This window comes from Cydia amplana, chromosome 9 (assembly GCF_948474715.1).
Source record: "Cydia amplana chromosome 9, ilCydAmpl1.1, whole genome shotgun sequence".
Classification (NCBI taxonomy): Eukaryota; Metazoa; Arthropoda; class Insecta; order Lepidoptera; family Tortricidae; genus Cydia; species Cydia amplana.
This window is the reverse complement of record NC_086077.1, coordinates 17,072,139-17,360,496: the sequence shown is the minus strand read 5'-3', so window position 1 is coordinate 17,360,496 and position 288,358 is coordinate 17,072,139. Positions and strand designations below refer to the sequence as shown.

General features: G+C 38.0%; 8 protein-coding genes across 9 annotated transcripts; 4 read left to right on the top strand and 4 right to left on the bottom strand.

The window, feature by feature from the left end:
* The first annotated feature begins 115,335 nt into the window (after window positions 1-115,335).
* On the top strand, window positions 115,336-125,667 carry LOC134650865 (cytochrome P450 9e2-like). Its single transcript, XM_063505800.1, has 8 exons — window positions 115,336-115,520; window positions 117,144-117,393; window positions 118,340-118,475; window positions 118,813-118,905; window positions 119,037-119,258; window positions 119,390-119,490; window positions 119,793-119,961; window positions 125,492-125,667. The coding sequence occupies exons 1-8, from the start codon at window positions 115,336-115,338 to the stop codon at window positions 125,656-125,658; spliced, it is 1,323 nt and encodes a 440-aa protein (XP_063361870.1). The 3' UTR covers window positions 125,659-125,667.
* Window positions 125,668-129,814: 4,147 nt separating this feature from the next.
* LOC134651248 (cytochrome P450 6B2-like) lies at window positions 129,815-132,411 on the bottom strand. Its single transcript, XM_063506317.1, has 2 exons — window positions 131,024-132,411; window positions 129,815-129,999 (listed from the first exon to the last, which is right to left on the bottom strand). Exons 1-2 carry the CDS (start codon window positions 132,363-132,365, stop codon window positions 129,836-129,838), a joined length of 1,506 nt encoding a protein of 501 aa, XP_063362387.1. The 5' UTR covers window positions 132,366-132,411; the 3' UTR covers window positions 129,815-129,835.
* Window positions 132,412-134,148: 1,737 nt separating this feature from the next.
* LOC134651247 (cytochrome P450 6B2-like) lies at window positions 134,149-277,881 on the bottom strand. 2 transcript variants are annotated; one of them, XM_063506316.1, is made up of 3 exons: window positions 277,870-277,881; window positions 134,734-136,104; window positions 134,149-134,331 (listed from the first exon to the last, which is right to left on the bottom strand). In XM_063506316.1, exons 2-3 carry the CDS (start codon window positions 136,073-136,075, stop codon window positions 134,168-134,170), a joined length of 1,506 nt encoding a protein of 501 aa, XP_063362386.1. In that variant the 5' UTR covers window positions 136,076-136,104; window positions 277,870-277,881; the 3' UTR covers window positions 134,149-134,167. The 2 variants fall into 2 exon arrangements, with proteins under 2 accessions (XP_063362386.1, XP_063362385.1); XM_063506315.1 differs by lacking the exon at window positions 277,870-277,881 and having other exon boundaries at window positions 134,734-136,127.
* On the top strand, window positions 177,391-178,897 carry LOC134651251 (uncharacterized). Its single transcript, XM_063506320.1, has one exon. It carries the CDS (start codon window positions 177,786-177,788, stop codon window positions 178,842-178,844), a length of 1,059 nt encoding a protein of 352 aa, XP_063362390.1. The 5' UTR covers window positions 177,391-177,785; the 3' UTR covers window positions 178,845-178,897.
* On the top strand, window positions 187,435-195,126 carry LOC134651267 (cytochrome P450 9e2-like). The gene is made up of 10 exons (XM_063506334.1): window positions 187,435-187,642; window positions 189,379-189,539; window positions 190,111-190,248; window positions 190,687-190,889; window positions 191,685-191,820; window positions 192,718-192,807; window positions 193,183-193,398; window positions 193,617-193,717; window positions 194,073-194,241; window positions 194,931-195,126. Exons 1-10 carry the CDS (start codon window positions 187,443-187,445, stop codon window positions 195,095-195,097), a joined length of 1,581 nt encoding a protein of 526 aa, XP_063362404.1. The 5' UTR covers window positions 187,435-187,442; the 3' UTR covers window positions 195,098-195,126.
* LOC134650864 (uncharacterized) lies at window positions 198,555-248,400 on the top strand. Its single transcript, XM_063505799.1, has 32 exons — window positions 198,555-198,763; window positions 199,198-199,361; window positions 199,706-199,819; window positions 215,899-216,057; window positions 217,117-217,794; window positions 220,431-220,633; window positions 221,054-221,189; window positions 221,679-221,774; window positions 222,074-222,289; window positions 222,943-223,043; window positions 223,125-223,293; window positions 224,030-224,193; window positions 232,313-232,512; window positions 233,230-233,393; window positions 233,990-234,127; window positions 234,724-234,923; window positions 235,638-235,773; window positions 236,215-236,310; window positions 236,940-237,161; window positions 237,494-237,594; window positions 237,963-238,131; window positions 238,862-239,025; window positions 240,415-240,617; window positions 242,883-243,046; window positions 243,457-243,594; window positions 243,878-244,080; window positions 244,470-244,605; window positions 244,889-244,981; window positions 245,143-245,364; window positions 245,701-245,801; window positions 247,591-247,759; window positions 248,234-248,400. The coding sequence occupies exons 1-32, from the start codon at window positions 198,564-198,566 to the stop codon at window positions 248,398-248,400; spliced, it is 5,586 nt and encodes a 1,861-aa protein (XP_063361869.1). The 5' UTR covers window positions 198,555-198,563.
* On the bottom strand, window positions 251,564-264,050 carry LOC134651246 (cytochrome P450 9e2-like). Its single transcript, XM_063506314.1, has 10 exons — window positions 263,851-264,050; window positions 256,428-256,591; window positions 255,103-255,240; window positions 254,816-255,018; window positions 254,389-254,524; window positions 253,791-253,886; window positions 253,358-253,579; window positions 252,652-252,752; window positions 252,234-252,402; window positions 251,564-251,800 (listed from the first exon to the last, which is right to left on the bottom strand). Exons 1-10 carry the CDS (start codon window positions 264,048-264,050, stop codon window positions 251,634-251,636), a joined length of 1,596 nt encoding a protein of 531 aa, XP_063362384.1. The 3' UTR covers window positions 251,564-251,633.
* On the bottom strand, window positions 277,026-287,389 carry LOC134651245 (cytochrome P450 9e2-like). The gene is made up of 11 exons (XM_063506312.1): window positions 287,296-287,389; window positions 284,111-284,313; window positions 281,874-282,037; window positions 281,549-281,686; window positions 280,326-280,528; window positions 279,649-279,784; window positions 279,288-279,383; window positions 278,499-278,720; window positions 278,185-278,285; window positions 277,636-277,804; window positions 277,026-277,214 (listed from the first exon to the last, which is right to left on the bottom strand). The coding sequence occupies exons 2-11, from the start codon at window positions 284,308-284,310 to the stop codon at window positions 277,048-277,050; spliced, it is 1,596 nt and encodes a 531-aa protein (XP_063362382.1). The 5' UTR covers window positions 284,311-284,313; window positions 287,296-287,389; the 3' UTR covers window positions 277,026-277,047.
* Window positions 287,390-288,358: the final 969 nt, after the last annotated feature.

Below are 288,358 nucleotides of genomic sequence, written 5' to 3'. Positions count from 1 at the left end.
AGACTGGACCAGCATTACTGTGGCAGTATTGCGGCACGACATTGCTTTTACTATATTTTGAAATTTGCGGTAGCAATACAGTCCGCAGCAACACTGTTGCAGTCATGCTGCCGACTTATTAACCTTAGGGTAACATTCCATTTCAGACCGCAGCTACACTACTGGTACTGAACGCGTCGCTGTTACTGTCAATTTCCATAGTAAAATGAACAGTAGTGCAGCTGCGGTTGGAAATGGACTGTCACCTTTGACCTGCGTATGCCTAATGGAACCACACACAAAAAAAAACACAGAAGTCAATGAATCATACATATCAATGAGTCATACAGTCATAACTGTATGACTCATTTTTAACTGTCCCTGCTTTTTAAAATTAGGTTATAAAACTAGTATACAGCTGTGTGTGAACGATCGAATTTCTAGCTTAGTTCCTCTAGTTTCTCTGGAAACCATACTTTTTCTTAGAGTTAGATTAAAAACTTCTCACTGCGCTGCAGTAAATGAACCGATACTCATAGAAATTAGATTAAATTCGAGTTCGCGTTTCAATTTCCTGTAAACCCTGGGGTAGTGATGTGGATGATTTTCGAATTTATTACAAGGAAAAGGTTTTCGTAGGAGTTACTAAGAATAACTTTTATCACAGCTCGAATAGGCTTTCTTTATTTAGGATGACTCACGTTAGACCGGGCCGACCGGGCCGTGTCCGGGCCGGAACTCACGTTTATTCAAAAACTTAAAAGAAATTTTTGTTGAATCAACAAGAATGACAAAGTAATGTGATACAAATTTTGAGTCCTCATGTTAGCTGGTAGATTTGATTTTTAAGTAATAATTTTAGTGCTAAATATTCATTTGGATTTGATTAAGCTCAGCGGCCGCAGCATGGTTTCATTTTTATCGCTCACTATGCTCGTCACTTTCGCACTTACGTGCTTGTTAGAACGTGACAGGCGATAAAAATGCGACCGTGCTACCGCCGCAGGAAGCCATAAATATCTCATCATCGGGAAGTACCAGTTTAGGTTATTTTCAAGAATATTCCCGCAGCACCTCACTAGACAGAAGCGAGTCTTAGGAGATTCAACTTCTTAAAGTCTGGAACTTTTACTAACATTTAGCGATACCTAAACAAATCCAAGAAAGTTAGTAGGTAGTCTAACTCGAAGTTTAGAAATCTCAATTTGATTTGATTTTGATTTGACATTACTACACCGCAAGCAATCAACAGATTTTCGACCAAGTTCTTTCCAGGTTATATCTCGTAATGGGAGATGTCTGATTATGTCTCGTGCACGTGAACTGCCGCTCCGTTGGTGGGTTCAGTAAAGGGGCCCACTGACAGTCTGTCAAACGATATCGGGCTGTCAGTTGTTCGGATCTGTCACCTTTTGTGATTAACTGACAGGCCGATATCGTCCGGCGGACTGGTAACCAGTGGGCCCCTTAACGGTAGCCATGTCAAATAAACTGGCATTAAGTGAAATTATAAATTAATTTCTGACTGCATTTCCGTGTGGCATTGCTGCCGGCTGTATTGCCGCTAGAACTGTAATATATTAACTTCCGTCCGGCTACAGAGTTCTGTGTTGTTAAAGATTCAGAAATATCGACCGTGCTGTAAGCTTGCTTACTTACGTAAGCACAAATAGCACAAGGTTCGAGTCTTGGAAGTGGTTAATGTATAACGATTATATGACACGAGCACACGAGCACTGCCATTTACTTACTAACTTTAGGTACCTAGTGTTCCTAAGGTTGTCACGCTCTTATAAGGTAAGAAGTGCCTACTTTAATTTGTAAACAAACATAGAAGAGAATTATTAAACAATTAAAGAAATGAGACAAACGCAGGAAATGACCTCATTTCAGCATGTAGCTGGCGTATTAAATATACTTATTAAAAAGATCATCATCGGGAGCTGCAGCCCGCTGTCTGCGCCGGTGCGCCATTGCGAGCTCCCGATGATGCTACGCGGTACGAAGTGAAATATATCGAGTGATTTTCAACTCCCTTTTCTTTTTCTCTTTTCTTTCTTTTTTTTTTCTTCAAGATCCTTCGTAAGATCCTGGGATCTATCAAGAGAGACAACGGCACCTGGAGGATAAGGAGGAATGCCGAAATCGAGGAGTTGGTGGCCGGACCCAATATCATCGGCGAAACGAAATCCCACAGACTTCGCTGGTTCGGGCACCTATTGAGAATGGGAGAGGACCGAGCTGCCAAGAGGGCGTACCTGGGAAGACCGACTGGTGGCCGCCCGGTAGGTCGGCCCAGATACCGCTGGGGAGACAGTGTGGAAGCGGATCTGCGTCAGCTTCAAGCCGATAATGGCAGGAAACGGCGCAGGATCGGGAAAAATGGTGTGCTCTCGTTTCGGAGGCCAAGATCCTCTTTGGGTCGCTGAGCCGTAATAGTTAGTTAGTTTTTCAACTTACAATACGTGAGTAACTCGTTTTTAATATTTTTAATAAGTACCTACATATATTTTTGTATCACGGAAGTGTTGTTTTATATGTTGCTGGCGACTTTCGGTGATGGTCCCATGAGTGAGACCGTCTGGTGGATAATTCCCATTTTAACAAGTTTACAAGAGTGACGCGTAACATTTTTTTTTTATTGAGAAACAAACAGTCTTATAATAAACATAAGAGCAACTTAGCTAATAGCTACAAATTGATTTATTAGACCTATAGTTCCCTAATCTACAAGTTGTATCGAGGTACAATTAAAAAAATTGTAAAAAAGTGTAACCTTATACATAACAAATGAGTGAACAAGAGAATATACTCAAAAAACCAGTGCCTACTATGCTTACAACGATTACACCCTTATTTTAATAGAGAATATACAGTCCTCTTAAAAAGATTTAATGAACTGCCAAACAATTCTGCGTCCATACATTTTTCATTGTACTGTTTACATGCGCGCCCAATATACGAATGCTGTGCGTGTTTCGTTCTGCTGTTAGGAATGCTAAATAATGCCTTACTGCGACAACTACGTTCGTTCTTACGGGGGACTCGGAAGCCAATTTTATGTAGTAAGTCAGGGGCATCTACAACATTATTAATAATCTTGAATAAAAATACTAAATATACTAAATCATCAAATAAAAAAAAAATCTACAAAACATGTTAAACTATAAAATTTTAACCATCATATTCATACTTATAGTTTAGGTTCAATGTCTCCCGTGGGAGCACTTAGGAAAGTAAAGGGTAGGATGAGTGTTTTAATGGTGTAGGTATAATATATTTTAGTCCAGTTTTCATAGTACCTACCATGACCGAAAATTTGAACATTATTCACCCTCAATAATTTAAGTACCTATGCATCGTTTAGCGACAAAAAATTCTGAAAAACCTTGCTAGCTGCAACTGAAGTAGTCTGCGTCGGTCAGCCAACAAGCTGCAGTGGAAGCTCCTCGTTATGGAGCGAAATATGTCAAGCAATTTCATACCTACTTCTGTGACCCCGAGTGATTTTCACTGGACCGTGCGTGAGTGGCCCTGGATGATTGTCACTGGTACAGTGCGTGAGTGACCCTGAGTAATATATTTTTAAATTAACGATATTCAATTATTTCCGTATTTAACATCAAAGGCTCCGCTTTACCGAAGTATTTTCCTTCTTGTTCCTTTCAGGTTTCTTTCAAATAAATATTAAAAGGCCTCACATATCGTATTTCCATACACGAGGCACACAAAGCTGGGGTACGGACCGTAACCTGGCAACACAGATCACGGACGTAATAGACGGGGCATGTACAGTCACCACACGGGATTGTTACGCCATTTAGGGTCCTAGCTAAATTAGTTGTTCCGTACTTAGGCTATGGAATGTCCAATTTAGCTATATCCCTGAATGGCGTAGCAATCACGGAGCGTGACTGTACCTCTATTGTGTTGCACGCAGCTATTGTTACATTTTGTACGCCTAACACACAATACTGTACTATATTCTGTTCCGCCATGCAGAAAGCTATCGAAACAGTATTTTATGCAATCGTGATATAATTATAGAGCTTATCAATCGAGTACCGTGGTTAGGCTACTCAGCAAGCTTCGTAAAATATCACTATACAGTACTTTTTCTACGAGTCACCATTATGACTTCTTAAAAATCATCAAGAGTTAAAACATTATCGGGTTAGGACAGAGGTTGAAAATTCGAGAGTAGTCCTGAATTTTGGTATGTACCTATATTATTTAGATAAATGAATTGGCTTTTAACCACATTTCTACAAATTCAGCTTTTGCAACGTAGTACATAATTCATATAGGATTTTGTATTTTACTCGCGTAAAAAAGCGCCCTTGAGCCTTTTTGAAAGCTTCATAATAAATATGGACTCTGTGAAGGTAAGTCTGTGCCTACGAATCAGTAAAAGGGTCCTAAGTAATTCATAATGCGAGCAAGAAACTGCCGGGCTGACCTTTTGACGGCCATTTTAATATTCAAGTGTTATGTGTGAAAAGTGAGGGTTTTACTGTATAGTGTAGGTTCACTATTACTTTTGAAGATAGGATGGTCATTAGGATGGTTGCGAACTTATTGTCATGCGTCAGACTAATATACTCGTTAGAATGTCTGCCACGATAACAGACGATGTAAGTGTAACCATCAGCGTCACCATCATTGTCATTATTGACCGGTCTGGACTCGTCTGGTCTCGTAAAAACTAGTGCCCGCTCTTGTTTGTACCCTTGTAAGCCTTGAAAATAGCCGTAACTACGATATGAAGATGATATCTACACACGTGTTTGGAAATAGCAGTAGATGAAAAACACACGTTTGGAGCTTCAAAAACAAATCAACTACACCACTATCCCGAATATCTCAAAATAGTTTTCCTATTTTAACTCCGCACCAGCGCTCCACGTTTTTCTTTTTAAAACAACAAACTTCAATGTTAGTTCAAAATCCGAAATTCGTAAACGCACAAAATATTTTGAAGCCCAAATTAAATACGGCCAAAAACAAAATGGCCTCACGCAACGTTTTATATAAACGTTTTATATAAGCGGCAATATAAACACCACAGCCAATTTTGTCGCAACTCATTGAGTCTTATCTGACCACAGACCTTTCACTATAAAACACAACTATTACAATATTTACGATATCAACCGCAATGCGCTCAATCCAATGCGTGCTTTAGATGAAAGCTGAATGCAAAGTTGATATAAGGCTAGCAATGTATGTGAAGATAATTGTAAAGATAATACTTATGTAGAATAAAAGGAAATGCCGAAAGGAAAAACCGTCCATAACCGGCAGAATCGGCGATATAGTTCTGAATCTCGTTTTATTTGTTAATAGGAAAAGAAAACAACTTTCGGACCGGGATTTGGTTAACAGTTGGCAGATTTGTGGCCAAGGGAATTAGTTGGGCCATAAAATACTTGGGGAGAGTTAGTGGGCAATTAGGAGAGGGGGAGGCGGTTTGGCTGAGCAATTGGGTTTGTGGTCAGGAGTCGGGAGCACAGCAAGCGAAATAGTGCTTGGATTAAAGTACCGATTGGTTTTTGGGTGCTTAAGTTTCGATCTAGAATATTTAGATTAATCTTACTTTGAAAATCTTAAGTGTAGAAATCGCTATTTAGAGAATGGCAAAAAATATGTCGTGTTTAGACATTAGTCAGTTTGTCATTTAAGAGTTCTTATATCCCTACTTTTTAAACCCGTATGTGTAATTTCGTCTAAACATATCTATAATTATTTGGCTTCAGTGCAAAAGTGATTTGCACGAAGTTTTCTACCCACTTTATGGTTTAAGAATTTATTTCTCCAAAAGAATATTACATTCACTTACATAGAGAAATACAAACAAACATTATATACATTATTTACAGAGTGCACGAATAGCATAAAATATATTCTAGGACTAAGCAAAGCAAATATTTTTTTATTAAGAATGTGGGTATTATAATTGTGAAGTATCAATCGGCATATCTTTAGAAGTCTTTTACCACTGTCAGCACTCGATAGTTCCTAACTTTGTCATGTACCCATTTGCGACATTGTCACCATGATCAAGTTATAAAAACGAACAGCGAACAAATTGCAACATAAAATTTTACACAACTATGACACTTCGTGCCAATTTCGGCCAAATATTTCCGTACAAATTTGGCGACGTGCACCAAACAGCCTGCCAAGCGGAACGTATCAAATTCAATTCCCTGATTTGCATTAATATGCATTTATAGTGCAAAGATGAGGTCGTTTTATGTAGACATACATATATAATAAAGGTACATACCTAATTACCTTTTTAGGGTTCCGTAGCCAAATGGCAAAAAACGGAACCCTTATAGATTCGTCATGTCTGTCTGTCCGTCTGTCTGTCCGTCTGTCTGTCCGTCCGTATGTCACAGCCACTTTTCTCCGAAACTATAAGAACTATACTGTTGAAACTTGGTAAGTAGATGTATTCTGTGAACCGCATTAAGATTTTCACACAAAAATAGAAAAAAAAACAATTAATTTTTGGGGTTCCCCATACTTCGAACTGAAACTTCGAACTTTTTTTTCATCAAACCCATACGTGTGGGGTATCTTATGGATAGGTCTTCAAAAATGATATTGAGGTTCCTAATATCATTTTTTTCTAAACTGAATAGTTTGCGCGAGAGACACTTCCAAAGTGGTAAAATGTGTGTCCCCCCCCCCCCCCCCCCTAACTTCTAAAATAAGAGAATGATAAAACTAAAAAAATATATGATTTACATTACCATGTAAACTTCCACCGAAAATTGGTTTGAACAAGATCTAGCAAGTAGTTTTTTTTTAATACGTCATAAATCGCCTAAATACGGAACCCTTCATGGGCGAGTCCGACTCGCACTTGGCCGCTTTTTTTTTTTCGAATAACTAATAACTTTTGAGTTGTTATGACTCAGAAATATTTATTAAAACAAAGAAAAAAGTGTCCCCGGGTTTTCATACAAATTTTGAGTGTCAGTTTTGTGACGGTCCATACAAAATGTATGTGAAAATGCGTCATAGAACTGACATTTTTTGGGACACTTTATTTTTAATCGACAGTCCTCGTAATTCTGAGTAGAAATAACCCAAAACTTGATAGTTTTTCGATTAAAAGTACCTAGATGTAGAATTTTCAGTGAATATGCTCTAATGTTTTTTTTATTCGATTGAAACTTGAAAGTTTTAATAATATTTTAGCTATTTCGTTATGAAGCAAGAGTTTAATTTACCTACGTGGATGAAAATTTTCCATGTTTAAATAACTACTAAACCTAAAAGATATAGCAATAGTCTGTCAATAAGTACTACTTGTGTTTTATAAATGGCTATTGGCAATAAAATCCCTCTAAAGCGGTCTGCAATATTGCCTGTAGATCCAAAACGTCGCATCTACATACAAATTAACAGTATCATACGCTTTTTGTATGTAAACAGACTGAGATCAGCACCAGTCGAACGTCTGAAAGCGCTATTCAGGTATTAAATCGGTTTTGGTTTTGATATTCAAGAAGAAAAATAAGGTTATTCGTAAAAAACACAATACAGAGTTACATTCGGCTTAGGTGCAGGGTACAGTCACGGAATTGAAAGGTTTGAACCTTAATGCCATTATAATAATTTATAGATAGAATCTAAAAAAGAAAAACAGTAGGTAATGCTTATTAGAAGAACCATACTCTTGGCTCATAGCAGAAGTGGAGCTGATGGTTAAAACTAGTTTTTCATGTGGAACAACATATTAAAAGATACAAGACAAGATATTGACATCAGGGCTATAACCGCGAAAATCGAATTTCGCAAATTGCGGGCACTTTTCTCTGTCACTCTAATTACGCCTGCATTGTAGTAAAGGAGAAAGATCCCCGCAATTTGCAAATTTCGGTTTTGGCGGTAGACCCTCTGTACTTATCTTAATAAGTACTATATTTTTATACCTAAAACTAAAAATTAGAAAAGTAACATAGGAGAAATAATATAGCGTGTACGTAAAAACTAGACAAGTCAAATCCTGAACATTAATTACACCCCAAGCAAACTGGAACTTTTGGTACTCATATAGATCTCAATTCTTTTTCCGGCGAAGTCAACAACTACGAATATTCTTAATATTGAACTTGGCTCTCAATTCACATTTATGTTTTTGATGGGATTTGTATAACAGCAACATCAAAACCATAACAGATTTAAAAATCAGAACACCTCTCTTGGTCGGGTAATATATCGCGGATAGTCGGTAAGCTTTACTACAATTGATAGGGTTCGTTGCGTGGTTTGGCTTGAATTATTCCTAATCGGTCCATTGAACTGATTTAACGTGTTACCCGTTCCAAGTACATTACGTGTTAAGGATGACTCACTTTAGACCGGCGACCGGGCCGCGTCCGGGCCGGAGCTTCCGGAGCTTCGTTTTCTATGGAAAACATCACGTGATCACCGGTCGTCTGTCATAGAAAAGTAAGCACCAGTATCTCCGGCCCGGACACGGCCTGGTCCAACGTGAGTCATCGTTTACTCCTACTTCCATACATAATCATCTACATCATCATCAATCTTCCTTGCCGTATCCGGCAATGGCGACTCCATCAACAATTATGAAATGCCCTTATATGGCTCGCTAAACCAAACTTTGTCTTGAAGATGCGGTCACAATATATAGCCTCTAATAGCCACCCAGCCTATTAAAAGGTCTCCCGTTGCACTGTAATTTGAATCTTTATTACACGACTGCCCAAACAAAAAGAGTGTATTGTTTTCAGCGTTCATGTTTTTTTGACAAATCAAAATTGCATTTGACTTGGCACTTTTTGACATCTGGCCGGCTATAGAGGGTAGGTATGAGTTTCATATTGATTGTCACTGTGACAAGGTACGAAATGGTACTGAAATTAAATTCTTTGTCTGTACAGACCTACCTACCTACAGGTACCTACCTACTTTAGTCGATTCAATTAGTTAAACTATTAGAAAAAGCGCTGGTGGTTTAGCGGTAAGAGCGTGCGACTTGCAATCCGGAGGACGGTCGCGGGTTCAAACCCAGGCTCGTACCAATGAGTTTTTCCGTATGTACGAAATAAATATCATTTGATATTTACCAGTCGCTTTTCGGTGAAGGAAAACATCGTGAGGAAACCGGACTAATCCCAATAAGGGCCTAGTTTACCCTCTGGGTTGGAAGGTTAGATGGCAGTCGCTTTCGTAAAAACTAGTGCCCACTGCCCACGCCAATTCCTGGGATTACTTAGTTACTAAGCGGACACCGGGCTCCCATGAGCCGTGGCAAAAATGCCGGGATAACGCGAGGAAGATGATGATGAATTAGTTAAACTATTATAACTTAGCCAAGACTGCTCAAGGTTAATACCCTCTTAAGTTAATTAAAAAGTTGGCACTATAAACAAACTAATTTGGCTAGGGCAGCGTTACATTAGAGCCGCCGTAAACTGAATGTAAGAGCCGTGCCGGGTAACGGCGAGTATTAAGAGATAACACGAGTTGCCATACACAACACCGGCTGCCATACAAATAATGTACTTGGTCAAGCAAATCTTGTCAGTACAACAAAGCCGGCATGAAAAATTGCGTGTCATTTATATCTTAACTGTGGAACTGTTTTGTTTACCTTTCATCGTTGTTCAATGTACTTCTCTAGATTTACATCATCCTTACGGACATAACTGTATTTTATTCGAATAAACTATTATAAATGTAACTAAATTAAGATATTAGAGAATTAGCCAAGGAAAAATTTTGCATTGCTATATTATAAATTAGTGATTAAGTAAATTGTAAGACAGCTACAATCATATTGTAACACCCTCACAGGGTAACATGTACACTTCCTAACATTAAGTACCTATAACATCATGTATTTCTGTGCATCAATCTACATGTATGCAATAAATGACAATAAACAATATATTGCTGCTTTCTGTCTGTCGGACCAATCCCCCCCCCCCCCATATTTCCGAAACAACCGGGTCAAGTTGTTTTTAATACACAAAACATACTAATTAATTTAATAGGATAACTACAAGCGGAATTCTATTTCTAGTAAAAGGGGTTAAAAGTTTACAAAATACATAATAAAATATGATTAAATTAATTAATTAAAGTTAATTACAAAAAACACACCTTAAAAAAATATTAATTCTACACTTAACCTAAAATACCCCCCCCCCTGCATCGTACCTGGCTCAAAGGTCCCCATAATGCCTGCAGCATTCCCCCGCTGAACTGCTATGGAGACCTGTTGGACCAAGTACGACCCAGAACGAGGATCACCACCCCTCTCCCGCCAAAATACACAAAACACACACACAATAGTATTTACCTATAGATGACAGAAAACCTATTAGAATTAGGAATCAAATATAGATTATCGGTACAAAACCAACTAGCGTGATAAATATTTAATTCAGTACATTTACTTTCATGCATATTTAAAACGATGTAATACAGTTTGTATAAGCCATCGGATTTCCAGCGAAATCGTAAAAGCTAGCAAAGTACGTTTTTGTGTAAGCTAAAACACTAAAATATACTTAGAATAATATTTCTCTTTGAAAATTTAAATAAATTATCTCGCTTTTGGCTTTTACATATATACATTTCAGCTCACCGTGCCGCAATATCATAGCTATTCCGACAAAATGTACTTAAGGTCAATGTGGCTAATTCGGTCATAGGGCCTATTCCGTCTACTAGCGTTTTTCTCGTATAACGAACAAAATTGATAATTTCATCGACAAAGCAGCGTTTGCTTTTGATTTCAGCAATCAAAAGCAGATGGTTTTTTTCCTACTATTGAAAATGTATTGCCGGCATTTAAGAAGGGAATACTCTCTTTTCTTAACAGAATGCTCCGCAATATAAGGTTCACAAAGAATCAGATCAAGATCTCAGGCAATTTAATCACGCCTCTTATGTAGAATTTTGGTATTTTTTTCAGGAGTGGACTTATTTAGGGTGAACTGATGATGATCATAAATAATAAATATTATGTGACAATTTTACAGACTACACATTAGTCTCACAGTAAGCTCAATTAGTCTTGTAATGTGGGTACTAGACGACGATATATAGATATACGTATGTAGATAAATGTAGTAGTAGCAGTTTGTAATAATTTATTTTAAGATTAGTTTTATTTATTTTTAGATTTCGTTTTTAAGTTTTGTAGGTTAGTTATTTAATCATGTTTTGTTTCTAGGTATGTATTGTATATTAAGTTTGTATGCACTAATAAATAATGTAGATAAATACGTAAATACATAGAAAATAAAATAAATGCCTTTACCAGGATTTAAATCCGGGATAACCTGCTTTGTAGGGAGGGTCACTTCCTACTAGGCTAACAAGTAACAAGCTAATAATATTCGTCTTTTTCATTTGACATTCAAATATGACCGCATCAGCAGCTTACGGTGCTCAGTAAAACGCGAAACTTGAATTTTATATGAGACCTTTGCACCACATCCGAACGCCGGCCTCACAACGCCTGGCAATTTTGTTGTTGACTGTAAGGTGCATGGGGATATTTTCGAATGCGGGGCCATTTTGAATATTTTAGTATCCAACAGAGTCATTACTTTAGAGTCTATGCGTAAAGAGAGTCATAGAATGTATTGGCTCCCTTATATTCGAAAACTCTTCTCTATCCTCACAGACTCTAGTACGAAGGATAATTTGAAATAGAGGCGGATTGTCAAAGTAAATTATGTAGCCACAGTAAATTTATTGCCATCTTTCGACAGCAGATTAGAACTGTTAGAACGCCATTTGACTTTCACCCTTATTCTTTCACTGATATGTTTTAATTTGTTAAATATTGAAATGAACTTCATCTACCCGAGAATAAACAGGCCAAAGGTATGGTGCAATCTTTTCGAGAGATGGCGTCAAAACCTTGACCTTGGCGTGTAAAATTGCGAGCAAACGCGAACGCACGTCACGCTATCGAATGAAATTTACACTCTGTGAACAAAAGCACAAGATACGAGTACCTAAATCACGTCATTTGAAGTTCGTAATACTTCTAGAAACCCGATTCGAGTGGGTTTCGTTTGTTAACATAACAAACAAGTAAGTACCTACAAAGGCTGTAACGGCGCGTAATTATTTCTCAAGATATCCAAACCCAGGCATCTGTTACACCGTCGTCGGGTCAACGCTAGGTTTTTACAAGTCTCTAAAATAGGTAAGGTTTGTTAGAGTAAGTACCTTAAATAGCGGAATAATTTTGAAAATGTCCAATATCTACTAAGGGATCCTGACCACATACCGAGGCAAGCCCTAGACTGGGATCCCCAAGGCACCGGTCTATTATTGCTTATTGCAGAGGCAAAGACTTGGAGCGTACTCGAGCAGGAAGCTCAAGACCATTCCATATGGCGGCGCACTGTGGACGCGCTGCCCCATCTAGGGGACATAGGACAATAAGTCTAGTAAGTCAATGATTTTTAGCTGTCACAAAGACGTATTGATGACAGGTAAATGGAATAATAATATCTTAATACTTGCACCATACCTATTTAGAAAATATAATATATATTAGTTTAGACATGGTTTAGACCAAAGTTTTAATTTCACGGAAAATTTACCACACCTATTAGGTAGCATTTATGATTTGAATGTAGGTACATGACTGATTTTCACGACTTTTTTTATGTGTGGTTGCCGCTTAATTTGCGCTTAAATACTTCGTCACACGCCTCATTTTTCAGATCGGCATTAACCGCTACTATTAATGTAGACTGCAAAATTACCAAGATATAATAATAAAAATAAAATAAACAAGATTTAACATTTGTAGTCGCTTCTAATCACCCGTGTGACAAGCGCCTTAGTTGTAGTAAACTTGATTACAATCAACTGGGTCTCATTCCGTTTACTCAGTGTTTCAGTTTGACAACGGGTTGTTTTGAAAGATTAAAGGATGACTCACGTTAGACCGGGCCGTGTCCGGGCCGGAGATTCCGGTTCTTACTTTTCTATGACAGATGATCACGTGGTGCTTTCCATAGAAAACAAAGCGCCAGAAGCTCCGGCCCGGACACGGCCCGGTCTAACGTGAGTCTTCTTTTACACAACTGAGTTTAAATCAACATCATCATTGGCTGGTGGCGGACGGACAGACGGACATGGCGATAAGGGTTTCTAGGTGACTACGAAACCCTAAAAAAAGCGCTTGTGTACGGAATTTCCCGCAGATGGATTTCACTGCATTGATCTATGTTACTTGAGTGCAATGATATATAACTCAAGATAAGTTATAGGCGTTCCAAAATTGAAGCGCTTACCTTGTGACAAACTGGACAAGTTGCCTTTAGACGCGGCTGGACAAGCGAGAAATGTGCACGTGCTAACGAGCTCCCGCACACCGAAAGAGAAAGAGACGTCCTTATGACAAAGAGCGACTGATGACTTTGTAACGAGTGTGACAAAGATGGATGGAATGAGAAAATTAACCAAAAATAACAGATTTCTTCGTAGGCACAGAAATAAATATGGAAGTATTTTTTGTGCTCCTCAAGTATGAGTATAACCTATCTATGGTTATATATTATCATTGCTTGCATTGCCAAGTTTCATGTCATGTCAGCAGTCAGCAAGTCGTTTTAACCTCTAGTCGCCCAGAGACCTATAAAAAGGTCTCCTGTTCCATTCTAATTTGAACTTTGTGTTGACAAGATAAAATTTCATTTTGTTTGGCAAGGTTTGACGTATGGGCGGGTAGAGGATACTGAGTGCGTAATTTGTATGGGAGCGTCTTTTCGGTGGCTGCCATTTTTTCGGCGGCGGGTCTGTCATTAGGGTTCCGTACCCAAAAGGTAAAAACGGGACCCTATTACTAAGACTCCGCTGTCCGTCCGTCCGTCTGTCACCAGGCTGTATCTCACGAACCGTGAATACCGTGATAGCTACACAGTTGAAATTTTCACAGATGATGTATTTCTGTTGCCTCTATAACAACAAATACTAAAAACAGAATAAAATAAAGATTTAAGTGGGGCTCCCATACAACAAACGTGATTTTTGACCGAAGTTAAGCAACGTCGGGCGGGGTCAGTACTTGGATGGGTGACCGTTTTTTTGCTTGTTTTGCTCTATTTTTTGTTGATAGTGCGGAACCCTCCGTGCGCGAGTGCGACTCGCACTTGGCCGGTTTTTAAACAGTCTTTTGGGTTTAACTGACTTTAACGTATAACGATATTGTAATGATTTCATCATTTTGATAACACTATATACCCATGACTACCATTATTAAATGAATTTTGGCTCAAATTATGTTTTAGCAAAATGTATCCAATTAATATCAGTAGATACCGCAGGGCACTGTACAAGCTATTTACTAGTTATACTCGAAACTCACTCACTGTTAATTAAAGTGAAGTGAGTTAAGGATTGACGGAATGATTGAGTTTGTCAGCTTTGTCTGTCCTTACTATTATGTATTGTCTGTGCTTACGAATAAATTCTATTCTATTCTATTCTATTCTTACAAAGACAGGATCACGCGTTCCAATCCCGGTAAGGCATTTTTTGTGTGTTTATCACAAATATTTGTTATATATATATATATATATATATATATATATATATATATATATATATATATGTTGTTTACCTCTGTCTTCATGTATTATTTGTGTTTCCATGTACATTTATTCTGAGGTTGTGCAATAAAGAGGATTTGTATTGTATTGTATTGTATATATTATTACATATAGACAGGTACCTTGTTGTCTAGTACTCACAATACAAGCCTTATTGAGCTTACTCAGACTCTAGGACCTAGAGTCTAAGACCTAGAGTCGACCTAGATCGACCTAGACTCTATGTCGATCTGTGTCAAAATTGTCCTCTTTCCCCGTGCCACCAACCATCCAAGATTATAGCTAAGGCAGTTTGAATAGGCTATATTATTATTTTCAATTGGAACGAATTTGATTTCTTCGAAAATTCTACGAGGCAAATAAAAAGCTACTTTGTTTTTAATAAAGAATCCATCGCCTACACTTTTAACTGCATGACAGTTCATAAACCGTATTACAAAGGCATAAGGTCCACCGATGGACAGTTAAGAGTGTTGCTGTTTGTACATCCTAATGTACATTGGGCGGCACGGAGTTTTTTTTTATCGAGTTACATTAGTACCGCGGTCGTCACTTATGCCGCCGGTAACCGGCCAACGCTTTTATCCTAACGACCAAGCTAAATGCGCCAGCTTTAGTGATGTACAAGCATATTCCATTAAGCCGATGGTCCCCGGTTCGAATCCCGGTAAGGGAATTTATTTGTGTGATGAACACGAATCATGAAAGAAATATATATCCGTGCTCATCACCCGAATAAATGCCTTCACCACGATTTGAACCCATGTACCTACGGGTGTGGTCTCATTCGATTGAGCGCGAAAAATTACACGGAAATGACACCTCACATGCCTAGTATGTGAAATGTGATTGTTTTTAAATGAACCCCCTTAACATACCGCCCGAAAAGGGGTTATGACGCCTAAATTTTGATAGGACTCGGCAGATCCTCATTTTGAGTGCCAAGATAAAGGTCATAAACAAAGTTTCATGGATGTACATATTTTGCCGCCAAAATATGCTACTCTTCCTGTACTATTTAAAAAGGAATAAATGAATGAATGAAAGTTCCAATAATAACATTAATAACGTGGTATTTGACTAGCTAATAGTGAACCGTGGGGAATATTGGCAATGTTAACAATAATTCCTCATTCCTCATAATCCCCAACGTTCCCAGGAACGTTCCGGAAACACTGGAATGTCCCATCACTAGGCAAGTGCCGCTGCAACGCTACGTACTTTAAATGTTTACGATAACCCTTTAGCGTTATGCCGCGGAGTGCCAATAAAAGCTTAATAATGCCGTGGAATGCTGTTAGATGCCCATTTTCAGCGTTTCATGGATAATGTTTTAGGAAATAGAATAACATTTATTTAATACAGCGAAACACCGACCCAATGTATTGTATTGTATTGTAAATATACGAAGCACTCGGTATATTTTTGACATCGACTGAAACATAATTATCATTGAAAATTAACGCTTATTGAAAATTAACCCTCCCTAAATATACCATACCATAGGTTTTGAGCATAACCCAATACCTACCTACACGATTTCCCGCTATTACACATAAACTGTAAATCATTTTTTTTTTTTTAATCTTTATTGAAGAGCTTTATCGCTTAGCGATTATGTCGCTCCATATAATCAACATACAATCACCCTCATTTACGATTACTAAGGCCTATATTGACTAGCTTGAAGAGTGCATGTTATGCATATTTCGGTGAGTTCTTTTCCTTGTCCCGGTGTTGAATCCATAGTAGGTATATTCCGTTTCTTAGATTTCTTAATAACTTCTTGCCATCGTTCATTTTGCTCTTCTTCTTCTTGTCTAGTCCTCTTACTTGTACATTCCTCCTGGTCCATGAAAGTATAAGAAACACTTTGCTTTGTTTGGTCATCTAAAGATAATTGCACCGCTAAATTGTTATCGCCATCGCCATCTGAATTTAACTCGCCTAACTCGGAAATATCATCGTTCAATTTTTCATTCTCCGCCATATGGTACAAGGCTCATTATCGCACACTTGAACCGATACACCGGCCCGCGCGAAGCCGGGCCGCCACAAGATAAGAACCGGTCAGTGATAAATAAGTAATAAGCACAGGTAAACTATTTGTTCTACACAATAGACGCGTCTTAACCGTACGATGTGCCCGGCAAAACTGAAACTGTAAATCATAAATCATTTCTTTTTCGTGATAAACTTAGTAGGTAGAGTAGGTAGGTACATACAAAAGTAACATTATAAGGTTTAAAACATACATAATTACTGTGATGGTTAATAATAGTTTTGATTGACTTAAATTAAATTATATATGTCAAATATCCTGCGTTAAATTACAATATTTGACGTTATCAACATAGTATAATTATGCACTCTTTGCTATTTATAAACTGAACGCAATACGAATATTGATTGGCGTTATCAACATGCGTAGTGCTTATATACCTATCACATTCAATGCCAGCGCGAGCTACGCTAGCTACAGGAAAAACCGTATGTAGCGAAAAGCGCCTACGAACAGTGAACTCCCCTAGCGAGTCGCTGACAGTTAATGTGCTTTACCTACCGTACAGTTGTCAACTTTTTGTCATTTTTATAACGAATACTGGTTTACGTGTTAGAACAAATTAAATTATTTTCAGAATACTGGTTTGTATGTTAATAAAAAGCTTGTAAAAAACGTGACAACTTACATAATAGTAAACCTTTCAGAAGATTGGGTCTGAATAGAGCCACGAGGGGCATCCCAGCTGAGCGATCACAGCTTATTACATTAAAAATGTACACTTTTCAATGTCGGCTCCTTGGAGCGGAGTGCTGCCACAGAACAGAATAGATAGTTCACTCGAGTTAAGTGATAAGTCACGTAAGTTACCAAGGTCATCGAAACTTCCATTTTTTTTGGCTAATGTTGCATTAGCCAAATTTTCATTTGGCCAAACGCCGTTTTTTTTTAATGCCAAGGTTTTTATAAAATAAACTCGTTTAATCCAATATGACAATTTGGCAAATGAAACATCGGACAAAATGATGGTTCAAAGTTGCAATAACCCTTACCAAAATTTATAGTAAGCTGGATAGAAGCAAGTAAACGTGGGTTCAAATCTCGTTTCTGCTGAATAGAGCAGAAAAATCTTTCTGAAATCCAAAAAAAAAATATTAAAAATTTGGTCAGAATCCTTATTATACACAGACAAAATATTACCGGGACCAATCTGAAAATCAGCGCGGACCCTCTGGCACTGCACATGCTGAGATTGAGACCCTTTGCCTCATCATAGATTTAAGTTATAATATTATGTTAAGTTTAGTTGATAAGTTTAAAGTTTATTATGTATTTCTAGTTTTTATCCATTTTTTTTTCATAAATTGTTGTTGTTGTGTTGTAAGGTGAGATTATTTTATTTATTTATTAATGCTGACTGTACATCTGTATCGCTCTAGTCTGTCCCGATGGCAATAACTCGAGAGGCAAAATGGAAGACACGGCCCTCGCCTTGCTTATTCATAAACGGGCCACGTGTTTATTCACACCCACTTCATTTATACAAGCTTTTATTTACCTTGCTGTATGTTCGGGTCAAATCTCGCAAGCTAAATTAGACTACTTACCCGATTCTAACTTTAAGATACTTACGTCAAATATTACGTCTATATACGATATGGATTCGATATGTCAATGTCAAAAGTGACGTATTTGTGTGGAGGAACGTCACTTTTGACACTGACATCTGATCCATATAGTATCTAGACGTAATATTTGACGTATCTTAAAGTTCGAATCGGGCCGTAACTTAGGTACTTAGCTACTTTTTTGATTGAGCTAAAACTTCACACAGCTAAGGTCAATGTGGCTAATTCCGTCATAGGGACTATTCCGTCCACGAGCGTATATTTCTTTGATTTACAATCGTAGGAAAAAAACCATCTGCTTTTGATTGCTGAAACTAAAAGCAATCGCTGCTTTGTCGATGAAATTATCAATTATGTTCGTTGTTCGAGAAAAACGCTATTAGACGGAATAGTCCCTATGACGGAATTAGCCATATAGACCTTACATAAATATGTAAATTGGGTGACAATGCAATAGGTACTATGGTACCATCGGGGCATAATAAGGTTCCTCATCTTGGCTGGTGAAATTGACTTTCATAGATAACAGAATATGATACGAAATATCATTTGATAATTATTTACCACTCGCTTTTCGGTGAAGGTAAACATCGTGAGGAAACCAGACTAATCACAATAAGGCCTAGTTTCCCCTCTGAGATGGAGGGTCAGATGGCAGTCTCTTTCGTAAAAACTAGTGCCTACGTCAATTCTTGGGATTAGTTGCCAAGCGGACCCCGCTGGCTCAATGCCGGTAAAATGCCGGGATAACGCGAGGAAGAAGAAGATAACATAAAATATCTTGAGAAATTTGCTTTTTCTTCGGTGGCATAAGATGCATGGCTCCGTCAAGTGCACCAATATGTTCCCGGTTTATCGCCGCCACGGAATTCCTGAAGTCCTAGTATGCTTGAAGCGTTGACACGATTTTTCAAGACGGTTTTGTGTAAGTTTTTACGATGTTTTGTGATCTTTCAGTTATCTAGAAAGAAATATTTTAGTCCAACTTTGTTCACATTCATTTTTATGTGATAGTCGGCAAACGAGCAGACGAGCCGCCTGATGGGAAGCGGTCATCGTCGGCCGTGGATATAAGCAACATCACAGGAGCTACTTAAGCGTTGCCAACCCTTGAGAACCCTGAATACCCGCTTCTTGAAGAATCCCATGACGTAGCGCAAAGGAAATACCTCAGGGGACAATTCATTCCACGTTCTGCACGTTAAAAAATTCGGTAAATTACAAATCAAATCTGTATAACGTATTCATAATTCAATTCAATTCAATTTAAATAATTTATTTCGAAATAATGTCCATAAAGCATAAGCAGGCAGAAGCTATTTCCGTAAGAATTCCGTGAGTCAAAAGCTGAAAATGGTGCACCAATGTGTTAATTTTATGTAGATATATGCTACATAAAATTATTATGTAATTAATAGGTACTCAATTTTACTAACTTACTTGAATACCTACTACTGTTAGTACTGTACCTAAACGTAAGACGCAACTGAAAATAGTTTCAGCACTTAAGTGGAGTCCAGACGAGACAATTTTTCGCCAATCTGATGAAATTGTCCGATCGAATCAGGCCGTGCGGCAAACGCCAATTTGATTCCCCGATCAAATCAGCAGGTGCGAACACAAAAATGCCAATTTTCGAAGTTAGTGTCTATGGAATGCAAATTGGTGATTAAATTGTTTACATGTGGACGCTAGATGAGATTGGCGCCAATTATTTTCCTGATCAAATCGGTCGATTTGCCCAGCTCGTCTGGATACGGCTTTATAAGTTAGTATGAAAGATGTATGTATGACTTGGAACTCCGGTACCTAGCCATTTAATAAGTGTAACGCTCTTACGGTAGATGTCGCTAGGGTTCCCTAGACCCATAATACGGTGGAAAGATTTGCTGGCTATGGATGGCAGAGCGCTGGAGTATCGATCCAGAGGCCGTGAGTTCAAGTCTCACCCAAGACAGTAATTTTTCCACTTTTAAATTTATTCTAAGCTTATTAGCATCGGTCGCAGACGTTTCTGCTCGTTAAAAATTAAATTAGGATGAAAGCTCCAAATGTTACCCTGGCCTGAATATGCTCCTTCTAGTAGATAAATCTGTGACATATATGCATCGAAGTCAACAAGATGCATTTTCATAAAGCATGCTTTCACGAACTTATCCTAGAACCTCGTAGGGAAATCTTGCGAAACAAAATTGACCTACTTACGAATATGTGGCTCTAGTGATGTGCCAACTACGTTTCCCGTTCCCGGTAATGCTCAATATTAGGTAAATACCCATTAAAGTTACATTTCAATTGCAACTGCAGCAGCACTGGTGTGGCAGCCGGGGATCGGAACCGGTTTTTTGTAAAAACTTCGAAATAACCATATTTTTCGAATTATTTTATACTCGAAATGTAGGACCGAGTTGCGATTTTAGGTAACGACTCGTATTATTAGATTGCCCAATTAGAAATGAAATAATTAGCAAAGGACGGAAAAATACCGTTTTCGTTCCCATACAAAAAATACCGGTATCCGATCCCTGGCTGGCAGCGTTTTAGCAGCAGGAAACGAGATATTCTCCTAAGGTCCTACTTATAGTATAAGTAGTAGTGTTTTTATTGTCACTATGCGTCGGCATCACATCAGAGGTGCTAATTTCACAGTAGGTATCGTTATTTTAAAGATAAGAAAAAATAACAATGCTTGCAGCTGCACCTTTGTAAATTATTACATTTACCACCGCAAGCTAATAATTTAAATAAAACAATATAATAAATATGTAACCACGTTTCATTTTTAACACCACACTAAGTATCAAAATAATATGAGTGCCGTATCGCTTCGGGGCGGTCTATCGTCCTACACTACCAAAACGTAATATCTAGAATATCAGTGACATTAAATTTGAACCTTAATACTATGACGATACCGGTTGTTTTTCAATATGAATGTTGTACTGGCACGTGCTAACGCTCGAGCTGGCGGGTTTGCGATAATAGAGACAATGGCCTTTGTTTGAAAGATTATGGTTCGAAGCGAAAAGTTCACCTCAGAAGAGCCATACTATACCTATTTAGTTCGATGTCATTTTTAAACCATGTTCAATTGGAACAGAGTCGCTTTTGCTTTATTTCGTTAAATTTTCAAACAACGCAAAATCAACTCTATTTCCTATAATTTAGGTTCAAATTTCAGTGGCAAATTTTGGAAGTTTCGTATGTATGACTGGGCCTTAGGAGAATATTACTGTCAGTTTCCCCGATGTACGGACTTACGGAGTTGCTGTCATCGCTGTAATGCTGGGGCGAATGAAACGTGCAATTCCGTCACTAATTTTTTGAGGAGATTGACAGTGAAATCACTGATTCGTACTTCTTTTATCACAAACTCGCCCATACAACAGAGCTCCATTTTGAGAGAATACGTATAGAGTTAGGCTAAGATAAGTCTGCAACGATTTAGATAGCACACGCAGTGCAAGTGTTACATTAAACATCAAACCTCCATGAAATTATGACGTATAAATAACTTGCTCTGCGTAGGTATGCTATCAAAATCGTTGCAGTTTTTTCTTGGTCTAAATCTAGTTTTATGATAGTACATACTTAGATACATAGACATCCATTACCAGGAACAATGATGTGATGTGATGAACACACAAATATATTCCCTGACCGGGATTCGAACCCAAGACCTCCTGCTCCGGGGAATTTTCGGGAATTTTCCCTATATTCAAGTGAGTACATCACTAAGCTCAACGAGAGTTTAACCAGGATGAATGCCACCGTGGAGGTTCCCCAGCGAGTCGTTCCGAGGTTATACGACATTACTATTCCCGCCACGTGTACCATATATTGTACGTCAGCACCGAAAGTTAGCAAATGTGGTGCTTCATGAGGTGGCAGTTAGCATCCATAATTGTGGGTAATGGTACCGTTCGAATTCAGACTGTGAGTATTGTGGCGCGACATTGCTGTCAACTAATTTACACTGCTGTAAATGCCACACTGTAATAGTGCTGCAGTGATCCTGCCAGCTGCATTGCTGCCGGAAACGTCAAAAAGAACATCAGCAGAGTAAATGTTACTTTACACTGATTTATCGATTTTTACAAATTATTAAATTGTACAACGGGACTTAGGGCCGGTTGCACCAAACCGTCTGTCACCGTTAAAGCGTTCGCTAAATTTTATTGCATGGAAAATTTCCTACTTTACTGTTGTTTGACGTTAATCGGTCTGTTAAATGGGGTTGGTGCAACTAGGTCTTAATCACGTATTTAAGTTTATAAGATTTGCCTCCGACGTTTCGAGGAAGGCGTTGTCACAACGTTGTGTGTTGTGGACAACGCCGTCCTCGAAACGTCGGAGGTAAATCTTAAATTAAATACGCGATTAAGTTCCGTTTTACCATTTAAGAAATCATTCTGGTAGCCTCTGATTGCCTTGTTGCCTTTAAAAGGCGTATTCTGGACCAGCTGAAGATTTGTACTCAGTCCCGCCTGAGTTGGTTACCTGGCTTAGCGACCTCAAAGCTATACTCTGATTGTCCTCCTTTATGCATGCCATACGATTAAATAATAATAATTTAAGAAATGTCACTTTGATACTAAATATACACTACATACACTTCATCCTGATATTACACCCGCTAATACATACTCTACGATATTTGTACAAATTCAACAACCCGGTAAAACAGTTGAAATGGTTTTCCAGTAACTGGGAAACCATTTGCCAGATCGTGAACAATAATTCACAATATTGTTATGGCGTCTAGTCATGTCACAGTAAATATGGAGTTAACAGTACCTAACCAAATGGTTGTAGATGGTTGGTTGTAGACACTAAAAAAAGTAGTCTAACTACTTAAAATATCTACAACCATTTAACTAGCTTATTAATACTAATAAGCTAGTTAGATAAATAGAGCTGTGGGGTTTTGTTATAAAGCTCGCCGTTTGTCTATTTGTTAGAGAACTGTATCTTATGAAATAAAAATTATCTTAGTTTTATTATTCATTATAACGGAATCACTTTTTTAAATTAAGAAACATTTTTCTACTCCAGCACTTAAATGTGTCAATTAAATGACTGACAGTGATATCTAAAGCAATGTCATTTGAATGCTTTGTCTATAGGCTCATAAGATGACTGCTAGCAGTCATCTTATGAGTATAATACAACTGCTTTATTTTTTTTAAAGATACAAGTTCCGATCATCTTGATTGAAAGAGGTATGTTTTCATTTACAATAATAACTCTTTTTTTTTTTAAATAATAACTCAATTTTTTTTAAATAATAACTCTTTTTTTTAATAATCTCTTTTTTTTAATAATAACTCTTTTTTTTTTTTTTTGCTGCAGCTGTCATAGAAAAAGTAATGTATGCAACAGCTCATAATTGGTTCTTAAAATTCTCGGGTCTTTTTTTACAAAACTCGACTACGTCTCGTTTTGTAACTTCGACCCTTGAATTTTAAGAACCCTTATTATATCACTGTTGCATAAACTACTATTAACATGCACCATTTAGGGATTTTGGAGTAACTTTATGCTAAAGTTGCTTTGCCCAATTCACAAAAAAATCTATTGTAAAGTATGGTCAGATTTGATTTTTTTGTCAGTTTCCTAAGAAAGATAGCTATACTTTGTGTGCTCTGTACACTTATAATATTAGCAGTGTGATCTGAATTGAATTGAGTTAGCAAGCACGATCATTGATCAAAAATGTTACCGAGAACAGAATGGTATAGCATTGTCATCTACAAGCTCTCTACAACACTAAATGTATTAGTGTAGGAATCAAAGCAAGATTTGAGGTTTATTTAAGGTTCTGACGGAAGATCAGCGCTGCGGTCTCCGCAGTATCTATACCGAGTCAACGCCTATTCGTTACCACAACACAATGACCCTCTACTTATGTAACATATGTCAAATATGTAAATTGCTATTACTGCTATTAGTGTCAAATTGTATGTTGCCTTTTTCTTTTTTGTCACTTGTCAACTTTCTTTTTGTCTCTTGTTATTATTTATTGTGTCACAAAGCATGTAAGTTGTGGTTGAATAAATATTTTATCTATCTATCTAACAACCTTTGAAATTTCCTTACTGTTTCGTAGACGTATACTGTGTCGCAAAGCGCTTGTTTTAGTGGTAGTAAAACAGAGCACTCTTCGCTAGTTTTATATCCGATCCGAGGAAATGAGACTTCGGACCATAGATGGTCTTAGGTGAGACGATATATATTTTATACCTGCTCGTCGACAAGTCATAAGTATTGGTTAAGGTTAGTTATTAATGGTCAATCTCAAAACGAGAGGTCAGCTACAAATTTTTAACCATACCTACACATTTACGTATTAAGGCGTTCGAAAAGTTGTCTCAAAAGTCACAAAAAATCTCGTATTGGTGCTATTTGTTACTCAATGTCAAAAATCTCAAAAAAAAGTTTTTTGTTTCTGTTTCTTCTGTTTTATAAAGAGATAAGGTAAAACCAAAGAGAAATAAGTAAGATTAGAGTGCTCACTCCATACATCAGTTTCCTTACTTATTGAATACCTAACAAATTCTTTGGGAAGTATGGCAAAACGTAGTATTAATAAGTTTTAAACTGGTCTAACGCGATATAATTTCATTGTTTTTACCTTTAATTCCGACGTTTCAGCTGAGTTGCACCAGCTGTGGTCACGGAAAGACTGACGTCTCAACAAATGTCAACGGAGATATTAATAAAACACCACTAAACTACCCGAAATTCGTTAATAAAAATGTTCGGGGTAGACAAAGAAATTGCAGCTATCCGTCAAAGCCCCCCCCCCCCCCCCCCTCCCCCTGTTTGTGTAATTAAATATGTGTACAAAACGCGAGAGTTTAAAGTGTTATAAGTTTTAAACTGACTTAAAACAACAACAATAATAACACCGCTCAATGAGTGCCTCTCGCCATCAAACGTGACAGTTTGGCGAGGATTTCTGTAAACTGTTTTATTATAAGTTGTATTTATGAATAATAAAAAAATACATAAGTATTATAAATGAAATATTGTCTATGTATGGAGTCTCACTAGGTACTTATTTCTCTATTGTAAAGCAACGTCGGGAACAAAACCCACAAAAAAACCGGCCAAGTGCGAGTCGGACTCGCGCACGGAGGGTTCCGCACCATCAACAAAAATAGAGCAAAAAAAGCAAAAAAATAAGCAAAAAAACGGTCACCCATCCAAGTACTGACCCCGCTGTACTGACTTCGGTCAAAAATCACGTTTGTTGTATGGGAGCCCCACTTAAATCTTTATTTTATTATGTTTTTAGTATTTGTTGTTATAGCGGCAACAGAAATACATCATCTGTGAAAATTTCAACTGTCTAGCTATCACGGTTCGTGAGATACAGCCCGGTGACAGACGGACGGACGGACGGACAGCGGAGCCTTAGTAATAGGGTCCTGTTTTTACCCTTTGGGTACGGAACCCTAAAAAAACGAAAACATAAGTGACAGCTTTTATTTTCTACAATTTCTACATATATGACCCATTTAAGAAAAGCAACAATTTCCGTCCACACCTAATTTATCCGCTTGCCGCTCTCGTCTCTTACGTCGTACGTCATAATCTTATGGCATCCATCATCTTTCCTCGCATTATGATGTTGTTCCGCTAACCTAGTAAAAGCATAGAGAAAAAAATACATAGATTGCTCACTCCATACATCAGTTTTGGTACCAAAAAGACTATTAATTTCAGTGTCTACATCTAGCATCGAGTAGCGGAACTATCAGTACTGCTACATCTATTGTCAAGTAGCAGTACCGCTACTGGATGCTAGATGTAGACACTGAAATTAATAGTCTTTTTGGTACCAAATTTGGTAGAGAAATATAGTAAGACGAGAGTGCTCACTCCATACATCAGTTTTGGTACCAAAAAGACTATTAATTTCAGTGTCTACATCTAGCATCGAGTAGCGGAACTATCAGTACTGCTACATCTATTGTCAAATAGCAGACTGATAGTTCCGCTACTCGATGCTAGATGTAGACACTGAAATTAATAGTCTTTTTGGTACCAAAACTGATGTAAGTATGGAGTGAGCACTCTTGTCTTACTATATTTCTCTATGGTAAAAGTGAGCAAAATTAAGTTCCGGTTACATCAGTTGTTATGAATTTTACTATTATAATTCAAATAGACAAAATACAGACACCGCATTAAGTAGGTATCAAAGAGAATAGATAGTATAGAGGGTTACTGTCATAATTAATTTTGTAGTCACAGTAAATTTACTGCCATCTATCGACACACTATTAAAACTAAAAATGAAAATGTATAAAAATATCAAAAAATGTATATATATGTAATTATGTATATACGGATAAATTTATTTATTTATTATTTTCATAATATTATTTTGTCCCATGTTCTTTCACTGATATGTGTTAAAATTGTTAAATATCAAACGGTGTTGTAAACGCCATCTAGCCGAGCATAGGCCAAAGGTGTGGCGACTGTGGCGCCATCTATCCGAGAATGACTTTTTCTTGATTTCCGAGGTACGTTACTTTATTCATCTTATACGGAATTACATATACCTACGTATGTAGCGTTTTCGAAGAGCGACCACAAACGACGCTTCGGGTCTTCTGTTGTAGTTACCTGTAGTACCCCTAGTGTAAAATTTCATTCGATAACGTGACGTCACATACGCGTTTGCATTAAGTGTCATTTTGTATGGCATTTTGAGTTTTCAAAACGTCCCGCTTGGCGGGCTGTTGAAAATCCCATAAAAAAAATAGACAACGCAAACGCGAACGCTATCGAATGAAAACACTGGTTATGTTATGTTACGTTTTCTTTGCCTCGCCTACTCAATTTGCGACTGTCCCAACGTTTGATTTTTACACCCTTTTTACTAGCCATTACCATAGAGAAAAAAGTACATAGATTGCTCACTCCATACATCAGTTTTAGTACCAAAAAGACTATTAGCATCTAGCATCGAGTAGCGGAACTATCAGTACTGCTACTTGACAATAGATGTAGCACCGACCGGAAAGTCTTATGCTGTTGAGATAAGACTTTCCGGTCGGTGCTACATCTATTGTCAAGTAGCAGTACTGATAGTTCCGCTACTCGATGCTAGATGTAGATACTGAAATTAATAGTCTAACTGATATATGGAGTGAGCACTCTTGTCTTACTATATTTCTCTATGCCATTACTACATTTATAGTATATTAATAGAAAACAAATGTATTCAGGTCAGCGGTCCCTAACGTTGGCCAATTACGGTTTACGATCTCTTTACACCCTCTTGTGCCCTCTACTATTCAAATAGTCTGTTGTTTAGTCGATATTAGATATATCGGAGCGGCTAAGGTGCTCAAAAATATCTGAACGCGCACTCTAAAGCCTTGAGAATAGAGGCACAGAATAAATAATAGTACTAGGTACAGAAGACTCACTCTCTAACAAAACGCGTCTGTTACGATCAGCACAGATATGGCCGCTAGGTGGCGACAGCGTCACGCGCGGCTTAGGTATGGCTAGCCACCAAAATTGGTGTGGAACGGATGTACTTTTAGCTACCTGCAAAGCGACGAAATCGCGGAGTGAGCCACGCCTGATAGAGGCCTGTTCTCATATTGTGAGCACTTTTGCCGCTCTGATATATCTGATGGCGATTGTATATATTGGATAATCGGGCAGTCATTACTATTAGACACGTATTTCCACTCTCGTTTTATCATTAGATTAAATCTATAGTACCCACAACTCACAACACAAGCCTTCCCTACCTTCAACCTACTATGTAATATATTCATCACAAATTCATGTGAATAAAAAATACACTACCTATTCAATTTAAATTAAAGTGAAATTCGTGTACGTAAGCCATGTGTGATGTTTCCAAGAATACATTAAATGTAAAAATCCTGCTAACATTTTTAAATAAGTACTATTCCTGAATGCAGCTGCAATTTTCTTTTTCCTGATTCATCCATACCACTTAATCAAGGCCCTTATTAATTTTCTCTACATCCAACATTTTCATTATTACCTACACAACCTCATAACTAGTCAACTATTCATTTAAGTTAGATTGAATTTATATACATATAAGGTTGAATTTAAAATAGCGGCTTAAATTAAATAGGAGTTTACGATAGCAATTCAAATTCACTGCCGAACCTCGACGCAGCGGTTTCTGTAATAAATGAACATGTGTAGGATCAAAATGATCAAAACACCTTTTTATTACAACACAATTTTAAATTTAACAGCCTTATTTTTAAGATATAAATTCGCTTGGCGCCTAGTGTATGTATCACGTTTTATATAGGTGGATTATAAATAATGCACGTGTTTAGTATAATAATATGTCAATATGACGGTACTGCACCGCGGTTGTGGTAAAGCCAGTACTGGCTCATTACGCGAAAAATTCGGAACAGCAATTTCAAAACACATTCAAATATTAACCGTATTCCTACGTATTAAAGTCTAAATTCAAACTGATTTTCTAACGGCTGTTATGACTGTTTGGACGGTGAAACGGAACACAACATTGCTTTGTCTGGTTTGGCTAAATATCGTGTTTTGACGAAACGTTTGTATTAAAGGCGTCCTGAAACCATTTGCCTATTTTGAATGCGGCAACCATTCTCTTTGGAAACCACAGATCTAGAATGACGCTTACGTTTAACTCGCTAGTGCATGTCAAATATTTATTTAAATTTGACTTTTAGATGTTAATAGAGTTCACTATTATAACTGCCATACTTCCATCCCATGGCTTCGTATGAACTAGAGATAATTACGAATAAAACGAATGAGTGGCTGAGACAGCAGAGCAAGGTCACGGATGTTGTAAAACGCGTAGCCAGTTTGAAGTGGGAATGGGCTGGTCATATGGCACGAAAGACCGACTCGTGGAGTAAAAGAATACTCGAGTGGCGACCATGGGGAGAAGAACGTCCTCCAAGTAGACCCAATATGCGTTGGGAAGACGACATCAAAAGGGCTGCGGGGATGAGATGGCTCCAGGTTGCACAGAACCGTGACGAATGGAGAAGAATGAAGGAGGCCTACACCCGAAGGGTAGAAAAAGGCTAAAGAGAGAGAGAGAGAGAGATAATTGAAGTATGGAAAAGGGAAGCCATCACGAATATGAACATTTCATACTCGTAAGTGCAAAAGACACACAGGCCAATTCAAACGTGCACCTGACATCTTGGAGGATACAACTAAACGGAGTAGCCATTAACAGGCTTTCCCCTCTGTCGAAAATAGGCGGCCAACGGTCATACACAATGTATGGACTGACGTTTATCTGACATGGCTATTTTTACGTTACGCATACATTTGACGTTCCCCTCCCCCGCAAAAATCGGCAGACTGTTTTGTACAGAAAATTACAGACATGGCGTCTCCGTTTGATTATATCCTCCAAGCCTGACATCAAACCAATAAATGAATGATATTGGAATCATATCCAAAAATAGGAGAAAAAGTGTCCAAAAAAGTGTCCGCGGGTAAATGCAGTAAATTAGACTATCTCGCCTACACACACAGCTCGCCCTTAGAGTTGGTCAAAGCCTAGCCTTTCAAAGATAGCATACACCAGAGAATTTGGGACGGGTACCACCGTGGCCGGGTGTTCTAGTGGCCAGAACGTTAGCCACGTAACTGAAGACGCGGGTTCGATTCCTGCCTCGGCCACTGGTGGACTTGGTCACTTTTTCTTTAGTGTATGATATCTATTTCAGTTTAAAACTTTTTTAATTTCACCCGGCCAAACAACAACTTATCAAGTACGACGTACCGTCATCTTTTGCGTACTTTAGGGGATCATTTTGCGGCTGTTTAAGTTTTGTTTGATCGTTACAAAGTGGTTGAGAGCACTTTATGAAAGCTTTTAGGGAAAGTTTGGTAAAACACCGGCTTGGTATTGACTTTTGGGTATAATTTTAGGGTTGTTTTGTCCGGCCTTGTTTTACACTCAACTGGGTATCCAGTAATTCGACGACCGACCGTGGACGACCAGTCTGGCCACTCTGGCCTAGTGGGTAGTGACCCTGCCTGTGAAGCCGATGGTCCTGGGTTCGAATCCTGGTAAGGGCATTTATTTGTATGCTGAATACAAATATTTGTTCCCGAGTCATGGGTGCTTTCTATGTATATAAGTATGTATTTATCTATGTATATAAGTATGTATATCGTCGCCTAGCAGCTATAGTCCAAGCTTTGCTTAGTTTGGGGCTAGGTTGATCCATGTAAGATGTCCCCTGATATTTATTTATTTATTTTTCTAACCGCCGACCGCCGGATAGGGGACCTAACGGGGCCCACAGATTACCAGTTCGCTGGACGATATCAGCCTGTCAGTTAAACATATAAAAGGTGCATGACAGCTCCGAACAACTGACAGGTTGATATCGTGCAGCGAACTGGTAATCTGTGGGCCCCTTTAGGCTGATCCAGAAAAGGCACTTATAGGTTTATTAAAGTTTCATGGTTTTCGAGATAAACGAACTCTTACAAAGAGAATTAAAATGTTGTGGAGGAATATTTAATTTTTTTTCTTAGCTCAAAAAAAAACATAATACCTACACTAATGGCTCTGTGAGCTGTAGACCTCGCGAGCATAGCTTATTGGGACCGTGCACGATGACAGCGCCACACAGCGGTTTGATCAATCGACAATACAAAGATTATAATTTATTTAAAAAAATACGAAGTTTAAGTGAAAAAAAAAATACAAAAAGTTATGTCTTACTGGGGATCGAACCCAGACTTTCTGTGTGCAAACAAAAAAGCGATTGTTTACAAAATGCGCCATGATAGTTCTTAGCTAAGCTGACGAAATTCGGCTACTCATTCTCGAGTACAAACTAAATATCTAAATACCGGCTAACCCAGCAAGACACTTTTTATTACACGACTGCCCAAACAAAAAGAGTGTATTGTTTTCAGCCAGCCTATTATGGATAGCTTTATCCATCTTTATCCACGTGATAAAATAACTGTCACTGTTTAAGTCAGTCTCGTCCCGACAGCGCTCGAGTGTGGTCATTGCGATAAATAGTCCGTGCGCGCAGTGCACTGAGCGGGGTCAATGACCCCTGCATACGTGAATAATGTCACCCAAAAAGACTGTTGTTAAATGTGTTAAATGTAATATTGTAATTAGTGAAGTGTTGTGTTTTGTTCAAAACAGATTGGAAATCATGAATGATGTAAACATCATTCAAATTTGTACCTCGGCGTTCTCGGTGAGGGAGCTGGAAAATGCGAAAAGTCTTCTTTTCCAAGCTGTACCAGAAAGCAAGAAGCAGACCGTGAGAAAAAATACGGGCAAAGAGATTAGAATTGTTGAAGATATTATCGAGTTGTTTAGAAATACAAACTCTCAGAGCTTGCCATTGTTTGTTGCTCGCGATTTAAAAAAGCTACCCCCGGTTAACTTTGACCATGTTGATGTTACGCAACTACTTAGGGATATAAACCAACTCAAGGCCGAAATTAAAACCGTTAAAGACAATTATGCGACTCAAACACAAGTGGAACAACTGAAAAACGACTTGGAGGTATTCAAAAATTGTACACAAGACAGTGAACGCAGTGAAAGCTGTAATGTAAACAGGCGGAGAGGAGCATACAGATTGCAAGACAGTTATAATTTTAGTACCTACAATCTAGACAGCGGACCGATGGGCCTACCGCACTTAACACCGCGTTTAAAAAGGTCAACGGTCGATATCTCTAACGGCAAGGACATGGATCAAGTTCAAGGTTCGCTCTCGCTTGCGCCTGGGGGTTCCAGTGATACGACTGTCGCACCTCAATCGCCGAGCAATACATTGGATGAGATCGGGCCGGAGCCAGAGCGCGTGGAGGCGCGCACCGCGGTTCCGAACGAGTCGAAACCGTCGCAGGCGCAGGTAATTGAGGCCCGCGTACACGTGACGGAGCAGACAAGCTGTGCGGCCGGTGGTGACGTAACGACTAGCGAGAAACCGGTAGCCGCCGTTGCGACTGTAAGTGACGCGCGTAATTGCAACTTAAATAAACAAAGCAATGAAGTTATGAATGTCGCTCAGAAAACAATGGCGGATATAGTACGTGAAGGTGGTACTTTTCATAATAAGAAAGACGAAGGCTGGATCGCAGTTCAGAGACATAGGTTGAGAAATCGCTTTATGGCAAATAAAGGAAAGGCTAATACGGAAACAAGTGGAACTTTCAAGGCCGCAGTGACTAAAATTCCATTCTACATCTATAACGTGGACAAGGATACATGTGTTACTGATATTGAGAGTTATGTATATAAAATGACATCTGTGAGGATTGTTCCCGAGAAAATTCAAATGAAACAACAGAAAGATTATGTTGCATATAAGTTTTATATACCTAACAATAAGCTTGCATTGTTTATGGATGAAAACCTTTGGCCTGACGGAATAGCGTTTAGGCAATTTGTGAATTTTAACAAGAGATTGGATTATTCGGTAAAAGTTTGAAGTTTTTAAATAAATAAATATATTAATTTAATTTATTAGTTAATTTAATAGTATGGCTCAAATTTCTAGGGCAAAATTTATTACTTTTAATTGCAAGAGTATTAAACGATCGTGGGATTGTGTTACATCGCTATGTAAACAAAGTGATATCGTGGCCCTGCAAGAGACATGGCTTATGCCGCACGACTTAGAAATTCTAGGAAATATTGATTCCGACTTTGGATTTACGGGGAAGTCAGCGGTTGACTCTGCGGCCGGCATTTTTCGAGGTAGGCCCTTCGGGGGAGTGGCCATATTGTGGCGTAAAAGTGTTTTTCGTCAAGTATCTGTGATAACTTGTAATAGTGAACGAATTACTGCTATAAAAGTAGTTGTGCATGATAGTCCTGTGTTGATATTTTGTGTTTATATGCCTACAGATTCTATAGACAATCGTTTAGAGTTTAGCGACTGTTTGAGCGAAATTGCGGCTATTGTTGAGCAGAGTGATGTGGGGCCAGTGTTTATTATGGGCGATCTAAACGCTCATCCTGGCGCGTTATTTGGTAACGATATGTTGAGCTTTTGTACTGATCAAAAGTGGTCGTGTATTGATATGCAGTTTTTCGGGGAAACCTCTGATACTTATACTTTTATAAGTGAGGCCCATGGTTGTAGTCGGTGGCTCGACCATTGCCTAGTTACTGAATCCGCTAGCAAGTTGGTAGAAAACGTAAAAATTCACCACGACATCTTTTGGTCAGATCATTTTCCAATGGAGCTACAATGTAACCTAGATATAATTAGACCTAGGAAATTAATGTCATATCTTGTACAAAACAATGTTATATGGGGAAATAGAAATTCTATTGAGATAGATAAATATATGGAATTATGTCAAAGCTCACTTAGACAAATAGATTTTCCTCAGGAGCTTAGTAGCTGTTGTGATAAAATGTGTCACAATCCTGACCATAGGCAAGTGATAGATTCTCTGTATACAAAAATAATTATGTCCCTGTCCGAGGCTGCTAGTGATGGCCGTGACGCTGTGAGACGTGTTCGTGGTAGGAATAAAGCTGGCTGGAGTGAACACATCAGGGGCGTGCACTCGGAGGCTCGTCGAAGCTTTCTCAATTGGGTAAGTTATGGTAGGCCAAGCTCTGGTCCGCTATACGACGAAATGGTTAGAACTAAGAAATGTTTTAAGAGTAAACTTAAGTTCCAACAGAATAACGAGGAACAAACAAGAATGGACAAACTCGTTAATTCTCATAAAGAAAAGAATTTCAAAACATTTTGGAAAGAAACGAACAAGTTGAAGCCTAAGGCGAGTCTCCCGGTGTGCGTGGGTGGCTGTGATAACCATAAAGACATAGCCAACATGTTTCAAAATCATTTTAGGATAAAGCCGAGACTGACCAGCGATGTGCAGGGTCTTGATGCTGCTGCCGACGTTGCGAGTCACCCTGTTCTTATTACAGCTAAGGATGTTGCCTCTGTAATTAATAAAATGACTCGGGGAAAATCTCCAGGGCACGACGGGTTAAGTATCGAGCACCTGCAACACGCTGGCCACCACATCCATCGGCTGTTGGCTATGCTTTTTACCCTTGGTTTGAGACACTCCTACTTGCCAGACGAGTTTTTGAAAACGGTTGTTGTACCGATAATAAAAAATAGAACCGGCGATGTGTCTGACATTAACAATTATAGGCCAATCTCTTTGGCCACAATTGCAGCGAAGGTTCTTGACGGTGTGCTTGAACGTCACCTCAGTAGACATGCAGTGTTAGATGATAGACAATTTGGTTTTCGTGCGGGTCTGTCTACTGAGAGTGCTATTTTGGTTCTGAAGCACACCGTCAGGTACTACACTGACAGGAAGACCCCCGTGTGCGCTGCTTTTCTCGATCTTTCGAAAGCATTCGACCTAGTGTCGTATGAAAAACTATGGGAGAAGTTGCAGAAGGCGGGTCTTCCTCAAGAACTGATAAGGCTGTTAAAATATTGGTACAACAATCAGTATAACTTTGTGAGGTGGGGGATGTCGGTCTCGGAAGGTTATAGAGCTCAATGCGGAGTCAGGCAAGGGGGACTTACATCTCCACTACTGTTCAACATTTATGTTAATCAGCTGATTGTCGAGCTCAGCAGCACTATGGTTGGCTGTTCGATCGGTGGCAAAATGATAAACAACATAAGTTACGCCGACGACATGGTGCTGTTGAGCCCGTCGATCAGTGCTATGAATAAATTGTTGAAGGTGTGTGACACGTATGCGGAGTCTCACGGGCTCATCTATAATATTAAAAAAAGCGAGATACTCATCTTTCGAGCTGGTAATAAGACCCTACCAATAGTTGAGCCGGTGACACTCGGCGGTGTTGCCTTGAACAGAGTGTCCAGTTTTAAATACCTGGGACATGTAATTACCGAGACTCTAAAGGACGATGCGGATATTGAAAGGGAACGCAGGGCACTGGCAGTAAGAGCTAATATGTTGATTCGCAGGTTTGCGCGTTGTACAGTGGAGGTCAAGAAAACATTGTTCATGTCGTATTGCCAATCATTCTACACGTGCAGCCTGTGGATCAATTATACGAAGCGCGCTTACAGTGCTCTGCGTGTCCAGTTCAATAACGGCTTCAGGATGCTGTTGGGGCTACCACGCTTTTGCAGTGCGTCAGGCATGTTTGCGCAAGCACGACTGGACGATTTTCATGCCATAATGAGGAAAAGAATCGCCTCTCAAATGTATCGCCTGCGGGGTAGCACCAACAGCTTGCTGGTAGATATAGCTGAGAGATGGGACTGTCCGTTTTATAGTCACTGGGCGTCTGCTCATCGTCCTGTGTACCAAGACCCCAAATGATGATTTTTTTTTTTTTTTTGAAACTGTGAGACCTAGGTTACGATCTACTAACACTAGTAATGTAAGTCTGTAAATATGTAACTAAAATCTATGGGCAAACTGGCCTGAAATAAAGAATTTTATTATTTATTATTATTTAACACCGTGGGAAAGAAAGTGACGGACACCGTTTTATCACGCTGTCACGTAGACAAGAACGACCATCATATCCGTACAGCGTTCATGTTTGTATATATTTAAGTATTTATGTGAGTTTCTTTATTCCACGATAACTTCAGAATGCCTTAACCGATTTAGATGTATGATATATCATTAGAATCCTTACGTCATCCCGGATGACATAGGCTATGTGACGTCATTACAAAATCAATATGGCGGACTTAATACGCCATATTACGCAACCTTAAGAAAAAAATATCTTGCAAACCTATCGATTAGGGTATCAAAATGTAGAGCTTTGAAAGACGAGTAATAATATATATGCAACATGTTGGTTTAAGTCTGATTTCGAGAAAGTAAGAACTTTCAAAATATGTTAAGAAAAACTAAAAAGCTAAAAATAAATTTAGTTATGTTAGTTACTCAACTTAATGAATGTAAATTAGAATATAAGTGTTCAGTCAAGGTCATAAACTGCAAATGCAAAAGTTTAGGCTCATTTAGGATCGTGACTGTACCTGTATATTTTATTTTGATTGCAGTCGGGGACCTTTGAAATGGGAAAATTTTAATACATCAAGGTCCCCGACTGCAATTGAAATAAAATATACAGGTACATTCACGATCCTAAATGAGCCTGAACTTTTGCATTTACTGTTTATGACCCTGACTGAACACTTATATTCTAATTTACATTCATTAAGTTGAGTAACTAACATAACTAAATTTATTTTTAGCTTTTCAGTTCACTTTTAAACTGCAGTCGTGTTTTTTAATTTTTAATTAATTATTTTTATTCTGAATTTTTTGCCATTTACTATGTAAATATGTCTCAAAAAGAAAATACTCTTATGATATCGATACGACTATTTGTTTAAGCGCGAGGTATCACAACCCCTCCATTTTTGAAAATTTCCAAAAACGGGATCGACAAAAAAAAAAAAATTTACTCATAGAATCTGGTCACAAAATTTCACAAGAATCGGTTGAGAATTGTGACCTGTAGAGGAGAACATCCGGACATACAAAAGCAAAATGCCCGAGTCAAAACGTAGACCTTCGCTACGCTCCGGTCAATAAATTCAGTTAGATGAACAGAACATAAATAATTGTGGTAAGAGGTCTTATTTTCAATTGTATGTATATCGTTACTCTGCATACAATACGAGTAGCAGTATAATTTTAGTGTAAAACAGCAAGTGATATAGTCGAAGGATTTGTCTAGCAAAGTTTAAATCAGAGGAGAATACTTTCAGAGTTATTAAGGTAAAACATTAAAAGCCATGCAATTGCCACAAGTTTCGCGCGGCGCGCCATATCTTTTGTAACCCTATCAATGCATGCAGACAGGACCGTTGTTAACTTAAACCATTCAAAATTGATTCCATCTTTTTCAACAGACATTGCAATATTTTCTATAGTTAACATTTGATCTTTCGTAATATTCCTTCCACTTGCAATAACAAACCGTTATTGAATCGTCTCAATTGTCTAAGAGCTAGCCACGAAAAAAGTATACTAATAAATAAAATAACTAATAGCAAAATCCTCTGTCTAAAAATATAAAATAGGTCATAATATAATCATAACCATACAATATATGATATAATATAGGACAATTACAATTATACATAGATTGACACTTACTGCCCGATTCGAACTTTAAGATACGTCAATTAATAAATAGATCTAGAAACGTTATGGATTAGATGTGTCAGTGTCAAAAGTGACGTTTTTGTTTGAAGAAACGTCACATTTGACATTGACACATCTAATCCATATCGTTTCTAGGTCTATTAATTGACGTATCTTAATGTTCGAATCGGGCTGCTAGGCCCACAGCAGTGTTGGCCGAAACTTTAATGCAATTGAAAATGTTGGCCATTTACCATTATAAATTGAACCTTAAACCGTAACGGACGATTACAGTTTACGGTTCAATTTATAATGGTTAATGGCCAACATTTTAAATTGCATTAACGTTTCGGCCAACACTGGCCCACAGTAAACTCAATAAGGCTTGTTTTGTGCGGAGACGGGGATGCGCAAGGTAAGTTACGTATGAAACATACCGCAACGTTTGATTTTACTCGCCATACATTTTCATACCCCGGCTTATATGATATATGAAAATCGATTCTTAGCGCCACTTGCCCATCCCACTAAACCGGGGTTAACCGGTTAAACCGTTAACCCAGTGTCAAATTGTATGTACTGGTAACCATGGTAACTCCAGGTTTAAACGGTTAACCCTGGGTTAGTGAATGGTGCAAGTGGCCCTTAAAGAGTATACTCCAAAAATAATGATGGGCCTTCTTTGGTGCATATACCTACAGTTTTCCGTCTTTCTCTCTCCGACTATTCTATTTCTGAAGAAAAAACTTATATTTTTAGCTACAATAGAATGAAAAAGCAAAAGAAAAGAATAGCGGTTGTCCGCCCTGGATAATTCTCCGGTTATATAAATATTTCGTTCTTAACTGTTCCCTATTGTGCCATATTTTATGATTTTTCTTCTTGAGCATAGATGACGTCCTAATAGACTGAGCATTGTATTGCGATTGTTGTTCTCTTTATAATAGATCTGACTGAAGCTAATTATGAATGACTTTCATTGCAATTACAACTAGACTTTTCACTACCAAATATGTCCGAAATTAATAATATTCATATTCATATTCCTTTATTCATAAAACTACAAACTTTAGAATTAATTAAAATAATAGGTAGGTATTCATCAATTGAAGTAAAATAAAACCATATAAAAATATTCAACACAATTCAAATATATAAAATAAATTATAAAATAAAATAATAAATTAATTACAATATGTACCTACATATCACTTTTAATACAGCGTGGAAATGCTGCCAGCATCCTCGGCACTATGCCATTGCCATTTAAGCTAAATCTGCAAAAAAGTACTTAGTCATTTGAAATGTAATCTAAATCCTTTCTGAATACGGAAAATTCATTCCATTCCGAACCGATCAGTTGAATCAGACTGCATCTTGCATACTAAGCAGGTCTAGAACAAAAGGTAGGTCTCATATCGAGGGCTCATCTGGTTCAATGTAATTTGAAATTGGAATAAATGAGAAAACTAACCGCCGCCGCTTGCGCCTTCGTCTGTTTAAAAGTATTTAAAATCTGAAGTTTTAACGAATTTTATAAAAAAAAATCTAAAGCCTTTCTTTCTTTGTGGAGCTCGTCTGACAGCATTAAGGCTGTGTTTCCACCAAAGATATATGCAACGATTAATGATTGCAACGAGCAATGTAGAATGTCACCTGCGTGAATTTCTGTCACTTAAGTAAATATGAAGTGATATGAATGCCGTAAAGTTGGGGTACTTTAGCCCTGAGCCCGTACCATGAGTCATTGACAGTGTCAAAACTGACATAAACGATTTCGAGAACGTAATTTACTTTCTGTGCATCTCGCTTGCACTAATATGCGAGTACGAGCGAGATGCATAGAAAGAAAATACGTTCTCGATGACGTTTATGTCAGTGCCAAGCTGGTGGTAGTAGTACTGGAGGGTAACTTTGGACATTGAAATTTACTCGGTCCAAGTTATATTATTGCACTATAATTATGGAAATATATATGCCATGCGGTTTTGACGTTTTAATGTTGTTTTTTATTAGACCCTTTTAAATGACGTTTTCACGTGGGTCAAAGTTAGCCTCCATTGAGGCAAAGTAACTCGACTCAAACCTGAGTTTACGGTGAATGTTTTACGGCAAGTTGTCATTGTCACGTGTTTATTTTATATAAGATAAACCTACGTCTTTATGCACCATTTCAAAGAAATTCCACACACAAATAACACGTGACATGGATATACGAGTACTTGAGCTTATGTTTTTCAGCCATCCTATATACGAGTAGTACAGTCGCCATCTGCTCCGATATATCGGAGCGGCCAAGGTGTTCACAATATCTGAACACGCACTCTAACGCCTTGACAATAGAGGCGTGTTCAGATATTTGTGAGCACCTTGGCCGCTCCGATATATCTGATGGCGACTGTACCATGCATTAACCTCCACACAATAGCCATGGAAACTTCCACCATTATCCTGCCGCCATAATGGCCGCAAGATAACGGATAATTAGCTGCGGCCACAGGGCTTTGATTTATTCACTTGTTTTCCACTATGTTAATGATATCTGTGGACATTGGGAACAGGATAATGTACAGTGCTTACAGGCATATGTTTTTTCTTCTTGTATGTTAGGGGAATATTTAGGTAAGTAAGGTAAACGTACTGGTGCTCGACGCGGTACCAGTAGGTACATGTCATCTTTGTCAATAGAGGTGACAGCAGGGTGTCATCTATTGGGCATTAGCATGTCCAGCACTATTACATACGTTTACCTTAGGTTTCTTATTTGAGTTATTTGGCTTAAACGGAATGATAAAAATGGTTCTATTGGTATGTAGCCTTCGAATATTTAGCCGAGGCCGGCAACAAGGAAAAAACCGGCCAAGTGCGAGTCGGACTCGCGCACGGAGGGTTCCGCACCATCAACAAAAAATAGAGCAAAACAAGCAAAAAAACGGTCACCCATCCAAGTATACTGACCCCGCCCGACGTTGCTTAACTTCGGTCAAAAATCACGTTTGTTGTATGGGAGCCCCACTTAAATCTTTATTTTATTCTGTTTTTAGTATTTGTTGTTATAGCGGCAACAGAAATACATCATCTGTGAAACTTTCAACTGTCTAGCTACCACGGTTCGTGAGATACAGCCTGGTGACAGACGGACGGACGGACGGACGGACGGACAGCGGAGTCTTAGTAATAGGGTCCCGTTTTTACCCTTTGGGTACGGAACCCTAAAAATGTATCTATCTCCTAAGGCTTCCAAAATGTATGCACATTTCCTGGGATGAAGCTAACTCGGATTACACGCTTTTAGGACCAAATGAAAGTATTAAAATGATTTCCAGCTTGCTGCGCTATTTTTGGATCTAGTCGCCATCAGGTATATCGGAGCGCTCAAGGTGGTCACAAATATCTGAACACGCCTTACACGCCTCTATTGTCAAGGCGTTAGAGTGCGAGTTCAGATATTGTGAACACCTTGGCCGCTCCGATATATCTGATGGCGAATGTACAATTCAAGAACTTGCCTTGAATGTGAGATTTGTATTTGCCCTTTTCTAAGTACCTATAATATAAAACTTACTCGTATTTTGACTTGCAAAAGAGTAACGAATTTGAATAATATTTCTTGTTTATTAAAACATAACTTCATAAACGAATGAAGTTGAATAATCACTAGTAATAAACAGTTAGTTGAAAACTAATAACAAACTCATTAATAACAAAAGTTTATTCATTAAAAACAAAAACTTCTCTTTGCTTTGTTTTCTTTACATTTCTAAGAAAAATAACTACTTAATAGCTTTGATATAATTATATTTTCGTTAGTATAGGTATAAGTATCTACTATTTCATGGTACAGTCAGCATCGATAGTAGGTAATAGATAAAGCAACACGCTAAACGTTTCTGCCGCCCTGGTATACATTTTCCAAATAGATAGAAATAAATCTCTACAGTTCGGATTCAAAAGTATTTGTAACAGCCTAATTGATCCACATAGAGAGTAATTACTTAGTACATTACGATACAAGTGCGAAAAGTAGGAAATTAGCAACAAATATTAAGCTGTCAGAGAGATAATAGTTATTTTCGATACAAGTGCGAAAAAGAGGAAATTCGAAACGAGTGGCGATAAATTAAAACACGACCGAAGGGAGTGTTTTAAATCGACACGAGTTGCGAATTACCTATTCGCACGTGTATCGAACAACGTTTTACAGTACATATGGCACTTTAAAGTTTCGACATACGCACGAAAAGTGCTATTTTACGCACTAGTGCGGAAAAGTAGCCCCATATGTACTGTAAATGCTTTTTAAGCGTAGTCTGATCTGTAAAAACAGATACCTAACTATTAAAAGAAACTAATGATTAATGGAACTAACTAACTAACCATAAAACGAATGGATTTAATTTGAGCCCACGCTAATTCCTGGTATTGGTTGCCAAGCGGACCCCAGGCTCCCATGAGCCGTGCCAAAATGCCGGAATGACGTGAGGAAGATCCCATTCCCTTCATAGCCGAAACTTCAATCACTCCCTCGTTATTGTCCATCACCATAAAATAAACTATAAAAATTACTCGAAGCTTTTAAACTCCCCTTAGACAGGCGTGGCTCACTCCGCGATTTCGTCGCTTTGCTACAGGTAGCTAAAAGTACATCCGTTCGGCCCCAATTTTGCGGAAAGCCATAAGCCGCGCGTGGCGCTGTCGCCACCTAGCGGCCATATCTGTGCTGATCGTAACAGACGCGTTTTGTTAGAGAGTGAGTCTTCTGTACTTAGTACAGTAGTGTTATTTATTCTGTGCCTTAGATACCAGTTATCTGCCTTCCTAGCCTACAAAATTGAGCCGACGCCAACCGATAAACGTCTGACAAGCATCAAAGTTAAGCCAATATTCTGGCGGTTAAAGGTTATGACACATTTACCCTGCCTCGCCGTGTTTTAATATAGATCGGGGCTATTCACACGTACAAAATTGTCTTTTGTCCCCAAAATTAAGTATTTTAACGACTGGTCTGGCTTAGTGGGTAGGGACCCTGCCTGTGAAGCCGAACTATTTTGTGTAACCATATTACTGCGAATAAACCATTTGTATTTGTAAATTTTTTACCGTGGTGTAGAATTTTTTTAACGGTTGGGCATTCTGATGACGATTACAACAGCGTTAGGTAATGAATGCTACAATATCCTCCTACAAACGAAACATCCAAAATTTGCCACTGAAATTTGAACCTAAATTGTAGGAAATAAATAGAGTTGATTTTGCGTTGTTTGAAAATTGAACGATACAAAGCAAAAGCGACTCTGTTCCAATTGAACATGGTTTATATTACATCGAACTGAATAGGTACTATAGGTAGGACCTTGGGCCTTAGGAGGTTATCAATGTTAACGATTTGATGCTTCAGGCGACTCGTCTGCTTGTTTTAGTACGTCCTTTATCATAAAAAAATGACTAGTGCAAAATGTCTGCAGCACATGTAGCCGAGGCGGGGCCCATAGGCAGTTGCCTACTCTGCCTTAGGGTTAATCCGGCCCTGCTCACGACTAGTGCAAAATGCACTACCTATGTATAATTGAGGTTAACACCATCTAGCGTTATTTCATCGCATTACTTGAAACCCCTAAGCACATCACTGTTAGTACTCGAGTTATATTAATATCAGTTAGAGGGAAACTCACTAGATGGCATTTAAATCAATAAAGAAAAACTCAATGACATTGTAACAGTTTTTCGTTCAGGTCACGTGTCCGTCTTACGGTCAGGTGACCTGTCGCGAGTTTCATTTTTTCCCCACCTCAAAAAGTGCACAGCGCCGCTAAAGAAGTTTTCACTTCAAAAAGTTTGAATGCGGCTTTGGGTGGACTTTGGCGACGACAACTGTTCTCGTCGTTGCAAAACAGCATCATAAGTCTCGTCTTACAGGTGACCCAAAAATAAGTTGACAAAGTTTCTAAAGTTGATCATTTCAGAAACCTTTGCATATAAAGGAAGTTTTTAAGATAATAATACCTATTTCGGTTATAGTTTAATGTTTGCAGTTTGAAGTTTTAACGACTTTTTTAAAAGTCGTGTACTTAAGTAAGAAACGATTCCTTAATTTTCTTTTAATCTTTGTCACTTTTACAAAATTATGTTATTAACACACAAAATTAAAAAAAAAAACAACATAATAAAACTTACTAAACCTACACTACACTACACTACACTAACATACTTATGCTCCAGGGGCCCATTTCTCGAACGGTATTAGTCTAATATTATTAGTGTGTTGTCGTGACAACTTATACGATTTGACAGTTCGTGGACTAATAATATTAGTCTAATACCGTTCGAGAAATGGGCCCCAGGTATTTTTTTTACATAATAGTCCCCAATTCAGCAATTCAGCATATGGCGTTGCAAGTTCTTTTTTATGTTTATCCAACATCCATTGCCTCGCAAATACGATCAAGTTAAACCTGACAGGCGTCACGTTAGAACTTGTCATGCGTTGTCACGCGTTGTCAGGCGTTGTCATGCGTTGTCAGAATTGTCAGCTGCCGCGGGGACGTGCGAATTGCTTTAACACAGTTGCAGTTTGTGAAAACGTCCGTGTATGATGTGTTTTATTTCGTATAGGGGTTTAGCCTTAACCCTTTTATAAGGCAGCCTGTGCCTAACAGTGAGACTAAGGTACCACAGGGTAACATCACTACATAGTATAAAACAAAGTCGCTTCCCGCTGTTTGTCTGTCCCTATGTATGCTTAGATCTTTAAAAACTACGCAACGGATTCAGGAGGAAGGAAGAGAGGAATTTGTTAACCCGTGCAAAACCGGGGCAGGTCGCTAATAATTGATAAATCAGTCAACCTAAATTACTGTAGGTACATGTTCTGATTTTAAAATTCTCAAACGAAAACTAACAATTAATACTTACCGACGGTTATTAACGTTAGAAAAGGCAACGAATTTTCAAAAAAGAAAACGTCATAATGTTACCATTTTTCCACTAAGATAAGCTTTTTACAATCACCCATGTGTAGTTATAAAGTACTTTAAGTTTTGCTTTTCTAGGGCCGTACGTCCTTTTAATTTCAACCTATATCCTTTTAGCTTAGTTAGTAAAGGTAAAGAAACGAGTAAATAATGTGGTTTGGCAGTGACCGACAGCGGCCAGCGGGCGCCAGAATCAACTTTATGTATTTTATAAAGTTAGTAAACACAAATGCCTTTTTGTGATCACACAACACACACATGTATGCCTACATCTTAGGTAGACAGGTATGTCTATCGTTTAATCAAAACTAGCAGCCATATTCGAACTTAAGTATAGTATATTTTATTTATCGTATGGCATATGTACATGTCACTGGATTACAAAGTCAAAGTTAAGGTTGTAAGAAAATCTTAGTTAGAATTTCGCCCTTCCCAGGTACGCGACTGCTTCATCTGACAGGGTCTTAAAATCGTCTACTTGGCCTGTGTATCTAGTAAGGGGGCATTCCAGAATGATGTGGTTGATGGTCTGATCTGGGTGCCCGCAGTTACAGGCAGGAGAGGAGCTCCAGCCCCATTTATACCAGTGGTGGCCGCAGTTGCCAACTCCTGTTCTTAGGCGGTTAAGAGCGGACCACACCCGCCGGGGTTCCTTGAGTATAGTATATGTCGAAACGATATGGATCAGATATGTCAGTGTCAAACAAGTGTCATACCAGGCGTTTTTGTTTGAAGAAACGTCACTTTTGACACTCTTGTTTGACACTGACATATCCGATCCATATCGTTTCGATTTCGAGTTTTGACGTATCTTAAGGTCGAATATGGCTGTAGTTTTTACCGAGGCACTCAGCGAAAACTAGTTTTGATTAAAAATCCCAGTCAAAACTAGTTTTCACCGAGGTTATACGGAAAACTAGTTTTAACTAGTAAAAACACCTATTAGTATTGACTAGGGAAAACGCCTATTCACTAAAAACGAGTTACAGTAAAATACTTACAAAGAAAACATCCATACAAAAATGAATGCCTTTACCGGGCTTTGAACCCGGGATCTATCTACTTCGTAGACAAGATCACTACCAAGCTAGGACGCAGTCACTTTAATATCAAGGAAATTTCTTGAGCCGCGACCATGACCAGTGAAACCTGTGTCGAAACGTCGGTAAATAAAGGTATGTGAATACATTTCGCGTTAGACCCGTCTATAAATGTGAGTTAATTTCTTGACCGTCTTTACTTTAACCTGTCCCTGTTACCGGTAGCTAGTAATTAAGTTGTTCGTACCCTGTTTCGCACTAATTAGCGCGGCGTCGATTGTCAAAGACCTAGATTCCGTTTTGTTTGCTTTGTGGTAACACCGGAGTACTGCAAGGGTTGCTTGTGGAACTAAAGTGTTTAGTTATTACAAGATTTTAGAGTTTGCTAAGGCCCAAGATACACTTGTAAGTTTTACTTACGTAAGTAGGGACACAGGTATACTACAGAATGAGAGATGAATATCGTTATCTCATTCTAACAAATAGCCTTGTCCCTACTTACGTAAGTAAAACTTACGAGTCTATCTCGGGCCTAACTCTGCACCGACAGACTGGCAAGCGACAGTGTGGAATTTAGGGCGTTTATTTGACGACCGGTCTGTCCTTTTCTAACAAAAGCTGTCAAAAAGGGACTTCCACTTGTATTACAAGTTACAAGCTTTTGATAAACAGGGCACTGGTCTAGTCGGTCGTACCTATGTTACATGTACAGGCACAGAATAAATAATAGTACTAAGTACAGAAGACTCACTCTCTAACAAAACGCGTCTGTTACGATCAGCACAGATATGGCCGCTAGGTGGCGACAGCGCCACGCGCGGTTTATGGCTTTCCCCAAAATTGGGGTCGGAACGGATGTACTTTTAGCTACCTGTAGCAAAGCGACGAAATCGCGGGGTGAGCCACGCCTGGTACAGGGCCCACCTGGTCTACATACATGTCTAATTGTAGGGCACGCTTTACGAAATTGGATAATAGGTTTTCAAAGCTGTGTAAGTGAGATTTAGGAAGAAGAAATAACTGTCAGTGATGCGTGTCAAATGAAATTAAATATAAGTCGTGGGGACCGTTTTTTGTAGATAAATATGTACTAAAAGCTTGATATATACAGAGTGGCCCATTTAGATCGGTCAGTATGGGATCAGTATAATCGATGACATGGTTCCTAAGAAGAGATCGTCGTATATATGTCTTATAGTTTCAGATTTTCCCATACTGACCGATCTAAATGAGCCGACCTGTATATAGTGCGACATAAAATATTACTTAGTAGAAATTAAATAAAATGGCACTAAAAAAATGTATCAGAAATGTGTCAGTTACGTAGGAAGTGGCACCCTCGTTGATTTTCTACAATTTCTGGTCGGACTTATATTTCCGTCGCTGGTAGAGTCTGTACCCCGGGAAGTAGTGTCATAGGGCGCAAATTTTGGTATCGGATGAATTCACTTGGCACAGATGCATGATAGGTAAAGCTAAGCTAATTTAAGCCGGTAGCCAAGCGCCACCCCCTGGCAGGTAGGCAGGGGGGGGGGGGGGGCAGTCAAAGTTACACGCCGCCGCGCTTCGGAAAAAAATCATCATCATCCACGGTGCTCTAACTGTTCACGATAGAGTCTTGCGGCTAAACGCCCGTTTCCTTGGGCTACACCATAATAATAATGCATTTTTGCATAATCACTAAGAGTGTAGTTCATTTTGCTGGGCAAAACTAATCCAAGTCACCGGGCAAAGATCAATAATCTAAAACACAAGCACAGGTGGGTCGTAACGTAAGGCAAATCAATCGGAGTCCAGTGAGCACAGCAAGAAGATTTCAACAACAGCCTGCCAGGGGGTGACGGTTGGCTACCGGCTTAAATTAGCTTAGCTTTACCTATAGTACATCTGTGCCAAGTGAATTCATCCGATACCAAAATTTGCACCTTCCATACATTGGGTGACACTACTTCCCTAGCTACTGTTACAGACAGAGTAGAGTCGTAGAATGTATTGGTACACGACTCTTCTCTTTCCGCACAGACTCTAAAAACCAAATTGCTATGTAATCTATCTTGTGATTACTAAAAAACACTGGCCGCAATTTCTGTTCCGCTATAAAAGATTAAAAAACTGTTTACTCACATTGCATAGGATTGCTTGTTAGCTCAAAAATACCGAGCCAAACAAATATCAACTCAATCTCTTTCGAAATAGATTGCTATTTGCATAAACGTTTTAACTGGAAAAATGTTTATTCTCATTGCTTACATTGCGTTGCATTGCGAGGACTAGTTGGGTTCTCAGGTCAATTACCTACTGGTGTAAAGTTATACCAGAAATAATGAATAAACTAGGGTATTTGACTCAAATCAGGGTATATTTCGAACTGTCAAAACGATTTTGCTACTATGGAATTTATATAAGACACTATAGCATGTGCCTTCTCAATCAAATTACCTACTCTTTATAGTTTTATACGGGTTTTAAAATAGAAATTGTGCCTAAAAATAACTGTTTCTCAAATTTCTATCAAGGTATGACGTTGATAATGACACTGCTTTACTTGGTTTACTTTTCCAAGACTAAAACTATTTAAGTACATGTCAAATATCTTACCTAAATCTGTTCAGTGGCATGAGCGTAGGCATAAGTATGAACAGACAAAACCAAATTCGTATTTACAATATTTATTAATTAGAATAATTATAGATTTGGGTGCTTACTTACCTATATTCGTTGGTCTGGTACTTTTTCTCGCCCATGTTCTATCAGCGATAATAATTACACCCTAGAAACAACGACGCGCATTGAAGATTCAACCTTCCTACATTAAAAATAAAGTTATTTATATATTGTCTGTTATTTTTAAAGAAAACCGGAGTTGTAGTTAAATTGCTAAGCACAATCCGATATTATTTCGCGGTCGGCTTACGGCGAATCCTTTTGTAACGAGTTTATGTAGCTTGTATGTAAAGTGAGTTTGTATTGTACACTTTACTTTAAGCTTAGAAACAAACTAAAAGTCGAAAAACTCACTTTCTTGGTTGGGGCTCGAACCCACGACTATACTGGATCGCTTGCCCGGTTCTCTGCCATCTGAGCTACCAAGACCATACCCAATACAGCGAATATTCCCACCATGTATGAGCCTTAGGGAGGCCTTAGCGACATCATCGCATCATTAGCAACGTTTGCAGATTCAGCGGTGATGTCAAAGCCGCTGCAGTAATGTTGCAACAGTAATGCAGCTACGGCTGACATTTGAATGTCACCTTTATCCGACTATAAATAAAAAACAAATGCAATGCTGCAATTTAAGGTATTTTTATAAGTCTCAGAGGAAAGCGCTGGTGACCTAGCCTAGCGGTAAGAGCTTGCGACTTGCAATCCGGAGGTCGCGGGTTCAAACCCCGGCCCGAACTTATGTACGAAATAATATCATTTGATACCAATGGCTTGAAAGAAAACATCGTGAGGAAACAGGACTAATCCCAATAAAGCCTAGTTTACCCTCTGGTTTGAAAGATCAGATGGCAGTCACTTTCGTAAAAACTAGTGCCTATGCTAATTCTCGGGATTCGTTGCCAAGCGGACCCCAGGCTCCCATGAGCCGTAGCAAAATACCGGGACAACGCGAGGTAATTGATAAGCCTCAGAAGGATATTTTCAAAATCTAGTAAACATGTAGAGATATTAATAATCACAACTCCGCTACAGATTACCTTTTCGCAGCAGTCGAGCAAATCGGAGATAATTATCTTTAAATAAACTAGCAATTATTATCAAGTTCTAAACTAAACTTATCTCAGGAATCCCATTAATATAACGGCAGCATTCCAGCATCTCTATTCATGGATATTCGCATAATGGTTATAGAATAGATAGCTATTGCATATTCGATATCATTGCAGATTAAATTGAGGCGCAATCCAATCAAACTCGGTCTACAATGATCCGGTCGGCGTCCAGTGGCAGGGGAAATATCCAAGGCTCGCTATGCCAAATCTCAGTGCGCTAGGACCGACCTATCTCGCACCGTTTAAAAATTGCCATACAAAATACAGGGCATACAATGCACTGAGACTGAGAGTCCAATATAACAATGTTTTGAGGATGCTGTTCCGGCTGCCGAAGCACTGCAGTGCGTCCAGCATGTTTGCAGAAGTGCGAACAGACGACTTTTTCGCAATCAGACGCACGTGTGGGATCACCACTCAGGCGAGTGCGTGGCAGCAGCAACGGCCTCCCCAGAGTATTGTCGGAGAGTCTTGACTGCCCTATAACTAAATACCTACTGGGTCGAAGTGGCCATCGGCAAAGCCAAATAGGATAAGGCCGCGACCAATCGATCGCGGGCCAATTTGTCGTGTTTCTCCTTCCCGTATATTTTCTGTTTCTACTAACTTAGTTATTAAGTCAAAATTGCTACTAACATCCTATGGATCATTGATCTGCAATTAACGATTTTTATTTTATTTAATATAGCCTAGCTTAGCTTAGCCCTAGTTGCGGCTTAGGGCTAAACTAGAGCGTGCTTATAGCGGCATTACTGATGCGATGGAGCGATATAGAGCATACTCAGTGGTAGCCTATGTGGCTATATTGAGAAATACTAGTTACAAATGGTTATGAGTATAACATAAGTTACGAGTATAACAAGAGTAAATGTAATATAAGTATGAACAAAATACTCTTTATTGAACACGCTAAATTTAGGAAAATGGTACAGAGAGCACAAAATTAAAAGTAGAAAATAAACATAAATACGGACTTCAAAAAGAATAAAATAAAACAGGTATTAACCCTTTTATATGCGCTAACAACTGAGATACATGAAGGTAAATATTTACTTTTATTTCTGACGCAGTTTTCATCGTTTAGTGTGTGTGTGTGTGTGTGCAAAATACGAAAGTTTAAAATCATACCTAAATGAGTCTTAAGTCCAATTCGGTTTTTCAGTCTGTTCCTAAACTTCCTAAACTACGGCAAAGCAAAACTTTTAGAGAATAGAACCTAAGAGCGCGATTTTGAAGAAGTCAGGTTTTAGTTTTTGAACTTTATTTTATATAATACAATCAGTTCAGTCCCGAAATAGGCGGTCTTATTTAAAATACCACTTGCAGCACAAGACCCGACGAAATAACCCAACATGATGTTCTTTGTCCTAATACAATGCGAATGGCACTGTAGACTGTAGCATCATCACAACTAGGGCTGCGACACACTCGAACGTTTGAGTCTCGAGTTATTTTTATAATTGCTTAGAAAGTTGCTATAGGTACTCAGAAGTTAAGTTTAGAGGACAAAACGCTCGATATAATGCACAATGTATCTAACTAAAGACATGTTTTACTTTAAAAATGCGAGTCGGACTCGCCCATGAAGGGTTCCGTATTTAGGGGATTTATGACGTATTAAAAAAAAACTACTTACTAGAACTCGTTCAAACCAATTTTCGGTGGAAGTTTGCATGGTAATGTACATCATATATTTTTTTTTTTTTAGTTTTATCATTCTCTTATTTTAGAAGTTACAGGGGGGGGGGACACATTTTACCACTTTGGAAGTGTCTCTCGCGCAAACTATTCAGTTTAGAAAAAAATGATATTAGAAACCTCAATATCATTTTTGAAGACCTATCCATAGATACCCCACACGTATGGATTTGATGAAAAAAATTTTTTTGAGTTTCAGTACTTTAGGTATGCGGAACCCCCCAAAAAAAAAACTACGTACTAGATCTCGTTCAAACCAATTTTAGGTGGAAGATTGCATGTTATTGTACATCATATATTTTTTTTAGTTTTATCATTCTCTCATTTTAGAAGTTACAGGGGGGAGGGACACACATTTTACCACTTTGGAAGTGTCTCTCGCGCAAACTATTCAGTTTAGAAAAAAATTATATTAGAAACCTCAATATCATTTTTGAAGACCTATCCCCACACGTATGGGTTTGATGAAAAAAAAATTTTTGAGTTTCAGTTCTAAGTATGGGGAACCCCCAAAATTTGTTGTTTTTTTTTTTCTATTTTTGTGTGAAAATCTTAATGCCCTTCACAGAATACATCTACTTACCAAGTTTCAACAGTATAGTTCTTATAGTTTCGGAAAAAAGTGGCTGTGACATACGGACGGACAGACAGACAGACAGACATGACGGATCCATAAGGGTTCCGTTTTTTGCCATTTGGCTACGGAACCCTAAAAATGAGCCTCAAGTAATTTTTGACATAGTTAGAATATTTCCAGAGTTAAGAATAACCTCTTACTATTCTACTAACTCATTCTTTGTATTCACAAAGGAAATTGATACCTATAATACTGTAAAATTGGAACTGATTGGAATACTACTTGCAGCACAAGATCCGACGAAATAACTCAAAATTATATCAGAATGGAACTATAGACTGCAGCATGTAAGGTTTGTCTTTTGTATCTCGAGTTACTTTTGTCATAGTTCTGAATTTTAATAGATTTAAGAGTCGGAAGACAAAATAAATAAAAACAATGAATCTGTGAATCGTAGCATCATCATTACAGGGTTATGTTACACTCGAACGTTTGAGTCTCGAGTTATTTTCTGTCTCAGAATATTGCCAGTAGAACGGTACTGTAAACTGTTTTCAACAAGGCACTGCAAAACTAGCGTTTTGACTGAAAAATCCCAGTTAAAGCTAGATTTTTTCAGCGAAAACACGTTTTCAATGGAGCGATACGGAAAACTAGTTTCAAGAAAACTAGTTTCAACTATACGGAATTTCGGATACGGAAGTTGAGTAAAAAGGCTCGAGTTTAAATAAAACCAAAAGCTGTTGAGCACAGCCCTGGGCCCGAGACGTCGCAGAATAACCTAATGAATCTGTGATGCGGAATGGGCGGGATAGTATCACACCGTACCGTAACAAAGTAACACATTCACGGGCAGTCCCTGGCCGAATCTACTTTTAGATCGACATAAATCTAATCGATTTCTTAAGCCCAATTTCTTGATTACTCCAGAGACATTTTGAATAACGCAAGAGACACTCCAAACTGTCGGTCAAAAAGTTGATTCGCCCATAAACAGAGAGCATCGTGATTCAGCACCACGTCTCTAACCGAATTTCTACTTTGAGAAAACCGCCATCTCGTCCAACAGACGACCAGTGTTCATGAGAATGGCGCTGTGTCCGTGAACTTGAAGGATGATTCCCGCTAGAACGGTCCAGTCCTGGCTGAGGCATCTGGCACTTCGTTCAGCACAGCACTGGGCCCGAGACGTCGGAGAATAACCTAATAATATGAATCTGTGATGCGGAATGGGCGCGGGATGGTATCACACCGTAGTGTAATGGCTCCTCTACACCATCGGCAATGATGGTCCATTTCAGAATGGGCGACGATTCCACTGTGTGGGCACGTGCGCAACCATGGCCACCACTTCCTTTGATGTTTTGCCGAAAAGCGACAGAATGGCGATTACGATCTACCATCGCCGATAATGGGACACTGTAGGCCATTAAGCCTTTATAATGCAGAAAGAATATATTTCCCACCTAATTTTGAACTATATTTCAAAGTGTTAGGGTTCAATTTTGCATAATTCCTGATACCTTATAAAGGGTTAAGCCCTCTACACGATCGGGCTAGGCCTTAACGGGCTGCAATTGTAAAGGAACCATAACAAACTAATACGTTCACGGACAGTCCGTGGAGAGATAAAAGAGTGAATCTACTTTTTGATCGACAACACCCGATTCCTTAAGCTCGATTTCTTGGTAACTCCAGAGACATTTTGAGTAACGCAAGAGACACTAAAAACTGACGGTCGAAAAGTTGATTCGCCTCTACGGGGCCTTAAGGTTACGGTGTAAGTGTCGGTCACGTTGCATCGACAATGAGCCCAATGCCGGCTGGTGTTACCGTTAATTAGCGATGTTTATTAAGCTTACATATTTTATGCCATTGCTGTATTTGGCGACATTTAGCGAGGATTGTAAATAAAATGGCCTTATGGTGGCTAAGCAATGGAATCACCAAAAGTCCCTTGTTAGTAAAAATGATAATGTCTAACTAAATTGATGTCACTTGTAAGCTTGTGACGTCATAATAGCAGTCCAATAAAAAAGTAACAACACGTGAAGTGCGAATACTAAAATACTGGTACTGAACGCGTCGCTGTTACTATCAATTTCCACAGTAAAATGAACAGTAGTGCAGCTGCGGTCAGAAATGGAATGTTACCCAAACATGGTGGTCGGCGTTTACGGTCACGTGACATAGAGATAATAAAACTACAATTTTAATTTTGAAATTAAAAATAATTCTCATGTTTTTATATCAAAATAGTATTAAACTCGTATTTTTTTATGGTGAAACTAAATAAATAACATATTTTCATAGTTTAATTTACTCCCCCTATTTTGGTAGCGGCACATAAAAAAAAATTAACTGTTTATTTTTCTATAGAATTACAGTGGAGTCCGATTAGTACGACTTCGCATATAACAACCAACCGCTTATAGCGACGTAAGTATAGGCACTTGATTGGTTTTAGTACAAGCTACTATGAAAGTACAACCGTTTATTACGACTCCGCTTATAACGACCGATCGCTTTTAACGACGGAAATTGACTCAAAATCCGTCCGTCAAGTCCGTTTACAACGACGAGCGACGTAGTTTTTACAAATAAATAGTTGGTAAGAAGCTTACTCCGTCCCGCGCACCTAACTCCCCTCCCCCTTTTGCCTATACGCAGCAAGATGAAATAGTCATGTGAATTTTCGTAATCTTGCAAACTAAATAAAACCCAATTCCCATTATTTAATTGAGCTTAAACTTCACATACATAATTATGTACATAAGTTAGGTACAATGCAATATTTTGGTAGGTACCTTCGAGCTGATCTATGGACACAGGAGATGGCCATAGGAACTGTGTGATAAAACAACGTCAGCTGGATTAGATCCCCAAGAATTACGACTTTTTATATTACGGGGTTCGAGTAATTCGCGGATGACGAGTGAGTTGATTACCTTGAAAAGTGGCTTCTTCTAAACACACAAGTCTCTCCATTTAAGACAAAGTGTTGTAAATTGTAATACTAACGTAAATAAATATTTTAAAGGAAATGTTTTTTTTTCTTTCATTGTCGCATAAGTATTAATAAATACAAAATTACGAAATTATTTTGATTAAAAAAATATATTAAAATTGGCAGTTCGTTTTGTACGACGTCCGGTTAGTACGACGTAATATCGGCGATCCCTTGGGCGTCGTTATAACCGGACTCTACTGTACATTACAATTACTTAGTACTAATCTTACATTATTATTTTTAGTAGTCATCATAAAATTAGGTTCATTGGGTAGACTGCGAAGGTTATTTGGCCTATTATATCTATTCAGCTCTCCCAGATAATGCTTATATTCTAGGATTACATGTTGCATCTACACAAACATTACCTACATAAAATATAAATTAAAAATACATATAACATTAAAGCCTTTTATTTCTTGCATAGTACAATGTAATCACTAAAAAGATGATAAATCAAGTATAAAATTTCTTACAAATACAATTTATTTATTTTCTAATAGTCAGTTTTTAGTAAATCTTTGGTCACTTATGTTATACCTACATTATTTTTTTTTAATAAATTATAATTATTTTGAACAAGCACCCCCTCTCAAGTAAAGGACAAACATTACCAGGGGTCGGACAAAAAGTGCGGATGACGTCAAACCACTTATAGGATGATTTCAAATAGTATTTTTGATTTTCATAAACAATTATCACTTATCATTTATCAACCTCTTTATTAAACGATATCGCCACTTGAAATGAGTAAGTACGTTTTTGACTGACGCATTGTCAATCAGATGAACAATAAATTGACTTCGTTATTGTTTAGCTATTGTATCTTCACGATTATATTTAGCTAAAATTTAGCTATAAAAGTATAATAACATCAAATGATCTTTTTTAGGGTTCCGTAGCCAAATGGCAAAAAACGGAACCCTTATAGATTCGTCATGTCTGTCTGTCTGTCTGTCCGTCTGTCCGTCTGTCCGTCTGTCTGTCCGTCCGTATGTCACAGCCACTTTTCTCCGAAACTATAAGAACTATACTCATGAAACTTGGTAAGAAGATGTATTCTGTGAACCGCATTAAGATTTTCACACAAAAATAGAAAAAAACAATAAATTTTTGGGGTTCCCCACACTTCGAACTGAAACTCAAAAATTTTTTTTTCATCAAACCCATACGTGTGGGGTATCTATGGATAGGTCTTCAAAAATGATATTGAGGTTTCTAATATCATTTTTTTTTAAACTGAATAGTTTGCGCGAGAGACACTTCCAAAGTGGTAAAATGTGTGTCCCCCCCCCTGTAACTTCTAAAATAAGAGAATGATAACACTAAAAAAAATATATGATGTACATTACCATGTAAACTTCCACCGAAAATTGGTTTGAACGAGATCTACTAAGTAGTTTTTTTTTATACGTCATAAATCGCCTAAATACGGAACCCTTCATGGGCGAGTCCGACTCGCACTTGGCCGCTTTTTTACTTTTACTAATCTTACCTACTGTTCCCACTTTTGACTATTAAACCTATTTATCTGAGGATCCCACAGACTTGTTCTAAGTGTTCTAACTAATTTCAAATAATTATACCTTATGGTAACAAGTTTCGTGAAATTTATTTTATTCACTACATCACCCTACCACCTGTATTATTAATTCCATGGATTTATTTACGATTATTTTGTTACTTCATTAATACTACTTTGTTACTACATGTCACACGGAAGTTTAAATACAAACTCAAACATCATCCTGTGTGCAAGATTACGTCATTTTTACGTCATCCGCACTTTTTGTCCGACCCCTGAACATTACATAACGACTACCAAAAATTGTTAGTGTAACAAATATCGATTATAAAAATTATTTGGGTACAAATATTGTCATTTTAACAGAATTTTTACATTACAACACGACCTAAATTTTCAATCCTCGATGAGATATCAGTCTGAAAAACGTTTCCCTCGTATTTTAAAGCTAAATGTTGAATAAAATCAATAAAGGCTGGCTTTGATCCAAACCGTCATTATACCGGAACAAATATAAACGGATTCCGCATGATAATACCGATATTATGGTAGGGACACTAATTGGCACGTTTACCCGACAGCCCGGTTAACACCAAAAGGCCGTAAGTCAATATAATCATTGTATGGATAAGGACTTTTGGAAGTTTTTGCATAAAACCACGATCACTGCCCTATCCACCTGGCGTGGATTATTAGACACAAACTTTAAAGTACTTTGTATTCAGTGATAATAAATAGTTGATGTTTGCTGACGGAGGCTGATTCCTTGTTATGACGTCATTGAGTTATTATTACTATAGAGAAGCAATACTAAACCATGAAATTGTCGCAATCGCAACCTGTACCACGCGACCAAAACGTCGTAAGCGCCGCAAAATTCATGGCGCTTACGCGTTTAGGTCGCGAGATTCACGTTCCGCTTCTATGGTTTGTTGCTGTTGTTTAACAACTCATGGCGCAAAATACTGGCGGCCTAGCCAAGGTGACAATCGCTTGCGCTTCACCATCGAATCGCTTTGTGTCTCTATCTCTCTTCCATATTAGTGTGACAGTGACAGTTGCGTTCACTGCGTATCATTAGCGATTGGCATGTTGTCTACGTGGCCTGGTTTTCTGTGCCGATTCTATAGTTGATCAAACCAATTTGTCAGTAAATAAGAACAAAAAAAACTATACTCATCCTTTTCTTTTGGGTGCTAGTACTAGTGTACGACAAAGATAGTATGATTATCTCTGTCTATGTTTGAAATGAGACAGTCCTTTGACAAATTATATTCTATACGTTAGTAAATGGTAATAGTAATAGTTCAATGCTTTATAATCTAGGTTTAGTCTACCGAGTAGGTACATTACTTATTCATGTTTTGACATAGACTTGAAGTTCCAATCTCATGAAATATTTGTAACTGCCCTTTCACATCAGAAAAAGTTAGTAAATTCTCTTGACGTTTGAAATTTGAATAAAACTTTATAGACGGAATACGATCGATCAACTGTTTTAAAATGCATAGTTCTTATTGTTTGTATCTATTGTGACAAGAAACATGAATTCTTATTGAATTACTTACTAAACTTTTTACAATATTAAATCTATTGATAACTAGCGACCCGCCCCGGCTTTCCACGGGTAGTTCAACCAATTTAAGTACCTACACAAAACTTTTACATATTAATACACCTAAACCTTCCTCAAGGATCACTCTATTCATGTGTGAAAACCGCATGAAAATCTGTTCAATCGTTTTTGAGTTTATGGCGAACATACATACAGACAGACACGGCTGGGGAATTAGTTTTATTATATTGTGTTGATTGATATTGATGTTGTTGCAACAGTAGTTAGGGGAGAATCGGCTATATTGGACTGCCGGTTAAACCGTACCACGTCTAGATTTCCCTTTAACTAACCCAGTAGGGCTCATTTAGACGGTGCGTAAAATCGCATACGATTTTAGTTACATTGCGGACCATTGAAGTTACATTAATTCAGCCGACCGATCAAATGACGTAATGTAATGAACTCGAATGCGAGTTCTCGCACCGTCTAAATGAGCCCTAAATTCACACGTAAGAATTTGGATCAACAACAATCAAAATCGCCAAAAACCGGCGGTGTGAACTCGTGGAGATCACTGATTTAAACAATCACGATTTTCATGCATTATTATTTAGGGGGCTACATTATTTGCATTTTCATTTTTATTTTCGCCGGTTCAAAAACCGAATACCTGTGTTGTTAGTTGACCAAGTAAAAAAAGACTGACATAACAATCCACACCTAACCCTTTCAACGCTAAACACCCAATTCTGAACCTTAAATAAAGCACCAGGCGAATAGCGCAGTAAGCCATACATTACGCGTACGTGCCACCAGGAGGAAAAATGATGCGTTAAGCTGGGTACATGTGTCCATGAATTATTTAACACCAGGCGAGGCGTAAGGTGTGCCTAGTGATTTTGGGCGTACATTGCGGGTCAAGAGGAAAATATACTTAAAAGTGTCGAAGAAGGAATTAAATTGAAGGGCCCGATTGGGATTTTGAACTAGATATCTATTAGACATCACCAAGATATGTTAGTGTCAAACAAGTGTCACAAGTGACGTTTTTGTTTAAATAAACGTCACTTTTGACACTTGTTTGATACTGACATATCCAATCCATATCGTATGGATATCTAATATTTGACGTATCTTAAAGTTCGAATATGGCTGTAACTATTAAGCATGATTATTGATTGTACAAATATTTAACACCCGACGTGACGATGTGCCTAGTGGTTTTGGGCGTATATTTCCTGCACAGAGAAAAATGGAATTTTGCGCCTGGTAAAAACTGGTGGCAATATAAACATTAAGTTGTGTATTACCTGTAATGATAGAAGGAATAAAATTACGTATAAATAATGATATTTATTGTTAAGCATCAGTGTACACGTACACGCCGAACAAAGCGTACATACCGTCAGCATGCACCTCGGAAGTCCTACAACCGACGTGCCGACGGTACCTTGCGAACACGTCTGTATGGACGGAAATGATCCCAGGCTTTAATACGCAGTTGCTTCTGATAAAGTGAGAATAATCTTTTTTTAAATAGGGCAATAATCAACATATTAAATATATTAAAAACGGGTCACTCACGTATTTTAAGTCGAAAAACGCTCGACATGTTTCACTCCGTACCGAGGAGTGTCATCAGGAGCTTGCGTTTACGGTGACGGACCGGCGCAGACTGCAATAATAAAGCTTAAATATGCTTGTATAATGTTATAATAATAAATACCCAAAAATAACTTCTAGTTAAAACTAAACTTGGGAAGCAGTGATACAGAAGTTACAGCCAAGGGATCTATCTTCAGATGTGTGCGTGGATATTGTGAATGTTGCGTGTCGGACTATTGACAATAATTAACATCATGTGTTGTAACATTGGTTTGAAAATGTGATGTCTACCCTAAACTTTTTCATACACTTTTTGTAGTGTGCGCTATGCCTCACCCACACACAAGCATAGCCTTAACATATATAAGTGGATGTATTAAGTATTATATAAGTCATTATACGTGTCTACTCGAATCTACTTGTTTCATTCAACGTCCCACCTCACATTTTCGTCGAGTTGCACAATTGTTTTGACATTTTGCTGGGACATCAGTTAGCCGCGACCACGACCAGTGAAATCTGTGTTGAAACGTCGGTAAAATAAACGTAATAAAATAAATTCGCAATAGACCCGTCTATAAATGTGAGTTAATTATGTAGTCCAAACTCTATAGAAACCACACCCTTATCCTTCAGGTTTCCCGAAATGGAAGAGGTTTCAATTATTAAAGGTTAGATAGTCAAAGTGAATCGGAATGCAAATCTGAGAAGCCCTTGACAGGCCACTTTGTACCCTCTTGCTGAACTAAAGCAGCACTTAATGAATCGATAAGCACAGACTGTGCTGTTATAGTTATTTGTTTTACAAGTGGATTAAGGCACAGAATAAATAATAGTACTAAGTACAGAAGACTCACTCTCTAACAAAACGGGTCTGTTACAATCAGCACAGATATGACCGCTAGGTGGCGACAGCGCCACGCGCCGCTTGCGCAAAATTGGGGCCGAACGGATATCTGTACTTTTATCTACCTGTAGCATGGCCTAATAAAACATGGTCTTCTCTTCCCAGAGTGTCACTTGCCTACGTCACAATAACATTGCCACTTTATTTCAACATAACATGTTACATGGGTATATTATATCTATGGTTAATAAGTTAAAATATTTCTTTATAATTTTCATTTATTTGTATTTTATCTTACATTTTACAATAACACGTCATTTTTAATTATTCGTTAGCAATATCTTCCGATTCACGAAAGAAATTTCAAACGTTCGGGTAATTCTGTTTACACTACTGGCAACACAGGATAGCGCTGTCACATTTGACAATCCGCCATTTTGTCCCTGACCGTCATCCTTGTCGAACGCGTGTTAATTGTTATTTCCTTCTCGCTCAGTGTCAGCAGTCGCAGTGTTTTCCAAACTTTTCACGTCGTAAGCTTGGTAATTAATGTTTTGTTACGAAAATGGTTGGCTGTTCTATTCGGAACTGTAAGAGTAGGGGTGAAAAGGGCAGTATAGATTTGTTTTATTTTACTATGTTTCTACATGAATAACTTAAAATTAATGCCGTTAAAATAATTTACACCGTTGGTTAAAATTCTCCCACATTTTAAAGTTTGAGAACCTGTAAACAGCATGATGACGTAGGCAAGTGACAGTTAGGTCATTCGCGAATCTCGGAAGAGAGTACCAGGCGGAGTATATTATTATACCATGACCTGTAGCAAAGCGACGAAATCGCGGAGTGAGACACGCCTGATTAAGGGTCGGTTGCACCAAACTGTTCGTATCGTTAAAGAGTTCGCTAAATTTTTGTGTATGGAAAGTTTCATAGTAAAGCGCCGGGGCGCGCGCGCTGACGTTGATCAGTCTGTCAAATGTGGTTGGTGCAACTGGCCCTAAGTTGTTGTTAAACCCGTGCTAATATTGATACCAAAGCAAGCGAATGATTCCGAAATTATAATTATTAGCGAAGGTTTCAAAGTTCCAGGCATTTCAGCATGTATCGAAACAAAAAGTACTGAGGTTGACTGAAGTAGCATAACAAATACGAACATTCCCAAGAAAATACGATGGTAAACAATTATGCACTACATCTGTAGATAATTGTGGCTATTGTGTCGTTTATAATACGGAACTTCAGTATTTTGAAATTTGTAATTATATTTCTTTTTAAATCTTATTTTGTAAATCTGTCGCATCTACCACACTTAATCTGTCCACGACTCTTCTTACAAAAGGTTCGAGTCTCCTCTGATTACTGACCGTCGGGTAATTCCGCCAATATCCCAACCACGAGGGTGTACTTAAATTTCGTCACCGCCGTAAAGGACGATATTTTGTTGCGAATAAAACATTTTATTGGGGCAATTTATGGTCCTACGGGGTCACAGCGCGCCTATAAATTTACCATCTGCATATTAGCATGGAATATTTGATGTTGGATAGGGTTGACGCGGATAATTTGTTGAAATGAAACTACCTGCGATAACATAGATATATTGAGACAGTTGACAAATTAAAAGGCATCCTCTTGAAATGGTAAGTTCTTGGTTTAAAAACCGGACAAGTGCGAGTCGGACTCGCCCACCAAAGGTTCCGTACTTTTTAGTAGGTATTTGTTGTTATAGCGGCAACAGAAATACATCATCTGTGAAAATTTCAACTGTCTAGCTATCACATGAGTTACAGTCGAGTTACTAATGTGTTGCAGAAAGTTTTTTGACATATATTTGTATTGCATAATGTTACTTGGCAGAAATGTCGTTTGGCAGAATTACCTTTCGCGTATCATTTAGCATACAATCACTTCGCATTAAAGGTGATGTTATAAATGGTTATAATTGACTTACCAATATGCTGCAGTACCTAGTATGCTCTAGGCTCTAACATAATCTGTTTTTATGGCAGTTGATCTTACTTTTCTGGTAGCCGTTCGTTTTTGTAGGAGGTTGCAGCTCTAACCTAACCTAATCTATTTTTCTGACAGCCATTCGTTTTTGTAGGAGGTCGCAGCTCTAACCTAACCTAACTAATTTTTCTGACAGCCATTCGTTTTTGTAGGAGGTCGCAGCTCTAACCTAACCTAACTTATTTTTCTGACAGCCATTCGTTTTTGTAGGAGGTCGCAGCTCTAACCTAACCTAACCTATTTTTCTGACAGTCATTCATTTTTGTAGGAGGTCGCAATTCTAAAATAACCTAATCTTCTTTTCTGGCAGACGTCCAATTTTGTTGGAGTCGCAGTTCTTACTTAACTTAACCCACTTTTCTGCTAGCAGGAAAAATCATTATGCCATAATAAGAGTATGCTGCAGGATGGTTATGGTAGGTACATAAATTATGCTAAATGAAAGTCGGCAACAGTAATCTTCTGCTTAATGATATGCTGCAAAATGTATTGTATGCGTAGTAAATAGTAATGCCAAGTAATAATTATGCAAAATTATCATTCTACTAAAAGCAGTGATACATGTTATGCGAAATGTATTTCTGACAAACAATATTATGCCAGATGAGGGGAACCCGTTACAGTCTGGTGATAGACAGACAGACAGACGGACAGATGGACGAAGTCTTAGTAATAGGGTCCCGTTTTTACCCTTTGGGTACCTATACGGAACCCTAAAAAAGAGCTTTCTCTAAACAATGTATTTTAGAACAAGAATGATACTAAACATGAATAAAAATTAACGCAATGAAATAGTAAGTAAAAGTTTGATAGGTTGACAAGACTTTATTTTTTGTTGTTGGATAATTTTTCAGCTTGTAATTATTGTTATCAAAACTAAAATACAATGTTTATGGATTCTATTTACGAATTTTTAAAAGCTTTTTATGGTACCTAGAAAGCCGATTTTCTGAAATACTTACGCTATTAATAATAATATTTTTTCTACGAAAGCGCTAACCCTATTCTGGTTATCGTAAAGCCGTTGTGTGGGAATTGGTAAAAAGCATTTTACGCCAAAATACATCTCAACACACAACATATTTCACTGTATATTTATTGAAATTTAAAAACATTTACAACTCAATGGTATAAGCTTTGTGCGTCGCATTCGCCTACGGCGTAGCGAGCAGACATCAAATAATGTTAAAGTATGTATTACATTAAAAAAGGATTTTATAAATGTAATAAAATTTATTAAAATGTACCTACCTATTATATACCTACAGGGTGACATTGGAAAACCCTGAAATCCCGCGTTACTTCTCAAGAATGGTCTAACGTTAATATTTTTTCAATTAAAACAAAAGATAAAACAAAAAAAAATTCAAACAAGTTATTTCTAATAATCGACAACGAAAAGAAACATATTGTATTAATCATTGGCAGTGCTTTTGACAATTTGTCCGAAAATGTGCGGCAATTATGACATTTGTCAGAAATCATCATCTTAATAAATAAACAAGGTAATCAAAAAGGTCAAAGAAGGTTTCATACTATTTATTACCTCAGGAGCTACTAATACAGACTGCTCCAAAGTAAAAAATCGTAATTTGTTAATTTCTTCATAACCACTACACAGGTTATTATTATACTGGTTCTAAATACCCTAACCTAACACGTATACATGTGTACATTGCGGCTTTGTCCAATGGCTAGGGACATCCTGTATATGGGAAAAATCTTACACAGATCAACCTAGCCCTAAACTAAGCAAAGCTTGTACTGTGGGTACTAGGCGACAACATACCTACGCCAATGGCAGGATGGGCGAGTGATCCACTGTCGCAAGTTCGAGTCTCGCCCGAGACAGTAAATTGTCCTACTTTTAATTTTGTTTCTAAGCTTAAATAGCAACGTTTGCAGATGTTCTGTTTTTCTGTAATAAAAAAAAATAAGCCTAGTAGTTTCGGATATATTGCGTGGCCATATTTGCCTATTTCTTTAAATAACTTCTAACCTTTTTAGTTTTTTTTTACTCCCAAAAGTGGCCCTGCTTTTAAATTTCATTCATTTACGTTACATGTCCGTTCACAGACTTACCTACATATAAATATTTATGTGTAGGTACCAAATTGCATTTTATTTGTTCCGGTAGTTTTGGAGCATATTTATTATTATGAGACATTATGAGACAGGCACGAGTGATCCTATAAGCGGTCCGTTTTTTTCCTTCGAGTTAAAAAATAAATAAATAAATTTCTGCTTTGATCTTTTTTCGTACCTACTAAGTAATAACATACATAACATACATACATAAAAACATACGCAAGCTAAAAAGAAACCGATCTTTCAAGTATCAGAGTACCCATCATTCGCATTATGTTTATTTTCGCTCCGCATTACACACAATAGCGAACCATTCGACAACGAGATTAAAATTGAACAACACTCATATCACTATCTAGGGGTCTTATTTATATAATTTGACGAAAACCAGTGAAATAATGATCTCAGATAACTCATTTTTGTTTTATATCACGAGGTCAGATTATGCTGGGTTGTCTCTCGGCCTAGATAACCATTGGGAACTCGCTAGGGCTGCCCCTCGTTACATTTAATTTTACCATCTGGTTGACCGACGACGGGCCATTGGTCGTCGTTAACCCTAGAATGGCTTTTTGTATGTTATTGTTATGGTATATTGGACATTTAATATTTATATTGTGTTGTTGAAATAGGTTAGTATTATTGTAGTTAGTCACAGCGTGTTCGTTCTGTTTATTACATTTTCAAACTTAAACGGAATTTTCCAAGTAACGTTTCAATATGTGAATTGTGTTATTTTCCCATTATGGTGGCAAACAAGAGCACGTCCCGACTGATGGTATATAATTGTCGTATACTGTGTACGCTGGCAGTTTCCGTGTAGTCACACGCACATGCCTTCTTTCTTATACGGGTTTGCACAACGGATCCGAAATGTATGGCAAGATCCGCGGATCCGGATCCAGATCCGGATAATTTCATACATTCCGGATCCGGATTGCAAACCCTACTTATACTGTAGTCGTTCGGAGAAACATGGGCATCATTAACTTTCCGGAATACAAATAGTGTTCTATCAATATATCTAGGTTAGCAGTTGATTATCTTTAGATTAAGGCTAATCGGCAAAATAAAGTTTAAGTTGTTCATCTGAATGTATTATTTCATAATTATCAGTTAAATATTAAGATTTTTACATAATAACGATAATATATTTTGTCAAACGACTGTCTCATTTCAAACATAGACAGAAAATCATACTATCTTTGTCTTACGCTAGTACTGGCACCCAAAAGAAAAGGATGAGTATAGTTTTTTTTGTTCTTATTTACTGACAAATTGGTTTGACCAACTATAAAACCCATAACAAGTATATTGATTCATAAACTTTAGCGGGTCTATCGCAAGTTTCTTTAGCCTTCATTTCCAACGCAAAATAAATTCACGAACGATCTTCTAAAAATATTATAAACATTTTTCACGTGTTCAAAACGCGAAACATAAATATTATATTCCAAACACACGGTACACTCTACACGTTCTCTTATTTATTTAAAGCTCATGAATAATAAAGTTATATCTACACACTATAAAATCAACAATGGCGGGCGCAAAAAAAAAAACATTAAATATTTTTCCGAGGTCGCAATTTGCCCGGGGCGTGTTCCGGGCGAGGCAATTTGACAACCCTATTTACCTGTGGCGTCCGCGATAGCACGTGGGCCTTTCATATCGGGCGGAAAAGGCCCGAACCAGGGCTGTAACCGCGAAAATCGAAGTTCGCAAATTACGGGCATCTGGGCCATTTTATTTAAAGTTGTCCCCTACACTTTTTTAAACAATTTGTGAAATTCTATGTTATTTCTACTCAGAATCACGAGCTCTTTCTATCCTGATAGAAGAAAAAAACCGGCCAAGTGCGAGTCGGACTCGCGCACGGAGGGTTCCGCACCATCAACAAAAAATAGAGCAAAACAAGCAAAAAAACGGTCACCCATCCAAGTACTGACCCCGGCCGACGTTGCTTAACTTCGGTCAAAAATCACGTTTGTTGTATGGGAGTGCCACTTAAATCTTTATTTTATTCTGTTTTTAGTATTTGTTGTTATAGCGGCAACAGAAATACATCATCTGTGAAAATTTCAACTGTCTAGCTATCACGGTTCGTGAGATACAGCCTGGTGACAGACGGACGGACGGACGGACGGACAGCGGAGTCTTAGTAATAGGGTCCCGTTTTTACCCTTTAGGTACGGAACCCTAAAAAGTGTCCCAAGGTTTTATCCCCATTGCGTTAACATTTTTCATAAACTTTGTATGGCGGTCACGGAATGGAAATATCGAAAAACATGTGGAAATTTTGGGACATTTTTTTTTCTCCTATTAGGATCAAAGAGGTCATGATTCTGAGTAGAAATAAAAATAACATAAACAATCCCAATTTTGAAAAAAAAAAAGTGTAGGGGACAACTTTAAATAAAATGGTCCATCTTTCCGTGTCACTCTAATTACGCCTTCAAACGGATATCAATTCTAATAAAAATCCCTGGTAATTCTAATAAAGAAAAATATATTTACTCGCGATGAAAAAGACTAGCAACTACTGAACACATTAACATATTAATATTTACAATTGTATTCTACCTCAATGTATGCTCAAATTATATCTGATGAAGCCCGCATGCATAATGCCATCCATATATGTAGATTGGGTCCGAGTCTAGAATTTCACAGTTAGCTGCTAACTACCCCGAGATTACTTTGCTAATTATTTAGTCGTCGAGCGACTAGACGGACTTGAACGCTGAATTATTAGTATATTGCCCTCTAGCGGGGGAAACAGTTACTTAATTAAATAGTGAAATACAAAAGTTGAGTTATTGTGTATTTGCTTTGTGCGCAAGTTTGAGATAAACAGTTACTTAATTAAAGTTAAGTTAATGTACATAATTATATTATATGTTTTTAGTTTAAGGACAATCATATTGTGTGCCCTTACAGGGTGTCATATACCTACCGCTTTATACTTGTAACACCTTACTGTATTATGAACACGACAACAATGAAATAAAGAATAAAGAATAAACTACTAAAATATAAGTTCACATTTTTGCCACGGCGTGCTGTACCAATCTCTCACTTCACACTTTTATCAAATCCAAGAAAAATACTACGATACATTATTGGACTCATATTTATCTTTTAAATATAAGATATTTTTTATCTCTATAAGAAGCTTTACTAAGAAAGTACCAATTGTACTAAAATGATAAGGATAAGGATTAAGGAGGGATTATAGGGATAAGTTCGCCTTTGTACTGCCTATCCTGTGCCATAAATTTGTGTTTTGTACAATAAAGAGTTTATACATACATACATATACATTATATTCACTATGAACACTTACATTCATCTTGTGTACGTATAATAGTTTTTTTAATAATATAACTCAAGCAAAAGTAGAACTTACGACACAAGAACTCAGCTACCGGAGGTTGCTCTCACCCAGTGAATCTTTCCATTGCTTCATTGAATATCCATACATATTTGTGCAAACGATATATTTAATTTTTTATCTGTAATACTAGATTTTTGATATAATCCATTTCACTTCGCTATATATTATAAATTATTTCCATTCCACAATACTAACGATCCATAAAATCGAGTAACAAATAACCTTACATCATAGTAAGATATTTAGACCCCATTTTCTCTATTCAACATTAATATAAAGTGATGGATCACTCGCGCATAAACTTGTCCAATACATTTTTAACTGACACAACGTTAAGGATGTTTGTGTTCGCTCGGGAAGATGTATTAGCCCTTTAAAGCTCGGAGACTGGTATACCTAGATAAGTGAATGTGTTATTCAATAAAGCCCCATTTTCGATTAGGCGCCATTCATTTATTACGTAAGACGATTTAGGGGGGAGGGGGTTGAACATATCTTATTTTTTCTTACAAGGGGCGGGAAAGGGTTTTCATAGTTCTTACGTAAGATCACAAAAATGCGTTTTTTAAGTTTCTATGAAATTATGACGTAAAATAATACTTCCACACTCTATGCCAGCGGTTCTCGATCTTTTTATTTGACGGAACCCTTTTGGAAAGCGAAATACTTGATGGAACCCTACAATAAAACAATAGTTTTTAGAAGTGTATTTTTTTATTAATAAGCATAATTCTAAATTCTTGCGGAACCCCTGCAGGGGTGTCGCGGAACCCTAGGGTTCCGCGGAACACACTTTGAGTATGGCTGCTCTATGCTATGCTATCAAACACAGTGCCGAGTAAGCTTAAACGGATTCCAGTACCTTTATAGGAATAGGTACCTGCAAATAAACGTTCCAAAAAATGTTTTTTTCTAAATACTTAAACACTAAAACAATCCAACCGTGTATTATTCATTTTTCCTTTATTCTTATGTAATAGGTATAGGGGTGAGGGGGTCAGCCTATTCTTATTTTTTCTTACCTAGGGAGAGAGGAGGTCAAAATCTGGCAAAATTCGTAATAAATGAATGGTGCCTTAGAGTGGGTGGGTGTTAGACAAATGATTTTAACACCGAGCAGTAATATACATTCCTGTTTTAAAAACTGAAAAAAAATCGATAATCCTCGATATCACCGCTCGCAGGTAGAAATGACCGACAAAGGCTTCGTCTTGAAAAGGGGACTTAACGTTGAGACATATTGTTGAGCATTCGGGTGTTGAGGGCGGATTTGCGTTGATTCGATGGTTAGGATGGAGTTTTATTCAGAAAATATGGTGTCACCCTATTTCACAGACAGAAATTTCATAGAATATCGTTTCTCAGAAATTATTTCATATATTATTTGGTTCATATACTTTCAGTTTCAATATTATTGTTTCATAGACTATTTACTTGGTTGAAACATATTTCACAGAAATTCAGTTGAATGAATATTACTATCAAACTTTTTAAATTTAGAAACTTATCAAACAGTAGAATTATGTTTCGTGTATTCTTGTTTCGTAGACACAGATTTCATAGATTGTTATTTCATAGGAACTGTTTAATATAACATTTAGTTCGAGTATTTTCTTTTCAAATATTATTATTTCAGAACTTATTCACTTCATTCAAATTTATTGAAAAGAAACTCAATGCAAAGAATTGCAATATTAGAACTGCGACCCCCGCAGAAACAAATTGTTGCTAGAAAAGTAGGTTAGGTTAGAACTGCGACCCCTGCGGAAACAAACTGTTGCCAGAAAAGTAGGTTAGGTTAGGTTAGAACTGCGACCCCCGCAAAAACAAACTGTTGCTAGAAAAGTAGGTTAGGTTAGAACTGCGCGCCCTGCGGAAACAAATTGCTGCCAGAAAAGTAGGTTAGGTTAGGTTAGAACTGCGACCCCTGCGGAAACAAACTGTTGCCAGAAAAGTAGGTTAGGTTAGGTTAGAACTGCGACCCCCACAGAAACAAACTTTTGCTAGAAAAGTAGGTTAGGTTAGGTTAGAACTGCGACCCCTGAGGAAACAAACTGTTGCCAGAAAAGTAGCTAAGGTTAGGTTAGAACTGCGACCCCCGCAGAAACAAACTGTTGCTAGAAAAGTAGGTTAGGTTAGGTTAGAACTGCGACCCCTGCGGAAACAAACTGTTGCCAGAAAAGTAGGTTAGGTTAGGTTAGAACTGCGATCACCGCAGAAACAAACTGTTGCCAGAAAAGTAGGTTAGGTTAGGTTAGGTTAGAAAATTAAAATATTAAGTTTAATAAAATGAGAAACACAATTCTATGAATATGCAGGCTTGGAAACAAGTTTTATATAAACTTAATATTATAAGGAATAATAATATATGACCTGAAATTTCATAAAATGAATTTCGAAACATTAATTTTCTAAACTATAAAAAATATACAAATAGATCTTCTACAATGTATGTGCACTGGAAGTTGATCATTCTATGAAATGATAATATGAGAAACATTTTCTATGAAGCGCAATTCTACGAAAATGTAGTATATGAAACAACGTACAACCAGAAAATATAATGTCTGTCAATTCTGACAACAAATACTACAGTAGTAATAAATTTCTGTCAAAAAATTATCGCTGACTGTACTTTTCTTTTCACAGGCAACTAAAGGGGCCCACTGATTACCAGTCCGCCGGACGATATCAGTCTGTCAGTTGTTCGGAGTTGTCACCTTTTGCGTTTAACTGACTGAGTGATATTGTCCGGCGAAGTGGTAATCTGTGGGCCTCTTAATAGGTACTCATCGAGACAATTCTAAGAACTCCAAACACAATTAGTTTGCGTTGTTTTATCACAGAGTTCCCATGGCCAGCTCCTGTCTCCATCATCAGATCAGCTCTATGTCATCATGATTTTGCATGTCATTCGATTTACATTATGTATGCAAATGTTTAGCTCAATCGGGAATTGGGTCAAATTTAGCTTCCAACAGGGCAAATAAAATAAAAGCTTGTAAAAATAGAATGCTGACTCAATTTTTAAAAATATATAGGTAACATTTTATGGACCAAACACAAATTTTGAACTTTTCATATGAAATCCCGGGGTTACAAGCTATATCCATACTATGATTACGCATCGAAGTCCCGCGAAATGGCACTACCTAATCCGATCACTGAAGATGAGACTTAAGATTTTCTGAATATGTAACTCGGTACACAATACCTACACTACATTTGATTAATAAGGTCAATGTGGCTATTTCCGTCATAGAGTATATTCCGTCCATTAGCTTTTTTTTCGAACAACGACCAAAATTGAAAAATTCATCGACACATCGAGCTAAATTTACGCTCGCAGACGGAATAGTCCCTATGACGGAATTAGCCACATTGACCTAACTCGTCGTAAAAGGTAATATTTCTACTGGACCCTCGTTATTAGAAACTTCAGCAACAATTTCATTGTAATGTGCGTAACATGTATTCCTCGGAGACGAGAACTTTCAAGGGTAATGTAAAGTTAATGTAGAAGCTTTTATTATAATGTCCTTCGGGCTGGGTCACAGTAGTTACTTGGACAATACAGAGTGATTTTTAGACTTAGATTAGGTTTTATTTATTTACATTAAATATGGTCCTTAGACAAAAGTTCAGAAATCCACCCTTAAGGTTTGTCAATGCGCCATGGAGCGTAGTAATCTCGGCGTGAAGTTGACCGATCGCATCAAAAATACTATAGGTACTACGCTCCAAAACCCAAATAGCGGACGTAGCTGAAACAGCCGCCAAGCTGAAGTGGGACTGGGCGGGACACGTTTGCCGTATGCCGGAGCATTTGTGGGCTAAAACAACAACCAATTGGGTCCCACATCAAACCCGGCAAACCTCGACGGCGTTAGTGGGAAGGGAGGAAGGAGGCCTTTGCCCAGCAGTGGGACACGGTAGGCTCATATAAATGAATAAAAAAATAATGGTTCTTAGAAACCGATCTTGGAACCGGTCTAAGGTACGAATGTGATGACGGTACATGCACCACGTGAGAACTAAGCACCAAGAGTATAAAAGATTTCGCAGCACGATCGCCATGTATACAGAAATTTTGGTGACCAAAATTTTGGTGGTCGTGCTTAAAAAATAATATAATATATGCATGTAATTTAAACTTACATACCTACCTCCACAGCTTTTATTTTATTTTATTTATTTGGGACGTCAACAGCAATACAAAAAGTAATTAAGTTTTAATTAGGTACTACGAGTTTATAAATTATCAAAGTTGTTTTGCTGGAAAATGGTTTATTCCAGTTACATTCGTGAAATTTTACGTATGTTTGTGTGCAATAACTTAATTACAGAACCGTCACTGAAATATAAATTTTACTTAATTAATTTACCAAAAATAAACAAATATCTATTAAAATAAAATATTACCTTCTCAGTAAGCCAACGTTTTTTTCATAGGTATTATTTTTGTTAATGTACCTATATGTAATTACAAATGAGTTTTAGGTATGTATGGAGTGAATATTCTAATAGTTATATTCTAATAGTTATGGTCTAATAGTAAAACATCAAAGATAAAATAAAGTGCGCAAGCAAAAAAAATCCTACACTTTTTTCTCCATAAAAATTTCAATCACTGTCTGTTAACTGAACAAAATCAATATTGACCAAATAACTAAAATGCGGCGTCATTGCCGAAACATTTACCTTCTTTCATTTTTGAACTCGAAATTCAAAGGTGAGCTACAAAGGCCGAAACAAAGAGATTGTGCAAAATGTAGGGGAGCGTTATGTAGCAAATGATAACGTATTGAATAGACTTGGTTATTTTTGTAAAGAAAGAATATATAAAGGGCGAAATGTAGTATGAAGATGGCGACGACGGCAATGGCTTTTGATTAGAATATTATCTAAGACTCAGGTTTTGTATTTCACCATATATAAATTAATTTTGTATTAAGCAGAAACGTCTGCGAACGATGCTATTAAGCTTCGAAATAAGACAGTGAATTTTTCCACTTTTAATTTATTTCGAAGTTCACTATATACAGGGTGCTTCCTGTAACAGGAGCAATAAATTAAACTAAAGGCTGTACTCCTCAAACTGACCAACATTTGTTCAGCAAATTTTAAAAATTATGAATCCTTTAGACTTCCTCTTTTTCATACTAAATAAATATTGCCTTCAATGTACGCTGACATCAGTCTGTTTGACGTCGCTTGTCACGCTTTAATTAAACATAGCAAAATTTGCAATACATTGCGTCTTAGAATAAGCTTTAAAGTGTAATAAAAATCAAAACATGAGTTATTAGCAAAATTTGCAATACATTGCGTCTTAGAATAAGCTTTAAAGTGTAATAAAAATCAAAACATGAGTTATTTTTTAAAGTTGCTGAACAAATGTTAGTCAGTTTGAGGAGTACAGCCTACAGTTTAATTTATTGCTCCTGTTACAGGAAGCACTCTGTATAGTTTAACAAGTACGTGAATCTTTGACATTACTATCTTTTTAACAAGATATTTCCAAAAGAAAATAATAAAGAGATGGTCTATGTAAAAAATATGAAAAAATAATCTCACAAAAGTAATGTCGCTGCAGTTGATCCGAACGTCATCTTTAACTATATTCAATTGGAACATACTGATAGTTGATCTTTTTTTTAAGTTTCAAAACAAAAAATATTACATCAAAAGAACTTCACTCCGCGAACGATTATGCATGACTCACTTTACACCCCTCATATAAAATGGTGGCATCAACCACAGCAGTAATGTCGCAACAGTAACACAGCTGCAGTTGATATCCGAATGTCACCTTTAAACATTTTCAATTGGAACACAGTTGATTTTTGTTTGTTCAGATTCAAAACAAAAGAAATCGCATCATAAGAACTTCACTCCGCAAACGATTATGCATACGAGCCTGACTGCCCTCTAGAGGCCGAGTCGTGAAGTGACCATAAAGTTTCACTCCTAAATGGAATACGAGTCAAGCCCCGAGGGATGCTTATAATATGTTTAGGTTAGGCTACTTTCTGCCTCTACTGCCATTAAGTATATGTAAGGTATATAATTTATTTACGACTAAACTGTCGAGGTATGAGTAAAAAAATAAGTTTTTGGCAAAAATTTCATTTATATGGTACAAGCTTTTATCGCTGACTGTACTTTTCTTACGACAGACAACTAATACTCATCGAGACAATTCTAAAAACCCCTAACACAATTAGGTTGCGTTGTTTCATCACAGAGTTCCTGTGGCCACCTCCTGTCTCCATCATCAGATCAGCTCTATGTCATAATAGTATTGCATTGTCATCCGATTTATACATGCATGCAAAATTTCAGCTCAATCGGAAACCGGGAAGTGGATCAAATTTAACTTGCAAGATTTGATTACAGACCGACAGACAGACAACGGGACAGGTGAAACTAAAAAATAAAAACTTGTAATAAAAGCTTGTAAAAACCAAACGAGGAAAGATAATACCTCTTCAACATTTCAATATATTAAATAGGAAATCGTTCATTTTTATATCCAAACCTCATAGGTATTATTTGAAAATCGGAACTACTAGGTCCTCTCTAGACCTCGAATTTATTGACAATTTTTTACCGTGACTGATTGGTATCAACTTTAGTGGCTCACACTTATTGGTGTATTTAAATATGTACCTAGTAGTGTAAATTTAATTCGATAGCGTGACGTGACATATCCCCAAGTGAAAGGACATTAAATTTACTTTTGCATTGAAAACTGAGGTCTTTCTTGATTTCAATCGTATGTCAAACAGCTTGTCCGTAATAATTGCATTCAGTAAAATTGATCTATGACTGATTATTATCAAACGTCTCGAATTTATTCTGTTTCTGTAGTTCATTGAAGATCACAGCAAACTCCACCGCACTCGCAGTTGACAATAAGTACTTTGAAATTCGGTTCTCCATTTAATAATTTTAAATGTCACCCAATTCCACCCCTGTACTCATAACAGCCATCGGAAAATCAGTTCAAATTTGGACTTTATTGCGAAAGAATAAAGTATAAAATTGAATGGGTTTTCCAACGCATGTTACGACTATTATGAAAGACGGAATGGACAGTTGCTGAGTTCGGTTAAAACAAAGAGCTTTTAAACAGTCAAAGCTTTGGGATATTTCACGTTGGTTCAAAGTAATGACCAAATTAAACCAACTACCGCTTTAAATGTCATATTTACGGGTGATGTTTTGCTAAATTTATTATTTTAACTCTTAACTCTGAACCATTGCCCCCGGGTAATATTCTTAAATATATTTTTGCCGTTAAGAAGTTTTGGTTTTAAATATGCAACTGTTTTTAGTCGATTTCAGCCTTAAAAATCGAACGTGATAAAATACGAAATTTTGTAGGTAATAGATAAAATACTACATTCACATTATTCCCTGTGCATCTTGCGACATTGATGGAGATATGATTAGGGAATATTATGCGAAACTCTGCGTAGGGGGCGCCACTCCCACAATAAGTCACAATCTAAGGGTCTACCGCAAACGAGAGAGTCGACATTTTGTTATCTAACCTCTTTATCACTTTTGGAAATCGAGCGATAAAGAGGCAGCTGAGTTTTGATTTCGCGTTTCCTGGTAGGCCCTTTGTAAGCAAACCGCTTTGATGTATCAATGTCATATTTGACTGTCTGTGAAAACTTGTCAAAAAACAATTTAAGGTACAGTATGTATAAGTTACTCTATGCTTTACTAAGGCGCTAGTGCTGCACTCTGGCGGCAAAACATTGCAGTAATACTCCCTATTGAATAACTAAAATAAAATATTAAATAAATAATATATCAAATGAAAGTAATAGGCCAATTACAACTAAATTCAACCTAATTACCTTTGCCGTAAATGTGTTAAAACGCAAGTACAGTCACGCTCCGTGATTGTTACGCCATTTAGGGTTTTAGCTTAATTGGACATTCCATAGCGTAAGTATCGAACAACCAATTTAGCTAGGACCCTAAATTGCGTAACAATCCCGAGTGGTGACTGTACCCTTTCATCAATATTTAATAAAGTTCTATTCTATCTGAAAAAGTTTTAACCTCTTTAAAGGTGTAAAATTATAGTAATACAACTTCGACTTGAGTTTATAACTTTCTTTTCCGGAATTCTTTAAAATCTTTGTTGACGTTAATCGCTTTTTTGACGTAAGTCGGTTAATCAAACACTGCCGAGGTTCATCCATCGGTGTTACCTATTAAATTTTACCTGAACAACGGAATTAAACAGTCACCCCAAGTTTTAGTCGAAAGATAGGTAAATCCTAGCGACGCCACGGAGACAAAAATCCGTCATTAAAAACTCGGGTATTAGCATGTTTAATACCTGTTTCATTGAAAACCACTTTAGTAATAGTTTAAGGTGTCAGGTTGTTTAGATGTGAAACTAGTTGCGTAATTTTTTCAGCGCAGTTTTATTATTTATGTAAATAATCATTAATTCAGGCAACAACTACGTATTACAAATACATATTACAAATACCTAAACATAAAATTAAAACTAAACATTATTTTGGCGGCAGAACAGCGTGGCCTCTTTTGGATCGTCTGCTCTTGTATCAGATTCGGCAGTTTGCCCCGGAACCTCCGAACCACGAAACCCTTAGAAGTCGGTGCACACGATGGTCCCATGATTACAAGTTTTTATTTAGTTTCACCTGTCCCGTAGTCTAGCTGTCTGTAATCAAATTTTGCAAGTTAAAAACCCACTTCCCGGTTTCCGATGAAGCTGAAAAGCATACTTACATATGTAAGTCGGGTGACAATGCAATATTATGGTACCAACGAGCTGATCTGATCATGGAGACAGGAGGTGACTATAGAAACTCTAACTCTATGATAAAACAACGCAACCTAATTGTATTTGGGATTGTTAGATTTATCCCGATGAGTATTAGTTGCCTGTAAAAAGAAAACTACAGTCAGCGATAAAAGGTCTAACTAAAAAATCTTACAAGCTCTCTACCACACTTCCATATTAGTGCGACAGTGACAGTTGCGTTTCGTACGCTACGCCGTAAACGATTGGCATGTTGGCTACCGGATTAACAGCTGGCAATATCTGTTATAATTATTTAATACAGCGGTGTTAACGACCGACCATAGCCGCTATAAACTGTTTTATGAAGTCGACCCCTTATCAAAGTAACTTGTACCTGCTTACTATTTGTTTTGTTTTTTTCTCGTCGTCTCGATAAAAAGTACAGTCAGCGATAAAATCTTGTACCAAAAACGAAAATATTGCCAAAAATTTAGTTATTACTCTTATTTAGTGTCCCACTGCTTGTACAACCGCCATCAGGTATATCGGAGCGCCTCGGCTGCTCCGATATATCTGACGGCTACGGTACTTTCCCATTTCCCACCAATCCAGATAGAATGCGACCAAGTCACCCCGCCGTCTTCTTTTCGTTCTGCTTGCACCCTGGCTTGCACTATTTATGGTGTTCTGTGGGTCCCATCCGGTAATATTCGGGGTCCCTTTGTTTCCCATAAAGTTTTTAGTCATAATGTATTGTTTGTCATATATCATTAGTCATAAAACTGAAACCGTTAAGTTTTCAGGATTTTCGTAAGGCTAAGTTAGGTTAGGTTTGTTTTATGGCAATCCTGAAAAGTGACGCGTTTCTGAACCAAACGAATTAATTATGACTAATGAAAATGCGGGCAAACAAAATATTATGACTTAAAACTTTTCGGGAAACAATAGAGACCCCATAAGGACATGACTGCCACTGCTGCCCAATACTAACACGACTTTACCTGGTCTATACCTTAAGGATGACTCACGTTAGACCAGGCCGTGTCCGGGCCGGAGTTTCCAGCGCTTCGTTTTCTATGGAAAGCATCACGTGATTACCTGTTATCTGTCATAGAAAAGTAAGCGCCGGAAGCTCCGGCCCGGACACGGCCCGGTCAGCCCGGTCTAACGTGAGTCATTCTTTAACCTGTATTCACCTGTCTGCTTGGTGTATCTTAATCTTAACTTGTGTTATGTACAATAAAGTGTTTACATCTTATATATCCAGTCGGTGTGGTCGCCTGCTTTTACTCATCAGTTAGTAACCTGCCTTGCGATAACTACCTAGAAATCCTCGACTGACACTATTAAGTATACTATATGTTATACATCACATAGCCAGATAGTACTCATAATGGACCCTTAGGTCGCATGGTCCGATTGACTAGTTATATATATATCTATATATATAAATGCACGTGTCCTGACTGATTGACTGACTGACTGACTCATCAACGCAGAGCCGAAACTACAAACGCTAGAAAGTTGAAATTTGGACACTAGGTTGCATTTATAAAATGTATAAGAGCTAAGAAGCGATTTTGAGAAATTCAACCCCTAAGGGGGTTAAAAAGGGGATGAAAGTTTGTATGGGGTTCAAGTTTTATTTTGAGCTAGGAAATTGAAACTTCGTAAAAAGATATATTATTAAAATACACGAAAACTAATTTCAGCGTTTTTGAAAATTCATCCCCTAAGGTGGTGAAAAAGGGGTTCAAAGTTTGTATGGATATCAAACATTTTTTTGAGCGCGGGACTTTAATCTTTGTACAAAGCCATATTATTAGAAAATAAGAAAAGTAATTTTAGCGTTTTTAAAAATTCATCCCCTAACAGGGTTAAAAAGGGGTTGAAAGATGGAATAAATTACAAATTCTTTAAAACTTCTTATAAAGGCATAACATAAGATAGCAAAATAACATTATTTGAACGTTATTAAAATTTCAACTCCTAAGGGGGTTAAAAAGGGGATGAAAGTTTGTCTTGGGGTGCACATTTTATTTTAAGCTAGGACCTTGAAACTTTGTGAAAAGGTATTAAATTATAAAACAAGAAAACTAATTTCAGCATTTTTAAAAATTCGCCCCCTAAGGTGGTGAAAAAGGGGTTGAAAGTTTGTGTGGAGATCAAATATTTTTGAGAGTGCGGGACTTGAATCTTTGTATAAAGCCGTATTATTAGAACTCAAGAAAAATAATTTCAGCGTTTTTAAAAATTCATCCCCCAAGGTGGTGAAAAAGGGGTTGAAAGTTTGTATGGAGATCAAATATTTTTGAGAGTGCGGGACTTGAATCTTTGTATAAAGCCATATTATTAGAACTCAAGAAAAATAATTTCAGCGTTTTTAAAAATTCATCCCCCAAGGTGGTGAAAAAGGGGTTGAAAGTTTGTATGGAGATCAAATATTTTTGAGAGTGCAGGACTTGAATCTTTGTACAAAGCCATATTATTAGAACTCAAGAAAAATAATTTCAGCGTTTTAAAAATTCATCCCCCAAGGTGGTGAAAAAGGGGTTGAAAGTTTGTATGAAGATCAAATGTTTTTGAGAGTGCGGGACTTGAATCTTTGTATAAAGCCATACTATTAGAACTCAAGAAAAATACTTTCAGCGTTTTTAAAAATTCATCCCGCAAGGTAGTGAAAAATGGGTTGAAAGTTTGTATGGAGATCAAATATTTTTGAGAATGCGTGACTTGAATCTTTGTATAAAGCCATTTTATTAGAACTCAAGAAAAATAATCTCAGCGTTTTTAAAAAGTCATCCCCCAAGGTGGTGAAAAAGGGGTTGAAAGTTTGTATGGAGATCAAATATTTTTGAGAGTGCGGGACTTGAATCTAGCCGTATTATTAGAACTCAAGAAAAATAATTTCAGCGTTTTTAAAAATTGCATCCCCCAAGGTGGTGAAAAAGGGGTTGAAAGTTTGTATGGAGATCAAATATTTTTGAGAGTGCAGGACTTGAATCTTTGTACAAAGCCATATTATTAGAACTCAAGAAAAATAATTTCAGCGTTTTTAAAAATTCATCCCCCAAGGTGGTGAAAAAGGGGTTGAAAGTTTGTATGAAGATCAAATGTTTTTGAGAGTGCGGGACTTGAATCTTTGTATAAAGCCATATTATTAGAACTCAAGAAAAATGCTTTCAGCGTTTTTAAAAATTCATCCTGCAAGGTGGTGAAAAATGGGTTGAAAGTTTGTATGGAGATCAAATATTTTTGAGAGTGCGGGACTTGAATCTTTGTATAAAGCCATATTATTAGAACTTAAGAAAAGTAATTTCAGCGTTTTTTTAAATTCGTCCCTTAAAAGGTTTAAAAAGGGGTTGCAAGATTGTAAAGGGTTTAAATTTTATTTTAAGCTACGAATTTGTAATTTCATAAAAAGTTATTTCATTAAAAGAGAAGAAAACTAATTTCAGCGTTTTTCAAAATTCATCCTTTACGGTGGTGAAAAAGGGGTTGAAAATTTGTATGGAGGTCAAACATTTTTTTAAGTACGGGACTTGAATCTTTGTATAATGACATATTTTTAGAATACAAGAAGAGTGTTTTCAGCGTTTTTAAAAATTAATCCCCTAAAAGGGTCCAATAGGGGATGAAAGTTTGTATAGGGTTCAAATTTTATTTAAAGCTAGGAACTTGAAACTTCATGAAAAGTTATTTAATTAAAAGAGAAGAAAACTACTTTTCAGCGTTTTTTAAAATTCATCCCCTGAGGTGGTGAAAAGGGGGTTGAAAGTTTGTATGGAAATCAAATATTTTTGAGAGTGCTGGACTTGAGTCTTTGTACAAAGCCATATTATTGAATACAAGAAAAGTAATTTCAGCGTTTATAAAGATTCATCCCTTAAAACGGTTAAAAACGGTTGAAAGTTTGTATAGGGTTCAAATTTTATTTAAAGCTAGGAACTTGAAACTTCGTAAAAAGATATTTTATAAAAAGAAAAGAAAACTAATTTCAGAATTTTTGATAATTCATCCCCCAAGGTGGTGAACAAGGGGTTGAAAATTTGTTTGGAGGTCAAACATTTATTTGAGTGCGGGACTTGAATCGTTGTATAAAGGAATATTATTAGAATACAAGAAAAGTGATTTCAGCGTTTTTAAAAAATCATCCCCTAAACGGTTTAAAAAGGGGTTGAAAGTTGGTAGAGGGTTCAAATTTTATTTAAAATTAGGAACTTCAAGCTTCGTAAATAGGTAGTTACATACGTAGTAGGTTTTATTACATAGTGGACTTGAAAATCTTCTGGGGATTGAGAGGGATTATATCGAGAACAATTTTATTCAGTTTGGGGCTTGAAACTTCGTAGCCAGGTTGTGAAAGACAAATCTAATAATTAAGTCGTATAATACTTAATTATCCGTCCCTACTGCTATCTTTGGCTGCATAATGTTCTAAGCTAATGTAGAATATATAACCACCAATATACAAATCCACGCGTACGAAGTCGCGGGCAACAGCTAGTTATTATTATATATATAAATGCACGTGTCCTGACTGATTGACTGACTGACTGACTGACTGACTCATCAACGTAGAGCCGAAACTACAAATGCTAGAAAGTTGAAATTTGGACACTAGGTTGCATTTATAAAATGTATAAGAGCTAAGGAGCGATTTTGAGAAATTCAACCCCTAAGGGGGTTAAAAAGGGGATGAAAGTTTGTATGGGGTTCAAGTTTTATTTTGAGCTAGGAAATTGAAACTTTGTAAAAATGTACTATATTAAAAAACAAGAAAATTAATTTCTGCGTTTTCGACAATTCATCCCCGAAGGTGGTGAAAAAGGGGTTGAAAGTTTATATGGAGATCAAATATCTTTGTGAGTGTTGGACTTGAAACTTTGTATATGGGGATATTATTATAAGACGGGAAAAGTAATTTCAGCGTTTTTGAAAATTCATCCCCTAACAGGGTTAAAAAGGGGTTGAAAGTTTGAATCCATTACAAATGCTTTGAAACTTCTTAGAAAGGCATAATAGCCGATGACAAAAAAAAAGTAATTGCGACGTTTTAGGTAATTCAACCTCTAAGGGGGTAAAAGGGGATGAAACTTTGTCCTGGGGTGCAAATTTTATTTTAAGCTAGGACCTTGAAACTTCGTAAAAAGGTATTAAATTAAAAAACAAGAAAATTAATTTCTGCATTGTCGAAAATTCATCCCCCAAGGTGGTGAAAAGGGGTTGAAAGTTTGTATGGAGATCAAATATTTTTGTGAGTGTTGGACTTGAAACTTTGTATATGGGGATATTATTATAAGACAGGAAAAGTAATTTCAGCGTTTTTGAAAATTCATCCCCTAACAGGGTTAAAAAGGGGTTGAAAGTTTGAATCCATTACAAATGCTTTGAAACTTCTTAGAAAGGCATAATAGCCGATGACAAAAAAAAGTAATTGCGACGTTTTAGTTAATTCAACCTCTAAGGGGGCAAAAAAGGGGATGAAACTTTGTCCTGTGGTGCAAATTTTATTTTAAGCTAGGACCTTGAAACTTCGTAAAAAGGTATTAAATTAAAAATCAAGAAAATTAATTTCTGCGTTTTCGAAAATTCATTCCCCAAGGTGGTGAAAAAGGGGTTGAAAGTTTGTATGGAGATCAAATATTTTTGTGAGTGTTGGACTTGAAACTTTGTATATGGGGATATTATTATAAGACAGGAAAAGTAATTTCAGCGTTTTTGAAAATTCATCCCCTAACAGGGTTAAAAAGGGGTTGAAAGTTTGAATCCATTACAAATGCTTTGAAACTTCTTAGAAAGGCATAATAGCCGATGACAAAAAAAAGTAATTGCGACGTTTTAGTTGATTCAACCTCTAAGGGGGTAAAAAGGGGATGAAACTTTGTCCTGTGGTGCAAATTTTATTTTAAGCTAGGACCTTGAAACTTCGTAAAAAGGTAATAAATTAAAAAACAAGAAAACTAATTTCAGCGTTTTTAAAAATTCATCCCCCAATGTGGTAAAACATGGGGTTGAAAATTTGTACGGATATCAAATATTTTTGAGAGTGCGGGACTTGAATCTTTGTATTTGGGGATATTATTAGAAGACAGGAAAAGTTATTTCAGCGTTTTGTAAATCCCCTAACAGGGTTAAAAAGGGGTTGAAATTTTGTATGGAGTTCAAATTTTAGTTTAAGCTAGGAACTTGAAACTTCGTAAATATATATGTTATTAAAATACAAGAAAACTAATTTCAGCGTTATTGAATATTCATCCCCTAAAGTGGTGAAAAAGGGGTTGAAAGTTTGTATGGATATCAAACATTTTTTCGAACGCGGGACTTGAATCTTTGTATTTCAGGATATTATTAAAATACAGGGAAAGTAATTTCAGCGTTTTGTATAATTCATCCCCTAACAGGGTTAAACAGGGGTTGAATGTTTGAATCCATTACAAATGCTTTGAAACTTCTTAGAAAGGCATAATAGCCGATTACAAAAAAAGTAATTGCAACGTTTTTGGAAATTCAACCCCTAAGGGGGTTAAAAAGGGGATGAAAGTTCGTCTTAGGGTGCAAATTTTATTTAAAGCTAGGAACTTGAAACTTCGTAAATAGGTAGTCAGGTAGTAGGTTTTATTAAATAGAGGACATGAAAATCTTCTAAGGGGGTTTAGAGGGATTACATCGAGGACAATTTTATTCAGTTAGGGGCTTGAAACTTCGTAGGTTGTGAAAGACAAGTCTCATGCGTCGTATAATATTAATAATTAAGAAATGATTAACCGTCCTACCGCAATCTCTTGCTGCATAATGTTCTAAGCTAATGTAGAATATATAACCACCAATATACAAATCCACGCGTACGAAGTCGCGGGCAACAGCTAGTACATACATACATACTTTACTCGAGGGTTTACATGAATAGGTATGTCAATGTCCAGCGTAATGGATCGGTTGTGCCTAAGTGATTAGTACTAATTAGTGATTTTGGTGATCAAGGATGTATGCGAGTGTGTGAAACCGGTAATAAACTATTACAGTTGATTATTTATTAAAGGAAAAATAATAATAATTTACCTATTTATTTATAAAACATCATGCCTACAGTGATTGCCTTAAAAATTAGAAACTTAAAGGAATAACAAAACAATTAATGGTATTAAAAAGGAACTTATTTATAAAATAAAACTAAATTAGGTACCTATATCAAGAAAATGTGGCCCCTTTGGCACGGAGCCTAGGGGGTTGTGCACAAATCACGCGAGGTGTTTTCGGCTACTTTTTGACCCCTCACTCCCCCTTGGTGATATTTGGTGAGGTTTTTGTTAACCCCCCTCCCCCCCCCATAACCTCACGTGTATTTTTTTGAATTTTTACATTCGACTTCATTTTAAGTTACGCGCTCCAAAATTTCATAAAATAAGATAATGGCGAGCTATTTTGAAGTGCGGAGTGAGATTTATGTTTAACGAAACTGAGAAAATGTACCTATTATCTACTCATGATGTGGTAGGTATTTTTTCTTAGTTTCGTTCAGTAGAAAAATACACGTGAGGTCTCCTTATACCCTCCCTCCCCCACCGTGATCTGTCGTGATTTTTTGTGACCCCCCCCCCCCCCCTCCTCTATCGAACCTCGCGTGATTTGTGCACAAGCCCTAGGATGCTGGCAGGCTGCCAACTTTCCAATTTTTTTCAACCAAAAACGTGACTTTTGACACTGACAGATCAGTATCGTAATCAGAATCAGATCGCATAACTAAAACTCGAACTGGTCCGCGTATCTAGTAGCCGAGGCGATCTGCGGGCACAGTGAAACAGTCCAAGTCGCAATAACGGCGAGTCACGCGCGGCAATATCCGCCGTGAGACGTTAGACTTGGCCCGTGTTTACGATACGGCGGCGGAATGAGAATTGTGTCATTTCGGCGAAGGTAATTACGAACGAACAGGGTTTAAAGGAAGATGAGAAAGATGTAAGTTATAAATGAGTGAACGTAATCTCATAATACGTTATGGTAGAGCTGTCGGCGGCCGATTCTAAAATCAGGCCGATCTTAAAGTTCCTGTGTAAAGTATTGAGAGTAGTTGCATTAAATTAATAAATAGGTGAGATAGGTTCGTTAGGATGCTTCAGATTCTTGAAGGACTTAGCTAATATCAGGTGAACTTGACTGAACATTTCCATGCAATATTTCAAATATCAACAGACTTTTCATCTTGATCCGATTCACCCTGTGATCCGATTCGCCTCGGTCTACCCCTCCCTCGGCCTGTTTAAGCTAAGAAAATGCTGTTTCATGTTTCAAAAATGAAATCGTGGATTCTAGTATTTCTCACACGTATTAATGATTTTCTAAAGGCCATAGCCACATCTAAGCTAATATCCTTTGTTAAACGAAACACTGGAGCCTCGAGCTTACACTGAAACGCTTTATTACTACAAACCGCAAATCTTAATCATAAATATTACATGAACTAAACTGTGCAATTATAGTAGAAACGTGTAATACTTACAGAAATTCTTGTTTTATCTCAATCTGCTACATGAGAAATCTTTTAGAAAATACCATGGATTAATCGCAGCGCGCTACGATACCGTTTTACAAAAGGTCTTATCGTAATCGCAGATTAATGAGACTTACGCCCTTTTGATACGCAAGAAAATAGGACTTGACAGGTAAATAATGCTCCGTTAGACGCAGCCTGTGGTATGGGCGATACGTTAAAAAATAAATCTTAATTGAAAGGGATAGGGTACAGTTTTGAACGTCGAGCTTTAGAGGTTGAGTTTACAGTGATGTAGTTCAACTGTAAGTTGAAAATAGTTTTAATTGCTGAGGATTTGTCGGCTTGTACAGACGATTTTCTTGGAAATATTTCAACACCAAGTAGAAGAATAAGGAACTTTTAACCCCTTACTGCATGTAATAAAATAGTTATTTGTACACCAAGAGAGCAAAGTTTGTTATTTTGTCGTATGGTTTTTGAATCCCGTGCAAGCGAAATAATCTAGGTGTAATATAGCGTAGCGAGCTTAGCTGTTAAAGAAATACAAAGAAAAAATACGCTCGTATATAAAAAAAAGTTATTTTTTTAAATACTTAATCTTTTATTAAAATTATCAAATCTAAAAAAAATATTTTGAATTTTAGGAGGATTGAGGCACCTACGTAGTAAGATAAAATAACAATATCAATCATGTTTACTCAAATAGTTCCCACTTTCCCCTCGATCCATCTTTCACCAAATAAACCTTTTACGGCAGTGCCAATAGCCCACAAAAGGAAAATCTGGCTAAAAGGCATAAAGACCGATTATAGCGGCGTACACCTTAATGGGTAGGCGTAGCCCGTAAAAATAAAATGGTGGAGTAAAAAGTTAATATTTTCACTAAAGATGTTATTATTATATATCTACTACCTAGTTAGGGTTCCGTAGCCAAATGGCAAAAAACGGAACCCTTATAGATTCGTCATGTCTGTCTGTCTGTCCGTCTGTCCGTCTGTCCGTCCGTATGTCACAGCCACTTTTCTCCGAAACTATAAGAACTATACTGTTGAAACTTGGTAAGTAGATGTATTCTGTGAACCGCATTAAGATTTTCACACAAAAATAGAAAAAAAACAATAAATTTTTGGGGTTCCCCATACTTCGAACTGAAACTCAAAATTTTTTTTTTCATCAAACCCATACGTGTGGGGTATCTATGGATAGGTCTTCAAAAATGATATTGAGGTTCCTAATATCATTTTTTTCTAAACTGAATAGTTTGCGCGAGAGACACTTCCAAAGTGGTAAAATGTGTGTCCCCCCCCCCTAACTTCTAAAATAAGAGAATGATAAAACTAAAAAAAATATATGATGTACATTACCATGTAAACTTCCACCGAAAATTGGTTTGAACGAGATCTAGCAAGTAGTTTTTTTTTAATACGTCATAAATCGCCTAAATACGGAACCCTTCATGGGCGAGTCCGACTCGCACTTGGCCGGTTTTTACATATACCTTATCTTCAATTTATTATATTTATACCTAAAATTGCAAATAAAGATAATAATTATAAATTAAAAAAAGACAAAACTCTTTGCTCGAAGAACGACTCGGAGCGGGGGCCTCCCCCTTTCCGTCTGAGTCGACGTCCTAAGTCACGTGTGAAGCGCTTCTTCACTAAAGATAATTATACTTCCTTCATATTTATGGTGGTTAAAAATGCAACTATTTAAGCCAATTTTGGACCATTACTACATAGTATAAAACAAAGTCGCTTCCCGCTGTCTGTCTTTCTCTATGTATATTTAGATCTTTAAAACTACGCAACGGATTTTGATGCGGTTTTTAGGGTTCCGTAGCCAAATGGCAAAAAACGGAACCCTTATAGATTCGTCATGTCTGTCTGTCTGTCTGTCTGTCCGTCTGTCCCTCTGTCTGTCCGTCCGTATGTCACAGCCACTTTTCTCCGAAACTATAAGAACTATACTGTTGAAACTTGGTAAGTAGATGTATTCTGTGAACCGCATTAAGATTTTCACACAAAAATAGAAAAAAAACAATTTTTGGGGTTCCCCATACTTCGAACTGAAACTCAAAAAAAATTTTTTCATCAAACCCATACGTGTGGGGTATCTATGGATAGGTCTTCAAAAATGATATTGAGGTTTCTAATATCATTTTTTTCTAAACTGAATAGTTTGCGCGAGAGACACTTCCAAAGTGGTAAAATGTGTGTCCCCCCCCCCTGTAACTTCTAAAATAAGAGAATGATAAAACTAAAAAAAATATATGATGTACATTACCATGTAAACTTCCACCGAAAATTGGTTTGAACGAGATCTAGTAAGTAGTTTTTTTTTATACGTCATATATCGCCTAAATACGGAACCCTTCATGGGCGAGTCCGACTCGCACTTGGCCGCTTTTTTTTAATAGAGTGATTCAAGAGGAAGGTTTATGTATAATATTTTGTTAACCCGGGGCGGGTTGCTAGTTATTTATACCAATAAAACGTACCAGGCCTATGATTATGAGATTTGTTCATCTTAAATACCTATATAAATTGTTCGATCCTAGATTTTGGTTTTTGGATAGGGTAGGTATTACTACGGTATACTTTTTACGGTGGTAGTCACAGTTCAAACAGACTATTGTTAAAGGTTACTTATTTATGGAAATCATCATCTTCCTCGCGTTGTCCCGGCATTTTGCCACGGCTCAGGGGAGCCTGGGGTCCGCTTGGCAACTAATCCCAGGAATTGGCGTGGGCACTAGTTTTTACGAAAGCGACTACCATCTGACCTTCCAACCCAGAGGGTAAACGAAAACATCGTGAGGAAACCGAAAAGCTACTTATTTTACTTACTTTTAACAAAAAGAAACACTTTACTATATAAAATTCAACCTGCATATGCCTTCAATTAAAAAGGACCAGACTGAAGTAAGTATATAGAAGGCCACGAAGCAGCGAAAATTGCAATTAGTCTACATTAGACCACTCACGCCAAAATGTCAGCTAAAATTAACAGGCGTGACAATTTATGATAATTATGTCCTACAAGATTGGCCATTTTGTAACGTCATAAATATTAAAATGTCTCAAGAGACTTAACATTTTGGAAGTGACTTTAGTCTTTTGGTAATTGAGAAATTTTAAGTATGTAGCCCAGTTAAATCCTTTATTAACCCTTTCGCTCTGTGCGGTCGTTAAAATTATAAAAATGTGCTGGGTTGAGGGTAAAGGGTTTTTTTAGTGTAATCTAACCCCTTTGGGCTCATTATTATAATATCCTATTATACTCGTAGGTATAATGTGCATATATCGTCGCTATACTTACTCAACCTCATATGTGCAACAATCATTTGATGGAAATGTCGCTTTTCTTTCATTCGGAATACGGGTGTTTTTGTTATCAAATGAGTGTTGCAGATACGAGGTTGAGTAAGTATAGCGGCGATAAACTTAGTAGAGGGTTTACAAAACATGCACCTACGTCTGACTCGCGTTTTTCGTAGTTACAGTTGAGTTCATGGATATGTATACATTTTTTATTTATTATTTATTTAATCTTTATTGCACAATACATGAAGGTACAAATGGCAGACTTAGCCTTAAGGCAGTCTCTACCAGTCAACCAAACCATTTTTTGAAGTGAAAACTTCTTTAGCAGCGCTGTGCACTTTTTGAGGTGGGGAAAAAAGTTAAACTCGCGTGAGATCACGTGACCGTAAGACGGACCTGTTACATGTCATTGAGTTTTTCTTTACTGATTTAAATGCCATCTAGTGAGTTTCGCTCTAACTGGTATTAATATAACTCGAGTACTTACAGTGATGTGCTTAGGGGTTTCAAGTAATGCGACGAAATAACGCTAGATGGCGTTAACCTCAATTATACATAGGTAGTGCATTTTGCACTAGTCATGAGTGCAACCCGTTGTTTTTTTTTTACCTTATTGCAATGGATTAAGGTGAAGAAATGTATATACCTACCTATCTACACATTTATGAACTCGAATGTACCAAAACGAAGTCTACATAATGCGATATCTGTTTAGTCTGCGACTGATTGTTTTGGCTGTAATGCTTTAAGTAACCTTTTATGGCCGGGCTCTGGAACAATTGGGGCTAAAAGAACAGGGGCCTTATTACCATGCTGTGCTTAAGGGACGGAGTTATTTATTTATTTATTTATTACAATATAATTATTTACACAGCATTACAGTTCGCACCAAAGCGCTGGCAAATTTATAGGTACATGCAAATAATATAAATTAAAAATATGTCAAGTTATTTAAAATAGGTAATCAAAGCGCCTTATAGAGGCTTCGGTGTCCAGAGGGCTGGCCAATATTTTGCCCAGCGGATCAGCATTGCCATCCAGCGGGGCATTGCGGCCAGCCTTCTGGGTACCCTACCGAGCGACCACGACCTAGGCCAAATTTTTTATTTATAAGTTTTTATTTTATTAATAGTTATTATGTTTTTCATTAATAAAGTTTTATATGTATTACAAATTAAATAGGTAATATACAATTTCATATCAATCAATAAAATTAAACAATAGAAAAGAAAATATCTCCGTCCGTTATGCGACATATATCTCCGTCCTTTAGCAATTCAGTTTAGGTCCTAAACTAGGTCAAAGTTTATAATAATTTACCAGCTAACCTAAAAAATGAAACTAGTCTACCCAAATTTAAAACCCAGTTAAAAACATATTTAATACAAAAGAACATCTATTCCACTGCAGAATTTTTCTCGGAAAACTGACAATTCGTTTTTGTTATACTTTCATACCTAGTTTAATGAACACTATAATCTAAATGTATAATTCTAATTAATTTGAATGTTTTTCATGAACTATATTAAATATTGTAAGTCAATATTTTGACGCATATTTCACAATTAGACTTTTATATTTATACATTTTTGTAATTACTTATTAAACTTTTAATCAAATTAATATTATTTGCACCAAATTTTAATGTTATATGTTAATTTTTTTTTTATTTTATTAAAGAATAGTAGTATCGTGTAAATTATTAGATATAAGATATAGTTATAAGATTGCTATGCCCTAACAGGGTTCATGTTTGATCCAGAAATGAAATACCTTAACACCTTGTAAAAACAACATGAAGATGCAATAAATATACTTAAATATACTGAATACTAAACAGAATCGCAATAAGGGCATCATGGACATCATCATGATGATCATGGTAAGGCCCCAGAAATTCAAGTGGATTTTGAATTGCAACTTTCTCTGTGACACAAAAAGGGTTCAACAAACTCCTTTTATGAGTTTGAGTTCGCGATAAAATGTCGAATTTTCAACTGAAATGTAAGGATTTTGCTGACTAACAGCCATTTATTTGGTAATGGTCGTTAAAAATCGTATATTTTATGACTTATGCTGCGATAAGACTAACTGCAGAGTTTTAGAACTAATTTGCTGAATGTAGACTATTTTAGGTGGGTAATTTGATCTGTTTGTTTAAAATTTTCAGTAGAATTTGTTGGAATTTTCAATTATTTGATAGAAGTCCAGAATTCTACTAAACGTGTAGAAATGTTTGCAAGATTTACAGCAAATTCTAAAACGCTACCGCGAAAATGAAACGGTCAAAGACTCAATTTATTTTACAGTACATATGGTGCTACTTTACCGCCCTATTGCGGTAACTAGCACAATACGTGCCTATGACGAAAATTTAAAGAGCCATATGTACTGTAAAACGTTGTTAAATACACGTGCGAAAAGGTAATTGGCAACTCGTGTCGGTTTAAAACACTCCCTTTGGTTGTGTTTCAATTTATCGCCACTTGTTGCAAATTTCCTACTTTTCGCACTTGTATCGTAATGTTACTATTGTAGCTCCTTACATAAACTTAGGAAAACGAAGAATTAATTAACACAAGATTCTAACTTAGGTAAAGGAGTATTCGGCACCTATGTCTGTAAACTTGTGTAAAAATAAATAATTTTGATTTTGATTTTTAAGGATTTTCGCAGGAAATTGACAGCTAGACTAGATAGCACTTCTACACAGCTCCAAATACGTCAAATACACCTAGACTTTCTTAGATGGCATATAATTTCACATATTGCGACGACGGCAGCCGTATTCGAACAATATCCGATCATTTTTTTTTTATTAATTCATAAAATTTACACAGCATTACAGCGGACTAATACGCTATGAAATTTATAATAGACAGTATTATACAAACAAGGTACATGATACAGTCTAGAAAGGAAAAACAGAACAAAATGTCAGAAATCAAAACTAATAAAAGACAGAAGATTCACGCTTATCCATCGCCTCACAGAACTTCATACATTCTTTACACAGATCCATCCAACTACTTGCAAATACATCACATTCCGGTGCTGATGCGAGGAGCGCGTTAATATATTGTAGGGCGCGGACAAGTGGTGATTTGCCATGGGACGTAGTGCGTGTTTTAGGCACAGCTTGGTGACGACTACGTGGTCGAAAATTAAATTGGGCCTTAGCCATATCATATCCGATCCATATCATTTCAATATCTAATATTTGACGTAATATCTAATATTGTTCGAATACGGCTGTGGTTCAGCCATGACGGGGGGAGTGCGAGTGGCCTAGCTAGAGTATCATATTGTTAGCCGCGCGATTGCTAAAGGAAGATGCCCGTTTCAACTGAAGCGCTTCGTCACTCTTTATTAGTATTACATCTATTTGGTCTTGGTTTAGGTAACAAGTATCAACTTATCAAGTAGTAAGCTTTAATCTTGTCTGAAAATAAACAAACCTGCCTAGTCTAAGCAATTTCCAGCACAACTAAGTTAGTTTAGTGTCCCGCGGCTGCAAACATTCCTCAATACAATTCCCAGTGCTTAAATACAATACCTAGTGATCATCTCAAATTTTTTTTTAATAATATAGGAGATAAACGAGCAGACATGATGGTAAGCGATTACCGCCACTCATGGACACCTGCAACACCAGAGTTGTAAGTGCGTTGCCGGCATTTAAGATGGCCACTCTTTTCTTGAAGGTTTAAAGGTCTTTTTTTCTCGTGGATGTTTCTTTCAGTTCCTTTATTTACTTATTTATTTAAACTTTATCACACAAAATATATTCTTACAAATATGTGCAAATGGCGGACTTGATGCAAAATGGCATTCTCTACCAGTCAACCAGACAGTGATACATACAATAAAATAGTTCCAGTCGTTTTATTGAATGAATTAAAAAAGCAAACTACATACAGTGTGTAAGTCCAATACGGGCAATAAATTAAACCAGATATAGGATTTACCCGTCTTATCATTAATTAAGATGTTTTTTTAAGTTACACTTAATTATGACCCCGTGATTAATTTTTTCCACGTGTACCGAGCAGCAATGTACTGTAAACATTTAGAAACAGAAGATAATAATGACATTACGAGATACGAGCTTTTTTATAGTAACTGCCAACAAGCGTTGACAGTTACTTTAAAAAGCTCGTATCCCGTAACTTGTGTGGTGTATTACATTACATTGCGGGCCGAATTATTTTGTATGGTTAAAATTTTCAATGCATTTCTAAGTAAAATCTATCTCAATATACTTTTTAGTTCCTATGCTAACCACCGTTTAAATATTCGCCCGTATTGGATTTACACACTGTATACAAACATATAAACTTTAGGCACTTATAAACTACATCAATAAATAAAACCTATTTATATTTTCAGTTTTACCTTAGGGTGGTATTCCACAATCAAATTTCTTTATGTGTATTGCGTCTCACATTTTGTTTAATGAGAGGGTGAGACGCAATGACATTGGACAATGAAATCCACCCTCAACGGTTTTGTGAAGCGAATGCTCGGTGAGTAAGGTAAATGTACCAGATTCAGTCTACCTTATTTGTTCTTCAAACAGCTTTATCTCACTTTACCTGAGGTAAAGTCCCCGTCCACGATACTATGTAGTCGCCGAGTTTGTTTCAATCAGCAACACAGCCAGTTCCAGTGCTGGCAACACGAACGGCGTCAATACCTGTTCCGGTGACGTCACATCATCGTCGTTTATATAAACCTTGTCGCTGCAACGGAGCTCTCTCTTGCCAACCGGACGTCGAGTTGTACACATAAGTATTGCTTACCCTGATTAGGTATATGTATTAATTAGCTAAATGTTGCCTTTTGCTTTGCGTATCCATTATTAATAGTAAAGTAGCTACTTAAATTATGTTCTAATGTGCTGAGGTTGCTTACATGTTGTATTTAATAAATGAATTAGTTAATGATTAAATATAGTACTTGCCTTAGTAGTATTCATCCTGTTTAACTATAGGTTAATATAATGCAATAAAGAGTGTCATTTGGTATTAATCTTGTGTTTCTTTTATCAGAAGTGCTCGAAAATACGCTCACAACATGCCGCGTAATCGCAAGCGCAAGAGACCGAGACGACGAACAAGGGAGCCATCTACGACCTCCAGTTCCTCTTCGGATACCACAGCATCACAGGATTCGTCATCATCCACAAGCAGCGATGACCAAAGAAGAAAAAGGAGGAAGAAGAGTAAACGTAAACAACCGAAAACCGTGAGTCAAAGTGTTTTATTATCGTCAGTGATTCCGGAATTCGACCCCCTTGTTGACAATATCGATATGTGGCTTAACGTGGTTGATGCAAACGCTCGTGCTTTTGGGTGGGCTGACAACATGATAAAGTATCAAGCATTGCAAAAGTTGCGAAATACCGCCAAAACGTGGTTGGATTCCTTACAAAAAAATGATACTAGTTGGACCACGTGGGAGTGGAAGCAATGGCGTGACACTTTATCAGATACCTTCCAAATTAGTCGGAATATGTATGTGTTAATGAAACAGCTTATAGAAGCAAAGCCGGGACCAAATCAATCGTTATACGAATTTTTTTTCGAACAAAAGGGTAGGATAGATAAACTGCAGCTAGGGTTTAGAAGTAAAGACATTATCTCGATCATTGTTGGAACAATCGGTGATCCAAATATTACTACCGCGGCAGATGCAGGCAGCTTTAGGTATTGTGATGAGTTAGCGTCCTTTTTGCATAGCAAAGTGAATACGGTCCATGATAAACAAACACCTCAAAGGAACTTTGTAGGTAGCAAACCGAATGTTCGACAATCTCACGGGAGTCATTCTAGTAATGATAGGCCTGAAAGTAGCATTAAAACAGAGATGCCTGTAAATAATAGTAATGCGCATAGTTCCAATTTAACTTGCTTCCGTTGCGGTGAAGTAGGTCACAAAAGAAATCTTTGCACGTTTAAAGACAATGTCCGTTGCAACTCGTGTAGCAAATCAGGTCACCTAGAAGCCGCTTGTAAATCAAAACCCAAACCGAAAATAGAAAAGGAATCGGAAGTAAAATTAATTAAAGAGTGCAATTCAAAACAGAAGTTCTACAAACCGGTTTTTGTTAACAACGTTAAGAGTGAGGCATTTTTTGACATGGGCAGCGAGTGCTCCTTAATAACACGTGAACTTGTAGAACAGAACCAGTTATCCATGTTCCGTTTGAACAGTCCCATTAATTTGGTAGGTTGGAACAACGACTCCGTAACTCGCGCGACTGAAGCTGTAGCAACCACCCTGAAAGTTGACTCTGTTGAACTGTTTGTTACATTTTATGTAGTAGATTCGGTGTTAGGGTGTAACATACTCGTAGGTCGGAACTTTACTGAGGATAGGAGCATAATGTATACTCGAGTAGGTGACGTGTTAACTTTTGAACATGTTCAAGTATTACAAGTAAACAAAATTGACACTAGCGTGATCAGTGAAGTATCTCATGAACATAAGTCGCTATTAAATAGTATTTTAGAAAAATATCCTCAATGTTTTTCTCAGGACTTGGCCACTCTCGGCAGGACTTCTTGCGTTGAGTTAGAGATAGAACTGACTTCAAGTAAACCGGTTTTTTCACGACCTTATAGAATGTCGGAGTCCGAAAAAGTTATCATGCGCGAATTGACTGATGATCTATTAAATAACGGTATTATACGACATAGCTCTTCAGCGTATGCAAGCCCCGCTCTCCTCGTTGATAAAGCATCTGGATCTAAGCGTCTGTGCGTTGATTATCGACAGCTTAACAAAATTACTGTAAAAGAAAAGTACCCAATGCCTGTTATAGAGGATTTAATTGATCGTTTACAAGGTTGCAAATATTACACATCACTTGACTTGAAAAGTGGTTACCACCAAATTTGTGTTAAGGCAGAGGATATTCACAAAACTGGATTCGTGACCCCTGACGGGCATTTTGAGTACGTTCGTGTCCCGTTCGGGGTTTGTAACGGGCCGTCCATCTTTCAGAGGCTAATGAATACAGTTTTGGGGAATTTACGTTTCGGGAGAGTTGTTTGTTACATGGACGATTTGTTAATCGCCACCGAAACTTTAGAAGAGAATATAGCATGTTTAGATGCGGTACTTGACCTTTTTCAAAAAATGGGTTAACGGTAAATTTAGACAAATGCTCATTTTTCAAAAATGAGATTACGTTTTTGGGGTATGAGATCTCTGAAAATGGGATTAGTCCCAGTCCCAAGAAGCTCAAAGCGGTGGCAGAGTATCCTACTCCAAAAACTGTGCATCAAGTGCGACAATTCGTAGGATTGATTAGTTACTTTCGCAAGTTTATTCATAACTGTGCATTATTATGCAAACCGTTAACCAGTTTGTTGAAAAAGGGGAGTACCTGGAAATGGAATGACGAACATGAACAAGCGGTAACTAAGTTAAAACGAGCCCTCATTGATAACGCTGTACTCAATATTTTCGATCCCAAGCTGCCGATAAATCTTTACACAGACGCCAGTAGGGACGGAATAGGATGTATTTTGACTCAATTAACCGAGAAAGGCGAGAGACCTATACACTTTTATAGCCGGCAAACTACCAATGAAGAAAAAAAATATCATTCATTCGAGCTAGAACTTCTTGCTATAATAACAGGATTACAAAAGTTTAGGCATTATTTAATAGGGACGTCTTTTAAAATCACGACGGATTGCAATGCAGTCAGGCACGCTTTAAGTAAGCAGGAGACTGTCCCTCGAATCAGTCGATGGGTGTTATATGCGCAAGAGTTCACATATGAGATAGTTCACAGAGCAGGTAGTCAAATGCAGCACGTGGACGCCCTTAGTCGAAATCCGATTTGTGACAACAATCTCAAGGTTGAATCTGTTTTATCGTTAACGGAAGGTGATTGGTTGCTATCGGTTCAGCTGCAAGATCCTAATATATGTAGCATTCGTGAAATTTTGATGTCAGGCGAGGCCGACGCGAACAAACGTATATTTCAGGATTACGAATTATTAGGAAATAAAGTATATCGACGGACGGAATATGGTAGACGTTGGCTTGTTCCTAAGCGCTGTATTTGGAATGTGATACATGCTAATCACGATAACGTGGGCCATTTTGCTGTCGACAAAACGATAGAAAGAATTCGTTCAAAATATTGGTTTCCACACTTAAAGCGAACTGTATCAAAATACATTAAAAACTGCTTGAATTGCATATATTATAAAAACATTCACGGCAAAAAGCCAGGAAAATTGTATCCCATTCCAAAATACGCGAGACCATTTCATACATTACATGTCGATCATCTCGGACCCTTCATAAAAACGACACAAAAAAATTGCTATCTGTTAGTTCTAGTAGACGCGTTCACCAAATTTGTGTTTATAGCTGCGGTGAAAAATACTAAAAGTCAGTTAGTAATCAATGAACTACTAAAGCTATTTAAACAATTTGGAAACCCTAAACGACTAATTTGCGATGCCGGGAGTGCATTTACATCGAAACTCTTTACACAATTTTGTAACGATAGGAATATTAGGCGACACGTTATCGCGACCGCTGTACCTAGATCGAACGGACAGGTGGAGCGATATAATTTGACGATTCTAGAAGCTTTACGTAGTCTAGGAGCACATACGGAAAATAATAAATGGGATCAACATGTGACTAGGATTCAACAAGGTATCAACAGCACTATAAATAAAACCACAGCCGCAGTACCGAGTGAAGTCTTTTTTGGGTATAGAATTCGCATGGACAATGACGCAATCACTGACGATGACAACACGGAGCACCCGGTTGACGTTACCTCCTTGAGGCAGAAGGTCGATGCCAATATCAAGAAGGACGCCGAGAGACAAAAGGCTTCGTTTGACGCTAGACGGAAAGAGGCGCCGCAGTATAAGATTGACGACTTGGTGGTCCTTAAAATTCCAAGTCATTCGAATGACGGCAACAGCACGAAACTATTGCCGCTATACAAAGGGCCGTTCCAAGTTACAGCTGTATTAGGTCATGACCGATATAAGGTGACAGACCTAAGAGGCGCCGAAAGGACTTCCAAACGTTACGACGGCGTCGCTTGCGTTGAAAATATGAAGCCCTGGATACGCCTAGCAGAATAAATTGGTAATACCGGATGTAGTCGATATAAAAACATCAAGGTAATTTTTTCATAAGTACTTTATTATCTCTTGTTTACATATTCCATATTTTCATAGTGTTAGATATAATGTGGCACCATACGTTAAACATTTGCATTTTCCTTTAGCTGTGCATATTACAAGTTACAAGTACAAAATATAAAGTGTGTATTTTCATTGGGCTAATGCTGATGCTTCGAACATGTACATTGTGTATAAGGGAATGAGAACATGTGACAGATATCCGCGGTGAACACTGTTACATGGGGCTAAGGCGATACACAACGAAGTGATAGAGTGAGAACATCACAGAGTTAAGCCAATATATACGCCCAAATCCCTCTGTACACAAACAACTGTTGTTGCATGTTAGCATGACTAATGAGATTGAATAAGTACTAATGTATATTGTTGTCATGTTCACAGCTCCACCATCAGCCCATAACGGAAGTCGAGTCGATTCCGTGGGCAGGACAGCCGGATGTAGTCGCCGAGTTTGTTTCAATCAGCAACACAGCCAGTTCCAGTGCTGGCAACACGAACGGCGTCAATACCTGTTCCGGTGACGTCACATCATCGTCGTTTATATAAACCTTGTCGCTGCAACGGAGCTCTCTCTTGCCAACCGGACGTCGAGTTGTACACATAAGTATTGCTTACCCTGATTAGGTATATGTATTAATTAGCTAAATGTTGCCTTTTGCTTTGCGTATCCATTATTAATAGTAAAGTAGCTACTTAAATTATGTTCTAATGTGCTGAGGTTGCTTACATGTTGTATTTAATAAATGAATTAGTTAATGATTAAATATAGTACTTGCCTTAGTAGTATTCATCCTGTTTAACTATAGGTTAATATAATGCAATAAAGAGTGTCATTTGGTATTAATCTTGTGTTTCTTTTAACTATAACGTTTTTTCTGCATTCTGAGATTCGATAAGAAAGAGATAAATTTAGTTCCAGGTACACTAACCCAATTCGAACAATGCTTCTAAGAGATCACTGCGGTACGATATCGATCAGTGTCATAACACGTTTCATTAAACAATAACGTCACTTTTGACACTGACAGATCCAATCCATATCTAATCCAGCGGTGGCAGCATGTTTCCATTTTTATCGCCTGTCACTATGCCCGTCATTATGTCGATGGCGCTTACGCCGCACAGCGTTGCGCGGCATTGTATTTTTATCGGAGCATCGTTAATAATGGCGTAGGCGCCATCGACAATAAGGTCCCTTTTCATTGATAACGACACAATTACGTTATCGATAGCGTAAATATCAGTTTTGACACTGTCAGTGACTCATGGTACGGGCTCTGTTTGTTAAAACTCACGTAACCCGGGCTGCGTTTTAGAATTCATTTCTCATGACGAGGTGCCGGACGACTATTCTAACACGAAAATATCTTATCAGCTCAATTCAGCATTCGAATGTGGTCACAGAGTACTATTTGACAGAGGATTTACTTATTATTAAATTATACAACGGGACTTAATCGCGTATCTAAGTTTTAAGACTTACCTCCGACGTTTCGAGGACGGCGTTGTCTCCGTGGTCTCGGAGAAGACTGGCTAAAGTTGACATCAACATCTCCTAGCCGCGCGACAGTTCCGTTGTAAAATTTAATAAGTAAGTAATGTGTAAAAATTGAGAAAGTTTAAATCAGAGAATTTACTTGGATCTTACTACAGTATTTTTCACAAAGCTTGGGTACGGTGACAGCTGTCATCTTCGTATTTTTTAAAACCTAAAAAGGCAAAATATGTATTGAAATGACAGCGGTCACCATACCCAAGTTATGTGATAAATAAAACCCCTGTGCGTCTCCCTGGTACTATGCGTTCGAAAATTATTTAAATTTGAAATCGGTAATCTGCCACGGGACATCCTGTATAACACCCTGATAATCGTGGTTAATGATTCTTACAGTTTCTGGTTTAAAAAAATGGCAATTTGACTGATCAAGTGATCATATTATTATTCATAAATAATCCAGATCTAATTATCATAACCAGTTATTAAAAGCAGAATACGCACGAAAAAGTAATAGCTAAATGAGGAAAAATTGTTAAATAAAGCTTATTATATCTCTTTCTTTCAAACAATTTAAATTATTCTTTGAAACTGTATTTTAAAAGTCGTTAAAGAATCAAATACTTTTAAATTGTTTCACCCTCTGTTTGAGTTTCTATTACTCTAAGGAATAAAACTTTGTTTATTTAGGAATATCCTTTTTTTTGTTGAGGCAACTCGTAAGAGATAAAAGTGTAACAGAAACATTCAAACTAAGAATCTAGAGGCCGATTCTGGTGTAAAAATTGTTATTATAGTGTCATTAGGCATCTCACGCGCACCAATTAGTGCGAGCGAGATGCCTAATGGCACAGCTCTCTTTACATTTCGCACACACCAATCAAGCTGTGAGCAATCGTCAAGGTCGTTCCTAGCGCAGAGGTTGTCTATCGCGATTCGACGCGGAAACGCGGCTAGGCTAGCGTGATGGGCACCTTTTCGCCGGGAACGATGCGGGGTGGGTTGTTCGAGTAGGTAGTTATTGTAGGTTAGTTTAGGTTTAGTTTTACTAATAGTTATAGGCTTGTATTTTTTAGTGTCTTTCTTGGTAATATTTTTTAGTGATTGTATTTTTCTCAATGTGTTACACCAATGATATTTCTGTAACAAAGTAGTCTGTCACAGCTACGCGTGAGGGAGCCAATAATGTAGGTTAATCAATCGGATGCCGCGAGCGACTACGCGGCGATCCCGTGTCCACTACACTACACTACACGATATCGGTCAATCCAAGGTAGATTGCGATCCAAATTGGTAATAAATGTTTTGTCAAAAATTTAATTTGTTAATAGTCAACATTTGCTGCTGCAGTATTGCGACGCGTCGCTACTGCCGACTGCATTGCTACCGCCAATGTCAAAGTCGATGCTGCCCCCTGAATTTCAATGCTGATGTGTAAATCCGTACCGTCCGGATTTATTATTTAGGTACTAGCGACCCACCCCGGCTTCGCAAGGATAGTTCCACCAATTTACACAAAACCTTTACAAATTATACACTTGAACCTTCCTCAAGAATCACTCTATTGATCGGTGAAATCCGCATGAAAATCCGTTCAGTATTTTTTGAGTTTATCGCGAACATACGGACAAACAGACGCGGCAGGGGACTTTGTTTTATAATATGTATTGATGATGATGTATTGAATATTGAATTGATGTCTTACCGTATCGGCTTTCGTGAGTCAGTGGAAACGTGCGTTTCCACGACAATGGATGCTGACGAGCTCATCCTGCGTACGGAACCCGGTTCCTTATTACATAACACCTACCCTTCGATATTAAACCACAGTAATAACTTTATTTACCAAACTCTTGCCATTTGAATTCAAACTTTAATACAACGCCGTAAGAATGTTTTTGTAAATATGATATTTTGTTTAATATCTGATCATACATTGTTATAACTAAAAGAAATTTGTTGTAAATAAATTAAATTATATTAAAATGTTTGATGATTTGGGAAATGTAGTGATATCACGAATTTTGAACCCTGGTTCAATGAATTCCTTGGAAACATATAGGTTCAAGAATTTTAGAAATTATTGTATTAACACGCGCCTTCTTGAGCTTACCGTGGGGCGTAGTCAACTTGTGTAATAATATCCTATAAAATGTATTTATTGTATTATGAAATATGTACCGGTTACAGGTATTTTTTTATCTGCTAATACTAGCAAGTCAGGGTAAAACTTCATATTATTTCAGTCGTTTTAAAATGAGAACTTCGATTCTCTGACAGCGGCTAGGTTCGTGATGTGAGTCTTAAGCACATAGTGTTGTACTTTTTTACGGAATCTTACAAAATAATGAGGTCATCATATCATCTCTGACCCTGACACCCTATGTCTAATTCGTCTCTCAGCTAGATCCGCTTTCTCGTAAAAAAGGTACTAACCAGAGTTTTACGATCTTGACGTACTTAGCTCGGAATTATATCGAGATTGGGTTTTTTTCCTCGGAGACTGTCTGTCTCAAAACTTTGGCAGTAGTTTATTTTTTATTGTTCTTACATGTTAATGTAATTCGGTATCACAGAATTAGGAATAATACTTCTGAACATAAAATACGATTCTTTCCTGTGTACCTACATAATTACAAATAAACCATAATAAAATTTTGGGGTTGGTTCCATAGTAAAAGTCGATCGGTATGACCTATACATTCATCACGAAAATTATAGCAGGTGACTAAAAAAAAACATCCTGTATTTAAAGTCGGTGCCAAGCCAAACAGTTACAATACCGGTCAATAATACCCCCAATAACTTGGCACTCAACGTGCGACTATAATAGAATTGGTACCCAATCTTGGCCTTATAATACAATTGGCACCCAACGTGGGACTAAAACACAATTGGTACCCCAACGTGGAATCATACTACGATTGGCACCCAACGTGGGGCTAAAATACAATTGGCACCCAACGTGGGGCTATAATAGATAGATAGATAGATAGATAATATTTATTTCTGATTGAAAATTTACATGTTACTTCCTTAAAAATAGCAGAAATTCACAAAAAGATCGTCAAGTGTATACAAACAAAATTTAAAGAATAATAAAAATAATAGTAAATTGTGAAATCAATAATGTCAAAAATAAAATAGAAATAAAATTAAAATGTCGTACAACTTAACTAAAATCTAAAACTATTTTGTATATAATACTAGGGCTTTCCTAGGTAATATAATGTCAAGTTCCATAAATAAAATGTCAAAAATGAATACAAGAAACCAAAATAAAATTAAAACAATAATTTCAATTAATGTCAAGTAAAAATTTTTAATATTTGTATTGTTCACTGTACTCTTTTACAGAGTACAGCGATGTCGTTAATAATAGTTCTTTAAGTCGGCGATCAAACATGTCGTCATCGGTCTCATTTCTGATACTGATACTAATATAATTGGCAACCAACGTGGGTCTATAATGCGATTGGCTCCCAACATGGGGCTATAATTCGATTGGTACCCAACGTGGGGCTATAATACAATTGGCATCCAAATAACTGAAGCCTTTATACATTTTGACTAATAATATGCTATAATTTACTATGTATTTATTTATCCACATAAATACAAACATAACACCCAACCTCGATGGCAGCTAAAAAGAAAAAAAATCATTTAAGCATACATTTTAAACCCGCCAAAGCCTGCCCTAACGAGGGAAACCGCAAAAAATATACCGGAACCCGCGGTTTAGGGTTCCGTCTGGTAATCCTGAATAATGGCTGTTTCAGTGGTTAAAACTGGATTGAGTAGACAAGAATAAATTAAGCTTGGTCTATAATATCTACATAACTTTTTACACTAGACAATAAACGCGAGAAGCGATTATTAGAAAATGTATAGTATATTGTTGTACAGTCGCCATCAGCTATATCGGAGCGGCCAAGGTGTTCACAATATCTGAACACGCACTCTAACGCCCTGATAATAGAGGCATGTTCAGACATTTATGAGCGCCTTGGCCGCTCCGATATATCTGACGGCAACTGTACAACGAAAATAGAGCGAGTAGAAGTTTTGTATGTAAAACTTAATTTTAACTTTAAACCTTTAGGAAAAAGCGTACTCCACACACAAAACGTACTTTCAACCCCTCAGGTGTTGCAGTGTCCATGGCTTAGGTAAATACTTACAATCAGCCGATCTGTCTGCTCGTTTGCCTCCTAATAATATTAAATATATTATGTAAAAGAAATATTGTACAGAACCCTCAGTTAATTCCCCGTTTTTGCAGCCGCGGGCAACTCTTGCCTGTTTTTGGGGCTTTTAAAGACGTACAAATTGACGCACACAAATTATAAGCAAACACACTTTGAGCTCTTGTTTTTGTCCATTAACGGCATCAACATTATGATTTCGAGAAATGTTGTTGATAATTCGGAATAAAAAAGCATAAAAATACATGTTTATCTTCTATATATATAAACGTGAAAGACCTGATTGACTGACTGACTGACTGACTGACTTAAATCAACGCACAGCCCAAACCGCTGGGACTAGAAAGTCCAAATTTGGCAAATAGGTTCCTTATAAGGTCAAGGGGTTCACTAAGAAAGGATTTTTCAAAATTCATCCCCTAAAGGGGTGAAATGGGGGTCCAAAGTTTGTATGGGGTTCAAGTTTTATTTTGAGCTAGGAAATTGAAACTTCGTTAAAAGATATATTATTAAAATACAAGAAAACTGATTTCAGCGTTTTTGAAAATTCATACCCTAAGGTGGTGAAAAAGGGGTAGAAAGTTTGTATGGAGATCGAAATTTTTTTCGAGTGCGGGACTTGAAACTTTGTATATTGGCATATTATTAAAATACAAGAAAAGTGATTTCTGCTGTTTTAAAAATTCATCCCTTAAAAGGGTTAAATAGGGGTTGAAAGTTTGTATGGAGATGAAACATTTTTTTGAGTGCGGGACTTGAATCTTTGTATAAAGGCATATTATTAGAATACAAGAAAAGTTATTTCAGCGTTCTTGAAAATTCATCCCCCAAGGTAGTGAAAAAGGGGTTGAAAGTTTGTATGCACATCAAATATATTTTTGAGTGCGGGATTTGAATCTTTGTATAAGAGTATATTATAAGAATACAATTCTTTCTATTCTATCTTTCTATTTTATTTTTATTTTTTTTTTCTTTTGAATTTCTTGTAGTAATTTCAGCGTTTTTAAAAATTCGTTCCTTAAAAGGGTTAAATAGGGGTTGAAAGTTTGTATTGAGATAAACATTTTTTTGAGTGCGGGACTTGAATTTTTGTATAAAGGCATATTATAAGAATACAAGAAAAGTTATTTCAGTGTTTTTGAAAATTCATCCCCCGAGGTGGTGAAAAAGGGGTTGAAAGTTTGTATACACATCAAATATTTTTTTGAGCGTTGGACTTGAATCTTTGTATAAAGGCATATTATAAGAATACAAGAAAAGTTATTCCAGCGTTTTTGAAAAGTCATCCCTCAAGGTGTTGAAAAAGGGGTTGAAAGTTTGTATGCACATCAAATATTTTTTTGAGCGTGGGACTTGAATCTTTGTATAAGGACATATTATACGAATACAAAAAATGTGATTTCAGCGTTTTTAAAAATTCATCCCTTAAAAGGGTTAAATAGGGGTTGAAAGTTTGTATGGAGATCAAACATTTTTTTGTGTGCGGGACTTGAAACTTTGTATAAAGGCATATTATTAGAATACAAGAAAAGTAATTTCGGCATTTTTGAAAATTCATCCCTTAAGCTGGTAAAAAAGGGGTTGAACATTTGTATGGAGGTCAAACATTTATTTGAGTGCGGCACGATTCAAATCGTTCTATAAAGGCATATTATTAAAATACATGAAAAGTAATCTCAGCTTTTTTAAAAATTCATCCCCTAAAAGGTTTAAGAAGGGGTTGAAAGTTGGTAGAGAGATCTAATTTTATTTAAAGCTAGGAACTTCAAACTTCGTAAATAGGTAGTAGGTTACTAAATAGTGGACTTGAAAATATGCTGGAGGTTGAGAGGGAGAACAATTTTATTCAGTTAGGGGCTTGAAACTTCGTAGCCAGGTTGCAGCGCCGGATCTAGGGTAGAGCGAGTGGAGCGGTCGCTCTAGGCGCCGGATGGCAAGGGGGGCGCCAAAATGGCAAATGAGGAAAAAAAGTTTTAAAAGACGCGAGTGTGGCGAGGAGAGGGGGGGGGTGTAAAATACGCTTGAAAACTTCAACGAAGAGCGCCAAAACCCGTTCGCTCTACCTTGATCAAGAGCTCGGGTTTGCTGCATAATGTTCTAAGCTAATGTAGAATATATATGTAACCACCAATATACAAATCCACGCGTACGAAGTCGCGGGCAACAGCTAGTTTATACATGTATGTTATTTGAAACCTATTTTTAGTTATTTCGTAGAAATGTATTTCTCTACATAGGTACATCATGTGTACGTAGACTGCTAATATTATATTTAATACATACGATATCAATCGTTTTGAAGTGATCTTTTATATTTAACAATTGTCTAGATTATTTTTGTATTGTTTTTTTTTGCCAAATTATTGCCCTTTATCTGCTTAACTTCAACAAATAGTTAAAAAATATTTTGATTTGTTTTATACAATACCTAAACTAAAATCCCATCAAAAACGTTACATGTAAAAAGGTGCAAGTCTCTCAACGCTTCTACTACAAAAAAGTTTTGAAATGTAATGTGAAACCAAGTCGGTTATTTTAATCAGTGCCAGGGGGTGTTAAAACTATCAAATATATATATTTAATTTGTAATACGTATAGTGACTTGGCCATCGCACGGCTGCATAATGAAAAGGATCATCGTCAGCTATTAAGAATATTTCTAATTGAACATAACGCTAGCGCTAATTGCAGTTTGAGTATTACACCTATATATTTACGAGTACGGTACGTGTAAAGCATTATGTGCGATTGCCAAGTCATTATATGTATTACAAATTAAAGATATATATTTGATAGTTTTAACACCCCCTGGCACTGATTAAAATAACCGACTTGGTTTCACATTACATCTCAAAACTTTTTTGTAGTAGAAGCGTTGCGAGACTTGCACCTTTTTACATGTAATGTTTTTGATGGGATCTCATCTCTTTTTGTAGGCAGTCCTTCTTTTCGGGTACTCATACCCATACTATACTCCTAGGAGTCTTAGAACAAGGCATGTCGGACCCTCAGTACGCATCCTGCAACTGAACATAGAAGGAATAAGTTTAGCTAAGAGTGACTATCTGACGAAGGTATTAAGGGACTATAGAGTTGATATTGTTAATGTTCAGGAAACTCACACGAGAGATGAAGCGGACTTTGAGAGAAGGGTAAGACTACCGGGCTACACTCTAATTAAAGCCATCCACCATCCTAAACACGGCATAGCCACTCTTGCCAGGTCAGACATCTCAAACATTCATGTGGCCACCGTCAGCGCCAAAGATTCTTTATACTATATCGTCGTGCAAGTAGAGGACATCTCTGTGACCAATGTCTACAAGCCCCCAAGTATCTCATGGCCTTCCAAACTGCTCCCTGTCCAGCCGCACCCGAGTGTGTACGTTGGGGATTTCAATAGTCACCATACGAACTGGAGATACTCAGAGGTGGACGCAAATGGTGAACTACTGGCTCAATGGGTGGATATGAATAACTTACACTTGGTATTTGATGCAAAAGACAAGGGAACCTTCCATTCTGCCAGATGGAGAAAGGACTATAACCCTGACCTAGTATTTGTATCCAAAGACCCCTTGGATCATCCACTTCCTTGTAGTCGTTCGGTACTGTCCAATTTTCCGAACAGTCAACACAGACCCGTATTTTTGGAGATTGGTCTTAAAATTCCCCTTCAAAATTCGATGCCCCTACCGCGATGGAACTTTGCTCGAGCGGACTGGGAGAGCTACGAGGAGCAGTTGGATCTTAATGTGTCTTCAGCTAATTTGGACCCTATAGCCTCCAACTATGGGAACTTTTGTAAGCTGATAATCAAGGCTGCAAAGGCATCTATACCAAGGGGGTACAGAAAGGAGTACATTCCTGGATGGAGTCTGAAAAGCGAGGATCTATATAAAGAATACCAAGAAACGGGAAACCCTCATACTGGCGCCGAACTCCTCGCTTCGCTCGACGGGAGCCGAAGAGCAAAATGGGAAACCACAGTTGGGCAAATGGACTTCAAACGATCTAGTAGAAAAGCTTGGAAGACCATCAACAGCCTAACAGGGAAGAACAGCCAGAACCGAGATTGCCCAAGCGTTAACCCAAATGCCATAGCCATTAGACTGGTTGAACTAACTAGAGCCAAAAGTGACAAAACCTTCACGAAGAAAATTAAGAAAGAACTGACAGCTCTCAAGCAAAACTCCCCAAGAAACCATGAGCTTGCCAGACCATTCAGTGTAGAGGAAGTTGTCACCGCTATTAAGCAGCTCAAAAACAATAAAGCCGCTGGGCCTGATAACATCTTTAATGAGTTCATCAAGCACATGGGGCCCATCGCAGTCAGCTGGCTTACAACCTTGTTCTCTAACATCCTGGCAAACAATAACCTGCCGAAAGAGTTTAAATTAGCAAAAGTAATAGCCGTGCCCAAACCAGGAAAGCCTGAAAACCTTGTCGAAAGCTATAGACCTATTGCTCTCCTCAGCTGTTCCCACAAGCTGCTAGAACGTCTCCTTCTAGGCCGCATTGAACCTTATATAGAAGCTGTCACACCGCCCGAGCAAGCTGGTTTCAGGAAGAGCAGGAACTGTGTCGATCAGGTGTTAGCTCTCACTAACTTTGTAGAAGCCGGTTCTCAAAAACGCCTTAAATCTACCGCGGTTTTTATCGACCTCACGGCGGCCTACGACACAGTCTGGAGGCACGGCCTGGTTTATAAGTTAATGTCAGCAATCCCAAGCAGAGAATTAGTAGACCTCATCTCCAACATGCTGACTGAAAGGACCTTCGAAGTTTTCTTGGGAAACAAGAAGAGCAGGAAACGCAAATTGAACAATGGCCTTCCTCAAGGTTCGGTGTTAGCGCCAATGTTGTTCAACTTGTACATCTCAGATCTTCCGCATACAGAAGCTACAAAGTTTATATATGCCGATGATATCGCACTTATCTCACAGAGCAAAGATTTTGAATCTGGTGCCCAAACACTATCATCGGACTTAAAAGCTCTGACAGCATACTTTAGCGCGTGGCGACTTATACCCAGCCAAAGTAAGACTGAAGTCTCCTGTTTTCATCTATACAACCAGATGGCCAGCTATCATCCAACTGTATACCTGAATAAAGAAGCACTCAAGTACAATCCCTGCCCAACATATCTCGGCGTTACGCTAGATAGGTCCCTGACCTATAAGGAACCAAGCTCTCGCAAAAGGTAGCAACGAGAAATAATCTCCTCCATAAACTCTGCGGCACCAGCTGGGGAGCTTCGGCGGATTGCTTACGCACTTCGGGTATCGCGCTTGTGTACTCTGCGGCCGAGTACTGCGCACCAGTGTGGCTAGGTAGTGCACACACCAACAAAGTGGACGTCAAGCTGAACGAGACCATGCGATGCATCTCTGGTACTATTAAATCTACTCCGGCCCACTGGCTGCCGGTACTAAGCCATGTAGCCCCGCCTCATCTCCGACGCGCTCAGGCTTTGAATAGAGAAGTGGAGAAGATTTTGAAAAACCCAACGCTACCAGTACATCAAGAGTTCTGCCACCCTCCCCCACAACGTTTGGTTTCTCGAAACCCACCCTGTGCTATAGCGCCAGGCCTAAGCAACTTCAACATCTCGGATAGGTGGAAAGCTGACTGGTCTACTGCTACGGCTGGAAAAGACACACCCTATCTTTCAGACCCGACGAGAAAACCAAAAGGGTTTCACCTACCACGTAAGATCTGGTGCCGTCTAAATAGGATGAGCACAGGTCACGGCCGCTGTAATTATTTCCAACATAAGGAATTATTTCCAAGGAATCTCCCCTCTGCGAGTGCGGCGAAGAAGAACAAACCACTGAGCACATATTACGGCGCTGCCCTCTTCACTCTTATCCTGGCCCAGCTGAGGATCTGGATGCCCTGACACCCGACGTAGTTGCCTGGCTTAGCAACCTCAAAGCTGTACTCTGATTGCCTAATCATGCATGCCATACGATTAAATAATACCCATACTATGTATACACATATCATAACTAAACACATCTTCATTCATACTCACATCGTACATCGTAGTGTACCTTTACTTTACCTACTATATGTAGGAACTACAACAGTAACTTTGTAATAGCATATATTTATATGGGATTACAAACTTACTTATACAAATACAAATACAAATACAATGTTGTGATGATCGTAGGTGAGTGAGTGAGTGTGTCAATGTCGAAAATAAGGAACTTTGACGTACAATAATTCTTAAACTACAAGTTCAAATTGAATGTTTTTGAAAATATATCTTACGCATGTTAAGCCCTATATACTCGTATTACTGAAAATTCAGGGTTCTAGCTTCAGCTAGCACAAAATTGCAGGACGTCGAAAATGGCCTGAATAGCTTCGAGAAAAGGATGGTACGGCCGGTCGGCCGTGCCTCTTTGTTTTGCTCGACTTGGCGGGGGCACGGTAGATACGTTCAAATGTACCTACATAAAATGTAAAAGTGTGGTATATTATATTTAAATTAATAACATAAGTAATTATATTGATTAATTAGATATGTTTCAACTATCAAACGAGAAAGAAAACTAATTATCGAACAAAAAAACAAATGCAAAGTTACTTAACATCTAACTTTTTTCACTTAGAGTTTTACAAAATGCTTACAAGTCCTGACGCGTAAGAATGAAATGAAATACGTATTTAGAATAATAATGCCTAGAAAGTGAGTCCTGCTGTGCACTGCTACCATGAGTTGGCATTTGACATTTTACGCTAGCGGTTGCGTGAACTCGATCGTATTCTCCATTTCCCCTTAATCGCACATATTTTAGTTTTATAATAAAACTCGTGATGTCAGAAAATTACTAATAAAACTTTTATTATTAATTTTCTGACATCACAGATTGATTCTAGTCGTGATAATAATTAAAATTATATCGAATATTAAGTTCATTTTATTGTAAAAACGATTAAGTACAATAAATTGATTTTTTTATCAACATTGGCTTGTATTTATACGTACGGTCGAAGATTTTAATTTGTGACCCATTTCGCACCTTGTCACAGTGACAATTAATATGGAAGTCGCTAGACACCTCATACTATTGTCACTGTGACAAGGTAGGTACCAAATGGGTCCGAAATTAAAATCTTTGACTGTACCTATACTAGTAGTTTATGCAACAGTGATATAATAAGGGTTCTTAAAATTCAAGGGTCGAAGTTATAAAACGAGACGTAGTCGAGTTTTGTAAAAAAAGACCCGAGAATTTTAAGAACCAATTATGAGCTGTTGCATACATTACTTTTTCTATGACAGCGTTATTATTAAAAAAAAAGAGTTATTATTAAAAAAAAGAGTTATTATTAAAAAAAAAGAGTTATTATTAAAAAAAAAGAGTTATTATTTAAAAAAAATTGAGTTATTATTTAAAAAAAAAAGAGTTATTATTGTAAATGAAAACATACCTCTTTCAATCAAGATGATCGGAACTTGTATCTTTAAAAAAAATAAAGCAGTTGTATTATACTCATAAGATGACTGCTAGCAGTCATCTTATGAGCCTATAGACAAAGCATTCAAATGACATTGCTTTAGATATCACTGTCAGTCATTTAATTGACACATTTAAGTGCTGGAGTAGAAAAAATATCTAATAGTTTTCCTCTAAAATGAGAGCGTAACATCGATTGTATAGGAGCAGCTATAAAGGCTTCGTGTAAGGCCTGAGATACACTTGTAACTTTCACTTACGTAAGTAGGGACACAGCTATTTGTTAGAATGAGATAACGATATTCATCTCTCATTCTGTAGTAAAGCTGTGTCCCTACTTACGTAACTAAAAATTACAAGTGTATCTTGGCCCTAACGTCTACGCAACTTATTACTTTCTATGCATCCCGCTCATACTGACATATTAGTGCGAGCGAGATGTATAGAAAGTAAATTACGTAGACGTTAGCGTATATGTCATTGTTGACACTGTCAGCGACTCGTGGTCAGGTGTAATTTGAGTCGACAAATTGAATTCGCATCGAATGTTTACAAACAAACACCTATGTTTGTTTTGTATTCGAAATTCAATGAGTATCCTTAATGTTATTTCGGTGAAGATGGATGTTATTTTATAGTATTTTATGCAACCGTTGTTTAAGAGAGGTCAAAAAAGGCGAGTGGCGTAAGTAACAATTTGAGGCGAAGCCGAAAATTGTTAATAAAGACGCCACGCGTATTTTTTGACTCGGTTAAACAACGTTGCATACAATACTTTTTGTACGACCAAGCACTTACTTTGAAATAAAATTGTAAATTTAACAAATACCTATTTTTCATTCAAGAAGTAGCAAAGAAGGGTACGGGCGGAAAAATAATGATGAAATAAAAAAAAACATGTCTATGGTTCACTTGTTTGACAGAAATGACATTTAAAATAAGGTTGACAAAAATGTATTTCATACAATATTTTTTTAAGTGGTCATTACACGAAGTATCGAAAAAGTGCCAAAAAGATACTGAGTGTATGCACAAATGCTTTTTTGGGGAATAGACTAAAGACTTGTCTTGACAACTATAAGGTAGGGTTTTAAAGGTGTGTGCACCAGCCTTTAAATGACAAATAAATGTACGGGAGTAGAAAAAATAGTTTAACATTGTATTAATGGTTTTTTACAAGGAATTTTATGAACTTGTAGGTTTTATTGCATAACTTTGCAAAACTGAGATATCGTAAATATCTGGTTTTCCAATAGTTGTTACGGCTGTACAGCTGTAATAAACATGGGGCAAAAAGTAATTTCACTTACAATTAAAAACAATGTATTAAACAAAGAAACACAAGTGAGTAAAAACATAATAAGACATTAAACACTTATATAAGTAATATCTGTGAGACCGAGCTCTGCCCGTAAAACATATAAAATCTCAAAAATTAGCGTTTTCCCAGAGATAAGACCTAGCTAGATCGATTTTTCGCCCCCGAAAACCCCCATATACCAAATTTCATCGTGATTGGCTGGCCGCATTGATCTTGATAGCAATGTTGAGCCGCTGAGCGAAATATTGGTCCTCTGGTCACCAGCACCACCACCAGAAGCCTCTATAAGGCGCTTTGCTAACTCCTTATTGAGGCGACGAAGCCCCCACGGTCCTAACATATACCGAGGATGATTTGTGCTACCACAATATAACTGGATCACCAGCAAAATAATTAAATTCAATGCACATTTTTTTTAAAGACCAACTCACGCTTGACTTTGTTAGTTTTACTGTAATTTATGGGTACCTAATGAACTATTTTCTGCATTTTTGACAATATTTTAGGCCTCCTTGTTTCAGGAATAAGGAGGGGATGGAAAATGTTCGCCTTCTTCTTAAACAAATTCAAAATTATCTTCATTAATATTCATTACCTACATCATTTTAATCCTTACCTTACAACAAGACCTTTTTCGCGCCGCTCGCTATTTTGTACCCTTTAGGCCCCCTCTCAATACCTACATTTAAGTACTCTACCTAGGCGAAGAGTATTATCTCGTCTCGTTAGTTGCCGACAGACGTGCGGACAGAGTCGGAGTTGGAAAGCCGCACCATAGAGCACAACAGCCTAGTCTAGTGGACTGAAAACTGTGGTAAATTCTTCCTATTGTTGTCTTTCAAGGTTGATATAAATTGAATTAAATATAATTTATTATTATTAAGGGTGTGGTAGTGCGGCAGCTTATTTATCTGTATAGTTAGAGTGCCTCTTTTAAAAAAAAAACAATTTTAAAAAGAATACTTACCTATTTTAAGACACGAACGCAGCATACTGGTTTGTAGAACCGACCATATTAGAAACACAGAACTGATTTAAAATCTAAATTTATTTATTTATTTATTTATTTAACATTTTAAATCAGGCAACAAGGCCCATGTTATAAATACCTTACAGACTAACAATTATGAATGAATTATTAATTATGAATTATGATTATGAATGTGGGCATGAAGGACAAGCTAAAGTGGGACTGGGTAGGGCACTTCTGCTGCCTAATGGACTCTGGACGCTGGGACAAACTACGCCTCAGACTGGATCCCACGGGAACTCAACAGAGGAAGATTAAAACGAAGATGGAGGGTTAGCCTTGATACATTTTCTTAACAGTTGGAGTGTACATTAGATAAAACCAAATTGCGAAAAAGAGGGGAGGCCTTTGTCCAGCAGTAGAACACTAGGATAAAATATACCAGCGTTTATGGTTCATTGTAAAACATCTTCAGCACATAACGTTGTGTTCCGGATTACTCGTCGTCTAATCTGGCGTCGACAGGGTGCGGCGGCTATCTGTCGCCGACACGTAATAGATCCACGCATGTACCTACTGTAAACTAGTATTGGGACTTGAAATCCGATCCTGAGGTGATACTCATTTAAGCTTAAGATACCGTTTGGGTTTAGACTACAGCAGTATCGTTAGTGTCAACGGCGTTTGTGCCACAAATAATGTCAATGATGTTACTGCCCAGAGTTATGACATTTACAGCAGCAAAGCAGTCGACAGTAATGTCGCTTTTGAAATCGTGCCTTTATTCGAAAATTACACCAAACGTTGTCTTTGCTTACGCGGCACACCGCCACCGCTAACCTGTCACCGAAATAACCGAAATAAACCGGTTTTTACAGCTATTTTCAAACAGGTTACGAGCCTTGATTACAATTTATCCTAATCCACCAATAGAAATAAAACTTTACAGTACCAAAAACCGAACCGAATCAAAAGAATAATTAAAATTCTTCAAACAAATCCTCTAGAGAAAAACGAAGTACTAAGCGCCATCTAGGTGACGGATAATGAAGTTCTACTATACCCATGCTGCAGCATAACATTTAGCAACCACGTTACGCTAACGAAAAAAGAGATGGCGTTTAATTCAATCAGGTATTTGAAGAAACAGAAATAGCTATTTTAAACAAAATAAAGAATAAAGTCACTCACTTAGTCAGTAGAAAAAGGCGCGAATTTCAAATGTTCTATGGGAAGTCAACTATTCGCGTCCAAAACTTTTAAAGCCGCCTTTTTTTACTTATTTAGTGAGTGTGCCGAAATACACCTATAAATTTATTTAGGTCTTTTAAGAGCTCCATGAACAAACATTTGTACGGGACACTAAAAGGGGATAATTACTGTGAATTGTTACTAGCTAACAGAAATGTTTTTTTTTTAATCATTTTATCAATATTTAGGTAGCCATGATTCTTTATTATGAAAGTATTCGGATGACTAATCGTTTGTCAATAAAATGACTACGATAAGATAGTCTAAAATTATCGTCTAAATCGTCAACTTTAGAAAGTGTAACATATTTAATCTTATATATTTATATTGATACGTCTGATATAAGGATTATAACTCTTGTAAACGTGTTCTGTATTTAACAATTTGTTATGGGTTTCAACTGGTTTTGATGCGACTTGGAAGATTGCTCACGCTGAGTGTTGCATGTGAAATGTATCAAATGATATTAAATTTTTATTTTTTCTATATTTTTATTATAGGATAGACATGGATTATGTAGTCATAATCCTTTACCGTCTTATTTTCACGGAAACGCACTAACGTGTTTTGCTATTTCAGTCAGTCTCTCTACAAAAAGTACTGATTCAGATTTAAACATTTGTTACGATTTCGGACTAGTTTTGATACGACGTTGACGATTGTTTAGGAGATCACGCACATCTTTCACATCATTTCGCATGCACCAGTCAGCGTTAGCAATCTTCAAGGTCAAATAAGATCAAAATAACAATTCTTTGAACTTGAATCGGGTACCATATAAAATCTGTAAAACATAATCTGCTCCCTAAATGATAGGATAATCTACATTGTCATCATGACTCACCCGTAGTTGTAAACAAGCTAGATAATTTTATTTTTAGTCTCGCGTCGAACATCACTCGGAACAGTCGCGCTTGTTATTGTGATTTTATCGCTTACACGTAGTTACTGACAAGGCCATAAATGTGAGTAAAAAAAGCTGATTGTCAAACACCCAAAACCGGCTAAGAGTATATCAAGCTGAAGTATATTGGGGTCATGGTCCCGAGTGTCAGAAATGTATTATGATGGTCATAATGAACAAGGTTTTTTATCTGTTTGATATCTGTAATTCTGTACCCCTAGTATATATTTCGTTCGATAGCGGGACAAACCTTAACGACGCATTATTCAACCAGAAATATTCATATTTTATGACACTTTATGCCCCTAGTTTTAACAATTTCAACTACACTAGCATTATATGAATTGTTAAATCCCTTAATTCTGCATAAACAATAATTTATTTCACCCTTACAGATAATGTCACTCTACATATGGATCGCAGCCCTGGTTATAGGCGTGTACTTGTACTTCAGACAGGTTTACTCAAGATTCAGCAAATATAGCATCAAGCACTTGAAGCCCGTACCCCCGATGGGGAACATGAGTCCTATCTTATTCAGAAAAAAGCATTTTATTTATGTGATCGATGAACTATATAACAAGTTAGATATCTTTTAGACATCACTAAGATACGATAACGATATGTTTAAGATCTAACCTGTCAAATTTGATATTTGCGCGATTCTGATAGAGATGGTGTCACCCTATTTCACAGACAGAAATTTCATAGAATATCGTTTCTCAGAAATTATTTCATATATTATTTGGTTCATATACTTTCAGTTTCAATATTATTGTTTCATAGACTATTTACTTGGTTGAAACATATTTCACAGAAATTCAGTTGAATGAATATTACTATCAAACTTTTTAAATTTAGAAACTTATCAAACAGTAGAATTATGTTTCGTGTATTCTTGTTTCGTAGACACAGATTTCATAGATTGTTATTTCATAGGAACTGTTTAATATAACATTTAGTTCGAGTATTTTCTTTTCAAATATTATTATTTCAGAACTTATTCACTTCATTCAAATTTATTGAAAAGAAACTCAATGCAAAGAATTGTAATATTAGAACTGCGACCCCCGCAGAAACAAATTGTTGCTATAAAAGTAGGTTAGGTTAGAACTGCGACCCCTGCGGAAATAAACTGTTGCCAGAAAAGTAGGTTAGGTTAGGTTAGAACTGCGACCCCCGCAAAAACAAACTGTTGCTAGAAAAGTAGGATAGGTTAGAACTGCGCGCCCTGCGGAAACAAATTGCTGCCAGAAAAGTAGGTTAGGTTAGGTTAGAACTGCGACCCCTGCGGAATCAAACTGTTGCCAGAAAAGTAGGTTAGGTTAGAACTGCGACCCCCACAGAAACAAACTGTTGCTAGAAAAGTAGGTTAGGTTAGGTTAGAATTGCGACCCCTGCGGAAACAAACTGTTGCCAGAAAAGTAGGTAAGGTTAGGTTAGAACTGCGACCCCCGCAGAAACAAACTGTTGCTAGAAAAGTAGGTTAGGTTAGGTTAGAATTGCGACCCCTGCGGAAACAAACTGTTGCCAGAAAAGTAGGTTAGGTTAGAACTGCGAGCCCCGCAGAAACAAACTGTTGCTAGAAAAGTAGGTTAGGTTAGGTTAGAACTGCGACCCCTGCGGAAACAAACTGTTGCCAGGAAAGTAGGTTAGGTTAGGTTAGAACTGCGACCCCCGCAGAAACAAACTGTTGCTAGATAAGTAGGTTAGGTTAGGTTAGAACTGCGACCCCTGCGGAAACAAACTGTTGCCAGAAAAGTAGGTTAGGTTAGGTTAGAACTGCGATCACCGCAGAAACAAACTGTTGCCAGAAAAGTAGGTTAGGTTAGAAAATTAAAATGTTAAGTTTAATAAAATGAGAAACACAATTCTATGAATATGCAGGCTTGGAAACAAGTTTTATATAAACTTAATATTATAAGGAATAATAATATATGACCTGAAATTTCATAAAATGAATTTCGAAACATTAATTTTCTGAACTATAAAAAATATACAAATAGATCTTCTACAATGTATGTGCACTGGAAGTTGATCATTCTATGAAATGATAATATGAGAAACATTTTCTATGAAGCGCAATTCTACGAAAATTTAGTATATGAAACAACGTACAACCTATTCTGAATTTAATTTTGAATGTTATGTATGATTTAGGCTAAGTTTATTTTATTGTGTACAATTTTTCATGATACTTGTATCTTATGAAAGCAAATAAAGAACAAAGAAACAAACGATTTTCCTTTGCAGATGGTTACATAGACATCGAAGTCAAAGACCTATCAACCCACTACGCTAATGATGTGATAGCGTCCAGTGCCTTCGGCCTAAGTGTCGATTCCTACGCGGAGCCCAATAATGAGTTTCAGAGAATGGGACATACGATTACTAACTTTGGCTTTGAAACCGTACTAAAGTTTTTCGGTTTTGCCTCAGTTCCTTTTCTTATGAAGGTCTGTTGTCATTGCTCCTTACTGCATATAATAAGAAATATTTGTTTAAATTTTAACTTTGCTAGCTATCAATATTGTTGAATATCACATCTGCCATATATGGTTCCGTATGCGGCAAAGGGTTAACTAGTTCATCTTTGTTTCCATTTATTAGCCCAACTGTACCACTACTAGGCAAAAGACATATCTCCCTCTTCTACGTATCTCTGTTCATAGCATTATTTGGATAGTTCAGTCGAAATATCAAAATATAGAATTTGTTAAATCACGCAATATTATTTATTTCTCAGAAATAAATACAATATAATAATTACATCTCTCTCGAAGAAAAAATAATTTACTTATCTTATGAAAACTACAGGACTTTTGCGATAGTAATTTCTTGGCAAAGCTGAAAAAAAAGTACTACGTGTACTTCAACCAGAAATGTCAAATCTAAATACAGATGTAGTGCATAATTATTTTCCTCCGTATTTTTACGGAAACGTACGAACGTGTCTTGCTATTTCAGTCAGTCTCGGTACAAAATCTATTGAGGTTGATTGAAGTAGCATGACAAATACGAACGTTTCCGAGAAAATACGAAGGAAAACAATTATGCAATATATCTGTACCTCCTTGAGAATTTTTCGAGTCCATATTGAGTCGCATAATAATTGATTGTCCTTATGTAATGTTACGCATAAAACTCATTTCGCATAATTGTTATTGTGCTGAAACTATTAACATTTACCTAACCTGAAGCCTAACCTGAACCTAAGCTACACTGTTCTACACAACCTTGGCAAAATATTTTCGAAAATACTTTCTATTTCAGCTGGAGAAAAATTATTCGAAAAGAGTTTTATACGTAACATTACATTAGCACAATCAATTATTATGCAACGAGATACGACTTGCTATAGTGTTTAAACAACAACTAAAACATCTTCATTTCTATGTCCAGCTGATGAGGATGAACCTGTTCTCGGCTGATGTGACTAACTTCTTCAAGCACCTGGTACTCAGCACGATGAAGGATCGTGAAGCGCACAATATTCTGCGACCAGACATGATACATTTACTTATGGAGGCGAAGAAAGGTAAAATGAATAAGTTTTATTTATAGGCAACTTAATTATGTTCGAGTAAAACTTTGTAACAAAATAATGTATTACTTATACGTAAATGTTGTAGTTTGTAACCTCTTTTGTGCCAACAAATGTTTAAGTTTTCTATTTCTATTTTTTTTGATATATTTTTGATTTGCCTACTAGTTATCTCATTTCCAATAAAACACTCATGTCATAAACATCTCCTTTAACTCTATTTTCACAAATACCAAATTTTTACAACGGTAACATTCCGACAAAGAAGATATTTTTAATTGATATATTATTAGACAGCTAGAGACTAATATAAATAAATAAAACATTGCAGGTCGACTTACTCACGAAGATCTTACCAAAGATGCTGATGCTGGTTTTGCGACAGTAGAAGAATCTAATGTCGGCAAAAAGAAAAATAATACAGGTGTAACTATAAAAATGATAAATCCTAAAATGTCAACTTGTAAAGTAAATAAAGTTTTCTTATGTAGGTACATAAATGAGATCTACTAAATGTACTGTGTAAACAAAAACAAAACTATTTACTTTCAACAGCTTGGACAGACGAAGATCTAGTCGCACAAGCAATAATTTTTTTCGTCGCCGGTTTTGAGACTGTCTCTTCAGCCATGACTTTCCTCCTTTACGAGCTGGCTCTCAACCCTGAGGTCCAGGATAAGTTGGCAGAGGAAGTAAGAGAACATGAGAAGAGAAGTGGCGGAAAATTTGATTACAACTCCATTCAGAACATGGTTTATTTGGATATGGTCGTCTCAGGTAAGCGCCAACTTGCCACCCGCTTGCACAGGTCATCGCTCCATCTAGTTTGAGGGCGTCCTACTACGTTTGACGCAAATTCGCAAATTTTTGTTTGTATTAGTGAATAGACATTTTTTTATTTATTTTAGAATCATTACGACTTTGGCCCCCGGTTGTTGCAACAGACAGAATTTGTACAAAGGACTACAATTTGGGCAAACCCAACGATAAAGCTGCTCAAGACTTTATTGTAAGTAAACGTTCAATCTATTTTAGTCATAAATGTAGGGAAATTTTAATACAATTTACATTCTTGCAAACTACTCTCTACTAAATAATTACTTAGGTGGGAGATCTGCATACATGCTTAGTTAGGCTTTCATGTTTATGACATAGCAAAAATAATGCTTTACAACCGGACTTTCATTATAATCATTATTCCTTCCACTATGCTATAATAATCTTACTCTTTCACTTTAAAGTGTTTCTCGTCAATGATTTACATTTAATATCATTTATAGTTATCAAAAATTTTTTTTTTATAAATTTCAGTTGAAAAAAGGTGAAGTCATCAACATACCAGTAGCGGCGATACATCACGATCCGAAATACTTTCCAAACCCCAAGAAGTTTGAGCCTGAGCGCTTCTCTGAGGAGAACAAGTATACGATCCAGCCGTTCACTTATTTGCCTTTTGGTTTAGGCCCCAGAAACTGTATTGGTAAGGACACATAAAATATGTCGCAAACTGCAAAAGTCTGTTTCCGAAATAACTGAATTAATTTGTAACGGTCTTAGAGTTTTAAGTCAAGATTCAGAACGAAAATTTAAGTTGAGCATAGTCAATAAACACACATTGCAAAACTTGATACGTCAAATAATAATAATAATAATAATATCGTCCAGTTCCTCGTCCACACCGTCGTCAGGCGACGAGTTCGCAACGGCGCCTGACACAGACGGGTCCAGTGACGAGAGCGGGCCGCCGCCGCCGCCGCCACGACCACCTGCGCGACGAGGGCGGCCACCGCTGCCGGCACGCTTGGGGCCTGCGGGACATCCTGCCCCGCCCACGGCTCCCGCTGCCGGTGGTATAGTGCGACGCATGCGATGGACTCGACAAATGAACGAGAACGTCATGCGCGCCTATTATGGGGCTACAGAGGGGGGAACACAACTATCCGCCTATCGTTCAAGAATACTGCCTCTGTTTCAGGTTCTTGAACCCACCATCACCGTGTCGGAGCAGCGATTATCGGATCAGGTGCGCGTCATTCAGCGGCTAAAGCGGTTGGATGACTCGACACTTGATCGGCTTCGCCTGGAGGCTCTCTCTGCTTGCGCGGCCTCCACCTTGGCGCAGGACCCGCCCGCGACGTCGCCGGATCCGGTGCCGACACCCGACCAGGCACCGGGGGCACCGCGGGTGGATCTCAGCGCCGACGAGGAGGAGATCGCGCAGTGTGTGAGTAGTACAGCCAATGAGCAATTGAGGAGGACTCTGGATGAGGCGATTACGCAGTATCGCTCCACTCCCAACACTAGGCCACGATTACCACGTTTGCCTATGAATAGACGCAATCTAGCGCTAATGGGAGCCCTAAACGCTTTACTAGAGCCATATCTACGGACTAGTAAAGATTTAGATGATACGCACGCGATCATGTATTGCGGAGCCATCGCGGCGTGCCGTGTTGCACGAGTCAAGCTTCCGGACTCTGAACGTGCACCTAGGACCGCCGGAGGTGCCCCCGCATGGCAAATACGGATCGAGCGACGTATCAGCTCTTTTAGGACTCTGATTGCAAAGCTGATCTGCTTTAGGGGGGGCAATAACCGCCCCCGAGTAATGCGCTTTGTGAATCAGGCGTTCGTGGGGACAGGTATTGAGCCCCGCGACTATATTGCCAATATCACGGAGCGCATCGACTTTCTTAAGCAGAAAGTCTATGCATGGGCAAACCGTATTCGCCGCTACAGAGAGCGTGTGGATCGATTCCAGCAGAATCGTCTTTTCCAGAGTGACCAAAGGAAGGTGTACCGAAAGTGGGAGGAAACTAACCTTCGTGAGTCCGACACGCAGCCGCCGGATCCTACTGTCATGACTGACTTTTGGCGTAGCATCTGGTCGGTGCCTGTCGGACACACCGAGGGGAGTTGGATGAATGTTGTCGAGCGTGAATGCGAGTCCATCGAACCTATGGGGGTAGTCACTATCACCTCCGATGACGTAAGTTGTGCCATCCGCACGGCCCAGAACTGGAAAAGTCCTGGGCCGGATGGATTGCACAACTTCTGGCTAAAATGGTTCCGATGCTCGCACTCGTGCTTGGCAGCACAATTTCAACAAGCCCTTGAGCTTGGTTCTCTCCCACCTTCCTTAACAACTGGTGTCACCTTCCTGCTCTATAAGTCCGGTAGTACCACGGAAGCGAAGAATTACAGACCCATCACGTGCTTACCTACACTCTATAAGCTCCTTACATCCATTTTGAGGACAAAAATCAACGCGCACATTGTCGCTAACAATATTTTGGCCCCCGCTCAAAATGGATGTAGGGTTGGGTCCCGTGGTACTAAAGAGCTCCTCCTCATAGACATGACCATTTGCCAACAAATCCGGCGGAACAAGGAGGCCCTCTCGGCCGCTTGGATTGACTATAAGAAGGCCTATGATTCGGTGCCTCATTCATGGCTGGGGAGGGTCTTAGAGTTGTATAAAGTTGATGCAGCTTTGAGAGCCTTTCTAAGCGCATGTATGAGGCAGTGGACCACAGTCCTTCGTCAACCAGGAGGCGGGGATGACCGCCCTGGCCCGCAGGATTTCATAAGGATTGAGCGAGGAATATTTCAGGGTGATAGTCTGAGTCCCCTATGGTTCTGCCTAGCTCTGAATCCCCTCAGCACCCTGCTGAAGGATTTGGGTCTAGGTTGCCGGCTTCGGAGAGAGGGTGAAGTCATTTCTCACCTTCTGTACATGGATGACCTCAAATTATTTGCACCAAATAACCAAGACTTGAAGGAGCTACTGAACACCACCGAAGTCTTCAGTAGTGCCATCAACATGGAGTTTGGTGTCGATAAATGTGCGGTTATGCATGTACAGCGGGGGAGGGTTGTAAATTCAACAAATTTACAACCTTCTGTGACAATGTCTTTCAGATCTATCTCTGAATCAGAAACCTACAAATACCTTGGTATGTCACAGTCGTTGGGTATTGAGGACGAGGGTATTAGACGGTCGGTGAAGGAGCGCTTTTTCAGTCGGCTCACAAAAGTCCTTAACAGTCTTTTGTCAGGAGGCAACAAAGTGCGCGCCTTCAACGCCTGGGTAATGCCCCTACTCACATACTCCTTTGGCATACTAAGGTGGACTCAGACCGAGCTGGACGCCCTGGATCGGAGGGTCCGATCACTGCTCACCGCACATCGCATGCTACACCCACGCTCGTCGGTTATGAGATTGTACATCCCACGGAAATGTGGAGGCCGAGGCTTCCTAAACGCCAAGGATCTCCACAACCGCGAGGTGTACAATCTCAGGAATTATTTCCTTAACAACGAGTGTGGGATGCATCGTGATGTGGTGGCAGTAGACAGGAACCTCACGCCGCTCTCCTTGGCAAACGAGAACTGGCGCAAACCTGTGGTACTAAGTACTGCGGATCGCAAGGCGGCATGGGAGAGTAAGGTGCTACACGGTCGGTTCTACAAGGGCCTCACGGGACCCGATGTAGACCTGCTCGCGTCGGTGAACTGGTTACGATTCGGGGACCTCTTCGGAGAAACCGAGGGTTTTGCCTGTGCAATTGCGGACGAAGTAATGATGACGAACAACTATCGGAAATATATCCTGAGGGACGGTACGGTCGACATTTGTCGGGCATGCCGCCGTCCCGGAGAGTCACTCAGGCATATCATTTCCGGTTGTTCTCATCTTGCTAACGGCGAGTACTTGCACAGACATAATCTCGTAGCCAGGATTATTCACCAGCAGCTTGCTCTTCTATACGGTCTTGTGGACCGCGAAGTACCGTACTACAAGTATTCACCTGTGCCGGTTCTCGAGAATGGCCGTGCCACGCTCTATTGGGATCGATCTATTATCACTGACAGGACTATTGTAGCCAATAAGCCTGACATTGTGATAATAGATCGAGCGCAACGCCGGGCCGTGCTCGTTGACATCACCATCCCCCATGATGAGAATCTCGTGAAAGCCGAGAAGGACAAGTCCAGTAAGTACCTAGACTTGGCTCACGAGATAACCGCCATGTGGGATGTTGATTCGACGATCATTGTCCCGATAGTTGTATCAGCGAACGGTCTAATAGCGAAGAGTCTCGACCAACATCTTGAGAGACTCTCGCTAGGTGGTTGGATCAAGGGTCAGATGCAGAAGGCGGTGATCTTGGACACGGCGCGGATAGTCCGTCGGTTCCTCTCTCTGCAGCCCTGACCACCGGCAGCTTGGGCCTTGCCCCGCTGCTGGCGGCACCCTAGGTTAGGTTTTTTTATAATATGTTTATAAGTATTTTGTATTGTTTTTGTAAGTGTTTTTGTATTTTATTTTTATATCCATATTATAAATTAACCTAACTTAAGATGATAAATAAATAAAGAGAATAATAATATTACTTAAGATGATAAATAAATAAAGAGAATAATAATATTTATATCAGTATGGACTTACGTCATCTCCCAGTCCCAGTTTGTCCCACCGTGAAGTGAATGAGTGATGAAATAGTAGTTTATGCAACAGTGATATAATAAGGGTTCTTAAAATTCAAGGGTCGAAGTTACAAAACGAGACGTAGTCGAGTTTTGTAAAAAAAGACCCGAGAATTTTAAGAACCAATTATGAGCTGTTGCATACATTACTTTTTCTATGACAGCTGCAGCAAAAAAAAAAAAAATATTATTAAAAAAAAGAGTTATTATTAAAAAAAAAGAGTTATTATTTAAAAAAAATTGAGTTATTATTTAAAAAAAAAAGAGTTATTATTGTAAATGAAAACATACCTCTTTCAATCAAGATGATCGGAACTTGTATCTTTAAAAAAAATAAAGCAGTTGTATTATACTCATAAGATGACTGCTAGCAATCATCTTATGAGCCTATAGACAAATCATTCAAATGACATTGCTTTAGATATCACTGTCAGTCATTTAATTGACACATTTAAGTGCTGGAGTAGAAAAATATTATTTGACTTTGATGAGTGTTGCAGGCACAAGGCTTAGATAATGTTATTAATATGTAGGTAATGTGATTAGGCCCCGTAGACAACATGCCAATCGCTAACGCTATAACAGTTATAATAAATGTTATATTTAAAGATTAAAACAAGTAACAAACAACAAAAACCCTTAAAATAAAAATTAAAAACTAAGCCTAAACTATAAATAAAAAATTTGGGCTAAATCGCCGCCTATTGGCAGCGTGCCCCGAAGGCTGGCAGCATTGCCACGTTGTATGGCAATGCTGATCCGCTGTGCTAGATATGACCCAGCCCTCTGGTCACGCGTCAATTCTACTAACCTACGGCTGCACTCGTTAAAAACCCTGTGGGCGCTTTCCCCCCAAGGCCCCATTGTCTCGACCCCAAACGGCTCAAATATGCAACCACTATTTATGGTTGCATACTTGCGCCGCTTGAGGACCTCGGCCGAATTGGCAGCCGAACCAGCCTTTACTGCAGTGCCATGAAGATGAGACAGCGCCAGGGTATCGGCACAGGTTGCGTCCCAAATAGGGTTGCCAGATCGAAAGGCGCTATTATCGGGAAAAAATATGAATTTTTCGGGATTTTGGGCCTTAAGTCGGGAAAATGAACCATTCAAATTAAATTAATTGTATTAAAAACAACGATATTTTACATTATTGGCACTACGTCAGCTGCTCTGCCCAATCTCGCCACGCGCGCCCCGCGCGCGCGCTGACGGGCTCGACGCGGGTCGCTGGTTCGCTCGACGACAGTTCAACTTGAAATTATTGTTTTATAACGTGATACTGTTTTTCGGGACCATTTTCACTTTGTCGGGAATCGGGAACACATGCTAAAAATCGGGAGAATCCCGCCGAATCCCGACCATCTGGCAACCCTAGTCCCAAACCAGGGGCCGTCCCATCTTCCATGGCACGAGGGTCATACCATCGGGTCTCTTACCGTCATCGCGGGCGAGGCCGGTCGGTTCCAAAATGGCCGGCGCACCCGCCATATAAATAACATATAACTAATTCTAACCAGGGTCCCGGTTCGCTCTCTGCGAAGTGAAGGTGATGGTGTACCAACTCGTCCGGCGCTATGAACTGATGCCGTGTGAGAAGACAATCATCCCCCCTGTGCTGGCCTCGGATACTTTCAACATGAGGATCAAGGGTGGACATTGGTTGAGGCTCAAACCGAGGGTTTAAGATAAATGTACATAAAAGACTTGAGAAACTAATGTTACACTGAGAGAAAAACTAACAAAAATACACTTATAATTACAAAAATAAAACTTAATCCGGGGACAAGGAGAGTCAACTAATAGGAACAAATTGACTTTTGCAATTTCTATTAGTTGGATATACAACTTCTATATTTGTAATTTGAAGTATGCAAGAGTAATATCAGAAACTATGAAATTGTAATCACAAGTATGTATTTGTGATACCCGCAACTGCTGGTTTTGTTATTCCGAGAGGTGCTTTAGCAATATCGGAGGTGATGACGTCATGGGTGAAAACTAACCATTTTGTAATTCTGAGAGCGCTTTAGCAATATCGGAAGCGATGACGTCATGTGTGAAAACTAATCGTTTTGTAATTCTGAGAGTGCTTTAGCAATATCGGAACTGATGACGTCATGGGTGAAAACTAACCGTTTTGTAATTCTGAGAGTGCTTTAGCAATATCGGAGGCGATGACGTCACAGGTTTTACTAACTGTATTGCGATTCCAAGCTAGCTGTTGTTATTCTAGAGATAATGACGCCACAGGCAAAAACTTAACTGTTTGCAATTCCACCGCCCCAAGCACAGGTGCGCCGCGAGGGCATGTCGGGCGCGTGGTAACTACCCGTCTCTATTTCTGTCTGTATGAATAAAAATGCAATTGGTAGTAGATCTCTGTGCTAATAGAGGCACTATAAAAGTTTGTCGAGATATTGTACCCATTCCTTTCTTAATCATACAGTCAGAGAGAGACTAGTAGTTATTACGCGCGCAACATGCTCTCGCGGCGCACCTGTGCTAGGGAGATAGGAATTGCAAACAGTTTAGATTTACCTATGATGTCATTATCACTAGAATAACAACAGCTAGCTCGAAATAGCAGAACAATATTGTATGTATCTTTAAAAAATATACTCGAGACCTGTGATGCTATCACCTCCACAATAATCAAGGGTTTTATAATGATTTAATAAGATTTTTAAATATTAAAAAAAAAGGTAATTATAAACAGTGATAATTTTGGAATCACCAATCTGATATTTAATCTTATAGGTCTTTATAAAACCCGTAGTTTTAGTGGTAGGGTGAATTCTACTTAAAGAATAGATAAATGTCATTATTTATTATGTAAACATACAGTCATACACACGTAGGAATACAGACATAGTTATTATAAACATTAATGATTATAGATTACACTAACTAATACATCTAATGAAATTTCGTTGTCGCTGTTACACACACACAGTCATCATCACGGGCCTTTCCGTCTATTGCAGACGATTAATGCATTGCTGTTAAGACAACGGGTTTGGTGACTGTGGAGGCCGATGCGTGGGCGGCCCCCCCAAATTTTTGGCAGAGAAAGCTCATGCCACCTGAGGTTTCAGTCCCGGTTTGCTTTCTGCGACACCTTCTGCTATCTAAAGCATTAAATCAGGCTTGGTCGCATATCCTTCTCCCCTCCACAACACGCTTGCGCCATCCATCACGGTCTTCAGCTAAGGCTTCCCAGGCATGGTGGTCGATTACAAATGCTGACATGTCATGTCTCGCTTAACACAGTCTTTAAAGCGCTGCATCGGTCTTCCAACGTTCCTTTTAGCATACGCAACTGCACCAAGCAAGAAACGTCGAGGTCTAGAGGGTTCCCATCCGGTGCACATGCCCCAGACACCGCAAGCACAGCTGCCCAGTCTTGCCGCTCTTCTTAAACACACACAGTAGGTCGCGGGTTAATATGTTCATGGCGCACAATATATCCTAAATTTATTATTTAACTTCAGTATATTTTAAACAAAGAAGACACGAGACACGCCCAACACAGCACTAACTCTAACCAAATGAACGAACGAATACTAAGATTGCGCCGCGTTGTGTGCAGTGCTGCCAACATTATAAACGTAGGAATCAATGGCGTTTTGTTAAAAATATTAAATTCATCCTTGAGTCAACTCTATTTTGTAATCACAGCAAAAGCTGTGTTAGAAAAGATAGGGTAATATTTATTTAGGTTTGCAATATTTATAAAACAAGTTCTCTGGAATAACATTATATCACTTGAAATAACAATTCAGTTGTTTAAATTGCGACATTACAAAGTTTACTGGTATTTAGTAGATATACTTGTTGTGTTTATATTCTTTGTTGTATCAATCACTAAACTAGTTTTGTAATGCCTACACAACGAATGTTACTGATTTTAGTAAAATTTACTAACCTCATTTAGCAATTGCAGTCAAAATAAATGTAAACACAACAAATATTTTTTGTACGTATCAAAACGTTCGTTGTGTTGGTATTACAAAACTCGTTTGGTGATTGGTACAACAATGAACATAAACCCAACAAGTCTATCTACTAAATACCAGTAAACTTTGTAATGTGCGCTATAGTAACAACTAAATTGTTATTTTAAATGTGGTAATGTTATTCCCGCGAACTAGTTTTTTAAATATTACAAAACTATGTAATTGAGACATTTACTAAAATCATAACTTGAAATCACAGATGCTTTTTCCAAAAATCGAAAACTTAATTTGTAAAATTCGGAGAACTTTAATAGTAATGAAAATGGATTGTAACAAATACTGAACTTTATTTAATGCTCCATTTACTAAAGTCTGTTTGTTGAAATTAGATTTAGGATTACTGAGGTGTTTGTAGAAATAAATAAATTTTACAGAAACAGTGAAACTTCCATAATTATAACTAAAACTTCATTTTTTCCGCCAGTACAGAACTGTTTTTTAATTCCTGGTGATGATTTTTCTCTCAGTGTAATAAACGTGTGAAAGCATATCGCGTCTTGTAAGTAATTTCAGATTCCCTGTAGCATCCCATAGACCAAAAATCAATAACACAAAAAAGCTGAAAAAAAGGTTTTGCCATTCGGATTATGGCTCAAGTCAACTGCAACTGCATTACGGTCACGACATTAATACTAACAAACTGAAACAAAACCACAAATATTAAGTTTACCAACAACGCCTAAAGAAAATCAACAGCAAACATTCAATTAGATCACATTAGGTATTCGTGCTACGCTTAACGTTACGGGCGATGCATCAATTATCGCACTTCATAAGTTGTTAAGCTGTTCAAGCGTGATGAGATAACAGACAGACGGACAGAGTTATTTCGGCAGGATACATCAGTCATCATTAATTGAGAAGCTTTACGAAATACTGAGGTCGTCTAAAAATACATGACTTCACAGTGAAAAATAGGGGGTCCCGTTGTTTCACATAAAGTTGTAAGTCATAATGTATTGTTTGTCATATTATCAGTAGTCATAAAACTGAAACTGTTAACATTTCAGGATTTTCGTTAGGTTATCCTATAGATAGGTTAGGTTAGGTTAGGTTTGTTTTATGGCAATCCTGAAAAGTGACGCGTTTCTGAACCAAATTAATTATGAATAACGAAAATTCGGGCAAACAATACATTATGGCTTAAAACTATTTGGGAAACAATAGAGACCCGAAAAATAGTTATCCGTTTTACAAGGGAGCAAGTTTGTTGTTTAACCCCTTATCATCATACATCCGGCGGTAGCATGGTCGCATTTTTATCGCCTGTCACCATGCCTGTCACGTTCTAACAAATATGTGAGTGCGAAAGAGACGGGTATAGAGACAGGCGATAAAAATAGAACCATGCTGCCACCGCTAGATCTCTGTTCCCACACTTCCCACTGGCCTCTTATCGTTTCATCTGTATCTCTTATCGTTTTAATTACGTTTTTTTCCCCTTATCTTTAACTCTCAGCTTCCAATTAGTCCCTGTAATTTGAAAATAACTTACCGAATCAAATTTTCTGTTACCCAAAGGTTGTCTGGAAGAAATCACATTTTAGCGATAAGACCGCCTGTTGTTTACCTCTGCTTGTGTTTATGTTTTCTTTTTGTATTGTTTTCTGTGTGCAATTAAGAATATTTGTATTATATTGTATTGTATAATGCCTGATTACAGTGATTATACACTTGGGTCGGCAAAATTTATACAGGTACAGGAAAGTCAATACAATAAACAATGTAGGTACCTACATAATACATTATACTTTTTTATTGTATTAAAACCATAAACATAATTTATCATTTATTATAAAAAAAAAATATCATACATTTTAATTTTACAATTAATTTATACAGGTCCTACCGCGGGTAAACATTCACGTAGAGGGTCTTGTTAGGAGCCATAATGAGTCGATATGGGTTGTTAGAAAAGGAGCGAACGGTGTTCTTGCCGGCTTCCAATCGGAACTTTGAGAGCAATCGGATTATACACACCCAGGACTGCACGCGAGCGAAGCGCATTCCTGAAATAGGGAAAAATGGTCATACAGGGTGCTTCCTGTAACAGGAGCAATAAATTAAACTGTAGGCTGTACTCCTCAAATTGAGCAACATTTGTTCAGCAACTTTTGAAAATAACTCATGTTTTGATTTTTATTAAACTTTAAAGTTTATTCTAAGACGCAATGTATTGCAAATTTTGTTATGTTTAAAGCGTGAGAAGCAACGTCAAATACACTGATGTCAGCGTACATTGAAGGCAATATTTATTTTGTATGAAAAAGAGGAAGTCTAAAGTATTCATCATTTTTAAAAGTTGCTGAACAAATGTTGGTCAGTTTGAGGAGTACAGCCTTTAGTTTAATTTATTGCTCCTGTTACAGGAAGCACCCTGTATATGACACGGATGGTGCTGTCACCACACATACCAAGAAGTAAAAGAACCGGCCAAGTGCGAGTCGGATTCGCGCAGGAAGGTTTCCGTACCATTACGCAAAAAAAATTGAATGCAATTCAAATTTTCTGTGGGACGATTACCCTTTCGCGCTTACTTTTTTCTATTGACGGAAATGGCTTGACAGACTATAAATACTCTTTAGAATTAGCAGTGGCGATACGTCAAACATAATAATGTTCATAGGCAAGCCGGGGCTTATTCGGCTTACATAAATATTTCCTTTACAACTCTGCTCAAACGTCCAAAAACAGGCAAGCCGTTGAGAATCGGCTTTTATGGACGCGCCGCCACTGCAGGTGTATATTGAAACTGAATTAGTGTACTTATTTATAGCTACAAATAAACAATGAGATTGAAAACTTATTGTTTCAAAAATGACTATTTTATCCGTGTTTGTTTAAGTTACATAATAAGCATTATTTGATTACACAAACGGGTCTACCGCGATATAATTTCATTGTTTTTACCTTAAATCTAATCTTTAATCTTTGTTGATATCGCGGTAGACCCGTTTGTGTAAAATATGTGTACAAAACGCGAGAGTTTAAAGTGTTATATTACATACTAAGTTTGTTTATCTAGGTAATTACCAATGCAATGTCGCGGTCCAAGGCCAAAGGGCAAATACGCAAAGGAATGCCTGGCAGCCACGTTTTCTGGAGAAAATCTATCGGGATCAAACTTCTCCGGTTCTGAGTAGTATTTCTCATCGTGGTGAATACCCGAAACAGATGCGAACACAATTTGATCTTTAGCTATTGTAACGTCAGTTCCTGGTAATTTGTAATCGTTTTCAGCCTTCCGTTGTAAAATGTCCACTATCGGGTACATCCTGAGAGTTTCACTAAAAACTTGATCTAAATATTGTAACTCATTCAAAGTGTCCAGTTCTATTCTGTCACCATGCCTCTCAAGGTATTCATCTATCTCATTTCTTAATCTGTCCTGTATTTTAGTGTCTAATGCTAGGTGGTACAACATGAAACCCATGGTCGAAGCTGAGGTCTCATAACCGGCAACGTAAAATATAAAGGCTTGTGCTTCTATTACACTATTAGTTATATCAATCGTAATGGCTTCTTCATCACCGTGCTTTTTAGTTACTTCAACCTGTTTTTGATTCTTCATTTCTAATATCAAATCCATAAAGTCTTTTCTATTTGACGGCTTTCCGTTTCTTTGAGTAGTAACAGTTTCGACAAGATCTTTAAAAAAATTCATTATGTACGCCGGGAATAGGGACATATTTAACTTTTTAAGGGCACCAGGGAACAGCATATCAAACTCTAAAGCAAAGTTAGGGGTAAATATGTCCTTATCGACTCTTTTTAAAGTTTGAATTTCTCCACGAAAGGTGTCTATATCCAGACCGAAAGCGCACCCAGTTATTGTTGACATCGTGTACTTTTGCACCAATCCATGGATATCATGCTCGGGTGTCGTCGCTATAATCTCACTTACGTAATTAATGAACTTATCAGCTCGATCGTTGAGCAAATACATCATATTCTTCATCTTTGAATTTGTAAATATGGGTGAAAATCGACTTCTAAGTCCTCGCCATGTCTCCCCGTCAGAGTGAAACAGGTTTTGTCCTAGCCCCTTTTTGCTGAACTCCAAGCCTCGATCCGCAAAATTGTCGAAATCTTTTACCAAAATATGCTTCAAAATGTCGAGGTCTCGTACCATGAGCGATGGAGTTGTCATCCTGAATATTCCCACCACTTTCTCTCTTGGGAAACTTTCGTATATGTTTTTAAAAACTCCACCGATTGTATCGTAGCGCAAAGCGGATTTATACATGTTTCCAAAAAACGGTACAGGTTTCGGTGCAGTAACATTTCGATCCTTCCAATAAGAAAACGTTCTTGTGAAGTAATAGTACAGTACACTTATAACGACTGCCAATGTCACTACCGTAAGAAACACCATCTTAGTAGAAATTTTGTTTTATCTTGCTGCTAATAATGGCTACTCTGGTCTGATGAATCTCGTTATGTTGAAGTCTTTTATATAGTACCTACTTATTTATGCATAGCGCAGTGACTAGATAAACACATAGGTACATAAATGGCACGACGAGAATGACTAGGCATCATAGATATCAGGTTTATTTAATTATTATTTCTCTACAGATTTTTCATCATCACCTTCCTCGCGTTGTCCCGGCATTTTTGCCACGGTTCATGGGAGCCTGGGGTCCGCTTGGCAACTAATCCCAGTAATTGGCGTGGGCACTAGTTTTTACGAAAGCGACTGCCATCTGACCTTCCAACCCAGAGGGTAAACTTGGCCCGTATTGGGATTTGTCGGGTTTCCTCACGATGTTTTCCTTCACCGAAAAGCGACTGGTAAATATCAAATGATATTTCTTACATAAGTTCCGAAAAACTCATTGGTACGAGCCGGGGTTCAAACCCGCGACCTCCGGATTGCAAGTCGCACGCTCTTATCGCTAGGCCACCAGCGCTTCTTCTGTACAGATTTCTGTACTACTATTATTTTATAATAACATTACATTACATTTATATGTGTAATAATTATTTGCGTAAATCCGTGAATTGACTAATTAAGTGTGGGTAATTAAGTTACTAATGTTTAATTTTTATCATATTGTGGTCTAATTTTAACTCAATCATTTTACAATATTTTAATCTGTTGCCAATCATCATTTGACATGTAAACCGGTTCTATAAAATAAATGACTAAGTATATTACAACTGAGATTATTAAGTATGCAAAAACAATTTCTAACCTCACTTGTCGACCTGTCCACATGATTACCAACAAATAAGCATCTGGTTTTGTTAACACTTTCCTTATCATAAAAATTGGAAGAATCATAAACCAATGCCGAACGTGCCTATTACTGTGAGGCGCTTTATCAAAACAATAAATGTCATAAGGCAATGTAGCAATAGTCAATAATTACACTGGCCGGAAACCTGCAATTAATCAGTGCAGCATATCTAGCCTAAGGGATAACAGCAGACTGCATTATGATTCGCAAAACCGTTTGGCGAACGATGTAAACAACTTTTTTCTGGCCGCCGCCGTGACAACACAAGCGCCTACCGCGGATTGTCTTATTTAAACAGTTGTTAAACTTGTTATGCCATTCGACCGCCCCTAGGAATGTAACAATTTATTTTTAAAAGTTTACAGAAATGGAACTCCATTAAAACATTTCGCAAGATATTGCTTGTAAAAAATCTGTATAATGTTTTTGTAGCTGTTGGTACTCCTTAAAAATACTTATCCCTTTAATTATGTTTTTTTTTTCTCCAAGTGAGACTTTCATTTATAAGCGCGGATGCTGACCGTGGGTTGTGTATAGGTAAGTCATATTGATTAAATTGTTTCTTCTTAGAAATTTTGCCTGATTAGTTACACTTGGTTATTAGTATCTTTTTGAAAACGGCAAAAATAACAAACAGGAAAGTCAATAAAATAAACAATGTAACAGGAACCTACAGAATATATTATATATTTTTTTGTATCTATTTAAAATATTATAACATTTATAACATAAAACTAACAAAAATAAATTAAACTAAGAACTAACTTATTTACAAAACAATATAAGTTTACATATAATTAAGGCTAAGCTTAGTTTAAATAATTTCCAAATATAGAGATTGTAGCTGAGATTGTACAACTAACCTGTTGATTGAAAATAAACAGATTAAAAAAAAATCTTACATTTTAATTTTTACAATTCATTTATACAGTTCCTATCGCGGGTAAACATTCACGTAGAGGGTCTTGTTAGGAGCGATCACGACTCGATATGGGTTGTTGGAAAAGGAGCGAACGGTGTTCTTGCCGGCTTCCAATCGGAACTTTGAGAGCAATCGGATTATACACACCCAGGACTGCACGCGAGCGAAGCGCATTCCTGAAATAGGGAGAAATGGTCAATGATAATTATATAACCATAGATAGGTTATACTCATACTTGAGGAACACAAAAAGTGCAAATCGGACTCGCGCACGAAGGGTTCCGTGCCATTTCGCAAAATTGTTGTATTGGAGCCCCACTTAAATATTTATTTTATTTTGTTTTTAGTATTTGTTGTTATAGCGGCAACAGAAATACATCATCTTCGAAAATTTCAACTGTCTATCACGGTTCCTGAGTTACAGCCTGGTGACAGACAGACGGACAGACGGACAGACAGCCGGACAGACGGACGGCGGAGTCTTAGTAATAGTAATATCGGGAGCTCGAATTGTTTTAAAAATAAGTATTTTATCCGTGTTTGTTTAAGTTACATAATAAGTTTGTTTATCTACTTACCAATGCAATGTCGCGGTCCAAGGCCAAAGGGCAAATACGCAAAGGAATGCCTGGCAGCCACGCTTTCTGGAGAAAATCTATCGGGATCAAACTTCTCTGGTTCTGAGTAGTACTTCTTATCGTGGTGAATACCCGAAACAGATGCGAACACAATTTGATCTTTAGCTATTGTAACATCAGTTCCTGGTAATTTGTAATCGTTTTCAGCCTTCCGTTGTAAAGTATCCACTATCGGGTACATCCTAAGAGTTTCACTAAAAACTTGATCTAAATATTGTAACTCATTCAAAGTCTCCAGTTCTATTCTGTCACCATGTCTCTCAAGGTATTCATCTATCTCATTTCTTAATCTGTCCTGTATTTTAGTGTCTAATGCTAGTTGGTACAACATGAAACCCATGGTCGAAGCTGAGGTCTCATAACCGGCAGCGTAAAATACAAAGGCTTGTGCTTCTATTACACTATTAGTTATATCAATCGTAATCGCTTCTTCATCACCGTGCTTTTTGGCTACTTCAACCTGTTTTTGATTCTTTATTTCTAATATCAAATCCATAAAGTCTTTTCTATTTGACGGCTTTCCGTTTCTTTGAGTAGTTACAGTTTCGACAAGATCTTTAAAAAAGTTCGTTATGTACCCCGGGAATAGGGACATATTTAACTTTTTAAGGGCACCAGGGAACAACATGTCAAACTCATTAGCAAAATTAGGGGAAAATATGTCCTTATCTACTCTTTTTAAAGTTAGAATATCTCCACGAAAGGTGTCTATATCCAGACCGAAGGCACATCCAGTTATTGTTGACATTGTGTACTTTTGCACCAATCCATGGATATCATGCTCGGGTGTCGTCGCTATAATCTCACTTACGTAATCAATGAACTTATCAGCTCGATCGTTGAGCAAATACATCATATTCTTCATCTTTGAATTTGTAAATATGGGTGAAAATCGACTTCTAAGTCCTCGCCATGTCTCCCCGTCGGAGTGAAACAGGTTTTGTCCCAGCCCCTTTTTGCTGAACTCCAAGCCTCGATCCGCAAAATTGTCGAAATCTTTTACCAAAATATGCTTCAAAATGTCGAGGTCTCGTACCATGAGCGATGGAGTTGTCATCCTGAATATTCCCACCACTTTCTCTCTTGGGAAACTTTCGTATATGTTTTTAAAAACTCCACCGATTGTATCGTAGCGCAAAGCGGATTTATACATGTTTCCAAAAAACGGTACAGGTTTCGGTGCAGTAACATTTCGATCCTTCCAATAAGAAAACGTTCTTGTGAAGTAATAGTACAGTACACTTACAACGACTGCCAATGTCACTACCGTAAGAAACACCATCTTAGTACAAATTTTGTTTTATCTTGCTGCTAGTAATAGCTACACTGGTCTGTTGAATTTTGTTGTGTTCAATTCTTTTATATGCGTAGATATTTAAAAACGCGTTGTGTAATGATGAGATAAACACATACATAAACGATTACCAAGCATAAAATTTCGGGCGTCTGCTTGTCGTTCGTAAACCGGCTGATAGACGGTACTGAATAATATATACCTATTATTAAAACCACGGCAAGTTTAAAGTATCAAAAATCTAATCGAACGGCTCCGTAACATTCTCATAGGAAATAGGTTAGTACAAATAGGGATCTAGGACTTTATCGAGGATCTCATTCGTGTGGTTACATATTTAATTCGTGTTTTAATATTTTTTTAATCAACTAGGTACCTATAGTTTTCGTAGGTACTAAAATAGTATTTTATGCAACCGTTGTTTAAGACAGGTGAAAAAAGGCGAGTGGCTTGAGTAACAATTTGAGGCGAAGCCGAAAATTGTTGATAAAGACGCCACAAGTATTTTTTGACTCAGTTTTTAAACAACGTTGCATACAATACTTTTCTACGACCAAGCACTTACTTTTCATTCAACAATGTATTTCATAGAATATTTTTTTATGTGGTGATTACACGAAGTATCGTAAAAGTGCCAAAAAGATACTGCGTGTATGCACAAATACTTTTTTGGGGAATAGACTAAAGACTTGTCTTGACAACTATAAGATAGGGGTTTAAGGTGACGGTAGAGGTGGGTAAATTTTCAGATTCTGTCAATTTACCCCATTTCACACACAAGCGCACTTCACGCACACTACCTCACTTTACTGGGACAGGTCACTGACCCATCAAGTTTTTTTTAAGATAGCGTTTTGAGTTTAGTGGCCTCCTTTTAGGAAAAGCGTTCCATTGAAAGAAGAAAGAGAAACAATACATTTAATCTTGCTTTCCTTGTCTGTTCATGTCACACGTGACGTATTTAAATTCTAATAATTCATTTGGTTGTTGACAATTTTCTACATTATGGCTTTGTCGAGATACGCGTTTTCTAAAGTTAAACCGAATAAAACCAGATGTCATTAAGTCAGATGTAAAATTTTATTTACTACTCTATACGACTTTTCATAAGGCTCAAAATCAATTAAATGAGAATTTAAATAAATAAAGTTCCGGCAGGGTGCAAAATTTAATTAAGGCGGACAAAATAAAATTTGAAAATATATGGAAACAGTGTTGGCTAATGTACCCCTTTTGTTTCACTATTAAAATAATACAATTAAAATAAAAAATATTATACCGGTATTCCACCGGTATTATTTCAGTGCTGAAGCGATTATCTTCGATCGTAGCCTTGATAATGTAGGTGTTGATAGTTACTTACGGCGGTAGGAGCGGCAATGAACCCCGTGCAGAGTAGAACGTGAGGTGCGTTGGGATAAGTGCACATATCTACTTATAATTCTTTGGCTGGTTGGTAACCCTCTATATTTTATTTTTTGTTTTACTGTTATTAGGTTAAGGGAGTTTTAGGGAGTGAAAAAAAAATGATTTTCGTTTTATGCGCTCGCGTGATTGCCGATGGATTATAATTAGACAAAAGAACTTGTTTTTCACGCATCGAATGTAGATCCCTATGACACTTCCTCCAAGTCTTCTCCAATAATGTTTATACCGTATTTTAATTACCTACCTTAAATGTTACATTTCTAAATATTTTTTTTGTGCTATACATACTTCAAAAAAATCGCTGGAGCGTGCGAATTGCAATTCCGGCTCGTACCAATGAGTTTTTCGGAACTTATGTACGAAATATCATTTGATATTTACCAGTCGCTTTTCGGTGAAGGAAAACATCGTGAGAAAACCGGACTAATCCCAATAAGAGCCTAGTTTACCCCCTATGGGTTGGAAGGTCAGATGGCAGTCGCTTTCATAAAAATTAGTGCCCACGCCAATTTATGGGATTAATTGCCAAGCGGACCCCAGGCTTCCATGAGCCGTGTCAAAATGCCGGGACAACGCGAGGAAGATGATGATGATGTGACACATACTTCCAAAAAAATCTACAAATATTTTACGTGACAACTGCTTATAAGTAAATATTATGTAGGTACACTTATAAAGTATAAAGTAGAAAATATCTTATAGGTACATAATATAAAAACCGATCATGTACGAGTAGGATTCACTATGGGTTCCACAGTTACACATTTTTATTGCATATTTTTTGTTTAAGACCAACTCACCTATTATAGGACATAGGTCTTCCATTAATCTTTTGGCGTTGAACTATTTTTTGTATATGTATTTATGTAATACAATTCTGAGTTAGGTTATGGTACATTTTTGCTCACCTACTTATAATTATGTATTATATCTGATATGTCACATGATACCAAAAATCGCCGCAAAGTTAAAAGTTCATTTATTTACGTTACTCATCTTCGGATCACCGACTTACTACTTCCTTACTTGACATATGTGTACTAAATTTCAATTGAACTAGTCCAGTAGTTACGGTGAAAATTGGCTTTAACAAAATGGCAGACACACGAGTGATCTTATAAGGGAGATTATTTTCCTTGAGTGAATGGTATGCATTTACCCCAATGCACCTCACGTTCCACGCGGCGCGGCGTAATCTGGCCCCTATTTCACCACGGTGACAGGTACGACAAAACATCGCTGTTATTGACGCCATAGGCATCCATGGACTACAGTTACCGCTAACACTGATTTAAACTTTCACGATTTTTACACATTATTAAATTGTACAACGGAACCGCAAAACGTTCAAGCGGATAAACAAGACCAAGTGCGGGTAGTTCGAAAAACTCGCGCGGTTAGAAGATGCTGATGTCAACTTAAGCCAGTCTTCTCCGAGACCACGGGGACAACGCCGTCCTCGAAACGTCGGAGGTAAATCTTAAAACTTAGATACGCGATTAAGTCCCGTTGTACAATTTAATAATACAGTTACCGCTTACCATCGGGCGGGCCGTATTCGTGTTTGCCACCGTCATTGTACCTATTATTAAAAAAATACTTTATTATATCGGATAAAACAGACATTTCTCTCGCAAAAAAATCTTGTGACAATTGTCACAAGATTTTTCAAAGAATTTTCGGTAAGTCTTGACAGGAAATGAGTTCTGTGTCGCAATTTCGATACAGTTGCCGTGTTTCTTGTGACAATTGTCATTAGCTTCGCAAAATAAGAATTTTTTAGTGGCAATATAATGGAGTTTATTTATTTATTAAAATGTTGGTGGCAAACAAGCACATCGCCCGTCCGATGGTAAGCGGTTACCGTAGCCTATGGAGGCCTGTGACGTCAGCAACAGTGATGTCGACAACTGTCGCACCTGTCACCGTGGTCGTGGTGAAATAGGGGCCAGTAAGTACCTAATAATCGCAGTGATCTTAAGTGTCACAGACCCTACTGGCGCTTAAGTCCTTTATGACAATTTCTGCCTATTTTAAATTGTTAAAAAAAAAAAGAAACCGAATAATTATATCGGACTACCGAATTTTCACGAGAATCAGTTGAGAAATGTGATATGCAAAGGAGAAGAATTCGGACATACGAAAGCATTTTTGCCCAAGTTGAAACGGAGACCTTCGCCAACGCTCGGTCAATGATGGTTTAGGTAGAGCTAGCTGCAGAGAAAAGGTACCACCCCTGCATACAATTATCTATCTGGTCGTACCTTTTCTCTGCAGCTGACTGTACACCTATAAAAATGGTTGTCCCTGCTGTAATTTTATACCGGTACCGTACTTTGTATTTCAACCGGTATAGTTTTACCTTCAAAACGAACCGGTATTGATAAATAATAACGGTACCATACCGCTTATACCGTAAAGAAAGCATGATGCAGTCTCTGCTTTGCACAATTATTGTGTGGACAAAATTCTTATAATCACCGAAACATACATACCTACGCACATAATGTCATTGAAATAAAACATTGTTATTTTATAGTAAATTTATATAATACTCGATATATACACATAACAATAACCAGACCGCAGCGGTATTAGCCTGTAAGCTTCATCTCTTGTCTCCAAATCCGCAAAAACTAGTTAGTACTAAATGCTGGTCTTGCTGTTATTTTATTCTTGAAGATTATGGCTTGTTTCTTGATTATTGAGAACAGCACGTAATCGCACACATATAGACGGAACGAACGGCAACAAAGTAGGTGTAGACACTAAGACTTTCAGGTATTAAACGAATTACGCTTCGTATTAATAGGTAAGTAATATTTAAATGAATATATAATATTCTCTAACGTAAATACAAGATTACAATTGACATCAAATGTCATTGACGTACAGAAGTCATATACTTTTTTTTAATGACGCAAAATTGATACCAGCATAATGAAAATCAATCCCAATCAGTAAAACGAGTCTTTAAACTTTTTTCATTTTAAGCGGGTTTTGAAGGAACAAGTTACTTAAATTCAATTGTAATCGTATTGTTTTAGGATAGTTTACTGCTGTTTTCGATCGTTACGACCTGTAAATAACAACAAATCAAATTTTAAATAAATTAATTTACCCTATTTTTTGAAATACAATTTATCTACTGGTATACATTTTCGTATGCGTATATGATGAAATGTCTAAATAATGTCAAAAACGAGCTACGACGAAGTACACGTCTGCTTCGATCCAAGGCCAGCGGCCATCTGACTCGAAGAAGAATTTTGAGTGATGTCGTCAATGTATGGAAATTGTACGAAAGTTTACATTTGGGATTGAATTTCTGTGTTGTATTTGTGAGTAAAAATATAAGTAGATAATAATTTGTTAGTTTAGTTATCTAGCTTTCAAAATCACACAACAACTCAATTACTGTTAAAGGCAAAACTGTAATGCGTGTTGCTCAAACGGAACTCCATATTTTGATTTTTGGATACTTTTAGTGTCGATTTGTAGAGAATTACAGCAAATAAAAAATATTATGCCGTGAAGAGCCGGTACACGGCTTCTTCGTGAACAAATTTACGTATAATTTAATGCAGTTATTAAACATTTCTTGAACAAATTGATTGCACAAAGTGAGCTCTAAATCGAAAACGTCATATACCGTCCCCTTAAAGGTGTGTGCACGACCCTTTAAATGACAAATAAAAGTACGGGAGTAGAAAAAATATATTAAAATGTGTGTATAAAAACTGTCATGACCAGAAAAAATTATAAAACAGACGGCATATTTTCTTGTTCCACATTCAGCCCTAGTCTGTTAAAATTTCTAGGCTAATCCTTCATCAGTGACAATAGCAAAACATTACGGCCTTGGAGATCGCTCACACGCTGATTGCAGCATGCGAAATGACGTGAAAGTCGTCAAAACGATTGTCAAGATAGTATCAAAACCAGTTCATTCATTCATTCATTTCATAACTACATAGTATAAAACAAAGTCGCTTTCCGCTGTCTGTCCCTATGTATGCTTAGATCTTTAAAACTTTTTTTTGTATCTTATACCTAATTTAATTAGGTACCTACCTACTTATTTGTTTTGGCCGTTTTGGGTCAGCAATCGCCGACGAATTCATCAATATTATAAAACCGTAACTAGTTATGTACTTACAATACAACTTGTTGTTAAATCTGAATGAACACAACACAGATATACCCACACAGATTGCTACATTTGCTACACAAACACTTACATATATAATCATATAATGATAAAATCATAGCCCGTCTAAAATCAGGTAAAATGTCAAGTCATTCAGCAACAACCACATTGTCAATATCATGGCTAAGAACATGTCGTGATTTAGTTAAGGGTTCCAACTAGCAACGGAATAATAGATGAGAAGCGAACATTTTTGTATGTCCGCCTGTCTGTCACCAGGCTGTAACTCATGAAGTCATGAACCGTGATAGCTAGACAGTTGAAATTTTCACAGTTGATGTATTTCTGTTGTCGCTATAACAAATACTAATTAAACAAAATAAAATAAATATTTAAGTGGTGCTCCCATACAACAAATGTGATTTTTTTGCCGTATTTTGCGTAATGGAACCCTTCGTACGCGAGTGCGACTCGCACTTGGCCGGTTTTCATTGAACTCTAGTATGACTCGTGAGTTCATTGGTTCCAAGGTTATTTATAAATAATAAATAAGCAGTTTTGACTTATTAATAATGTTAGTGGTGATAATTGCTATAGCTATTCCAAATTTTAGGTATATACGTCAAACGGTCTCTGAGAAAAACACATTTAACCGATTTGCAAGACACGAAGTGATCCCACAAGTGTCCCGTGAACAAAGTTGTACGGAACACTAAAAATGTGATAAGTTAATGTATAAGTTTAAACTATAGGTACATAATATGTTTTACAATAAGGTTCTCTGCATAATTTACGGAATCCTATGATAACAAAATTATAAAGTCATCGTGAGAAACACTATTTGTTACAACCACGTGGTTAATTTTTTACACTTGCTCGTGACTTGGATCTTATCACGTCACAGTTAGGTTCATAATCCAGAAAACATATTATTTATTGTTGTACATCGTTATAAGTAATGTTTATGTTGATAAAGCATTCTAGAGTAAACAGTCATGTTTTGAGGTGGATTTAAAACTTTCACGATTTTTACTCATTATTATTCACAAGGGACTTAATCGCATACCTATAGGAAATTAAGTTTTAAATTTGCGGCCTCAAAAACTGCCCAGGGTCCTCTATGACATTTGGTCGAGAACCTATAACCTAGGTCTCACCGTTTAGCCAGGCCGTCAACCATTTTTCGACCCGGGAGCCGGATCCAAAAATCCATATTTTTCTGGACCTACAAATTCCGAGCTCTATACAAAACTTTTTTTTTAACCCAGGTGCTACAGTTCTCAAATAAAACATATACATGAAAAATGAGTCGTAATGTACCTATATATAAAAATCTGACATTTGGTCTACCGTGGACGGACCACGACCACGAGGGTCGAGGGGGGAGGGAGGGAGGATTGTCTCCGAGACCACGGGGTCAACGCCGTCCTCGAAACGTCGGAGGTAAAACTTAATTTTAAGCGATTAAGTCCCGTCGTTGTTGTGTTGTGAATAATAATGGACACTTCTTTGTTTGTATCATTGTGTACCTATGGGTACAGAAAGCAATTAATCAAAAGAAATGCTACTTTATTTGGTTTAAGAAAGGTTCTAATTAGATTGAAACGGAGTGTACATTGTATTGCACATTGGGCCTTACGAGGTCATACTAAAGGTAGAGTAATTCCAATTGACTATGATAGTACAATATTGCTGTTCTATAGGGTTGTTAACACATGTGGAATTTTATAACTAAATCTAGTTAAATAGATAGAAAATGAGCAATATATCACAATATATACATACATTGGAAAGTTTAAAAATAAGGGAATAATAAAAAAATACAAGACTTTTTTTTTTTACTTCCAAATAGGAAAAAAATAAATGTACCATTAGATTCCTTACATTTTATTTAAAAAATATTGAATAGCAACAATATATCTACATAAACGCAATATTTCACCGACAAAATCGCAATTTACTTGTTTTCCATACATCGAAACGGCTTCTAACGTTACATGGTGACGGTGTGGTGACGTCTCCCTATTGCCATTTTGTTCGAAGCGTTTAGTCAGTAAAGTGCGGGTGCCAAACTGTGACCATTTTCAATGGGTCCCATACAGACATTTGATCCTCAAAACAAACCAGTACGGATATGATGGTCGTTCTTGTCTACGTGACAGCGTGATAAAACGGTGTCCGTCACTTTCTTTCCCACGGTGTTAAACAGTGACAGTTATTTTATCACGTGGATAAAGATGGATAAAGCTATCCATAATAGGCTGGCTGATCGACTGATACCATTCATAAAAAAGCGGCCAAGTGCGAGTCGGACTCGCCCATGAAGGGTTCCGTATTTAGGGGATTTATGACGTATTAAAAAAAAACTACTTACTAGATCTCATTCAAACCAATTTTCGGTGGAAGTTTTCATGGTAATGTACATCATATTTTTTTTTAGTTTTATTATTCTATTTTAGAAGTTACAGGGGGGGGACACACATTTTACCACTTTGGAAGTGTCTCTCGCGCAAACTATTTAGTTTAGAAAAAAATATATTAGAAACCTCAATATCATTTTTGAAGACCTATCCATAGATACCCCACACGTATGGGTTTGATGAAAAAAAATTTGTTTGAGTTTCAGTTCTAAGTATGGGGAACCCCCAAAAAAAATTTTTTTTTCTATTTTTGTGTGAAAATCTTAATGCGGTTCACAGAATACATCTACTTACCAAGTTTCAACAGTATAGGTCTTATACGTAGTTTCGGAAAAAAGTGGCTGTGACATACGGACGGACGGACAGGCAGACAGACAGACAGACATGACGAATCTATAAGGGTTTCGTTTTTTGCCATTTGGCTACGGAACCCTAAAAATTGTCAAATACCCTATTGCATAAGACTATGCCGTGGTTTCGTTAGTCGAACTTGGAAAACACACTGATGCAGTAGGTATGCGTCAGGTTTGTGAAATTAATACCGGATAGGTTACTTTGTAAAATTACGAGCCAAGTCGCTATGTAACAATATAATTATTTCGTAGTTTATTCTTACTTTGTTCATTTTATGAAACTACAGAAACCGGCCAAGTGTGAGTTGGACTCGCGCACGAAGGGTTCCGTACCATTACGCAAAAAACGCTAAAAAAATCACGTTTGTTGTATGGGTCACTTAAATATTTATTTTATTTTGTTTTAGTAGGTATTTTGTTGTAATAGCGGCAACAGAAATACATCATCATTAATCACTGAAAATTTCAACTGTTTATCACGGTTCATGAGTTACAGCCTGGTGTCAGACAGACGGACAGACGGACGGACAGCGCAGTCTTAGTAATAGGGTCCCGTTTTTACCCTTTGGTTACGGAACCCTGAAAAATGGTCTTAGCGCGGCGCTGTCTAAAGCTAGCATTAGTGCCATACCTACAGTTGTTTAGTGGTATATTGTGAACCATTAAGTTTTTGACATCTGACATATGTTAAATATGTATGTAGTGAGAAAACCTCCTACTGAACTTTCAAACAAACCGACTATAAAAAAGAGGAGGGATTTGTTTTTCAATGTATGAGGCAACTCTTTAAATATTAATGCATACAACAAACCCATATGATAGTGATTTGGGTAGATTTATATGTAGCATTTGAATAAGTATGTCTGCAATAGATTTGACAGTTTTCCTATGTCGATTATATTAAAAGAAAACTGTAACTGTATTACAATACATTTGTTTTATTTTCCCTTATCTCCAAAACTCATCAAAAATTAAATGTTATTCGGATAGGAAATCATCCTACTTTTTAAACAACTAGCGACCAGCCCCGGCTTCGCATGAGTTAACAAATTATACATAAACCATCCTCTAGAATCACTCTATCTATTTAAAAAAATACGCATCAAAATCCGTTGCGTAGTTTTAAATATCTTAGCATACATAGGGACAGACAGCGGGAAGTGACTTTTTTATACTATGTAGTGATTAATCTGCATTTTGTTGCCCGACTTGGCTTTCGCTCTTCGGTGCACAAACCTGTCTGGATGATTATAACACTAAGAATGAAACTTCACATCCAGTTTGCGTCTAACTTGACGTACGTTACATCGTGTTATAGATAGTTTTATACAACAAATGTTTACAATTAACCACTGTGTTATAAAGATAATAAGGTATGTCCTCAATAATAATGCAATCTTTTTGGTCCTTGGAGCAGGGTTTCCAAACCTTTTTTTGGCAGTACCTATTTTAAATGTTTAGTTTGAACATACAGACATGCGTGCTTTAGTTTAGACATATTATTTTATGAAAGTGTTAGTTTTATGGATGAATGAAAATATTTGTTAAATGATTCGTGAAAGTATGTGAAACTTACTTAAAATATCTGTTATAAAAATCTCGGTTTTGTGTTTAAAATATCTAGAATTCGTGTTTTATTATAACTATAGTCAGTGGATCATTGTTGTTTTATGAAGTGTGCAGAAAGTGATACGTTTCTGCTCCAGGGCATTTTACTTTCCAAGGAGGTTTTTTAATTTTACGATAAACAAATAAATGGTTTTAAATGGATTTGTTGTCCCCATTACATAAATAACGATACTTTTACCTAAATTGTTAATTGAAACGTACTCTGAAAAATACTACTTTTAAAGTTTGTTTTTTAAACACATTAGATAAAGATAAAGATAAAAGATAGTTTATTCAAGTAGGCATAATTACAATGCGCTTATGAACGTCAAATAAAGCTAGGTAGACCGGCTCCAACCCTACACCTCTGACCCGAGAAGATTTAAGTCCCCCCTCAATTGGAGGAGGGTATCCCAATATGGGACCGGCAACAAACTCGGCGGGACACATCTTTAAAAAAAAATTACATCTTATAATTAACATGCATTACGAGAAAATAAGTAAAAAAAAGCGGCCAAGTGCGAGTCGGACTCGCCCATGGAGGGTTCCGTATTTAGGCGATTTATGACGTATAAAAAAAAACTACTTACTAGATCTCGTTCAAACCAATTTTTGGTGGAAGTTTACATGGTAATGTACATCATATATTTTTTTTAGTTTTATCATTCTCTTATTTTAGAAGTTACAGGGGGGGGGACACACATTTTACCACTTTGGAAGTGTCTCTCGCGCAAACTATTCAGTTTAGAAAAAAATGATATTAGAAACCTCAATATCATTTTTGAAGACCTATCCATAGATACCCCACACGTATGGGTTTGATGAAAAAAAAAATTTTGAGTTTCAGTTCTAAGTATGGGGAACCCCAAAAATTTATTGTTTTTTTTCTATTTTTGTGTGAAAATCTTAATGCGGTTCACAGAATACATCTACTTACAAAGTTTCAACAGTATAGTTCTTATAGTTTCGGAGAAAAGTGGCTGTGACATACGGACGGACAGACAGACGGACAGACGGACAGACGGACAGACGGACAGACAGACAGACATGACGAATCTATAAGGGTTCCGTTTTTTGCCATTTGGCTACGGAACCCTAAAAAGTACAACATTACATACATTAATATATTTATTTTACTTGTTACGTAAAAAGGCACCATTTCATCCCTTGGTTAAATCTACTATTTTTACAAACAATCTTGTTTAAGTACTTGTCAATATTGGTGCCCGACCATTATAGGTGCGATATGTATACTATAATATAGAGACTTTTATAACTGAGGGCCTGCCGCCAACCGCGTTCGTCGTGTTGCCTTTCTGTCGCACCTGTAAATTCCTACGTACCTAAGTGTGACAAGGAGGCAACACGTCGAACGTGGTTCGCGGTAGGCCCTCTGGTCATTAGCCACGAGTTTATTATGTCCAATGTTTGTTTGGACGTAATAGACACACACAATGACGAATGTTGATATCGTCATTGTGTGAGTTTGAAGGTCTCCCGGTTATCAATCGGTCTGTTTAGACGCCTCACAGACCACCTAAATCGCCGCTAGCATGGCCAAGGTTATATCAATTCTGTTCGATTTAATCATTTCACAGTCAAGGAATTTAATGTCACCGCCAATCCTTATAGATATAATTTAATTTCAGTACCATTTCGTATCTTGTCACAGTAACAATCAATATGAAAGTCGCTAGGCACCTCATACTGTTATCACTGTGACAAGGTACGAAGTGGTACTGAAATTAAATTATATCTATGATGATTGGCAGTGACGTTTTAAATTTTCTTACGGCCCGTTTCGAACGGTTAAGTAGCATAATTTCGAAAATCAAAAACCCTAAGTACGAAATTCCTAAAACCAGAACATCTAAAATCAAATTGTCTAATGTACGAAATTCCTAAAGATGCATTTCCTACGGTTAATTAGCCTATGTTTTAAATGTCAAAAGTACAAAACCTAGTGCACGAAAATACTAACGACCTAATCCTATGTCCAGTTTACCTAAGTAACAATGCTGACGCAGTTTGACACGTTTTTTGACACTGACAGATCGGTATCCCTGTGACATCTTACAAGCATTGTTCGAATTTCGAATTGCGCCGTTGGCCACGTTCTAATTCCCACATTTTTCCAGCAATGCTCTTCATATGCCTCCTCATTGGCGCCTTCGTCGCGCTCGGCGCCTGGCTCTACCGTAACTACACCACGCTGTCCCACCATGGCATCAAGCATGGGCCTTTTGTTCCGCTGCTGGGTGACATGGCTGGAGTGACGTTCTTGAAGGAGCACATGACTGATGTCGTCATGCGCGTGTATAGCAGCTTCCCTAAGGAGAGGTGAACATGACTTTTGAATGAATGAATCTTTATTTCAAGCTACTAGTGGCCCATTCGTAAATACCTTGAAACTTTTGATGAATCTCCTAGCGAAGAGATATGATGGTATCTAGAGGATAAAGGGTACCTAATGCCGGATGGAGGTGTTTGATCATCGGCGAACCGAAATTCAGACTCAGATTCAGATTCGTGATTTATTGTCGTTCCTCCCATACGTTTTTACTTTTCGATCAGGTTTTGTCGTTATAAAATTTTGTATTTAATGTTCGAGTCTTACTAAAGTTTTCTAATTAAAATACTGTACTTATAACCTTCTGGTCATAAATTTTAAATATTTTATAAAGTCGGTTGGTATTTTTAAAAATTAGGCATTTCAATGATGGCTAAATCATATGATATATTATATTATAACCAAACCCTATATTCTTAGGCTGGTGGGTCGCTACGAGTTCCTGACTCCCTACATCATTGTGAAGGACCCTGAACTCTTAAAGAGGATCACAGTCAAGGACTTCGACCATTTCGTCGACCGCAGGATCGTTGTCGACGCCAAGGCTGAACCTATGTTTGGCAGAAATCTTGTTTCTTTGAGAGGTAAATATATTAATTTTTCGACCGATCGAAACAAAGTAATAGGTACCTACCTAGTAGTACATAATATAGTAGTATGCAGTTTTGTTTTTATTATTCTCAAACACCTTTAAATGGAGGAGGATACGCTTGTGTGAATTTCCTGTGCCTGAAAGATAGAAAGAGAAACATATGAAATAGGTACTCATAATTATATTGGCTCAAACTATATTTATTAGGTGTTTTTTTCGGGTACAAGTCACAATTCCTATGGATACTTTTTTGCAGCTGTTGGTATGAAATTAGAGTATACCTAAGTCTATAAGAGACTCTTGCTAACAAATATTGTAATGCGCATTTCTAGCTAAGTATTATTTTTTCCTCAAAACCGTATTTTATAAAATACCTATAATATTCTCGGGTGCTTACTGCTGAGTCACTTTACTACAATACTTAACTAACTAGTCAAACAAATCGGTTATGTTGCTCAATTGAAAGAGGTGACTAACGATTAACCCTGCATCATAATTTCAAATATACTTGTATCACAGAATAAATAATAGCACTACGTACAGAAAGCTCACTGATACGAGCCGGGGTTTGAACCCGCAACCTCCGGATTGAAAGTCGCATACCAACGCATTATTTCCAAATGAAATGAGATTGCAGCAGTCAGCAGCAGAAGTTGCTAAGCGGGCAAGGTGTTATTATCTTAATTATAAAGTCGCGTCAAGGTCATTTTGAACACCTCGCCCGCTTAGCAACTATTGCTGCTGACTGAACTGAATGAAAAGTGGCCTTTAACTTAACACAATTATGGATTTACAATACTCAATGATAAAATAATTAGTAAACATACTCCAAATGTAGACGATAAGGGATTTATCAATGTTATTACGTCAGGTGACAAGCAAAAGTCACTATTTACTATAAAATATTTAAACAAAAATCAACCTTCTTTTCGTACTAATATGGCTACTATGGCTATGAACTTGTGAAGGTACTTAGTGACTTTTGCTTGTCTGTCACCTGACGATTAGTACATCTTCACCATGACATTGTTGCTTTAGAGACAACAACAAAGTTCATAATAAGTAGTATTGCTTTTGCCATTTCTTTATATTATGAATGATAATAATATCAATTAATATATTAATATCAACATGTGACTATAATATTATTATCATTTTCTCTTTCTCCAAGTCTCGAGTGGGTTGTTATAAGGGCCACTTGAATATCACGACAATCAAATGTTGAAATTGAAAATATTACCTATAAATATAGGTATAAAATGAAGGAATTGTTACAATATTATCAATATAATTCGTACTGATAGTAATAATTCATAATTATTATGTTCAAGTGTTGTTTATCGCAGTCGTAAAATATCTATCTGTCCTTTTCACAAAAAGTTTCATAATATACTTACGTATAAATTATGTCCTAAAATTTTATGTAATTTTCAAAATGTTCATTTCACAAAAACTAAGATAAACAAAAAAAAGATTGTTGCAAAAACCAGGTGGCACCTAATCACATCAAATCACATGCAATAGTAGAGGTAGGAGCCATGTGCAATTGTGCAAGCATTGTATGTATTTATAAAGTGACACTTACGAACCGTTCTGAAAATACTAGGAACCCGATTTTTGGTCTGATGATGTAAAAAGTAATGGCCAAACCAAACCTCAGCTAGAAATCACTATCAGAACTATCCAGAATATTGTTGATTCAAATATTATTTGCAGGTGATGAATGGAAGGACATGCGTTCTGCCCTCAGTCCAGCATTCACCAGCTCCAAGATCCGACTGATGGTGCCATTCATGGTGCAAGTCGGGGACCAAATGATAAGGGCCCTAAAGACTAAGATTGAACAGTCTAAAGGTACATACTCATGTAGACGTTTTTAGAATATATGTATTGGGTTTTAGGGTATTAAGATGTTACCTTGAAGTAGTTGTACCTAGTAAACAAAAATGTATTTAATTATCAATTAGCTTCCTATCCTTTTTTTGCCATAATTTAAAAAACCATAATATGTAATAAAGTTACGATTTAGCTTTTAAGGCGAGGTATGCCCGGGGAAAATTTTCAGATTCTGTCAAATTACCCCATTTCACACACAAGCACACTTCACGCACACTACCTCACTTTACTGGGACAGGTCAGTGACCCAAGCTGTTTTTTTTAAGATGCAGATGAGAGCATTTTGAGTTTAGTTTGGCCTTTTTAGAGGAACATGAACTGTAAAAGCGTTCCATTGAAAGAAGAAAGAGAAACAATACATTTTATCTTGCTTTCCTTGTCTGTTAATGTCAAACGTGACGTACTTAAATGTAAATAATCTAATTCATTTGATTGTTGTTGAGATGCGCATTGCGCATACTAAATAAACCGAATAAATACGGAAGTCTTCAGATGTAGGTAATACGTTATTTAGGTACCAACTGTATTCTGTCCGGCTTTCGATAAGGCGCAAAATCAATTCAATGACAATTTCAATGAACTCATAATTATGTGTATTCCGATGATGTTATTAGTATATAACTTACCTTAGCTTCAAATTGTATACACTATTATTTAGTTATTAATACAGTCACCTGCAATAATATGTTACACAACGAAAGACCTCAATAATATCTGACACGACCTTATTTGTAGAGCCATAAGAGCGTGTCACATATTCTTGCGGCCTTCAAGAGATAGATATCTACACCTTTGGGTTCAATTGGCGTAAAGGACAGTTTGACGAAAATGAGTTATACAGTTTTTTCAGAATTCTAAGCGTTCTGCATAGTTAAAATTTCGATACCTCGAGAAAAGTTGCTTTTACGACCCAATTTTTACACTATGAGCTTGCAAAAACAGCTTAGCTCAAGGGGCGTAAATGACCAGTTAGTTATAAATTATAAGTTCAAAGATAGTATCGTAAAGGTTATTAATTACACAATAATCAAATTCATTAACAAAATTATAATAAAAACAATATAAGTACGTATATTAAAATTAAAATCAATAACAATAAGTAAAAAATATAATATTAAAAATTAAAACTAATAATACATAAAAACAGTCAGTTAGACACCCTGTGCAGCTCATCCCAGTGTAGCTGGAAAGGGCCGTCTAGGCGCTCTGCCACCGTCTGAAGGAGGCTATTCGGGCTGCCGCGCAGGCGCCTCACCAAGGACGCAACGCGCTTGCGCATTATGGCATGGAAGCCATCCGTACGTCTCTCGCAAAACATCCCCGATGCACTGCAATGGCGCGGCAGCCCCAACAGCATCCTAAAGCTATTAATATATTGGATGCGTAGGGCGCTGAGAGCCCGTTTAGTGTAGTTGATCCATAGGCTGCAGTTAATTTGTGGCTTAGTAGTTTTTAGTACATTACCGTAACTTGACCCCCTAGGAAACTATTGATACTGGATAGGAATGGAATCGATTGGCATCCAAAAATAGCACGTGAAAAATAAAAGTTTTCATTGTCATACAAATTGTCTGGGAAAAGTTTTCCTCGCTTTTTGGAATTTTTCTAGCCGGATTTTTTCTCTGATTGCATACAAGCTTTTGATTCTCAATAGGAATGGGATCGATTGTCATCAAAAAAAGGTTTGTCAAAAATTTCCTTTTTCTCGCACCCTGTATGTTTTTTCCAAAATCTGTAAAAGCCAATCTTCATTAATTTGAAATCGAAGAAAGGTCTTCTAAGACCGTTTCCTCGTAGCAGCACGGGATCTGGTAGCTGCCCTCACTGACCTAAAAAGAAAATCCACCCTGTATAAGGCGGCTAGCATTAAGCACTGGGATATTTAGTTTACCGTCTTCATTAACATGACTACCGTGACTAGTAACTAATACACCCCGAATTTGGAATAAAATAGTCTGAGAATGTCACTTACGACCCCCTACTAAACAAGATACACTAAATTACCAAAAAATGTATGGGTGTAAAAGACATTCATAGTGTTTTTGACCAATTGTAAAGGACATTGAGTAACTTCTTTCGTATTTAATTCATACAATGACCGCTAATTCAGGGTAAAGTTACTAAAATTTTGAGTACTTTTCTAATACACATCAAAAATGTAGCTTCATAAACAACAAAAATATTATATAAATATCAACATTTAAAAAAAATCGCTGTTTTTCGCGTCTTATGAAAACTAAAATTTTGTCCTTTACGCCAACTGAACCCAAAGGTATCGATACTATTCCAGGTGACTGTACCTAGCTAATAAGAAAAAATTGCATGCTTCTACAAGTGAACTGTACGCATCCAGAATTACTGTCCACCTACTCGTATCCATCACTACATTTTTGCAAATAAACATTTCTTTATCTTTATTAATAAATAAAGTCCTGGCAGGGTGGAAATTGGTGGGTGGAAAATAGGTACTATTATCAAAATTTTAATGTAGGTAAATTGTATTTTATACATGTAGAAATGTAACCTACCTACTTACTTACTGTATATATTAGGATTGCACATAAATTTGATATACATAGAATGTTGCACTATGCGGGGACTGATTTAGCTACGGTGTAAGCAGTACGGTACCGCTTTTTACACGACTGCCCAAACAAAAAGAGTGTATTGTTTTCAGCGTTCATCTTTGTATGTATTTATTACTAAAGTAAAAAGTAAACTAATCTGAAAAAAAATCTTAAAATTACGCAAACATTGTATATGCATTTATTTGGTACCTAGTAAATTTGTATAATACTGTTTATATGTATCCAAACAACCACAAACACAAACCACTGCGGTCTGGTTTGGCTTGTAAGCCTCGTAGGTAAGTATATCTCGGTCTCAAAAGCCGCAAAAACTCGCTAGGACTGAGGCTAGACCATAGCCGCTTATTTTTTCTTGATTTCATGAAGGTTTGCAGAACAGCATGTAACCGCAACAAAATAGACCGCAAAAATGTCGTCATATAAAGCTGTAGTACCACGTTCCCGACTATCGGGTCGTCCGGCCTGGGAACGAAATCATAAAATACCTGATAGTCGGGTTATCGGCACTGAATGTTAATAGGTAATATTTGAAGAACAAAAGTTCTCTAACATAAATACAAAATCACAAAATTGTCATCTGTCATCACAGTTCATTGACGTACAGAAGTCACGTAGGAACGTTTTTAAAATGACGCTATATTAATACCAGCATAATGAAAATTAATTCCAATCAGTAAAAATGTGTCTTCAAACTTTTTTCATTTTAAGCGGGATTTCAAGGAGCAAATTACTTAAATGGGTCAATTTCTGAACACGATTTTTTTTCTGTCCGTGATGAAAATCGCGGGTTAGCATCAGACAATACTTACCAATTTTTTTTTACATAAAGAAGTCACACTTTCACACCGAGTTCCATATGAATTCACTGATTAGTTGGTTTTTAGAGTACACATAAAAATACCTAAAGGCTCAAATTACTACTCCCGTGCCCTGTCCGGAATCTACTTTTGAGCATAATGAAAAATCCTACGAAAAATTCTACATTAGTATCACTAATTTAGTGTCAAATACTTAAACTAGATGATATTTACTATCACTGAGCACATATACTATTAACTTCATTGTGGTAAATAACTCGTGATCGATGTTTAAATTTTGTCCGAGCGCGCGAGTAAAATTTCGTCGGCAAAACTCAAAGGGCTCTGACAGCCGACGTTTGTATTTGAACCGCCTCGTGTCCCGCCTCACCTGTACTGGCAGTATTCGGCTGTCTCTCAAAGCAAGCGGATGTAAGTCAAGCCGCGGCGTGTTCGAGCAAATCGCGTAAGTATTTCGGAATCCGGGTGGGCGACAATTTTTTTCTAATTTCGATGCCCCTTATAAATTTTATTTTCCACATAGCTTTTCAATAGCAATTGTTATATTTAGGAGCCCTTTATGTATCTTTATGTAAGCGATAACATAACAGTTTGGTCAAACACGATTTAAATTTTTGGCGAATTTTTTTATTACGAATTCTAATTTCCGTGCCCTAATTCCCATAACAAATTTACCTAAAACAGCTGATTAAGTGGCACGGGAATTAGAAAGTATTACATATATTGTTAACAAATCTTTTATTGGGGGCACTGTAAGTTAATTGGCAATGTTTACGTCATATTATTATTACTTATATATATTGGCATTGAATATATATTATATGTAATAATAATACGACGTATATCTTTCTATTTTACATTTAAGGAAATCTTAAAGAATGCACAAAAATCTGTGAATAGTTTTTTAGTATAAGTACTATAGTACTTACATACAGGATCAACCCGAATAACCCGGGCAATTTTAATACGTAAGGTAAGGTGGGGTAAGACGACACCGGGGTAAGACTATCACTTGTATGGAATCCTTGTACTGTTAGTCTTGCCCCACCTTACCTTATTCATTATTCATATTATAACATTAAAATATTATATAAACATAAAACTATTTCTGGAATTATTACATATTATAATACCTGTACCTAAGGTTACATGAAATAAAATGAATCACATTTGCAATGTTTTGTTTTTGTAAATTTGACAGCTGACAGCGTATGCCGTATAAAGTTTAAATATCTGGGAGACCGAGCTTTGCTTGGAAAACATATAGGTACCTACCTAAAAACTCAAAAATGCGCGTTTTTCCAGAGATAACACCTACCTAGATAGATTTTTCACCCCAGAAAACCCTCATATATGATAAAATTTCATCGAAATCGTTAGAGCCGTTTCCGAGATCCCCGAAATATATACAAGAATTGCTCGTTTAATAGATTAGTTGTTATAAATTAGCTTTTCTAATACAAGAAAAATTAAATATATCCTATTCTTACTATATTATAAATGCGAAAGTATCTCTGTCTGTCTGTCTGTTATCTCGTCACGCTTAAACCGCTGAACCAATATCATGTTGATGATATTTTGCATGGAGATAGTTTGAGGCCCGGGGAAGGACAAAGGATCTGGGGACACGGCAGTGCCGCCGCCAAGTCGAGCAAAACAAAGTGGCACGGTCAAAATAACATTTAATTTGAACATGTAATCTAAGAATTAATGCACTTTAAAATCCCTTAGTTTTGTCACTGACACAATCACTCACGATCATCATTATTCTAAGGTACTTCTAGCATACCCACAAGTTCCAAATTTGAAACGTAATTAGGTTTAAGCTTTTTAAGCCAATAAAAATCTAATAATACTGCAATATTAGTCACGTTCTAAAGATCTAATAACTGCATAAATAAGTTTGTAATCCTATAGAAATATATGCGATAACAAATTTACCTTTTAGTTCTTACAATTAGTAGGGAAAGTAAAGGTACACTACGATGTACGATGTGAGTATGAATAAAGATGTATATAGTTATGATATGTGTATACATAGTATCAGTATGGTATGGGTATGATTACCTGAAAAGAAGGACAGCCTACAAAAAGAGATGGGATCCTATCAAAAACATTACATGTAAAAAGATGCAAGTCTCGCAACGCAGTTCTTCTACTACAAAAAAAGTTTTGAGATGTAATGTGAAACCAAGTCGGTTATTTTAGACAATGCCAGGGGGGTATTAAAACCGTAATACTATTAGATACCTTATTTGGGTTCCGTAGCCAAATGGCAAAAAACGGAACCCTTATGGATTCGTCATGTCTGTCTGTCTGTGATAGTCTTACCCCGGTGATAGTCTTACCCCACCTTACCTCATATGTGGTTAAACAATTGTTTGTGTTATGAATTTATGAAGGCAGCATATTCGATTTCTTCAGATTAACTTACACAATAACTTCTTCTCTCTGTGCCCCTATTTATTTCTTAGTATCATTTCCTATACGGCCATAAAGCAGATCATACACCTTGTACCTATCTACATGCAGATACATAATGACACTTTTTAATGAATAGTTTTGTATGTAAGGCGGACATGTTTACGCAACTACTCAAAGTATTGTTTTGAAATATATATATTTTACTAAGAAAGAGAGATTAGTTGCCATTAAAATCAAGGAAACTATTAGTCAAATACGTAGTTTTTAGTGTATCATACTTTCGTAGATTTGTCGTCCGAAACTAAAATTAAAGTAGATAAATATGTTCGATGCCGCTTCTGTATGGTTGAAGTATATTATTGTAGATTAATATATACATAAATAATAGTTTTAACTACCAAAATAAGCTAAGAAAACAATTCCTGTGCCATGTTCTAATTTTCGTGCTAGTAAAATCTAATTCCCATGGACACACTAATTCCCGTGCCCTGACCAAAATTTTAAATTGAAATAACTTTTATAGTTTTATGAGTATTTTTACCCCATAAGAAAATTAATGTTTATTATATTTTTTATCAAATTATCAGCATATTTTTTTTTGTGTAATGTTGGTATTTCAAAATTCCATGGGAATTAGACAAAAATGCTCGTTTGGTGAAATTGACCCAAATGATATTGTAATCGTATTGTTTTAAGATAGTTTACTGCGTTTTTCAACCATTATGCCCCGTAAATAACAGGAAATCAAATTTAAAATGAGACTCGAGCTCCACCCTATTTCTAGCTATTTACCCTATTTCTTTCAATACAAACTGTCTACTGGTATACTTTTTCGTATACGTACATGATTTATTTGTCAAGAGTAAGCTGTCATGGAGCTCCAAAGCGCGATGCGTCCGCCTTCGTCCGAGGCCAGCGGCCATCTGAATCAAAGAAGTTGCGTGCACGGGACCGCTGATATCATGTCTTTGAATATATTTATTTAATGTTCATTTAAAAAAAAAAGGAATCACTGAGTTCCATCAAGAATAAGATTGCGCGTTATTAGAAGCAAATTTCATATCTTTATCTTTTGTGCCAAAATTGTTACGAATATTTCAAGTCCGTTTTAGACCTATGTTCGTGATTGTTTTCTATCGAGCGAAAGTCAAAAACTTAGGGTTCCAATCGTTGAGTTCCCTAGAAAAAGGCCTCAAGATTGCTTATACAACTCATGGCAGCTGTACGGTGATCCAAAAAAGCGCTACGAATATTTTAAAACTCCGTTTTCTGAACTCACTTCACCTTAACAAGACGGAAAGACATGTGGCGAGCACTGGCCGATGCGCGCAATCGCGCAGGCCTTGCTGACTTGTGTGTCAGTGAGCTGTCTCGAAAAAGATTTATTTTCTGATGATTTTGTCTAACCGTTTTATTTAATATGTAAATACTGTTAATTCAATTATCGTGAGCGGAGTTGTTTATTTTCTTATCGTCAATTGCTGTTATCCTACAAATACTGTGAGAAGTAAAATAAAGCTGTTGAGTTACGTTTTTTAGTGTGGAAGTGATGAACTACTGATAATCTTCAGATGAGCGACAATGAAATTCTTCGTGTAACTCAACAGCTTTATTTTACTTCTCACAGTATTTGTAGGATAACAGCAATTGACGATAAGAAAATAAACAACTCCGCTCACGATAATTGAACTAACAGTATTTACATATTAAACAAAACGGTTAGACAAAATCATCAGAAAATAAATCTTTTTCGAGACAGCTCACTGACACACAAGTCAGCAAGGCCTGCGCGATTGCGCCAGTGCTCGCCACAGACAAAAGAAGTGGCACAAATTTGTTCAAAGTTGTAAAATAATTTCAACAGTTGAACGAAATGGTGCTTCTTGTGACAAACTTATTCATGTCCAACTTAATTTTCGTTTAATTAATTATTTTAATGTTTTGCCTCCGAAAGTAAACATTTACACAGCCATCAAATTATGGTTTATAACGATGATCATTTGTTTCCAGTAGGTTCCCAGAATCATGTCACAAAATCAGTACCTACATGGAAGTGATGGAAGTATACTTGACACTGTTGGATCCTGTTTGCCGCTTTCTGTGTCGATATTTATCTGTCGTATATGCCATAACTCTTTTCCATCCAACATTATATTCTTTTTAGTTGATTACATCGATCTTGAGGCTAAAGACTTGACTACACGCTACGCCAACGATGTGATAGCCTCCTGCGCCTTCGGCCTCGACGTCAACTCACAAAATGAAGAGAACGAGTTCTACAGAATGACCAAGGAACTCACCACGTTAACTTTCGAAACTAAGATGAGGTTCCTGGGATACAGGATTATGCCTTGGATTATGTCTGTTAGTATGTTTGAATTATTAATATCTGGGTCAACGAAAAAAACCGGCCAAGTGCGAGTCGGACTAGCGCACGGAGGGTTCCGCACCATCAACAAAAAATAGAGCAAAACAAGCAAAAAATCGGTCACCCATCCAAGTACTGACCCCGCCCGACGTTGCTTAACTTCGGTCAAAAATCACGTTTGTTGTATGGGAGCCCCACTCTTTATTTTATTCTGTTTTTAGTATTTGTTGTTATAGCGGCAACAGAAATACATCATCTGTGAAAATTTCAACTGTCTAGATATCACGGTTCGTGAGATACAGCCTGGTGACAGACGGACGGACGGACAGACGGACGGACGGACGGACGGACGGACGGACAGCGGAGTCTTAGTAATAGGGTCCCGTTTTTACCCTTTGGGTACGGAACCCTAAAAAACGATGGGACATGATTTAACCAGCTAATGTGTTGGTAGATAGAGTTGAACCAAGAGAAGTCTGCAACGATTTTGATAGCACACGCAGTGCAAATGTTATTTTAAACGTCAAACTTCTATGAGAATATGACGTATAAATGACACTTGCACGCATGTGCTGTCAAAATCTTTGCAGACTTCTCTTGGTCTAACTGTAGATACTAATTGCTATTTTTCTTATTCTCCTGATACCTGATTAAATACACAGTGAGAAGGCAGTCTTGTCGGCACATTTCTTAAAGTAAAATTTGAGGACATTGCAGCACCATTGCTTTGCTTGTTTGTATTCTGTTCTTGTTTTAATGTACATATTTATTAATTCCTATAAACAGAAAAAGAAGAAGCACTCAGTAAAGACAATAATTGATGAGACACGAAATAGAAATAGAACCCATTAAGTGAAATAATCAAAATTTGTTACTTACAGGCGTTTCAATTGGCAGTATTCCCCACGAAAGTGTCCGATTTCTTCTCAAATGTAGTACTTGGAGCCATGAGACAACGAGAGGAGCAGAACATCCACCGCCCCGACATGATTCATCTTCTGATGGAAGCCAAGAAAGGTCAATATTACTTAACTACCTCGGGAATAGAACAAAGTGATGATTCGTCGTTATAAACGTCATATTTTCATAGAAATTTGACATTAATGATGACATTTTCATATATTTAATTATCATTGCAAATAGCATGCAGAGTTAACTTGGTCCGACTTTAACTATAGTAAAACAAAGTTTTAGATGCATTAATATGGTAATGTCTTATAAAAGCTTCTGATGCATGCATATTACATATTTAATATCTGGGTGACCGAGCTTCGCTCGGAAAACATATAAAAACTCGAAAATGCGCGTTTTCCCAGACATAAGACCTAGCTAGATCGATTTTTCGCCCCCGAAAACCCCCGTATAGCAAATTTCATCGAAATCGTTAGAGCCGTTTCCGAGATCCCCGAAATATATATATAAATAAATAAATAAATAAATAAATAAATAAATAAATAAACAAGAATTGCTCGTTTAAAGGTATTATTAGATTAAATGCAATTTTTTTAAGATATTCAAAATTGCAGAAAACATAAAATTTCTAAATTCACCATCAACTCTTTTGCTATTTTATGGTTAAACTAGGAGTGTGATAAGCAACAATCAATGATGAGCAATGATAAGAAAGTTATATCAAAACGTACCTATTAGTCAGGTTGCTCTTACTTAATTTACCAAATACTCTTTCTTAATTTACAAAAGCTTTAAATTAATATTTCAGGAAGACTATTGCATGACATAAAAACCACAAAAGATGATCACGCCGGATTTGCTACAGTCGAGGAGTCCGATGTTGGGAAAGTTAAAAACAAAACCGGTAAGAGTGTGTAAGATTAATCATACACCGTACAATATTTCTATGAGATCTTTAAAGACATACATTTAATTTCTTCAAGGATTCATTTATTTAACACATGAACCCAATAGGTTCATGTGTTACACACACATAGCTCATAGCTGGATGCATTGGGTTCATGTGTTACACACACATAGCTGCATGTTATAATATTTCATGTACCTTCTGGATGTTTACTCATGATTAAGGGTCAACTTCGAGTGATCATCACTAGATAGTCTAAGTTTGGAGTGTATGCTGCTGCGTCCAATATTTGATCAATTTTGTACCTATTTGCTTAATGAGAGAGTGTGACACAATGCACATTTGATCAAATATTGGACAGGTGGAATACCACCCTTACAGACACGCTAATAATATAGAGGTTGAGTCATACCATATAACTCTTCTTTGAGATCTGTTCATCTTGTCGAAGATTCTCTTCTCGCTTCACTTGCACAGGCTAACTAAGCAACGATATAAATTATTGTTTTCCAGTGTGGTCCGACATAGATCTGGTGGCTCAGGCGGTGATCTTCCTCTTCGCCGGCTACGAGACGGTTTCCACGACCATGTCGTTCCTCCTCTACGAGCTGGCCGTCAACCCTGACTGCCAGGAGAGGCTGCTGCAGGAGATCCGCGAGAATGAGAGGAAGAACAATGGGAAGTTTGACTATAATTCGGTGCAGCATATGACGTATTTGGATATGGTCATATCAGGTGAGGTTTTAATATATAAATAGACATTCAAGCACAGTTAAGCTCCAAGCGAAGCAGCAACGAGCTCTAACCTAGGAACTGTAGCTGTCTTTCTAGGTGCTACACTAGACACAGCGCAGGGTGGTAATGGTCTTGTAGGTTAAAAAGAAGTAAAAGTCTTGTTATCTGCAGCATTTACTGAAATTGAGTTAGCAACCAAATTATACGAGTAGTATTACGAGATACAACAAAATTTAAGAAAAGGAAGTGTAGTTTATTTAATACTCTTTAAGATCAAGTACCTAGGGTTTCAAATCTACGCTCCCCTAAACAACCTATATACCTTCAATTTTCTTTATTTTCAGAGGTTCTTCGTAAATGGCCAGGAGCTCCAGTAGTGGACCGGGTCTGTGTCAAAGACTATAACCTGGGAAAACCCAACGAGGAAGCTACCAAAGATGTCATCGTAAGTATTTTCTTAAATGAAGTTTGAATCATAACAACTTTTTTAATCTACAAAGGAAGACAGGGGAGCCAATGAGAGCGTACGTGGATCAAGTAAAAGAAAAACCACTAACGTGGAAATTGCTGTACAGTCACCACACGCGATTGTTACGCCATGGCGTAACAATCGCGTAAGTTGTTCCATACTTACGCTTTGGAATGTCCAATTTAGCTAGAACCCTAAATGCATTTCAATCGTAACAATCGCGGAGCGTAATGGTCTATTGAAAAAGTCCAGCACTATGCCTAGAAAGTAGTTATGTGATGATGTCAAACTAAGAATTGCTAAGTAATTTGACAACTATTACCACTGAAGGCCATTGTGTAAAAAAAAATTATGAACATTGGCCACAGTTTATATATAGGTAGCACCCGTGGGGTCCCAACTCGGTGTCACCACTTTGGTAAAATGTATCTTTGGAGGGTAAACTTACAATTAGACAAATTTATGCCGTATTAACTAGTGCTGATATACAGTTGTGATTGTGATATTGCAATACTACATTCTTAACCTACGGCGATACATGCATTATTAACTAGATCAGTCGTGCGTGCCCTAACATAATAGTAGTTTATGCAACAGTGATATAATAAGGGTTCTTAAAATTCAAGGGTCGAAGTTACAAAACGAGACGTAGTCGAGTTTTGTAAAAAAAGACCCGAGAATTTTAAGAACCAATTATGAGCTGTTGCATACATTACTTTTTCTATGACAGCTGCAGCAAAAAAAAAAAAAAAAATTATATATATATATATATATATATATATATATATATATATATAAAAGAGTTATTATTAAAAAAAAAGAGTTATTATTTAAAAAAAATTGGGTTATTATTTAAAAAAAAAAGAGTTATTATTAAAAAAAAAAAAGTTATTATTGTAAATGAAAACATACCTCTTTCAATCAAGATGATCGGAACTTGTATCTTTAAAAAAAATAAAGCAGTTGTATTATACTCATAAGATAACTGCTAGCAGTCATCTTATGAGCCTATAGACAAAGCATTCAAATGACATTGCTTTAGATATCACTGTCAGTCATTTAATTGACACATTTAAGTGCTGGAGTAGAAAAATATATCTATAGTTCGTTTTTTTTTAGCATTAGAAAGAACTTGAAAGAAAGTAAGCGATTTTGACATGTCTTTTAATTGAAAAACTCTTTTTAAAAATCAATAACTATTACTTATGAAAGCAGAAGACTATAAAAGATCGTATTAGATTCATATTTGTTACATATTTTCCGTAACTTATTTTTAAAATGTGTGTTTCAATTAAAAGACACATCAAGATTGTTTACCTTATTTCTAATGCTAAAAAAACGAATTATAGTTATCGTCACGCGCTGATAAAATTCTGCTGACCGGCACATGTCATAATTATGTTCATTATTGCCATTGTATGATAGTGACAGAAACCCGCAGTAATGGTGAATGCTCGAAATTCTGCTTGTTCTAAGAAAACTTTATGAATATATAAACTTTATGACTTTATAGGTTAATTTAAGTAACTTCTTTTTTTAATATTGTCTGTTCTGTATTCGCTGTTGTGGCAATAAATACATCTCCTTCTTCTTCTTTTTTTAGGGTTCCGTACCCAAAGGGTAAAAACGGGACCCTACTACTAAGACTCCGCTGTCCGTCCGTCCGTCCGTCTGTCACCAGGCTGTATCTCACGAACCGTGATAGCTAGACAGTTGAAATTTTCACAGATGGTGTATTTCTGTTGCCGCTATAACAACAAATACTAAAAACAGAATAAAATGAAGATTTAAGTGGGGCTCCCGATTTAAGGGTGATTTTTGACCGAAGTTAAGCAACGTCGAGCGGGGTCAGTACTTGGATGGGTGACCGTTTTTTTGCTTGTTTTGCTCTATTTTTGTTGATGGTGCGGAACCCTCCGTGCGCGAGTCCGACTCGCACTTGGCCGGTTTTTCTTCTTAATATTTCTTCTTCTGCAGCTTCGGAAAGGAGAAGCAGTACAAATACCGATGTGGGCGTACCATCGCGACCCCAAATACTTCCCTGACCCCGAAAAGTTCGACCCTGAGCGCTTTTCTGAAGAAAACAAGCACAAAATCAACCCATTTGTCTATATGCCCTTCGGATTGGGGCCCAGGAACTGCATTGGTGAGTATGAAAGGAAACTGGTGTTTTCATTAATATCAAATATCAAATATCAAATATCAACATTTATTCAGCAAATAGGCCACAAGGGCACTTTTACACGTCAATATGGAATTTACATACGGCAAAAAAAAAACACATCAATAATTATAAAATACAACTAAGCCGTAAATATCAAATCAAACTAACATAGAGATGTATAAAGCCTCTAAATGTCGAATTACAAAAAACGCAATAACAATAGTATTGAAAAAAAAAAACAAAGATACAAAAACTATAATCTAAAATTATTTAGAGATGTAAATGTCTCTAAGTGTCATCATAACTAAAAGATTACAATATATAGTAGTTAATCAAATTATCCTTAGAGATGTATAGGGTCTCCAAGAGTCAAAATCCTGTATACCTAATTAAAACATTCATTAAATTAAAGAAAATGATAGTAAAAATAAAATAGCATACGAGAACCGAATGAGGTGTGTCCATGTAATTATACTCAAAAATAAAGTTACTAAATATAATAGCTCGTGTTAGCTTAAATAGACCAGTCTCCACAAACAGCACCCGTTCACGAGTATGACGCGTATCTCAGCCATCGCCTCTCTCAACCTTCATTCGGGAAAGTGGCGACCCGATCAACAACGCCACCGTAAGTAAAGACTTTTAAGCGAGCATGACATATTCAAGCTGCCGGGCCATTTTCCTTGCAGTTTTAATCAAAAATTTTCTTTTCAATCTTAGGATGACATCTGAATGTTACCATTGTTGAGCAATGTACGATTTTTTCTACCCCTCCAAACCCAGCATACCTGTACATTTGTACAACCACACCAAAAACAAAATAGAGTAGGGCTAAGCGAACTTTTCCTGTAACTCTCTACTTATGAAAATATAACTTTAAAGTTGCACTTTCACATTTCACTTAAAAGTCTGTGCAGAGTTAGCTTAGGCGAACTCTCCATCTGAACACACTTAATAAAGAACTAACATTATGTCAGGCGTTACATTTATTTATTAAACCGGAATAAAATTTATGTTTCAAACCAACATTATAGTGCCATTTCTTTGCCCTGGGGCCTCACCATGATGTCTTGTTGCGATTCTGTTTAGGCCCTAAACAGAATCGCAATAAGACAACATGGTAAGGCCCCTGGATTAAATTTCACCCCTAACCTTTTTTCATCAGGATCCAGATTTGCCCTCTGCGAGGTAAAGGTGATGGCGTATCAACTGTTACTTAATATGGAGGTGACGCCCTGCGAAAAGAGTATAATTCCCATCTCTCTGAATATCAAAGATGGCTTCCGCATGGCTGTGACTGGAGGCAACTGGCTTAGGTTTAGGCCACGCAAGAATTGAGCGCACATACTGAGATGGATAAATAAATAAATATTATAGGAAATTCTTACACAGATTGACTAAGTCCCACAGTAAGCTCAAGAAGGCTTGTGTTGTGGGTACCTACTCAGAAAACGATATATGAGGAGTGTCTTTTCAAAAGGGTTTATTTTTTTCTTAGCAGTACTTCTAGAGAGAACCTTGCTCAAGAAAACTTAAGGTCCAATTTAGAAATAGATTCCCAGAAAAAATAAACCCTTTTGAAAAGACACTCCTCATATATAATATATAATATACAAATACATAAATACATAGAGAACACCCACGACTCAGGAACAAATATAATATGTGCTCATCACACAAATAAATGCTCATACCGCGGGATTCAAACCCACGACCGCGCCTTCACGGGCAGGGTCGATACCCACTAGGCCAGAACAGTCGTGAAAAGTCGTCGGATAGAAAGTATAAATTGAATAAAGTGATACTAAGACTCATAAATTATCTAGTATTAAAATCTAGTTGTGAGTTTGAGAGGTGAAGTCGATGGTGCCGTAAGTATGTTACTTACTTAGGAAGCCAAGTTTGATAGGTAATCTAGTTGTCACAAAACGAGTAGTTGAACAGCGCCATATTTTTTATGTCTTTTTATTTATGATTTGTGATTTGCTCCAAAAATTCTATGGCACTACAGTTTTGGTGAAGAAAGTATTTTGTGATTTGCTGCAAAATTATATGGCACTACTTTGTGAATATCTTGAAGTTCGAATACGGCAGAGAGACTTGTTTGCTATAACGTGTTAAATCACCCTCAGCCAATTTTAATATTGCCAAAGTTTACTAAATGGCTTAGACATTTTATATAATAAAATATTATTATATTTATATTTCTGATATATTTATATTACTATTAGTTTAAGATAACGTATTTACACACCTATGTAACTAACAATGTATAAACTTAAGTCTGAAATAAACGATTTTTTATACATTATATATTTTTAATTTATTTAACAGTACATATGGTGTATGAGTGCGGGTATGGTATGAGTATTGTATGGGCAGGCCTATGGAACTCTCCGCGCGAGCTCGGATTTATACCTACGATTCTGTTCTCGTTCACGGTAGAAAAGCAAGCCAGTTGGTTGCCACACGCGCTCACGCACGCGCGTTACCGCGCGCCGCACTGACAATTTTTACGATAGTTACAAGCTACGTAGGTACTATTGAATTACTTTAATTAAACATGTAGTGTTTATTACGACAAATGTACCTATAGTTAGATATCTATTTGAAATAGGTAGCTAACTTGGTAAATGATCATTTGATCGACAGTAAGATCTTAATTTTACACCGGAAAATAGGTACTCATTTATGCTCTGGTTATTTTAATTATAATGAATTACCTGTAATCATGGGTTCTCTATTATTTTTCTTTAGTGTGTAACATTAATCTATATCTGGTTTTAAATTACGAAATTTTAAAACTAATTCTTGAACCCATTGCGTGGTTTATAAAACGGCGTAAACACTGCGGTCACTGCAGGGACATATGACCTTTAAAAATGAGTATTTCGCAAACACTAACCTAACCTAACGTATAAACGGAATATTATAAATTATTGCAACTGCTATGCTGTTATATACTTTATGGCAAGTTCTAATGTTAGTTTGATCAATTGAATTAGACACCGGTCTTCACAAGTATTCAAATTTCTAAGCGTCGCGTCGGCAACCCTAGCGTTGTGCCGGTGCGCGCGGTGCGGGAGCGGCGCGCTGAAGGTACCTATAGTTAGATATCTATTTGAAATAGGTAGCTAACTTGGTAAATGATCATTTTATCGACAGTAAGATCTTAATTTTACACCGGAAAATAGGTACTCATTTATGCTCTGGTTATTTTAATTATAATGAATTACCTGTAATCATGGGTTCTCTATTATTTTTCTTTAGTGTGTAACATTAATCTATATCTGGTTTTAAATTACGAAATTTTAAAACTAATTCTTGAACCCATTGCGTGGTTTATAAAACGGCGTAAACACTGCGGTCACTGCAGGGACATATGACCTTTAAAAATGAGTATTTCTCAAACACTAACCTAACCTAACGTATAAACGGAATATTATAAATTATTGCAACTTAACTTGCTTAAATGTAGTTATTTAACGCTATGCTATTATATACTTTATGGTAAGTTCTAATGTTAGTTTGATCAATTGAATTAGACACCGGTCTTCACAAGTATTCAAATTTCTAAGCATCGCGTCGGCAACCCTAGCGTTGTGCCGGTGCGCGCGGTGCGGGAGCGGCGCGCTGAAGGTCACTCCATTGTATTTTTGTGTAGGTATCAAAACGGTAGGTATTTGCGTTTTCTTTGAGAGATAAGTATCTGTTCGTAAGAACTATTATATAATCTGTGGTATGGGTACAAGTAAAGTTTGGTATGGCCATGAGTATTTTATAGGTATGAGTACGAGTATAGTGTGGGATGGGTATGAGTATGAGCGTTGAGAAAAGTGGAAGCTGACGTACAAGAAGTAGTACCCGAAAAGAAGGACTAACCTACAAAAAGAGATGAGATCCCATTAAAAACATTACATGTAAAAAGATGCAAGTCTCGCAACGCAATTCTTCTACTACAAAAAAGTTTTGAGATGTACTTAATGTGAAACCAAGTCGGTTATTTTAGTCAGTGCCAGGGGGTGTTAAAACCGTATCAATAAGATATCTTTAATTTTTAATACATATAATGACTTGGCAATCGCACATAATCGTAATCATAATTTTTATCTGTAGGTAATGTTAAATCTGCATGTGATTAGCGCTATCGTTATGTTCAAATAGAATTATTTTTAATAGCTGACGATATTAATAGTGTGCGATGGCCAAGTCATTATACGTATTAAAAATTAAATATACCTTATTGATACGGTTTTAACACCCCCTGGCACTGGCTAAAATAACCGACTTGGTTTCACATTACTTCTCAAAACTTTTTTGTAGTAGTAGAATTGCGTTGCGAGACTTGCATCTTTTTACATGTAATGTTTTTGATGGGATTTATTTAAACCGGAACAAAATTTCTGTGTCAAACCAACATTATAGTGCCATTTCTTTGCCACATAAGTCGCATAACTCCGTTCCTAAGCAATTCAGTTTAGGGCCTAAACAGAATCGCAATAAGACAACATGGTAAGGCCCCTGGATTTAATTTTCACCCCTAACCTTTTTTCATCAGGATCAAGATTTGCCCTCTGCGAGATAAAGGTGATGGCGTATCAACTGCTACTTCATGTGCAGGTGACGCTCTGCGAAAAGACTATAACTCCGATCTCTCTGGATATCAAAAATGGCTTGCAGTTGTCGGTGACTGGAGGCAACTGGCTACGGTTTAGGCAACGCAAGAATTAAGCGCATTAACAACATTGAGATAGAAAGGATATACAATATTTATTAAAACAGAGATTAAATAATGAGATAGATGGAAAGGATATTAAAATATTTATTAAAACAGAGATTAAATAACAAAAGATCATAAGTCTAGACCTAAATTAGCCTGAGGCATTGTTCCCAGGACACTGGCCGCGTTCCCCCTCTGCACAGTGAGGCTGAGTTTTTGAGCAAAAATGCGCCAGCTTGTAGGTCGCCAGAAAGATAGAAAGTATATAAAAGTGATACTTAAAGGGGCCCACTGATTAACAGTCCGCCGGACGGTATCGGCCTGTCAGTTAGAATAAAAATTTGACAGTTCCGAGCAACTGACAGGCCGATACCGTCCGGCGGACTGTTAATCAGTGGGCCCCTTTAGACTCATAAAGTATAGTATTAAAATGTAGTTGTGAGTTTGAGAGGTGAAGTCGATGGTGCCGTAATTATGTTACTTAAGGAAGCCTTGGCTTTTTGGCTTCTGATAATCTAGTTTTCACAAAACGAGTAGTTGTACAGCGCCATATTTTTTATCTCTTTTTATTCATGATTTGTGATTTGCTCCAAAAATTCTATGGCACTACATTTTTGGTGAAGAAAGTATTTTGTGAATTTCTGCATATAATTATATGGCACTACTTTTGATGTGAAGAAAGTAATAGAGTAAAAAGAGAGCTTATATAGGCATTGCATCAAATTATAATAGTCTTTAATGACTAATGTGTAGGTACACAACGTGTATGTGATATTTTGCAGGTAAGAAAATAGTTATTTGTTTTACAAGGGGGCAAAGTTGTTGTTTAACCACTCGTGCTAATATTGAAACACGAGCAAGTGAAAGATTCCAAAATTGAGCCACGAGCGTAGCGAGTGGTTCGAAATATGGAATCTTGAGCGTTGCGAGGGTTTCAAAGCACGAGGGTTAAACAAAATTTTCCCCCGAGTGAAACACAAAATTTTTCACCAACCAACCCGAAGCAAATATTAAATGTAATATATCAAACAAAATCAAACCAAATCAAATCCAAATGAATGTTATTAAATATTTATCAACTAAAATCATCAGTTAAAAGTCAATTCTACCAGAAAACATAAGAAAACAACTCAAAATTATCATTTGATTCCTTTGCCTCACATGTGAATAAAATGCAACTTTGCTATCAGTTTTTGAAGTGCAAAGTTAGCCTTTCCGAGCTGGAGTGGTGAAAAGTTGATTGTTGTTTATCTTCTATAAGTAGTTCCATGCATTATATGACTCGGTAGGAATAGCATTTGCAAGCTTTGTAGTGTTTGCTTGCTATAAACGTGTAGCCAATTTTAATACTGCCAAAGTTTACTAAATGGCTAAGACATTTTATATAATAAAATAAATTACTTTTTGATATCTCTGGTATGGTATTTATATACCTATGTAACTAAAAATGTATACCTAAACCTAAGTCTGAAATAAACGATTTTTTATACATACATTTTTTTTTAATTGTCGAAACTTAAATATAAATAATAATTGATGTAAAAAATAACTACCTACTAAAACCCGTCCCGGGCTTCCCCCGACGCAAAGGTACTCATCACGCTCGCTGCGTTGCATACATTTATGCCTAGATTTGCCACAGACTTGGCCTTCCGTGACTGCCGTGCATAAACCTGTTGGAATGGTATAATACATAGGTCACTAAGTAAATTTAAAAGGAAAGTAGTATAGGTAAATGTTTTCCGGCTAAATATTGTCTATGGAAATATAGTTTTAAGATTTTGATTCGATTTTCGTGTTTCTGCACCAAGAATATCCTAATGGCAAAGTTACACTCCAGATCTAGTAGAGTAATAAGCATTTAACACAAAAATACGTGCTATCAGAGAGATACCTATAGATATTAAAAATACGAGTAAGTACGTCAGTAAAACCGTAAAATTAGTTTTATGTTACACGACAATTTAAACTATAAAACCCGTGAGACTCGAACATATTAAAATTACCTATTTTATATTCGTGAACACGCCGCGCGAGTAGGTGCAGTCCGTACTCCTGTCGAGGATCTTCAAAATTAATGGAAACGAGTCGATTGGTTAATCGACTAAATAAGGTGAGTGATCCGTTTAAAATAATTTTAATATGACTAACGACAGTTTAAATTCGATCATCTTACTTGCATGTCTTTTATTGGAACTCGATGAAAGTTTTTGTTTAGTTAGAGTAGGTATACACAATTACATAATTATGTAAATGTAATCTAGTGTGATTATTTTTCATGGAATGTCATGAAAAAGAATCCCACTCACATCAATAAATCACTGAATAAAAAATAAAAAAAAGATATTTTGTAAAGGTATACGTTTATACGGAACTGACTATTAACCCTTTAACCGCCAGAGTCTGATATATAAGACATTACATATCCAGCTCATTTCGCCACAGTCTGATAAATAAGACAAAGATCTGATTTGGTTTTTACACCACATTTATAACTCCCGTAACTATGCCAAACTTACTCTGCGTGGTACAATTACTGTCGGAGTGTCGGTGGCGACACGAGCACGCTCGATCAAAAATTGCTGGCGGTTTGTCTGCGCCGCTGCTTACAACGTCATCAGACGAGCGCGGGGGTGAGGAACCCCCGCCACCAGCCTGCAGCGCGCCCGCTATTCCTCCTATTTGCCTCAGGTCGCCGGACCGAGCACACGCGGCCGCGACCCATATTACCATACATTTTTTCATACTTTGTAATACCTAGCTATTAAAGGCTAAGTCCTATATTAAATCTTCGTTCTTCATTTATTAACCTTATGTGCGCTCGCACATAACTTGGCGCCCCCGGGTGGGCACGGACATCAAAACGCCAAGCCGAAACGTATAACTCGCGCCGCGACACGCCACGACACGCCCATGTGTCGCCGACCCGACTGCGGACTTCCAGCCAAGAATCTTCCATCCTAACTGCCCCGAAGCTCGTCAATCACGCCAAGAACTACAGCGGTCAAGAATACGACGGGACCTGGACGAGTTAGCAACCACTCGAGAAGAAATTCGTGCGCCGGAGACGTGGCGTCTAGGTACAAAGGTCGGCCGGACGGTGGACACTGCGCCGCACGCTTGGATCATCCTTACAAGGAGAGTGCCGTGAGCTTACCCATCTTATCCTTCTTTTATTCCCCCTCAGTTTGAGCATATAAAGGCGATAGCACTTCATCATAACGTGTGTGAACTTAGTACATCCTTCTTGCATCATTTATGACCATATTAGCCATCTTCATTGATTATTGCATCGTAATTTAATCCTATAAACTATAAACGCATCTTATCAATTGTTATTTTGCATAAAAACGCTACTTTGCTTCTTAAGCTGTTTGCACCGCCACATGTGCTTAATGGCAGCTCTTCTTTGAAAAGTAGCTACATCGTGATTAATCTGTACTTTCTTACAGCATCCTACAATTTAAATAGCGATTTATTGCATCTTACGTAGTCATCTGTTTGCCCATTTATTTATTTTGCGCAAATATTTTCCTTAATCGTCTTATACAAGATACCTATTTTCTGCCTGCCAATTCTACGCCGTCTTCTAGCATACTTTTTCATGCGCCTTTAAATACAAAGCATAAAATCAAGCCTTACGTCTTATTTTACATTCATTTAATTGCACAAATTCCTGATTCGCACTTCGCTTCATGCTTACGCTCGCATAGCCAATATTTTCTTCATACGCATTTCAGTGATACACTGCCCCGGGAACGAACCCACTTCGAGGCTGCATCACACCAGCGCGTGCGCAACCGGCGCAGTGCTCCGTCGCCGCCACCTGGCCGGCCGCATTCCAGAGCGCGATAACAATAAGGAGCGTAAGCCGTTTTTAGGGTTCCGTAGCCAAATGGCAAAAAACGGAACCCTTATAGATTCGTCATGTCTGTCTGTCTGTCTGTCTGTCCGTCTGTCCGTCTGTCCGTCTGTCTGTCCGTCCGTATGTCACAGCCACTTTTCTCCGAAACTATAAGAACTATACTGTTGAAACTTGGTAAGTAGATGTATTCTGTGAACCGCATTAAGATTTTCACACAAAAATAGAAAAAAAACAGTAAATTTTTGGGGTTCCCCATACTTTGAACTGAAACTCAATTTTTTTTTTTCATCAAACCCATACGTGTGGGGTATCTATGGATAGGTCTTCAAAAATGATATTGAGGTTTCTAATATCATTTTTTTCTAAACTGAATAGTTTGCGCGAGAGACACTTCCAAAGTGGTAAAATGTGTGTCCCCCCCCCCCCCTGTAACTTCTAAAATAAGAGAATGATAAAACTAAAAAAAATATATGATGTACATTACCATGTAAACTTCCACCGAAAATTGGTTTGAACGAGATCTAGTAAGTAGTTTTTTTTTTATACGTCATAAATCGCCTAAATACGGAACCCTTCATGGGCGAGTCCGACTCGCACTTGGCCGCTTTTTGCAATTTTAGTTACCTTAACATTCTAACGGTAATTTATTCAACTTGTTTACTTATCTTATTGCCGTAATAAGTTATTTCATTGATTGCATATTTTTATTGTTTGACGTTTATAACTACATTTAAAACATGACAAATACTAAACCTGCTTCCCCACTGTCCCTTACGATACCACAGTTAACGACGGAATCGTTAGATGTTCTCAAGGTCAAACGGAGTTCCGTGAAGGGACAGATAACCAAATTCAATCGGTTTTTGGACAGTTTTGACAGGGATGCCACCTTAACTTCTATTCAAATCAATGAATTAACTTTAAAGTTGAATAAATTCCTAGAACTTAGCAACAGATTTGAGGTCATGCAAACTCGTATAGAGGTCTTGAATGAAGACAACCTCGCGGATGAACTTGTCGAAAGGGACAATATTGAGGAAAGTCTTCATCTTGCCATCGCCACAGCCCAATCTATCCTTGAGGTAAGTAAACCTAGGGAGACTTTTCATGACGCCGACCAAGATTCATCTTCAAATTCCAATTCACACCGGTGCCATGATCATGACTCTTTAGGTTTTAAATTGCCATTAATTCAAATACATAAATTCGATGGCACCTTCTTTAAATGGCTCGAATTCCGTGACACTTACGAGTCTCTTATTCATAAAAATGACCGGATCAAGGCAATACATAAGTTTCATTATTTAACTTCATACCTTGAAGGTGAAGCAGCGCGCGTCATTTCGAATTTAGAAGTATCAGCTGACAATTATTCTGAAGCATGGGACCTTTTGTGTGATCGATATAATAATAATCGTCAACTTATAACTAATCATCTTAACTCTTTATTTAGCATCGAACCTTTGCAGCGCGAATCAGATAAGGCACTTAGGTATCTTAGTGACCACGTGACCAAAAATTTGCGGGCGTTAAAGACGCTCGGCCAGCCTACCGATCAGTGGGACACAATCATCATACATATGGTTACAACGAAGTTGGACCAAGCTACTCGTACAAAATGGGAAGAACATCGTAATAATTTAGTCGAACTACCCTCTTTAGATGAATTCAAAAAATTCTTAAAATCTCGATCTGATGTTTTGGAATCTTTGTATAGGTCCAAAAGGGATAAACAAGTTAAGCCTCAATTAAAGTCAGAAATGCCTCAAAGCAAATCCTTTGCCATTTCAGCTACTGAAAAGACACCGCGACCGTGCGTCGTGTGCCAGGGGAAGCATCGCATCTTCGATTGCAAGGTCTTCAGCAGTCTGACGACCGACGAGAAATGGGCCCAGGCTGCAAAGCTCAAGCTCTGCTTCAACTGCTTGCGCCCGGACCACGACACGGCGCGCTGTCGACTGGGAGGATGTCGCGTATGTAAGAGGCGTCACAACACATCCCTACACAAACACACCACTAACACACCCACATCGCCAGCTTCTGTTAGCCCCTCTGGCGACAATAATGGTGGTGCTGAGGCATCTCCATCTCCCTCTTCTTCTGCAGTCATGTCAGCAGTATCCTCGTCTGCGGTCTTGCTAAGTAGTGCTATAATAGATATTGTTAATCCGCATACGAATCAAGTAGAAACAGTGAGGGCAATGGTTGACAATGGTAGTATGATCTGTATGATCACTAATGACTTAAAACAGCGTCTTCAGCTGACTTCTCATCGTTCCAATGAAAACATCACGGGCGTCATGGACACCCCTATTAACATCATTCCAGAGCGCTGCTCTGCCCTTATAAAATCAAGGCAGAGTACATACGCTTGTGATCTCGATTTTGTAGTAGTTCCTCGTGTAACTCAACTTCTTCCTGAGAACCTCATATCTGTGAATCATCTTAATATACCATCATCAATTAAATTAGCAGACCCGACATTTAATCAGCCTTCGCAAATCGACGTCTTATTGGGCGCTGAAGTTTTCTGGGACATCATTGGTATAGAGAAGCGCCGTCTAGGGGACAAGCTTCCCATTCTTTACAACTCCGAGTTTGGTTGGTTAATAGGAGGCCGCATGCCAACTAAGGGCAAGACTGTAAATAAAACGATTTCGTGCAATTTCGTGGCCACCCAGAACGATACTGACCTAGACTCACAACTTCAAAAATTCTGGGAGTACGAAGATTTTCCCAAGCATCATGAAGCTAAACCCATTTTAACTGAAAGTGAATCGCACTTTGTTGAGAATACAACTCGTTTAGAAAATGGTAAATTTTGTGTTAGGTTGCCCCTTATTGACACTCCCGATTGTCTGGGCGACTCATACTTCTTTGCAAAAAAGCGCTTTCTTAGCTTAGAAAAACGTCTTAATCAAAACCCGGAGCATAAGAAAATGTACTCTGATTTCTTGCAAGAGTACCGCGATCTTGGTCATCTTTCTGAAGCTATTGTAGAGAGGCCTCACACCTCATTCTTTGTGCCCCACCACTCTGTTTTAAAGAGCTCGAGTGAATCTACCAAATTACGCGTAGTCTATGACGCCTCAATGCGCACGAAGTCAGGTTACTCTATAAATGACCTACAAATGGTGGGGCCAAACATACAAGATTCCTTGTTCAACATTTTATTGAGATTTCGTCACTATAGGTACGTTTTGTCAGGTGATATTGAAAAGCAATACAGACAAATCGTTATGAACGAGCTAGATCGCGACCTACAGTTGATTCTTTGGCGGGAGAACGAATCTCTTCCTATTAAAACGCTTAGACTCAATACTGTGACTTACGGTTTTTCCAGTGCCAGTTTCTTGGCAGCCAGATGCTTGTGGCAGCTCGGTGAGGAGTCAGTTGATTCATCTACTAAAATGATAATCCAAAACGACTTCTATTGCGATGATTTACTCACCGGGGCTGATGAAGAGTCTGATCTACTTAATATTAAACAAGCCGTGTCTAATTCGCTGTCTCTAGGTTGCTTTAACTTACGAAAATATAGGTCGAATTCTCAACTTCTGATTGATTCTGAGCTAGGAAATATGCAAAATGATAATCTCGTACTGAGTCGATCACTTCATACGTTAGGATTGCTATGGAGTCCTACGCAAGACACGCTTCATTTTAATATTAACGACAATAGTTCCTCATCTGATAAAGTAACTAAACGGTCGATTTTGTCCACGACATTTAAGATATTTGACCCTTTGGGCCTTTTGACCTTGTGCACTGTCAAACCCAAAATTCTCTTACAAAAACTTTGGTCCCTTAAATTAGACTGGGACACTCCAGTGCCGCCTGAAATTCAGCGCGCCTGGGCACACTTCATAGATAACATAAAATACCTAAAGCTTCTTACTGTGCCTAGGAACATATTTGATAACAGTGACTCACCTTCATTTATTGAGCTTCATTCCTTCTCTGACGCCTCGCAGGCTGCGTTTGGCGCCTGTATATATATCAAAGCCACTTTTCCCTCGGGCAAACAAACTGTAAATTTGCTCTGCTCCAAATCACGCGTGAGTCCGACACGTTCTGCGACTATACCGAGACTGGAACTTGCTGCGGCGCTTCTTGCCAGTCGCCTAGCTTCGACGGTAAGCAAAGCGTTGCGCAAGCCTATAGCACGCTGTACTTACTGGTCCGATTCCAGTGTAGTATTAGCATGGATTAATACATGTCCCTCAAAATTAAAAACGTACGTCGCAAACCGTGTCGTAGCTATTCAAGAGCTCACCGATAGCTCGGCGTGGCGCCATGTCCCCACAGCTCAGAATCCTGCCGATCTTGCATCTCGTGGGATCGACCCTCAGCATGTACAGTCTCAACAGTTGTGGTGGCATGGCCCTTCTTATCTTCTAGAGCCCGAGGAAAATTGGCCAGTCCTTAATACTAACCATATGGCCCATCAGGCCTTACCTGAGCTTAAAACAACGGTCTCTTCATTTTTGACCAACGTAGTAGAACACAAAGACGACGATGCTCTCTTAGATTTCAACAAATACTCACAATTGAGTAAACTTAAAAGGGTAATTGCCTATGTTTTACGCTTCATCAATATTAAATGTAAAAAACAATCTACGAAGGGCCCGCTAAGTGCAACAGAACTTGAAAATGCTTTAACTGTTTTGGTGAAGTTGTCACAACAACAATCATTCTCTGTAGATTTACCCGCACTTGTAAATAACAAAAAACTAAGCCCTAAATCACGTCTCATTGCATTAGCTCCATTTGTTGACTCTCAGGGGATCCTGAGAGTAGGGGGCAGGCTAGGTAAATCTAGATATGATTTTTCGGTGAAACATCCCATACTTCTTTGTTCCAAACACACACTCACAAAACTAATTTTCACTAACGAACACAAACGCCTCTTGCATGCGGGACCTCAACTCATGTTGGCATCCGTGCGTGAGCAGTTCTGGCCCATTGGGGGTAGGGACTTAGCACGACGCACGGCTCACAAATGTGTCATTTGCATTCGGCAATATGGCCGAACAATGTCCAATATAATGGGTAATTTGCCATCACAACGAGTCACGCCCGGCTTCCCATTTTCTACTGTAGCTGTCGATTTTGCAGGTCCATTCTTGATCACTGATCGGCGAGGCCGTGGCTGTAAGATAACAAAATGTTATCTATGTCTCTTCATCTGTCTTAGATTTAAATGTGTACATTTGGAGGCAGTGAGTGAACTTTCTAAAGACGCCTTCATATTGTCCCTGCGCCGCTTCATTTCGCGTAGGGGTAAGCCAAAAGAAATCTACTGTGACAACGGCAAAAACTTTGTTGCCGCTGCCAAAGAGATTAATGTCTTTTTTAAACAAAATTCTGGCCCTATTTTAGTGTTTGCTGGTGATCATAATATTGAATTTAAATTCTCCCCGGCTTACGCTCCTAATTTTAACGGTTATGTAGAGGCTGGCATTAAATCAGCAAAATTTCATATTAAGCGCATTTTAGGGAACACGCACCTCACCTTTGAGGAGCTTTCGAGTTTATTTGCTCAAATTGAGGCTGTCCTTAACAGTCGTCCTCTATGCCCCCTCTCTTCCTCTCCCAACGACTATGCAGCGCTCACACCCGGGCACTTTCTCCTTGGCAGGCCACTGACGTCGCTTCCGGCCCCGGACCTGACAGAAGCCAACACTCGCAACCTGGACCGCTTCAATCAGCTGGAGCAGATAAGGCAGCACTTCTGGAAGCGGTGGCAGTCCGAGTACGTCATGGAGCTGCAGCAACGTTCCAAATGGAAAACGCGTGCCAGGGATCTGCAGCAGGGAGACCTAGTACTAATAAAAGACGAGAATCAACCCCCACTTCTATGGCGTCTGGGCAGAGTGGTGAAACTTCATACTGGCTCAGACGGAGTACCACGGGTCGCAGATATTGACACCGTGCGGGGAGTTATCAGACGGGCTCTGAACCGCATATGTCTTTTACATGATTCTTGAAAGCAGGGCTTTCAAGGGCCCCCAGCATGTCTGCGACGCTGCTTACAACGTCATCAGACGAGCGCGGGGGTGAGGAACCCCCGCCACCAGCCTGCAGCGCGCCCGCTATTCCTCCTATTTGCCTCAGGTCGCCGGACCGAGCACACGCGGCCGCGACCCATATTACCATACATTTTTTCATACTTTGTAATACCTAGCTATTAAAGGCTAAGTCCTATATTCAATCTTCGTTCTTCATTTATTAACCTTATGTGCGCTCGCACACGGTTAAATGGTTAAAATTAGCAATTACCTATATGTACGAGTACAATATAGGTACATACGTTGATTTAAATCTCTTTTATTAATAAAATAGCAAAAGCATAATGTAAACTTATCTTCAGATCTTGTGACGATAATGACTTACTCGTACATAAAAATGAATATCATAAAATATTTTTTCATCAGCACATTTTAATATTTTCTAATTCCCACCGTTCTCCCAGCAGTTCCAGCCATGTTTTCCATCTACCTCCTTATCGGCGCTGTCTGCGCCCTCGGCGCCTGGCTCTACCGTAACTACAGCACGCTGTCCCGTCATGGCATCAAGCATGGCCGCTATGTCCCGCTGCTGGGAGACATGCTGGCCGACGTGATATACTTGAAAAAGCACATGACTGGCACTTGTCTTATTTTTCTAATTCCCACCGTTCTCCCTGCAGTTCCAGCCATGTTTTTCATCTACCTCCTTATCGGCACTGTCTGCGCCCTCGGCGCCTGGCTCTACCGTAACTACAGCACGCTGTCCCGCCATGGCATCAAGCATGGCCGCTATATCCTGCTGCTGGGAGACATGGCCGGCGTAATGTTCTTGAAAGAGCACAGTGCTGACGTCGTCATGCGCGCATATGAGAGCTACCCACAAGAGAGGTGAATGGCTTTTAATACTTTTTTTAAATGCACCAGGACTAGTTTTTACGAATGAGACTCAGGGTCCTTACCATGATGTCCTTATTGCGATCCTGTTTAGGACCTAAACTGAATTGCTAAAGGACGAAGCTATGTACGTCGCATAACTCCGTCCCTTAGCAATTAGTTTAGGTCCTAAACAGAATCGCAATAAGGACATCATGGTAAGGCCCCAGGGCAAGGAAATGGCACAATAAAGTTGGTTTGACAGAGGAATTTTCTTCCGGTTTAAGTAATAAATAAATGTCACGTCTGACATAATGTGGTTTTGTTCTTTATTTAATCTGTTGTATTTAGAAGGAAAGCCCGTTTAAGCTAACTCTGCACAGACTTTTAAGTGAAATATGTACGCACTTTAAAGTTATATTTTCATAGGAATTTAAGAGAGTTAGAGGAAAAGTTCGCTTGGCCCTGCTCTATAGTTAGTTTCGATCTATATAACATTGTTCCCAAAAAAATATTAATTTTCCCAGATTCGTGGGTCGCTACGAGTTCCTGACTCCCTACGTCGTAGTTAAGGACCTTAAGCTCTTGAAGAGGATCACTATGACAGACTTTAACCACTTCGTCGACAGAAAAATAGTCGACGCCAAGGCAGATCCTATCTTTGACAGAATCCTTTTTTCCTTAAAAGGTATTTTTAAATGCTTTTATTCAATTCAATCTAAGTTAATTTGGATCAAATCTTAGAAACTAATATCTATCGCTTATCGCTAATATTATTTGCAGGAGACGAATGGAAAGAAATGCGTTCGGCCCTCAGCCCAGCCTTCACCAGCTCCAAGATCCGTCTGATGGTGCCATTAATGGTACAAGTCGGGGACCAGATGATCAGGGCTCTAAAGGCTAAGATCGAACAGTCTGAAGGTAACTTGTGGATGTTCTTATACGAGTATATTTTACGCTCTTTATTTGCACAGTCCAGCATTAATCCTGCCGTATTGTAGCGCGATATTACTGACGACTGCATTGCTGCCGCAAAAGTCAAAATACTATTGCAGTGATGCTGCCGATATTACTGCAGGGAACAATTTAGATCTTTGGATTCTCTAATACATATACACAGTAGGATTTCCTGTTTGACATATTCTGTTTCGATATTTATCTGTCGTATCTCATAATGCTGTTTCATTGTTTAAGTTGACTACATCGACCTTCAAGCTAAAGACTTGACATCGCGCTACGCCAACGATGTGATGGCCACCTGCGTCTTCGGTCTCGATGTCAACTCCCAACACGAAGACAACGAGTTCTTCAAAATGGGCAAAGAGCTCACCACCGTGACTTTTGGATTTAAGATGAAGTTCTTGGGATTCTTGATTGTACCTTGGATTATGTCTGTAAGTTTTTTTGTTAGCCTACTTTAGGGCGCACTGTTGGGCAAAAGCTTCTTCTTTTTTCTGCCCTCTCCCCCGACGTTTGAATTTTGCCACCATTTTGTGTGTTAGCAGATGCCTACACTAACACATTATGTCTTCTAAATTTGATTTGTTTACATATTAATGAGCCCATTAAATACTTCTAAGTTAAAGAAAAAAAATGATTGTAGGCTCTACAGCTGCCAATGTTCTCAAAGAAAGCGACAGATTTCTTCACAAACGTGGTGCTGGGAGCCATAAAACAACGCGAAGAGCTAAACATCTATCGGCCAGACATGATCCACCAACTCATGGAGGCCAAGAAAGGTACCTATTTGTTACATTAAGCTTTTCACACACAATTTACGTATACATTTCAAAATTGTATTTAAAAAAAATAACATAGGTATATTATAAATCAAAACTATTACCTATGAAAAGATAAATAAGGGACTTCATTTTTTGAAAATTACATGCAAAACTTCTCTGTGTAGGCAACCTTTTCCTTAAATTCCGAAATTAATGCAAAACTTGATCCTTGTGATACTAAATGAAAATCTCTTGGTTAGGGATGACCTCAGGTGCTTCCCCCCCTACAGCTCCCTCGCACTTCGCATTCCAATAATTATTTCCATTTGTAATCAAACATCTATCGCTCGATATGCTGTATTATTTCAATTTCAGGTAGACTGGCGCATGACACTAATACTACAAAAGATGATCATGCAGGTTTTGCTACAGTAGAGGAGTCTGATGTTGGAAAAGTTAAAAATAATACAGGTACGAATACCCTTCTAGAACTAATCAAGTTATCATACAGTCAATTCTCAGCAGAAAATACATTCCATATTATGTTGCTTAATTAATTTTCTGTAGGGATTTTCTCTGCATGGATATGGATGTGCCTTAATGCAAATTGCAACCATTTATCTACTGGTATTTGATGCATAGTCTACCTTGTAATGTCGGTCAGAACGTTCGGGAAAGCCAGTATCTTTTATTTTTTCAACGTAATTTCTTCTTTCCAGTCTGGACCGACATTGACCTGGTTGCCCAAGCAGTAATCTTCCTCTTTGCCGGTTACGACAACGTTGCCGCGACCATGTCGTTCCTCCTCTACGAGCTGGCCGTCAACCCTGACTGCCAGGAGAGGCTGCTGCAGGAGATCCGCGAGAATGAGAGGAAGAACAATGGGAAGTTTGACTACAATTCAGTGCAGCATATGACGTATTTGGATATGGTCACATCAGGTAAGGTTTTATTGTAAGTTTTCATCAATCTGTAAGCAACACATGTGTTACAGACATTCACTCTCCAAGAAAAGCAGCTACATGAACTCTAACAGCTTTCTTTATAGGTGCTACTGTAGACAAAGCGCGGGGTGGTAATCATTTCATGTCTTTTTCAGAGGTTCTTCGCAAGTGGCCTGGTAGTATATTGCAGACCCGTGTCTGTGCCAAAGACTACAACCTTGGGAAACCCAACGACAAAGCTACCAAAGATGTTATCGTAAGTTATTAAGAATAAAGATTTACTACCAACTTTTGTCAACAACAACCTGATATAGTTTGTCAAAGGACTGTCTCATTTCAACATAGACAGAGAGAATCATACTGTCTTTGTCTTAAACTAGTACTAGCACTCAAAAGAAAAGGAGTAAATACGAACAAAAAAAAACTATACTCATCTTTTTCTTTTGGGTGCTAGTACTAGTGTAAGACAAAGATAATATGATTTTCTCTATCTATGTTTGAAATTAGACAGTCATTTGACAAACTATAAGTAAATACTCATGCCAAATTTCGTGTAAGTAATTTAAAAATATTGTTTTAAAATGAGATTGTTTGGCGGCGGGTTTCTCTAACTCTTAAAACATTAACATTTTTTTCTGCAGCTTCGCAAAGGAGAAGCAGTACAAATACTGATGTGGGCGTACCATCGCGACCCCAAATACTTCCCTGATCCTGAAAAGTTTGACCCTGAGCGCTTCTCCGAAGAAAACAAGCACAAGATTGACCCTGTTGCCTACATGCCCTTCGGGTTGGGGCCCAGGAACTGCCCTGGTGGGTAAAAGAAAACTGAAAGGAGTTTTCATTTTGTAAATTCATAATTCAGAGGAAAGGGGACGACTGGTTCTCCAAACAAACGTAGTCTCAATTTTCCTCACTGGATATTGACATTATGGAAAATGAGCCTAGCACCAGTTGTCACTTTTGGTTCGGCAGCTAGCCCGCTTGAATTTTTCGTGCGAAATTTTTAATTTACTACGATATCTCCTAACTTCTTAAATTGTATGGTGTAAAGGGCCATTATAATCTTGGTTTTATAAGGTGTAGTGATTCATAGAATTAGGAGCGAAAACACTAGTTACTTATTTTGTATTAAAATTATACTGCTCATTATGGTATGCTGGGAAACGATTGAACTGAAAATATATAAAAATTAGACGTTTTAATTATTTTTTTCCTATAAAGTCAACTTTAGCCCTTAAGGTTTTGGTGCGAGTCTGCCCTTCAAAATATAGTTTATTTTCCATGTTATTTTTTTCATGGCATTTGCTCTTGTTTAAAACGTATCAAAATTCAATATAGAAACTACAGTTTTGCTTTAGCCCTTAATGTCATATTTTTTGTATTTCCATTTTTGGAATTCACGGGCCTATAAATCCCGGTCTTTTGATAGGAATACGTGGGGATATAGGGAACTAGGGTTTTAATGTCATATTTTTATTATTAGTGGTTCACTTGGCTACGCTACGCCCCAGCAATGACATTCCGTTGCCCTAAATTTGAATCTTATCCTTAACTTATTTCTTTTCCCCAGCATCAAGATTTGGCCTCTGCGAGATAAAGGTGATGGCGTATCAACTGCTACTCCATTTTGAAGTCACGTCCTGCGAGAAGACCATAGTCCCGATCTCTCTGTCCGCACAAGATGGCTTCCGGATGTCGGTGACTGGAGGCAACTGGCTTAGGTTTAGGCTACGGAAAAATGGGGTTGGGAACTGTCAAAAGCTTTTATAGATGGCGGTTTTCCCTGTTCGTAGTTTTATTCTTTGGGATCTGACATAAAGGGATAGCATTCGGGTCATAAAAAAATTGAACACTGTACGTAGGATATAATTATGACGTAAGGCAGTACCTACCGATATTTTGAATAGTAATTATCGTAATCTTAATCGTTCATTGCACCATGGTAAAAACAAGATGTTACAGAATAATTATAGTAAGCACCTATCTCATGGAGCCTAATAGGGTATGGCAAACTTTTCCTTAAAAAAAGCGTTTAATAATATAATATTACAATGCAATCGCTTTTACAAAAATGAACTCAATTATTGTTGTGTCATGTCATAATTATGATATTTACAGTTGCAATAACTGCAATAAGAATAAATAAAGCCTCCGAAATACCGCGCTAGATGACACTGTCGATTTCCTCGACCAATTGCGTTGCTGTCGTTCTCGCATTACTATCTCGATTAGAATGTTCACATATTATGTTATGTGATATTTAGTGGGTATTAAGAAAAGTTTTGAATATAGGAGGTATATTTTCTCTACATATATTGATAGTAATAATTATGTTTTACGTTGATGGGTAATAAATTAAGTAAGTACTATAAATATTGTCGTTTTATTAACCTTTTCTAAGGGCTCAAAATGCTTTAAATTTAGTGTGTTTTAAATTTAGTTTTGTGACTATAACTGCGGTCAGTCAAGTCCAATTTTAATAGCAGTAGGATGAAAATTTTGTATAAATAATAACAAATTTATAACAGACCCACTTGTCTACAACCAGCAACATATAAATTCTTCTCTACAGTCACACAAGAAAAGAAACAACCCATAGAACAAGCCGGCAAAAGCAAAAGGTTTGTTGACTATAAATAGATCATCAATATACACCCTTTAGAACAAATCATTGAGGGATACTAAGAATTTCGACGACCACTAATATATCGCGTTCATCGACTACCAAAAAGCATTCGATACTATTTCTCATGAAATTATATGGACAACTTTACAGGATCAAAACGTACACATAACAGAATACATAAGTATATAAAAAATATATATATATACCAAGACCACCAGCATAGTAAAGCTAGAAAAAATTGGTCTAAGTATTCCAGTGGGAAAAGGAGTGCGGCAAGGAGACCCCCTGTCCCCAACTATATTTATAGCCATTTTAGAAAGTTATTTGCGAATAACTAAAATGTAAAAATAATACTTATTGTCATTTACCACATTGACAATTCTCGCCGCGCTGTATGGGGGCTATCGGTCTTCTTTATTTACTAGACTTTGCCTGGACCTACCTCACCTTAAAAGTTCGTTGACCTCTTTGAATGTTGACCAATCACTACACAATAACAAACTACCACTACTACTAATGACATACACAAATCGCACAGTAGTTTTTCTTATATTTCTTGCACCAACTGTCTTTAGTTTTTATGTGAGGTACTGGCAGAATACCAGCGATTTGGCTTGCCCTATCACAATGCTGAGCCAGCGCCTTTTCTTTGCACCACGACACATGAAACATGAAACATTATGCAGCCTAATGTAATAGTTTTCAGTAAATAAATAAGTTGTTTTGCATGTTCTTATCTTGTACTTCACTTTTTTGTTATCATTTGATATCAATACCGTGTATCTATCTTTCTATCTATATACCTATCTACCTAAGTATATAGTTACCTTCTTACCTGTAGAGTTACGTGTAATGATGATTGTCCAAACATCTTATCTCCATGTATATATTGTTTAAGCTGCGTACGATTAAATACCAGTTCTCTTCTAGCCTTCAATTCCGATGGACGTTAGGCTAGCAATTGTATTAGTTTAAGTGCTTTTGCTTATCTTATCTTAGTTTATCTGTGAACGAGCAAGAGCGTCAGTAATAATATAATTATTATCTATTTTAAATTTATTTGCAGTGTTAGAACCATAATCTATAAACCTTTTGATTTCGTCAGCACCGGTGAGTTTGTTTTCTATACCCTGACAAGGTTTTATTTATTTTGGCCTTTGCCATATTGCAGAATTTCCGTGGTAGGAAGGTACCTACTAATTTATTTTATTGGAAAGGAGACTCTTTGATAACAGACGTTGAATAATCATCGTATTACACCGATACAAAAGCGGCCAAGTGCGAGTCGGACTCGCCCATGAAGGGTTCCGTATTTAGAGGATTTATCAATCAATCAATCAATATATATTTATTTCAGACCAAAATTACAGTCCATATTTGTTAGTTATGTACAGTACTATTTACTTATATCTATGTTAGTTTATCCTAGTCCTATCCTAATAAAAACTTACAAATTACTATTTACAGTCCTGGTACTTAGGAGCGTGCAGCGACACCCAGTGTCTATAAAAAGGGTTATCTAGCCTCTCTCCTATTGCCGCTAAGAAGCCATTGGCGCTGCCTCGCACGCGACACATTTGAGAGGCTACTCGTTTGCGCATTATTGCATAAAAATCATCCATGCGTGCCTCAGCAAACATGCCGGATGCGCTACAAAAACGCGGCAACCCCAATAGCATTCTATACCCGTTATTGAATTGGACCCGCAAGGCACTGTAAGCTTTCTTGGTATAGTTAATCCATAGGCTGCTCGTATTTATGACGTATTAAAAAAAACTACTTACTAGATCTCGTTCAAACCAATTTTTGGTGGAAGTTTGCATGGTAATGTACATCATATATTTTTTTTAGTTTTATCATTCTCTTATTTTAGAAGTTACAGGGGGGGGGCACACATTTTACCACTTTGGAAGTGTCTCTCGCGCAAACTATTCAGTTTAGAAAAAAATGATATTAGAAACCTCAATATCCTTTTTCAAGACCTATCCATGAATACCCCACACGTATGGGTTTGATGAAAAAAAAGTTTTTGAGTTTCAGTTTACAGTATGGGGAACCCCCAAAATTTATTGTTTTTTTTTCTATTTGTGTGTGTGTTCTATCTTAATGCGGTTCACAGAATACATCTACTTACGAAGTTTCAACACTATAGTTCTTATAGTTTCGGAAAAAAGTGGCTGTGACATACGGACGGACAGACGGACGGACGGACAGACAGACATGACGAATCTATAAGGGTTCCGTTTCTTGCCATTTGGCTACGGAACCCTAAAAAATTACACACGATTTTTGAACAATTCAAACGTAGTGTTGCTAAAGCGATTAATCAAATTTGCCGTCTTTTTTTACTGACAAGATTTGCTTGACCAAGTGTAGTTTTTATTCTGAAAGAAAAAATGCTTATTCCCAGACGATGATAATCTACATATGGCTCGCCGCGCTCATAGCAGCTCTCTTCCTGTACTGCCGACAGCTCTACTCTCGGTTTAGTCAGTATGGGGTCAAACATAAGCCGACAATCCCACTGCTGGGCAACATGGCGCCCATTTTGTTCAAACGGCAACATATGGTTCAGTGCCTTACAGAATTGTATAGTGAGCATCCGAAAGAAAGGTTTGTACCTACTACGTACTAGAGATGCACCGGATATCCGGTTACTATCCGGTATCCGGCCTATCCGGCCGTTATTTTAGTATCCGGCCGGATACCTGATAGTAAAATTAACACATTTTGGGGTAAAAAATGGAATCTAAAAAACAGTCACGGTCATAATGCTAACGACACAGTAGATAGAAATGAATACGTAACCAATGTCACACAATACACTTATTTGTTTACACAAAAATACGCGTGCGCACTTGTAACTATAAACAAACTCACTACAGTCGACTCTTGTTAATTCAAACCTGCGATAATTCGAACCTCTCTATAATTCGAAGTTATCACGAGTTCCCTAGAATATCTCTTTATATTTCGAAATAAATCAATACATTTTTAAGCACTTGGTAATTCGAACAAAAATAATCATCGCTAAGTAACAAAACGACGCGTTAATTCGAACTCATATGCGTCAAACACTCTACAATTCAAAGTTATCAGATTGCAGACCTCACAGAGGTAATAATAAACCGCACATTTTGACACAAGTTCAAGTTCGTCGTTGCACTCTTTCGTTGGTTATGTGTACAGATTAAAAGTTAGTGTTAGTTATGAGTCCTAAAAAGTATAAATGCTTGATGATTGCTTAAAAGACGGAGTTAATCGTAAAAATGGAGGTAGGTGGCAAGACAAGTGATGTTGCAAAAGTATTTTCAGATCAGTCTCAGCAATGTGCATTGAACAGTTAGCAGTTAATCAATATTTGATTATTACCTACCTACTTACTCAATAATTCGGACTTTCATATTTTTTCTCTCAAAAATTTCTAACCATTTGATATTTCAAACTCTCGATAATTCGTAATATTTTAAAAGTCCTTCGAGTTTCGAATTAACGAGAGTCGGCTGTACGTAATGACATGACAAAACTCGTTACGATCCTAGAAATGTGTCCGCGCGAACGTTCAGTACGAAACAGGTCGAAACCTGCACGACGCGCACCTGCAAAACTCAAAATATAGGTATAGTTCCGCTGGCCGAATATCCGGCGGCCGGGTTACCGGATATTCGGCCAGTGTCCAGGCCGGATATCCGGTATCCGGTATCCGGCCAAACAACTATCCGTTGCATCTCTACTACGTACAAAGGGACGATGACACATTAGACACATGTTGAATGTTATAACAGAAAAACGAGCAATCTGTCACAATAAATTGGAGACAAAAATGGAAATGATGAAAAATATAAGACCTCAATCCTCATTGATTCAATATTTTCGTTTTCCATACTTCTGATCGTGACGCCGTAAATGTGGCAATCAAGTACCGTTAAGTAAGGGGCGGGCGTTCCGCGCATACCTACTCCTAATATAGAGTGCTTACGATTGTCAGACTGACTATCACTTCTGACTTTTGTATTGCTTTTATGAAATGTGGGACCCTGAACGATATGGGAATATCGTTCAGGGTGACAAGTAAAACTCACTAATTACTCAAAAATATTTAAACAATAATCAACCTTCTTTTAGTAGGTACCTACTATATATAGTTTACTATGGCTATAAACTTGTGGTGGTAATTAGTTAGTTTTGCTTGTCACCTGGCGATATAGACATTTGATCCTCAAAACAAACCTGATCGACTGATCCTATTATAGGTCTATATAAGAGTGAGAGAAACGAAAGATACCTTGGTACCTTATTCCTTTCTATATTACCTACTGGTCCCATGATTATTTCATTGGCTATTGCAGATTTGTGGGTAGATACGAGTTCACCAAGCCCAAACTGCTTGTCAAAGACCTGGAACTGCTGAAGAAAATTGCCGTTAAGGATTTCGAGCACTTTCTGGATCACGCTTTATCTGTCAATAGTGTCGACCCACTCTTTGGAAGAACCTTGTTTGCATTGAAAGGTAGTTTTTATTTCACTTACAACTTTAGGGTGACATTCCATTTCTCACCGCAGCTGCACTACTGATACTGAACGCGTCGCTGTTACTGTCAATTTCCGTAGTAAAATGAACAGTAGTGCAGCTGCGGTTGGAAATGGACTGTCACCTTTACTTGACCCAGGACCGCTTCGTCCACAATCCTATTTCGTCACCTTCTTAACTTGACATTATTGCCATAGGGTCGACTGTTCTGGCCCCGTAGACCAATCGCTAACGCTACATAGCGAACGAAACGCAACTGTCACTGTCACACTAATATGGAAGAGTGATAGAGAGACACAAAGCGGTTCGATAGCGAAGTGCAAGCGATCGTCATCTTGGCTAGGCCGCCTGATTCGTCAAAATTCCTTTCCAATATCGTCACTTTCCTATCTTGTCCACATTCGTAGGTGTAGGTCGGCATTGTCACTTAACTGTGTACCATTAACAGCCGGTTAGCAATCGTCACAAACCTGACGGTCAATATCATATCCCTTACATTTTGTCAGGAATGTGACGGTTAGACGTTACTGAAACACGACTCCACATTCAGGTCAAGAATGGAAGGACATGCGGTCAATGCTGAGTCCAGCGTTCACCAGCTCCAAGATGAAGCACATGCTGCCGTTAATCGTGGAGGTGGGAAACCAGATGATGGTGTCTTTGAAGAAGCAACTTAAAGAGAGTGAACGTAAGTTTGTTTGACAGCAGCGACGGACTAGGTATACGCGTAATTATAGCTTAACTGAGTTTTTTTAATAGCATAAGGCCTACAAGAACTGCAAACTATCATGTAACCTAAACTCAACACACAATAAATATTTCATTTTATTTCATGGTCGCCTCTTTATCGTCTGTCACCATGCCTGTCACGCTCTAACAAGTATATAAGTGCGAAAGTGACGCATAGCATGGCACGACAGGCGATAAAGAGACGACCATGCTACGATCGCAAGGTGGCAGATACCTTAGGCGCGTTGCTACTATTGATGAACTGTATCCCTCACTTGCCCTCAGTATCAGTCCGCTGGACGACATCAGCCTGTCAGTTAGAACAAAAAGTTGACAGTTCCGAACAACTGATATCGTCCGGCGGACTGATAATCAGTGGGCCCCTTAAAATTTCTAGATGGTTACATCGACTTGGACTGCCGAGAGCTCGCAACTCACTACGCCAACGACGTAATAGCTTCCTGTGCGTTTGGACTGCGAGTCGACTCACACTCCGAGCCCGATAACGAGTTCTACAAGATGGGCTACGTGGCTACTAACTACACTTTCGGGCAGATACTCAAATTCTATGGTTATTCGGCGATCCCGAGAGTTATGAAGGTTCGCAAAAAAGGATAAAGATACTAAAGATAGAGTACCTAATTTTAATAACAAAACATCCGTGAGTCATAGACAAAAAATATATTGAAACGGGTTGCTCACGTATTTTTAAGTTGCTCGATATATTACGCTCCGTAACGAGGAGCTTCAATGGGAGCACACGTTGGCGGACCGTCGCAGACACCCTCAGTTTCGGCGCAGGCGACGGCGCGGCGGCGGCGAGCAAATCGATCAAAAAGTTGAGTCATAATACTCATAATTGTCCGTCATGTTTGACTTTGATCTGCCCGCAACTAAAATACTTTGATTGATTTTAAAGAGTAAAGAAAGTTCATTTATACCTACACATGATAACAGGTCTCTTACATAAATTAATTTTGTATTAAGCAGAAACGTCTGCGAACGATGCTATTAAGCTTCGAAATAAATTAAAAGTGGAAAAATTCACTGTCTTGGGTGGGACTTGAACCCACGACCACTGGATCACTAGTACAGTGCTCTTCCATCTGAGCTACCAAGACCGTACCCAATTCTACATCTACATGATTTGATCTAGGTCTCTTACATGATTTTACTTAATATTTCCACATATTTTTCGATCCTTCCATTCCTTTACCTTCATACAAAGTCTAAGCAAAATGGTAACGGAATGGAAGTAAAAATCTTGTGATTGATGATGATGATGACCAATAGAGCTCTGGCTTCTGACTAGAAATAACATAAAATTACCAAATAAAATAAAATTTTAGTGAACAGCTTTAAATAAAATGGCCAATTTCTTTGATTGTTTTGTAGGCATTCGGTCTTACCGTTCTCTCAGACAGCACTAGGGATTTCTTCAACCATCTGGTGATCGACACGATGAGGGACCGCGAGGAACACGGCATCGTGAGACCTGACATGATCCACCTCCTCATGGAAGCCAAGAAGGGTAAGCCCTAGTTCACATCGTTCACTTGATAAGTATACCTAGTCTTTCTAGCTGGATATGTAAGTAGCAATGTAAAGCAAACTAAAATATGGTATCCCTAGGAAACGAACAAAAAGCAGCAATGTACATCGAATGATGAAATGTAAACAAAACAGTGTACAAACAGGTAGTGTTGCTAACCCGCGATTTTTCAAATTTGCCCCCTTTTTCTACTGACAAGATTTGCTTGGCCAAGTATATTCTGCCCGCATAATACCCGTAAAAGTCATTGGAAAATCATTCAATTGGTTACCTACCATAATTATAGTTCTTTCGTGTTCGTTCCGCTTAGCAAACTTTCCAGTACTGTTTTTTCCGATTTTTTTCAAATTTAATTAATCACTAGCGTTTTTGCTCCCGAGAAAACCAGGCTATGCTTATGAGTTTTGCCCTATCTGTTACACGAAGCAGTTCAGTCAATAGAAGAAGAAGGTTTCCATTGTTTTTTCCTAACACTGCAGTAACACATTAGTTTTTTTTCGTCTCTAAGAAGGGTGACTTTCACTCCGGAGGTCGTGGGTTCAAACCCCGGCTCGTACCAATGAGTTTTTCGGAACTTATCTACGAAATATCATTTGATATTTATCAGTCGCTTTTCGGTGAAGGAAAACATCGTGAGGAACGATTTCCTCACGATGTTTTCCTATGACTAATCCCTAAAGGCTTAATAGTTTCCCCTCTGGGTTGGAAGGTCAGATGACACTCGCTTTCGTAAAAACTAGTGGCTACGTCAATTCTTGGGATTAGTTGTCATTGGATGAGCCGTGGCAAAATGCCTGGATAACACGAGTGAAGAAGAAGAAGAATGCATTTATGGAGATGATAAAGATGATGACTTTAGTTCGTTTTTGCCTACAGGTCGACTAACTCACGAAGAGAGTAAAGATGCTGATGCCGGATTTGCGACTGTTGAAGAGTCTGATGTTGGGAAGAAATCTGTGAATCGAGGTAGAGATTCAATTTTATTGTATTGAGTTGTTAAGGTGCAGTGCGTTCAGTCAGCAGAATTTTACAAAACTCGCTTTTTTAGTAATTCCATCGACTCGAAACAACTTTTAAACAACTTTTGCTCGATCACGAATATAGGTCAAAAACAAACCATAAAAAAATTGTTACGCGCAAAAGCTATTAATATGAAAATGACTTCTGACCAAACTCATCGATTACTTATTTAAAAAAAATAACGATTTTATAACAATGATATCCTTGATCTCGGGCACGCTCGGTCGTCCGCTCAGTGCTCAACGCGCTGTGTTTGGGAAAGGACCTGAACTCACTACTTACACCTTAAGATTAATATCGAATTGATTTCTTATCCATCAGCCTGGACAGACACAGATCTGACAGCTCAAGCTTTCGTCTTCTTCCTCGCCGGCTTCGAGACCATCTCCACAGCCATGACCTTCCTCATGTACGAGCTGGCCCTCAACCCTGAGGTTCAGGAAAAGCTGGCGAAGGAGATCAGGGAGCAGGAGAAGAGCGGCAAGTTCGATTATGGGTCTGTGCAGAGGATGACTTACCTGGATATGGTGGTTTCGGGTAAGATATTTTTTAGTCTACCTTAATGGCCCACTGCTGGGCCTCGCCTCGTTTTCTCCAGTCGACCCTGTTGTTGGCATTTTCTGACCATTTCGGGTAAAATGCGTCCGAGACGTCCCAGTCGTTCTGATTTTGCATCTTGCTTGCATGCCTTTAAATTATTATTTATGTCACTTCTATTTTCAACTTACTACTTTTACGTTGACTGTGTTTTCTAGAAATATTGCGGCGCTGGCCACCAGCAATAGCGACTGACAGACTTTGCATCAAGGATTACAATTTGGGAAAACCTAACGACGAAGCTACAACCGATTACATAGTAAGTTTCTTATAGTTGGTGTAACCAAATTTGTCAGTAAATAAGAACAAAAAACTATACTCATCTTTTTCTTTTGGGTGCTAGTACTACTGTAAGACAAATATAGTATGATTCTCTCTGTCTATGTTTGAAATGAGACAGTCCTTTGACAAACTTTATTTAGGATAATAAAAATTTCTTATTGACCTAAAATCACTCCTAAAATGTACCTAATTGCTTTGATATTCATAGCGGCAACATCATTATTCGATATTTCTTACAATAAATATATTTTGATTTTTTCAACTATAGAATAGGGATATTAGGCGAAACTCTGCGTTTTTAATTCATTACAAACAACACCTCTAACTTTCAGATGAAGGCCGGCGAAAGCCTCAACATCCCCGTAACGGCGTTCCACCACGACCCTCAATACTTCCCGGATCCCTTCAAGTTTGATCCAGAGCGGTTCTCCGAAGAAAACAAGCACAAAATCAAACCTTCGACGTACATGCCTTTTGGGATAGGACCACGAAACTGCATCGGTAAGACATATCGCTCAATAAAGGACAAATATAAACAACACTAACGTCACTAACACAAAATCCGGACACGTGCGAGTCGGACTCGCCCACCGAGGGTTCCGTACTTTTTAGTATTTGTTGTTATAGCGGCGACAGAAATACATAATCTGTGAAAATTTCAACTTTCTAGCTATCACGGTTCATGAGATACAGCCTGGTAACAGATAAACGGACAGACGGACAGACAAGTCCGACTCGCAATTGGCCGGTTTTTTGGTCTGCCTCTGCTCCGGCTAACCTGTGGTGGCCATTCGGTAACCAATCTGGCCTACCGATCCGGGTGCATTCGGCAGACGTGTCTTGCCCAATCCCACTTGAGCTTGGCTGCTTTGGAACCCATATCTACGATACCAGTTTTGGAACGCAACCGAGATCAGTGGCGGAAGAAAGGGGAGTCCTTAGCCCAGCAGTGGGACACAAAATAGGCTCAAGTTTCATCGAGTCGAAACAATTCTGTAAATTTCCTTAATGAATTGCATGATTAGTTGCTACAGCAACTTCTCTGATCTATCTGATGTTCACATCAGAGTAGTAACCACCTAATGCTTTAGCCTCTAGCCGCCCACAAAATTCAAAATTCAATGGAACGGGAGACCTTTTTATATGCCTCTGGGCAGCTAGAGGTTAGTGTAACGAATTTTATGTTTCAGGCTCCCGATTCGCCCTGTGCGAGATAAAAGTGATGATCTACCAGCTCTTGCTGCACGTGGAACTGTCACCTTGCGAGAGAACACCCATCCCTGCCCAGCTCACTACAGACACCGTCAGGCTGAGGCTAAAGGGGGGACATTACCTGCGGATGAAACTTAGGACATAACCGCCTTTCGAGAATTGTCAAGGATTCCTAAGCCTTTTGGAAGACTGTATGTAGAAATTATATAAGTGTAAATGTACCGTTTAGATTCAAACTACACCAGCTTTACTGCTGCAGTAATGCGGCAAGACATTGCTGCTGCAAATGTGTAAAATCCCTCGTGACCGTCTTGCTTTGTAGGCAAATTCACTACAGACAAGACTAGGAGATAATGTTTAATAAATATTATTTGATTTGTATAAAAAACAAATAAATGTTGAATGTATGTACCTATTTGTCTTATTTTGTTACCTGTTCAAAAACGAGGATCTGGCAGACTTCATGGATGTTTTATAGGAATGGCCGCGGAGACTGCTCAAGATCGGGAAGACTGGAAAAAGTGGGGCCTTTGCCTGGGCAGTGGGACACTATAGGCTCCCAATAATAACAGAGATGAATTGTCTCTAGGGTTAATAATAGATTACATTTGGAGATATGAAAGTTTTCCAATTTAAGATGAAATACTAATATTGTAATTACCTACCGTAAAATGGGGTGAGTAGGTTTCGCGGTGAGAGTTGGGTTATGAATGGGGAGAGAAGGGACGAAAGGGGGGTGAGATGGGATTTTAAGGCTACTGCTACAAAAATAATGTATTCCAATTTAAAATGGAGCTATAGTAATACTTATAATAAAAAATCGATCCTACAATCTTCCAAAATCACCTTTGTATGAAAACCCAACTCACCCCAAATACGAGGGACTACGGGGTGAAGTGGGTTTTCCTGTTTATCGTCAAAGTTATGAAATGGAACCCAAAATAAAATAAAAACTAAAATACAAACGTCCGGAACACTTATTATATACACCATTCAGTTTGCAACTTTGCATATGTAAAAATAAATTTTTATCGAGGTTTGAATGTCAGTTTTGACCCTACTCACCCCATTTTACGATACTAATAAGGTTTGGAGGTATAAAGACCCTACAAGTGGTTCACGTCAGGACTATCAAGCTATCAGTATTATAAACTAAACCAAAACTAAAATATTTTCACAGTAGTACCTACTTATTAAGTTCGACAAGGTATATTAAATCTTTTCTAATTTAGACAGAGTCGAAAACAGTTCCGTACCCAAAGGGTAAAAACGGGACCCTATTACTAAGACTCAGCTGTCCGTCCGTCCGTCCGTCCGTCCGTCCGTCCGTCTGTCACCAGGCTGTATCTCACGAACCGTGATAGCTAGACAGTTGAAATTTTCACAGATGATGTATTTCTGTTGCCGCTATAACAACAAGTACTAAAAACAGAATAAAATAAAGATTTAAGTGGGGCTCCCATACAACAAACGTGATTTTTGACCGAAGTTAAGCAACGTCGGGCGGGGTCAGTACTTGGATGGGTGACCGTTTTTTTGCTTGTTTTGCTCTATTTTTTGTTGATGGTGCGGAACCCTCCGTGCGCGAGTCCGACTCGCACTTGGCCGGTTTTTTGTTTTGTTTCAAAATAGAACGAAACAAAACAAAATCATAACTGTCTCTCGCTCTTTAGCGATAAGCCCGCCAGTTGGACGCCTCTACATTTAATCAATTGTTCATTTCTTTTGTATCTTTCTACTGAGGTGTTGCAATAAAAAGTATTCTATCTATCATTTATATTTTCTACAAAAGCAACGTTCTATTTTCAACAGTAATTTATGGATTTGTTTCTCAACCTTAGGAGGTTAAAAGTTCGTCGACTTCTTTGAATGTCAACCATTCACTACACCATGACCAAGTAGGTTACCAACCACTACCTAAGTATTATATAGTTACGTTAGGAACATAACTATATACTTAAACCCGTAGAGTTACGTGGAGGTCATGCTAATAATTGGTTGTCCAAACATCTACATATGTCCATGTATAATCTGCGTACGATTAAATACCAGTTCTCTTCTGGCCTTCAACTCCGACTGACGTTAGGCTAGCATTTACATCAAATATACATTAAAATTTAAGTACATCAGATTTAGCTTATCTTTGAGCGTCAATAACAATACAATTATTTTCGATTTCAAACAATTTTTTTTGCAGTGAGAGAGCTATTACTCGTATCTAAATCATTTGATATCATCAGCACCGGTGAGTTGGTTTTGTATACCCTGACAGTATTTTATTTATTTAGGTCTACTAACCTACTTTAACCTACTAACCACACTAACTGGTAAAGGTTCTGTTGATTGTTCAAAAACTAAATCAATTTTTTTTAACCAGCAGATACGTCTGCGAGCGATATTCAAAAGTTAGGCAAAGTAATCAAATGAAAGTTTTGAATTATTGTTTTCTAACGTTTGTTGGTATTGGTAGAATTGACTTTTAATTGATGATTTTGAATGATAAATATTTAATAACCAAATCAAATCCAAATAAATGTCCCAACTCGTAGAGCCAAATAGAGAATTGTCAGTCTTTACTTGTATCCTTTTTAAGGTCGAAATTCTTTATCAGTCACAAAATTTTTATCAGTTTATTCATCACATCGTTAAGATTACGTAACTCCGAATAGTGAATAATTTTGTAAATATAAATAGCTTTTTTAGTTTCGTCTAACTATTTTGTTATTACAAGGTAGCACGTTAAATAAGTTTGTTTACACTTATCACTTTTATTATACGCCATTTTATATTTACGAATACACTGTAGAGGTAGTTTTGTTTATAAACAGAGATGAATCAGCATTGATGCGTGTGATAAGTAGCAAACCTTATCGTAATGAGAATAAAGTCTGTATTTTATTGTGCCTTCGAGTATTTGCGACCGCAATCTGATCAATCACATTCAAGGTTAGTGTTGATGACATAAAGGAATCCGATTCAGATTTAACAACTTGTTACTGTTTTGATCTTATTTTGATGAGACCTTGAGGAACGCTCACGCTAACCACCGTCAAAAAGGTCACTTTTATCAAGTTTATATAAAATTGGACATTTCCTGCATTAATGCAGTGGGCAGTATGACTGTAGGAATTTTACAGCTTGTCATAGCTGCCGCAAATGTCGCCGCCCGGACTGTTGACTATTTCAGCAGCAATACATTCGACAGCAATGTCGCGCTGCAATACTGAAGCAGTGATGCTGACTGGTTTAGTCTGAATCCGAACAGTACCGTTACAATGACAGCTCATGTGCTGTCATCATCTAACATTTTCTAAGTTATTCCCACGCTGGATACTTTTCTCAAGTTTTTGTTCTATTCAAAAGACATATTGAATATGTTGATGTAATACTTACCAGTTTACCTTCGTTATTCCTCTTCTTTAGGTGCCTCTCCAACTAGTGAAGGTTAGCAGTCAGCTCCGAATATTTTTGTTTGTCCTTGGGGAGGCGAAAGAATTCGGCAACCCTTTGATTCCCGGTCCATTCTCGTTACGCAACCACTATTTCTTTCGACCGCCATCTTACATTTACATTTTATTTTTTTAATAAGAAATGCTTCTTATTCCCAGACGATGATACTCTACATATGGCTCGCCGCAATCATAGCAGCATTATACCTGTACTGCCAACAGCTCTACTCTCGGTTCAGTCAGTATGGGGTCAAACATAAGAAGACGATCCCACTGCTGGGTAACATGGCGTCCATTGTGTTCAGACGGAAGCATTTGGTGGAGTTCTTTGCAGAATTGTATAGTGAGCATCCGAAAGAAAGGTTTGTACCTACAACAACGTAGTGGTTATATTCTCTTTGCCTACAACATACATTTTATATCAGAATCTAGTAAAATAAATAGAAAATGACCAATCCACCACAATAAAGTGGAGGATACAAAAATGGCAATGATAAAAATTACAAAGACCTCAATGATTCCATTAGATTTATTTTTTATGAGAAAATTGACAGTACGAGTAAGTAATTCTTTAATGCAATGGGTCACATATAGACAATTAATCCTTAAAACGTACCTGATCGACAGATACTTACCATTAATCATTTGATCCTCAAAACAAACCTTTTCGACTGTAACCATTAATAAGAACTTGTCAACTAGCCCATTTATGATAGCTCTAGGAGAGTCAGAAACGAAAAATTCCTTATTCCTTTTTATGCTACTGATCCGATGTTTATTTCATTGGTTTTTGCAGATTTGTGGGTAGATACGAGTTCACCAAGCCCCTGCTGGTTGTCAGAGACCTGGAACTGCTGAAGAAGATTGCCGTTAAGGATTTCGAGTACTTCCTGGATCACGCTTTATCAGTCAACACTGATATCGACCCACTCTTTGGAAGGACCTTGTTTACATTGAAAGGTATTGTTTTCGAATTTAAACTGTCGTGAGTCATACTTACATGAAGCTAACTATAACGCTTAACTGTAATTATACCCACGTCAACAGATAAGTTGCTCATCAAACATATCATTATATAATTTTCCTCCCCATACATTTTCATACCCCGTGCTTATAAAATGAAAATCTATTCTTAAGGAGTAAACTCCAAAACTCGTCATCATCATCATCATCATAACTTAAGAGCTTTGCTCTTGTCGGTTGAGTAATTGCCAATCATGTATTTCTTGTACCAGTCTTTTAATTTCCTCATACTCCAAAACTCGTACATGTAGTTAATTCATAACATACCAAATCACTTCCAGGTCAAGAATGGAAAGACATGCGGTCAACGTTGAGTCCAGCGTTCACCAGCTCCAAGATGAGGCACATGGTGCCGTTCATCGTGGAGGTGGGAGACCAGATGATGGAAGGGGACGGTATATGACGTTTTCGATTTAGAGCTCACTTTGTGCAATCAATTTGTTCAAGAAATGTTTAATAACTGCATTAAATTATACGTAAATTTGTTCACGAAAAAGCCGTGTACCGGCTCTTCACGGCATAATATTTTTTATTTGCTGTAATTCTCTACAAATCGACACTAAAAGTGTCCAAAAATCAAAATATGGAGTTCCGTTTGAGCAACACGCATTACAGTTTTGCCTTTAACAGTAATTGAGTTGTTGTGTGATTTTGAAAGCTAGATAACTAAACTAGCAAATTATTATCTACTTATATTTTTACTCACAAATACAACACAGAAATTCAATCCCAAATGTAAACTTTCGTACAATTTCCATACATTGACGACATCACTCAAAATTCTTCTTCGAGTCAGATGGCCGCTGGCCTTGGATCGAAGCAGACGTGTACTTCGTCGTAGCTCGTTTTTGACATTATTTAGACATTTCATCATATACGCATACGAAAATGTATACCAGTAGATAAATTGTATTTCAAAAAATAGGGTAAATAAATTTATTTAAAATTTGATTTGTTGTTATTTACAGGTCGTAACGATCGAAAACAGCAGTAAACTATCCTAAAACAATACGATTACAATTGAATTTAAGTAACTTGTTCCTTCAAAACCCGCTTAAAATGAAAAAAGTTTAAAGACTCGTTTTACTGATTGGGATTGATTTTCATTATGCTGGTATCAATTTTGCGTCATTAAAAAAAAGTATATGATTCTGTACGTCAATGACATTTGATGTCAATTGTAATCTTGTATTTACGTTAGAGAATATTGTATATTCATTTAAATATTACTTACCTATTAATACGAAGCGTAATTCGTTTAATACCTGAAAGTCTTAGTGTCTACACCTACTTTGTTGCCGTTCGTTCCGTCTATATGTGTGCGATTACGTGCTGTTCTCAATAATCAAGAAACAAGCCATAATCTTCAAGAATAAAATAACAGCAAGACCAGCATTTAGTACTAACTAGTTTTTGCGGATTTGGAGACAAGAGATGAAGCTTACAGGCTAATACCGCTGCGGTCTGGTTATTGTTATGTGTATATATCGAGTATTATATAAATTTACTATAAAATAACAATGTTTTATTTCAATGACATTATGTGCGTAGGTATGTATGTTTCGATGATTATAAGAATTTTGTCCACACAATAATTGTGCATAGCAGAGACTGCATCATGCAGATCATGCTTTCTTTACGGTATAAGCGGTATGGTACCGTTATTATTTATCAATACCGGTTCGTTTTGAAGGTAAAACTATACCGGTTGAAATACAAAGTACGGTACCGGTATAAAATTACAGCAGGGACAACCATTTTTATAGGTGTACAGTCAGCTGCAGAGAAAAGGTACGACCAGATAGATAATTGTATGCAGGGGTGGTACCTTTTCTCTGCAGCTAGCTGTACCTAAACCATCATTGACCGAGCGTTGGCGAAGGTCTCCGTTTCAACTTGGGCAAAAATGCTTTCGTATGTCCGAATTCTTCTCCTTTGCATATCACATTTCTCAACTGATTCTCGTGAAAATTTGGAAGTCCGATATAATTATTCGGTTTCTTTTTTTTTTGAACAATTTAAAATAGGCAGAAATTGTCATAAAGGACTTAAGCGCCAGTAGGGTCTGTGACACTTAAGACCACTGCGATTATTAGGTACTTACTGGCCCCTATTTCACCACGACCACGGTGACAGGTGCGACAGTTGTCGACATCACTGTTGCTGACGTCACAGGCCTCCATAGGCTACGGTAACCGCTTACCATCGGACGGGCGATGTGCTTGTTTGCCACCAACATTTTAATAAATAAATAAACTCCATTATATTGCCACTAAAAAATTCTTATTTTTCGAAGCTAATGACAATTGTCACAAGAAACACGGCAACTGTATCGAAATTGCGACACAGAACTCATTTCCTGTCAAGACTTACCGAAAATTCTTTGAAAAATCTTGTGACAATTGTCACAAGATTTTTTCGCGAGAGAAATGTCTGTTTTATCCGATATAATAAAGTTTTTTTTTAATAATAGGTACAATGACGGTGGCAAACACGAATACGGCCCGCCCGAGGTTAAGCGGTAACTGTATTATTAAATTGTACAACGGGACTTAATCGCGTATCTAAGTTTTAAGATTTACCTCCGACGTTTCGAGGACGGCGTTGTCCCCGTGGTCTCGGAGAAGACTGGCTTAAGTTGACATCAGCATCTTCTAACCGCGCGAGTTTTTCGAACTACCCGCACTTGGTCTTGTTTATCCGCTTGAACGTTTTGCGGTTCCGTTGTACAATTTAATAATGTGTAAAAATCGTGAAAGTTTAAATCAGTGTTAGCGGTAACTGTAGTCCATGGATGCCTATGGCGTCAATAACAGTGATGTTTTTGTCGTACCTGTCACCGTGGTGAAATAGGGGCCAGATTACGCCGCGCCGCGTGGAACGTGAGGTGCATTGGGGTAAATGCATACCATTCACTCAAGGAAAATAATCTCCCTTATAAGATCACTCGTGTGTCTGCCATTTTGTTAAAGCCAATTTTCACCGTAACTACTGGACTAGTTCAATTGAAATTTAGTACACATATGTCAAGTAAGGAAGTAGTAAGTCGGTGATCCGAAGATGAGTAACGTAAATAAATGAACTTTTAACTTTGCGGCGATTTTTGGTATCATGTGACATATCAGATATAATACATAATTATAAGTAGGTGAGCAAAAATGTACCATAACCTAACTCAGAATTGTATTACATAAATACATATACAAAAAATAGTTCAACGCCAAAAGATTAATGGAAGACCTATGTCCTATAATAGGTGAGTTGGTCTTAAACAAAAAATATGCAATAAAAATGTGTAACTGTGGAACCCATAGTGAATCCTACTCGTACATGATCGGTTTTTATATTATGTACCTATAAGATATTTTCTACTTTATACTTTATAAGTGTACCTACTAAAAGGCGGCATCGTCAAACAGCGGTCTTGACATCACTGCGAGAGCCGGGAGTGGGGCAACACTTTGACGTCTGTCATCTAGAGATCGGTTTTTGCGCGTGATGAGCGTCGCGTATTACCTAAGTCCAAAACTCTGATTATTATTGTGATTCCCTAATAAATATTGTTTAAAATGGTGCTCTGGTGTTTTTACCCTTACAGCTTCAGAAGTGCGATAGTGGATTCCCGCCTACTACGATATAATTTGTCGAAATTGACATTACGAAATTTACCGCGCGTAGTCCTTCCTTGTTTCATTGTTCTGATCGTTAATCTGATTGTAATGAGTAAATGCACCAACACCACTCATCAGTTAGGGACTTAAATATACAAAGTCCAAGATTGGTGTCAAAATCATACCTACAAGAATAACCTACAAAACTAACCTATGCCGGCTATTGGCTGCTGGCGTACCTATCGTGCCTTTGCCCTTGTTTTGTGTTTGATTTCAGATACCTATTTCAGTTTATGTACCTCCGTGATCATGACTGTCAAAAATAATACATATTGACTGTGTAATAAAGCTGCTGGCATGTATGTATTACAATATTCACAGCAGAAGATCACAAGACATAAGCTGACAGATACCATTAGGTACAATTGAATTTTGATATTGGTATGAATTAAATAAATCCTTGGGATTACAGAGCAACTCAGGTAAAAGTTAACTCAGGTAAGAAGTCTGTGTTGATCCAACACCTAACAATGCTCCGGGGCCATAGTGGTAAATATTCACTGCCTCACTTATAAGTATGTTGTATTATTTTTGTAATCTATGTGCTTTCAGATACATAACATAATGTGATTAAGTATGTCTACATGACATATTAACAAAATGTTATGAACATTTTCTAAAGTTTGTGTCGTGGTGAGATTTGCATTCAAGTAAAAAGCATATAAAACAAGTTTGGTAATGTAAATTTAGCCTTGATTGATGCTATATGTATGGTGGTATTATGCTTTCATGATTAACAATGAGTGCTATTTAATACTTTATCCTTTCAATCAAATTAAAATAGATTTCATGGTTTCAAAAACACTGGAATACTGGTTACAACGACAATGAGGAGAAATTACTTGTTGTCTCATATGTGTGTGTGTGTGGGTGATATTACACATGCTTATTGCAACTGAAATAATGCTTTGTTGGTGTGTTTTTGGTTTGTGTAATTTCCAGAAATTTGACAGCAATGATTCTTGAATTGAACGACCATACCGTTGAACGCACTAGAGTGACTATCGGGTCAGGCCTCTATAATGTGCCTGGATGGACATGGATAATATTTCAAAGTTAGTTGGTTATGGATGCCAGGTATATTATGTCCTAGTGCTCATAATTCATTATATGGAGAAAATATGTTGATAAGTGACTAATCTCCGATGTCATGGAAAATGAGGTATTTATTTAGAAATAAAATGCTTGTTCATGTTGTACATACACTAACGGTTAGTATGTGTTACATTGACTGTGGGTTGGTAAAGTGCGCTTTGTGAATAAGCGAAAGGTGACAGTTATTTGTAGCTGGTTAGTATTGTCTGTGACAAAAGTAGTCGCTCCATGTTTCCGGAGCCTCCTCGGACTGAATATTTTAAAAGACAGTTCATATCACATATAACCTCCTGCATCTTTGCAATTAACATTAAGCTGCAGACATACTGATAAATAAGGCAGTAAATCATTTGAGATGTTGAGAAAATTTCTGTCTGTACATATTATTGATTGGTTCTATGTATGAAAAATCTTATGAATGTTTATACAAATTAATTGCATACAGCTTATAGTATGTTGTGGTTGTTGTTTTGTTCATTGGGATGTTGGTTAAAGTTTGCATTGCAAATATTTTTCACAAAATGTCATATTATAAAATGAACCAAAGACATATATTTAAACAGACTTACCAAACTAATGAAAGTTTTATTGGCATGACATTGTCAAGTGTTTGAGTTATTGACAATGATAATCATTTGTGTTCTAACAGTATGTTTCAGATGCATTTCATTATAACAAAACTTTATTACTGATGAAGTTTGATGAATTTCCAAGGTTAAAATCTTGTCAAAGAGATGGACATATTGAACAAGATATTTACTGAGCTGAGTATGACACTGGTAAAGCAGGTTGTTGCTAATGGTAAGCGAGGTGAATACTTTCAGGAGTCAATATGAATATTGACGGTCTATATGATATACATGTCTTTACATACAAGTGCTACTGGACTCTAAACGTACCGGTCAGTTAAGTGTTAAATGGATGAATATTAAACGAAGGTAAATAGCTTGGTTAAAGCTTTCCAAATAACTATTTTAACCCATTCACTGCTAATGAACATTGACCGAAGAATATCATGTCATGAGCTACTGTTTGAAGTTATTGACGGTTTTCGTCTGAACTTGTAGTGTGTTATGGTACCGTTTGCATTAATAAACAGTACACTTTTATTACTTCTGGGTTTCATAAATCAGAAGTTATAAATAATAATATGTTTCACAAATTTTGTGGGTTCACTAAGTATGTATTTCATTGTTTTGAAAAATGCATAAATTGTGGTTTATTATGTTATGAACTCATTTATCTTACAATGTGTGCTTGCATGGCATTTAACAAAATTATTTAGTTTTGTGCAGGTATAAGTTAACCTGGATGATGATGTGTTGAGTTATCTACACATAAAATGCACATGCACAGCTGGAGAAAATCAACCATGTGTGTCTTGGGATTGGAAGCTTTATGGTTTAAGCATATGTGCCATGATTTGACTGATTGGTCATTATCAATATACACTTCATGATGGTTGAAAAATACAATTTGTGAAACCTCGATAAGGCGAACCTGGGTAAGAGAGGAACCTCGATAACATGAACTTCTGTTCAGGCTCTACTGTAGTTCAATGTTGGTATAGTAAGAGTGTTGCCTTTATTTAGGGGCACGGAAGAGGCAAGCCAAGTTGCACATGATCATTTACAATTGGTTGCATAGTAGCAACTGCTTATTATTTTATATTTCCCATGTTAAGGGCAAATGCTGTTATTTCAGGTACCGTTTTCAGATTAAGAACTGACTACGAGTATATTCTCAGATTAGGAACTGAGATATAATTTTATTAGACGCTCGGATTGAGAACTGAGTGATTATTTTATTTATATTATCTCGAGTTTGGAATCGAGTTGTGATTTTGTTTTATCCCAGATTTAGAACTGGGTTACTGTTGTCATACTTATGTGTTTTGTTAACAGGTTTGCCGACTAAAATAAACACATTGTGCTTGATTAATTTTATTAGACACTCGGATTGAGAACTGAGTGATTATTTTATTTATATTACTTACTCTCGAGTTTGGAATCGAGTTGTGATTTTGTTTATCCCAGATTTAGAACTGGGTTACTGTTGTCATACTTATGTGTTTTGTTAACAGGTTTGGCGACTAAAATAAACACGTTGTGCTTGATTAATTTTATTAGACACTCGGATTGAGAACTGAGTGATTATTTTATTTATATTACTTACTCTCGAGTTTGGAATCGAGTTGTGATTTTATTTTATCCCAGATTTAGAACTGGGTTACTGTTGTCATACTTATGTGTTTTGTTAACGGGTTTGCCGACTAAAATAAACACATTGTGCTTGATTAATTTTATTAGACACTCGGATTGAGAACTGAGTGATTATTTTATTTATATTACTTACTCTCTTCAATGTCTGCTATAGAGCTTTAATTATTATGTGCTCTTTAAGAAGGGCTGTTACTTTAGTCTTGGCAAGGGATGCTATCCTTAATAGGCTACTTCCTGGCGCCGGTAATCGCAACAGAGGCTTTAAGGAGCGGCCTGTTGCTTGTCACTATCCTTGAGAGGGTGGTTGTTGCTGATATTTGCAGTGTAGGCTTTAAGAAGCGGACCATTGCATGTGATATAAGACTATCCTTAAGAGGATGGTTGTTTACTGGTATTTGCAGTGTAGGCTTTAAGAAGCGGACCATTGCATGTGATATAAGACTATCCTTAAGAGGATGGTTGTTTACTGGTATTTGCAGTGTAGGCTTTAAGAGGCGGACCATTGCATGTGATATAAGACTATCCTTAAGAGGATGGTTGTTTACTGGTATTTGCAGTGTAGGCTTTAAGAGGCGGACCATTGCATGTCATATAAGACTTTCCTTAAGAGGATGGTTGTTACTGGTGTTTGCAGTGTAGGCCTTAAGAGGCGGACCATTGCATGTGATATAAGACTTTCCTTAAGAGGATGGTTGTTACTGGTATTTGCAGTGTAGGCCTTAAGAGGTGGACCATTGCATGTGATATAAGACTATCCTTAAGAGGATGGTTGTTACTGGTATTTGCAGTGTAGGCTTTAAGAGGCGGACCATTGCATGTCATATAAGACTTTCCTTAAGAGGATCGTTGTTACTGGTGTTTGCAGTGTGGGCCTTAAGAGGCGGACCATTGCATGTGATATAAGACTTTCCTTAAGAGGATGGTTGTTACTGGTATTTGCAGTGTAGGCCTTAAGAGGTGGACCATTGCATGTGATATAAGACTATCCTTAAGAGGATGGTTGTTACTGGTATTTGCTGCAATGCAGGCCTTAAAAGGCGGACCGTTGCATGTGAGCTTAGATTATCCTTAATAGGCTAATTTTGTTACTGGTATATCTGCAGTGCAGGCCTTAAGAGGCGGACCATTGCATGTGATACAAGACTATCTTTAACAGGCTAGTTTGTTCCTGGTATCTGCAGTGCAGGCTTTAAGAGGCGGACCATTGCATGCGATATGATATTATCCTTAAGAGGACCATTATTTCTACTACCGATAAATGTTTTATCTATATCGTATCGTACTATTTGTTGTTGACCTTGAGAGGTTGGCTTGAGACCTTGTTTACAAAAGGATATTTTAATGACCTTAAGACTGATGATCTCAAGGTTACCTTGAAAGGGTTGCTTGCACTTATACCTTCTAGGGATCGCTGGCGAAGTACCGGATCCAGTAGAGTTGGAGGGAGTGCCTGTTCGAAATACCCAGTTGGAGCGAGTGCGTGCACCGGGCTCCGTGAAAACCTTATCGTGACGGGCTGACTTCTACGGTCGTTGCGCCTACAAGGGCAGTGGTGTCCTAGCCTAGGCAGCTCCGCACATGCATGAGACGTGTCCCATGTTAGCCTCTCACGAGATGTACGCATTTTTGTGCGTGCATGCGAGGGAGTCTTACATCCTACAACGGAGAAGCCAATTGTGAGTTTGTTCCAAGTCTTTGCTTTTAAAACGACACAAATAGTCATTGTTACGTTAAGCGGTCAGTATGAACGCACCGCTCAATGGAAGGTTTGGGTTAGCTGCATGGGTATACATGCTAGAAATTTATCAAAATCTAATAAATCCTTCAAAGTTATATGACGTTATTCACAAGAAAATAATTTATGTTAGATGGTGTTAAAAAAAAAGGGGGTGGTTTATCTACCTGCCGCTAGATGTCACGCTCATCGCAATATTTTATTATTTTGCATAATTAATTAATTGGTAGTTATATCCTCTTGGTGTCATATGCACGTGAATTAAGCCTTTTGTGTATTTCAAGCAAGTGCTGAGCAGACTTGCATATCCTAACACCTCTCATACCACGGATTATTTGGTACCTAGCCTGGTCATGCTTTCTTACATTTGGTTCAGTCGGCTTAAGCCCTTACTCCAATTCGACTGAAATAGAACTAAATATCTTGGTGTAAGTTGACAATAACGAAATAGACCGTTTCAACGGAACTCGAGTCGAATTACTCAAAAGGACCAAGGCTTGTATATCGGCTGAGCGTAAAAGGTGCTTGTTCAATTCGCAGAATATTGAACTGGTGGAGGCTACATCCACCTGGTGAAGACCCAGCTTGCTGCGACTGCGTTGGCTGTGGCAGACTTCAGTGGCTGCACTGATGACAGTGACCTGCGGGGCGCTGGTCGGGTCAGGCGATGGCCGAGCTAAAAGGCGGCATCGTCAAACAGCGGTCTTGACATCACTGCGAGAGCCGGGAGTGGGGCAACACTTTGACGTCTGTCATCTAGAGATCGGTTTTTGCGCGTGATGAGCGTCGCGTATTACCTAAGTCCAAAACTCTGATTATTATTGTGATTCCCTAATAAATATTGTTTAAAATGGTGCTCTGGTGTTTTTACCCTTACACTACATAATATTTACTTATAAGCAGTTGTCACGTAAAATATTTGTAGATTTTTTTGGAAGTATGTGTCACATCATCATCATCTTCCTCGCGTTGTCCCGGCATTTTGACACGGCTCAAGGGAGCCTGGGGTTCGCTTGGCAATTAATCCCATAAATTGGCGTGGGCACTAATTTTTATGAAAGCGACTGCCATCTGACCTTCCAACCCATAGGGGGTAAACTAGGCTCTTATTGGGATTAGTCCGGTTTTTTCACGATGTTTTCCTTCACCGAAAAGCGACTGGTAAATATCAAATGATATTTCGTACATAAGTTCCGAAAAACTCATTGGTACGAGCCGGAATTGCAATTCGCACGCTCTTACCGCTAGGCCTCCAGCGATTTTTTTGAAGTATGTATAGCACAAAAAAATATTTAGAAATGTAACATTTAAGGTAGGTAATTAAAATACGGTATAAACATTATTGGAGAAGACTTGGAGGAAGTGTCATAGGGATCTACATTCGATGCGTGGAAAACAAGTTCTTTTGTCTAATTATAATCCATCGGCAATCACGCGAGCGCATAAAACGAAAATCATTTTTTTTTCACTCCCTAAAACTCCCTTAACCTAATAACAGTAAAACAAAAAATAAAATATAGAGGGTTACCAACCAGCCAAAGAATTATAAGTAGATATATGCACTTATCCCAACGCACCTCACGTTCTACTCTGCACGGGGTTCATTGCCGCTCCTACCGCCGTAAGTAACTATCAACACCTACATTATCAAGGCTACGATCGAAGATAATCGCTTCAGCACTGAAATAATACCGGTGGAATACCGGTATAATATTTTTTATTTTAATTGTATTAATTTAATAGTGAAACAAAAGGCGAATATACCACATAAAAGTAAATCGGTAAAGATATTAGGGGTACATTAGCCAACACTGTTTCCATATATTTTCAAATTTTATTTTGTCCGCCTTAATTAAATTTTGCACCCTGCCGGAACTTTATTTATTTAAATTCTCATTTAATTGATTTTGAGCCTTATGAAAAGTCGTATAGAGTAGTAAATAAAATTTTACATCTGACTTAATGACATCTGGTTTTATTCGGTTTAACTTTAGAAAACGCGTATCTCGACAAAGCCATAATGTAGAAAATTGTCAACAACCAAATGAATTATTAGAATTTAAATACGTCACGTGTGACATGAACAGACAAGGAAAGCAAGATTAAATGTATTGTTTCTCTTTCTTCTTTCAATGGAACGCTTTTCCTAAAAGGAGGCCACTAAACTCAAAACGCTATCTTAAAAAAAACTTGATGGGTCAGTGACCTGTCCCAGTAAAGTGAGGTAGTGTGCGTGAAGTGCGCTTGTGTGTGAAATGGGGTAAATTGACAGAATCTGAAAATTTACCCACCTCTACCGTCACCTTAAAGAGAGTGTGTTCGGTATTAAAACCTTCTCCGTTTAGACATTAAAAAGAATGTGACTTTTCTATTTTAGATTTTGCATAAAACATGTATTCGTTATTAATAAATAAGAAACCAAGATAAATACGTGTTTAAATAAATATACACAACCACATAATACATAATCCATTTCATTTTTGGTCCTACATGAGCCGACAGTGCATACATAAGAATATTTCGTGCCGAAATACGTAACAACAGTTACACACATAATGACGGACACGGAAGAATATAAAACGTTAAAAAGTACAAGAAGTATAATAAAAGGTAAGGTGACCAGAATCGTAAACTACGTTACTGGATTGGATTCATCCGACAAAGACAGTTTGAACATAGAAGAGATAAAGTTGCGATGTGCCGACTTATCTACACAGATGGAGAAGTTCGATCAAGTTCAGCAGGCAATTGAGCTCTTGGAACAAGACGAGAAGAAAGCCGACGAGGAACGATCGATCATGGAGTCCAGATATTACCATACTAGAGCGCTCATTAACAAATTGTTGGAGAAATAAAATAAATTAATTAAAAATTAAAAAACACGACTGCAGTTTATAAGCGAACTGAAAAGCTAAAAATAATTTTTAGTTATGTTAGGTACTCAACTTAATGAATGTAAAATATAATATATAGGTAAGTGTTCTGTCAGGGTCGTAAACAGCAAACGGAAAAGTTTAGGCTCATTTAGGATCGTGACTGTACCTGCATATTTTATTTCGATTGCAGTCGGGGACCTTGATATATTGAATTTTTCCCATTCACAGGTCCCCGACTGCATCGAAATAAAATATAGAGGTACAGTCACAATCCTAAATGAGCCTAAACTTTTCCGTTTGCTGTTTACGACCCTGACAGAACACTTACCTATATATTATATTTTACATTCATTAAGTTGAGTACCTAACATAACTAAAAATTATTTTTAGCTTTTCAGTTCGCTTATAAACTGCAGTCGTGTTTTTTAATTTTTAATTAATTTATTTTATTTTATACATTTTAGTGACCATACAAACCAACCACATTTTTTATATGATTTAAGGCACTTAAGTTGCTTCAAGGAGCTTTCATCATGTTAATATTTGATATGTTAGCATAAAACGTGCTTAAAAACCTAAATAGGATGACCCAAAAACCAGACGTATTGAAAAGTGCTATGGCTTAATATCTCTGCAACTACATAATTATTTCCCATTAGTTGGCTTTTGGCCTTCGCAATTAAGATACTCAGGGAAGCTGCAGAAAGCATGCACCTTTCTTACGTTCCGGGCCTTCGGCCCTACGCGAAGCTCGGCCTTCGGCCTTTGCAATTAAGAATCTTGGGGAAGCTACAGAAAACGTGCACCTTTCTTACGCTCTGGGCCTTCTGCCCTACGCGAAGGTCGGCCTTCGGCCTTCGCAATTAAGAAACTTGAAAAAGCTGCAGAAAGCGTGCACCATTCTTAGGCTCCGGGCCTTCGGCCCTACGCGAAGTTCGGCCTTCGGCCTTCGCAATTAAGATACTTCGAGCTGCAGAAAGCGTGCACCTTTGTTACGCTCCGGGCCTTCGGCCCTAAGCGAAGCTCGGCCTTCGGCCTTCGCAATTAAGATTCTTGGGGAAGCTACAGAAAGCGTGCACCTTTCTTACGCTCTGGGCCTTCGGCCCTACGCGAAGGTCGGCCTTCGGCCTTCGCAATTAAGAAACTTGGAAAAGCTGCAGAAAGCGTGCACCTTTCTTACGCTCCGGGCCTTCGGCCCTACGCGAAGCTCGGCCTTCGGCCTTCGCAATTAAGATACTTCGAGCTGCAGAAAGCGTGCACCTTTCTTACGCTCCGGGCCTTCGGCCCTATCCGAAGCTCGGCATTCGGCCTTCGCAATTAAGATTCTTGGGAAGCTGCAAAAAACGTGCACCTTTCTTACGCTCCGGGCCTTCGGCCCTACGCGAACCTTCGGCCTTCGCAATAAAAATACTTGGGGAAGCTGCAGAAAGCATGCACCTCTCTTACGCTCCGAGCCTTCGGCCCTACGCGAAGCTCGGCCTTCGGTATTTACAATTAAGAAACTTGGGGAAACTGCAAAAAGCGTGCACCTTTCTTACGCTTCGGGCCTTCGGCCCTACGCGGAGAACGGCCTTCGGCCTTCGCAATTAAGATACTTGGGGAATTTACAGGAAGCACGCACCTTCCTTACGCTTCGGAGCGTCGACCCTATGCGGAGTTCGGCCTTCGGCTTTCGTTACTAAAATACTCGTGGAAGTTGCAGGAAGAGCCCATCTGTCTTAAGCTCCCAGTCTTTGCTTCTCGTAAAATATTGTTTCACAACAGTAGCACGTGTGCTCCGGGATTTGCAAAATTTTTCGTGCAAAATTAAAATCATCATCAAAGACCTGCCTTCTACAGTCATGAATCATGATAATAGTGTCTTCTATTCAAAGTCTCAAGTTAAATCTTATAATAAACAGCACAATATGTTTATTCAGAGTACCTGAGCATTTCTCAAATAATTTGTACATTTCGATCACATCTTAGATTTCTATAAATATTGGTATGCTGGTAAAGTACATGAAGCTGAACAGTTTCCACCATATTTCCCAAAATGTCCAAGAAAGTTTGTATGAAACATTCCTTTTTTGTTACCAAATGTGTAAGGAAATCTAGTCAATCGTTCAAACCGTTCCTTTCGTATTTGACACTTTCGCAATTGAAAATAACGTAAGCGCCACGTATGACGTTGTCGTATATAGCTGCAAAGAGAAATGTCATTAGCGCGATGTAGAACATTTCGTATTTTCTCTCCAACGATACAATTAAACATATAACTTATATATATTCGTATGATCGCCTTAAAAAATCCTTTCTTTTAATATCCCATTCAATAGATTTAGACAATTCATTTATCTTTGCGTTATACTTATATTTTGTAAAATCTTGTCCTACCAAATGAATAGTTTAAACCATATTTTGTGTACAGTTTTAGAATCGTCTTTCAAAATCCTTTATTTTAATACCCAACTCGATAGGTTTATTGGTTTTATTTTTGTTTCGGTTGCACAATTTGCAGTGCATAATCCGCCATATTGGTTTTGTGATGACGTCACATAGCCTATGTTACTCGGGATGATGTAAGGATTCCAATGATATCTCAAACACCTAAATCGGTTCAGGCACTTAGCTGTTACGGTGTAACAAAGAAACTTACATACCCACATACAAACATGAACCCTGAAAACAATACACTCTTTTTTTGGGGCAGTCGTGTAAAAAGAAGAGGACGTCAAGGCAAAAAGTCAACCTGTGTACAAACTCCCAAAATTAGAGCTTCCGACATACAGCGGTGACATACGCGAGTGGCCTGCGTTTAAAAACCTGTTCCAGTGTGCCATGGACGGAGGAAACGTGCCGGAGCTGCAACGCATGCAGTATCTGAAGAGCTGCTTGAAGGGCGAAGCTGCGGGTTTGGTTAACTCCCTTCTTATTCTCGACGGAAATTTCAGTAAAGCTATGAGTATACTAGAAAACAGGTATGAAAACCAAACTATTATTGTAAACTTTCACTTAAAAAGCTTTATGAGTTTTCCTATACTTAACAGATCTAACATAAAAGAGTTCTTAAATGTATTACAACAGAGTCTAGATTCTCTAAGTGCTTTAAACCTGCCAGTGCAGCAATGGGATGTACTTTTAGTTTATATAATTACTCAGAAGTTAGACAATTCTCTGAGGGCGGCATGGGAGTTGACAAGGAAAGAGACATCTATTCCTACAATAAAAGAGCTTTTAGATTTCCTTAAGCTGCGTGCAACAGCATTCGAGCTTATGAATGATAATAAATCTGACAAGTTACCTCAATCCAAATCAACCCCCAAGCTCGTACACGTATCTACATCTGATGATTGTAATGACATATGTACTCTTTGCCAAGGGCAACATAATATAGAGACAAACCAAAGAAAGTCTGCAGCGCAATAATTTGACATCGAATTAAAAAACTACATATGGCAATGTTTTTTAAGCAGTCAGTAAACGTCATGCACTATGGTATCTGTTTGTCAAAATCGTTTAAATATTCATTGTGTTTTGTGATGAACGGAATAAACATGGTGAAACCTTACAAAACCGGCGTGCGGGAGTTACTTTTCCGCATGACGAATAATTTTACACTTGTAAAAAGTCAACACGAGGCGATTCAAGCTGAAAAACGACAATGTTTACAAAATTTGGAGTTGATGACGGGTAAGTGGAATGAAACATCTTAATACTTCACCATATGTACCTACTTAGATAATATAATATTGGTTTAGACTAAGGTTTCACAGCAAATTGAACACACCTATAATAGGTATAGGCATACTTATGAACTTCCTCTAACATTTCGAGAAACTCATTGGTACTAGCCGGGTTTTGAGCTCGAACCCACAACCTCCATGCTTATGCTCACGGCATGGGTACCTACTAGTTAAAGCTAAAATTAATTTTTAATATATGTTTATTGTTTTAATGGTTTATTTCGTTTTTCCGAAAACTTCAGTTCGCAAATTGCGGGCAATTTCTCTGTCAATCTAATTACGCCTTAATGGGAGTAAAAGAGAAAGATGCTCGCATATTGAGAACTTCGGTGTTCGCGGTAGGCCCTCTGTGCCTATTTACCGCCGTCGCGGATATTACAAAAGCTTATTAATTTTGATGAAGCCAAATGTCACATTCTCCCAATATTATTTATCAATATTAGTATATGTCTACATATTAATAGTGACATCTATTGTTGGAATGAAATTTATTTTACCATAAAAATTAAGCTGTGCACACAGCTTAATTTTTTCATAGACGGTAAATATGGTAGAAATTTCACAAGTATCAAGACTATTTAATCCATTTTCTGTGGTGTTGTCGCATACTGATTTTTAAAAACTACTTTTAATCTAGCGCTGCAGACTTTCTTTGGTTTGTCTCTAGATAAATGTGTACAATTTTTGGAAATGTCAGTTGACAAACGCATAAACTACATAAAATCCAAGTTTTTGTGCTACAATTGCTTACAGCCTTACACTGCCAAACATAAATGCTCCAAAAGGTCGTGCTCTACATGTCACGGTAAGCATCATAGTTTGATTCACCTAGCTAACCCTCCTCCTAAACGCGCTAACATTGCTATCGCTACAGAATCTACAGCTCAACAGCAGCAACAGTCAGCTACGACTTCAATGCAACAGCATTCCCTGCAACAGCAGACACAGCAACAGTTGCCACAGCAACAGCTAACACAGCAACAGCTTGCACAGCAACAGCTACCACAGCAACAGCTGACACACAATATACATACCTTAACGCAACCGACAACTGTAAATGACGTTACACATACACAATGTCAAAAAAATATAATGGCGCCTACTGCAATGCATGTGGTAAACACTAGTAAACAGATTCTTTTGTCTACAGCGATAATAAATATACAAGATGAGACAGGAACGTGGCATCCTGCGCGTGTCTTGTTGGACAATGGAAGTGAAATCCATATGGTTGCTCACAGGCTTCTCAAGAGGATGAACAGTAAGCTTTATCACGATAACCACCATATATTCGGCGTTGGCGTGACAGGTAAGCAAACGCAATTATGTATGAAAGCGAACATAGCTTCTAGACATTCTGACTTTACAACGAGTCTTGAATTTATCGTCATGGAAAAAATAACCCTTCCACTACCGCATGTACACATAAACACAAGTACATGGAACATACCTGCAAAAATTAACAAATTGCTTGCAGACCCTACATTTTACGAACCTGACGAGATAGACCTTCTTATAGGAGCTGAATATTTCTATTCGTTGTTGCTGAATAATAAGATTAGCCTTGGACCCAACAAACCTTTACTGATCGAAACCGTCTTTGGATGGGTCGTTGGAGGTCCTCTCAAAGAATGTATATCGGGCACACATAAGACACATAGCGCTCATATCGCCTTACATATTGTTGACTCGCCTACGACTGATGATTTATTAGTTAGGTTTTGGCAGCAGGAAGAGGTAAGTCCTAAGGTCGTGTTTACACCAGAGCAAAAATATTGCGAACAGTTATTTCTTGACACAACAGTGCAAGCTGAGACTGGACATTTCGTAGTCGAAATGCCTATACAAAACGAAAAGGTTCAAGATTTAGGTAATTCGTTTCAAAAAGCCTATCGATGTTTATTGAGTCTTGAGTCTAAGTTTCAAAAAGACCCCACGCTCTACACATTATACAAAGCGTTCATTTATGAATATATTGAGCTAGATCATGCTGAGTATATTGATGATTTTCAACACACACAACTGCCACAGTGCTTTTTGCCACATTTAGGTATTTTAAGGCCAGAAAGTCGCTCTACAAAATTAAGGACGGTTTTCAACGCGAGTAGCAAGACGTCATCGGGCTTGTCTCTCAATGACATAATGTTAGACGGACCGAACATATACAACGATGTACTTGACATAATACTCCGATTTCGAATGTACAAATATGTGTTCATTTGCGACATAGTCAAAATGTTTAGGACTATCTTGGTCAAAGAGCAAAGGCCGCTACAAAGAATTTTATGGCGAGATTCGAAGTCAGACCCTTTAAAATGCATTCAGTTAAAGACTGTAACATACGGTACAAAATGCGCGCCTTATCTAGCATGCCGGACTCTGCGCATGTTGGCTGGACAACATAAAGAAGAATATCCAGAAGCCGCCGACATAATCGAGTCTGAATGTTACATGGACGACTTCCTATCTGGAGCGGACACTCTTGACCAGGCGCAACGAGTTTGTAGTCAACTCATAGAAGTTTTACAGAAGGGAAACTTCGTTCTACACAAATGGACTACAAACGACCCGCAAATACTTACAAATGCTATTCCTACAAATGATGACACTGACACATATGATTTTACCCCTAGCGCAGCTGTCAAGACGTTGGGAGTGAAGTGGTTACCACAAAGCGACGCGCTTACTACAGCTATTCCAGAGCTACAACAGTTCGAGCTTACTAAACGGAATATACTGTCTGCAATAGCAAAAATATATGATCCTATTGGCATACTAGCGCCAACGGTCATTATAGCGAAGATCCTCATGCAAGACATTTGGAAAGCCAAGATAGATTGGGACATGGTCATTCCAGAAGACCTACAAAGAACTTGGCTAGAGTTTCAAGCTAATTTACCCGAGCTCAAAAACATTAAAGTCCCTAGATATTATTTCTCAGATATACCAACATGGATAACCTTGATAGGGTTCAGTGATGCTTCTGTGAAAGCCTTCGGTGCTGTTGTTTATTTCAGAGCTACATATCCTAACAAAGAACCCACCTGTAGTCTTATTATGGCGAAGACAAGAGTCACTCCAATTCGTGTTCAATCATTGCCAAGACTTGAACTATCTGGATGCTTATTGTTAGCACACCTAGTTGACAAGCTGAGAAGAGCATTCAAAGACAAATTCAAAATACATGACATTGTACTATTTACAGATTCACAGATTGTGTTACACTGGATTAAGTCACCATACAAAAAACTTCACACATTTGTGTCTCATAGACTTATGGAGATTATAGAATTGACTAAGTCTGAGATGTGGAATTACGTCAATACAAAAGAGAACGCTGCTGATTTACTCACACGAGGAGTTTACCCACAGAACTTACAGAGCAACTCACTCTGGTGGAACGGACCAGATTGGCTACTTCAAGATCCTAGTACATGGCCAATGACATCATCCCCTGTGATTACTGACGATGAGCAGAAGATTGAAGTGATCGAGCCACGCACCGCTCACACTGTGTGTACTCAACAAATTATACAGGATGATTTTTATACATACTTTCAGAAACATTCGAATTTTAACAAACTGACTAGAGCATTAGCTTACATGTTTAGGTTTATAAATAACTTACGTAATTTGACTAAAGTTGTGTCTTTTCTGACAACACAAGAACTGAAAAGTGCACATAACTTCATAATTAAAACGATTCAACGTGTACATTTCTCTAAGGAGTACCAAGAGTTACACACATTGAAATCACATATTATACAGTCCACAAATAATACAAACATTAACTCGAATAGTACTACTAGTGAGAATAAACACACTGACGTTCGAAGCTTACACACTTACAAGTCAAGCCCCCTACGTAAGCTCAACCCTTTTCTTGACGACGATAATATTATTCGTACGGGTGGTCGTATTCAAAATTCTAACATACCTTACAGTCAAGCACACCCGATAGTGTTACCCGGTAAAGAACACGTGACAACTCTGTTAATTGAACAGTTTCACCTTCGTTTGTTGCACATAGGCATACAAGGCACGCTTTTCGGACTAAGGTTAAAATATTGGCCAATTAACGGTCGTATGGAAGTCAGAAAAGTCATACATAGATGCGTTCGCTGTGTCAGATACAATGCTGAAGCCTGTGAGCAGCAGATGGCTAGCTTACCCGCTCCAAGAGTCACTTTAACACGAGCTTTCTTACATGTTGGTGTTGATTTTAGCGGAGCAGTATATATTCGAAATTCTATGCTTCGAAATTGTAAGTACACTAAAGGATATATATGCTTGTTTATATGTCTGTCAACTAAGGCAATACACCTAGAGCTAGTTACTGAATTGTCTACACAAGCCTTTATTTGCGCCTTAAAACGATTTATTAGTCGAAGAGGTTACTGTACGCATTTGTACTCGGATAATGCTACAAATTTTAAAGGAGCAAATAACGAGCTTCATGAATTGTATCAGTTATTTAAAAATGATACTTCATATAGTCAAGTTATAGACTATTGTAATGTCAGTTCCATAGAGTGGAAATTCACAATTCCTCTCGCCAGCCACATGGGTGGAATTTACGAGGCTGGAATTAAGTCTGTTAAAAGTTTATTAAAAAGATATTTAGGTAATGTCAGATTGACTTATGAATTTCTTTACACAGTTCTTGTTCAGATTGAGGGTATTCTGAACTCAAGGCCTTTGTGCTCAGTTTTTGACATTCCTGATAATGACAATATTGTTTGCCTAACACCGGCTCACTTCTTGATTGGTTCTCCAATTTCAGATATTCCTGAGCCTAGTATTGTTGATAAAGCAGAAAATAGATTAAATATGTTTCAAAAAATTACTCAAATAAAACAAAAGTTTTGGGTACAGTTTTATAATAATTATTTAAGTGAGCTGCAACCAAGAAGCAAGTGGCTGCAGAGAAGGACCAATTTAGATATTGGACAAATTGTTTTATTGAAAGACGAAGCTACTCCACCTGCTTGTTGGCCGCTGGGTAAAATAATATCTATTAATAAAAACACATCTGATAATTTAGTACGGTCAGTCCAAGTTACAACCCAGAAAGGTGTTTTCATTAGGCCAATAAACAAAATTATTTTGTTACCTATTAATTAGCTAGAATAGCTAGATATTTTAGTTCATTTTGTGTTAAAAGGGCCGAGAATGTTCGGTATTAAAACCTTCTCCGTTTAGACATTAAAAAGAATGTGACTTTTCTATTTTAGATTTTGCATAAAACATGTATTCGTTATTAATAAATAAGAAACCAAGATAAATACGTGTTTAAATAAATATACACAACCACATAATACATAATCCATTTCAGAGTGGACGTAAGTTTTTTTTTTAAATCTTTAAAATGTGCCTCTGACCATTAAACCACAAAGCTTCTCTTTTATATCAAAGTCATAATTTTTGTAACTAGTACTCTATCTCTGTATCTAACTGGTTCTGTACAGTCAGCATCAAAAGTAACGGATCAGAGTACGCGTCAAAAGTATCTACTATTCGTTAATAACGTAACAGAAAGAGATATATGTAATATCAATTTAACGCGAAGGGTAGATATATCCATATTTGGAAAAGTATTCCAGGGTGGCCTTTAGGCGTTGCTGCTATTGATGCTGTACCCCTCACAAAAAAATCTCCTGACCCTCACCGCAATACTTCCAGACGATCACATAGACGTGGACTGTCGAGCACTCGCAACTCGCTACGCCAATGACGTCATAGCGTCCTGTGCGTTTGGACTGCGAGTCGACTCCCACTCCGAGCCCAATAACGAGTTCTACAAGATGGGCTACGTGGCTTCTAACTTCACCTTCTGGCAGATGCTCAAGTTCTTTGGCCACTCGGCGTTCCCAAGGCTAATGAAGGTTCGAAGAGGATACGTTTAAGATATAAGATAATAAAATAAGAAGGATAGAATAATTTTTATAACCAAACTTCCGAGAGACAGACATTAAAACACTTGTTTTTTTAAATCGAATATTGCTTGACATTTTTCGCTCCACGAGGAGCTTCAATGGAAGCACGCTGAAACTCTTTGCGACCGAATGCTCAGCGCGGGCTTCGGTGGCCGCGGTGGCAGGGGAGGTACAAACTAAAACTACCAATAAGTTTGGGAACAAGTCAACTTAAAATACGTTTTAATATATTTAATAAGGATTAGAGTAAAAGTTTGACAACCGAGCAAACGCATTGCCTGACTGTAAGCAATTACCATTGTCCATGGACACCTGTATTACATCATTTTGATAGATTTTAAATAATAAAGTACTTTGATTTTTTTGTAGAAATTCGGTCTTGCCATTTTCTCGGGCAGCACTCGTGCGTTCTTCAACCATCTGGTGATGGACACTATGAGGGACCGTGAAGAACACAGCATCGTTCGACCAGACATGATCCATCTCCTTATGGAAGCCAAGAAGGGTAAGCCCTAGTAGGTATTCACTTGACGAGTATTGCCCCTTCACGAATGACAGCCATTTGAAACTCAGTCAATTGGTTACCATATTAGATATAACTAGGTCAGGTCTCCAAACTCGTTTGCTCCTGGAAGTCCAGTCGCATTTTTCTCCATTTCATTTTTGAACCAAGCGTTTTTTTTATTTGTATAATATTAAAATATAGTACACGCGTAAGTCGCCGCTTTTTTCATTAAAGCTATTTTTTCCAAAAACATTTCCTTCCTAAGGGCTCATTATGACGGCGCGCGAACTCCTATACGATTTTAGTTACGTTGCGGACCATTGCGTTTATTTACATCAATTCAGCCGACCGATCAAATGACGCAATGTAATGAAACTCGCATGCGAGTTCTCGCACCGTCTAAATGAGCCCTAAGGCTCCTTTTTCTGGGCGGTTTGGAATTAGGTTTCCATTGTTTTGTCTAACACTTTAATTTGTTTTCGTCTACAGGTCGACTCACTCACGACGAGAGCTCGGGTCAAGATGCTGATGCCGGATTTGCGACTGTTGAAGAGTCTGATGTTGGGAAGAAATCTGTGAATCGAGGTATTGATAGGAATTTGCCAAAAGATAGGAATAGCAATCTTGAGGGGTCGTTCTCTGAGAATATGTCTGTGGTTGCGTCTAATTGCCACGACTCTTTTCAAACAGTTTGTATGGGTCGCGCGAATTAGACCACAAACAATTTTTTAGAATGAGCTCATTGAGGTCTTTTTCTAGTAATTTCCTCGATTTGAAGCCTGATTAAACAACGTCCTTCACGTCCTTCAAAAACCAATTTTTGGGGAAGAACCTGAACTCACTATACCTTAAGATAAATATCGAATTTATATCTTAATCAACAGCCTGGACAGACACAGATCTGACCGCTCAAGCAGTCATCTTCTTCCTCGCCGGCTTCGAGACCGTCTCCACAGCCATGACCTTCCTCATGTATGAGCTGGCCCTCAACCCTGAGGTCCAGGAGAAACTGGCGAAGGAGATCAGAGAGCAGGAGAAGAGCGGCAGGTTCGATTACGGGTCTGTGCAGAGGATGACTTACCTGGATATGGTGGTTTCAGGTAAGAGAAACTAGGGTTTTCAAACACATGTTTGTTGGTAATGATTATATATCTACAAACGCAATAATAAGGGTCAGTTGCATCAAACCCGTAAATATGTATCTCACGACAGCCAAATTCGGGAGGACGGCTAAGTGTAATCCGGATCTGTAATGTATGAAATTATCCGGATCTGAATCCGGATCCACAGATATTCCCATACATTTCGGATCCGTCGTGCAAACTAGCTATGTGTCTAGGTAGACCGAGATAGTTGCTCTGGGTTATGATTATAACATAATAAATTAGTAGTATAATATGTCATACATTCCGGGTTCCGGGGGGTGTAATAAAACCCGGAATGGAGTTTCCGTAAGGCGCGAGTAGAGTCCAACCTGAAATAAGCGGCAGATTCCTGCAGCTGACCTGTCTCCACACGTATTGGCTCGCCTTCCCTGTGGGATAGGACAGTGAAGCCGAGAGGGTAATGCAGGTGCTGGGCATCCCTGCGTTTCCTTAATTTCGTCCCAGGCGGTGTAATAGGATATTTCTCCGGTTTTACACCATAAATCGTCTGCATTAGACGCTAAGGCCAATGATGACATGATGATGAAATGACACTGCATCAATTTTTGAACATAACTTTGTTTTTCAAAGTATTTACTGTATTGTAGAATCATTGCGGCGCTGGCCGGCAGCAATAGCGACTGACAGACTTTGCATCAAGGATTACAATTTGGGAAAATCAAACGACGAAGCTACAACCGATTACATAGTAAGTTGCCTAGAACCTAATTACTTGTCAATCATAATCGTTATTAGCATCTTTAATACAAACAACACCTCTAACTTTCAGATGAAGGCCGGCGAAAGCCTCAACATCCCCATAACGGCGTTCCACCACGACCCTCAATACTTCCCGGATCCCTTAAAGTTTGATCCAGAGCGATTCTCCGAAGAAAACAAGCACAAAATTAAACCTTCGACGTACATGCCTTTTGGGATGGGACCAAGAAACTGTATTGGTAAGACTTATCGGCCGAATTTTTTTTTTGCTGTGGAATTTTTTTCGCTACTTTTGAATAAAATTTGGCTAATTCAAAGAGCTCCTCATTCTAGCCGGAATAAATAGGTATAAAATCAAAACTTGTCTCAAAGTATGTAAGTATGTAATTTTCCGTTAAGTTACGAAAATAAGAGGAAGATTTTTTAGGACATAAAGAATAGGAGACTTATATCCACCAAATTTTATCATAATCTGACGAGAAAAAAAATCTACATCATAATAAAAATGCTTCGTGCTTGAGTTCGCAAGTTTTCTCAATAGCCTTCGCCTCTGCAATGATAATCCAACGCAACGTTTTCGCTTTCCTTGGGGGATTCCAGTCTAGGGCTTGCCTCGATATGTTATCAGGGTCCCTTCGGTGTGTATGCTCAATCCTCCTCCTTTGCGGGGTCTCATTGCAGAATCTGCACTGATTGGCATTGGATATTTTCTTGGGCCATTAGTATACCGAGAATCCGACGGAGGAATTACGAGTACTTTATCAATGTCATGATTAGTTGCTGTACAGTCACGCTCCGTGATTGTTACGCCATTTAGGGTTCTAGCTAAATTGGACATTCCATAGCGTAAGTATGGAACAACCTATTTAGCTAAGACCTTAAATGGCGTAACATTCCCGTGTGACGACTAGCGACTGTACATTAGAGTAGTAAGCAACTTAGTGCTATATAATATAAGGAATACTTTTGTTCCAGGCTCCCGTTTCGCCTTGTGCGAGATGAAAGTGATGATCTACCAGCTCTTGCTGCACGTGGAACTTTCCCCTTGCGAGAGAACACCCATCCCTGCCCAGCTCACTACAGACACCTTCAACCTAAGGCTAAAGGGGGGACATTACCTGCGGATGAAACTTAGGACATAAACTTTTATGGCGTTATTCATAAACGGCTGCTAACTTAATCAGTTGATGATCGTCGTTTGTCCCTATCTGTCGTTATGCCATATAGAGGGAGAAACGACGATCATCAGCTGATTAACTTAGCTGACGTTTATGAATAACGCCGTTAGCCTTTAGAGAATTGTTAAGGATAAGCCTTTTGGAAGACTGTATGTAGAAATTATATTCATAATCATAATCATAATCATAATATTTATTGATAATATAAATTACATGTCACATGTATTAGTGTAAAGGTGACAGTCCATTTCCAACCGCAGCTGCACTACTGTTCATGTTACTATGGAAATTGACAGTAACAGCGACGCGTTCAGTACCAGTAGTGCAGCTGCGGCCAGAAATGGAACGTTACCCTAAAGGTACCGTTTAGATGCAAACTACACCATCATTAAGTATTGCTGCAGTAGGTGAGGGTGGGGAGGGTCGATCCCTAGGGGACACTTGGTAAACTTCATTTTTAATCAAACCAAACGAGATACATTTTTTTGCACTGGTAACACTCATTCATTCGTTCCTAACTTCACGTTCTGTCATGGCACTGTATCGGAAAAGTCAGTGGTTCAAAAATGGCGGACGGTGAATGATTTTCTGCGTACTTTATTCAATTTTCGGTAAGCTTTAACTGGATTTATTTTATAATATGAGATGGAAATGATGTTAGTGAGTGTGCTTATTTTATTTGTTGTTTATTGAAGTGATGATTAACTTGGATTACATTGATATACGCGAACACAAGTTTCGAGTACGGCACGTTTTATAATCTTACTATGTATGGGGAGACTTTGTCTTTTTCTTCAGGGGAGATATGATTCCGGGATCATGTCACCCCCAAAGCGATCAAGTATACATTGTAATAAATTTACTTACAAAATGATTTATAGAGCTATCATAAATATTTTCTTTTCTTTAGTAAATCATGCCGCAAAAGTACGACCAGAGAAACACTGATTTAAACTTTCAAGGTTTTTGACTCATTATTGTTTAACGGCGTATAATTCAGTTTTTAATTATACAACCGACTCCGAACTCCGAAAACGGAATTATCCCCGTGGCCTTTAAAAAGACTAACTAAAGTTGACATCAACATTTTACGAACTACCCGCACTTGGTCTTGTTTATCAAGTTAAACGCTTTACACACAGGGGATGTTACTCGGTCGACAAACAACACTTATAACGATATTTGGTTTTCAACCGGCAATATTTGTTTTTATGGATGAAATGCTATTTCAATGGCTTTCCGACTTTATGTACTATAGAACCGACGGTCGATAGAAAGGATTTTAGGATTATGCAGCTCAAACACCGTCCACGAAACGTGAGCAGTAAATTTCTAAACTTATTTATTATAGTAAACAATAACGACCAGAGATGGGTAAAAAAATTAAAATTGCTATAGGTATCTGACGCTAAAAATACCTTCATAATAACTTTAAAAAATTTAGCTTGTTACAAGAAATTTTATGTTAATAAATTAGATTTTTGTTTTTTTTTAAACTTTTTTTTTGGTTCAAAAATTGATTCCCTATTTTATGTTGTTTTATGGATAATACGATTACATTGTTTTTTAAAAGTATAAGATTATGGATTAATATGTGTTTGATATCTTCATATATTAATTTTCTGTAGATAAAGTGAATAAATTAATGTAGATACTACCCTCGAAATATGACATTGCCGCTTAAAATCTTTTTACCAAGTGTCCCCAAATCTGGAAAACTTGATCCCTTCGGCTTAGACATCTGATTACCGGAAATACAACTTCAAAGCATGGAAGATTTTATTTATTTAATCGTATGGCGTAGTATAGTAAACAGAAAACAAACAGTTATAAATTCAAATTAAGTCCAATCAGCCACTTGGTGGCCTCGTCGTTAAGGACGATGAATATAATTATATATGTTTGCTGTGTATTTTACAAATTATAGATGCATTGCTAATAGCGATCCGAGTTATATAATCAATGAGAATCTGGTATGGGGAGACATGGTAAAAATCTGTTTACCATGTGTCCCAAGAACCAGGGTCACTTGATCCCCCTAGGATCAAGGCTCCCGACCAGGGGTAAACAAGTCTCCCTTACATAGGGGACACATGGTAAAAGTCAACAGTATGGGTTTTCATTAAATAATGGTCTAATTTATTGCACAAATCTGTTCTAATTCAAACTATTAATGAAGAGATAAATTCTGAATCGTACGGTCTATAAAGTTTTTCAATACTACAAATAGTTAAGTAAATGTATGCTAAAAACAAAAGGGGTGATCAACCCTCCCCAGTTTCCCCTAATACAGCAAGACATTGCTACCGACTGTATTTCTGCTGCAAATATCAAAAATCCCTCGTGACCTGCTTTGTATCTCACTACCGACTAGATTAGGAGAAAATGTTTAATAAATATTATTTGATTTGTCTAAAAAAAAACAGATAAATGTTGAAAATTTATGTATTTCTCTTATTTTGTTACCTTCTGAAAACGATAATCTGGAAGACCACTTCTGCGATGGCGAGACGAGTTAGACTCGTTTTTAAAGGAATGGCCATGACTCCTCAAGGTCGGGAAGGCTGTAAAACTTGGGGGGAGGCCTTTGCCCAGCAGTGGGACACTATAGGCTCCCAATAATAATTGTTATCTCCCGGTTGTTTGGATGGTTTTCGTATAATTCACGCAAATCAATAGTCCAGTAACACGTCAAAATACAAGTTTAGCCGTATTTTCTTGCAAATAATCGTATTAATTAACATAAAACGAAGTAAAGATATATAATACAATACTAAAAATACTAATAGTTTTTATTGTACACACTTCAAAACAGTAAACAGTACAATGAATACCTACAGCAAATCAAGTAGAGGTAAACAATAGACCACATCACCGACAGGATATACCTATGTAAATGACCACAATAATAGCTTCTATGCAGGGGCGTCCAGGACATGTCTAGATCATACTTATACTGATTTGGGGAAAGAGACCGTCAAAACATTCCCGTTAGATCTCGCCATAAGTGACCACCGCGCCGTCGGTGCGGAGGTGTCCTTCCGTGATTTTAAACAAGTTACCCGTCATGTGAAAAAAAGGTTAACTTCACAATCAAGAATGAACAACTTCCTTGACTCAATTCGACAATATAATTGGTCGGCCTTTGTAAATAGTGATAATTTAAATTTCAATAGCCTTTTAAGTGTTTTAGTAGACAAACTAAATATTCATTGCCCCATTAAAAAGGTAATGTTATCAAATAGGAATAAATATTGGTCTAACAGCTCAACGGACAAAAGTAATGAATTTTTACAATTGTTAATTATGCTACAAAAATTTTACTCCGAAAATATGGAACTTACTAATTTCATTTTAGCCTACAAATGCAGGCATAACAGCCTTCTTAGGAAAACAAAACGTGAATTTTTGAATAGGTCTATATCTCAGGATACAAACACCTCCAAATCGCGATTATAATAATTGTATGTAATTCTTCTCGCTGGAATGTATGGGGCCAAATACATTCCACGACTCTTTTCTATCCGAACAGACTCTAAAACAAGTTTTAGCAATGAAAACTAATTACAGTTATAGATACCTATGTTACTTCAATGCTCATGTCAAATTTCATATTATAGTCTGTCAAGCAGGATATGTCAGTAGCAATGTAAAGCAAACTAAAGTATGGTATCCCTAGGAAACGAACCAAAAGCAGCAATGTACATCGAACAACGATGAAATGTAAACAAAACGTTTGTATGGCGGCGACTCTGTCGCTACTTAAGGCTTGTTTTTGTCCAGCATCGAGATTCTTAGAGCTTGATTACTTTGTTAACTACAACTAGTTCTACGGCGCCACTTGACGCACACTTATGATCAATTAATGATAATATCATGATATTATTGCATGCAATAGTCGACCGCCGAAGGAAGTGCTCGGATGTTTTTGATGCTGTGTTCTCGTATACATATATATAGTTGTTTATATATTGTGCGGAACGAAAACGGTTAAATTGACCTTTTATCTGACTGACGAAAATAAGTGATCATATCAGTGGAGTGGCTAATCTACTCAAATACGGGGTACGTTCATTTGTGTTACTATGTAAACAAACTACTAAAATTATAATATTGCTTATACAAACGTTAGGCTCCCATTTTAAAACGACTAGCTAGATTTCTCTGAAACTTTGTACTTACAATAGAATAAGATATATCTATGCCTGTAATTATCTAGCTCCAGATACCATAGTAAGATAAAATAAATTAATTAAAAATTAAAAAACACGACTGCAGTTGAAAAGCGAACTGAAAAGCTAGAAATAATTTTAAGTTATGTTAGGTACTCAACGTAATAAATGTAAAATAGAATATAAGTGTTCAGTCAGGGTAATAAACAGCAATCGGAAAAGTTTAGGCTCATTTAGGATCGTGACTGTACCTGCATATTTTATTTCGATTGCAGTCGGGGACCTGTGAATTAGTGTTGAGTCGCTCACTCGTGAGGCACCTCATTTGTACCACTCATTTTGTTAATTTGTCGCAGTACTTCGTACCGCAAAAATGTCTTACTTCACTCCTCTATTCATTTTACTTGATTCTAAAATAATCTTTCTCCTAAAAGTTCTATTCTTAACCTCCAGAATTGCACTCCAATTAAATGTTACTATTTATTTATTTATAAAGGAAGTTATGAATACATAAATATGTATATACATTAAATATTTTTGTCGCCGTTGGAATTAATGGAATAGTCGGCGCTGAAAATAGGCTAGTACCTCACCTCATTTGAAGTAAGACATTGTAACACCTCATTTTAGAAAATGAGGTACTCATACAAACTCATTTTAAATTGATGTCCTACCCATCACTACTGTGAATGGGAAAATTTCAATATATCAAGGTCCCCGACTGCAATCGAAATAAAATATGCAGGTACAGTCACGATCCTAACTGAGCCTAAACTTTTCCGATTGCTGTTTATTACCCTGACTGAACACTTATATTCTATTTTACATTCATTCAGTTGAGTACCTAACATAACTAAAAATTATTTCTAGCTTTTCAGTTCGCTTTTCAACTGCAGTCGTGTTTTTTAATTTTTAATTAATTTATTTTATATTATACATTTTAGTGACCATACAAACCAACCACATTTTTTATGATTTAAGACAATTTAGTTTCTTCGAGGAGATTTCATCACGTTGATCTTTGATATGTTAGCATAAAACGTGCTTAAAAACCTAAACTAGGTCTGACCCAAAAACCAGACGTATTGAAAAGTGCTATATGGCTTAATATCTCTGCAACTACATAATTATTTTCTATTAGTTGGCTTTCGGCCTTCGCAATTAAGATACTTGGGGAAGCTGCAGAAAGCGTGCATCTTTCTTACGCTCCAGGCCTTCGGCCCTACGCGAAGCTCGGCCTTGGGCCTTCGCAATTAAGATACTTGGGGAAGCTGCAGAAAGCATGCAGCTTTCTTACGCTCCGGGCCTTCGGCCCTACGCGAAGCTCGGCCTTCGGCCTTCGCAATTAAGATACTTAGGGAAGCTGCAGAAAGCATGCAGCTTTCTTACGCTGCGGGCCTTCGGCACTACGCGAAGCTCGGCCTTCGCCCTTCGCAATTAAGATACTTGGGGAAGCTGCAGAAAGCGTGCACCTTTCTTACGCTCTGGGCCTTTGGCCCTACGCGAAGCTCGGCCTTCAACCTTGCTTCGCAATTAAGATACTTTGGGGAAGCTGCAGAAAGCGTGCAGCTTTCTTACGCTCCGGGCCTTCGGCCCTACGTGAAGCTCGGCCTTCGGCTTTCGTAATTAAGAAACTTGAGGAAGCTGCAGAGAGCGTGCACCTTTCTTACGGTCCGGGCCTTCGGCCCTACGCGAAGCTCGGCCTTCGGCCTTCGCAATTAAGATACTCGGGGAACCTGCAGAAAGCGTGCACCTTTCTTACGCTCCGGGCCTTCGGCCCTACGCGAAGCTCGGCCTTCGACCTTCGCAAATAAAAAAACTTGGAGAAGCTGCAGAATGCGTGCACCTTTCTTACGCTTCGGGCCTTCCGCCCTACGCGAAGCTCGGCCTTCGGCCTTCGCAATTAAGATACTTGGGGAAGCTAAAGAAAGCATGCACCTTTCTTACGCTCCAGGCCTTCGGCCCTACGCGAAGCTCGGCCTTCGGCCTTCGCAATGAAGATACTTGGGGAAGCTGCAGAAAGCGTGCACCTTTCTTACGCTCCGGGCCTTCGGCCCTACGCGAAGCTCGGCCTTCGGCTTTCGTAATTAAGAAACTTGAGGATGCTTCAGAGAGCGTGCACCTTTCTTACGGTCCGGGCCTTCGGCCCTACGCGTAGCTCGACCTTCGGCCTTCGCAATTAAGATACTTGGGGAAGCTGCAGAAAGCGTGCACCTTTCTTACGCTCCGGGCCTTCGGCCCTACGCGAAGCTCGGCCTTCGGCCTTCGCAATTAGCATACTTGGGGAAGTTACAGGAAGCACGTACCTGCCTTACGCTTCGGACCGTCGGCCCTATGCAGAGTTCGGCCTTCGGCCTTCGTAATTAAAATACTCGGGGAAGTTGCAGGAAGAGCCCATCTGTCTTAAGTTTTACTTACGTACGTACTACGTACGGACACAGCTATATACTACAGAATGAGAGATGAATATCATTATCTCATTCTAACAAAAAGCATTGTCCCTACTTACGTAAGTAAAACTTACAAGTGTATCTCGGGCTTTATATAAAAAATACGTGTAAAAATATACAGCTATAATGACACTTTCACACTTTGTTCCATCAAAGTCGGTGCAGAGTTGTATCTGAAGACGGACTCTAATACAATCACAGACTCTCTACAAAGAACTTATTTACACTTTTCTATTCCCTTAGCGCAATTTAGAACATAATTATTGGCTTGGTTTCAAAACAAGTAAAATATGATTAATATAATACCTATGTATAATTTTTTTTTTATGATCAGCGGTCAGACCACTTCCTTTTAATATCTCAACAATAGGATAATATTTGGTTTTATGAGATTAGCTTTTCTTAATATATTTTGTAAATTCTTACTTTCTTAAAATTGGACTTACAACCCTCATATTGTATATATATTATTGATCGTCTTTCAAAGCGCTTCATTTTGATGCCCTACTCGATGGGTTTGCAAGATATTTTTTTCTTAAGGTTGCGTAATATGGCGTATTAAGTCCGCCATATTGATTTTGTAATGACGTCACATAGCCTATGTCACCCGAGATGACGTAAGGATTCTAATGATATACCTATCATACATCTAAATCGGTTAAGGCATTCTGAAGTTATCGTGGAATAAAGAAACTCACATACATATATACATACAAACATGAACGCTGAAAACAATACACTCTTTTTTTTGGGCAGTCGTGTAAAAATAGAGCGATTTTAAGTTTTTCATACAAAACTTGTTTTCATTTGTTTTATAAGCTGGAGCTAATTACAGGCATAGATATACCTCATGTTATTGAGGTATAAGATAAGATAATATTTATTCATTTAAAAACTTATGCTAATTTGATTGATACAATGGTAATTATCCAATTTATGCTTAAATACTAGTACATTCATAGATTCAACTTAAAATAAGTTAAGGTCATGTTAAGAACTATAATAAATACCGGACAAATGTGTATTTTCTGTCGCTAATGGAAATTTGATAACAATACCTAAACTAAGTAAACATTTACTTGTATCTTAGATATGCACTTTTTGTAGGTCAATGTGTAAGTGGGGAAGTGCTTACCAACAAAAAGATTATTTACATAATAATAACAATAACTAATATACTATGACTATCTTCTACTCTTTAGAACGCTAAGTGGTGGCATAGGTACTTAACTACTTAACAATTTTTTGTACATATAGATCTTTCCTATTTTTCTTAACTTCTAAGTAACTATTTCTAGTAGCCTTTCTGTGTCCTAGCATATCTACCTCCTTTTGGTAGTGTTTTAATTTATCACCACTTGTTGCAAATTACCTACTTTTCGCACTTGTATCGTAATGTTCTATATGTCTCAGCACGTCCCACGAAAGTATTTTTAATAAAATTAATCTTTATTCCAGATGATATTCCTTATCTGGCTGGTGGCCATCTTGGCAGCAGTGTTGCTGTACTGCCGTCAGTCATACTCCAGGTTCAGCAAACATGGCGTCAAGCATCTACCCCCAGTACCCCTGCTGGGAGACATGGCGAGGGTGTTCTTTCGTAGGGAGCATTTCTTTGAGAACGCCAAGAGGATTTATGATAGCTTCCCTGGAGAGAGGTTAGGAATATCAAATTACATAATAATTACCCAAATAAGATAAGATAAGGTTCTTACCTTACCATATCTTTATGGTAAGGTAAGATAAGGTAAGGTAAGATAAGATAAGATAATATGGGATAAGGAAATATAAGATTTCTTTATTGTCAAAGCTGTAAGGTGTAAGCTGTGTGTTGTGTAAGTTAGGTGACAATGTAGTGGACATAGGAATACTCTGATAAAACAACATTTAACCTACGTATTTGTATTTATATCTGTTAGAATAAATGATTGTCTCGACGAGTATTAGTTGCCTGTTGAAAGAAAAGTACAGTCAGCGATAAAAGCTACTCTCAAAAATGATGTTTTAGTCAAAAATGTTTTAGGGTTCCGTACCCAAAGAGTAAAAACGGGACCCTATTACTAAGACTCCGCTGTCCGTCCGTCTGTCCGTCCGTCCGTCCGTCCGTCCGTCTGTGACCAGGCTGTATCTCACGAACCGTGATAGCTAGACAGTTGAAATTTTCACAGATAACAACAAATACTAAAAACAGAATAAAATAAAGATTTAAGTAGGGCTCCCATACAACAAATGTGATTTTTGACCGAAGTTAAGCAACGTCGGGCGGGGTCAGTGCTTGGATGGGTGACCGTTTTTTTGCTTGTTTTGCTCTATTTTTTGTTGATGGTGCGGAACCCTCCGTGCGCGAGTCCGACTCGCACTTGTTTGTTTTGTAGATTCGTAGGCCACGTGGAATTCGTAAAACCCACGGTGTTACTCCGTGACCTCGAGCTGGTGAAGCGTATCACAGTGAAAGACTTCGAGTACTTCCTCGACCACGCCGTGGTTGTTGACAAAACTATCGACCCTTTGTTCGGGAGGAACCTGTTTGCCCTGAAAGGTAAGCAATTTTATATCAATGATTCAATGCTTGCGTACATAGAAAAGAATTATGAACACACTTCTTTCTCTGCAATAACTTAGTCAAGATTTAAAATTATTAATGATTTTAGAGTAATACTTAGGTACTTATTAATATCCTGTATCTACTCAAAACTGGTCTCCGGGGGCCGATTTTTTAAATTCGAGCGCTCGATTTCGTCACTCGAAAATACTGTGGATAACGGCAAAATGCTATTTTTGAAGTACGAGCGATATAAATTGAGAATCTAGTGGTATTGAACACTCGTTTTTAATTATATTAATAGAATTTAAATATCTAGTAGTATAGACAATATTGAAGGGAGCCACACCACCACTTTCGCACATACATATTTGTTACAACGTGACAGGCATGGTGACTAATGACAAAGAACCGATCATGTTAGCCCTACTGCGATACAATCATGGTCGCGTTTTTGTCACTTGTCATATCATGCGTCACTTTCGCACTTACGTACTTGTTAGAGTGTGACAGGTAGACAGCCGTCCATCTTAGCCCTGCAGGTCAATATACAAGTGAAAGGTTATTTAATATTCATTCAAAACTTCCATTAGGTCAGGAATGGAAAGACATGCGGTCGACCCTAAGCCCGGCCTTCACCAGTTCCAAGATAAAGCTGATGGTGCCATTCATGGAAGAGGCTGGGGAAAATATGACCATTAGACTGAAGAGAGAAATACAGGAGTCTGGGAGTAAGTTAAAGAAACATTTTAATAATAACTGTTTGGTTTTATTTTAAACAAATAAGACGAAATTTGATGAAAAAATTTGATGGGGGAAAATATTCCTACGTGCCCCACTAATTGTACCCAGGTTGCAGGTTTGCAGGTGCGCAGGTTTACCCAAGTGCAAGTGGGCCGTAACAGAGTTAAATCTTTCAATTGTGACAGCAATGTGGCAACGTCAGCAACATTATCAATACCTATTAAGGAAACACAATGAGTGACACCACCCATTAGTAGCTGCTGAGATGTTGCTCCAGCAACACTGCAGCAGTATAACAGTAAAGCATATCGTTTTTGTCATAATAATGTGTGCCTACACTTTTCTAGATGTATTTTGAGCAATGGCGTGGCTGATCCACAGAACTTACGAACCTTTAAGGATGACTCACGTTAGACCGGGCCGGAGCTTCCGGCGCTCCGTTTTCTATGGAAAGTACGACATAATCACCGATCAGCCGGCATAAATAACGACATTTCGGACGCATAGCGTGCGGCTCGGTCTAGTGTGAGGCATCTTTTACTTGCAAAACATTCAAACATTAATTGAACTGTCCTTTATACAGAAAACTACGCCGACGTCGAATTCAAAGACGTGTGCAACCGCTACGCCAACGATGTCATCGCGTCTTGCGCCTTCGGGCTGAAGGTGGACTCGCAGAACAACGAAACAGAATTCTACAAGATGGGGAAGGTGGCTTCACAGTTAACCTTCGTTCAGATGCTCAAGTTCATGGGGTTTCAGTGCATCCCTACAATTATGAAGGTATTTAGTTCTACCGTCTTCTTCGAGTAGTTAAGAGCCCATCAACGTGCACACTAGCGCCACTGCTAAATAATCGTGATTATTTAAAAACGAAATATATTTAAAAAAAGGGGGCCGCTACGTACTGTATCTTGTATTAAAGTACCTTTTGAAGGCACTCTTAAACTGTGTGTAAGTTGGATGAGGTAAGAAATGTACCAGACTCGTTAACTTTTATTGTATTGTCCACAGAAGTGACCTTTTCTAAAGTAGGTTTCACCCACTTGCAGTTCTGCGTGGACAGTACAATGCACTTGACAGTAATAGCCCAGATAACCTTCTCAGCAATTAGGGGGCTGGGTCAATGTCAAAATGATATGATGCAGCTGTAGACACTTGTGGGTCTTGTGCAGTCTTTAGTTTATGTCTCTTCAGGATCCAAATCGTAGACAGCGCTATTAGGGTCAAATACATTTTAGAAAAAGGTCACTTCTGTGGACAATGTTATAAAAGTTAACGACTCTGGTACATATGTATCCCGTTTTATTTTGTCTCAAGTACTGAAAAAATATATCCCGCCTGTGAAGCGTAAAAATTAGCTTTAGATTTCCTTAACTTTGCTATGTCTACAGGAAAACGCGAACGAGTTAACCATACCATAATGTTTAAGACCAATTATTTATCTACTCTACGCAGATATTATTAAAATTAATTTATGATTTTGTATAATTATAGTTCTTGAAAATGACACTCTTCACGGCGTCAACTCAGAGTTTCTTTAGGCAGCTGGTGACACAGACGATGAGAGAGCGGGAAACAAACAACGTCATACGGCCGGATATCCTCCATCTGCTCATGGAGGTCAAGAAAGGTAAGATGAGAAGATCGACGAACAATTTAGAAGATGATGTTTGTCAAAAATGATGTTTCCAAATTATAGTCGAACCACGCTGAGAAGTATTTATTCTAAGTGTTACGACAAGGATGGAGCTTATAGGGATATATGTATGTATTCTTACTTCCAAGCTTATGCAAAGTTAGCGTGGTCAGAGTCTAGTAGTTTTTGAAATAACCTCAATAAACTTAATCTTCTTGCAGCGGCTGTACCCGTTTTGTGGCAATTAGCAGTATTGCACTAATTGGGCTTAAATTGATAAATAGATAGACAAAACTTTTTGTTGCACACCTCAAAAAAGAAACAATTGATTAAAGAAGCAGACAGCAGGCGGTCTTATCGCTAAAACGCGATCTCTTCCAGAGAACCTTTGGGTACCGGAATCAGAGAAGTTAATGAATGCTGTTTCTATTACAGGAAATCTTAAACCTGAGGAGGATAACACAGCCAGTGATGCTGGGTTTGCGACCGTAGAAGAGTCTAACGTGGGAAACGTAGCAACCACAAAAACTGGTAGTTACACTTATGGTATAATATATAATATTATGGCGTACCAATGAGATTTATATACAATAGCTCTAACAAATTAACAAAAAAGCTGCTTGACGACAACGAAGCCAGGGTCCCAGCCTAGATGATAATGATTGACAGAAAACGACAATCGAATCATGGATAATGTATGGATCTGGTATGGATTCCTAAAGTGTCATTCTATGGAACTTGCTAACTATGTAAACAAACCGCCATAAATGGAAATTGTCTCGGAATTATGAATAATTGAATATACTAGTGACTTTTTTTTACATAGCAAGTTCCACAGAATGACACTTTATAGTCGGAGCATGTGTCCTACCGATACATTTTCACTTTTCGTTCGGCGTGTGTTAATTTAGGATTGTCTTGGTAGGTCAGATAAAATTAGCGCTACTTGCACCATCCCACTAACCCGGGGTTAAGCGGTTAAACCGTTAACCTAGTGTCAAATTGTACTGGTAATCATGGTAGCTCCAGGTTTAACCGGTTAACCCCGAGTAAGTGGCGCTTAACCTATAGACTAAACTTGCCAATTTAGAAGACGTTTTGAATCCTGGAATTATCTCGCCGAAGCAATCATGCAAATCACCATCAGTATTTTGTTCCAGTCTGGACTGATGATGACCTGATCGCTCAAGCAGTCATCTTCTTCGTGGCTGGCTTCGAAGGCGTTGCCCAAGCCATGACCTTCCTAGTCTATGAGCTGGCTCTCAACCCAGAGGTCCAGGATAAGCTGGTGCAAGAGATTATGCAGAATGAGAAGAGGAATGGAGGGAAGTTTAACTACACGTCTGTGCAAGAGATGACGTATTTAGATATGGTCGTTTCAGGTAATTAATGTTTGTCTGTGTGTGTAGGTATCTTATCAATGTACATACATGTCTTATTCTTAATAATGGGAGAACGGAGAGTATTAGGAATTAGATATAGATAGCTTTTAATAAAGAATATCACTGTTTATTAAACAATGTTGAGGAAGTTGAAAATGTATGCAATTTTCCGTTGAGTTACAAAAGTACCATACTTTAACATGACCAATAAACCAACACTTTACAATAAACATGACCCAGTATGTTTACTCGTATTTAAGTAAAATCTATTTTGTTAAATAAATATATTGTTATATTGTTATTTTTATAATCACATTTGAATTATCTTTCAGAACTGTTAAGAATGTGGACAACAGGCATCGCTCTTGAGAGGGTGTGCACAAAAGACTACAACCTTGGAAGGCCGAATGATAAAGCTACTAAAGATTACATAGTAAGAAAGCATTGTCTTAATATAAGCTAATGTAATCAATAACGCGATCACAACGAATAAGAATGATAGAACGAGAGTTAAATATGTCGAAGTCAATAGGTCGAGTCTGAGCGACGAATAAGTAGAGTTCAGATAGTAGTGAAAAGTTTTTGATCACTAGTCGCATGGCAAAAAAGCGTAGAGATGGGGTATGGCGTTGGGTGGACAGAATAACGTCAGAGACTAAAGCCACAAAACGGATATAAGAAAGAAGTAGACTAGTAGAGAAGAAATAGAGTTTAAGAATGTCCCCGTGAATAAGATTAAACAATTCCCACACTCGGAAATGTAATGCAAATGTATTTATTATCTTTTAATGTTATCCACAGATCCGCAAGGGAGAAGGAGTGAAGATTCCCATTTGCGCTTTTCACCTCGACCCTCAGTACTTCCCTGAGCCCCACAAGTTTGACCCGGAGCGCTTTTCGCCTGAGAACCGCCACAAAATTCATCCCTTTTCTTTCAACCCTTTTGGATGCGGCCCGAGGAACTGTATAGGTACGTTGACACGTTTCGGATTCTATGTTCACATTGCGCAACACAAAACAAAAAGTTTTTGTGATGGAAATCTGCTGGCTTTGAGCATCCTAACGTATGGCCAAAGTTGAATTCAAACTGCCTAATTATTGCCCATGACTGGCATTCGCAAATAATGTACGAAGCAATGGATGATTGTGAGTGCCTCGAGTACCTAGAGTTTGTGCGGAAAGAGAAGAGTTGTGGAATGTATGGGGCCCACTACATTCCACGACTTTTCTCTTTCCAAACAGACTCTAGGTACTCAAGGCACTCACAATCATCCATTATTTCGTAAATGACTACGAATTTCAAAATCAAAAGGGTCCAACGCAAACATTTGTAGTGTTAATGTAGGTGTATGAGATCTCTGCTTTTAAATATTATTATGTACTTAAACCCCTACGTCCTACGGAAGATCAGCGCTGGTTTCATAGCTAAATAGCATTAGCTGAGTTGTCCATTTCGAAATGTCCTGTTTTTTTTCTGTTTTTATTTTCTGTGCATGTTCGTAAATATGTTTGTTTTGTGTCGTCACGAATAAATGTCTTTTAATCTTTAGCTTTTATCTTTACGATACCTTATAAACAAAGTCTCCCGCCGCGTCTGTCTGTCTGTATTTGTAATCCGTGCGAAGCTGGGGTACCGCTGGGCGGGCCGCTAATACTTTAGACAATAACTTCAATATTCTCAGTGATCTTTCTATCTACAGCTTCCCGATTCGCCCTCTGCGAGGTAAAGGTGTTAATCTACCAGGTACTCAAGAATATGGAAGTGTCGCCATGCGAGAAGACCGTCATTCCTATCCAGCTGGATAAGTCCTCCTTCAACCTGATTATGAAGGGAGGACACTGGATTCGTGTGAAGACTAGGGGATGAGGGCCGTTTCTAAATGAAGCAAGAACGGATGTAAAAGATTTTTCTATTGAATTGTCTTGTATGTTTTTTATAACAATAAAAGTTTTAGTTTACACAACGCTGTATTTTTTTCTTCTGTATCTATTAAACATAGTGATCTTATTTAATACTAGCTTTTTGCCCGCGGCTTCGCACGCGCAGGAGAGTTTTTTTAATTTTGGACCCCCATTTCACCCCTTTAGGGGATGAATTTTGAAAAATCCTTTCTTAGTGGACCCCTAGCCTAGACCTTATAAGGAACCTACTTGCCAAATTGGACGTTCTAGTCCCAGCGGTTTGGGCTGTGCGTTGATTTAAGTCAGTCAGTCAGGTCTTTCACGTTTATATATATATTCTTATATATTCTTGGGGGTGTGTCAAATGGAAATTTTGGAAGACACGGTCATTTGCTGTTGAAATGGCCAACATTTTTTTAGGCAATCACTCTCATTCAATCTTCACATTCAAATAGCCTTTTTAACCAAAAGATTCAGTCAGGAAGGATATTTTCATTTCAATTTTCATTCACAAGTTACGATAGAGGGAGTTTCAAATATTCCGTAAAAAGGGAAATGTACCTATTTATTTATTGACCGACCGAGTGAAAGGTGTTTTAATCAGGTTTCGAATCGATGAAGTTACTAAAGAAAATCGTCTAGATTGCTATTCATGTTTTTTGGCAACCGGATTATGATCCAAAGAAGCGCTACGTTTGCGCTATATTTGTTTTTTTATTTATTAAAGTAATCGACTTTAGTACCTAACGCAATTAAACACAGCTTTAATCTGCTTTTACTTCAAAAACAAACCTGATACAAGATACAATGATTACGTCATAATACAGTCACAGTTTGCAATGATAGATAATTAGCTTGTTAGTCCTGCTTTGGACATAGCTCGGTGCAGTTGTGCCTGTTATTGTATTTTATCGCATTTGCGCCGGCGCGTAAGTAAATAAAGCTCCTATTTGAAATGCACGAATGTATTTATAGAACATACTTAAAAACTGCGTCAACTCAAACGCAGTGCATCTCGCTCGCACCAATGTTCGTAGGAGGGAGATGCATTGTGAGTTAGGTTACGCATTCGCTAGCGAATATGTCAATGTCAAACTCGTGGTAAGGGTACAGTTGATGAATGATACCACAATTTGGCTATTTACGTGACGACCCATTGACCTTTCGTCTCATTGTAAGTGTGATCAGTAAGTATTAGGGGAGACCGGGCCAAGATGAACCTCGGGGCAGGAGGGAAAATGTGGGTTTGGAATCAATAGCAATTTCTTTGAATATTAGCATGAGGAGTTAAACAACAACGTTGTCCCCTTGTAAAACAAATAACTATTAAACTATATTTTATTTGCCACAGACCATGTTACTCTACATATGGATCGCAGCTCTGGTAGCAGCAGTATACCTGTACTGCCGACAGGTATACTCAAGATTCAGCAAGTATGGTGTCAAGCACTTGAAGCCGGTACCCCTGATGGGGAACATGAGTCCTGTCATATTCAGAACTCAGCATTTTATTGATTTGATTTGTGAGCTGTATAACAAGTTCCCTGAAGAAAGGTTAATATTAATTTGTATGCCAAAATAATCCAAAAAATACAGATACAGAGATTTTTTTAAACAAAATTAAAAAAAATCTTAAGAAAATTTCAAAATTCTAAGAAATTGGCTTAAGTTCCATTGAAGTATTTATAGGCCATCAAATTAGATCCAAAAATAACGTTTTGAGTAATTAACCACTCAGTTGCTTTTGGATTTCAAAAATTGTAGCGTAAATTGCTTCGCGTTTTTAAGCCAATGTCCGCGCGATGCAGTGTTTTATTGAAAAATTAATTAATTGGCGTCTAATGAACCATTTGCTATGATTTTTTTACACAGAATAGTTAATAAAACAAGGAATCTGATTCCGTTGCTTAATGTATGGGTAATTAAAATAAAAATAATTATAAAAAATGCGTAAACTTGACACACTAAAAAAGTCGAAACCTTCAAGCAGAGATGTATTTAAAAAAAAAAAACTAAAGCGATAACACCTATTTTTTAGTATCGTAAAAAAAAGTAGATTAGTTCTTCTTTTATTTAGTACCAAATACCATATAAGTGTATATTAAAAATCCTTAAATAAACATCATTTCATTTTATGACACGTCACGCAAGAAATACGCAGGACGGATCGAAATGTTTCGTTGATTCATGATGTATTTTTGAATGGTTAAAGAGACTCAAGTACGGAAATATAGTTCTAATAAGAACAAGTAACTAATAATCTTTAATTAGAATAGTCACAGTTTGCAATTATCGCTTTCATTACGATTTTACAAGTAAATAACAAGAAAGTATTACGTACCACCGCAGTTTCGGGTTCTTTTGCCGATCAAAAACAACACAATATCACATTTTCACTATAAATTTTTCACATCATTAATCACAGAATGTTAGAACAAAACCATATTACACAAAAGAAAACTGCTAAATACGGAATTACACTAATTTAAACGTAAATAAACAAAGCCGATATAAAAACACCCGCAACACCTGATCCGACGCCGGTAGGACTGGCCGCCATGTTGAAAAAATGGCCGCCGCTGGTGATTAGGGTCGGGGCACACAGAGTGCGTTAGGCACAGGTAGGTCCAGCATTCGAAAAAGTATGCAGACATTATTTTCAGTCACCGTCATATTCTTATCTACGTTATCTAAGGTACTTTTCCTTCATGTGACATAGTCTGGGAACACCCTGTATATGACCATGCACTAATAAAAGATATACCAATAACCATGTGCAAATAATGTCAGGTTTCCCCAAAACACAATCTTAGTAGTTGAAACATTAGTAGGAACACATAACAAGAATGTACCACACGGGCACGCAAAGCGTCTAGTGTGCCTCATGCCTTACGACGTCCGAGCGAGACGTTCGCTAAATTGCTTTTGGTAGCTAGAGTTACCAGCCGCCCGGCACATACTTACAATTGTTTCTTTCGCTAATCCTGTATAACATATCACAGGTTTAAATGATTTTATGATTATAAATGAAACTTTATATTTAGACTATTTAAATAACAATATTTTATTTGAAAAATATGACTTATTCTTCAAAGTCTTATCTTATTTCAATCGCAAGTAACCGAAAAAAATCACCGTTTAACTACTTTGAAGTGAGATAGTAATTCATAATTCTACATTAGAACTGAAATATACATTCTATCTGTTAGTTAGATAAATACATAATCGTTTGGTATAAAATTTAGATAGTAAAAGAGTAATTAAAAATACTTACGGCATTTTTAAAACACCGACCACTTTTCCGCAACTTCACTTTCGCACAACTTTGAAACCGACAGCTGTTTAAAATATTTTTATTTTATCATGTTGGCTAATTTTTTTTTTCTGTATTGCCATATTATTTGTCTATGCTCGGAACATAGTTTAGACCGCTTCCAAGCCGCCACTCACAGATAAAAAATCAAAAATCGTACAATGGTCGTCTGGTAGCTCTGGCTACCAGAAGCAATTTGTAGGCGTTCAAAGTTGGTAGCTCTAGTTACCAGAAGCAACTGAGTGGTTAATTCCCAGCAAGCTGGAAATCGTTTTAATACTTTCATTTGGTCCTATATGCGCGTTATCCGACTTTCCTCCATCCCAGAAGGTGTGCATAAACGTTTGCTCCTTTCAGTTTTTTACGCATTTAGGACCAATAATAAAGATATTGAAACGATTTCCAGCTTGCTGGGAATAAATTTTTCGAATAAATCTAATTTTATAGTCTTGTTAAGGGTAGGACATCAGGTCTTAGGGGGATAATTTATTATAATTTATTTCTAGGTATGTAGGAAACTTTGAATTCATAAAACCGACGGTATGCCTAAGAGATATCGACCTGATCAAGAAGATCACCGTTAAGGACTTCGAGTACTTCCTCGACCATCGCGTATTGGTCAGTCCAGAAACTGACCCGTTATTTGGCAGGAACTTGTTCTCTCTAAAAGGTATGATAATACTTAGGTATACTAACAACACACAAACAACAAACAAGTATAACAAGTAAAATGATTTTGACTTGATTTGTTTTACTCAACGTTTTTCGTATAAGGCATGTTTACTGAAAACTTTACGTACTTATGGTTTAAAATGTAGTCTAAAATCAGTAGGTAAGTAATTGAGAGTCGTGACTCTCTAATGGAAAACACGACACAAACTTTTTAGGTACATATATACCCATAAGTAACTAGATAATTATATAAAAAACATAGACTATAAGAATCAAACCTGCTTATCAAATTATTTTTTATCCCATAGTCGAGTAAAAAACAGGAATGAAATAACAAAATGTTTAATGTTAAAATGTAAAATGTTTAATGAGAAGCAACTAAATAAATAATATTATTGATTCTTTCAGGTCAAGAATGGAAGGACATGCGGTCAACTTTAAGCCCAGCGTTCACGAGCTCCAAGATGAAGCACATGCTGCCATTCATTGTCGAGGTGGGCAACCAGATGGTCATCTCACTGGACCAGCAGTTGAAGGAATCGAAAAGTTAGTTTAATATATGAATTTTCAATATAAGTAAATGACCATGGTTAATACCTATGTGTTGAGTAGACTGATTTAATTGGCTTGTCGGTATTTAATAAAGGAGGTGAATAAGCATCAATGATAATGTAGGTAATATGATGAAGATTAAAAATTGCGATTAGGTACATACAAGCAACCAAACCCCTCGATCTTTTTGACCGTCACATTGTCATTGTCAAATACTTGGTTGAAATGATTTAAATATAATCAACCTGTGGCATTATTGTATGCTTTTCCTTTGCAGATAATTACATAGACATCGAAGTCAAAGACCTGTCAACGCACTACGCTAATGATGTGATAGCGTCCAGCGCCTTCGGCCTAAAAGTCGACTCCTACTCAGAGCCAGACAATGAGTTTCACAAAATGGGACAGAAAACTACTAACTTTGGCTTCGCAGCAATTCTAAAGTTTTTCGGATTTGCGTCATTTCCTCGCCTCATGAAGGTCGGTTACTTTCACTACCATTGGCTACATTATTCTTATATTTTTTGAAAAGGCCAACTTTACTATCCCATTGCTGGGTAAGGTAAAGGCATCTCTCTCTCTTCCATTAATCTGTCTTCATGGCAATATTTGCCTAGTAAATCAAAAGATCATCACACATCATCGTTACATCTTTGTGTGAAATTGAGGACAATTATTTCTATCTCACTTTAATCCCTTGCTACGAATGCTTTGTTGTCCGAATATCACCTTGCTTGCTTGCTTTGTTGTAGGCATATCAATGCCTCATTTCAATTTCCTCTCTTGTAAAATAATCTTTCATTACAAACTGGACAAATTTAAGTACACGTGATATATATATAAAACAACTAAAATATCTATATTTCCAGCTAATGAACATAAACCTCTTCCCGGCTGATGTGACGGATTTCTTCAAGCACTTGGTACTCAGCACGATGAGGGATCGTGAAGAGCACAATATTCTTCGACCAGATATGATACATTTACTTATGGAGGCTAAGAAAGGTAAAATTAATAGTTTATAGATTCTAGAAGTTGTAGTGGTAAGGGCCAGTTGCACCAACCACATTTGACAGACTGATCAACATCACTCGGCAGAGAACTATGAAAATTCCCATACAATAAAATTTAGCGAACGCTTTAATGGTTACAGTCACTTTAACGTACATCAAATGTAACACACATTAAATTCGTAAAAAGGCAACAAATATCTCGCTAAAGGATAACGGATCCCTTCAGATTATCAGGAGATTTTTCATCTAAACATGTCGCATTATTTGATACACAGGTCGACTAGTTCACGAAGTTTCTACCAAAGATGATGATGCTGGGTTTGCTACAGTGGAAGAGTCTAATGTCGGCAAAAAGAAAATTAACAGAGGTATAATACTGCTATGATACTGGTCAGCCTTCATATATTAAAAATGAAACAAAATAATTTTAGTCAAATTTTAAGTCTAACGATAAACTGCTCACCGCTCATTGTATTCTATTAGTAAATAACACTTAAATATACGTAACACAAAAAAATTATTTCGTCAGATTGGACAGACGAAGACCTAATCGCGCAGGCAGTCCTCTTCTTCGTCGCCGGTTTTGAGACTGTCTCCACGACCATGACCTTCCTCCTTTACCAGCTAGCCCTCAACCCTGAGGTCCAAGAGAAACTGGCAGAGGAAGTAAGAGAACATGAGAAAAGGAGTGGCGGAAAATTTGATTACAACTCCATTCAGTGCATGGGTTATTTGGATATGGTGGTGTCGGGTAAGAAATAAATGACAATTTTGGAACATGTGCTTGTGTTTTAGCGCCACTTGCACCATTCCACTAACCCGGGTTAACCGGTTAAACCTGGAGTTACCATGGTTACCAGTACAATTTGACACTGGGTTAAGGATTAGTGGGAAGGTGCAAGTGGGCCTTAGTAAGTTAACTTTTATCAAGCAGAAACGTCTGCGAGCGATGCTTATTTTTTTTTAATTAAAGGAAAAATGCAAACATTGACAACTTCCGGCAAGACTCGAATTATTAATATTTTTTTTATCAATTATATATTGTAGATGTTATTACAATTGTTTTTTCTTTTTTTTGTAATTTCAGAATCTTTGAGACTTTGGCCTCCAGCTATTGCAACAGATCGAGTTTGTACGAAGGACTACAATTTAGGCAGACCCAACGACAGCGCTACTCAAGACTTTATTGTAAGCTAATTTCCATTTTTGAATATTCTAATGTATGAAAATTCTAAAGCACTATTTTCTTAGCTTTTAAATTCACTTCTCATCATTGATATAATATAAATAACTGGATACCCAATCAGCCGCCAAAAATGGCCCCACAAAAGTAATGTCAAAACAGATCATGCATCACTTTTTCGTTTAGTCTTGTTTGAAACGCTCAAATGTGAAGTTGTCAACAATTACGAAATGTGCCGTTAAAATATGTAAAAATAACAATGATAAAACAAGGAAAAAGGATGGAATGTATTTCTTTCGGTTAGTTCTTTGGATAGCATTACATAATTTATGTAATCTGGTGGTAATTATATGGTTTTGAATAAATTAATTTGTTAGTATCAAACAAGGGATGTCAAGGAACAAAAATCTAATGAGTCAATGTGAGGTCAATATTTTTTTATATTTTTATATGGAATTCATAAGGAATAATATTATGTTTAAATTCAAGATTTCCAAGAAAACCTATGCCACGTGCAAAGTGGACTGCTATTTAATTATAGCAAGAGATAGGGGTGATGCAGTTTTAAACAAGGCAAAACGGCACTTGTGTGTTCGGCCCATTTCCCTGTTTCCGACATATACACCACCAATAAGGGCTTATATCGACTAACTGTAAATGCTAAACCTGTCTGAACACAGTGACAACCACAGGATTTTTTTTGTAAAGTATAGGTAGACTTTATAAAAAAAATCCAATCAGTACGTACCTAAATGTCCCCGTGCACCCGTGCTATGAGTAAATCTTAAATACACAGTTATTTAATAAGTAGAATTTATTTCAAGGAAATTAGTATTTAAGAACGTATACCTACTTACGAATTAAAAAATTAATTTGTTTGAATTTGAACCACGAATTAATTTTATTTGAGCTCTCGATTAAATTAAATTTGTTTTATTTATTACTTCAATTGGTTTTCCTGTAATACATACATATTAAAGTGTACCAAAGTGACTCCATTCGTTCATTATTCTCGTTTGACGTTGTTTGACGTAAATACGTTACGTTTAGTGCCATCGGACTAAATTTTTTAACAGTGTTGGTACTTATGTTTGCAAATTTGACACTTAATGCTTACGACATTAAGCTCTTTTCTGTACGAAACATTTATCTTGACTCAAAATTTACGTAAGCGTTTTTATCATCAATGCAAATGGTGCGAAACGTCATTGGGATCCACATTTGATGACGTTTTTGTTCTGCTTTGTGTGTCTATTTCTTTTATATTAAGTCAGTGCTTCTCATGCACCTACTAGTAGTAGGTAAGTTTACGTTTTTATTCCTGAAAACGACTGGTCTTTTTCAACCGACTTCAAGATTTCGAAAACGGATGGCTTTTTTATGTAATGATTTCTCGAAGATAGTCGGGCCGCTTTAGTTTTTTTTTTTTTTGAAAAGTAATATATTTCACAATTGGTCCAATTGTCAGTAGGTCAGGATATGATGATAGAATCCTGGAGAAATATTTCAAGGGTACTCTTTAACAAAAAAAAAACTAGTTTTTTTAATGCGGTATTTTTAAAGTAACACATTGTGTAATGTAAATGTAATTGTAAGGCCATAAAATGATGGTGTCCTGTTTCGTGGGGTCGGTTTTTTATTCGTTAAAAGTTATATTTTGTAATTTTGAGAAAGCAAAACGATCGCTTGTGGTACGAGACTTCCACCAATGTCATCACCAATTTTTCACTTAAACGTTTATCACGTCACTCATCTGGCACCTTTGTCTCAAAATTTTGTCAAATCTAATTTCAGTTGAGAAATGGTGACTGCATCAACGTACCAATAGTGGCAATTCATCGTGACCCGAAATACTTTCCGAACCCCATGAAGTTTGATCCTGAGCGCTTCTCTGAGGAGAACAAGCATGATATTCAACCCTCCACTTACTTACCTTTTGGGCTGGGCCCAAGAAACTGCATTGGTATGGAACTATTTTATAAATAACATATGACGATAAGTAAAGGTGACGTGCGGATGGCAACAGCAGCTGCATTACTGTTGAGGCATTACTGCTGCTGCATTGACGCGGAAAACGTTTTTTTTTTTTCACTTTGTCACTTTTTTCTTCCATCATCTCAAAAACAACTTAACGATGGATTAAGTTGTTTTTGATGCGATTTCAATGCCGCAGCAGTAATGCATCAACTGGCCTTGGGTAATCGAAGATAATAGTACCTGAAAATGAGCTGTTAAAAGAAAGCAAAGAAACTGTTAGCAATATTCCAGTTCTTAAACATGAATACAAAAAAAAAATGACAATTTGTTGACAAACGAGTAAACTACACATAGACATGTAACAGTACAAGAAGTCTTGCAAAATAGTCACATCTCAGCGGGACAACACGCTGAGATGTAACCATCAGGTGAAAAATTCAAACAACGTCATTGTTCCCAGGGTCCCGCTTCGCGCTGTGCGAAGTGAAGGTGATGGTATACCAGCTCGTTCAGCACTACGAGCTGATGCCGTGCGAGCGGACTACCATCCCCTGTGAACTGGCCAAGGATAACTTAAACCTGAGGATCAAAGGCGGGCACTGGTTGAGGCTCAAATTGAGGGCTTAGTACAAAGTGTACAAACATGAAAAATAAAATATAATGTGTAAATAAATGTGTCAAATCACTCAAATCCCTGAATATTATAAATGCTATAGTAACTCTTGTCTGTCGGTATGTTATAGTACAAATTTTTTGAACTGAGCTTGTTCCCTTACCTATACTAACAATGGTATTGTTCTATTACAATGCTTATTATCTGCTTTTGTTCTCGTAGGCGCCAACTGGTTTACGTACAAAATAAGTTACAAGTACATTGCATGTACCTATATTGAATTTTTAACCTTATTCCTTGTTGAATGGGGTTAAAATGGTCTAAAAAGATAATATCATACTCAATCTTTTGTAAAGTCATATCCACCTTAGCCACGACAGGGAAGTAGTCTGGTGCAAAATGTAAAAAAAGTTATGTTAGCCATTATTTAGTTAGTGTATTTTGTAGTCTATAGAAATAGAGTCGTTAATCTATACTAAAATTTCAAGGCGGTTATAATCTGCTTTTACTACGAGGTAGTTATCCTAATTTGTGGTTTATCACTCAATGGTATTGTGTCCTTGAGACTCTTTGAGTAAACTAGCTCAGTTCAAAAGATTTACACTATACCTCTTCACGCTTGAACCTCTCTAGACCGATTTACATTGATGAAAGGGCCTGGCCGGAATGACATAGTAAAATCGCCGCTGGCTGAAAATCTAATATTCTTAGAGTAAGACTAAAGAAAGTCTGTAGCGCAATAATTTGACAGCGAATTAAAAAACTATATATGGCAATGTTTTTTAGCAGTCAGTAAACGTCATTCACTATGGTATGTGTTGTCAGAATAGTTTGAATATTCGTTGTGTTTTGTAATGTACGGGAATAACATGGTGAAACCTTACAAAACCGGCGTGCGGGAGTTACTCTTCCGCATGACGAATAATTTTACACTAGTAAAAAATCTGCACGAGGCGATTCAAGCTCAAAAACGACAATGTTTACAAAATTTGGAGTTGATGACGGGCAAGTGTAATGAAACATCTTAATACTTGCACCATATGTAATATGTAGATAATATAATGTTGGTTTAGACTAAGGTTTCACAGCAAATTGAACACACCTAATAGGTACTAACATTTCGAAAAACTCATTGGTACTAGCCGGGTTTCAAGCTCGAACCCACAACCTCCATGCTTATGCTTACGGCATGGGTACCTACTAGTTAAAGCTTAAATTTATTTTTAATATAAATGTTTATTGTTTTAACGGTTTATTTCGTTTTTCGGAAAACCGATGTTCGCAAATTGCGGGCAATAGGAATGATGACACATGTTGAGTTTTATAACAAAATCTAGTAAAATAGATAGCAAATGAGCAATTTATCACAATATTGTATAGTCAAAGTCAAAATATACTTTATTCATGTAGGCCTAGCCACAATACAAAATTCGGTGTTCGCGGTAAACCCTGTGTACCTATTTAATACTAGGCCGTCGTCGCGGATAATACAAAAGCTCAATAATTTTGACGAAGCAAATGTCACATTCTCCCAATATTATTTATCAATATTAGTAAATGTATACATATTAATAGTGACATCTATTGTTGGAATTAAACTTTTTTATAGACGGTAAATATGGTAGAAATTTCACAAGTATCAAGACTATTTAATCCATTTTCTGTGGTGTTGTCACATACTGATTTTTAAAAACTACTTTTAATCTAGCGCTGCAGACTTTCTTTGGTCTTACTCTATGCAAGTTTATGTGTATTTTTATTAGATATAATTTTAATTAATATTATTGAGTTGTGACCTAAATTCTTACTGTTTGCGAAATAAATAAATACATATGTGAAAAAAAAAAACATTTTTTATTTTCAAACTATATATGTAATTACGTAATGACGGGTCGAATTATCTATTTGATTATATACATCCACGCATTGCGATTATATCATAAAACAAACATGTTATCGTTTTTAGGCTAGCCTTGACATTTTAGATTAAAACGCGAATCAAAAATGTCAAGGCTAGTCTAAAAACGATAACATGCCCATTTAATATATTTATTAATACTGAGATGAGTGCTTGTAGTAGGTAGGTAAGTATCTGCATAGATAAAATGATCGATTTATGAAATAAAGGTATTTCCCCTCGAGACATAATTATAGACGAATGGATATAAATATAAACAAAGCCTTTTATATTGCGTGGCACTAGTGGCTGTTGGTAAAACTTCACAAATATACGGTATTGCTCTTGTTTCAATTAAAATTATGTGTAGTGGTATTAAAAAATTGCCTTAATAATAATCACAAATCATATTTAAGAAATAGTTGTTATGGAGTGCCTCAAGGCAGTATTTTAGGAACACTGTTACTTTTGAGCTTAGAAAGGTTTACTATAGTACCATTACCGCAGAACAGCAATGGATGTAGTAGCTTAGCTGTCCTCAGTGACCTATTAACAAAAGCCCCCTTATAATAAATTGGCTAATAAAATTAATGTAAAAATTGGGGTATTTTATTTAAATTCAAAAGCAAAAAATATTGTAAACTTTATTTACAAATATACAAAGAATATTACAAAATACTTATTTAAACTGTTGTGAGACATACTAACATTGAATAATTTTAGGGTTTAGTATACGCACTCGGTTTTCTCGGCGAGCGCGCAGCGTGCGACGCGGCGTGCCGCAGTACGCGCTACACGGCCGTCGTGAACGCTGCTCGCACTGTTAGTGCTTGAGAAAGGAGACCTAAGGGCCTACCGCGAACCACGTTCGACGTGTTGCCTCTCTGTCGCACTTGTAAGTTCGTACGTAAGTGTGACAGGGAGGCAACACGTCGAACGTGGTTCGCGGTAGGCCCTCTAGGCTCTCCGAAACATGTCGCGCGAGTGACTTAAAACAAGTGAGTCTAAACCGTAAATTATTCAAAATACTTATTGACAAATACAATAATTATTCATATTATACATATTATTTGGACTTTACTATACAATAAAAAAGTAAAGTTACAATGTGTGAAATCTAGTGATTAATGTAATAGACTAGATTTAACGACAGCCATAATATATAAATAAACATTTTCTATCACTCAAAATCACTTGTTTAATAAAAAAAATTCGCCACAGCATCTTGCTACATGCGTTACTACGATTCTCTTTAGAAGCGCGAACACAACCATTTCCAGTTGCGGCAGTTACTATCACACATTTACTCTCACATATTTATTCACACATCTTTTATTTTACACATTGACCCTAAGTCCGCGGCTTGAACCTCAGCCAATGTCCGCCTTTGATCCTCAGGTTGAAGCTGTCCTTTGCCAGTTCGCACGGGATGCTGGTTCTCTCGCACGGCATCAGCTCGTAGTGCTGAACGAGCCGGTATACCATCACCTTCACTTCGCACAACGCGAAACGGGACCCTGGGAAGAATAACATTAAGATTGTCTATAAATTTCCAGGTTCTTTTGTAATAGTCTAAAAGTTCATCTTGTTTGGTGTTACTATAATTTCGGTTAAGTACCCCATAGTGGAACAAACTAGTTAGCGTGTCTTTTTTTTCCTTAATAAATTCTTCTTGAAATTTTTCCACAAGAAAGCCAAAAGAAAGGACCGAAGCTTGGCAAACAATTTAACATAGTGATGATTTATTTAATTACATTACGCATGAAATTATATCGCGGTAGACCCGTTTGTGTAATTAAATATTGTACAAAACGCGAGAGTTTAAAGTGTGATTATTTCCTTTTATTATAATTGGTTAAATATCGGGTTCGCGATTCATTTATGTCCTCAGACAAATTCTAGGTGTATTATCATTATCATACAAATATTTTTTCTAATATAATTCCTTACCAATGCAGTTTCTTGGGCCCAGACCAAAAGGCATGTAAGTAAAGGGCTGTATCGTATGCTTGTTCCCATCAGAGAAGCGCTCAGGATCGAACTTATTAGGGTTTGGAAAATATTTAGGGTCCCGATGAATCGCCGCTACTGGTATGTTGACGCCTTCACCTTTTTTCAACTGAAATATCACAAAATATGGTAGATAAAAGTTCAATTATACTTGGTCAACCAGATCTTGACAGTAGAAAAAGGCGGCAAATTTAAAAAATGTAGGCGCAAAGGGGTATCGTCCCATAGAAAATTTGAATTTAGCGCCTTTTTTTACTGACAAGATTTGGTTGACCAACTATAAATAGTAAATTTTGGGGGGCAAAACCAGATCGTAGTAAAGCTATTGACAAATTTAAAAAACACAAAAAACACTTACAATAATATCTTGAGAAGCTTTGTCGTTGGATCTACCCAAATTGTAATCCTTTGTGCAAATTCGATCTGCTAAAAAAGCAGGAGGCCAAAGTCGTAATGATTCTGTAATTACAAAAACAAATGGTTTACAATAAAACTACCACCAACTTACCGGACCATAAATTTCATTTTTTTTTTATAAAATGAGAATATTTATTTAATATTTTAAAAGTAATAAAACAAATAATAAAAAGCCTTAAAATAAACATTACAGACTACAATTAAAAAGCTTAAAAACTAAGCATAAAAGTTAACTATAGATAAAAAATTTGGCCCAATTCGCCGTCCATTGGCGGCGTGCCCAGAAGGCTGCCAGCATATTTCATATTTTGACAAATGCGATATTTGAGCGTGCGACTTGCAATCCGGAGGTCGCGGGTTCAAAACCCCGGCTCGTACCAATGAGTTTTTCAAAACTTATGTACGAAATATCATTTGATATTACCAGTTTCTTTTCGGTGAAGGAAAATATCGCGAGGAAACCGAAGTAATGCAACAAATGCCTAGTTTACCCTCTGGGTTGGAAGGTCAGATGGCAGTCGCTTTCGTAAAAATTAGTGGCCACGCCAATTCCTGGGATTAGTTGCCAAGCGGACCCCAGACTCCCATGAGCCGAGGCAAAATGCAGAGACAACGCGAGGAAGAAGAGAAGAGAAGAAACATTGTACCTGAGACGACCATATCCATATAAACCATGTTCTGGATGGAGTTATAGTCAAACTTGCCGCCACTCCTCTTATCGTGTTCCCTCACTTCCTGAGCCAACTTCGCCTGGACTTCAGGGTTGAGAGCCAGCTCGTAAAGGAGGAAAGCCATGGCTGTGGAGACCGTTTCAAAACCGGCGATGAAGAAGAGGACTGCTTGTGCGACTAGGTCTATGTCTGTCCATTCTGGTGAAAATAAATTTTAAGTGATAACATTGTGTGCAACTTACTTTAAAATCTGATGTTTTGGGTTTGATTGTTTTTGCGAAAAGTGATTTTATTAATATTGTGTACCTTTAAGGCGTTTATTTTAAGTTTATTTATATATAGTTTATATTATTATTTTATTTAATGTTCCATGTGTATTTGTGTGTCTGAAATAAAATGAATTGACTACCTTTATTAATATTCTTCGTTCCAACATTAGATTCTTCTACTGTAGCAAATCCGGCGTCAGGGTCATTAACAGAATTGTCTTCATTAACAAGCTGACCTGTAAAAAAAATGATAAGACTTGTTAGAGAAAATATTGTTATTTTTGGGTAATCTGCTCGTAACGTGTTAAAATGACATAACGGATTTCATACGCCAACCTACATCAGTAGGTACCTACTTAATTTTACATACAAAAAAATCATAACGTAAAGAAATATTGTTTTGAATATGCGTTCGGAGGTCACATTGCCCCGGTAAAAGAAGCAGGGGTAAATCGAAAATAAGATGGAAAGAAGTAGTGCTAAAAGATATGATTGATTGCAAAGTATCCGAAAACAATGTCGAGGATAGGGCGAAGTGGAAGCGAAAGACACGGAAAGCTGACCCCATCACCATGTGGGATATATAGCTTGAAAGAGAGAGTGAGTTCAGAGGCCACATTGACTTAATGAGTGGATAAATACCTAAATTCAGATTGCTAATGAAGTCACAATGCTGTAAAAGTATATATCAAGCACTGTTTTTTGTCAGTGGCAAACTGCAAACACTTGTGATATTACCTTTCTTGGCTTCCATAAGCAGATGTATCATGTCGGGTCGAAGAATATTGTGCACTTGACGGTCCTTCATCGTGCTGAGCACTAAGTGTTGGAAGAAGTTTGTCGCATCAGCCGGGAAGATATTCATCTTCATTGCCTAAAAATCTTGGTATCAATATGTATAACTCAGTGAATTCTCTAATTCTTAGTCTTTGACCGGGAGTTATTAGAGTTATTTATTAGTTTTAACTTTGTAAGACCCATCAATTTATGTTTATCAGCAAAATTTAAATCTAAGTAATTTGTTAATGGGCTTAATTTTGTTTCATTCTATAATTTAATCACAGAAAAAATCCATAACCGTTTTATGACAGATGAACATTTAAAATTGGACTTAAGAGAAAAAGACAAACTGTTATACAAGGGGAAAATAAATGAATGTTCACACCTTCATGAGCCATGGAAAGTTTGAGTATCCAAAGACCTTCAGAATCGCCACGAAGCCAAAGGTAGAAGTCTTATATCCCATCTTGTAGAACTCATTGTAGGGTTTTAAGAGGGAGTCCACTTTTAGGCCGAATGCACAGGATGCTATGACATCGTTTGCGTAGTAGGTTGATAGGTCTTTGGTTTCAATGTCTATGTAGCCTTCTGCAACAAAAAAAAAGACATTTTTTAATTATTGTTTTTTTTAAACCGGACTCTTAATTTTAAAGTTTTTAAACAAATACTTACTTTCCGATTCCTTTAACTGCCGATCCAAAGAGACAACCATCTGGTTGCCCACCTCGACTATGAATGGCAGCATGTTCTTCATCTTTGAGCTCGTGAACGCTGGGCTTAATGTTGAACGCATGTCCTTCCATTCTTGACCTGAAATTGATTGAAATGATTAAAGGTTTGACCTTCAGCTTCGCATGGTGCCGCGAACGGACGCTCCGGGACTGCTCAAAGGATGACTCACGTTAGACCGGGCCGAGGCTGGGCCGGAGCTTCCGGCGCTTGCTTTTCTATGACAGATGACCGGTGAGCACGTGATGCTTTCCATAGAAAACGAAGTGCCGGAAGCACCGGCCTGGTCTAACGTGAGTCATCCTCAACGCAGACCTTCGAAGAGCCTGTAATAACTGTTGAAGTAATAATCATTAAGATACATAATAATAAATATTTGGGGACAATCTTCAGACGACAGTCAGATGTCAGATGTCAGATGTCAGTCAGTGGGAGGTCAGATGGCAGTCGCTTTCGTAAAAACTAGTGCCTACGCCAATTCCTGGGATTAGTTGCCAAGCGGACCCCAGGCTCCCATGAGCCGTGGCAAAATGCCGGGACAAACGCGAGGATGATGATGAATCTTACACAGAGCAACCTAGACCCAAACTAAGAGGAAGGACTAGGTACTGATAATTCCGCTACTCGATTAGATGTCGACTACGAAAATAATAGGCGTTTTGGTACCAAAACTGATGTATGGACTGAGCACTCTATTATGCTTACTATATTTCTGTATGGTCTTTATTAGAGATGCCCCGAATAGTGGTTTTAGCCGAATACCGAATACCGAATATTCGGCCCCTCTCTCGGCCGAATACCGAATATACGGCGACCGAATATCCGGCATGACATGACACAATTATTATGAAAACTGATCGCCAACAAAGCTCAACGTTAGACGACGTTAGCTAAGATATATTTTTGTTGAACAGAATTAATGAATAGAGTCAAAGTAACAAATCAGACTCATGATAAAAATAAAATGTTTTTAACCAACAAATGCTCAAAAAATGGTCTTCGTATTTAACAACTTTCCAAGAACACATTTTAAATATACCTACATAGTTTTTGGTTATTTTTAGTGTGCAATTTTTCTTTTTAAGTAGGTGCAATAGATATTCGGTATTCGGCCGAATAGTAGGCAACATTCGGCCGAATACCGAATATTCGGCAAAGTGGCCGAATAGGCCGAATACCGAATATTCGGCAAAGTGGCCGAATAGGCCGAATACCGAATAGTTGCCGAATATTCGTGGCATCTCTAGTCTTTATACATACAATCATACCTCTTAGAGATATCAAGTTCCTTCCAAACATAGGATCGGCTTCTTCACTGACAAATGAGCGGTGATCGAGGAAGGATTCAAAATCCTTAGCCATAACCTTCTTGATAAGTTCGATGTCTCGTATAATTGTCATCGGCCTCAGGAATTCAAAAAAGCCCACAAACCTAGAAAAGAAATTTATTTAAAATATAAGTTTGTTCTCTTTGTTAAGTAGGTACAGTTGTTATTGTCTTGGTATAGTTTTCACGCATGTCACGCATCCATAGTTTTTTAACCGACTTCCGAATCTCAAAAGGAGGAGGTTATCAATTCGGCTGTATGTTTTTTTAATGCTTCTATTCAAAGACAAACTAGAGTCGGGGGCCGACTGCCATATCGTTCGAGACAAACCAAAGAAAGTCTGCAGCGCAATAATTTGACATCGAATTAAAAATCTACATATGGCAATGTTTTTTAAGCAGTCAGTAAACGTCATGCACTATGGTATGTGTTTGTCAAAATCGTTTAAATATTCATTGTGTTGGGGGATTCTGCTTCGGGCGTTCGAGTGGTGCACGTGCGCGGAATTGTTTTCGTTGTTTTTCGACTCAAAAGTCGTTTTTTTGAGCGTAATACCTGTATTTGTGTGTGTTTTTGTCCTTTTGTGCCGTTTAGTGACTGTTTTCGTGATCGTATTGTAAGTATTTACGTTTAAGGGAGAAGGCGGCATCTACTCGCATGTGAGCCAGGTGCCCCCTTCTCCTTGGCTCCGCAAAATGGAGTCCGACCAATTTGATCCAGGGATCCCTGAATTTATTGAACACCCACCATCACCCGCTTACCACATGGAAGTTGAGGATTCACCGGCTGCGGTTTCCCTTGGTCAAATTTTCTCTCTAACTACCCCTACTAAATCTGACGTTGTTTTAAATACCCCGTCCAAAGACCCCAAATCCAACAAAAGCTCCAAAAAAAGAGAAATTGCTGAAATTATTGCTAATGGCTCTGGCTCGGACAAACAGGACGAAACATCTAAGATCCCCCGTACAGAGCAACATTTACCGTCTTTTTCTAAGACACCCACCCCACCTTTGAATACCGCTCCCTCCCAGTCGCTTAGTGTAGCCCCACCTGATAGTCAATCTCCTCCCCTATCACAAGGAACCCCGAACACAGGTTTGGTGAATAATGAATCTCAGTCTTCCCAATCAAATTCTCAGAATATCACTCTGACCCCCCCCTCCCAGTTCCAAACACGAAATGAGTACCTAAACTCAGATAAAGGCCCTTTTATCGTACACGTGGCCCGCGAGGCTTTGGAGGCCGACTCCGGAGCCTACTTGCACCCGGTTAAATTTGGTCAGTTTCTTTTTACAAATGGCGTGACTAATATGAAGGACGGCGGTATAAAAAAGATAGGTCGGAACAGGCTTAGCATCGAATTTGTATCTGCTGCCGGTGCTAATCAGTTTTTGTCCAGCTCTTTGGCCTCCAATAATTGCAAAAAGTTTATTCCCTCCTACCACATATCGAAGACTGGAATCGCCAGAAATATCCCCACAGATTTTTCAAACGATGACATTCCAAATTTAATCAGGACTCCTTATGGCTGCGGCAAGGTTGTTAAGGCGAGACGGTTAAACTTCAAAAAAAGAAATCAAGCGGACAACACTACCCAATGGGCCCCGTCAGAGACGGTGGTGTTGACATTCGATGGTCAAATTCTCCCTGACAAGGTCTTCCTTTTCAATTGTGCGTTAGAGGTGGTTCCATATTATTATCCGACTGTACAGTGCTATAAATGTTGTCGATTCGGCCATGTACGAGCTCAATGCCGCTCCCGCCCTCGCTGTTTTAAATGCGCTCAACCACACGAAGGAAACGAATGTTCGATTGATCCTCCTACTTGTCTTAACTGTTCTGGAGATCATAAGGCCACAGAGAAAGTTTGCACGGAATACACTAGGCAACAGCAAATTAAGAGGATTATGGGCGATGAAAGCATCTCATACCAAGAGGCAGAGAAAAAGGTTCCTAAAGCCCGCAAGCCCTATAACGAAGCTGCACAGACAACCTCGACAACCTCGTATAAAAAAACTGTTTACACTAAAAAAAAAGTCCCTGCCCCATCAAACCCTCATGGCTATGACCAGCAAGCCCACAGAGCGCTAATTGCAGATTATAATGCCCCCCAACCCGCCAATGGCGTAATGTTCAGAAATCCTGCAACCAGCTCTAGTTCTTCTCCGGTTGCACCAGCGCAGACTCAAATGATGTCTTTACTCCAGCTCTTGCCTATGATTAATTCGCTCATCTCGTCTCTAGTGTCAACTCTCCAGCAAAATGCTGTCACTCTACCGCCCAACGTTGCCAATATTCTAATGAACTTATCCCCCTTCCTTTCTGGTGGCCCTATTTTTGGGCCTTATGAATATGGCTCTCAAGTTTATTCAATGGAACATCAGGAGCATCAGCCGCAATAAGGCTGATCTCCTGTATGTCATTCAAAAACACAACCCTATCTGTATAGCTATTTCAGAATCCTGGCTAAAACCCGATTCCCATTTCAATTGTCCTAATTATATCTGTCTGAGACAAGACAATCCAAAAGGTTACGATGGCTGTGCCCTTTTGATCAGAAAAGATATTGAATATTCCATTTTAAGCACCTCATCTCACCCTTCGTTTTATATTGTTGCTTGTCAAATTTTAAAATGTACAGTTGTATCTGCATATATACCTCACCCCTCTACCAGAATTGTCGAAGACTTTTGGTCTTTTTTGGAAAATATCCCCGGCCCTTATCTAATTCTAGGTGATTTCAACTGTCATCACACTCTATGGGGTTCTCACCAAAGCAGTGCTCCAGGTCGAAAAATGCTCGAGATAATGGATTCTCTCAATCTGTGCTTGTTGAACGATGGCCGTCCCACCCGACGCTCTGCTCCATCACAGAACCCCTCAGCAGTTGATATCTCCATTTGCTCTCCTTCTCTGGCTTCTCTTTTTTCCTGGGATGTCCTGCCCCACAGTTTTGGCAGTGATCACTTGCCTATCATTATTTCTTACTCTTCTGGCTTTAAAGCTCGCTCGGCTCCCGCTCCTCTACAAAAGTTTAAGATAAATAAGGCAGATTGGCCGCTTTTCTCTGTTACTACAGAAAATAAAATTAATTCCTTGCCCCCTGTCTCACAATCCAACTGTCTTCAATGTTATACTCTATTTTGCCAGGCCCTATTGGAATCAGCAGAAGTTGCCATCCCTCTTAAAAAAAATTCTGCTAACCGTCGTCTCTCTCTACCCTGGTGGGATTCTGAGTGTACCTCCCTTGTTAAGGACAGGAAAGCTGCCGAAAGGGCGTTTTCGGCTGAAACGACCATGCAGAACTATTTAAATTTAAAAAAGGTGCAAGCCAAAACTAAAAAAATACTACTTTCCAAAAAAAGGGATGGTTGGACGAAGTTCTGCGAATCTATTTCCCCTACAACTCATCCTTCCGTCGTATGGCGAAATATCAAAACTTTCCGAAATGCTTGTTCTTCTTCTACTCCGCCCTCATCTTTTTCCAATTCACCTTCTTGGTTGGACGAATTTTCGGACAGATTGGCACCTCCGTATGTGCCTAATCGGTCCGAACTTCCGTCCAACTATACTGATCACCCTGATAATAACGACTTCCTTTCTTCTCCTTTCCATCTCTCCGAACTGCGCCTTGTCATGGATTCTCTTTCCGACTCTTCTCCTGGCCCCGACGGTGTCTCCTACTCCTTTTTAACCAGATCCAGTTCCGCGGCTATCTCTTACTACTTGAATCTGATCAACACCTTCTTTATCTCTGGACTGGTCCCAGACTCTTGGAAAGAACAATTCGTTATCCCGATTCCCAAACCGGGCAAGGACTCTAACCTTGGAGCATCGTACCGTCCTATAGCCCTCTCGTCCACTCTTTGCAAAGTTATGGAGCACCTCTTGAAAAATCGTCTCGATTGGTTTTTGGAAAGTCGAGGTATCCTTCCGCGTTTCCAGTTTGGCTTTAGGAAGGGGAAAAGTGTCACTGATAGTCATAGCATCCTTTCTACCGATATTCGCCTGGCATTCTCTAGGGGTGAGTCAGTGGCTGCAGTTTTTCTGGACATTTCGGCCGCGTACGATAACGTTCTCCTTTCAGTGCTCAGAGACAAAATGTCCCAGCTGAGTATCTCGTCTAAGGCAGTTAGCTTCGTCTGCAATTTGCTGATGTTCAGAACCATTCGCGTGAGATGGCAGGGTGAAGTACGGGCCATCCGCCACACCTGGAGGGGTCTCCCCCAGGGTTCAGTCTTGAGTCCGATCCTTTTCAATATTTACTCTTTTGACTTGCACAAGTCCGTAAACTGGGCCTGCAGAGCACTACAATATGCGGATGATGTGGCAATCTACTGCACGGACAAAAGCCCATTTCGGGCTGCGGATATGGTTAACGGAGCGTTAACATCATTAGGGTCTTGGTTGAACCTACATGGTCTCTCCCTTTCCTCTGCTAAAAGCTCGGCCATTGTATTCTCCAGAAGTCTGACCACCCCACCATGCCGCATAGTCTTTAACGAAGAACCCATTCCCATAGTAGACTCTGTGAAATTTCTTGGGGTATTTTTTGATCGCCGATTTGTGGGGTCTTCTCATCTCTTATACATCGCTAAAAAGTGCGAAAGAAATTTGAATATTCTAAAGGCTCTCTCGGGTGCTTGGTGGGGAGCCCACCCATACTCACAAAAACTCTTATACAACGCTTTTATCCGCAGTCTATTAGACTTTGGCACTTTCATTTTCGAACCGTGTAATAAGGCAGCGCTTACCGCATTGGAACGCATCCAAATGAGGGCTCTTAGAATTGTTACAGGCGCCATGAGACCATCCCCAAACAGAGCCGTTCAAGTTGAATGTGTGGATCCCCCGTTAGATCTAAGACGACAACTCCTCGCAGACCGCTTTTTATTTGGAATTTCTGCCCTTTCCTCCCACCCTCTCCTCCCAAAACTGCGTCTTCTTCAATTATACTGTACTAGTAAAGCATACTGGCACAATAAAGAAAAGCCTAACTTAGTTCGCAGCCTGGAGAGACTAACTGCCCTCAGACCTCCCATTATGAAATCTTCTTCTCTCCCTATGTACACCGTTCCTTTCGAAGCTCTCACTCATTCTCCCACAGTGATAACCAATATTGGCATCGAGAAAGGATCTACATCGGCTAATTCAATTTTTTCTAAATTTGTTCACACTCGCTTCCCAGCTTACCGGCTCTTCTTCACTGATGCTTCTAAATTAACGGACCAGGGCTGCGTGGGAGCGGCCTTCCTCCTTGCAAATTCTCACATCATGGCAAAATTTAAACTTCCTCCCGAAGCATCTGTATTTTCCGGTGAATGCTTGGCCCTCTTAAAAGCCCTAGAATACATCCTTACACATAAGCTTCCCAAATCTGCTATTTTCTCAGACTGCCTCAGTGCGCTCCAATCCATTTCGCTTCGCCCTTTTAAAAAATTTGCATGCAACTACCTTATTTGTCAACTAAAAAATTTTACGTATAAATGCCATTCAGCGGGATTGGAAGTAGTTTTTGTTTGGATCCCTAGCCACTCGGGAATAGTAGGTAATGAGAGGGCGGACAAAGCAGCCAAAGAGGCTGTCCTTGATGGCGATGACTCCTTCTTCAAAATATACCCACCGGATGTTCTGAGTATCCCTTTTAACTACACGAGGAAAAAGTGGTCCCTCCGCTGGTCCCGGGCTAAGAAATGCTTCTTTTCAGAAATTCAACCATCTATCCCATCCCGTCCATGGTTCTTCAAAAATAGATCTCTTTCCAAAAGACACACTAGTATTATCATTAGACTCAGGTTAGGTCGCGTCTGTTCGTCCGAGCAGTTATATGAATTTAAAAAGAAAGATTCTCCCATGTGCGATTGTGGTAACGAGGTTGGTAATATCGACCATATTTTCTTTAATTGTCCGCTTAACAACAAACCCCCCGATCTATATTCTAATCTACCGAAACTTAATGTGCCGTTGCCTACTAACATGGCTTCCCTTCTATATCTAACTAATAATAAAAAACTTATGTGCGTCGTAAGCAAATTCATGGCTAAAAACAACATAAATCTATAAATGTCCAAGTTAGAGATATATATGTACATATGAAACTTATACATTTATTTCAACGTTCCGACAAATTGGTTCTAATTTGGTGGTGGTAAATGTTAAATTGTGTATGTCGTATTTTGTTCCAGGTATTACCCACTTTCATGTTGTCTTTCGGTACTCTTGTAACCTACCCTCTTGTCAGCCGTGCGAAGCTCGTTACTCGATTTTGGCAGAATTGTGCTTAACTGCGCGGTAGCCATAGACAAAAGAGTGAAGTGATTCATTGTGTTTTGTGATGAACGGAATAAACATGGTGAAACCTTACAAAACCGGCGTGCGGGAGTTACTTTTCCGCAGGACGAATAAATTTACACTTGTAAAAAGTCAGCACGAGGCGATTCAAGCTGAAAAACGACAATGTTTACAAAATTTGGAGTTGATGACGGGTACGTGGAATGAAACATCTTAATACTTCACCATATGTACCTACTTAGATAATATAATATTGGTTTAGACTAAGGTTTCACAGCAAATTGAACACACCTAATAGGTATAGGCATACTTATGAACTTCCTCTAACATTTCGAGAAACTCATTGGTACTAGCCGGGTTTTGAGCTCGAACCCACAACCTCCATGCTTATGCTCACGGCATGGGTACCTACTAGTTAAAGCTAAAATTAATTTTTAATATATGTTTATTGTTTTAATGGTTTATTTCGTTTTTCCGAAAACTTTAGTTCGCAAATTGCGGGCAATTTCTCTGTCAATCTAATTACGCCTTAATGGGAGTAAAAGAGAAAGATGCTCGCATATTGAGAACTTCGGTGTTCGCGGTAGGCCCTCTGTACCTATTTACCGCCGTCGCGGATATTACAAAAGCTTATTAATTTTGATGAAGCCAAATGTCACATTCTCCCAATATTATTTATCAATATTAGTATATGTCTACATATTAATAGTGACATCTATTGTTGGAATGAAATTTATTTTACCATAAAAATTAAGCTGTGCATACAGCTTAATTTTTTCATAGACGGTAAATATGGTAGAAATTTCACAAGTATCAAGACTATTTAATCCATTTTCTGTGGTGTTGTCGCATACTGATTTTTAAAAACTACTTTTAATCTAGCGCTGCAGACTTTCTTTGGTTTGTCTCTATCAATAAGTATTTAAATTATTTGCAATTAACTCTTCATTTCGAATAAAACGTCATCTCGACTGATATTATAGAAGTCAAATAAAATGGCTTTGTTTCTCAGATATATTCTAAATTTGAATGTAATTAAATTATCGGTTATCGATACTTAAAAGTAACCAACCTTTCTTCAGGAAACTTGTTATACAGGTCAACAAGGATTTCACAGAAACATTTAGTTCTGAGTATCATAGGACTACTGTTCCCAAACAGGAGTACAGGTTTCATATTCTTGACTCCATATTTGCTGAATCTTGAGTAAATTTGGCGACAGTACAGGTATATCGCCGCTATCGCAGCTGCTATCCATATGTAGATTAACATTATCTGTAATTAAAAGAAAGAAATAAAATTACCTGACATTTCTGACTCGAAAATCTCTCGTCAGAAATAGACCTGCCTTTCAGCCCATCCAATTTACTACTGTAATCTTTTTTAAAGTTACGAAGAGGTCGTTTTTGGTAGAAGCTTGCATTCTCCTTCAAGTAATATGCGATTTTCTGATTCCACATGCGGTACCGTACATTCGCCATCAGATATATCGGAGCGGCCAAGGTGCTCACAAATCTCTGAACACGCCTCTATTGTCAAGGCGTCAGATTGCGTGTTCAGATATTTTTAAGCACCCCGTCCGCTCTGATATATCTGATGCCTACTAACTACCTCTACTACAGAGAACAGACACACCAAACGAAAGAAGGTCAACGCGTCGTCACGTAATATAGTATCATTCTTCAATTGGTCACTTATGTTACATAAAATTTTAGCGGTCCCGGCGAACGTCGCGTCGTACCGCCCCAGTCAATGAATGTCAAAATCATAGTCATAGGTACTTACAATACAATACAATACAAAACTCTTTATTGCACACCTCACATACACGTAGTTTACAATAAATGTACAATAACATAAACAAAGACAATATATAGATAGATAGATAAACACTTTATTCATTTCCACAACATACATGGTAATTACAAAGTTATTAAATATTGGCATGCAGCTTAAATTAAAAGAAAAACTTATATAATTACACGATATGACCAAAAAAACAAAACATAAAAGGACATAACCATGTGTCGTGACAGAGAATTGGCGCTGGCTCAGCATGATGATGCGGCAATAGTGAGGGTGTTAAGTGAAATGACCTTTTTTTGCTTGATTAAAGCATGAAACTTGGCACAGTTGTTCCTTATATCAAAATAAGCCGATTAAGATCGGTAGCCCGAGGGACCCCTCGCTTAAGCCCGAGAGGGGGGGGGGCTCAAGTAGCGCCCCGCCCGGCTTCATTCTAAAAATTCTAACAGGCCCCGTTTAGCTAATAGGTCATATTTGGTATCAATTTCGGATAAATCAATAACGTAGAATTCATTTCTGGTATAAAAAATTGCAATTTGTTGAAAAAAATAATAAAAAAACACAAAAAATCTAATTTTTCAAGTGTAATTTTTGTTTTTTATTTATTGTCAAAATTAAACTGCTTGGTTTTTCTACATTCAAAAAATATGACAATAAAGCCTATTTAATGCAGATTTTAAAAACATAACTTTTACTAACCTTTATTAAAAGAAAATTGCATAAAAAAAACTTATATCGTCTCGCGCCGGTGAATATCTTTTTACCGACATCGGCATCGATATATACAACATCCGAAGTGCACACTCTGGAGACCAATTAAATGTATTGTTTATTGTTGTAGATTCTATTATAAAGATAGAAAAGCGTACAATTTTTTTTAATGTGTCGTTCAGTGTAAAAGGGACCTTAAAAAAATTATCACAGCCAGCCTCGTGTTTGTATAGAAGCATACTCGTATTTAGTTAGTGCCAACCACGCCATGGACTCCATGGTCCCTGTTCTCAATTAATAAGAAGTAAACTGTAAGTATTCTTTAATATACTTGCTTATTACATTATACCACACTTTAATTTTGCGTCTTGTGTATTAATACAGTTCCTTCCCCCGACACATGAATGGGTACATTTCGTCATTCACGTATATATGTCAGTTTCAACCATATTCTGGCCACAGCAGGGTTGTCAGAACAGTTTGGAAACAGTCGTCTGCTCCTTGCTTTCATTCCCAAGAAGACGGACTGAGCAAGTTTAAAGAGGAACTAAAGTCTGACCCCAAACATATAATCCTATCCTGATAAGGCTGCTTCTATTTAAGTAGTCGATTCATGTAAAGAATTATTTCGGGCATTTTTTAATTATTTAGCAACGGCTTTATCTGTAAGTATCACTTTACTTTGCTTTACAAGGTTATTTCACCTATCATCATATAAAGGTATAATAAAGTTTTGGCGAATGCTATTTATTTACTGCTATTGCTCCATCCTGTAGGAGCTTGAATCCTTGTATCGGCAGAGGCTAAAAAGGGTCCATGCTTAGATCTCACTTTTATACACCTTATATGAAATGGGGAACCCGGGTTCAAATTCTAGAAGGCATTTATTTGTCTGTTTATCGTGAATACTTGTCCCTGAATTACCTATGGATGTTTTGAGGGTATGTATCAAATATATATGATATATATCATGTAGTACCCACATCACAAGTCTTATTGAGCTTACAGTATTACAAGGTCGATCGAGAGAATGCTTGGAATACGAGTACGACTCCTGGTTTTTCAGGGCCCGATGAAATAAATTAGAGTTTAATTTACCATGACTGTAAGCTTCACTTATAACCACTGATCTTTTAGTGAAACTCATTTTTTTACCACTAGGTAAATCATTTTGAGACACTGTGTTGACAAAACTTCGAAGAGTTAAAAGTCCTTATTTATGCCATCGCGAAATTGTGTAGAGAAACATGTTACAAGTAATGTTCCTCGTGAGATTCCGAATACTCCAAGAACCATGAAAAGTCCGATTCATTTAATATGATGGCCCTAGTTGCAGATGCTGTAAAACAGTCATTGCAAGGTATTGATACGCACAGTAGACACGAACGTAGTCATAGCAGCTAGACTAGATTCATGCGTACGAATATTTCCCCAACTACAGGAATTGTGGGCTCACGTTGACACAGTGGAAAACACAATTATATCACATGACACACAATTGCATCCAGGTCAGGGAATTATATTTTAAGCTAATAAAATTATCTATTCTATAAGCTAAGTAAACTATCTTTTATTTACCCTAAAAGAGCGGAAGTCTTACCCCTGTTTCGAGCATTCAGTGGAAAGGGGAGAAAAAGTGAATTCGAAGCATGGAATCTGTTCAGAGTTCAACCAAACCACTACAAGGATTCAAGCTCTTACAAGATGGAGCAATAGCAGTGGCTAAAAGCATTCCCCTAAAATACTAAAATGTTATTATATGATCGGTAATAAGTGCAATATTGAAGAAGGCAAGTTATACCGGGATATTGAAATGAAGAGTTGTATAATGTTATATCTGTTCTATGAGATGAAGTCACTGCTAAATTATTTTATTATTAATTTCCATAATGTATACCTACTTCTAACAAAAGGGAGCCATATAAATGCCCTATTACGCGCAGTGTACCGAGGGGTTGATGTTTAGGTTCAGACGTTAGTTCGTCGTCAAACTTGCTCAGTCCGTCAGACTTCTTGGGAATGGAAGCAAGAAGCAGACGACGGGTTCCACACTGGTCTGACACCTGCTTTGGTCAGAATATGGTTGAAACTGACCAGAAGTAAATGCAAACCGGAATAAAAAACGCGATGCAACTACATGAATGATGAAATGTACGCATTTATGTGTATGGGGAAGAAACTGTATTACGACACAAGACGCAAAATTAAAGTGTGGTAGGGTAATTCGCCAGTAACTGGCCACTTTTAGTAACTGGCCACCCAAAACCAAAAATTCATTTTAGGCTAGCCAGTGGCCAGTTATTGAAAGCTGGCCAGTTTTTGGAACCTTATACTAAAATGAATTCTGTTTATAGGTGAATAGAATTCATTTTTAGTTTAGAGCGGCTAGTTATTAAAGCGGCCAGTTACTGGCAAATTATTCTATAATGTAATAAGTAAGTAGATTAAATAATACTTCCAGTTTACTTCTTATTCATTGAGAACAGGGACCATGGAGTGCATGGAGTGGTTGAAATTAACTATGCTTCTATACAAAAGAGAGGCTCTATGATAAATTTTTCCAAGGTCCCTTTTTTCACTGAACGACACATTTTTTTCTAATCAAATATTATGTACGGCTTTCTATCTTTAATATATGATCTACAATAATAAACAACACATTTAGTCGGTCTCCAGAGTGTGTACTTCGGATGTTGTCTATATCGATGCCTATGTCGGTAACAAGATATTCACCGGCGCGGGGCGATATATGTTTTTTTAATGCAATTTCTTTTTCATAAAGGTAAGTAAAAGTTATGTTTGTAAAATCTGCATTAAATAGGCTTTATTGTCATATTTTTTGAATGTAGAAAAACCAAGCAGTTTAATTTTGACAATAAATAAAAAACAAAAATTACACTTGAAAAATTAGATTTTTTGTGTTTTTTTATTATTTTTTTCAACAAATTGCAATTTTTTATACCAGAAATGAATTCTACGTTATTGATTTATCCGAAATTGATACCAAATATGACCTATTAGCTAAACGGGGCCTGTTAGAATTTTTAGAATGAAGCCGGGTGGGGCGCTACTTGAGCCCCCCCCCTCTCGGGCTTAAGCGGGGGGTCCCTCGGGCTACCGATCTTAATCGGCTTATTTTGATATAAGGAACAACTGTGCCAAGTTTCATGCTTTAATCAAGCAAAAAAAGGTTCGACCTTTTTTTGTTACTTAAAACCTTAACTACAAGCCACATCGCTGATATTCTGCCAGGACCTTACAATAAAAGTTTGTGCAACGCTTTATGACGTACATTATGTTTATGTTGTATTTGTGTAAGTATTGAGTTAGTGCGATCTAGTATGTGTAATTGTGTATATATGCGAGTCGCGGCAATATCTATTAAATTGCGTTATGTGTATTATTATTTGTACGTGAAAGTAACTTAGTGACATAAGTACATTAAATTTACATTTAAAGAAACATCAAAAATGAAGAATGAAGACAAGAGACAAGGGAGTTTCAGCCTTTTTATTTTTGTTCTTTTAAAAGGTGTAGACGATACTTGTTTTTGAAACTAAGTTTATGTCGTAAGCTACGGATTGGTGGAGGAATATTGTTCCAGCATTTACTTGCCCGGTACCGAAAACTCCCCCTGAAAGCAGCGGAACTGTGCCTGGGAACCAGTAAAACAATAGAGGTACTTACTAAACTTACTTGTGCTATCTCGGGGCACAGATACTAAAGTGATGTTTATTATTAAAGTTTATTAATGTATTTGTACATTTCATTTTTAAAAATCCGCACCCCCTTAAACCAAATTTTTTTGTACGGAACACTAAAAACTTACATGTCACTCATGGGTCATTATGCCATTATTTGAGGTGTAAGATAAATGTTACAGAAATAAAAACACCCATTTTGATGTGGTCTGTTTTATTTTGAACATTAGGATATAGACCGATAAGGTGCTTAATATTATCAGAGATCAATAAAGCTTATTTTGGTTTAAATGAACGTTGGATTCAAAAATGGCAAAAAAATATAAACAACAGTAATGTTAATTAAGTTCTTTATTAGCTTTGTTTCCACGTTGATGATTACTTTGCTGTTTAAAATAGTTTTTTTTTCGTATTAGAAACTTAAATCAAGACATTGTTTAATGTTTAGATATAATTAATATTTTATATTTTACTAATTAATATTTTATTTCATCAAAGTTCTACAAATTTAAATGGCGTTATTCATAAACATCGTTGTCCCTCTCTATGGCATAACGACAATCGACAAACGACGATCATCAACTGATTAAATTAGCAGATGTTTATGAATAATGATCGGTTAATTTTTTTGGTGCGTGCATTCAAAAACGCGTAAACAAAAATATACCTCAAATATTAAAAAAGAATGTGTAATTTAGAGAGTTTATAGCGATTGTAATAGTGCCGGTGTGCTCTTGATCGGTTTTTTTAAGTCGAAATATATAATGTCAAATAATAGTATTTTATGCAACCGTTGTTTAAGAGAGGTCAAAAAAGGCGAGTGGCGTGAGTAACAATGTGAGGCGAAGCCGAAAATTGTTAATAAAGACGCCACGAGTATTTTTTGACTCAGTTAAACAACGTTGCATACAATACTTTTTCTACGACCAAGCACTGACTTTGAAATAAAATTGTAAATTTAACAAATATTTTTAATTCAAGAAGTAGCAAAAATGGAGGGTACGGGCGGGAAAAGAATGAATGAAATAAAAAAAAAACATGTCTATGGTTCACTTATTTGTCAGAGATGACATTTACAAATAAGGTTGGCAACATTGTATTTTATTCAATATTTTTTATGTGGTCGTATCGTAAAATCGCCAAAAAGGTACTGCGTGTATGCACAAATTCTTTTTTGGGGACAAAGACTTGTCTTGACAACTATAAGGTAGGGTTTTAAAGGTGTGTACATGACCCTTTAAATGACAAATAAAAGTACGGGAGTAGAAAAACTCTATTTACTTACGTGCGTGCAAATAGTAATAAAAAAACTATCGACCACGACCACTACGAACTATGTTCGAAGCTGGACTAATAAGACAGTTTATCGAACCGGCGGCGGTGTAGGTACCTAATGTAACTCTCATTCATCAAAACCATTAGTTTGTCATGATGACAATGTAAATCATACTATCAGGTTTGTGTTTTGGAGTAAAGCTTTGAGGCCAATTCGAATTTACATTCCGATACGAAAACTAGTCAAAACTTGTACGAACTAGTCCTTAGCAAAATGCACGCGATAATGATAAAATCACATCATTTTGATATCGGACTTTAAGTTTCGAATTAAGTATTTTATGTTGTTTTGTGATAATAAACTGTATATATATAGACATAGATATAATTTAATCCTGATATCAGAGATATCAATATTTGAATACAGATATATTAAAACAGAATAATTAATTACATTATAATAAGATTAAAATAATAATATTAGATATTTTGTATTTTTAGAATAAAGATCATTTATTTCAACATAGGTTACAGATACCTATACCATGGGTCTCCGCACTAGGCATTAGGCAATGCCTGTATCGCGAGGAACCAAATTACAAATAAAATATCAGAGCTGTTACATTTAGTAAGAACTCTACTTACGACTAGTAATCTAAACTACAAACTAAGGCTAACCCTTATGAGATATGATAAGATTGTTATCATAGTATAGGATATAGACAAACAATTAGGTTTCTTTAAATGATTCATCGAAATGAATTGACTAGGTATTTGATATTATGATAACTACAAAAACAGTTAACTCTTTATTAATAAAATATACGTAAGATCATTTGTTTAACTTTGGCAGTATTATACTACAAAACAAAACAACAACAATCAATAAATCAATCAATGCAAATAAACAATTTCTGATTTCTGACAGTCATAATAATTACTAAAATTTCTTACCTATCTCTTTTTACTATCAAACTCTTATCTCTTTTTAAATCTCCGTGTAACTTCTTAATCAAACGCTTGAGACAAGTCTACACCTTTACTTCTCTGTAGCAGCGCGAGGCACGACTATTATCTAAATAGTTGCGGAAATTATTATCTATAAACTGAAATAACTGTCATATAAGTACCGAAGAAAAAGTGACCAAGACACTCTGTGCCCAAGGCTGGAATCGAACCTTCGTCGTCTGCATTCGCGAATGGTTCGATTTCAGGCTTGAACAGTGGAGAGTCACTTACATACTTATATGACAGTTATTTCAGTTTATAATTTATATCGGAGTGTTTCAGCTTGAAATAACACACATTAAAATTATATTCATTGAAAAAATATTATGTGTTCCGTTCCACGTCTGAGATCTTCATTGAGAGCGTAACGCCTCCGGTGACCGATAGATGCCGCTAGCGTCTATGTAGTCGCTCCGCCGCCTCGCCGTGACGTAGTTCCGCTTCCCTTTCCTGCAAACAGACGCCCGCCCCCTGCCACTCGCCGCCGCTATGACATTGTTTCGTCGACCGTCCTGACCGATGGTCCGCAAATTTTTTTGCGAACATTTTTGCAGCATGGCGCTTTAAAAATTTCCGATATAGCCAGAGATCGCCACTACTAGTCTTTTGGCGGTCTCGGGATCGATCTTCCAACGGTGCTTTTCGATTCTACCCACTTTTTTCTTGCTAAATTATCTTTTACATGCCATGCTGCTAAAATCGTTACCGTTAACTCGCATTTTCGAGAGTGAAGTAGGAAGTGCGTCAACAAGTGGTTTCAAGTGTCGTTTGTTACAACGCGTGGTAACGTAAGTCGCTCCACATCGGAGAGGAACGTGCGTCATCGTGCCTGCCGCGGGGAGCGGGGCCGGCCCGGCGCCCCGGCGCCTCGCGTGCGCGGTGGGGTGCCGGGGCCGCGCTGCAATAGGATAGGTTTGGATTGTCTTAAACCATCTGGTAAGGCAGTTTAATGATATTCTAGCTGTATTTGGCGTTCGGAAGCGCATTGCGAATGCCTACTTGGACGCTAAAGCCCCGGTTCTCGTCCGATTACCGCAGGTGACGGCCGAGGTCGGTGCCCGTGCTCGGAGCCCGGGAGTATTACCTCGTGTTGTTAGTTTCCGACGCGACAGTTCGTGTCGTTCGCCGCGTCGGCGCCGTCGACTTTCTCTTGTCGTCCGAGGTGACTCCGAGACGCCGCGACGCTGCGGGCCGGCGCCCGAAGTGTCGCGGCGCAGGCGCTTCCGGTCCGCGGGACTCCGAGAGACGTGGAAGCCACTCTGTGGAAACACTACGAGTACAGCGGCGGGGCCGTTCGCCGCGCCGGTTGCCATCTATCAAGGCGTCGGGCAACAGTGTCGCCGTGATGTTGCGTGCAACTACGCCACCATGGTGGCGCCAGTCGCCACGCGCACGCCTCCCCCCCTGTGCCGGCGAAAGACGCTACGGTGGCGCTGCCAGCGAAACAGTGGCGGGCCGCCACGATGGCAGCACCCGCCTCACGCGTCGGCGCCTCTCGAGCTGGCCAGCACCCCCTGAGCCAGTGGCGGCCGCCACGATGGCGCCGCCCACCTCACGCTCCGGTGCCACCCGAGCCGGCCGCCACGATGGCGCCTCTCGCCTCACGCACCTGCGAGCCGGTGTCGCGCCGCCACAAGGGTGCCGCCCGCCTCGCGCACCGGCGCCTCTCGAGCTGGCCGCCACGATGGCACCTCTCGCATCACGCGCCGGCGCCTCCCGAGCTGGCGGTGGCTGCCGCCACGATGGCGCTTCTCGCGTCACGCGCCGGCGCCTCCCAAGCTGTCGGTGGCTGCCGCCACGATGGCGCCTCTCGCGTCACGCGCCGGCGCCTCCCGAGCTGGCGGTGGCTGCCGCCACGATGGCGCTTCTCGCGTCACGCGCCGGCGCCTCCCAAGCTGTCGGTGGCTGCCGCCACGATGGCGCCTCTCGCGTCACGCGCCGGCGCCACGCGCCGGCGCCTCCCGAGCTGTCGGTGGCTGCCGCCACGATGGCGCTTCTCGCGTCACGCGCCGGCGCCTCCCAAGCTGTCGGTGGCTGCCGCCACGATGGCGCCTCTCGCGTCACGCGCCGGCGCCTCCCGAGCTGGCGGTGGCTGCCGCCACGATGGCGCTTCTCGCGTCACGCGCCGGCGCCTCCCAAGCTGTCGGTGGCTGCCGCCACGATGGCGCCTCTCGCGTCACGCGCCGGCGCCTCCCGAGCTGGCGGTGGCTGTCGCCACGATGGCGCTTCTCGCGTCACGCGCCGGCGCCTCCCAAGCTGTCGGTGGCTGCCGCCACGATGGCGCCTCTCGCGTCGCACGCCGACGCCACCCGAGCTGGCGGTGGCTGCCGCCACGATGGCGCCTCGCGTCACGCGCCGGCGCCTCCCGAGCTGGAGGTGGCTGTCGCCACGATGGCGCTTCTCGCGTCACGCGCCGGCGCCTCCCAAGCTGTCGGTGGCTGCCGCCACGATGGCGCCTCTCGCGTCGCACGCCGACGCCACCCGAGCTGTCGGTGGCTGCCGCCACGATGGCGCCTCGCGTCACGCGCCGGCGCCACCCGAGCTGGCGGTGGCTGCCGCCACGATGGCGCCTCTCGGGTCACGCGCCGGCGCCTTCCGAGCTGGCGATGGCTGCCGCCACGATGGCGCCTCTCGCGTCACGCGCCGGCGCCTCCCGAGCTGGCGGTGGCTGCCGCCACGATGGCGCCTCTCGGGTCACGCGCCGGCGCCTTCCGAGCTGGCGATGGCTGCCGCCACGATGGCGCCTCTCGCGTCACGCGCCGGCGCCTCCCGAGCTGGCGGTGGCTGCCGCCACGATGGCGCCGCCCACCTCACGCACCGGCACCTTCCGAGCGGCGGCGGTTGCCATGATAGCGCCGGCAATTACGTCGATGCTGCAAGTACGACGCTGTCGTCCTTTGCAATGGCACCCATGTTCTATTCGTAAGAAAACTTACGCCGTGTCGATGCAGCTCGCTAAGCCGACGCTGGCCGGGCGCCACGCCGCTGCCGTCCGGCGCCACGGTACCAGTTTTCCCTGTCCACATGGCCCCATTGAGGTACGCAGGCGCTTATAGCTATGGTGCAACAGCACGAGCAGACCGCTAAACTCTTGCTTTCGGTTAAGGATTCCTCCGTCGCCAAGGCGACGGCAGACAAGGTCCCGTGTGCTCCGCTCAAAACCGAGGTTGAAGGCATTGAAAAGGTTTGCAGTGTTCACATAATTATCTCTCTGCTTGCCCGCGCTCTCCAGCTTAAGTTCCGTCTTACAAAGACGAACTCGTTCGCCAAGCCCCTAATAAACAAAATGGGACAAATAAACCCGCTGCGCCTGAACGAGCTTGTGTTTCCGGTGCCAAGAGAAAGGGGCCAGGAGGACTCCAGCAGTTTCCATCTGTCTGTCTTCGACTTTATCGAAACAGTTTTGTTAAGCAAAGCGCCAAAATCGATTTTAGACTTGATTTCATCAGTGCGATTTCCTTAAAAGCATGCTGCCATGCTCCTATACAAGTTTGACTGAAGGTTTTTCGTTTTCTCAACATACAGACCTGCCTTGCTGCCGAGTTTCTCACAGAAACTATACTCGATGCCTCCTGTTCAGTCTCAAATTCGCAAACGTTAGTTTATGGAGATTGCACCGTCGTAGTCCTCACCTTATACCTGTAGTCCGTTAATAATGGTAGACAATGTACGAAGTGAGGCCCTTCAAGTGGAGAGTAATCGTTAACGGGCCGCACCTGCAGCGCTGACGACAGGAGTGTACTACAAACATACAACCGTTACTACGGTTGTCGAAAAAACTGCTGATGCCAGCAGATCGTCTATAGTTCGCGCTGGTTCCTTGCTACTTACCAGGTCGGTATAACCCCCAAAGGCGACGGTTTATCAAAAAGTCACTGCGTCCCCCGACTGGCAGCTGCGCCGAGAAGCCGCCGAGACTATCTTCGCCTGATAGGCACCTTGATGGTCGGCCTCTCCGCTTTCGAGAGCCCTCGCACTGTACCACGGTATGTCTTAGTCGACTCTTTGAAGTGCTACCACGACGCGTTTGGCAGCTGCCGGTGATACGACTTGGCATGGATATCTCCACCTCCCAGGCTAGTCTGTTTACTGTGACGGCGTGATGAGGAGAGCTTTCTCGCAGCTGTGGTAAGCTTGCAATTTACTGGCAGTCCTAGTGAACACAACGTCAGACCACCATCCCTTACGAGTCAACGACCTTAAGAATCGAGGCGTAGCTCCTGTCAGATAGGATGCTCCAACATACGAGCCGGCGATAACCGGGTATTTCCGGTTCCGGTACTGGTTGTCTAGAAAACCAGTACCGGGGAGCACTCCCTAGATCGTCCCCTTGTCGAGGTCGCTGTACGCCCACAATGTAGAAATGATCTTCATGGTGCATCAAAAATGAGATCGACTGCCAGGTACCTCTAATACCCAGTGAAGTAGCGAGCTATCTCAGACATCTATTTCTATTCTCCATGTTAGCTTTCAGAATGATACTTGTTCAGAAGCCTGTAACAAGTGCTGTATGTGAACCACTATCGGACACTATGCCTTCTTCCATCGTCATTAATAGCGAGACCAGCGCCTCCCAAACCACCAGCTTGGGACGCGAGAAATCTTATTCAAATTACTTGCCCTAACTTGAATAATCCTACAACGTACCTATATAGAAGAGCTGCTGCACCTTTACTGTTAGCATCAGGCCGCAGGGTCAATGACCTTACCCTACTACACTGTAGCCCAGGCAATTACACAGATAACTTTGACGCTATTATTTTGTGTCCGAAATTCGGTTCTAAACCAGATAACGTGTCTCACCGACTGGACTCTCTTAGAAGCTTCGGAATAAAGTATAGACCCAGTAGGTAGTCTGGGTACGTCAACTTGTGAGAATTACACAAAATGTTAGGGGACACTGTGCTTATTTCCTTCAGACACAGTAGTCTCATCCAATCCAGCCTCGCCTACGATTGCTTTCGATCCATGATGTACTTAATCACTAAATTAGCTGGAACACTATCCAATTACTTAGCGATATTTTGGCTTAAGTTAATTGGGAACATGACTCTTTCTTTAGACGATCCTATCGCCGAGATTCTGCGGATCGGATGCGATTTCGAATGAGAAATCTCTCAAACCAGTTTAACGTCAGATTCGAACCTGGGATTACAGTTTAAATTCTCAATTTCCTGTAATGCATCATTATAACGAGTTATTGTGATTTCATGGGTTGCAATAAGGCGTATATATTTATTCTTTCTCTGAGTTATATGACAGTAGGTGTAGCCCTAACGCTTGCGCGCCCGCTGACTCGCCACCAGGAGATAATAAACAGGTCTCAATGAAGATCTCAGACGTGGAACGGAACACATAATATAAAAATTTTACCTTCCAATAAAATTATTATTATGTTTCCTTCCACGTCTGAGATCTGAGTAATGCCTTCCTGGCAGGCTACTAGGCTACTTTTATACCGACGGTACTTCTCCTCAACAATGACATAGCGGCGGCGAGTGGCGGGGGGCGGGCGTCTGTTTGCAGGAAAGGGAAGCGGAACTACGTCACGGCGAGGCGGCGGAGCGACTACATAGACGCTAGCGGCATCTATCGGTCACCGGAGGCGTTACGCTCTCAATGAAGATCTCAGACGTGGAAGGAAACATAATAATAATTTTATTGGAAGGTAAAATTTTTATATTTTATTATTATTATATTATATACTGTTAATTATTATCTAGGTACTTTATCACATGTATTTACATTTTTATTTAACATTATTTAGTCTAAGCTCTCGATTTGAGCCTCAGCCAATGCCCGCCCTTGATCCTCAGGTTGAAGTTGTCCTTGGCCAGTTCGCAGGGGATGGTGGTCTTCTCGCACGGCATCAGCTTGTAGCGCTGGACGAGCTGGTACACCATCACCTTCACTTCGCACAGCGCGAAACGGGATCCTGCGAAGAACGATCACTGTATATTACTTTCAATAGGTTTTGTGTTATCGTTGCACAGTTATGAGAGTTACGAGTGTGCGAAGAGAAACAAACTTTGAAAGTTTTGTACCATCTGTATAATGGATTAAACTTGGACTATGTCAACACATTCATTAGATAAGTATTTCTCCTCCTCCAACTTTTGGGTCCCAGTTTTCAGTTATTGTTTACTGTTTTTTATTAATATCAATTTATTTATTATAATTCTGAGACAAGTATATCATACGCTTCAGTACCCCTAGTGTAAATTTCATTCGATAGCGTGTCGTGACGTACGCGTCTGCGTTAAGTCTCATTTTGTATGGTATTTTGAGTTTCCATAACGTCCCGCTTGGCGCACTGTGAAGTTTATACCAAGGGTTCTTATCATATAATTCCTTACCAATACAGTTTCTTGGTCCAAGACCAAAAGGAAAATAAGTGAAGGGCTGGATCATATGCTTGTTCTCCTCAGAGAAGCGCTCAGGGTCAAACTTCTTGGGGTTTGGAAAGTATTTCGGGTCCCGGTGAATCGCCGCTACTGGTATGTTGACGCCTTCACCTTTTTTCAACTGAAAAAGGAGAGTATTTAAAATTCTTAACAAACAGTAAATATTTAAGAAATAATTAAAAACACGAGAAAGTTTTGATATCAGTGAAGCAAAATGGTAAACATGACAACATCGGTCTTTATAAAGCAATAGGTGTTGAAATTAAGAGTAAATGAAACACAAGTTGGTAGTCTAATACTAGAAGAATAAATAGAAGATAAAAGAACAGGGGGTGAATTGCAAGTTACTTATACCTATTTATATCATGACTAATAAGTTCATTACACACTTGATTTGATGAATTGACTTCTCTTGACACAAGTATCTCGATACTTAAAAAGAGACACCAACTAGCATGTTGTAAAACTGTTTGGTTTACTGTTTTTTTTTATACAACTTACAATAAAGTCTTGACTAGCTTTGTCGTTGGGTCTGCCCAAATTGTAGTCCTTTGTGCAAATACGATCTGACGCAATAGCTGGAGGCCATAATCGCAAAGATTCTGAAAACACATAAAGTAATACAATAACAGATCAATTCGCAAAAACGAAACTACAAAACAATAAAAATAATATCTTAAACTTTTCACTTATTTTAATTTTTAACAAGCAGAAACGTCCGTCTGCGAACGAGGCCGTGATCCAGGGTTACACCCAATACTGTAATTTTTCCACTATTAAATTTAGTCTAAGCTTTTGACTGTTGTGTAGATTACCTGAGACGACCATATCCATATAAACCATGTTCTGAATGGAGTTGTAGTCAAACTTGCCGCCACTCTTCTTCTCATGCTCTCTCACTTCCTCTGCCAGCCTCTCTTGCACGTCAGGGTTGAGGGCCAGCTCGTAAAGGAGGAAAGTCATGGCTGTGGAGACAGTTTCAAAACCGGCGATGAAGAAAAGGACTGCTTGCGCGATTAGGTCTATGTCTGCCCAAGCTGGTGGAAGTTAAAAAGAACAGTTAATATTATATTCTATGAACCAGAATCTAGTAAATAACCAAGACTTACAACCCACATACAATGCCGTGAGAATTGTCAAATTTACAGGACTTACAGGACAGGAATTTACAGGACAGGATTTATTATTTCTACTATTGCTATTGCTATTTATAATTTCAAAACGTAAAATTTAACTTTCAGAGTAACTGCAATTAATTATATTCACACATTCAAAATAAGTTTAAAGCATTATATAACTATTTTGAGCCATTAAAAAAGGGTTTAGATTGGCGCTATTAAATAAGCATACCTAAGCCTCAAAAGTTTTTATTGCCTATGGTTTAATTGTACCTTTGTCCATTAGTTATGATACCCCAGAACCGGATTTAAGACATAAATAAGTATAATTAGGTGATAATTTTAGCTAAATATTTCCATTTTAAATATCAAAGTTAAAATAGTAAAAAGTCTCTGATTGAACATAGGTGCATTTTTTTTTTAATACAATTGAAATTTGGCTGTGGCTACAATTATTTTATGGGGAAAGTGAATTTAATATTTTACCTCTATTAATAGTCTTCTTGCCGACATTAGACTCTTCTACTGTGGCGAATCCTGCACCACCATCATTGCCAGAATTTTCTTCATGAACAAGCTGACCTGCAGAATAAAATTTACGAGCTGAATAATTACATTTTATAATTATGGAAAAATAAAAGTCGTCATTTTTTAGTACGAAAGTTAATTCATTTGGGTCTATACTAACTACCCTTAGAAAACGTTGTCGTATCAAAATACACACAATGTAATCAATGCTTTGAGTACCTTCTTCAAATTATATTTAATCGAATCTATTGATAAAGACTCCAATTTTGTATATACGGACATTGTTTTGTATAATTTTATAGTTATGAACTTGTCTTACCTTTCTTGGCTTCCATAAGCAGATGTATCATGTCCGGTCGTAGAATATTGTGCACTTCACGGTCCTTCATCGTGCTGAGCACTAAGTGTTGGAAGAAGTTCGTCACATCTTCTGAGAAGAGGTTAGTTTTCAGTAGCTGAAAATATAGACCTTAGTTATCACATATTTTCTCTGATTCTTTAAATTATCTGACATTTTTTAAATATTCTTTTAAAAATATCTATTCCGTTAAATAAAAAGCCTGACATTATTGGATATAATCTTAATTTTAATTTTGTGACCACCATTACCTTGGTGTTTTTTAGTGAAATTTAAATTCAGGTCATTTGATAAATGTGCTTGGAATTATTTTTACTCGATAATTTAATACGAGAAAAAACATATGAATGTAAATCTTTCACGAAAATAAGACAAACTTAATGTAAGGTGATAAAAATAACGTTAACACCATTCACGTTCATCGTTATTTTACTGTATTGACTTTGTTATTTTTCTTGTACTTATACCGTTTTTGATATTTCCTTCTATTCTTTCTACTCAGATATTCACAATGTATTGATTCAACTTTTAATTTTTTTATGTTTGTTATTTGTTTCTTTTTGACGATCGTAATATTGACATAGCTTAACAATGAATAATGTAATGCTTACAAATAAATAAATCTGAATCTAAATCACCTTCATGAGCCAAGGAAAGGAGGCATATCCAAAGAACTTTAGAATCGCCACAAAGTTAAAGTTAGAAGCCTTGTATCCCATTTTGTAGAACTGGTTGTCGGGCTCAAGATGGGAGTCCACTTTCAGGCCAAAAGCACAGGACGCTATGACGTCATTCGCATAGTAGGTCGCCAGGTCCTTAGTTTCGATGTCTATGTAACCCTCTGCAACAATACGTTTCAGAATCTTAAGTAATGAAGTAAAAAAAAATACAAAGACTAACCAAATAGCAGAAGTAGAAAAAAAAAGAAAAGCGGCCAAGTGCGAGTCGGACTCGCCCATGAAGGGTTCCGTATTTAGGCGATTTATGACGTATTAAAAAAAAACTACTTACTAGATCTCGTTCAAACCAATTTTCGGTGGAAGTTTACATGGTAATGTACATCATATATTTTTTTTAGTTTTATCATTCTGTTATTTTAGAAGTTACAGGGGGGGGGGGGACACACACATTTTACCACTTTGGAAGTGTCTCTCGCGCAAACTATTCAGTTTAGAAAAAAATGATATTAGAAACATCAATATCATTTTTGAAGACCTATCCATAGATAACCCCACACATACTGGGTTTGATGAAAAAAAAATTTTTGAGTTTGAGTTCTAAGTATGGGGAACCCCAAAAATTTATTGTTTTTTTTTCTATTTTGGTGTGAAAATCTTAATGCGGTTCACAGAATACATCTACTTACCAAGTTTCAACAGTATAGTTCTTATAGTTTCGGAAAAAAGTGACTGTGACATACGGACGGACAGACGGACAGACAGACAGACATGACGAATCTATAAGGGTTCCGTTTTTTGCCATTTGGCTACGGAACCCTAAAAATGAAGAAATGGTAGCTTTTTAATTATCATAGTAAAATGTAGAGGTATCAATAATATTACTTGCTTAAGACATAGGTAAGGTTAATGATATACACTTTTCCATTTTACTATATTTTTATATTTTTTCTTTAACCTCTACTTCACTGTTAACTAATTGTATTAGATCTTTGTGTTACTAAATATACCTAAGTATGTATCGAAAGTAATTTTGAGACACCGATACCCCACAAACCTTAATATCTTCGAACTGTGCACGTCGGTAATTAACGATTTTCGTTTTTTATTAATGAATGAACGTTTTTAAATCGACAACTTAATTTTTTTTTTTATTTAATTTTTTATCTAAATCCAATACTAACTTTTCGATTCCTTCAACTGCTGGTCCAGCGAAATGACCATCTGGTTGCCCACCTCGACTATGAATGGCAGCATGTGCTTCATCTTCGAGCTTGTGAACGCTGGACTTAATGTTGAACGCATGTCCTTCCATTCTTGACCTGAAAGGATTCATTAAATTGGTAGGTAAAATATGTAATTGACTCAAATTTATTTACTTTTCAACACTTCATGTACTGATGAGGTCATTCAATCGCAGTTAGAATCCGTCTACGCTACCTCTAGTGTGTGTTTTTGATAAGTAATTATACAATGACTAGACGTCGATAAGATAATTATTTTAAATACCTTTTAGAGAGAACAAGTTCCTTCCAAAGAAAGGATCGACGTCTTCGCTGACGAATGAGCGGTGATCCAGAAAGTGCTCGAAGTCCTTAACAGTCACCTTCTTGATAAGTTCGATGTCTCTAATTAATAACACCGGCTTTAGGAACTCAAAGTTGCCCACAAACCTGGAAATAAACTATAACATAACATAACATAAATTTATTTTAAAAAAAACACGTAATTCGTCATATAAAACAAAGACTTAAAAATAGTGATAGTTTACATGTGCCTGAACTAGGATTCCTTGTGTTTCAGGCGTAAACCACTATGTTTATTTTAAAGTAAAACTTTCTCTATCCTCCTCTAGCGCCGTTAGTTCCACTCCTAGTAATTACGGCCTGGCCACGACATTGCGCGACTGGCTTCGGCTAAGGCGAAAACCATAGATGAAAACGAAAGGTCCGATCGCTGTGTCTTGCTCCAATCTATGATTGTCGCCTTAGACGAAGCCAGTCGCGCAATGTCGTGGCCAGGCCGTTAGGGATATAGCCGGTATTTGAAATAAATTATTTTACACCATGCACGAACTAAAACTAAAAAATTATATTTAAAGCAGTTATTTTTTCATACAATTTTGTTTTACAAAAATGTATAATGTAATAACATTAAAGTACAGATTTTACCTACTACCACAGATAAAAAAGTTCTCATAGTAAAATTGGTACACAATTTCTATTTAATAAATCATATAGTACTAGAAAGAGTTGGTAACTTGACCGTGACGTCACTTGTACTGTTTTGATATGTGGCGGTCCATTCTAAAGCGTTCTTATGCAACATGTGCACAAGGACCCTTTTCTGATGGGTAGCCAGGGTAGCCACATATATATTCATATAGATTCATATAAATCTTAGGGGGTCCCGTTCTTTCCCATAAAGTTTTAAGTCATAATGTATTGTTTGTCATATTATCATTAGTCATAAAACTGAAACCGTTAACATTTCAAGATTTTCGTTAGTTTATCCTATAGATAGGTTAGATTAGGTTAGGTTTATTTTATGGCAATCCTGAAAAGTGACGCGTTTCTGAACCAAATGGATTATGACTAACGAAAATTCGGGCAAACAATACATTATGGCTTAAAACTATTTGGGAAACAATAGAGACCCAAATCTTAGGTATCTAAATCTATTGCTACGCAATACGTAACAACATTATTAGGAGGTACTGTTTTGACATTTTTTATATATTACTCGTACTTTTTAATTTAGTGTACCTAAGTCATGTACCTATTTTTATTTTGTATTATTTTTTTACATGTGTTTTTGACATTAAAGATGTTGAATTGAATTGAATCAATATAGCAATCGATTACATTATCAATCATTTTATTATTAAGAAAAAAATGTTGTTACTTATATTTTAACTTGAGTAAAATTATACACTTATTTAAAGCCAATGTATCTTACAAGTATATAATTTTACACCCTTTTTTTGTATTTTTTTTTTCTAAGACAATATTTTTGCTCTATCAGGCGCTATCGAGGCTTGAACTTACGATTTTTTTTATGTTGCCGAAAAATGGTTAAAGAAATTTCAATGTCAATGCTCTTTAGTGGTTTCATGTGTTCGATATTTTCAATAATAAGGACATCAAATATCAAGTCGATGACCAATAATTATTAGTATCTATAAAGTACAATTTATATTAAAACAATGATATCAGAAGATAAGTCAATTTCAACGACTTTTTCTGAAGTATCATTGAGTGCTTAATAGATGTCTCTAGTATGTACTCGTAGTCAGCTGCGTAGGTAGTGGATACTTCAAAACATGTCCTAGGTTTCGTAGCAGTAGGAGACACTCCAGTGTCATAATATTAAAAAAAATAGTAACCACTGACAAACCGCGGTATACGGAAAACAAGATCCGTTGTAGAGAAGACAACGATACGATATGTACTAGATACCTGGTAGTTTAGATTTCAACTAGATATCTTTTGCAGCTCAATTCGGGCAACCAATGTCACTTTTACGTTAAATTACCGTAGTAAGATCGTTTCAAAATCGTTTTGAGATCTAAAAATACATAACGAGACGTTTTAGACATTGTGGAAATCGTTCAAGAGTATCTCCAGAATCGCAGAAATGTCAAATTTGACAGGTTAGATCTTAAACATATCGTTGTCGTATCTTGGTGATGTCTAATAAATATCTAGTTCAAAATCCGTATCGGGCCCCTGGTAGTTGATACCGACCTTTCTTCAGGGAATTTGATATACAGCTCATTAACCACATCAATGAAACTTTTAGTTCTGAATATAATGGGACTCATGTTCCCCAGAACCGGCAAAGGTTTCATATTTTTGACTCCATATTTGCTGAACCTTGAGTAGGCTTGGCGGCAGTATAGGTATATCGCCGCTACCACGGCTGCTATCCATAGGTAGAATAACATTATCTGTAAAAAAATATTAGTTTATTATTAGTCTATATTAATTACTTGTCTTTATTAATTTGCATACAACTATGCAAGTTAGAGTTAAGTGCCGTGTTTTCCCTGATGTGGATGTCTATTTATTCTGCAATTTCTGAGTCATCTGAGGCTTAGTGTAGCCGAAGGTATGCGATGTCTTCTTGATAAAACGGTTTAAATACATTATGTTAAACTATGAATTAAGTATATCTACAGGTTGTTTTGTTAATAACCTGCAATATTTACGATGTGAATGTATAGCTCATACAGGGGTCATTTACATTTTTTTTTGTACCTTTGTCTAATTTTTTCTTAACACTCTCAGTTTCGTAACGAAAATTAACCATACAAAAATGCAAATTTTTATTGCTAACATACGTAACGAAACTGAGAAAATGTTAAGAAAAAATTAGACAAAGGTACAATAAATTTGCAAATGACCCACACAGACCAACCCTAAAATCGCGAAAAAAAAGACTCCCATAGAAAATATCTACATCAAACCAGCCAAAATGTATAAACCAGCAAAACATTTTTTTGTAATTTCGGGGTTTGTCTCATACTAGTAGTTATTCAGTATGACCTTTTATACACATCGTAAAATATTGCAGGATATTAAAAAACATTCTGTATTAATATTAACTTTAGATAAAGATAAAAGATAGTTTATTCAAGTAGGCATAATTACAATGCGCTTATGAACGTCAAATAAAGCTAGGTAGACCGGCTCCAACCCTACACCTCTGCCCCGAGAAGATTTAAATCCCCCCTCAATTGGAGGAGGGTATCCCATTATGGGACCGGCAACAAACTCGGCGGGACACATCTTTTCACAAATAATTACATCTTTAAATTTGTACTGTAAATTAGAGCCTTAAATTATTAAATATACCTAGTATAAAACAGTCTACAGTAAATTGGTAACAAAATAGGAAAAAATAATGGGTTTGAGTTAGCTATTCTGTACAATCATGAGGTAAAATGCTTTGTCTGTTATTCATAATTATACTTTTTTTTTTAATTTAGTTATAATGTAGCAAACAAAGAAACCTAATAATTCAACCTGACACAAACCAAAATCAAGCGTAGGTAGTATCAAAGGAGAATGATTTGTCCTTCCTAGAGGACACTGGGCAGAAGAAGTTAATTACAGTTACGAGCAAAAACTATCGATGCGTGTCATGTAAACATACGGGACGTGTATATGTTTACACCAACATATCCTCCTAAGGCCCACCATACAAAAGACTCACGCTTGACTGCACATTTCTAATAGGTTTTCCTGTCATCTATAGGTAAAAAACTATTTTGTGTATTTTTTCAAAATTGTAGACCCAGCAGTTTCGAAATAAAGGGGGGGGGGGGGGGAATGGTCGGACAGACAGACAGACAAACGCACGAGTGATCCTAGAATGGCTCCGTTTTTTTCCTTTTGAGGTACGGAACCCTAAAAAGGTAATTGAATTTGAATAGCAATAGCAGTGTATTAAGGAATGTTCATACAATAATTATGCAAAGATTGTATTTTTTTAATGCTAACTTAATTCAATGCAATAAGGTGAAAAAATGTATACATATGTATGAACTAGACTGTAGCCTAATAAAAACTACTCAACAATAACGCAGAAGGTCAAAGATCAACGTCTTGTAATGAAAAATGATTCGCCAATTGGTCAGTGACACTTAATGTGTAATGCATGTTTTGTCTCCAGCAGTTATATTCTAACCCCCTTAATCATAAACGTCTGCTAAGTTAATCAGCTGATGATCATCGTTTGTCCCCCTCTATGACATAACGACAGATAGGGACAAACGACGATCATCAACTGATCAAGTTAGCAGCCGTTTATGAAAAACGCCATAATTCAACAAAATACCCGTTTGACAAAACAGTACCTAGGTACTCCTATGCAATGCATATCGGAACCAAAATTAATATAATAAAGTTTTTTATTTTATTTTATGAAGAAAAAAACATCTTTTTAGGGTTCCGTAGCCAAATGGCAAAAAACGGAACCCTTATAGATTCGTCATGTCTGTCTGTCTGTCTGTCCGTCTGTCCGTCTGTCCGTCTGTCTGTCCGTCCGTATGTCACAGCCACTTTTCTCCGAAACTATAAGAACTATACTGTTGAAACTTGGTAAGTAGATGTATTCTGTGAACCGCATTAAGATTTTCACACCAAAATAGAAAAAAAACAATAAATTTTTGGGGTTCCCCATACTTAGAACTCAAACTCAAAATTTTTTTTTTCATCAAACCCATACGTGTGGGGTTATCTATGGATAGGTCTTCAAAAATGATATTGAGGTTTCTAATATCATTTTTTTCTAAACTGAATAGTTTGCGCGAGAGACACTTCCAAAGTGCTAAAATGTGTGTCCCCCCCCCCCTGCAACTTCTAAAATAAGAGAATGATAAAACTAAAAAAAATATATGATGCACATTACCATGTAAACTTCCACCGAAAATTGGTTTGAACGAGATCTAGTAAGTCGTTTTTTTTTATACGTCATAAATCGCCTAAATACGGAACCCTTCATGGGCGAGTCCGACTCGAACTTGGCCGCTTTTTTTATTCGTAACACTATACCGTAAAACCATCCAACTATACCTAGTCCAATATTACAACTATGGTTCACAAGTGCAATACCTACGTAAAGTACCTATCAAAAACAATGTTCTTTTTCGTATTTTCCGACTAAATACAAATATTTTGCCTCAGAAATACTGCATTCAAATAAAAGATAATAATAATCACACCTAAAGAGTGTATTTTGCACCATAGTTGGGAGCTTTTGAATTATAATATATAATATAAATATAGTGACAGCTAAAGTGTCCAAACATGTCGTAACACATCTTTGTGACCGTATAAATAAAGGTGTCCCGATATATTTGGCCACTTTGGCCGTCACTATCTATTTGATGCTAACTGTACGTTAGGGGCTCTATTTTTAAACTTACATGCACGTCTGACAATGTTAAAATAACAAAAATAACACGACTGCTCCGAACTATGCTCGAATCAGGACTAACATTGTAATTTATTTACTCGCTAAGTATATATCATACGCATATATGTAGGATGTAGGTATTGTGCACCCATACCACATTATCTCAAAGACGTATCATAGTTGTGTGTATTAAAAATATAGGCGTTTTGTCTCAAAATATGATTTGCCTGCAATAAAAAATTGCGAGTATACTGATTATTATAATCGTGTATTTTAGTCGTGATAACCGTAAGATAAAAGTATAAGTACCTATATGCTTTAAACATATTGTGTGTAATGATGAGTAGGTTTAACTTAAATATTATATACATATGATAAACTTGGCCATCGTGAACAAGATGCATGTAACTGCGTCGAAATATCGGGAGCTTGAAAACAATACAAAAGGCGTTGACAAAAGGTAACGCAGCGTACTACGTACGTAGGCGAACAACACGCGAAAGCGAAGCGAAGCGATGCGGCGCGGGGTGAATCAATCCTTTGATACCTATAGAAGTGTCCTACGCGTGGAACGCAGCGTAATCACGGTTCATATCCCGGGTTTATTTTTATATCGATGTAATTACTGATAGATTTCAGATGAAATGTATGTAGACATAGACATAGACATAGACATAGAATTTTTTTATTTAACACCACATTGAAAAATGTTTACAGGCAATGCTACAAAACATTACAAGCCTTAGAATTAAACTTAAATAGGCACAAATTAATTTGTTTACATGTAGATATAAGTTTTTTTAAATTATGATGCTAAAAAGGAGCGAACCTCAGCATGTGTTGCAGCAGGCTTACCTACTACAACGCTGGTTTTCAGGCCGACCCTTCGTACAATACGAATTTGCTTGCTGTTTGTCGGAAACTCTACGGCTAAGACTATTTTAGACTATTTTAGTATAACGTTGTACACTCGACAACAGATAAATCGGACCGGTCGAGGTGCTCAAAAATAGGTAGGAATAAGTTGAGCTTTGGCTTTTTACAATATGAGGCATTACAAGGCTTAATGGGAG

What these genes read in the sequence shown, in the direction of transcription:
- LOC134651245 (XM_063506312.1), bottom strand. Translation starts at nt 284,310, where the DNA reads ATGTTATTCTACCTATGGATAGCAGCCGTGGTAGCGGCGATATACCTA. An exon ending in ATCAAATTCCCTGAAGAAAG is followed by an intron (nt 282,038 to 284,110) that starts GTCGGTATCAAC and finishes GTTTATTTCCAG; the next exon opens with GTTTGTGGGCAACTTTGAGT. An exon ending in TATGGATATGGTCGTCTCAG is followed by an intron (nt 278,286 to 278,498) that starts GTAATCTACACA and finishes ATGTGTTTTCAG; the next exon opens with AATCTTTGCGATTATGGCCT.
- LOC134651248 (XM_063506317.1), bottom strand. Translation starts at nt 132,365, where the DNA reads ATGGTGTTTCTTACGGTAGTGACATTGGCAGTCGTTATAAGTGTACTG. An exon ending in TGGACCGCGACATTGCATTG is followed by an intron (nt 130,000 to 131,023) that starts GTAATTACCTAG and finishes TCCCTATTTCAG; the next exon opens with GAATGCGCTTCGCTCGCGTG.
- LOC134651246 (XM_063506314.1), bottom strand. Translation starts at nt 264,050, where the DNA reads ATGTTAATCTACATATGGATAGCAGCTGCGATAGCGGCGATATACCTG. An exon ending in AACAAGTTTCCTGAAGAAAG is followed by an intron (nt 256,592 to 263,850) that starts GTTGGTTACTTT and finishes TTTCTTTTCTAG; the next exon opens with GTTTGTGGGCTTTTTTGAAT. An exon ending in GGGCCCAAGAAACTGCATTG is followed by an intron (nt 251,801 to 252,233) that starts GTAAGGAATTAT and finishes TATTCTTCCCAG; the next exon opens with GGTCCCGTTTCGCGTTGTGC.
- LOC134651251 (XM_063506320.1), top strand. Translation starts at nt 177,786, where the DNA reads ATGTTGGCATCCGTGCGTGAGCAGTTCTGGCCCATTGGGGGTAGGGAC.
- LOC134650865 (XM_063505800.1), top strand. Translation starts at nt 115,336, where the DNA reads ATGTCACTCTACATATGGATCGCAGCCCTGGTTATAGGCGTGTACTTG. An exon ending in ATCGATGAACTATATAACAA is followed by an intron (nt 115,521 to 117,143) that starts GTTAGATATCTT and finishes ATACTTGTATCT; the next exon opens with TATGAAAGCAAATAAAGAAC. An exon ending in AAGCTGCTCAAGACTTTATT is followed by an intron (nt 119,491 to 119,792) that starts GTAAGTAAACGT and finishes TATAAATTTCAG; the next exon opens with TTGAAAAAAGGTGAAGTCAT.
- LOC134651267 (XM_063506334.1), top strand. Translation starts at nt 187,443, where the DNA reads ATGATAATCTACATATGGCTCGCCGCGCTCATAGCAGCTCTCTTCCTG. An exon ending in AGTGAGCATCCGAAAGAAAG is followed by an intron (nt 187,643 to 189,378) that starts GTTTGTACCTAC and finishes TGGCTATTGCAG; the next exon opens with ATTTGTGGGTAGATACGAGT. An exon ending in AGGACCACGAAACTGCATCG is followed by an intron (nt 194,242 to 194,930) that starts GTAAGACATATC and finishes TTTATGTTTCAG; the next exon opens with GCTCCCGATTCGCCCTGTGC.
- LOC134651247 (XM_063506316.1), bottom strand. Translation starts at nt 136,075, where the DNA reads ATGGTGTTTCTTACGGTAGTGACATTGGCAGTCGTTGTAAGTGTACTG. An exon ending in TGGACCGCGACATTGCATTG is followed by an intron (nt 134,332 to 134,733) that starts GTAAGTAGATAA and finishes TCCCTATTTCAG; the next exon opens with GAATGCGCTTCGCTCGCGTG.
- LOC134650864 (XM_063505799.1), top strand. Translation starts at nt 198,564, where the DNA reads ATGATACTCTACATATGGCTCGCCGCAATCATAGCAGCATTATACCTG. An exon ending in GGGACCAAGAAACTGTATTG is followed by an intron (nt 223,294 to 224,029) that starts GTAAGACTTATC and finishes CTTTTGTTCCAG; the next exon opens with GCTCCCGTTTCGCCTTGTGC. An exon ending in CATTTCCTCGCCTCATGAAG is followed by an intron (nt 244,081 to 244,469) that starts GTCGGTTACTTT and finishes CTATATTTCCAG; the next exon opens with CTAATGAACATAAACCTCTT.